Source organism: Hemiscyllium ocellatum, chromosome 5, assembly GCF_020745735.1.
Source record: "Hemiscyllium ocellatum isolate sHemOce1 chromosome 5, sHemOce1.pat.X.cur, whole genome shotgun sequence".
In the NCBI taxonomy this organism is placed as follows: Eukaryota; Metazoa; Chordata; class Chondrichthyes; order Orectolobiformes; family Hemiscylliidae; genus Hemiscyllium; species Hemiscyllium ocellatum.
Genome location: NC_083405.1, coordinates 112,829,805 through 113,104,333, shown reverse-complemented (window position 1 = coordinate 113,104,333; position 274,529 = coordinate 112,829,805). Strand labels below are relative to the sequence as shown.

Sequence of the window (274,529 nt, the reverse complement as noted above, 5' to 3'; positions counted from 1 at the left end):
CACAATTTGAGGATACAGGATAAACCATTTAGGACTGAGGGGAGGAGAAATTCCTTCACTCCAAGAGGTGGGCCTGTAGAATTCATTAACATAGAAAGCAGTCAAGGCCAAAACATTGTCTGATTTCATGAAGGATTTGGATATTGCACTTGGGACTAAAAGGATCCAAGGTATTGGGGTAAAAGCAGGAATAGGAGATTGAGTTGGATGATTGGCCATGCTCATAATGAATGGCGGAGCAGGTTTGAAAGGCTGAATAGCCAATTGTTCCTCCTATTTTCTATATTTCTATGTTTCAAGTGGGGGAGAAAAAGGGATATAGTGATGGTAGGGGTCAAAGGGATTGACACTCTTCTTTGCAGCAAAGAACATGTGTTTAGTTGGCTGTGTTGACTGCCTGGTGAATGGGTTTTGGAGAGCTGTTCAGGACTGGAGAGGAACTTGCAGAGTTCTGTGTAGTGAGTACGAGGAGGTAGGTGCCAACTTCAAAGGAAGCACCTCAAAGATCATAATCTCTGGATTGCTACCTGAGCCACATGAAAATTGGCATTGAGCAAATCAAATTCAAGAGATGAATGTTTTGTTCAAAGACTGATGTGGGTGAAGTGGGTTTCAGTTCGTGGCACTGGCACCAGTACTGAGGAAAGTGGGAGTTGTACCTTTGGGACACTGTCCATGTTAACCATGCTGTGGTCTTGTGATTTGCTTAACTAGAAATGTAGAGAGGATGTTAATTTGCAGGAACAATGGACTGTTATGGACCAGGCCAGACTCCCTCAAGAAAGTAGCCCCGACAGTAACTTCGCTAGTTGTTTTAAGCAGGTGTAAGAGTATATTCCAGGAGAGATGCAGCTGGTCAAACCAGTTAGTTTTAAAACAAAACAGAATTAATTTACAAGATTACCAAATGAAACACAAACAAAATAGAACAGAATACTGAATAACTTAACCTACCTGAAAACACAATAGATTATCCCAACTTAATGATGCTGCTCCAAATTCCTGCAACAACCCCCATAAACACCCCTTGGCAAAAAAGTTAAAATCAAACACTGTATCTTAAAGGAGAAAGAGAGATGGCAGCATGGAATGCTCTCTTTCTTCTATGTAGCTGTTTTTTAGACCAAATTCAAACTGAGCTGACTGCTTTCAGTGAACGGCCAGACTGCTAAAACCAAACCAAACCAAACCAAACCAAACCAGATTGAGCTGAGCTGGAGAACTGGCCACTCCCCTTTCACTGTACAATTTTTTTTAACTTGAATGCATTCTCAAGTAGATCAACCCCAGACATTTCAGAGTCTGTGTCTTTATGACCTCCTGAAAAAAAGCAATAATAACCTAAATTTGTTAAAGGAGCAGCATCATCACAGGATCAAATTGGGTAGACATGGAAAATCAAACAGTAGAGACAAGGTCAAAGTGAAAGTTATTAATACAGGAAATTATAAACAGACAGAAGAAAAGGTTTAGCGAGTACAAATCTAAGAGTAAGACAACAGATAAGACTAGTGGCTACAAAAAAAAACTACAGATTATACATAGATTGTTCTGTTATAACACACGTTTCATCACCGTGAATTTACTATAATGTGATTGACGAATTGGGGGGTGCTGTTTCTAAAACTCAAACTTATAAAATGTGTATTGGCTGCATTGCAATTACAGCACCAACATTTTGAGTGCTGTTTCGAAAGCATGACTTTTCTATAATGCAAGAATGGTTGCACAAGAATGGCACGGGGCAGCACGGTGGCTCAGTGATTAGCGCAGCTGCCTCACAGTGCCAGTGACCTAGGTTCAATTCCCACCTTGAGCGACTGTCTATGTGGAGTTTGCACATTCTCCCCATGTCTGTGTGGCTTTCCTCTGGGTGCTCTGGTTTCCTCCCATAATCCAAAAGATGTGCAGGTTAGGTAAATTGCCCATAGTGTTCAGGGATGTGTAGGTTAGATGCATTAGTCAGAAGTAAATGTGGAGTAATAGGGTAGAGGAATGGGTCTGGGTGGGTTACTCTTCAGAGGGTTGGTATGGACTTGTTGGGGCAAATGGCCTGTTTCCTCACTGTAGGGATTCTATTATCTGCGTTATCGAAGGACTGACTGTACCTGAATATATATATAGCATTTGGAACAAAACAAGTGAACTGAGAGCATAAGTACAAATACATAAATACAAAATGGTAGGCATTACAGAGACGGGTCTGCAGGATGACATAGATTGTTACCTAAATAGAGTCCTCCCACCCTCTTTCACAGATGTCCACCATTACTCCTGAAGACCCCCTCCCCCCGCCTTACATGCTCCTTAACAATTAATGAACAGACCTCCAGAACTGCATTCGTTCCAGATCTCAGACCAACTTAAATAAGCAGCTCCGAGACACTACTGACCAGTCCCCTAACTATTGTTACAGCTGCTGCCCAAATGACGATATACACATCCCCTAACTGATGACGCTAGTCTACAGTTGTTAGTTACCCATTCCTCAGACTACGATCAGACAGTTCCCTGACAATGAAAATTTCAATCTGATAACTGACCGTGACAATGCACAAGAACTGTGCCCTTGACTGACAGTACTGGGACCCCCTTCATCAACACTCCTGGTTATCTCTTCAAATTAATTCAATCAAATTTGTCAAACACAACCTTAACTAAAAAAATCATTACTCACTATCCCTAATTAATCCATGCCTTTCCAAATGCAAATAAATTCTCCCTCAGAATTCTTTGTAATGACTTCCCCATCAATGAGGTTAAACTAACTGGCCTGTAACTTCTTGTCTATACCTTCTTTTTTAACAAATGATACTTCCAGGGCCCCAATATCTCCCTCAAAATTTCACCTTGGTCTGCGAAAGTTTTCCTTTTAAGGCTGCTGAGCCCATGAGTACATCTTCTCTCTACCTTTAATTATTCTGATATTTCACAATCCTCCACCCTCATGTCTGTTCCTGCATTGGTCTTATTCATTGTAAACACTGATTCAAAGTAGTCTTTGCAAACTGTGCTCATGTCATGCTGGATTCCCACACACTTCATCTCAATGGTTCCTAATAGGTCCTACCCTTTCCCTAGTTATTTTCTTGCTCTTTATATACTTAGATTTGCTTTCCTGATTTTCTTTTTAAGATCACCCTGCACTTTTTATACACCTCTAGGAACTCTACCATTTTGAGCCCTTGATATCTACCATTAACTTCTCTTTATTTCTTAATTTCTTATGTATCTTGACATCTATGGTTTTCCAGTCTTTGTTGAAACATATTCACCCTCGACTCTCACCGTGACATTTTTTTATGCTTCCTAAACAGTTTTATCTGCAAGTAGCTGATCCCAGTTCACTTTAAATCATATCTTTTCTTTCGTAAAATTAGCCTTTCTCCAGTTGAGAAATTTTATTCCTGAGCCATCATTATCTTTTTTTACAACCTAAAGCCAACTGAGTTATGGCTGTGATTTCCAAAATGCTGTCCTCCTTCCACCTGGCATGTTTAATTTCTGAATATTAGATCCAGAACTGCCTCCTCCCTTGTTGGGCTTTCTACATACTAGCAAAAAAAAGTTCTCTCATTGTAATTTAAGAATTTTGCTCCCTCCCTAACTTGCACACCAGAACTATCCCAGTTAATATTTGGATCATTGAAATCCCACACTATTACTATTATTCTTACATTACACTGAAATTTAATTACATATTTGATCCTGTATTCATCCCTGTCTGTTTGGGGTCCTATAATGCACACTCAACAGCATGTTTGTCCCTTTTGAGTTTATTTTACTTATACACATATGGCTTCATTTAGACTCACAGAGTCAGACAGTGCAGAAACAGACCCTTTGGTCCAACCAGTCCATACCGACCATAATCCCAAACTAAACTAGTCCCACCTGCCTGCCCCTAGCCCATTTACCTCCAAATCTTTCCTATTCATGTAATTATCCATATGTCCTCTGATTTTACCTACATAGCTACAAAGCTTAAGTGTATTGGGATGTTCAAAATTCTGAACGTTTTGGAGGGTTCCAGGCAGATGGGAAATGCCCATACAGTCATAGAGATGTACAGCACGGAAACAGACTCTTCAGTCCAATGCCTTCATGCCGACCAGATATCCTAAACTAATCTAGTCCTATTTGCCAGCACTAGGCCCATATCCTTCTCAACCTCTCCTATTCATATACCCATTCAGATGCCTGTTAAATGTTGTAATTGTACCAGCCTGCAACACTTCCTCTGGCAGTTCATTCCATACATGCACCACCCTCTGCGTGAAAACATTGCCCCTTAGGTCCCATTTTCCACTCTTACCCTAAATCTATAGGGTAAGTTCTGGACTCTCCCACACCAGGGAAAAAACCTTGTCTATTTACTTTATCCACACCCCTCATGACTTTATAAAAGGTCACCCCTCAGCCTCCAATGTTCCAGGGAAAACAGCTCCAGCCTATTCAACCTCTCCCTATAGCTCAAATCCTCCAACCCTGGCAACATCCTTGTAAATCTTTTCTGAACCTTTTCAAGTTTCACAACATCCTTCCGATAGGAGGGAGATCAGAATTGCATGAAATATTCCAACAGTGGCCTAACCTATGTCCTGTACAGCCGCAACATGACCTCCCAACTCTTGTACTCAATACTCTAACTAATAAAGTAAAGCACATGAAACGCCTTCTTCACTATCCTACCAACCTGTGACTCCACTTTCAAGGAGGTATGAACCTGCACTCCAAGGTCTCTCTGTTCTGCAACATTCCCTAGGACTTTACCATTAAGTGTATAAGTCCTGCTCTGACTTGACTTTCCAAAATGCAGCACCTCACATTTATCTAAATTAAACGCCATCTGCCACTCCTCAGCCCACTGGCTCATCTCAGGCAACCTTCTTTGCTGTCCTCTACACCTCCAATTTTGATGTCTTCTGTGAACTTACTAATGATACCTTCTATGTTCACATCCAAATATTTACATAAATGATGAAAAGCAATGGACCCAGCATCAATTCTTGTGGCACACCACTGGTCACAGGCCTCCAGTCTGAAAGGCAACTTTCCACCATCACTCTGTCTTCTACCTTCAAGTCAGTTCTGTAACCAAATGGCTAGTTCTCCCAAAGTTTCATCTCTCCTCACAGCTATAATTGATTTTTTGATTCAGCTTTGCAACGGCCCCTCTCTACCTTGTCTGGATACCCAATAACCAGGAATGTTGACCTGTCAATCCGTCCCATCTGTCAACAATGTCTTGGTCACTGTTTTGATATCACAGCTCCCAAATGCCTATCTGTGCCCTCAGCTCACCTGTTTCATTCCTCAGGTTCCTTGAATGAAACTACATTCCATTTAGCTTTGCTAAACTCACTTCTTTCTTATCTAGCCCATCTCTGGCTTCTGGACTCAATCACTAGTGTTGTATCTTCTAATTGAATCTCAGCTTCTCTCCCCTCTGAATTACTTGTCAGGCACCCAAGGTATTGCTGTTCATCCTTTGCCTTCAGAATGTGCTGAAGCTGGTCCATGACATCTTGGTCCTGACCCCCAAAGCCAACAGACCATCTTGGAGTCATGCCTACAGCTGCACAAGTGCCTGCCTGACTATTTAATCCCCTACCACTATCACCCTTCCACACTTCTTCCTTTTCTGGCATCCCTTCCCAAGCAGCTGGACCACCCACAGTGCCATGGCCTTTGCTTCTGAATGGCCTGCACAAAGAAAACATCACTCTGACTCTTTCAAAGACAGATAAATGGTTTGCAAGTGAGATGCACTTGAGGATTCCTCACTACCTGATCTCCTCCTTCTGTCTACCAGTCACCTTTCCCTCTGGGCTTGCACTGTCTTAAACTACAGGGCGATCTTGTCCAGAAATATGCTATCCATGAACCTCTCAGCCTCATGAATGTGCTGCAATGTCCCCAGCTTCTGCTCAAACTCCAAAACCTGGAGCTTAAGTTGCCCTCACCAGATGCCACTACTGCATACAATGTATCCAGGCCACAAGGAGAGTCTAGGATTTACCACATAGTGCTAAATGAGCAGATCATGAGCTTGGATTCCTCAAAGATGCCTGAACAAAATCAAATTTGGACTTTTGCTTTTATAGAGACATGGAGTTGTACAGCATGGAAACAGACCTTTTGGTCTATGCTGATCAGATATCCATTTACCAGCATTTGCCCATATCCCTCTACACTCTTATTATTCATGTACCCATCCAGGTGCCTTTTCAATGTTGTAACTGTACCAGCCTCTACCACCTCCTCCGGCAGTTCGTTTCATATGTGCACCACCGTGTATGTGAAAAAGTTGCCTGTCAGGTCCCTTTTAAATCTTTCCCCTCTTACCTTAAACCTATGCCCTCTGGTTTTTGTCTCGCCTGTCCTGCGAAAAATGTCTTTGGCTATTCACCCTATCCATGCCCCTCATGATATTATATACCTCTATAAAGTCACCCCTCAGCCTCCAACACTTCAGGGAGAAAAGCCCCAGCCTATTCAGCCTTTCCTTATTGCTCAAACCCTCCAATCCCAGCGAAGTCCCTGTCAATCTTTTCTGAACTCTTTCAAGGTTAACCACATCTGTCTGAAAGGAGGGGGACCAGGATTGAATGCAATGTTCTATAAATTGGACTCACTTACAGCCTCCACAGCTGCAATATGATGTCTTGACTGTTATACTAAATGCACTGACCAATGAAAGCAGTGTGCCAAATGCCTTCTTCACCACTCTGTCTGGCTGCAACTCCATTTTCAAGAAACTTATGTTCCTGCACCCCTAAGTCTTTTATTCATAACACCTCACAGTACACTACTATTAACTGTATGAGTCCTGCCCTGGTTTGCCTCACCAAAATGCAACACCTCATATTTATTTAAATTAAATGCCATTTGTCACTCCTCAGTCCATCTGATCAAGGTTCCATTGTGTTCTGAGATAACCTTCTTCACTGTCCACTACTCTACCAATTTTGGTGTCATCTGCAAACTTACTAACCATAACTCCTATGTTCACATCCAAATCATTTATATAAATGATGAAAAGCAGTGGACCCAGCACCAATCCTTATGGCACACCATCCACCAGTGTGAAAATTCCCTGCTACTATTAACTTCTGTCCCCTACCTTCAAGCCAATTTTGTCTCCAGTTGGCTAGCTTTCTCTAAACTATGTGGCATTACCTTGCTAACCAGTCTGCCATACTTTGCCAAACACCTTGCACAAGTCCATGTAGACAATATCTACCACTCTGCCTTCATCAATCTTCTTTGTCACCACTGCAAAAAACTCAATCAAGTTAGTTAGGCATTATTTCCCACACACAAAGCTATGCTGACTATCCCTAATCTGTCCTTGCCTTTTCAAATGCATGTAAATCCTGTCCATCAGATTCCCCTCCAACAACTTACAACTTATAACAACGTTGTCTTTATCTTTACTCCTGCTTAAGTATAGACTAAAAAAGTCAAATAAACAACCGGAACTCCTTAATTCAAGTGAAGAGATTTAGTTATACTAATTATCTGGATTTTATTGAAGCTACTCCACCCCAGGTCTATCTGCTTTGATACCTCTGTACTCTCTCTGCTCTTTCAACCTGACTGCCACTGATCCGGAGTCTCATTCAGATGCGTCACCTGTCTCTCTGCTTCAGTTTCACTGAATTGTTTACAGCCGAGACATACGACATGGATGAAATCGTGGGAAGTATAGTTGCCAAATTTGCCAGCGATACAAAGATAAAGTCGGAAAGTAAGTTGTGAAGAGGACATGAGGAAGATACAAAATTATCCAGGTAGGTTAAATGAGTAGCTCATGATCTGGCAAATGGAAAAATGTTTACATTGACAAGAAGGATGAAAAAGAAGCATGTTATCTAAATGCTGAGATATCGCAAAACTCTGGGTTTCCTCATGCATAAATCACAAATGAATAATATTAATGCAAGTAATTAGGAAAGCTAGTAGACAGTTATCATTTGTTTCAAGGGGAATTGAATACCAGTGTAGGAAACTTATGCTTCAACTATACAGAGCATTGGTGAGATCACATCTCCAGTTAAAATGTACAGTTGATTACCTGAGGACTTCAATGGCATTAGAAGCAGTTCAGAGAATGTTTACTCTATTATCTGGAAGGGCAGATCACCTTATGAAAAAAGACTTGATAAGCTGGGCTTGTATCTGCTGAAGTTTAGAAGAGTAAGAGGCAATGTTTTTGAAATATATAATTTCTTGAGGGTTATTGACTGGTACAAGGTGGAGATGATATTTCCTCTTTTGAGAGAAGTTAGAACCAGGGGTCACAAATTAAATACAAACGGTCACCCATTTAAAATAGTGGTAAGGCAAAATATTTTCACGCAGGGTTATGGGTCTTTGGATCTCATTTCCTGAAAATGTAGTCGAAGCAGAGCCTTTCAGTAGAGTTAAGGCAATAATGGATAGTTTTTTTCATCAAGGCAGGGCTGAAAGGTTTTTGGAAATAGGTTGGAATATGGATTTAAGGTAGCAATCGGGTCAACAATGATCCTATTAAAGAAGCAGTCATGAGGGGCGAAATAGCCCACTGCTGCTCTCCTGTTCATATGTTTGTAAAAGCAAACAGATTTGTATTTGTAACACCATGTCAAAACCAGCTAATCTTTTAATAACCTTTTTGAGCTGTCAATCAGACTATGTACTTAGGTTGTGGAACATAGTCAATCATTAATAACGACATAATGATATTCTTCGTGCATGTCATGCCCATCCACTTACTGCGACTGGTGAAAACTGGATCAGCTGGAAATGGAGGAAGAATGTTTACATCCGCATCCCCTTTCCATTTGGATCACTGATGCTACTTTGACTGCTGATATGTAGGTTCTTGTGGATGAAATGGCTATGGAATTCTATTTGCCAAGCATTCTGCTTGAAGCAAATGCTGGAGAGAAAGGAAAATATTAGCTTGCTTTGCAAAACGTAATGTATGTAAACAGAAAAAAAATTACTGATGGGCGAAGTTGGATGTCTCTTGCAATTAAGGAACAGGAGAATGATTCCTGAAGAAGGGCTTATGCCCGAAACGTCGAATCTCCTGATCTTTGGATGCTGCCTGACCTGCTGCACTTTTCCAGCAACACATTTTCAGCTCTGATCTCCAGCATCTGCAGACCTCACTTTCTCCTGTCTATTGCAATCCCTTGTTTTTCATTAAATTTGTTTTAACATTTTTATTGTAAATAATTTAACTCAATATTTTTTATGTCAAGAGAGAGAACCAATCAAGTGTATGTTAATTGTGTTTTATTATGTGGAAGTGGTGGGCATTAATCAAGGATTTACTTGGATCAGGAAATGCAGATAAAGTTAGTGGTATAATGGCAACTGTGGCACAGTGGTAGTTAGATTAGGTTACTTACAGTGTGGAAACAGGCCCTTCGGCCCAATTAGTCCACGCTGACCCGCCGAAGCGCAACCCACCCAGACCCAGACCTAACACTACGGGCAATTTAGCATGGCCAATTCACCTGACCTGCACATTTTGGACTGTGGGAGGAAACCGGAGCACCCGGAGGAAACCCATGCAGACACGGGGAGAATGTGCAAATTCCACACAGTCAGTCATTGAACCCGAGTCTCTGGCGCTGTGAGGTAGAAGTGCTAACCGCTGTGCCACCATGCCGTTCCCACTGTGCTACTGTGGTAGTGTCCCTGCCTCTGAACTAAGAAGCCTGGGTTCAAGTTCCATCTATTCTAGAGGTGTGTAATAATCTCTGTTACAGGTTGATTTAAAAAACATTTTTTTAAAAATTAAAGATATGGACAATCTTTCTCTAGTTGCTGACTTGCTTTACTTTTTTTTGTCCCTTACAGTCACAATCACGAAATATCATGCAGGGATACTTTAAAAGCAACCCGTATAAGTCATTTTAACTTTGCAACCACCATGGGACTTAGGTTCATTATTGCACTCTGAAACCTTGTGAAAGTTTGTATTGTAAGAACCCCCTTTCAATTTTATTCCTTTTAAAGCTCTTCCTGTCCCAGTGAAGTCTTGGAAATGCCTCAATTATTGCTGACTTCCTGGTGATTTTCCAGACATTGGGTGCTTTTATTTTAACATACTCGGTTCATTGTCTGAAACAAAAAAAAACCTAAAGAAATCCTAGATTTCAAAGGTTAAAAAGAAAGGCTCACCAACAGTGAATGTTTCCCGCAGTCCCTCAAGTCTCTTAATTAATTTGAAGGTCTCGGCAAGAACAGAATTATGATAAAAAGTGTAAGGGAGCAGCATGCTGACTTTCTACAATGGAACAGTGTAAAGATATTTGTGACCAACAGCGTTCTTCAAGAGACTATTCCAATCCTGGATATACCGTGGCATTGATAACATATAAGACACATGTCCCTGGGAATGAGATTCACTGAGTCAAGCTAATACACAACAGTGATCCTTATAGAGTTGAAGTGGTAGAGAGTAGCCTGGGTCTCCACTGCAGTGATTGTACAAGAGAACTATGGCCTTGTGGATGAAACAGCAGGCATACATTGAATGTCCTTCAGCCCAGGCTTATTTGTGTAATTTGATCATTCTATTTTGCTTTTGTGAGATGGTGAATTTGGAATGTAGACAAGGAAAATTTAAGTTACATGAGAAGGGTGAGTTGTTTTCGGTGAGATTTGCAGGGAAGGAAGAATTTCTCATAACCAGAATTGTTCAGCACTGTTGGACACCCATCCAGTTGGAAAGAGCTCATAATACCTGCAATCTCAAAAGGATATACTGGAAATCCATAGCCTGGAACCTGAAGTGGCTGCCAGAAATGAATCTGAAAATTAAGTGAGCAGGAGAAATATAAGAGAAAGAATGGGTGAGATTTGCAGGGGTGATAGGAGTTGACCTGCAAACTATCGACATTCGCTGTCATTACACTCCTGCAACCAGAAGACCATTAGATGTAAGATAGAATTAGGGCCATTCAGCTATCAGTCTGCACTGCCATTCATAGCCGATCAGATAAGCTGTTCTGGCAGTGTCATCTTGTGCAGGAGTACTTCAGAAATGTCCATCTATTTCCTCAAACAACAATTCCCCTCTAACGTCATCACCAGAGCTCTTAGCCCTGTTTGATTCATCTCCCTCAATTCTTCCCTTACCTCTCCCAAACCTCACTTGCCACCTCACCAGCCTCTGCATACAAAGGATTGTAAGCCAACATTTCCATCCCCTCCATGACCAGACACATATTACCCTCCCATCCCTTGTCAATATTCTGCAAAGACCATTCCCTCCAGGACACCCAGGTTCACTCCTCTGCCATTTCCAACATCTCCCCACACCTTCCACAAGCTCAGAATGTGTAACACCTGCCCATTTACCTCCTCCCTCCTCACCATCCAAGGCCTAGATATACTTGCAGATTTAGCTGCACTTCATTCAACCTAGACAACCGTATTCACTGTTCGCAATTTGGTCTCCTCTACATTGCGGATATAAAATGTAGATTTGGTGATCGCTTCAAAGAACACATATATCTATCAGCTTCCAGTTGCCTGCCATTTCAAGACACCACCGTGTTCCCTGAGCAACATCTCTGTTTTAGGCTTGCTGCAGTGCTCCAGTGAAGCACAGCACAGCTGGAAGAATAACAATAAACTAAAAGAACTGAAGACACTGGAAATTGGAAACAAAGTGTTGAAAAAACTCAGTAGTCTGAAGTATCCGTGGAGAGAAATCAGTTAACGTTTCAGGTCTAGTGACCTTAAAAATATGTGAAAGAAGGCGTTTGGTATGCTTTCCTTTATTGGTCAGAACATTGACGAAAGGAATTGGGAGATCATATTGCGGCTGTACAGGACATTGTTTATGCCACTTTTGGAATACTGCGTGCAATTCTAGTCTCCATCCTATTAGAAGGATGTTGTGAAACTTGGAAGGGTTCAGGAAAGATTTACAAAGATGTTACCAGAGTTGGAGGATTTGAGCAATAGGGAGAGGCTGAATAGGCTGGGGCTGATTTCCTTGAAGTGTCAGAGGCTGAGGTCTGACTTATAGAGGTTTATAAAATCGTGAGGGGCATGGATAGGATAAATGGACAAGGTCTTTTCCATGGGGGTTGGGAAGTCCAGAACTAGAGGGCCTAGGTTTAGGGTGAGAGGGAAAAGATATAAAAGGGACCTAAGGGGCAATTTTTTCACACAGAGGGTGGTGCGTGCTTGGAATGAGAAGAAGTGATGCAAATACAGCATTTAAAAGACATCTGGGTGGGAAATGAATAGGAAAGGTTTGGAAGGATATGGCACACAGTGGGTACTGCAGATGCTGGAGATTAGAGTCAAGATTAGAGTGGTGCTGGAAAAGCACAGCAGGTCAGGCAGCATCTGAAGAGCAGTAAAATCGATGTTTCGGACAAAATGCCTTCATCACGAATGGGCTTTCCTGATGAAGGGCTTTTGCCCAAAACATCAATTTTCCTGTTCCTCGGATGCTGCCTGACCTGCTGTGCTTTTCCAGCACCACTCTAATCTTGACTTAGAGGGATATGGACCAAGTGTTGGCAAATGGGACGAGATTAAGTTAGGATATCTGTCATCATGGGCAAGCTGGACCGAAGTTGCTGTTTAGCTCGATGACTCTATGACCCTTCTTTGGGACTGATAGCTAGGAAAAGGTTGATATCGATACAGAAGGGGGAGGCTGACAAGGGACAGGAGGGGAATATGTGGCTAGTGGTGGCATCCTGCTACAGGTGGCAGAAGTGAACATCTATGAAGATGGTAGGTGAGGACAAGGGGTCCCTATCACTACTGTGGGAGGAAAGAGAGAGGGGGTAAGGGCTGAAGTGAGATGGTTTGGACCTGGCCGAGGGACCTGTCAACTACGGAGCTGGGGAATCCTCGGTTGAGTAACAAGTTGGACCCTTTAGAGGCCCCCAAATCAAAGTTGGCAGATGTGACCAGTTGCCTGCCACTTCAACACACCACCAAGATCCCTGGCCAACATCGGTAGCACAGTGGTTAGCACTGCTGCCTCACAGCGCCTGGAGACCCGGGTTCAATTTCCGACTCAGGCGACTGACTGTGTGGAGTTTGCACGTTCTCCCCGTGTCTGTGTGGGTTTCCTCCGGGTGCTCCGGTTTCCTCCCACAGTCCAAAGATGTGCGGGTCAGGTGAATTGGCCATGCTAAATTGCCTATAGTGGTAAGGGGTAAGGGATAATGTAGGGGTATGGGTGGGTTGCGCTTCGGCGGGTCGGTGTGGACTTGTTGGGCCGAAGGGCCTGTTTCCACACTGTAAGTAATCTAATCTCTGTCTTAGGCTTGCTTCAATGCTCCAATGAAGCACAGCAGAAGCTAGAAGATTAGCACCTCATTTTCTGCTTGGGAACTATACAGCCTTCTGGACCCAATGTCGAGTTCAACAATTTTGGGTCTTGAGGCCATATCCTTCCCAACCCCACATGCCAGGCCTTGTCATCACATACAACTCATTGTCAGCCACTAATAGCTCCCATTAGCAGCCACTCATTCCTCCAGACTAATCTTTAACCATTCCCTCTGTCCAACTGTTTTTCTTTTCTTTGGGCTCTATTTCCACCTGTCTGTCTCAACCTAATATTTTCTCTCTCCCCTCTTTGTCATCTGTATAAATACCAACTCTTTCTGAGCTACCATCAGTTCTGAAGAAGGGTCACTGGACTTAAAACGTTAACTGATTTCTCTTGATGTATAACATTCCATTTACTGCTTAGGGACCCTGCAGCCTCTGTGACTCAACATCGGGTTCAAATCGGTCTATTTCAGTCTTGAATACACGTAATAAACCAACCTCTATAGATTCACTACTCTTTGAGACAATAACTTTCTCCTCATTCCTGTTTTAAATGGGTGACCCCTGAATTGATATTATGCCTTCTGGTTCTAATCTCTCCCTCAAGAGACAAGCAACCTCTAAGCATGAATCTAGTCAAGTCTTGTATGTTCTAATAAGGCTATCTCTCATTCTTCTGAACTCCAACGAATGCAGACTCAATCTACTCAACTTTTCCTCATAAGAATGTCCCTCTATACCAGGATCTGCCAAGTGAATGTTCTCTGAAATGCCTCCCAATGCCAGTATACCTTTCTATAGTTAAGGGGTCCAAAACCTTTCACAATATTCCAGCTGAGAACTGCTGACTTCAGGATGCTGGGCATACATAGATCAGCTCATAAATCCTGAAATTGTATTCTGCTGCTCAGGATGTGGACACAAGTTGTGCTGCAGATCTCACTGACTCTGCTTCTCCACATTCCCGCCCCCCCCCGCCCCCCCAAAACCCCAACCCCAATCCCAACTCCAGCCAGCAATCGGTAAAAAATTCAATTTCCTCTTTCTGCATCACTATTTAGAGTGATAGAGATGTACAGCATGGAAACAGATACTTCAGTCCAACCCGTCCATTCCGACCAGATATCCCAACCCAATTTAGTCCCACCTGCCACCTCCCTCCAAACCCTTCCTATTCAAATACCCATCCAAATGCCTCTTAAATGTTGCAATTGTACCAGCCTCCACCACTTCCTCTGGCAGTTCATTCCAAACACGTACCACCCTCTGCAGGAAAAAGTTGCCTTTTAGGTCTCTTTTATATCTTTCCCATCTCACCCTAAACCTATGCCCTCTAGTTCTGGATTCCCCCACCCAGGGAAAAGACTTTGCCTATTTACCCTCTCCATGCCTCTCATAATTTTGTAAACCTCTATAAGGTCACCCCTCAGCCTCCGACCCTCCAGGGCAAACAGCCCCAGCCTGTTCAGCCTCTCCCTATAGCTCAAATCCTCCAGCCCTGGCAACATCGTTGTAAATCTTTTCTGAATCCTTTCAAGTTTCACAACATCTTTCCAATAGGAAGGAGACCAGAATTGCACACAATATTCCAACAGTGGCCTATCCAATGTCCTGTACAGCCGCAACATGACCTCCCCCAACTCCTGTACTCAATACTCTGACCAATAAAGGAAAGTGTACCAAACACCTTCTTCACTATCCTATCTACCTGTGACTCCACTTTCAAGGAGCTATGAACCTGCACTCCAAAGTATTTGAAATCTTTTGAAAAGTACACCTTGTTTGGTTAGTTGTAACTGGGTTTTAGTGGAGGTGTGATTAATAAACATTTACAAAAAAACTGAATTGGCTTTGTAAAAGTAACTTTATATTTGTGGAGTTCTGATAAATGATGAATTAGTAGGACTTTACACTTGGTCTTTTAAAAGAATTTTTGAAGCAGTTTTTTTTTTGGAAAACATTTGTTTCCATTCATCCTATATGCTGGCCCCAATCTTTAGAGTGCTAGTTGTGAAAGTTCTGAAAATGTATTTTGCTCCTTTGTCAGTTGCCCTATCTGTGAAATTCCTTTAATGCAATTAACTGCATGGACAGCCTGATGACATCACTTTAGCTGCATACTTTGAATCTCCAGTAAAGACCACTGCAATCAATTGCACTACCACTGCATGGTGAAGGAAGTGAAAATTCACAACAGATAGATCACTAGATTTCTTAGAAAGACTTACTTCATTGTCAATGGTGAGTGGCCTCTGACATTAAGGGCTACGGGGAGAGTGCAGGTAAGTAGTGTTGAAAAACCCATCAGCCATGATTAAATGGTGGAGTGGACTTGATGGGCCGAATGGCCTTACTTCCACTCCTATGCCCTATGGCCTCATGATCTTATGGCCTTGCTTTGCCACTTTATTGTAGGCTCAAAGACTTGAGTTTCTAAACACCTTCCTTAAACACATGCCCCAGAAGGTCTTGTAAACAATGAAGTACTTTTCAATTTTTCTGATGCAGGAAGCACATCAGCCAATTTGTGTAAATATTGTCTATTCTTGGTCTTAAAATGTTGCCAATTTTATAATTATACTGAGTTACTTACTCCTATATCTACACAATGCATTGCTTCCACCTTTTAAGAAATTTGGATCATGCCTCTGTTCAATCCTTTTTCTCATTCACTGGGCCACTCATTGGACATTACAGTCACAAGTCTTTGAATCATCTGTCTTTACTTAATAAACCCTCAATAATTTACCAAAGTCCTTATGAAGATTGGATGTCCAAAGTGCACACAGCATTCCAAGTGCATCCTCACTAGTGATCTGTGTAATTAACTGCATTAGATTTTGAACCCATTACATTGATTTTCACTTTCAATGAATGGTGAATAATTTCTGCACACCTTTCTGCTGTGACAATTTCTTCACTGTGGTGACAATTAGGATTTCCTATTTCAATAGGTGGGAAAGGTTGTAAAATCTACATGCTGGCTTGGCCCTGTTTCTTTTGAATTCAATCTGCCTTTTATACTTAATTGTTATATACTTTACCTTTAGCAAATAATCTTTTATTCCAGATTCCTGAGTGGTTAGTATTGCTGCCTCACAGTGCCAAAGGCCCAGGTGAATCTACCATTGGGCAGCTATCTGCATGGTTTTCCTGTGGGGCCTCTGGTTTCCTCCCACAGTCCAAAGATGTGCAGGTGGATTAGCCATGGGAAATGTTGGGTTACAGGGATAGGGTAGGGGTTAAGTATGGGTGGGGTGCTCTTCGCTTGGTCAGTGTGGACTCGGTGGGCTGAATGGCCTCTTTTCACACTGTAGGGATTCTATGATTCTATGATGAAAATAAATGGCCTTCTCTATATAATTGATTAATTATATGAACAGCAAAGGTTCGATAACAAATTAGCACAGATGAACATGAGTTTCTTTCTTTTTCAATTTTGTCAAGTCCTGCTTTCTAAAGTTTATTCTGTTCTCAACCTAGTGGACAGCTTAATTTCAACCAAAATTATGTGACCTATAGTCTGTCAAAAACTGTGATTTCTTTTATTATTCATTCTTGGTATGTGGGTATCATTGGCTAGGCCAGCATTTGTTGCTCATCCCTAATTATCCTGGTGACCGTTATGGTGACTTACCTTCTTGAACTGCTGCAATCCTTCAAGTGTATGTACAAACATCAGGGAGATAAGTGGCTGAATAATCTGTTTTACTTGAGGGGGCAGCATGGTGGCTCATTGGATGGCACTGCTGCCTCACAGTATCAGAGACCCAGATTCAATTCCAGTCTCGGATGACTGTCTGTGTGGACTTTGCACATTCTCCCCGTATGTGCGTGAGGTTTCTACAGGTGCTGTAGTTTCCTTCCATAATCCAAAAATGTGTAGTTTAGCTGGATTGGCCATGCTAATTTGCCTAATGTTCAAGGATGTGCAGTTTAGGTGAATTAACCTTGGAAAATGCAGGATTACAGGGATAGCTTAGGGGCTGTGGGTCTGGGTGGGATGCTTTGTATTTTTAAAATGGCCCCAGAGTCCAATAAACAGTTAATGGAAATGTTAAAAATCATTCAGGTAGTTTGAGTATGGTGACAGATATATCTTACAGACTGAAAATGGAAATCTTTCTTGGAAGGGAATGGACTCTAGACACTGTCTGAGTTCTTGGTATTCTGAACCTTGAGAAAATTATAAACTGATAAATTAGAAAGGAAGCCATGTGATGGTTTTAGATCTAGGCAAGTAAACATGGATCGTTAAAACATACTTGATCTAAAAATAAAAACTGAAAATGCTGGAAATAGTTTGCAGGGCAGGCAGCATCAGTGGAGAAAGAAACAATTTACGTTTGAGGTCTGCAACCTTTCATCAGAACTGTACATTTTGTTTCAGTAAAGGAAATCTGAGACTTGTTCCATTTGCAGAGAGACATAGATAGAATGCAGAGCTGGGCTGAGAGGTGGCAAATGGAGTTTAATGTGGACAAGTGTGAGGTGATACACTTTGGACGAGTAATCGGAATGCAAAGTACTGGGCTAATGGTAGGATTCTTGGGAGTGCAGATGAGCAGAGAGACCTCGGTGTCCATGTACACAGATCCCTGAAAGTTGCCACCCAGATTGACAGGGTTGTTAAGAAGGCATACAATGTCTTGGCCTTTATTAACAGAGGGATTGAATTCCGGAACCAGGAGGTTATGCTGCAGCTGTACAAAATTCTGGTATGGCCGCACTTGGAGTATTGTGTACAGTTCTGGCCACCGCATTATAAGAAGGATGTGGAAGCTTTGGAAAAGGTGCAGAGGAGATTTACTCGGATGTTGCCTGGTATGCAGGAAAGGTCTTATGAGGGAAGGCTGAGGGCCTTGAGGCTGTTCTCGTTAGAGAGAAGAAGGTTGAGAGGTGATTTAATAGAGACATACAAGATAATCAGAGGATTAGTTAGGATGGACAGGGAGAGTCTCTTTCCAAGTATGGGGATGGCAAACATGAGGGGACGCAACTTTAAAGTGAGGGGAGATAGGAATAAGAGAGATGTCAGAGGTAGTTTCTTTACTCAGAGAGTAGTAAGGGTATGGAATGCTTTGCCTGCAACAGTAGTAGATTCGCCAAGTTTAAGTGCATTTAAGTCGTCATTGGACAGACATATGGACGTACATGGAATAGTGTAGGTGGGATGGGCTTCAGATTAGCATGACAAGGTGACGCAACATCGAGGGCCAAAGGACCCGTGCTGCGCTTTAATGTTCGATGTTCTATGTTTTTCTTAATGTGTTAATATTTTAAAAGGTTGAAGATTTCAAAAGAATGATAATTAACAATGGTGTAAATTAATTGTTTCTTTTGGTCTTTTCATACTATTTTAATTATTTTATTTTGTTATTTGCTGTTAGCTTGGAGAAAATATCAAATCAGATGCTATGACAGCTGAGGTCCAATTTGGGGCCGAAAATCTTGGCATCTGGATTCTATTTCATTTAACAGCTTGGCCAGGAAAATTACCTGATTATACTAATTTTACAATACAAACAACTCAGTACTGACTGGGGGCAAATAGTTATAGTTGCATTTTCTTGCACCTGAGCCAGACATTTGTTCATGCTGGTAATTCAAAGATTCTTTCATGTTTAGCATTGTTTTTGCATTAAGTTCTGTAAAGTTTCTTTTATATTTTCCAAGGTATATAATGTATATTACATACAGGACAAAATTCTACTCTGCAAGAACTGAAATAGAGTCATAGAGATGTACAGCATGGAAACAGTCCCTTTTGTCCAACTTGTCCATGCTGACCAGATAGTCCAACCTAATGTAGTCCCATTCACCAGCATTTGGCCCATATGCCTCTAAACCCTTCCTCTTCATATACCCATCCAGCTGCCTTGTAATGTTGCAATTTGTATCAGCCTCCACCACTTCTTGCAGCTCATTTCATACATGCACCACCCTCTGCGTGAAAACATTGCCGCTTAGGTCCCTTTTATATCTTGCCCCTCTCACCCAAAACCTATGCCCTCTAGTTCTGGACTCCCCCACCCCAGGAAAAAGACTTTATCTATTTATCCTATCCAAGGCCCTCATGATTTTATAAACCTCTATGACGTCACCCATCAGCCTTCGATGCTCCAGGGAAAATAGCCTTAGTCTATTCAGCCTCTCCCTATAGCTCCCTATAGGACAGTGAAGAAGACGTTTGGTACGCTTCCCTTTATTGGTCAGAGCTTTGAGTATAAGAGCTGGAAGGTCAAGGTGCAGCTGTACAGGACATTGGTTAGGCCACAGTTGGAATATTGCATGCAATTCTGTTCTCCTTCCTATCAGAAGGATCTTGTGAAACTTGAAAGGGTTCAGAAAAAAATTTGCAAGGATGTTGCCAGGGTTGGTGGATTTACGGTATAGGGTGAAGCTAAATAGGCTGGAGTTGTTTTCCCTCATGCATCGGAGGCTGAGGGGTTACTTTATAGAGGTTTCTAAAATCATGAGGGGCATGGATAGGATATATAGACAGTCTTTTCCCAGGATGGGAGAGTCCAGAACTAGAGGGCATAGGTTTAGGGTGAGAGGGAAAAGGGACCTAAGGGGTAACATTTTCATGCAGAGAGTGGTGCGGGTAAGGACCAGGCCAGATCTCTCAAAACATTTCATGAAGGTAGCCCAGACCCTAACTTTGCTATTTGATTTAAGCAACTGTACAGTGGAATTTCCAGGAGAGAATTAGCTGGTCCAACTACTTAGTTTTAAATGAAAGCAGAATTAATTTACAAGATTACTGAATGAAACACAAAGAAGAGAAAACAGAATACCAAATAACCTACCCAATCTGAATACTGAACAGACTATCCTGACTTAATGATGCTGTTTCAAAATATTTGCAACAGTATCAATAAATATCCCTTGGCATGAAAAGGTAAAACTAAACAAAGGCTTACAGCCTTGAAGTTAGAGAGATGGAATAGTGGCAGTTTCTCACACACACATCGCTGCTGAACTGGCTGCTCCCCCATTTATTATACAGGTTTTGTTAAACTTGAAAGCCTTCTGCCTGAGGCAGTGTCTGTTAGCTGTAAACAAATGGGCCTAGAATCTATTCAAACTCTCAGACTTTTTGGAGTCTAGAGTATTTAATCTCTCTGAAATGAAGCCATTTGGTTAAATCCAGACTCCAAGCCCTGACTTTGTTCTGTTTAGTTTGTCTTAAATCCACTTCCTTTGTAGAGGTGAAATAGGAGAGTAATAATGAAAGCCTCAGATTAACTTCACATTTTCCCATATAAAGGCAAACTCCAAATCTATTGCATGAAGTGGAACTTATCAAATGAAGCATGTGCTCTTCATCCTCTTGACACAACAATGGATAGAGTTGCCTTCAGTAACTCTTTTTAATCAGTTCGATTCGAATTCTCCCTGAAAAAGAAACTCAAGTAGAAGGCACAGACAGAAGGTCTGAATCGGGACAATGCTAGATGTACATTGTGGTTAGCACCACAGACTCACGGAACGAGGGACCTGGATTCAATTCCAGTCTTGGGCAACTGTCTGTGTGGAGTTTGCACATTCCCGCTATGTCTGCGTATGTTTCCTCTGGGTTCTCCAGTTTCCTCCCACAGTCCAAAGATGTGCAGGTTAGCTGGATTGGCCATGCTAACTTGTCCGTCATATTTATGGATGTGCAGGTTATGTGGGATAGACATGATAAAAACCCATGCCAGATTACGGGGATGGGATGCTCTTCAGAGAATCAGTGCAGACTCAATGTGCTGAATAGCCTCTTTCTGCATTATAGAGATTCTATGATTTGTTAAAGTGCCTACAAGACATTTACCTACAGAGTGTACTCATGATAAAAGGTCACATGACTACGTTAGAGCAGAAAGACTATATGTACAAGATCACAATTCAATCTAATTCTCCCACTTTTCACAGCAAACGAAACCATATTTTCATACATCTGTAACTAAGAGTTACCCAAGTTATGCACAATATAAACAATAGTTCTTATACATTTATACTGTTTGTTTTTCTAGTGAGTCCCACTTTTACATACATATTCTTTAAAGTGTTTGAGTCTAATAGCACATCACAAGACTTTGTAATTTTTCTCCAATGGTTTCTGGTTGGAATGAAGTAATTTCTTGCTGTATTTCAAAATCTGTTCAGCTAACCCTCTGCAGATTTATGCTATTGCTTTAGACACTTCTTTAGTTCTATTAGTTGTGTCCAACAAGATGAACTTTTTGTTTATTGACCTTGGAATCAAGTTTCCTTTGTAATCCTGCAGTCAGAGACATTGCCTCATGCTGTCTGTTCCTCTGCTCATGTGGCCTGCAAAACACTGTAGATCTGTTCTAGCACATTCAGAGTTATGAGTCCAAACCTTTAGCTTGTTTCTGCTGACACAAGTGGCTTTAGCTTAGTCTTTGTTATCTGGAATTCCAGAGTTTTGTCTTGCCAGAGTAATGGGTTCTCAGACTAATTTGTTCTCTTGGAGTGAGAATTATTCCATTTCAGAGCTGCAACTTCACCTGAGAAGGTTTTATTTTGGGATCATCACGGAGTAAATTTACACACAGGTCTGTGTAGCTCATAATAGTGCAACAAGCATTAGTGTCTATTTGGCACTTCATATTTGTTTGAATTTCTTAATGTAATATTTTCATCACAATAGCTAAAAGACCAGGGTGGCACGGTGGCTCAGTGGTTAGCACTGCTGCCTCATAGCACCAGGACCTGGGTTTGATTCCAACCTCAGATGACTGTGTGGGTTTCTTCTGGTTGTTCCGCTTTTCTTTCAGAATCCAGAGATGTGCAGATTAGGTGAAGTGACAATGCTAAATTGCTGGTAGTGTTCAGGGATGTGTAGGCTAGGTGTATTAGACGGGGATTAATGTAGATTAGTAGGGGAATGAATCTGGGTGAGTTACTCTTTGGAGGGTCAGTGTAGACTTGTTGGGCCAAAAGGCCTATTTCCACACTGTATGGATTCTATGATTTTTTTTCCTTTAGATGTAACACTGTCAATATGTTCTAAGCTTTAGATTGAATCATCTGAATCTTCCATCGAACATATCTCTAGTACCAAAGCTTGATGTGTCCAACTCAATGTCAGCCATCTCTGTAGGCAATCATCTCAATAGACTGGTTTGTCTTCTTCTTAAATAAACTCATGTGTGCAAAGTGGTTCAAAGAACTCCTTTCCAGATCTTCGTGAAACTTTTTTTTATGTTTTAGGTGATGACTTGTGCAATATTTGCAAAAACCTTTGCCCTTGATCTTTCTGTTGCCCTTTCTATGATTTTGTCTGCATGTTGGCCTTCAAGGTCTAGGTTGCTGTTCAACATAGTGGACAGACTGAGCTATTATCAATGTAGTGCACATAGCTGGCTTGCTTATCCACTCAGACAAACTCACCTGTTCACTCCTGTATCCACTGTGGCTGCTAATGTATAAGTTCTGAGTTTTTGCATGTTAATATCTTCTTCATGAATCAGATTCTCTTTCTTTTGCAGTTGTGCAGTCATATTAGATCTGTTATGTCTAAGCTGCTTCTTTTTTTGATGAAATCATCTTTCTGGTGTGTGAATTCACAGGATTCTGCAGGCTTTGTTAATTCAGTCATATATGTAAACAGTGTGGTCTTTTAGCCTTTACATTGTTCGTAAGTTATGTTCACTTGGGATTTAATGTGGGCCCTCACAATTATTCAGTCTTTTATTTTCTTCAGAAAGACTTTGGGTTGAATGTAGTTTGACAATGTCTCTTCTCAGGGGCGATAGGAGTTGTTGGGACATTATTGTTTTTCTTATATTTCTGATTTTTGATTTGGAATTGTTAGCTGAAGTTGAGAGTTGAACTTTGGACTTTGAGTAACAGCTTATTTTTATGGGATCTGGCCTGGAAACTTGTTCGCAGGTTGATTTTAATCTAGGAACACTACGGACATTTCAGTATCTGAAGTGCATTATGTTCAAGGACTGGCAGATGCTTGGATGTGAAAGGGTCAATTAAATGGAGGCAGGTGCCAACCAATCAAACAAAGAAAATGTTGTAAAAAGGGAGGGGAACACATAGATTGAATGATTGAACGATTGAACAAGTTTGGACTGGGTTTTGGGCAGAAGGCAGTGAGGCTGTGAAAGCTGCTGGACAGAGTTTTGGTTGCTTGCTAGTTATTGAAGTACTAAATGTTCTGAGAAAAGGACCCCTTTGTGAGACATAGGTAAAAGTCTCTAGTTGTCTGCAGAAGCTGTTTACATTAACCAGTGATTTCAGAGTTCAAGCAAATTTGCAGTCCCATGTGTCAGTGAACAACTTATTATCCAAAGATTGCATGAAAGTTTAGCAACCATTGTTTGAAAGTGCTAAAGTGAAATGGCCAGTTACAACTCTTATTTTCTTTTTAATTTATCCTTTAACTGTGTCCGTCTTAGACATTAATTAGGTGACATTATACAGTCATAGAGTTGTACAGCACAGAAGCAGACCCCTTAGTCCAACTCGTCCATGCTGACCAGATATCCCAAAATTATCTAGTCCCATTTGCTAGCATTTGGTCTCTAAAGACCTTCCTATTTATGTACCATCCAGATGCCTTTAAATGTTGTAATTGTACCACTTCCCCATCACTTCCTCTGGCAGCTCATTCCATGTGTTTAACTTGGCTCTGTGAAAGTTGCAGCATCAATAATAAATTGTTAATTTCTGTTTAGGCTATAAACTTGGTGTCTGATATCTGTTATTTATAAAGTCTGGTTAGGAATAATTGGTTAATTATGAACATCATTGAATATTTTAATATCACTTGTTGCAATGTCCAGTGTCAGTGAGTCTTGGGTCTTGCTTGTTTTCTGGTGTGCTAACGGTACAGACACTTGTAGCTCCTCCGGATTAATTAAAAACTATTATAGTCTCAGACTTGCTATTGCATCTGGAAAGGATGCCAGTTCTGTTTCATGTTATCTTTCATTGCAACTGTACCAGGAGAGGAAATGTTGTAGCCATTGTATTGTATCTTAATTGAAGTGCCTGTAAGATGGCTGCCTGTACTGCATGCACCTCAGAGTAGAGATCACATCAGTACTCCAAACCAGTAAGGACATGGTGTATGGTTAGTTACAAATAGCTTCTGAGGACATCAAGGAAGTGTTTGTACTCTGCTGGTGTGATAATACTATTACTTTAAGAGGTGTAGTTTGCCCTTTTTTAATGAAGAAAGGTTGAGATAGAGGCGCTGTTTGGTCTGCTCAAAGACGAATGAGTAAACAGCTTGTGAGGCCTTGGGTCATTATTAAAATGTTGGAACAATAGAAACAACCTGAATGGGTGAGGCCAAGCTCCACAGAACCAGCATTTTTAGTTTTAGCTTTCAGCAGTTGCTGTGGTCTTGAAGCTGGATGTGGGAGTTCTAATTCCCTCTCTGCTTTCACCAAAAGCTGGGGTTCTCTTCCTGCTGCTAGAATTGCATGTGTGAGACAATCTATTTCACTGAATTTGCCTTTGCCAACACTGTTGATGGGATGTTGCCATTATTGGAACAGTTAATTAGTAGTAAATATATCTATTATTTTGTTCAGCATTTTGATAGAGTTACAGTTAAAAGGATGCCTTTATTTTGCCTGTATTTTAACTGTAGTGTGTTTTGCTTAATGTTGAGTAGTTTGACCAATCAAATTGTATCTGGAATGGAATGCCTTACAATTTCCTTTGAATAAGAAAAAGTTAGGGTCTAGACTATCTTCTTAAAATATCTACTTTGCAAGGATTTGGCCTGGTTCATAACACTGGCCGAGGCAAGACTTAGTCTAACAGATTGTGGAAGGCCCTAGGTCTTGGACTTTGCATCTGTACTTTTTCCCAACTTGGTTATTTCTGCATCTTATGGAATATTTCCTTAATTTGTTTCCATCTGTGGGACAAAATAAATTCAATAGACAAAGATGAAATATGGTTTTGTTCCAAACATGAGACATGTGGAGTAATTCCTGTGGAGCCAGAGTTTAGATACTTTTGCCAGATTACAAGTTGGGAAAAAGGCACAAAGAGGATCATTATAATAAACATTTGGTGAAAGGCTTCACCAAATGGAAATACAATTTTCAGTACTGAATAGTTAAACTATGTAATCATTCTAATTTACAACTTGTATACAAGATGTTTGCACGCAATCTACATTGTTATTGCTTGTATTCAGTGAAAATCTCTGCCAGAGGCTGAACTGCTAAAATAAATAATATTCATGCACAGAAAACCATAATTTTCTATGTGAATGTATTTTGTCCAATGTTTTTATTTGTTTCGAGTTTGCAAAATCTTTGGTTTTAAATTTGTTCCAGACCTGAACTATTATTTCAGCACAATGGAAAACGATCAAATTCTAGCTTGTTTGTCTTTTGTACAGACCACAGATATCTCTTTTTATTGAATTCAGTAGAAGGAAAGCAAATCAGCTATTAGAGAATGTGTGGTCAATCCACACTTAACAGGTTTCCATGAACACATCAAACATAAACTTTACAATGAGAAACGGACTTCCCATTTTCTTATGCATGTGTTCCATTTGTCTGTTTTTACTTTTGTCCTCACTGTATTCCAGAACATTAATAACTAATGACTTTATAGAAAATCGTAAAGAAAAAGCCATCAAACGGGAAAAAATTTATGAAACTGTCAAGATCTCAAGAAATCTCAAAGCACCTTATAGCCAATGAAGTACTTTTGAAATGTATTCATTGTTGCAAGTATAGGAAATGCACTTTGTAAATAATTTGCACACAGCACACTTCCAAAAATCGCAATGCGATAACAAGTACTTAATCTGTTTTTATGATTGATTTGAGATCATTGTCTAGGATCCTAAAGAATATTCCCCTGCTCTTTTCTGAACTAAAAACACAAGATGTGTTACATTCTCCCAAGAAAGCAGATAAACCTTCAGTTTAACATCTCATCTGAAGATTGCATGCTCCCAGTGGTGCTTCACTGTCTCAGTAATACAAGTGCTATATGAGATCATTGTGCTCAAGTCATTGAGTTGGGTCTTGAACATCTTACTCACACTGTCTAACACTCTTAGTCACTTGCAGAGAATGATTATTCAACACACCACTCAACATTTGTATGATCTTTTGATCTCTCTGTGTTCTATGTGCTTCTTTCTCACTTCACCTGACTAAGGGACTATGCTCCGAAAGCTTGTGATTTCACATAAACCTGTTGGATAATGACCTGGTGTTCTGTCATTTCTGATCTTGACTTACAGGCAAGAATGTTACCAACAGAGCCATGGTAGTGGTTAGGAAAAGCCAAACTGCAGTGGTTTAAGAAAAGTAAGATATTCACTGCAGGGATATTTAGGGAAAGAATTCATAAGTGTGAGTCTCAGCTGCCATTAGTAAGGTACAATGGAGAGTGAGAATGCACAAGAAATTAGATTCCAAGGAACACAAAATCCTATAGGTTGTAGCACTGTGGAGGAGTGAGTGCTGGAAGAGATTTAAACACAATAACGAGGATTTTAAATTGGACCAACTGCAGGGACAGTTAGGTGGTGGACAGTTAAGACTTGGTGCAGGATAGGCTTAAAACTGTGAGTGAGCTGATATTTATGAAGGGTGGAGGACTGGAGGCAGTCAGGAAAGATACTAGAATAGCAGAGTCTGGAGGTAACCAAAATATGGATGAAGACTTCAACAGATGGATTGAAGCAGGGGCAGATACAGTTGAGGTTATGGAGATAGAAGTAGGTGGTATTTATGATAAAGAGTCGAAACCTCAGCTCAGAGTCAAACAGAATGGCAAGATTGTGTATCGGCTAATGTAACAGAATTTATAGCGGTCTTAATTCTAGGGTTCATAAACTCGGAGAAGCTAACTAATTAGTGGCTGGTTTAATTCTGTATTTTTTTAAAGTTTGGGAATTATTAGATATTTTACTCAATGTTGCCATATCCTGCACTGAGTTATTTTTCACCCGTAAAATCTGTGAATTAAGAATTTGTGAACCACGAGGGAATCTGGTCAAATAGGGACTCCTTTTTAGCCTCATAGTTGGCTCTTTGGTACAGGGATAAAAGCTAATTGGTGAGCTATTTGTTCAATTTAATTGTCATACAGATAGTTCTTCTATCGCTTGAGAAACAGCGCTTAAAGTGTTGGTGATATAATCACATTTCAGCCAACACACGTTTTAAAAGGTTCACGCTTTAGAAAAATGTCCCCAATTTGTTAATCGCATTACAGCAAATTTGTCTTAACGAAACACTTGGTATAGCAGACATTTTCTAAAGCTAAGGGATGACGGGTCAGTTAGGCAAAGTGGTGAGTCCATTTGCAGGAAGCGTCACCAGCTGTACAAGCTTGTTCTTTGGTTTCAAACCTTAAATGAAATTTTAACATCATTGTTGTGTATCAAGGCAGAGAATTACATGGACAGTATGTTTGGTGGGTGGTATATACACCACAGATTGAAAGTATACAGCCAGCAAGAAACTGAATGTTCACCAGGCAGTGTAAGTGTGTCTGAGTCTATCACGTTAGTTAATTGGCACTCCAGTTTGGATTTTGGTGACAACAGTGGGGTTGGAGTCAATGACATCCTGGGAGGTTCAACTATGGGAGGATGGTGGAGTGGAGGAAGAATGGAAGAACAAAAGTGTTGGGAAATGCTATAATTCTTCTGAGAGAGGACAACCAACCAGAAGTTGCAGTCGATGCAATCCTGGTTTATTTTGAGATTGGAATGGGGTTGCAGTCCTGAAAGCAAATATAAGTTAGCTAGGTAGGAGACTGAAAAGGCAAGGTCTCTAAAGCAGTCATCTCAGTGCCATATGCTGGTGAGAATATTGTTTGGATAATTGAGTGATTGAATACATAGCTGGAAAACTAAAGCAGAGCTGGAAGATAATTTGGGAAAGGTGGACCGGTTACAGCAACATGAAGGAAAGTCAGTGACCAGTGGGAGGGGTATTCACAATTAAAATTCTATGCAGATAGTATAAACATTTTCCCACTAAGAGAAAGAGTGGTAAAATCTAAATGTCCTCGGATATTCAAAAACAGTAGTAACTTTAAAAGGCTCAGAGAGGTCTACAAAGGACAGGGATTAAGTCAGAAAGGAATTTAGGCAAGTGAAAAGAGGGAAGTTCTGTACGAGAAAGCATTGATCAGTAAAATTTAAAAAAATCCAAAGATGTTACATCCAAAGATGGTAGATCCTATCAGCAATGTGTATGATAACTAATGTGTGGATGCAGAAGATGTGGGCAGTGTTTGTAATGAATAATTTATCCCTAGCTTCACAAAGGAGAAGGCCAATATATATATTCGAGCTCAAGGGGGTGAAATATTACATAAATTAAGAATAATGAGAAGGGATGTACTGAAGGAAATATTCTCCTTGAAGGGTGATAAATCACCAAGGACAAATTTCGCAGGCTGTTAGAGGAAGGCAGAGAGGAGTAAGTGGATGTCTTGATGATCATTTTCCAATCCTCATTAGATACAGGCGAAGCACCAAAGGATTGTGAATGTTGTAATGTTATTTAGACAAGGTATGAGAGATAGACCGAATAGTTATAGGTCAATCAAATCTAACATTGATGGCAGGTAAGTTACTGGAACCAATATTGTGTGATAGGATTGCTAAATTTTATCAGTAAAGTTTTTGAGGAGGTAACAAGGAGGATTGGTGAGGGTAGTGCAATGGATGTGGTCTTTTATTTTATGTGGATTTTGTTAAGGCAATTGATAAGGTCCTAAATGGCAGACTAGTCAGAAAAATTAAAGCCCATGGGATAAAAGGAAATTTGGTGAGTTGGATCCAAAACATGGTTCAGTGGCAGGAAACAAAGTGTCACAGTCAATGCCCATTTTTTTGCAAGTAGAAAATAGTTGCTAGCGGTTTTACAGAGTCTTGAGTGTTAGGTCCCTTGCTGTTTGTACATGTTAATAGTTTGGGCTTGAATACGGGAGGTACAATTGAGCAATTTGCAAATGACACTATAATTGGTCAGGTCTTGATAGTGAAGCGGATGGTTATTGACTACAGGATGATCTCAAATGGGCAGAATTGAGGCAAACGGAATTCAGTCTGGAAAAGGGTACGGTAATGCATTTAGGCAGGGAAATCAAGGGAAAGCACATAAATGGGGAGGTATTGAGAGGGACCTTCAAGTGCATGCCTACAAGTTCATGAAAGTGGTGGATAGATAGATAAGGCATTAAAGAAAACATTTGGGATGCTTTTCTTCTCTTAGCAAAGAATTGAATACAACTGTAGGGGTGCAAAACAGGTCCTATATAAGGCACTGGTTAGGGCACAACTGGTGTTGTGTACATAGGTCTGGTCACCACGTTACAGAAAGGACGTAACTTTTCTGGAGGAAGTATGGATGACATTTACAAGAACGTGGCCAGGGCTTGAAAATTGCAGCTGTGAGGAAATATACATTCCTTAGATCCCAGGAGGCTGAGGGGTGACTTAATAGAGGTGTACAAAATAATGAGGGGTGTGAACAGGAAAGACCTGCAGCAAAGTGGTCAGTCACTGGGGGGCACAGTTTTAAGGAACAATTGTGGGGACACAAGGAAAAACATTCTAACCCAGAGGGTGGTAAGTGTCTGGAATGCATTGACCAGTTTGGTGATTGAGGTGGAAACTCATAATTTGTTTCAAAGGAACCTGGATCTGTACTTGAAGCATTAAAACCTTCAGACCTCTGGACCGGGTGCTGAAGAGTGTGATTGGAAGGGCGGTTAGTTTATTCAGCCAGCACAGGCAAAATGGTTTGAAATGGCCTCTTTTCTATGTTGTAACCCTGCCCTGGTTCTATAGCTCTAACTGAGACTCTGGCTAGGGAGTCAACTGAGGTCAGTGTTTGTGGTGAGAACCAAAAATGGGCAAATATGATGTCCCCCACAACAGCCACTCTTATTATTTTATTCTTTCCTCCCGCATTATACGTACCTTCATTCCTCTTAAAATGTATCTCTGCTATTTATCTAAAATCAATTCCTGTAATGGCAAGGAACCACAAGAACATTAAAATGCATTAGCTAGTTTGTTCACAGCTCAGTAAATGCTGTAGTGTCTGAAGACTGAAAAAAAAGATATTGACACTATTCAAACAAGGAGGAAGTCACAATTTAGATAGTCACAGACCACTCAGCTTAATATCAAGTGAAGAAAATGCTTGATGGCATTTTCCTGGATGCTATCAATGAATATCTAAAGTTATCATAGGAAGCAATCAATGATGAGACCAATGCAGTAAATGACAGCTAACTTGCACTTTCAAAAGAGATTTAACATGATTTCAGGCATAACACTTGTCAGGAAGGTGAAGGTTCATGAGGCAGATAAATTGTCCAAATGGACAGTGAACTTACAGAAAACAGCATGGTAATAAATGGAAAATTATCACACTAGGAAGTAAACAGTATTGTTCTAAGAGAGTGACCATTACTTAGAATAGGGACTCAATGGCAAGATGATTAAATTTTCTGGTGACACAAAACTCAATCGGCAGATAATGAGGAGGAAGGAAATTAAAGCAGAAAATGTCAAAAATACTCAATGTCAGTAGCACCTGCAGAGAGTGATATACAGTTAATATTTTACATTGATTTTTTCTTTTGAAAAATCAGCAGAAAGAAGATTATTTATCCCAGAGAAACTTGGACCAATTATGTAGACTTGGATTTTGGTGTGCATTTTACATTTAGGAACACATTTTAATAAAAATAAAAAGAAGGGCTTTATTGGCAAAGTTGTAGCATCCCTACCTCTGGGTCAGTTAAAGTCTGGCTTCAAGTCCCACATGCCAAAGGAGGTATGTCATACCATATCTGAACAGATATTAAATTTTTTGTTACATGTCAAATTGAAGGAGCCAAATTGAAACATATATTGGTTAGGGTACTCAAAGAGGCTTTTAAGCTTGTTGTGTCTGTGTCAAATCTCTCCAAGAGCAATTCAGCTGGTCGTACTCCCCTGTCTTTGTAACTTCTGTGCATTTGCTTTTCAGATGCTTATCTAGTTCACTTTTAAAAGACCTTGATTATATAAGAATTCACAAAACTCGTCACAAGTTGAGTCTTAATGTAAGAAGATACAGTGGCTCAGTAGTTACACTGCTACCTCACAGCACTAGGGACCTGGGTTCAACTCCACCTTTGGGTGGCTGTCTGTATGGAGTTTGTACATTCTCCACGCGTCTACGTGGGTTTCCTCCCACAGTCTAACGATGTGCAGGTTAGGTGAATTAGCCATGCTAAATTGCCCATAATGTTCCGGAATTGTAGGTTAGGTGCATTAGTCAGGGGGAATGAGTCAGGGTGGGATATTCTTCAGAAAGTCAGTGTGGACACTCTTCAGAGAGTCGGTGTGGACTTGCTGGGCCAAAATGGTCTGTTTTCACATTGTAGGGATTCTATGATGAAAATTCTTGAGGAGTGCAGTGCAAATCCTAACCACCAGGGTATCATGTCACCGTTGTTTCTTTTGTTTGTCACTTCTAAAATGTTGTCCTCTAGCTCTTGACCCTTCTGCCAATGTGTAGAGTTTCTCCCTTACAGCTTTGACCAAATCACACATGATTTGAAACCTTGTTAAGCAGCCTCTCAGCCTTCAGGGATAAAGGCCCCTGTTTCTCCCATCAGTAAAGTAGCTGATCACTGGAACCACAGAGTGATGTGCTCGCATAATGATAAGGTCAGCCACTGGGCTAATAATCCTAAAGCTCAAGCTAATGTTCTGGGGACTTAAGTGCAAATTTCATACAGTAAACGGTGGAATTCAAATTAAATAAATAAATGAAGAATTAAAAGCTGATCTAATAGTAATCATAAAAGCATTATTGATTGCCATAAAAACACAACAGGTCAGTTAGAGTAGGCATCAATTGCTGACTTTGCCAGCAACACCAACATGGATTTGTCACAGCATTGAAGGAGGCTATTAGTCCACTGTGCCTGTGCTGTTCCTAAAGTGCAGTATATATATAAATATAAATAAATATATATATATAATATATCCTCCGTTCTCTGATTATTGTGACACTTAAGATATTTAGAGAATATACATCATCCCATGAATAAAAATGATAAAACTTCAACAAATCTTTCCTGCATCTTTCCAATGACTTTGCCTCTTTCCTCAAGTAAGGTTCCCAGAACAGGATATAGAACTCTAGTTGAAGTGAATGAGTGGTTTATATGGGCTTATTATAACCTCAATACTTACAGTTAAAAATCACACAACCCCAGGTTATAATACAACTGGTTTATTTGGAAGCACTAGCTTTCGGAGCACTGCTTCCTCTTAAGGTGGTTGTGAAGCAGGACTATAAGACATAGAATTTATAGCAATAACTTCTATAGCAGTAAATTTTGCTATAAATTCTGTGTTTTATGGTCCAGCTTAACAACCACCTGATGAAGAAGCAGTGCTCTGAAAGCTAGTGCTTCCAAATAAACCTGTTGGACTATAACCTGGTGTTGTGTAATTTTTAACTTTGCCCATCCCAGTCCAGCAGCGGCTCCTCCACATCATGGCCTCCTTGCTCACGTACATTGTGCCCTCATTTATAGATCCCAGAATCCCGTAGTTTTATCAACCTCTTCCTCAAACTACCCTTCCACCTTCAATAACCTCTCAGACATCACATCCATTTCAGAATTTACTCTTTATTATTGCCTCTTCTTGTTCCTCCTACAAAAGTAATTGAAATCATTTTCTCTGTATTAAGTTTCCATTAGCTCATGTCCACCAAACCTGTCTATGTCCTCCTTAAATTTATCACCATCCTCCTCACAGTTCACGTATTTCCAACATTTTACATCAACCATAAATTTTGAAATTGTCCCTGTATACCAGAAACCCTAGTTACCTGTCCCCAGGAACTACAGTATTTACCTTCCTCCAGAAGAAGAAAAAAACAAATCTTCCACCACAGCTCTTCATTTTGTGTCATTGAACTTATTTCAAATCTCTTTTGTTCCTTTATTATTTTATCAGACATACTCTTACTGGAAAATCTGATGTTGTCCATCTCTAATTGCCTAGGAACTAAATGGCTTGTCAGGCCATTTGAGGGCAGTTAAGAGTAGGCCTGAGGTCACGTGTAGGCCACACTAGGTATGGACACAGATTTCCTTTCTGCAAATATGAGTGAACTAGATGGGTTTTACAACAATTGATGATCAATTCATTATGGCACAATTCCTAGCAAATATAAATTCCCTTAAGTTCAGGTCCTTCAGCCACTGTTACCTCAGGGAGATTGCTTGTGTCTTCCCCAGTGAACACAGATCTGAAGTACCAATTCAATTCTTCTGACATTTCTTTGTTCCCCATAATATATTTCCCTGTTTCTGTCTTCAAGGGCCCAATTTTAGACTTAACCATTTTTTTGCCTTTCACATACCTAAAAAAGCTTTTACTATCCTCCTTTATATTTTTGGCCAGTTTACCTTTGTACCTCATTTTTTCTCTGCGTATTTCCTTCTTAGTAATCCTCTGTTATTCTTTAAAAGTTTCCCAGTCCTCTGTTTTCCCACTCATCTTTGCTATGTTATACTTTTTCTCTTTTAACTTTATATGTTTCTTAACTTCCCTTGTCAGCCATGGCTACCCATGCCTCCTCCTAGGATCTTTCTTCCTTTTTGGAATGAACTGATCCTGCATCTTCTGCATTATATGCAGAAATATCTGCCATTGTTCCTCCACTGTCATCCCTGCTAAGGTATTGCACCATTGTACTTTGGCCAGCTCCTCCCTCATAGCTCCATAGTTCCCTTTATTCAACAGAAATATTGTCACTACTGATTGTACCCTCTCCCTCTCAAACTGCAGATTGAAGCTTATTGTTTTATGGTCAGTACTTCCCAATGGTTCCTTCACTTCAAGGTCCCTGATCAATTCTGGTTCGTTGCACAATACCAGATCTAGAATTGCCTTCTCCCTGGTAGGTTCCAGCACCAGCTGTTCTAAGAATCCATCTCGGAGGCACTCCACAAAGTCTCTTTCTTGAGGTCCAATACCATCCTGATTCTCCCAGTCTACCTGCATGTTGAAATCCCCCATAACAACTGTAGTAACATCTTTGTGATATGGTCAGTAAGGGAGAGAGAAAAAGAAACAGACACCGCAGTGAATTTGTACATTTACTGCCTTTGTTGTTTAAGTTCAAGTATCTCTGTCATCAGAATGCATCTAGGAAAATTTAATGAACAGTGAAATTCACAGCTGACCTTGGAGGAAACTGTGTGGGAGAGCTCACAGCACAGTAATAGACAAATGCATAGTTTTTACATGTCACCTTGCTGTAAATCCATAGTAGTGAGTGGAGTGGGTTCTTTCTTGATCATATGTTTCATTGAGATTTCTCTTTTAAACTGATGAAATTTTAAAATTACTAAGTTAGCCTGGAGCAGTGTTTTTTTATAGAACAATGAGACGGTACTATTTTCTGGGTCTGTAGATTGTGAAGGAGTAAAGATGGCCTTTAGTTAGAGACTAATGTGCTCTTCCTGTCGGATGTGGGAGTTTAGGAAGAGTTTCTATGTTACTGATGATTATGTCTGCGGGAAGTGTATTTAGTTGTGAATCCTATCAGGTCACATGGATCAGTTGGAGCAGCAGTTGGAGGCAATAAGGAATTTACAAGAGCTAGGGGGTGTGATGGATGGCAGTTATAGGAAGGGAGAAAAGCTGCAGACAGAGTCGGGGAGATGGGTTAATTCCAGGAAAGGTAGGAGAGGTAGTATACAAATCTCCTGTGGCTATCCCCATTTCAAACAAGTATGTCTGTTTTGGAAAATGTACATGATGGATTCTCAGGGGAATGTAGCATGAAGAGTCAAGTTTCTGGTACCAAGAATGGCTCTATGAGAGGTACATCAGGTTCCAAGTAATCGATTGTAATGTAGACAGACATTTCTGTGGCCAGCAGTGAAAAATCAGAATGGTGTGTTGCTTCCCTGGTGCTGGGATCAAGGATGTCTCAGAGATGGTGCAGAATGTTCTCAAAGGGGAGTGGGACCAGTAACAGGTCATTGTACACATTGGAACTATTGACATAGGAAGGGAAAAAGATGAGATTCTGAAGGGAGATTACAGAGAGTTAGGTAGGAATTTAAAAAGGGGGTCCTCAAAGGTAGTAAAACCTGGATTACACCCAGTGCTACGAGCTAGTGAGGGTAGGAATTAAAGAATAGAGCAGATGAAAGAATGGCTGAGGAGCTGGTGCAGGGAAGAAGGATTCACATTTTTGGATCACTGGAGTAGAAGTGAACTGTACAAGAAGGACGAACTGTGTCTGAATTTGAAGGGAATTATGTTCCAGGATACAAATGCTATTGGAAGACAGAAAGGTGGGGGTGGTTGTTTTTGATGAGGAATAAATTAGGGAGGATATTCCTGGGAGGTTCTTTGGGTGGAACTGAGAATTAAGAAATTTGCAAGCACTGTGCAGAGAGTTCTGCCCATCCCCTCCTCAACACACACACACACACACACACACACACACACACACACACACACACACACACACACACACACACACACACACACACACACACACACACACACACAATCCTTTAGAGTATAAAGGTAGTACAAGTATACTTAAGAGGGATACCAGGAGGGCAAAAAAGGGGACATGAGATAGCTTTGGCAAATAGGGTTAAGGAGAATCCAAAAAGGAATTTTTATAAATACATTAAGGACAAAAGGGTAACTATGGAGTATAGGACCCCTCAAAGATCAGCAAGCCAGTCTAAGTGTGAAACCACTGGAGATGGGGTGATAATAAATGGGTATTTTGCATCAGTATTTACTGTGGAGAAGGACATGGAAGATATAGAATGTGGGGAAATAGATGGTGACAACTTGAAAAATGTCCATATTACAGAGGTGGTGGGTTTGCTGGATGTCTTGAAACACATAAAAGTGGATAAATCCCCAGGACCTGATCAGGTATAACCTAAAACTCTGTGTGAAGCAAGGGAAGTGATTGTTGGGCCTCTTACTGAGATATTTGGACCATTAATAGTTACAGGGGAGGTGCAGGAAGACTGGAGGTTAGCTAATGTGGTGCCACTTTAGGAAGGTGGTAAGGACAAGCCAGGGAACTGTAGGCCAGTGAGCCTGACTTCAGTGATGGGCAAGTTGTTGGAGGGAATCCTGAGGGACAGAGTTTAAATGTGTTTGGAAAGGCAAGGACTGATTTGGGATAGTCAGCATGGCTTTGTGTGTGGGAAATCATGTCTCACAAACTTGATTGAGTTTTTTGAACAAGTAACGAAGAGGATTGATGCGGGCAGAGCAGTGCATATGATATACATGGACTTCAGTAAGATGTTCAACAAAATTCCTCATGATGTACTGGTCAGCAACATCAGATTTCAAAAAATACAGGGAGAACTGGCCATTTGGATACAGAACTGACTAGAAGGTAGAGGACAGAAGGTGGTGGTGGAGGGTTTTTCAGACTGGAGGCCTGTGACCAATGGTATACTACAAGAATTGGTGCTATGTCCATTGCTTTTCATCATTTATAAAAATGATTTGGATCTGAACATAGTTGGTATAGTTAGTAAGTTTGAAACTGACACCAAAATTAGTGGTGTAGTAGATAGCGAAGAAGGTTACCTGAGCGTACAACAGAATCTTGATCAGATGGGCCAATGGGCTGAGGAGTGGCCGATGGTGTTTAATTTAGTTAAATGAGAAGGGCTGCATTTTGGGAAAGCAAATCTTAGCAGGACTTATACACTTAATGATAAGGTCCCAGGGAGTAACTGCTGAACAAAAAGACTTTGGAGTGCAGGTTCATAGACCTTTGAAAGCAGAGTCATAGGTAAATAGTATGGTGAAGGCAGTGTTTGGTATGCTTTCCTGTATTGATCAGAGTGTCGAGTACAGTAGCTGGGAGGTCATGTTGCAGCTGTACAGGACATTGATTAGGTCACTTTTGGAAGATTGCGTGCGATTCTGGTCTCCTCTCTATCGGAAAGATGTTGTGAAACTTGAAAAGGTTCAGAAATGATTTACAAGCATGTTGCCATGGTTGGAGGATTTGAGCTACAGGGAGAGGCTGAATAGGCTAGGGTTGTTTTCCCTGGAGCATCAGAGGCTGAGGGTGACCTTAGGGCTTATAAAATCAAGGAGCATGGATTGGACGAATAGACAAAGTCTTTTCCCTGGAGTGGAGGAGTCCAGAACTAAAGGGCATAGGTTTAGGGTGCGAGGGGAAAGAGATAAAAGAGGCCTATCGGGAACATTTTTCACGCAGACAGTGGTACGTGTGTGGAATGAGCTGCCAGAAGGTGGTGGAAAACTTGCAACATTTAAAAGGCATCTGGATGAGTATATGAATAGGAAGGGTTTGGAGGGATATGGGCTAGGTGCTGGCAAGTGGGACTAGGTTAGTTTGGGATATCTGGTTGGCATGGACGAGTGGGACCGAAGGGTCTATTTTTGTGCTGTACATCTCTATGATTCTATAGCTCAGTCTATCCAAACTAGAGTTAATTACGCTGTTCCGAAAATACGCAAGTCCCAATAAACAAACCTCTTAATCATTGTTAAAAATCACACAACACCAGGTTATAGTCAAACAGGTTTAATTGGAAGCTTTCAGAGTGCTACTCCTTCATCAGGTGATTGTGGAGGACACAATTCTAAGGCAAGTATTTACAGCAAAAATTTACAGTGTGATGTAACTGAAATTATACATTGAAAAATACCTTGTTTGTCTGTTGAGTCTTTCAACTGTTCGAATACCATGATAGTTTCACTTCTTTCATGTGTAAATCACAAAACCCTTCTTTTAAAAAGTTGCATTCTCAGATTAACTGTAACAATTGGTCATGATTTGGAGATGCCGGTGTTGGACTGGGGTGTACAAAGTTAAAAATCACACAACACCAGGTTATAGTCCAGCAGGTTTAATTGGAAGCACAGTAGAATTCGGAGCAACGCTCCTTCATCAGGTGATCAGATGTAACAATTGGTGTAAGCTAGACATTATATTGAAGGTGTTAGCCCCCTGTGTTCTCTGTCTATGCCATGATGTTTAGATGGATTCTAATCTAAAAAGTGAGATAACAGAGTTTTACATGAATTCATGCAGTTTTTGAGCAAAGTACAATGTAACTCTGCAAGTACAAATTCACCCCACAAAATATATGTGTGCATGTGGGTCTTTGTCTGTCTGTCTGTTTGGGTTGGGGGTGGTTAGTGTGAAAGAGAGTGTATACGTATGTGTAGTGAGTGTAGAGTACCTTAAGAGTGTGTGTGTGTGTGTGTGTGTGTGTGTGTGTGTGTGTGTGTGTGTGTGTGTGTGTGTGTGTGTGTGTGTCTCTCTCTCTCTCTCTCTCTGTAGGAGTGTCTGTATGTATGTATGGTGCAATGGTGGTCACCTGTAATATGACATGAACCCAAGGTTCCGGTTGAGGCCCTCCCTTTGAGTATGGAACTTAGCTATCAGCCTCTGCTTGGCCACTTTTCTCTGCTGCCTGTCCCGAAGTCCACCTTGGAGGATGGTCACCTGAAGGTCCGAGGTCGAATGTCCTGGACCGCTGAAGTGTTCCCCAACTGGGAGGGAACCCTCCTGTCTGTTGATTGTTGTGCAGTGCCCATTCATCCATTGTCGTAGCCTTTGCTCGGTTTCCCCAATGTACCATGCCTCAGGGCATCCTTGCCTGCAACGTATGAGATAGACACCGTTGGCTGAGTCACATGAGTACCTGCCACGTACAAGGCAGGAGGTGTCCCCACGTGTAATGGTGGTATCTATGTCCACATTCTGACACGTCTTCCAGCGCCTACAGTGACAGACTCCGGGAATTCTTTCAAGGTGCCAGCAGTCATCCCACTGAGCCCACTGATGAACTGGAACAGTCATCATACGGATCTGTAGAGGAGCGACCAAAGAAGGTGTTGACTTGGACCCCACCGGAGGGCCGCAGCCCTGGCCTTGACATGTATGCTCAAACCGTCAGGAAATATATAAATGCCAGATTCATCAGCCGTACCCACAAGGTAGAGCAAAATATCACCCATTCACAACGCAATGCCATCCAGGCTCTCAAAACCAATCACAACATTGTCATCAAACCAGCAGATAAAGGAGGAGCCATCGTCATACAGAATAGAACAGATTACTGCAAGGAAGTGTACCGGCAACTGAACAACCAGGAACACTACAGGCAACTACCTGCTGATCCAACCAAAGAACACACCCGTGAATTAAACACATTGATCAAGACTTTAGATCCAGTCCTTCAGAGTTCCCTACGCGCCCTCATGCCATGTACTTCTCGTGTAGGCGATTTCTACTGCCTTCCAAAGGTACACAAAGCCAACACACGAGGAAGTCCCATCGTATCGGGCAATGGGATCCTGTGTGAGAATCTCTCCGGCTATGCTGAAGACATCTTGAAACCTATTGTACAGGGGATCCCCAGCTTCTGTTGCGACATTACAGATTTCTTTCAGAAACTCAGCACCCATGGACCAGTCGAACTGGGAACATTCCTCATCACAATGCACGTTTCAGCACTCTACACCAGCATCCCCCACAATGACAGCATCTGGCAACAGCCTCAGTACTCAACACCAACAAATGCCAATCTCCGAACACCATCCTACAACTCATCCACTTTATCCTCGATCACAAAGTCTTCACCTTTGACAACCAGTTCTACATCCAGACACACGGAACAGCCATGGGGACCAAATTTGCACCCCAATATGCCAACATTTTTATGGGGTTTGAACAAGACTTCTTCTCTATGCAGGATCTCCAACCAACATTATACACCAGGTACAATGATTTTCTTCTTCTGGACCCATGGCGGGGAGTCACTGATAAAACTACACAGTAACATCAACAAGTTTCATCCCACCATGGACTACTCTCGACAATCTGTCTCATTCTTGGACATATGCATCTCCATCAAGGATGGACACCTCAGCACCACACTCTACTGCAAACCCACAGACAGCCTCACAATGCTACACTTCTCCAGCTTCCACCCAAAACATATTAAAACAGCCATTCCTTATGGACAAGCCCTCCACATACACTGGATCTGCTCAGATGAGGAGGCACATGACGGGCACCTGGAAGTATTCAGGGATGCCCTCACAAGAATGGGGTACGATGTTCAACTCATCAACCACCAGTTCCGACATGCCACAGCAAGGAACCGTAATGACCTCCACAGGAGAGAGACATGTGCTGCAACTGACAGGGTACCTTTCATTGTCCAGAGCTGAAAAAATACGCCATGTACTTCGTGACCTGCAACACATTATCAGTGAGCATGAGCACCTCACCAAGACCTTCCCACACCTCCACTACTTGCCTTTAAACAACCGCCAAACCTCAAACAAATCATTGTTCGTAACAAGCTGCCCAGCTCACAGGACAACTCCATACAAACCTGTCATGATAGGTGCTGGAAGACGTGTCAGAGTGTGGACATAGATACCACCATTACATGTGGGGACACCTCCCATCTTGTACGTGGCAGTTACTCATGTGACTCAGCCAACGGTGTCTATCTTATACGTTGCAGGCAAGGATGCCCGGAGGCATGGTACATTGGGGAAACCGAGCAAAGGCTACGACAACGGATGAATTGGCACCACACAACAATCAACAGACAGGAGGGTTCCCTCCCAGTTGGGGAACACTTCAGCGGCCCAGGACATTCGACCTCGGACCTTCGGGTGACCATCCTCCAAGGCAGACTTTGGGACATGCAACAGCGAAAAGTGGCCGAGCAGAGGCTGGTAGCTAAGTTCCGTATCCATAGGGAGGGCCTCAACTGGGACCTTGGGTTCATGTCACATTACAGGTCACCCCCCATAGCACTATACACACATAGACACTCTTACACCCACACACAGGCACTCCTATACACACACACACACACACGGACACGGACACACATATACACAGACACGCACACAGACACTCGTGCACACCCTGACAGGCATCTTCTCAGAGACTTAGACCACTCTACACTCATGCACACAAATATACACTCTCTCACACAGACACTCACAACCCCCCACCTCAGACACGCACACACACTCTCACATGCACCTCCTCACAGACTTAAGACACCCTACACTCACTACACACACACGCACACACACACACTCTCTCTCTCTCTCACACTCTCAACCCCCAACCTAGACAGACAGACAAAGACGCACATGGGGTGAATTTGTACTTGCAGTTACATTGTATTTTGCTCAAAAACTGCATGAATTCATGTAAAACTCTGTTATCTCACTTTTTAGATTAGAATCCATCTAAACATCATGGCATAGACAGAGAACACAGGGGGCTAACACCTCCAACATATTGTCTAGCTAACACCAATTGTTACAGCTAACCTGAGAATGCAACTTTTTTACATATGAAAGAAGTGAAACTATCATGGTATTCGAACAGATGAAAGACTCAACAGACAATCAAGGCATTTTTCAAAGTATAATTTCAGTTACATCACACTGTAAATTTTTGCTATAAATTCTGCGCCTTAGAATAGTGTCCTCCACTTCCACCTCCGAAAGCTAGTGTGCTTTCAATTAAACCTGTTGGACTATAACTTGGTGTTGTGTGATTTTTAACTTTGTACACCCCAGTCCAACACTGGCATCTACACATCATGACTCTTAAACATTGAAACAGAGGCTTACAGGTTAAAGTTAAAAAGAGAGAGTCTCGCAGCCTGTTTCCACACAGCGCACTGCTGAACTGACACAAATCACTCCCCTTTCATTGTGCAGGTTACTTCTAAAACATGAAAGCTTTGGCCTAAAGTCTCAACAGTTTATGTATAAACAAAAAGGCCTCTTCACAGACCCTTTCATCTCTATCACCTCGGAGCCAGACTGTTTTACAATCCCTCTGAACAAAAGGTAACCTTGAGAAGGAACAGCTTTTAGAGAGAAAAAAACCTAGCTTTGTGACACCTTTTAAATCGTTCCCCTCTAACCCTAAACCTATGCCGTGTATAGCCACAGCAAGACCTCCCAATCCCTATACTCAATCTTCAAACAATAAAAAAACGCATACCAACCATCATCTTCACTATCCTGTCTACCTGCAACTCCACTTTAAAGAAACTATGAACTTGCACTCCATGGTCTCTTTGTTCAGCAACACTCCCCAGGACCTGACCATTAAGTGGATATGTCCTGCTCTGTTTTGACTTTCTAAAACGTAGACTTCCAAAATGGTGCATTCAACTAATATTCCAGACCCCAGAATTCAGCAGATTGAGATGATGTTTTGGACAGAGGAATAAAGCAGGAGAGGACAGAGGAAAAAGGCTGGATAGGATAAAAGAATGTTCCAAATGACCCACTCTGTATGAACTTTGTGAGATTAAGTTTTAATTTATTGCTTTCTTAAAAATTGGGTTTATACATGTGGAACTTGTGTTAATTTGAACAGCATTCATTCCAGTAGAATTTAGTTTAGCTATCGTATAGTTAGTACTGAGGGGAAAATTGTCTGTTAAATTGTTTACTGTTAGAGTTGAATAAATTGTTACTTGTTAGTTGCAGAGTGAGTGAAAGGATTCGATTTCATTTAACCACACCTTTGTAACAGATTAGAGGTTGAGAGGTAGGTTATACCCCAGGTCAGGCGAAAGTGAGGACTGCAGATGCTGGAGATCAGAGTCTAGATTAGAGTGGTGCTGGAAAAGCACAGCAGGTCAGGCAGCTGCCGAGTAGCAGGAAAATCGACGTTTTGGGCAAAAGCCCTGATGAAGCCTGACCTGCTGTGCTTTTCCAGCACCACTCTAATCTAGACTATACCCCTTGTCGCCCTTCTTTATCAGAGTATGAAACGAGGAGATCTTCTCTGTGTGTTTCGGATGTAATTATCAGAGGAGTGTCGACCTCCGCATTGGAGCATAAGGCAGGGAAAAAATGGGAAATTTTTAAAAAAAGAATTAAGCAGACGCTAAACATAGGACTAGTTGTCTGTAGAACCCAACTCTATGTCCACAGCCTGCTACAAATGTGCAAATGAATCTGAATACAAGTTCAAGGAACATCATCTTAGTTTTTAAACTGTACATCTCTATGACTCTCTACATCCTTCTGGAGTCAATAGTTTTGGATTATAACCTCTGCCTCTATCAAATCATATTGTTCCTTTTTTTATTGTGTTTTTTTGAGTTGGTCTTTGTTTTGTTCTTCTTGATCCCTTCATGTTTCATTCAAATCATGAAACATTTCATTCCTCATTTGCACACTACCTTTGTTGTATCATGATGCCCAATATAAATTTTTTGGCTGTGGTGTCATGAAAATGTTTTACTAATCTCCCGTGATCTCCACTCTATCACTGATGTTCCTGCAATTCTCTATTTCCACTAGATCTCAGCCTCTTGTATTTCTACTTCACTTCAGCACGGACGAAAGATCATTGGCCTGAAATATGAACCTTTTTTCTCCACAAACGTTGCCTGACCTGTTGGGTTTTCCAGCTTTGTTCTTAAATTAAGAATGCAATGGGAGAAACTAACACAAATGTTTTGACTATCTGTCTCCATTAACTCAAACTACAGAGTATGATTAGCTATTAAAGGATAAATGTTTTGATTCTATTGCTTCTGTTGTTAGACCTCAAATACATTCAGTAGAGCTGGTGAAAGTGATTCTGACTGAGTGTACCAGGCATAATGACTTGACTCCACCAATGACCTGGAAAGATTATGATTCAAGTGAGCATAATTTATAATCAGCATTTACGTTAGTGCTAATGTGACTTTAATAATTATTCTCTCAGTCAGAACAAAAATTGTACTTTTCTAGCAGTGAACAGTGTTATCAGTCACTATTTGAATAATTCACTTATGCAGGTTCACATGGAAACAATAAAAAAACTGCAAATGCTGAAAATCCTCAGGTCCGGCAGCATCAGCAGATAGAGCCTGTTTACATTTCAGGGTAATAACCTTATAATTTCAGATGTTCTCATTATAATGTCACAAATACTCTGTATGGTTGGCTCACAGATAATAGGTCAGCATTGTATATCTTCTATTGTGGACATACTGTACTTAAAAAAAAACTAGTGTCATATCTGTGTATGTAAGAACTTTATTTAGATGTTTTAAAATATCGCTGTGGTCACAAAGAACAAGAACTGCAGATGCTAGAAATCAGAAACAAAATCAAATTATTTGAAAAACTCAGGAGGTCATCAGCATCTGTGGAGACAAAGTAGAGCTACTGTTTCAGGTCAGGTGACCCTTCAGCACAACAGTACGGTTGTTCCTTACTGTGGTTTGATAGATACTGATACATATTTGGACATTAGATGCGCACAAGACCTTCCAAGGGTGCTCCCTTTTTCTAAGCTGCTAGTCTTTATCTCCAGTGCTCTTTAATTGTCTTTATCCTCAAAAAAAGGACAATCCCATTCTCTTCAGTTCTGCAACACAATATTTATATTTGTATATTTACAGGTTGCTGAAAATAATTCTCTTGCCATGTCAAAATTCTGCTCTTTACATTTTTCTCTCTGGTCCCTGTTTTTGAGTTAACATGAGTTACATCATTTACTATAAGAATAACAATTTCCATTTCAAGTGCTGCTTAAATTCTCATTATTGAACAGTTAGATTAAATAGTGACCTAATAAATTTCTTATCAATACTTAAAAATGCAGTTCAATGAAACATTGCTATACTGAATGAATGAGAATAATCGAGTAAGCTGCTTGAAGGTTAAGCCATTGCAGGTAATTAAAACTCTACCAGCAATTAAAATACTTAGAGCTACTTAAACTACTCTCAAGTCATCAGAATGCCCACACCACTCCCATCCCCTGAACCCTACCACCCTGTGCCCTAGAACCCATCCTTGGTTTTTAATATTTCCCTACTGGGAGAGAAATGGGTGAAGGAATGTAAATAAAATTAAATTGACTCAGCCTCATTCTGCCACTGGGGAGTGGGATGTACTGCTTCTTGCTGGAAATGCTTTGGCAATTCAAGACAGTGAACAGCTGAGGTGTGAAAACAGCAACAGCCCCTTGCTCAATCCTTGTTTTATTCTGGGTTAGTTTGTCTCAGTGGAGTGGCTACACAGATATCACAACTGGTTTCAACATTCAAGATGGGGAGGAAAATGAGTAAACCAGCTAAGTGGTTCTGTGCCTGATCTATCAGGTGCTTGACTCCTTGTTGGCTCCAGGTTGCCCAAGTGGACATTCTTCTGTGCAAACCTTAGAGCGGCAAACTACGCCACTGGTATCACAATGAAACTCTACTTAAACCTGGGCTGGTATCCATATGTACACGTTCAATATGTTCAGCCCTGAATCTTCCCCTCTGGAGGTTTATGATGCCAAAAAGAAACATTCAATGCTCCAATCACATTATAGCTGAAATCATGTAACAGTAGAGATTGAGGATTCATGCTGGGGCCATCCTAGCATGCATTACATCGCTAATTCTTAGATAGACCCACTGAGCCAATATCTTATAACGTGATAGAACATATTCTCTGAGTGGTAAGTAAAAATCCGAGTACAAGGGACAAAAGTTATATTCTTTCTTTGGGAAGCTTATTGCAAGCACAGGGAATTATCAGCTCTGTTATTCTCAATAATAACAAACATCCACATATCTGTAATTGAACACCTGAAATGAAGACAGTGGTTAAAAGGAACATTGAACACAAATCACAAATAAACTACTTTTAAGAGCAGCAGAATGAATGTCTTATTTGTAGCTCAGGTGCAATGCCTTTAATAATATCTTCAGTTGAGACCATCACTATTTTCCTTTCATTTTTTTAATTTTTGGTTTGGAACTGCCAGTTGGTGTTGAGAATTGAACTTTGATCAGCTGCTGGTTTAAATAAAAGAACAGAACTCCGATGTTGCAATTGGAAACTGCCCAGGAGAGATGATGCAGGTTAATAACTGCTTTAAGGACAGGGTGGATGAACTGACACCGAGATATTGTTATACTCAGGGACAGGAGCTGGTTGAATGTTGAACTGGTCAATGAAAAAAGACTGGCGCTGGCCAACTGATCGCAGAGAACATTGGGAACCAAAGGAAAATAAAGAATGAAGCAGCTCTGACTTGGGTTTTGGATTGTAGGCAGTTTAATTTGGAAGCAGCTGGACAGGACTGGAATTTTCATTTTCTTCTGTAGTTATTTTCCAGTTATCAACTTGTTGAAAGATCCAAGAAAAGAATCCTGTTTCTTAGAAACAATTTCAGTCACCAGAGGTCTGTGGAAGTTGTTTGCATTGACTTGTGACTTTGAAATTCAAGATATCCAGTTCTGTAAACCCATCATCCAAGGATTTAATGAAAGCCTGATATTTCATTGTGCTGGTTATTGAACTGACAAATTATGATTATTTTACTTTTAAAAAATTATTCCATAACTGTGTCTGTCATTGACTGCAGGATTTATGATCAAAAAAGGTTTAGCTTTCTTTTCTATTTAATCCATTTCCCTCATCAATCTGTTAAGAGGTGTTATTACACAGCTCTGGAGCAGGTGGGACATAAAGCTGAGTCTCTCAATTCAGTGGTAGGGACAGTACCGCTGCACCACAACAGGGCCTTCTAAAAGATTGGGCTTAGATCATAAGATATTAATTAGATTGCCCTGTTATTCATCTGTGCTCTGCCTACATTATTTATAATAAAGTTAACAATTTATTATTAATTTTGTTTAAGTTATAAATTTAGTGTCCAAGATTTGTCATTTATAAAGTCTGGTTCGGAAGAATTGAGGAACTTTGAAGGTGATCGAACCTTTTTAAAATCACTGTGCTGTGAGTTCAGTGATAGTGAGGCTGATTTGGTTTGGCTTGCTATCCCTGTGTTGTAATAGTTATCAGACATAAATCTCAGTATCATAACCATCCACAGAGATTCAATCCACATCCATCCAGTGGAGAGAACGAAAGAGGAACAGAATTTTTCTCTTCCAATAGAGGAGAATGAGATAGGTGCATTACCAGTGAGCATGTAGAGAAGCACCATAACTATCCACCAAACAGAAACGGGGAGTCACTAATAACTGGATATCAGCAAAGGATTGTAAGCTATTCAACAGCACAGCTCATACAAAGTGACTACTGATCATGGTGCTACATTTCAAAGGAACAGAAGCTAGTTCACATTGATATATGACATGTCAATCATGCTTAGAAAGCGAGAAAGAAAACTATACTGGTGGTGAGTGTGCAATGATGCTGAGTGAAAATCAATGGCCAGAAAAGTCATCAGTCCTGGGCAAACAAGTAGAATATGTCCCCCTCTAACTGGTACGCAACCACCAATCAGGATAATTTATCAAAGCTTCAGTGTAATGTTATGAAGTTAAATTTAAGTTTGAATAATAGCATTCTGACATGGATGTATAATTGTTGAATTGAGATGTGCCAACAATAAGGCTAGATCGGTTTGGAAATTTTCTTTGGAAAAGGGGGATGTGATATTAAAGACGAGCGGATTCATGGGAACACCACCATCTTTTGTATTTGATTCATTCACTTCTGGGACATGGGTGTCGCTGGCTGGCCAGCCAGAATTTTTTGCCCATCCCTGTTGCCCTTGAGAAGATGGTGGTTGAACTGCTTTCTTGAGTCACTGCAGTCCAGAATTCACCCCTTTATTTAAGTTAATGTATCATTTCTTAGGAGTCAGCTCAGAGAAGGCTCACTAGGATGATTCAGAGTATGGAGGGATTGTCTTAAGAGCAAAAGTAAAAAGATTAGGACTCTACTCACTGGGGTTTAGAAGAATGAGAGATTTCATTGAAATCCTTTGTACCGTAGGATTGGAGGGAGGCGAATAGAAGTGTAATAGGGAAATCTCTGGCAATTACAGACAAGTCAGTCTTACATCTGTGGTCAGCAAGGTTTTGGAAAGAATTCTGAGGGATAGGATTTATGACTATTTAGAAAAACAGTGTGAGTAAAGACAGTCAGCATCGCTTTGTGAGGGGCAGGTCATGCCTCACAAATCTTATTGAGTTCTTTGAGGAGGTGACGAAACAGGTCGAAGATAGAGCAGTGGATGTGATGTACATGGACTTCAGCAAGGCATTTGATAAATTTCCCCATGGTAGGCTCATTCATAAAGTCAGGAGGTATAGGACATAGGGAGATTTGGCTATCTGGATTCAGAATTAGGTTGGCTGACAGAAAGCAGAGGGTGGTTGTAGATGGAAAATATTCTGCCTGGAAGTCAGTGGTGAGTGGTGTCTGTTCTTGGGCCTCTGCTCTTTGTAGTTTTTATAAATGACTTGGATGAGGAGGTTGAGGTGTGGGTTAGTAAATTTGCCAATGACACAATGGCTGGAGGTGCCATTGATAGTAGCGAGAGCTATTGCAGGCTGCAGCATGACATAGACAGGATGTAGAGGTGGCCTGAGAAATGGAAGATGGAGTTCAACCTGGATAAATGCGAAGTGATGCGTTTTGGAAGGTCAAACTTGAATGCTGAAAATAGGATTAAAGACAGGATTCTTGGCAGTGTGGAGGATCAGAGGAATTTTGGTGTTCAAGTGCATTGATCCTTCAAAGTTGTCCCCCAAGTGGATAGGGTTGTGAAGAAAGCATTTGGCTTTCATTAACAGGGTAATCGAGTTTAAGAATCGCGAAGTCTTGCTGCAGCTCTACAAAACCCTGGTGAGACCACACTTGGAATATTGTGTCCAATTCTGGTCACCCTATTATAAGGAGAATACGGAGGCTTTGGAGAGGGTGCAAAGAATGCTGTCTGGACTGGAAGGCTGGTCTTATGAAGAGAGATTAACTAAGCTCGGACCTTTCTCTCTGGAGAGTAGGAGGGAGAGGTGACCTGATTGAGGCATACAAGGTAATGAGAGGCATGGATAGAGTCAATAGCTGGAGACTTTTCCCGAGAGCAGCATTGACTGGCACAAGAGGTCATAGTTTTAAGATGTCAGGAGGAAGGCATAGAGGAGATGTCAGAGGTAGGTTTTTTTACACAGAGTTGTGAATGCATGGAATGCATTGCCAATGGTAGTGGTGGAAGCAGAGTCATTAGGGACAATTAAGTGACTACTGGACATGCACATGGACAGCAGTGAATTGAGGGGTGTGTAGGTTAGGTTATTTTACTTTAGATTAGGAATAATCCTTGGCATCAGCATTGTGGGCTGAAAGGAAAGTACAGCATGGTATAAGTCTATGTTCTATGAAATATATAACATTGTTAAGGAACTGAACAGGGTAAATGATGAGAGAATGCTCCCGCTCATGAACGACAGTCTTGGACCAGGGGTGTAGTCTCAGAACAAAGGTGGGCCAATTTAACACTGAGATGAGGAGGAATCTCTTCTTTCAGAGGGTCTAATGTCTTTGAAACTCTTAGAATCCCTACAACGTGGAAACAGGCCCTTCGGCCCAACAAGTCCACACCGACCCTCCAAAGAGTATCCCATCCAAACTTATTCCCCTACCCTATTACAGCTGAAAATGTGTTGCTGGTTAAAGCACAGCAGGTTAGGCAGCATCTCAGGAATAGGGAATTCAACGTTTCGAGCATAAGCCCTTCATCAGGACCCTATTACTCTACTTTTAACCTTGATTAATGCACTTAACCTAAACATCCTTGAATATTATAGACAATTTAGCATGGGCAATTCACCCGACCTGAACATCTTTAGACTGAGAGGGGAAACCGGAGCACCCAGGAAGAATGTGCAAACTCCACACAGACAGTTGCCCAAGGCTGGAAGCAAACCAATGTCCCTAGTGCTGTGAGGCAGCAGTGCTATCCACTGAGCTCAGAGAGCAGAGCTAGATAAATTCTTGATGAGTAGGTGAATTAAGGGTTATGGGAAAAGGGCAAGAAAGTGGACCTGATGAATGTTGGATCAGCTGTGATCCTATTAAATGGCAGAGCAGGCTCAAGGGAATGAATAACTTGCTCCTGTTTTTATTTGTTTTGGTCTTAATGGGGTGAGGGAGGATTTTGATCTAGTAACAACAAAGGAAAAGTCATACATTTCCAAGTCATGACATTGAGTGGCTTGGGAGGGGAACATGCATGTATTGGTGTTCCCAGATATGAACTGCTCTTATCCTCTGCATGGGAATGTAATTCCTGAAGAAGGGCTTATGCCCGAAACGTCAAATCTCCTGTTCCTTGGATGCTGCCTGACCTGATGCGCTTTTCCAGCAACACATTTTCAGATGGGAATGGAAAGAGCTATCTGAGGATCTTGCGAGTTCCTCTCCAAGCTACACATCATTCCCAATGGGAAATATATCCTTCAGTGTTGCTGGGTTAATATCCTGGAACTCCTTGCCTAACAACAAAGTGGATTTACCTGCATGGACTGCTGCATTTCAAGATAGCTGACCTCCACCTTCAAAGCGACCAGTGAGGGACAATTCCAATTCCACCAGCGACACCAACATCCCCTGAATGAATACTAAAAACAATCATGCAACAGATGTAGAATGTCTTTCAGGGTCAGTCACAAGATGTCATCACTCAATGGTGGCATGTAACCAAACGGTCTAAAGCACTGAGTCTTCACCTTGCTGAACTCTGTCCTCTTGCAGCATCATATGCTTAGGGCAATTCAGAAACCCAGGCCAGTGTTCTGGCGATGTGTGGTCAAATCTAACCATAGCAGATGGTTAAAATTTAAAAGGTGCGACCAGTTGATTGTTGTAAAAGAAAAAGTCTGGTTCACATTAATTAAAGGATATTAAATAAATTGTTCATCTCTACTTTATCTGGCTTACACTTGACTTCAGACCAAAGTAATGTGGTTGACTCTTAACTGCCTGGTGGGCATAGAAACAGAGGATTAGGGCAATCGGAGATGGTCAGTAAATCTGGCCTAGCCAGTGATGTCCACATCCTGTGAACAAATTTAAAAATGCATTCTACAGTGCATACGAATATCTTAGCTTGAGCCCAAATATGCAAGTGTCCGTGATGTGAATACCAGGAACTGTAACAAAATTCTTCAGTATTATCTGATCCATGTTTCATTTGTATACTATAGGACCTAACAAAAGTATTACATCATGATAACTGATGAGCATCATTCAACATTATATTGTTTATGAGACATAATTGTGAATCAGAAACTTTGTAAATGCAATTCAAGTCACTTGGTCTTTTTCACTAATTTTCTTGCTTGTTTGTTGAATAGAAACCTTCTACAGACCTCAACAGCCATTCTATACCTTAACCAAGGTGCCATTTATGTTGGCAGAAAAACAATGTTTATTCAAATTATGAAGGTTTTAGATTCTTTTTAAAATAAAATACTTTGGATGCAGGATGGTTGACAACCAGAAGGACAAAATGTAAACTAATTAGCAGAAAAACCACGGAAAAGCACTCCTTTCATAGAGCAAATGATGATGATCTGGAATGAAGTGTCCGAAAGGATATTGAACAAGTACAATCATAACTTTCAAATATGGAACTGGTGATGTATTTAACAAGGAAAAAGAATTGCTGCCCTGTTTCATGAAAAGAAAGCCGAGGTAGAACATACTTCCAAAGAGTTAATACAAGTATTTGTGGGCCAAATGGCCACCTTCTGTGTTCTTCGATTCTATTTGTTGACTGTTGTACCTTGAAGGTCATCACAGCAAACAATTGTGCATTTTCCAGCAGGTGGAGTCACTGTGGGATAGCAACCAGGTCAGAGACTGTTGGGAGATTTTTCTTTTGCACCTAGTTTTAGATCCTTACTGCTATCCTTGCTGACAATGTTAGTTCAGCACAGACTAGGGGCCAGCCAGTTCCTTGAAAGCTCAATGGACCAGGATGCAGCAGGACTTGCTGCCTTAAATAGATACAAACTCCAACAACTGGTTAAATTACATGTTTAGTAATTAAACAGAATTGATGGGCAATAGCGACGTGACATGGATTAAATATCCATCAGTTTGACCAAATTGTGACTTTCCACATTGTGAATGCAAGTGTCATTGGGGAGAGACAAGTCCTGCACAAACTACAAATAAATGCAAGTAGAAACAACTTTAATAATTTCTCCTTCATATTTTTTCCGTGTGTCATGATCGCGTGAGCAAACAAGAGCAACTGTAATGCCCGTACGAAGCATTTTGTATCACATCAACGCCAGCTAAAAGTGAATCCAGGTTCAACTGGAACCTAGTATGGACTCGTACTGCATTTTCTTGCCATCAGTAAGAATCAAAAACTTATTTGTGCAGATGCTAAAGCTGTAGTGTAAATGTCACTGAACGTCTGATAGCTTGATGCTGTGAAGCACGATAAGTGCACATTGCCATAGCAACTGATAACCATGGCTATATTGAAGATTAAATACACACAGGTGATCCAGTAGCTACAGCAGCAGAGCTGTGTACTGCGTGCCATTCTAACTTGGACACCATGACCATAATTTGAAACTGCTTTACTCTCAATTGGAAAATTTAATCCATCGCCACTGTGCCACTGCATGAAGGGTTTTTAGGAAAAGTTCATTTCCAAAAAAGGTAATCTGTTTTGTTTTATTAGCGACTGGAGCATCAAAATCAGGTTGAGACATTCAAAACCAATACTGTCCATATTTCAAGATAAAAATAGTGCAATAATAAAAGGCATAGAGCATGAAGTTCAAAATTGTAAAACAAATGGGTGAGTCAGCTGTTGTGGAGAACCTTTTCCCTATGGCTATTCACATCCATCTCCTCCCTGATTTACCACATGTTTTTCATTCAATCTACTTTGCATTGAGCTCCTCCACTGCAAATAACATGCAATTTGATTTTTGCAACAAATTCTGATTTAGCACCATCATATTTGGGAATTTGATTGTCTTTTCATGGGAATAGATCAGGGAGAAAAATGTTAATAATCCCATTCTTTGGCTGGACTGCAGGATATAAGTTGATAAGTCGGATATACTGAAGTCAGCAGATGCTTTTCAAAGTACCATGGTTACCTACCAGAGGAAAATGAGAGACTGCTGCATGCTCTTTTACAAAGATATGGCTCACTCCTGCTATACCTGACTGTGCCTTGCAAGCGGAGGGATTCTCCGTACATCACATTGACTGTGCAGCATCCTCGGGTAAGGTAAAGGGCAATGGAGTCTGCCTCCTGATCAACACTCCTGGTGCTCAGACACAGTGACCCCAGTGAGCCACTGCTCCCCAGTCCTAGAATATCTAAACAGCGAAATGCCGTCCCTACTATCCCCCATCTGAGTTCATCTCCACTATCCTGACACTATACCACCCTATGTGGATGTGAAGAATGCCCTGGATGAAATGTATACCACTACAAAAACAAAAGCATTCTGGAGATGAAATTCCCTGAGTGTTTATTCGTCGTGACCAATGACTTCAACCAGGCCAACCTCAGGAGGGTGCTACCAAAATACCACCGATATGTCTCCTCTCCCACCAGAAACTGAACATCCTGAACCACTGCTGCACAACCATCCCACACACCTACCACTGCATTCCCCACCCACACTTCAGAAAATCAAATCACAGCATTGTGTTCTTCCTCCCAGCTTATAAGCAGAAACTGAAACGAGAGTATTCTTTCTAGATAGTGCAATGGGGGTCTGAGGCAGAGGAAGAGCTTCTCCAGAACTGCTTGGAATTGGTGGACGGGATCAATTCAAGACTTCAGAGGAAAACCTAGATGAGCACTCCACCACCATCACTGACATCATTAATAAGTGCAAAGAGGACTGCGTACCAAAAGAAGTCTGTGCTCCCCAACCGGAAACATGGAACATAGGACATTACAGCACAGTTCAGGCCCGTCGGCCCTCGATGTTGCGCCACCCTGTCATGCTAATCTGAAGCCCATCCCACCTACACTATTCCATGTACGTCCATGTGCCTGTCCAATGACAACTTAAATGCACTTAAACTTGGTGAATCTACTACCGCTATAGGCAAAGCATTCCATGCCCTTACTACTCTCCGAGTAAAGAAACTATCTCTGACATCTGTCTTATACCTATCTCCCCTCACTTTAAAGTTGCGTCCCCTCATGTTTGCTGTCCCCATACTTGGAAAAAGGCTCTCCTTGTCCATCCTATCTAACCATCTGATTATCTTGTAGGTTTCTATTAAGTCACCTCTCAACCTTCTTCTCTCGAACCAGAACAGCCTCAAGTCCCTCAGCCTTCCCTCGTCAGACATTCCTTCCACATCCTTCTTATAATGCGGTGACCAGAACTGTACACAATACTCCAAGTGTGGCCGTACCAGAGCTTTGTACAGCTGCATCATAACCTCCTGTTTCCAGAATTCAATCCCTCTGTTAATAAAGGCCAATACACTGAATGCCTTCTTAACAACCCTGAAAATGTGTTGCTGGTCAAAGCACAGCAGGCCAGGCAGCATCTCAGGAAGAGAGAATTCGACGTTTCGAGCATAAGCCCTTCATCAGGAATAAGAGAGAGTAGCCAAGCAGGCTAAGATAAAAGGTAGGGAGGAGGGACTTGGGGGAGGGGCGATGGAGGTGGGATAGGTGGAAGGAGGTCAAGGTGAGGGTGATAGGCTGGAGTGGGGTGGGGGCGGAGAGGTCAGGAAGAAGATTGCAGGTTAGGAGGGCGGTGCTGAGTTGAGGGAACCGACTGAGACAAGGTGGGGGGAGGGGAAATGAGGAAACTGGAGAAATCTGAATTCATACCTTGTGGTTGGAGGGTTCCCAAGCGGAAGATGAGGCACTCCTCCTCCAGCCGTCGTGTTGTTATGTTCTGCCGGTGGAGGAGTCCAAGGACCTGCATGCCCTCGGTGGAGTGGGAGGGAGAGTTAAAGTGTTGAGCCACGGGGTGATTGGGTTGGTTGGTCCGGGCGTCCCTGAGGTGTTCTCTGAAGCGTTCCGCAAGTAAGCGGCCTGTCTCACCAATATAGAGGAGGCCACATCGGGTGCAGCGGATGCAATAGATGATGTGTGTGGAGGTACAGGTGAACTTGTGGCGGATATGGAAGGATCCCTTGGGGCCTTGGAGGGAAGTGAGTGTGGAGGTGTGGGCGCAAGTTTTACATTTCCTGCGGTTGCAGGGGAAAGTGCCGGGGGTGGAGGTTGGGTTGGTGGGGGGTGTGGATCTGACAAGGGAGTCACGAAGGGAGTGGTCCTTGCGGAACACTGATAGGGGAGGGGAGGGAAATATATCCTTGGTGGTGGGGTCCGTTTGGAGGTGGCGGAAATGACGGCGGATGATACGTTGTATGCGGAGGTTGGTGGGGTGGTAGGTGAGAACCAGTGGGGTTCTATCTTGGTGGCGGTTGGAGGAGCGGGGCTCAAGGGCGGAGGAGCGGGAAGTGGAGGAGATGCGGTGGAGGGCATCGTCGATCACGTCTGGGGGGGAATCTGCGGTCCTTGAAGGAGGAGGCCATCTGGGCTGTGCGGTGTTGGAACTGGTCCTCCTGGGAGCAGATGCGGCGGAGACGAAGGAATTGGGAATATGGGATGGTGTTTTTGCAGGGGGCAGGGTGGGAGGAGGTGTAGTCCAGGTAGCTGTGGGAGTCAGTCGGTTTATAATAGATGCTTGACAACCCTGCCAATCTGGGTGGCAACTTTCAGGGATCTGTGTACATGGACACCGAGGTCTCTCTGCTCATCTGCTCTCCCAAGAATCTTACCATTAGCCCAGTACTTTGCATTCCGATTACTCTGTCCAAAGTGTATCACCTCTCACTTGTCCACATTAAACTCCATTTGCCACCTCTCAGCCCAGCTCTGCATCCTATCTATCTCTCTCTGCAACCTACTACATCCTTCATCACTATCCACAACTTCACCGAACTTAGTATCGTCCGCAAATTTACTTATCCACCCTTCTAAGCCCTCATCCACGTCATTTATAAAAATGACGAACAGCAGTGGACCCAACACTGACCCTTGTAGTACGCTGCTAGTAACTGGACACCAAGATGAATATGTTCCAACAACTACAACCCTCTGGATAAAACAGGAAATCTGCTGCCTACCGAAGGCCAGCATGCAGCATTCAACTTGGACGACCCAGACCTATACAGAAAACCCAGATGTGAATCTCTGCAAGGCCATCAGAGATGTCATGAGGCAGTACTGGTCAAACTTAGAGCCTCACACCAACCATATGGGCACCCACTGCCCGTGGCAAGGCCTACACAACACAACGGGATGCAAAATGAAACAGAATAAAATAGCAGACAAAAATACATTCCTCCCAGGTGCACTCAATTCTCTCTATGCTCGGTTTGAGCAGAATGCTAGTGGCGTGGTGTCACCTATCAAGACAACCCCCAACTTGCCTGTTCCCTCTGTCACTGCTGCAGATGTCAGAGTGGTCTTCCTGGGTGTAAACCCGAGGAAAGTGACTGGCCTGGATCGAGTCCCTGGCCCTGCACCGAGATGCTGCGTGGACAAACTGGTGGAGGTATTTGCTGATACCTTCAACCTCTCCTTGCTACAATCCGAAGTCTCCATCTGCTTCAAGACCACCACCACTATCCCGGTACCTAAGAAAACATATACAATGTGCCTTAACAACGACCGTCCAGTGGCTCTGACCTCTATAATCATAAAGTGCTTGAAGAGGCTGGTCACAGCCTAGATGGACTCGAGCCTCCAGCCTCCAGTCTGAATCAATCCCCTGCAATGTGCCTCCTGATGAAACAGGTCCATTTACCTAGCCCTACATTCATCCCTGAAACATCTGGATAACAAAGATGCTTATGTCAGGCTCCTATTCATCGACCACAGTTCTGCCTTCAGCACCAGTATCCCTTCCAGACTAATCGCTAAACCCCAAGACCAAGGTCTCTGCTCTACCCTCTACAACTTGATCCTCAGCTTCCTGACCCATAGACCACAATCAGTGGAAGTAGGCAACAATACCTCTTCCACGATAACCCTCAACACTGCAGCATCCCAAGGGTGTGTTTGCAGGCCCCTACTGAACTCTCTGTACACCCACAACTATTGCCAAATTCCGTTAGAACACCACCTGCAAGTTTGCTGACACCACCACACCACGGTGGGACGGATATCAAACAATGAAAGTCAGAATACAAAAGGAGATACAGTGCCTGGTGTCAATGATAATATCTCTCTTTCAATGTCAGCAAAACAAAAGAACTGATCATTGAATTCAGGAAGGAGGAGGACACACCCCTATCTTCATTAACAAAGCAGAGGTTGAGAGGGTAGAGTGTCAAGTTCTCAAGAGTGACAGTAACAGACAACCAGTCCTGGACCCCTCCAATAGATATGACAGTCAACACCTCTTCATCCTCAGACAGCTTAGGAAATTCGGCATGTCCATAAGGACCCTCACCACCTTTGACATATGCACAGTAGAAAGTACTGTGCACAGTCTGGGTGCATAATGGCCTGGTACAGCAACTACTCTGTCCAGGACTGTAAGAAATGACAGGAGCTTGTGTGCACAACCCAGACCATCACAGAAGCTAACCTTCCATCCATGGTCTCCATTTTACATTTCTCACTGCTGCAGAAAGACTGCCAATACTATCAAACACCCTCCCATCCCAGTAATAGACAATAATAGACAATAGACAAAGGTGCAGGAGTAGGCCATTCTGCCCTTCGAGCCTGCACCACCATTCAGTATGATCATGGCTGATCATCCTTAATCAGTATCCTGTTCCTGCCTTATCTCCATAACCCTTGATTCCACTATCCTTGAGAGCTCTATCCAACTCCTTCTTAAATGAATCCAGAGACTGGGCCTCCACTGCCCTCTGGGGCAGAGCATTCCACACAGCCACCACTCTCTGGGTGAAGAAGTTCCTCCTCATCTCTGTCCTAAACAGGCTACCTCGTATTTTTAAGCGGTGTCCTCTGGTTCGGCATTCATCCATCAGCGGAAACATGTTTCATGCCTCCAGAGTGTCCAATCCTTTAACAATCTTATATGTCTCAATCAGATCCCCTCTTAGTCTTCTCAACTCCAGGGTATACAAGCCCAGTCACTCCAGTCTTTCAGCGTAAGGTAGTCCCGCCATTCCAAGAATTGACCTCGTGAACCAACGCTACACTCCCTCAATAGCCAGAATGTGTTTCCTCAAATTTGGAGACCAGGACTACACACAATACTCCAGGTGTGGTTTCATCAGGGCCCTGTACAGCTGCAGAAGAATCTCTTTGCTTCTATACTCAATCCCTCTTGTTATGAAGGCCAGCATACTATTAGTCTTCTTCACTACCTGCTGTAATTGCATGCTTACCTTCATTGACTGGTATACAAGAACACCCAGATTTCTTTGTACTGCCTCTTTAACTCAATTGATTCCATTTAGGTAGTAATCTGCCTTCCTATTCTTGTCAAAGTTGATAACCATACACTTATCCACATTAAATTGTATCTGCCATGCATCTGACCACTCACCTAACCTGTCCAGGTCACCCTGTAATCTCCTAACATCCTCCTCACATTTCACCCTGCCATCCAGCTTAGTATCATCAGCAAATTTGCTAATGTTATTACTAATACCATCTTCTATATCATTAGTATATATTGTAAAAAGCTGCGGTTCCAGTACTGATCCCTGTGGTACCCCACTGGTCACTGTCTGTCATTCTGAAATGGAGCCGTTTATCACTACCCTTTGTTTCCTATCAGCCAACCAATTTTCAATCCAATCTAGTAACTTGCCCCCAATGCCATGCGCCCTAAATTTGCTCACTAACCTCCTATGTGGGACTTTATCGAAAGCTTTCTGAAAGTCCAGGTACACTACATCTACTGGTTCGCCCTCATCCATCTTCAGAGTTACATCCTCAAAAAATTCCAGAAGATTAGTCAAGCATGATTTCCCCTTCATAAATCAATGCTGATTCTGACCTATCCTGTTACTACTATCCAGATGTGTCGTAATTTCATCCTTTATAATAGACACCAGCATCTTTCCCACCACTGAGGTCAGACTAACTGGTCTATAATTTCCTGCTTTCTCTCCCACCTTTTTTAAAAAGTGGTACAACATTAGCCACCCTCCAATCCGCAGGAACTGATCCCGAATCTATCGAACTCTGGAAAATAATCACCAACGCATCCATGAATTCTCAAGCCACCTCCTTCAGTACCCTGGGATGTAGACCAGCAGGCCCGGGGACTTATCAGCCTTCAGATCTAACAGTCTCTCCAACACCAATTCCTGGCAAATATAAATTCCCTTAAATGCAGGTCTTTCAGCCACTGTTACCTTAGGAAGATTGCTAGTGTCTTCCCCAGTGAACACAGATATGAAGTACCAATTCAATTCTTCTGTCATTTCTTTGTTCCCCATAATATATTCCCCTGTTTCTGTCTTCAAGGATCCAATTTTAGTCTTAACCATTTTTTTGCCTTTCACATACCTTAAAAAAACTTTTACTATCCTTCTTTATATTTTGGGACAGTTTACCGTCGTACCTCATTTTTTCTCTGCGTATTTCCTTCTTAGTTATCCTCTGTTGTTCTTTAAAAGCTTCCCAGTCCTCCGTTTTCACACTTATCTTTGCTATGTTATACTTTTTCTCTTTTAACTTTATATGTTTATTAGCCCCGGCCACCCATGCCTCCTCCTAGGATCTTTCTTCCTTTTTGGAATGAATTGATCCTGCATCTTCTGCATTATACACAGAAAAATCTGTTCTCTTTCAAACTCTTCTATCAGGCAGAAGAAACAAAAGCACAAACCAGAAAACAAACACACGCACCAATAGGTTCAGGAACATTTTCTTCCCTGCTGTTATTAGGCTGGTGAATGGAGCTCTCAAACATCAAATCACGTTTGTCTTGCTTAGTGCACCTCATGCAGTGCAACCTGTATGCCTTGCTCTGAATAAGCACCCTATGATCGGTATGTCCTTTTATTCTATGATTTGCCTGTACTACTTGCAAAACAAAGCTTTTCATTATAATTAGGTACATGTGCCTCCAATAAAATCAAGTAAGTTCCTTAGATACAAATTTCTGAAGAAAATAAAAGCAAAATGCTTCTCCACTAACGGTGGAGAAAGAGTCATAAGTCATAGAGTTTCAGAGATATACAGGATGGAAACAGATGCTTCAGTCCAACCCGTCCATGCCGATCAGATATCCCAACCCAATCTAGTCCCACCTGCCAGCACCCAGCCCATATCCCTCCAAACCCTTCCTAATCATATACCCTTCCAAATGCCTCTTAAAAGTTGCAATTGTACCAGCCTCCTCCACTTCCTCTGGCACCTTTACCCATTTCAAGACATCCAGCACTTCCTCCTCTAATCTGGACATTTTGCAAGATGTCACCATTTATTTCCCTACAGTCTATATCTTCCATATCCTTTCCACAGTAAATACTGATGCAAAATACCCATTTAATATCTCCCCCATTTTCTGCAGCTTCACAAGGGCAGCCTTGCTGATCTTTGAGGGGCCCTATTCTCTCCCAAGTTATTCTTTTGTCCTTAATGTATTTGTAAAAACTCTTTCAACTCGCCTTAATTCTAAATGAAATAAGAAACTACTGATAAGTAATGCGTTTTGCAAGGTGAAGCCAGCAGAGAAAATGCAGAATGGTGTGCTGTTTCCCTGGTGCCAGGATCAAGGATGTCTCAGAGAGGGTACAGAATATTCTCACAGAGGAGAGGGGCCAGCAGGAGGTCATTGGAAGGGAAAAGGTTGAGACTCTGAAGGGAGATTATAGAGAGTTAAGCAGAAATTTAAGAAGGAGGTCCTCAAGGATAGTAATATCTGGATTACTCGCAGTGCCAAGAGCTAGTGAAGGCAGGAAGAGGAGGATAGAGCAGATGAATGCATGGCTGAGGAGCTGGTGTATGGGAGAAGGATTCACATTTTTGGATCATTGGAATCTCCTTTGGGGTAGAAGTGACCTGTACAAGCAGGACAGATTGCACCTAAATTGGAAGGGGACGAATATACAGGCAGGGAAATTTGCTAGAATTGCTTGGGAGGATTTAAACTAGTAAGGTTGGGGGGGGGGGGGGGGGGGGGGGGGGCGGGGGCGGGGAAAGAGGTGGTGGTGTGGGGCCCAGGGAGATAGTGAGGAAAGAGATCGATCAGAGACAGGTACAGCTGAGAACAGAAGTGAGTCAAACAGTCAGGGACAAGGTAGGGCTGATAAATTAAGCTGCATTAATTTCAATGCATGGGGCCTAACAGGGAAGGCAGATGAACTCAGGGCATGGTTAGGAACATGGGACTGGGATATCATAGCAGTTACAGAAACATGGCTCAGGGGTGGGCAGGACTGGCAGCTTAATATTCCAGGATACAAATGCTACAGGAAGGATAGAAAGGGAGGCAAGAGAGGAGGGGGAGTGGCATTTTTGATAAGGGATAGCATTACAGCTGTGCTGAGGGAGGATATTCCCAGAATTGCGTCCAGGGAAGTTATTTGGGTGGAACTGAGAAATAAGAACGGGATGATCACCTTATTGGGATTGTATTATAGATCCCCCCCCACCAATAGTCAGAGGGAAATTGAGAAACAAACTTGTAAGGAGATCTCAGCTATCTGTAAGAATAATAGGGTGGTTATGGTAGGGGATTTTAACTTTCCAAACAAAGACTGGGACTGCCATAGTGTTAAGGGTTTAGATGGAGAGGAATTTGTTAAGTGTGTACAAGACAATTTTCTGATTCAGTATGTGGATGTACCTAGTAGACAAGGTGCAAAACATGACCTACTCTTGGGAAATAAGGCAGGGCAGGTGACTGAGGTGTCAGTGGGGGAGCACGTTGGAGCCAGCTACCACAATTCTGTTAGATTCAAAATCGTGATGGAAAAGGATAGACTAGATCCAAAAGTTGATGTTCTTAATTGGAGAAATACCGTCAAAATTGGTCTAAGACAAGAACTTTCGAAAGCTGATTGGGGGCAGATATTCACAGGTAAAGGGATGGCTGGAAAATGGGAAGCCTTCAGAAATGAGATAACAAGAATCCAGAGAAAGTATATTTCTGTCAGGGTGAAAGGGAAGGCTGGTAGGTATAGGGAATGCTGGTTGACCAAAGAAATTGAGGGTTTGGTGAAGAAAAAGAAGGAAGCATATGTCAGGTGTAGACAGGATAGATCGAGTGAATCCTTAGAGTATAAAGGAAGTAGGAGGAACTTAAGAGGGAAACCAGGAGGGCAAAACAGGGACATGAAATAGCTTTGGCAAATAGAATTAAGGAGAATCCAAAGGGTTTTTACAAATATATTAAGGACAAAAGGGTAACTAGGGAGAGAATAGGGCCCCTCAAAGATCAGCAAGGGGGCCTTTGTGTGGAGCCACAGAAAATGGGGGAGATACTAAATGAATATTTTGCATCAGTATTTACTGTGGAAAAGAATATGGAAGATATAGACTGTCAGGAAATAGATGGTGACATCTTGCAAAATGTCCAGATTACAGAGGAGGAAGTGCTGGATGCCTTGAAATGGTTAAAGGTGGATAAATCCCCAGGACCCGATCAGGTGTACCCGAGAACTCTGTGGGAAACTAGAGAAGTGATTGCTGGGCCTCTTGCTGAGATATTTGTATCATCGATAGTCACAGGTGAGGTGCCGGAAGACTGGAGGTTGGCTAACGTGGTGCCACTGTTCAAGAAGGGTGGTAAGGACAAACCAGGCAACTATAGACCAGTGAGCCTGACGTCAGTGGTGGGCATGTTGTTGGAGGGAATCCTGAGGGACAGGATGTACATGTATTTGGAAAGGCAAGGACTGATTAGGGATAGTCAACATGACTTTGTGTGTGGGAAATCATGTCTCACAAACTTGATTGAGTTTTTTGAAGAAGAAAATGATGTGGGCAGAGCAGTAGATGTGATCTACGTAGACTTCAGTAAGGCATTCGACAAGGTCCCCCATGGAAGACTGATTAGCAAGGTTAGATCTCATGGAATACAGGGAGAAATACCCATTTGGAAACAGAACTGGCTGAAAGGTAGAAGACAGAGGGTGGTGGTGGAGGGTTGCTTTTCAGACTGGAGGCCTGTGACCAGTGGAGTGTCACAAGGATCGGTGCTGGGTCCTCTACTTTTTGTCATTTACAGAAATGATTTGGATGCGAGCATAAGAGGTACAGTCAGTACGTTTGCAGACGACACCAAAATTGGAGGTGTAGTGGACAGCAAAGAGGGTTACCTCAGATTACAATAGGATCTGGGCCAATGGGTTGAGAAGTGGCAGATGGAGTTTAATTCAGATAAATGCGAGGTGCTGCATTTTGGGAAAGCAAATCTTAGCAGGACTTATATACTTAATGGTAAGATCTTAGGGAGTGTTGCTGAACAAAGAGACCTTGGAGTGTAGGTTCATAGCTCCTTGAAAGTGGAGAAGCAGATAGACAGGATAGTGAAGGCGGCATTTGCTATGCTATTCTTTATTGGTCAGAGTATTGAGTACAGGAGTTGGGAGGTCATGTTGCGGCTGTACAGGACATTGGTTAGGCCACTGTTGGAATATTGTGTGCAATTCTGGTCTCCTTCCTATCAGAAAGATGTTGCAAAACTTGAAAGGGTTCAGATAAGATTTACAAGGATGTTGCCAGGGTTGGAGGATTTGAGCTACAGGGAGAGGCTGAACAGGCTAGGGCTGTTTTCCCTGGAGCGTCGGAGGCTGAGAGGTGACCTTATAGAGGTTGACAAAATTATGAGGGGCATGAATAGGATAAATAGACAAAGCCTTTTCCCTGGGGTTGGGGAGTGCAGAAGTAGAGGGCATAGGTTTAGGGTGAGAGGGAAAGATATAAAAGAGACCTAAGGGGCAACTTTTTCATGCAGAGGGTGGTACGTGTATGGAATGAGCTGCCAGAGGATGTGGTGGAGGCTGGTACAATTGCAACATTTAAGAGGCCTTTGGATTGGTATATGAATAGGAAGGGTTTGGAGGGATATGGGCCGGGTGCTGGCAGGTGGGACTAGATCGGGTTGGGATATCTGATCGGCATGGACAGGTTGGACCGAAGGGTCTATTTCCATGCTGTACATCTCTATGACTCTATGTACTCTTTGAACTAAGTGAATAGCCAAGGTCTTTCCTCCCCTGGGTTGGTGCTGGTGCAAAACTAGATAGCATAGTTTCAGGTGAGACAGGAAAGATGTAAAAAGGGACTGAAGTGAAAATGGTTTCCACTGGAGGTGGATCGTGTATGGAATGAGCTGCCCGAGGAAGTGGTGGGGGCTGATACAATTACAACATTTAAGTGGCATCTGGGTGGGTATATGAATAGGAAAGATTTAGAGGGATTCTGGATCAGTGGTGCTAGAAGAGCACAGCAGTTGAGGCAGCAGCCAACGAGCAGCGAAATCGACTTTTCGGGCAAAAGCCCATCAGGAATAAAGGCAGTGAGCTGGAAGCATGGAGAGATAAGCTAGAGGGGGGTGGGGTGGGGAGAGAGTAGCATAGAGTACAATGAGTGAGTGGAGGAGGAGAGGAAGGTGATAGGTCAGGGAGGAGAGGGTGGAGTGGATAGGTGGAAAAGAAGATAGGCAGGTTGGACCAGTCTGGACAAGTCATGGGGACAGTGCTGAGCTGGAAGTTTGAAACTAGGATGAGGTGGGGGAAGGGGAAATGAGGAAGCTGTTGAAGTCCACATTGATGCCCTGGGGTTGAAGTGTTCCAAGGCGGAAGATGAGGCGTTCTTCCTCCAGGCGTCTGGTGGTGAGGGAGCAGCAGTGAAGGAGGCCCAGGACCTCCATGTCCTCAGCAGAGTGGGAAGAGGAGTTGAAATGTTGGGCCACAGGGCGGTGTGGTTGATTGGTGCGGGTATCTCGGAAATGTTCCCTAAAACGCTCTGCTAGGAGGCGCCCAGTCTCCCCAATGTAGAGGAGACCGCATCGGGAGCAACGAATACAATAAATGATATTAGTGGATGTGCAGGTAAAACTTTGATGGATGTGGAAAGCTCCTTTAGGGCCTTGGATAGAGGTGAGGGAGGGCACAGGTTTTACAGTTCCTGCGGTGGCAGGGGAAAGTGCCAGGATGGGAGGGTGGGTCACATGGGGGCATGGACCTGACCAGGTAGTCACGGAGGGAACTGTCTTTGCGGAAGGTGGAAAGCGGTGGGGAGGGAAATATATTCCTGGTGGTGGGGTCTTTTTGGAGGTGGCGGAAATGTCGGCGGATGATTTGGTTTATGCGAAGGTTGGTAGGGTGGAAGGTGAGCACCAGGAGTGTTCTGTCCTTGTTACGGTTGGAGAGGTGTGGTCTGAGGGCGGAGGTGTGGGATGTGGACAAGATGTGTTGGAGGGCATCTTTAACCACATGGGAAGGGAACTTGCGGTCTCTAAAGGAGGAGGCCATCTGGTGTGTTCTATGGTGGAACTGGTCCTCGAGGGATATGGGCCAAATATTGACCAATGGGACTAGATCAGGCTGAGATGTCTGGTTAGAACATACATAGAACAAAGAAAAATACAGCGCAGTACAGGCCCTTCGGCCCTCAATGTTGCGCCGACCGAATCCTACCTAACCTACACTAGCCCAATAACTTCAAAATGCCTATCCAATGCCCGCTTAAATGACCATAAAGAGGGAGAGTTCGCCACTGCTACTGGCAGGGCATTCCATGAACTCACAACCTGCTGTGTAAAGAATCTACCCCTAACATCTGTCCTATACCTTCCACCTCTTAATTTAAAGCTGTGTCCCCTTGTAACAGCTGACTCCATTAGCGGTAAAAGATTCTCAGTGTCTACCCTATCTAAACTCCTAATCATCTTGTACACCTCTATCAAATCTCCCCTAAACCTTCTCTTCTCCAATGAGAACAGCCCCAAGTGCCTCAGTCTTTCCTCATACGATTTTCCTACCATATTCCTACCATACCAGGCAACATCCTGGTAAACCTCCTCTGCACTCGTTCCAATGCCTCCACATCCTTCCTATAGTATGGCGACCAAAACTGCACACAATACTCCAGATGAGGCCGCACCAGAGTCTTATACAACTGCAACATGACCTCAGGACTCCGGAACTCAATTCCTCTGCCAATAAAGCCCAGTACACCATATGCCTTCCTCACAGCACTATTTACCTGGGTGGCAACTTTCAGAGATCTGTGTACATGGACACCAAGATCCCTCTGCTCATCCACACTACCAAGTAGCCTATCATTAGCCCAGTAATCCATCTTCTTGTTACTCCTACCAAAGTGAATGACTTCACACTTAGCTACATTGAATTCCATTTGCCACCTTTCTGCCCAGCTTTGCAACTTATCTATATCCCGCTGTAACCTACCACATCCTTCCTCACTATCCACAACTCCACCGACTTTTGTGTCATCCGCAAACTTACTCACCCAGCTTTCAAGCCCCTCCTCTAGATCATTTATAAAGATAACAAAAAGCAATGGTCCCAAAACAGATCCTTGAGGTACACCGCTAGTAACTGCACTCCAAGATGAACCTATACCATCAACTACTACCCTCTGTCTCCTTCCAGCCAGCCAATTTCTAATCCAAACCTCTAATGCACCCTCAATGCCATACCTCCGTAGTTTTTGCATTAGCCTACCATGGGGTACCTTATCGAACGCCTTACTAAAATCCATATACACATCTACTGCTTTACCCTCGTCCACCTCCTTAGTCACCTGCTCAAAGAACTCAATAAGGTTTGTGAGGCACGACCTGCCCTTCACAAAGCCATGCTGACTATCCTTGATCACGTTATTCCTATCCAGATGTTCATAAATCTTATCCCTTACAATTCTCTCTAAGACTTTGCCCACCACAGAAGTCAGACTCACTGGCCTATAGTTACTCGGGCTATCCCTACTCCCCTTCTTGAACAAGGGGACCACATTCGCCATCCTCCAGTCTTCTGGTACTATTCCCGTTGACAATGACAACATAAAAATCCAGGCCAATGGCTCTGCTATCTCCTCCCTAGCTTCCCAGAGGATCCTAGGATAAATGCCATCAGGCCCAGGAGACTTATCTATTTTCATCCTTTCCAGTATTCCCAAAACCTCTTCCCTACATACTTCAATGCCATCCATTCTAATCACTTGTGACTCAATATTCACAGCAGCAACAGTGTCCTGTTCCTGAGTGAATACTGACGAAAAGTATTGATTTAGTGTCTCTCCAGTCTCCTCCGCCTCCACACACAACTTCCCACTACTATCCTTGACTGGACCGATACCTACCCTAGTCATCCTTTTATTCCTGAAAGGTTGCTGCAGATGAGTTGGACCGAGGGTCTGTTTCAGTGCTGTATGACTCACTTGAGGTAGAAACAGAGATAGTGAAGTCTTTGGTTGTAATATTTCCAAAAATAATCCTTGGATTCTGGAGATGTACTAGGGGATTGAAAAACTGCCAATGTGACACTCTTATTAAAAGAGGGAGGGAAACAAAAAGCAGATAACCAGTCAGCCAATTTCATTGAACATGTATTGTTGGAAAAATATTGGAATCAATTATTGAAGTCATTGGAGAACTTTTGGAAAATAATAATCTAATCAAGCACAGTCAGCATGGCTTCATGAAAGGGAAATGATGTATTACAGTTTTTTTTTGTGAAGTCTCAACCAGAGTGGATAGAGGGATACCAATAGATGTGTTGTATTTAGACTTCCAGAAGACATTCAAGAAGGTACATCACGAAAAGGTCAAGCTATAAGATCAGAACCCACAATGTTGAAGTTAATATATTGGCATTTTACAGAATTAGCTTATGAGCAAGTAACATTGCGTGCCATTAAGGGTAACTTTTTCAGGTTGGGGAACTGTGACTAGTGAGATACCACAGGGATCAGTGCAGGGACTGGAACGGTTTACAATACATTGATGACTTGGTGGAAGGAAGTGAATGCTTTGTAGCCAAATTTGCAGATGACACAAAAAAGTGCACAGGGAAATTGCAAGATGGATATAAACTGTTTAAAGTGAGAGATGTTGATAGGTTAAGTGGTTAAAAAGTTGGCAGATCAATTGTAACCTGGGAAGTTGATTCATTTTGGAAACAAGAACAAGAGAACGGTTTTAAATGGAGAAAAAGTATAGAAAGCAACACAAAGGGACTTGGGGATATCAGTAGGATGATTCCAGTGTTGAGGGGGTTATGAGGAGAGATCCAGTAGACTGGGACTATAATCTTTGGAATTTAGAAGAATAGTGCTTGGGATGTGCTACCAGAGATTTTGGTGGAAGTGATAACAATAACAACATTTAAGAGGCATCTTGATAGATATAAGAATAAATAGGAAAGAGAGGGATACGGACCATGTAGAGGCAGAAGATTCTTAGTTTAGAACAGTCTTAGTGAGCTAAAGGCCTGTTTCTGTGCTGTGCTGTTCTTTATGTTTCTTTGAATCTTTTACTTGGAGGTCATTTATTAAACTTGCCTCATTACCCATTATCAGATCCAAGATATCCTGTTCTGAGTGGCTCCATGACATTGTGATCTAGAAAACTATCCCCAATGCAATCTCAATCGGTCATCATAACTACCTTTTCCAATTTGATTAACCCAATCAACAGGAAGATTAAAGTCATGCATAATTAGTGCTCTATTTTTACATGCTCTATTATTTGTTGATTTCCTAGAGAGTGTGGCTACTGTTGGGGGTGGGGGAGCTGTGCACTATTCCTGATAATGCTTTCTTTCCCAAACTGGTTTTTACCTCCAGCTAGATGGACTATACGTCATTCTGCCAGAAAGGATATACTAATGTGACCTGCCAGGAGTACAATAGCATGGCAGTACTGTATGGTGTCGAAGTTAATGAACCAGAGGCATGGGGAAGACAGGAATGTAAATTCAAATAGAACAAATAAATTGCAAGTGAAAAGCAGATTTCAGGAACGTTAACAATAAAAATTCTGGATGGAAGTAAAAATCCAACTGCTACACGCTGACATTCTTTGAATGAATGATGGACTGATGAATGAAAGAATTGAATGATTTATTTATTGCCCCTTGCATTGTGCAAGTAAATAGCAAAAAGTGTAATATAATAGAACTTCCTTCAGGAGTGCATTGTGACAATGAGTGAGGGTGTCACGAAAGACAGCTGCAGCAAACAGACTTTCTCAGGAAGAATGGGTATCTTTGGGAGTAAGTCGTCTCCTGGTATAAGGATCAAAAAGATTGCTTCAACCAGACAAATTACAAGAAAAATTCCACATACAGCCCATGTGCCTTGTGCTTGTCATGACCTGATATTGAAAAAAATCCCTGCTTCATGATATTTGGCTGGGCCGTGCGCACAAATTTCATATTATACTTCTACCATAGTCAACCGGATTCCATAGCATATGCATCAAGGCATAGTGGATGAGGTCAAAGCGTGCCTGACTGGGATAGTATGGCCCTGTTGGTACTGGACCTGCAATTAGAGACCCTTCTTCTCCGATTTGGCCAACGTGCAAAACAGATCCATATCCATGAGTTCGACTCTTCATTGCTTTTGTAACAATCTTCAGCCAGAAGTGCTAACTAGATGATTCCTGCCTCTGCTATAGGTCCTCAGCATCACAGATGCCAGTCTTAAGTTAATTTGATTCACCGCACACGATAATCATGAAGTAGCTGAAGTGGGATACTGCAGGGGCTAATAACATTCAACAATTGTTCTGAGAAACTTGTGCACCAGAATCTGTCTACTGTTCCAGTACAGCTACAATACTGACATCGCCTTAATATGGAAAACTGCTCAGGTCTGTCCTGTACTCAAAAAGCAGGACAAATTGAACCGAGCCAATTATTTCCCCAGAAGTCTACACTCAGTAAAGTGACGGAAAAGGTCATCAACAGTGCTTTCAAGCAATACATGCTCTGCAATAACCTATTCACTGACACCCAGTTTGGGTCCTGCTTGGACCACTCAGCTACTGATTTCATTAGTCTTTGTTCAAACATGAATTCCAGAGGTGAGGAGAAAATAACAATGGGGCAAACTCTCCATTGGTTGAAGCCATGCATGGCACAGAAGAAGATGGTTATAGTTGTTGGATGTCAGTCATCTTAGCTCCAGGAAATCTCTGGATGAGTTCCTCAGTATGGTGTACTGGGCCCAATCGCTTTCAGCTGCTTCATCAATTACCTTCCATCCATCATAAGGGCAGAAGTGAGGATGCTCACTGATCATTGTGCAATGTTCTTTGTGACTCCTTAGAAAAAGAAACAATCCATGTCCAAACATGACAACACTAGACAATATCCAGACTTAAGCTAACAAGTGGCAAATACCATTCACACTTTGAGATGATCTGTGACATTACCATTGACCACAAAACTGAACTGGACCTGTCATATAAATACTGTGCCTCAGAGAAGGTCAAAGGCGAGGAATTCTACAGTGAGTAATTCACCTGGCTCTCCAAAGTCTGTTTACACCATCGACAAGCGCATGTCAGGAGTATGACAGAATACACCCAAATTGCTTGGATGAATCCAGTTCTAGCAACCTAAAAAGGGTGACACCATCCAGGATAAAGCAGCCCCTGATTTGCACTACATTCACAACATTTACTTCCTCCAGCACTAACACAGTGGCAGTGTCACAAGGTACACTGCATTATTCATCAAGTGGCTTTGACAGCAATTTCCAAAGACACAATCTCAAAGGACAAGGGCAACAGGTACATGGAAATGCCATAACCTGTAAATTATCCCTTTAAGCTACTCACTATACTGACTTCAAAATATGTCACAGTTCTTAGTGTGTTTGGATTAGAATACTGATCTCTCTCCCTAACAATTGTGGGTGCATTGACACTAAATAGATGGAGCTGTTGGAAGATTTCAAAGGCAAAAAGGGCTTGAAAATAATAAGCAATATAGAGGAACCTCAATTATCCGAAATTCGATTATCCGAATATCAGATTATCTGTCAAGATCACAAGGTCCCGATGCCCAGCTAAACTATGTTATCCAGTATTTGATTAACTGAATGAAACACACCCTGCTTGTGTCCTTCGGATAATCGAGGTTCCTCAGCAGATGGCTGAACAATGGCAAATGAAATTTAATCCTGAAAAATGAGGTGACATATTTTGGGAGAACTAAAAAACAAGAAGATTCCAGGAGCTAGGAAGTACAGAGGATCTAAGTGACCTTGGTGTGCACATCCATAGATGAAGGAAGTAGGACAGGTAGATAAGAAGTATTGAAAGGCATATGGTTTTCTTGCATTCAATAATTTTATTAATAAAGGTAAGAACAAGATAGTTATGATGGAGCTGTATATTATGTTAGGCCACGGTTGGAGTCTGTGTGCAGCTCTGGTTGCCAGATGACAGGAAGGATGTTTGCACTAGACAGAGGATGCACACATGCCAGGATGAAGTGGTAGGGCAGGCAAAGAGAGCAGTTAAAAAGAAATGTGTTCTCAGATTTACTAATAGAAACAGAATACAAGAAGTGGGAGGTGATGTTTAACTTGTACATGACACTCGCTAGACCTCAGCTGGAGTATTGCGTATAATTGTAGGCAAGATGCTTTGAGGAGAGAGTGTGTGCAAAAGCAATTTATAAGAATAAGAAACTTCAGTTGAGGATAGAGTGAAGTAGTACTTCTTGTCAGATGTGGAAGTTTATAGAGAATTGAAGGGTTATTGCAGATTATATCTGCCATAAATGTTGTTGGCTGCAAATCTTATTAGATCAAATGGATTAGTTGGAGAGACAGTTAGAAGCAATGGGAAATTTGTAACAGCAACAGTATTTGATCGATGGTAGTTATCGGAAGGGGGGAAATGTCTCAGATACAGTCACATAGATGGGTTAACTCCAGGAAAGGTTCAAAGAGGGAGGCAGCTAGTGCAGGAACCTTTTGTGGCTATACCCATTTCAAACAGGTATGCGCTTTTGGAAAATGTAGGGGGTGATGGATTCTCAGGGGAACATAGTATGAACAACCACATTTCTGGTATTGAGACTGGCTCTAATGCAATGAGGGGTATGTTGGGTTCCAAGAGATCAATTGTGTTAGGGGATTCTGTAGTCAGAGGTACAGACAGATGTTCCTGTGGCCAGCAGCAAAAAAGCTGAATTGTGTTGCTTCCCTGGTGCCAGGATCAAGGATATCTCAGAGGGGCCAGAAAAATGTCATTGGTTCCAATATAGACAACGACATAGGAAGGCAAAAAGGTTGAGATTCTGAAGGGAGATTACAAAAAGTTAGGCAAAAATTTAAAAAAGGTCCTCGAGAGTCATAATATCTGTATTCCTCCAGTACTACGAGCTGGTGAGGAAGGGAATAGGAGGATAAAGCAGATGAACGTATGGCTGAGGAGCTGGTGTACGGGAGAAGGATTCACATATTTGGATCACCTTTGGGGTAGAAGTGACCTGTACAAGGAGGACAGATTGCACCTAACATTGAAGAGGACGAATATACAGGCAGGGAAATTTACTGGAGCTGCTCGGGAGGATTTTAACTAGTAAGGTGGACCCCAGGGAGATAGTGAGGAAAGAGATCAATTTGAGACAGGAACAGTTGAGAACAGAAATGAGTCAAACAGTCAGGGCAGGTAGGGACAAGGTAGGACTAATAAATTAAACTGCATTTATTTCAATGCAAGGGGCCTAACAGGGAAGGCAGGTGAACTCAGGGCATGGTTAGGAACATGGGACTGGGATATCATAGCAATTACAGAAACATGGTTCAGGAATAGGCAGGACTGGCAGCTTAATGTTCCAGGATACAAATGCTACAGAAAAGGATAGAAAGGTAGGCAAGAGGGGAGGGGGAGTGGCATTTTTGATAAGGGATAGCATTACAGCTGTACTGAGGGAGGATATTCCCAGAAATACATCCAGGGAAGTTAGTTGGGTGGAACTGAAAATTAGAAATGGATGACAACCTTATTGGGATTGTATTATAGACCCTTAATAGTCAGAGGAAAATTGGGAAACAAACTTGTAAGAAGATCTCAGCTATCTGTAGGAATAATAGGGTGGTTATGGTAGGGGATTTTAACTTTCCAAACATTGACTGGGACTGCCATAGTGTTAAGGGTTTAGATGGAGAGGAATTTGTTAAGTGTGTACAAGGCAATTTTCTGATTCAGTATGTGGATGTACCTACTAGAGAAGGTGCAAAACTTGACCCTACTCTTGGGAAATAAAACAGGGCAGGTGACTGAGGTGTCAATGGGGGAGAACCTTTGAGGCCAGTGGCCATAATTGTATTAGATTTAAAATAATGATGGAAAAGGATAGACCAGATCTAAAAGTTGAAGTTCTAAATTGGAGAAGGACCAATTTTGACAGTATCAGGCAAGAACTTTCAAAAGCTGATTGGAGGCAGATGTTCGCAGGTAAAAGGGATTGCTGGAAAATGGGAAGCCTTCAGAAATGAGATAAGAATCCAGAGAAAGAATATTTCTGTTAGGGTGAAAGGAAAGGCTGATCGGTATAGGGAATGCTGGATGACTAAAGTGTCAGAGGCTGAGGGGTGACACAATAGAGGTTGATAAAATTAGGGGCATGTATAGGGTAAGTATGTAGACAAGGTCTTTTCCCTGGAGTGGGGGAGGCCAGAACTAGAGGGCATAGATTTTAGGGTGAGGGGAATATTTAAAAATGGATCCAAGGGGCAACTTTTTCACAGAGGGTAGAGGAGGCTGGTACAGTTACATTTAAAAAGGCATCTGGATAGGTAATTAGGAATGATTCAGAAGTATATGGGCCAAGTGCTGGAAAATGGGACTAGTTTAGACCATCTGGTCAGTATCAATGATTAGACTAAAAGGGTCTGTTTCAGTGCTGTATATTTCTCTATGACTGACTTTCTCCAGTAGCAGCAAGAAAACAAAAGCAAAGTTGCAGAAACTCCAGTTTGGTAGGATCTGTGCAGAGAGAAACAGAAACAACATGGAGGACAGCATAATTGTTCTTCAGGAGGATACTTCTGAACTTGGGACAGAAGAAGGTCATTGAATCTGAAGAGGCAGTGACACATGGATGCCCAGCTGTGAGGGCAGATCTGTTTAAATCTTTCCCATTTAGAAAACAGGTAGACCATGCAAAATCAAGGAGAGAATATAGTTAATGTGAAGACTGATTGTTCAAGCAACAGGATAGAAATGCACCCTATCCAGGAAAGCTCAAGTGCATCAAATCAGAAAATGTGTTGCATTGAAATTTTAGTTCTATTGGTACTTTGTTGACTTGAACATCAAGGAGTACAGTGTGCAAATTTTAGAAAGGTCACAAACCCCAACATTCACTCCTGCCAAACATTGGAAACAAGTCAACAAGGTTCCTGAAACAGCACTATAACTTATTACCTTGACCTACTAGAAAGTCAAGAACCAGACATGGGAGTACCATTCCAAGTTATCACCCCAAATTTTACCACCTTGACTTGGGAAAGCACCAATCCTCTGAATGGATTCCAAGCCTGGAACTTCCTGTCTCACAGCTTTGTGGGTTTACTTACAGAACATCACTGCAGTGACTCACCACCAGAGAAATTGAAAATGGGCAATAAATGTTCATCTCATTACATCACTATCCCAGGAGTGAAAAAAAATTTAGACAAAGGCTTGGCCACTGCCAACTATGGAATTAAATGTTCACTTTTAGATTACAGGTTTAGTTGATAGTGTTGAGGGCTGCCCACAAGCTCATTGCAATTGCCAGCAGGCTGTTGAGATTCTGGATCAGAGACACCTATTCATTTGGGGCCACATATCTTTTAAGCTCCTCCACTTTTCTTCAGAGCTATACAGTGGGAGATGTTAGATTTGTCCAGAGTGGTTTTGTAGAGTTCTATGAAAATAAGATCATAAAAAGGTATGTGGGGATGGGAAAATCCAAGTTGCTGCTAGTTATTTTTGAATGTGTACTTTTTCTCCTCCCCACCCCAATCAAATAGAGGGAGGGTTGAGAGGGGATTGTTAATCTCAGAAATGGCGTTAATCCAAGTTTTAAGAAATTGTTTTGCTGAACAAAGCTGTGTCCATGATTTTAAGTGACCCGAGCCATATGTGGGTGATTACTCCATTATAAAATAGCCAGTGGTTCTCTGAACCCAACCAGTTCTAAGTTTGCAGATGATATTTACTTATATCTTGGTATTCAGCAGTATATCTTGCTAACAACCCAAATCAAAGTATGATCAAAAGGTTATTTGGAGATAGGGTAGCAAGTCAACTCACGTTTAATGTTCAAAGTTTTAATTGAGGTTGTGCACTTCATTGTTTAAGTAGCAATGCTTTGGATGCATTTGAAAAACATCCCACAACTTGGAAGGTCAGAGTTTAGGATAATTTCACATCATGGATGAATTTTGCACAAATTGGCACTGCAATACAGTCAAACAAAACATGACAAGCATATCACTTTTATACCTATTAAATAACAGTGTTGGGACACTTCTGTGGCAGACTGGTTGATCAGTGTTCTAGGTTTATGAACCATGGACCTTCATTCTTCTATCGCTCTGGGTATGTACCCTGGCTTCTACAACAAGCCAAGCAGAATTCAGTTTATAACATTACATACAGGGAACCAACCTTCAAACCGAATTACTATCTGCATGGGACTGGAGTCTGGGATCAGTTCAAAGTTGCAGTTCGAGACCCCCAATGGAATTTTAAAAAACAACTCTAGATGGATGATAATATGGCATGACATGGAGACAACCAGCCAAACTAAATCAGTTGGTGTACTTTTGACATTGTAAAATTGTACCAAAGACCCTTAATAGTCACTCCAATGGTCAATAATCAAACTTATGAATAACTAGAAACTTGGCAATTAACTTCCAGACACTGGCTTTGTAGAAGCTTAACAATTTATTACCCAATTTTAGCAGAGAAAGTTATAACATTAATGTCCACCCTGCTTTATCCCAAAACAGGTTTTCAGCTCCACTCAGAACAGATGGACAGTTATGATATAAACAAATAAAACTACATTATTTAAGTGGCTTTTCACAATGTCTTGTTTTATACAGATGTGGACCTTTTAGTGGCTTTTCCGGAACTTCCAATTAAAGTCACCTTCTTAGTTCATCCAGGAAAAGAGCGCACACTTCCAACTCCATTTTCTACTTTGGGTTTCCAGAAGCTGGGCATGACAGATTAGGTAGAGCACAAATGCTGGTGTCATTTGTCAGCCAAGCTCATTGTCCCAGAAAAACAAAACTTATTTGTGGTTCTGCTGACACTGAAGGTCTTCATCCAACCAGCCCCTTTGCATTCCATTAGAAACTTCTATTTGCATAGAAGCCAATGTCAGCTTCAGGCCGCAGGGCTCCAAACCCCATGTCAAAAATTTAACATGATAATTCCATTTTAAATCACCAAAAAAATTCAAGGTATTTAACCATATAGTCAAGATCATACAACTATCCAGCACAAACATCTCAAATCACACTTTCTGATATTTATAAAGGAGATTCTCATTAACAGTGTTGAAAGCTGCAATGCGATATTGATTCATTGAGTCCTACTTGCAGTTTTGCTCAGAAGTCACAAGAAAGCTATTCCAGCAGAGACAGGCAACCAGTGATGAATTCAGCCATAAGCAATCCAATTTGGAGGGAAGATTAAAGATGAATTGGTTTTCTTTGGAGGGTAGAGTTGAGGTTTGAAGTGAATTCACAAAACTGATCATTGAAGGATTCAAAATATCAAAAAAAGATACTAGACAGAATTAGGAACAAAAGAAAGGCAATAGTTATTTGAACCAAAAAAGGGAAATGAAGCTGAGGGAAGTTACGGCAAAAGGCCTCGAAATAAACAACAAAAAAAACTAGATAATTACTCACATGAAGCAATGAGAGAGGTGGTATGTAGATAGTTATAATAAAGTTTAGCTGATTGCATCTCAGCATTCCTTAATTCTTATCTATGGAGCAAATGCCCAAGATGTTTATTGCTTGCAACTACTGGTAATACAAGTATTGAATTACTTCAAATTGACAGGAACAATACCTGGAAAATGACTTGTTAGAATACATCATTTAAGATTGAACATTATACAAAAGTGGCTTGAAAACTGATTTTAAAAAGACAGTATTCTAACTTCATACCATTGATGAATTGGACAGAACACCTCACATTGCATTGTGCCAGTGTATATTTAGCATGTAGTTAGTATAAAATTTACCTAGAGACCAATAACCTTGTCCAGTAAGGAATCAAGTAGATGCCTTGTTGAGAACCTTCATTAAAACAAAGTCTCACATGATTTTCTGTTTCCAATGGGAAAAAGTTCTTCACTGACCTGCCAACAATACAGCACACCAAGAGTCACAGTTGACAAACACGATCAGAAAACATATCAGTAACGGTAGTAAACTGTAGCACTGTTTTCCCAGTTGTACGTCCACTTACCTAAAAAGGTTTGGTTCAGATCAAAATGGATCAGTGATTCGCAGTCATAGATGAACCATCGTTCTTATTCTAACGAGGTTTAAGAATAGATCATGGGAACCTTTCGAAAAAGCAAGCTTGACAGAGTTCTCCTCAAATGGAGCAATACCATGAAACTTGCTGAGACACCACTGTTAGAGCACATGAAGGGGACCCCTTTCAAAGGGAATGTTTGCAGCCTTTTATTTCACACCTCTACCCACCACTATTGGTGGTCGTGATTTCAGTTGATGGTAGATCTGGCTTGCCCAATATTAAGAACAAAACCTGGCTTGATAGACCATGTTTTACTTTTTGATGTTTTCTATGGTGATCTGTAACAATTTTTTCCACAGGTGGCTGTTGAAGTACTTAGTTTATTACACCCAAGAAAACACTTACATTATACAAGAATGATTATAAAATTGGTTTCTCCCCCCCTCCAATTTCCAGTAGGATTCAAGCTTTGACATGCCATAGCACTTCAGATACTCAAACTTCCGTGAAGGGTTTCCACTTTGAAGTCTTGTTCAGTTGGCTTGACTGTACTTCGTTGACATTTATTCATTGCTACTTTAATGTTTCTCAAACTCCCCAGTCTGGTTCTTGGACCATTGTTACTGACAAATCACTGGATGTTGTTTCACCTACCCTGACTTGTCTGGAAACTGAACTGCAGTTTCTCTAAAAAGCCATTTCTCAAATGGCTTGTTTCAACTACAAAACAAATCCTGCACACTGACTGTCTTTCTGGACAGTTCTTGTTGAGAAAATAATTGGTTTCAGTCTTCTAGTGTAATGTTTTCCTCTCTTCCACCTGCTTTTCTAAATAAAAAGCTAGTTTGAGGATTTTCAAGCATTCATTTGAATGTACTTCCATACACCTTGGTACAATTCTCTAATCAAAATCTGTCTTAACCCACACAATATGGAACTATTTTAAAAAACCTCAAAGCTCTGAATGATGCTGTGTACTTTAAAATGCAAGTTAGCAAGTATCAATGAAACTTCACCACTACATCTGACTATTTACACAAGAAATTACCAAAAATAAATTGCTACAAGGACCAGATGAGGTGTGGGGGGGGGGGGGGGGGGGGGTATATTTCAGAAAGATCAACTATGAAAATACCGTTTATAACCCTGATGAGTAATTGATTTCTCACTTCCTGAGAGTAAACAACCAAGATTACTCCCACTGCTCAGACATTTAAGATGGAATGAGCAATTTGTTAGCTTGCCACTTGCCTCATTCCAGCTCACCCAAGCAGATGCCATCTTCTAGATCATTTAATGCTGAGCATTAAGTCTACAAAGGTCAATTATGCATCATTATTGCACTTGAGGAAATAAGCAGATTTTGTTTTCACAGCTAAGGGATATGAAAACATATTTCCTGAACTATTTACTTTTGTTTCTTCCTGATGCATTATCCTAATGTTTAATATCAGTAATAGCAGCTATAGCTTAAATTAATAAGATATGGGAATCGCTGGCTAGGTCAGCATTTATTGCCCACCCATTTAATGTCCTTGAAACAGACAAACTGCCTTGCCAGCTAATATGAAAACTTGAAATGTAAATAGTGGAATAGCTAGAAGTTAAAATTTTGCAAATTGTGCACAAATAAATTAGTTCATGGTAACATGTTGGATATTCAACTTGCTTGAATTTTTTTTAGGTTACAGCATATTGCTTCGAGTTTTACAGCAAACCCAGCCTTTTAAAAAAGTTCCCTTCACAATTTTTAAAAATGAAAATTTAAATCTGAAAACAAACAATTTACACTGCATCTTTCTGGTCCTGAGACACTGAAGTTACAGAAATAAAAATTCCGAATGACAAGTAATTTAAAACGAGGGGGTTCAAGGACATATCTTCCAGTAGACACCAACCTTGAATGAAACTGAAGTGCTTTTGAAAGCTTTTCCAATAACCATGAATCACAGAATCCCTACAATGTGGAAAGTAGCCATTTGGCCCATTGAGGCAGCACTGATCCTCCAAAAGAGCATCCCACCCACACCCAGCCTCTTACTCTATCCTAGCGAGTTTGGAGAAGATTTGTAGCTCAATTTCTGGATGCAAGCTTGCCTGCTGAACTGGAAGATTCATGGTCAGAAGTTTTGTAACCATACCAGGCAACATCTGAGCCTCTGCTGAAGCACTAGTGTTATGACCCGCTTTCTTTGTGTTTAGGTTTCCTTGGGGTGGTGACAGCATTCCCGTTCTTTTTCTCAGTTGTAAGTGGGGTCCAAGTCCATGTTTGTTGATGGCATTCCAACTGGAAATCTATGCTTTAAGAAATGTTGTGCATGTCTGTTTGGCTTGTCCTAGGATGGACAAGTTGTCATTCCTCATCTGTTTTTGCAAGGTATTTAGTAACAAACACTTACATTTGACAAACTGGCAGAAAACTAGCCAACAGGATACATGAACATCAACTAGCCACAAAGAGATGACCCATTCTCACTAGCATCCTTACATACAAATGAAGAATGACAACATGTCCATCCCAAGGAAACCTCAACAAAAATAGAAAAGGTCATAACACCAGTGGTGTTACTAGTTTGGTGCCAAAAACATCTGAAAACAAATCTTCCAGCTCAGTAAGCAAACTTAAATCTTAACTGTGCATTTAATGTGACTAATCAACCTAGCCTGCACATCCCCGAACACTATAGGCAATTTACCATAGCCAATCCACCTAATCTATACATCTTTGGACTGTGGGAGAAAACTGGAGCATCTGACAGAAATCCATAAAGACACAGAACAGTGCAATCGCCAGAGTAACCCAAGGCTTGGCTCAAACCTGGATCAGTGCCACTGAGGCAGCAATGCTAACCACTGAGTTACTATGCCACCCTATATGCTCACCTTCAGAAAAAAAGGGAGGAAACATCTGACAGCAAAATCACCATACTAACATTTAAGAAGTATTTATATACTGGAACACCTGAAGAGGGTATAGTGAAAAAAAAGTAGACTGCACTGGATTCTACACATCGAGTCAGATGAGATTCATACAGAATAAGACTAAACTATACCATTAGGAAGCACAACCTGCAGGTAGAACAAAGTCTAAAAAATAAGAATTTCACCCTTTCACACAAATTAAGTGATCTGACTGTGCTTAGTGTCAACCATGCCAAAACTAAAAGTCATTCCTCAGTACTGACATCCCTTTTCAAGGTAAAATTCAAAAAAATCGATCCTGAGGTATCACTAGTTTTGAAAACACAAATTTAACTATGACTTTGATTACGAATGCACATTGCTCCACTGATTAATTTTATTTCCATTGAGAAAGAAAGCATGGAGCCAAACATTCAATTATAAATGGTGACAATTACCTTGGACTTGGTGGAAAATAATACAAGTGAAGTCAGAGATACTAACAGAATCAGATATTAATAAAGCCAACTAGAGTTTCATTATCACTCACTGAAGCTTCCCTGCACGGTTACACATTTTATCACTTAGCCCAGTGATGGTAATAAAAGTCAGAGGTCTACAGCACAGAAAAGGCTCTTTAGCCAATCGTGTCTGCAGTGGGTCAAAAACAATTTTTCTAATACCATTTTCCAGCACTTAGCCCATAGATTTGAATGTCTTGAAACTGCAGTAAGTTCACTTGATTTTCTCTCTGAAATGTTAAAGTATAACTATTGATCAGGATGCTACTAGAACACACTGCTCTTGAATAATGCTACCAACCAGACAAGAATCTTGGTCAAGTCTTAATGAATTGACAGTACCTACAACTGTGCAGCAAATACAACTGTTGTTGCCTTGCACTGTAGCTGAGTATAAGAAAAAAGGTCAACAGTGAAATGGGATAGAACACTTCTTACAAATCAATGTTGGATTTGTCAGCAGTCATGCAGAATTAACTTAATTTGGGTTTTTAACACACTGCTAGCTATTAAAGCTCAAGAAACAAGTCAAATTTACCTGGTTAGGAAATTTGTTGGAGACAGCTCAGGAAATAGGTAAGACGACCTAAAAATGTATTGTGCTTATTCCTTTCCACGAGTTCCCACTATCATGACATTTGAACCTTCAAATGGTCCTGTTTAGCACTGTTGGTAAAATCAGTGTTAAACCCTCAGGATAAAAAAAAAGGTAGAAATGACTCCTTGCTTTCAATTCATGAGGGAGGATTCAAAGCAAAAATCCTACAAATCCATGGATAGAAAACAAAACGCGTCCTTAATAGGAAAGGGTACCCATATGGATGTTAGAAACAAATTCTAGCATTTCCATTTTCATGAAAAAAAACTAGAATGATCCTGAAAACACTAATGTCAAAGGTTCCAAGAATGTAGAGTTCAACTTCATGAAAAGAAGAACGGTCCTTGCTGTCACTGTTTGACTATGACGGACTATTTCCGATTGAAGTGACAACATTCAGTAAGTGGGATTCAAATAGGCACATGAAAGCTTAAAACTGGCTCAGTGCATTAACTACACTGGGCTTACCATCAAAAATTAAAGCTACAAAAATGTTTAATGTAAACCACAAACCATTTAGCTTTAATTAAAATGGAAGTACATGACCCATGTTACATAAATATGCAAATTGGGGCATTTTAATACCTGAATTTACATTGGTCTTCTCAATTTGAATGATTGAGGCTTTAAACTTCACAAGTTTTAGATTCTTGTATTGATCACTGCAAGTGATTAAGCAAGCAAAAATATTAAAATTTGCTCTTTACCATGTTCCAGTCACTTTAGTCATCATTTTCAGATTTACCTATTCTATATGATTTGCTATCAAAATGGATGCGTCCATTGGGACATTTCAATGCTAGATAGCAAGAGTTCTTTCAACTCCAAATGTTTCTTTACATTGACTTCTTCGGTAGTTCCACAATGCACGGTTGTAACTAATGTAGTAAACAGAGAAACCTGTATTGTGGCAAAGCAGAGACAAAAAGTTTTTCTAGTCAGGATTATGAACATTGCAGAGAACACAAACAGCAAAATGACGTTACAATTGCTAACTCAATTTATTTTTCTTAAGCTACATTTTCAAATGAGACAGTTTTGCATTGTGACACAAAAAAATTAAATTACCAATAGTTTACATGTAAGCTTGATTCCAGTTTGTATCGCAGCATTTTAAGACAAAACAAAAAACCCTCAATGCTTCCAAAAGATTTCTACTCCAAAGCAGGTTCTGTCATTACCTTCTCTAATAATCCTCAATTGTCCACTGCTGTTAGTGTAACGGTTACAGTACACAAAAATTGCAAAAAGCTGAAGTAAATACAGCAGTAGGCATCATGGCCATCTCCTGCTTTTATAACTGCATTACATGCAGACAGACAAAAGGGGTCATTATGGTTGGCTGCAACAGATTAATAACAGCTCAGTGATAATTGTCTAGTACTGTTGCAGCACTCAATACATTGTATAGTTTGTTATTCTATTCACTGAGGTGCAACATATAAACAGGTAGTTTTTATGTTGGTAGGTTTACTCATTTTTCGTGCTTGACCCACTGTTTCAAATCATCCTGCTGAGATCAAGTTAACACCAGTGCACACTGACAGCAACTTATGCAGACGTGACAATCAATGCAATTTCATATTCAACTGTCATAGAAATAACAGTACCCACTGCAACCTCCTGTTCTGATAGTCAAAGTTCCCTGCTCCAGTAACAGAAATCAAGTAATTGTGTGCCCTTCACGAAAAAAAAAACAGCAAATCATTAACAGTGCACTCACACTTATAGCAGGATGCTGAACATCACAATAAAAAAATGTACCAGTTGGCTACAAGATAATGAATTGGTTGTGTGATCAGCAATTCTCACCAGATGCAGCTGTTGATCACCATACTTTCAGCAGTCAAGCAAATTAATCCAGTTGATTTTAACCCAATACAAGTTGTCAAACTGCTGCACACACTGGCACCAGGGGAAAAGAGTGCTTAGTAAAAGAATGCAATGGCACAACTGCTTTAATATTTCCTACCATTCAATCGTTTCATGTATATACATAATTTCATCCTGTTTGACGTGTGCATTTTTAATGTTACCTGAGATGTTAATTAAGATTTAAAAATAATTATGCAAATCAACAGGCCGACAGACATTTTAGAACCTGTTTTATTAGTAACTAGGTTTTGTTTTGGAGGGACAATTGGGAAGGGATGAAAAGAGAAGTAAGAGAAAGTGAAAAACTGAAGAGGGAGGAGAGTTAATAGGAAAAAGGCCATTAGTCTTACTGTTGCGTTTCCCCAATTTCCCCTTTTGCAGTGAAGGCAGAATCAGTTCAGCACACCAGAAAAACATATCCAGACTACAACACTTAATTTTTTGCTACATCCAGCTCAACAGCAACATTGAGGATATGCCAACAATATCAATATTTTTATATCAGTTTTTTAAAGGTACCTTTTATATGTTCTGATTATTTACAACTGTACAAGCAAAGCACACACTTCCAAGTGCACAAGTTTAATACAGTATTGACTATTTTTGCATTTACAGGGTTTTTAACAATCTGAAAAAAGGATCCAACTTTTAAGATCTTCATAAATTATATTACAAAAAAATGCTATTTACTGCTAGTTCACACACATCTGATTTACCCAGTAAGACTAGTGACAGTAGATGTAACTGAGTAACCTTATCTTGCCCATTCCAACCCTCTGGGGTCAGTTATAACAACATCTAAATCTGTCTCATACAAAAGTTAAGGCAAAGTCATTTTCAAGTTTAAAACGAAATTCAAGTTTTTCATTTTGACACTGGATGGAAATTAATTTATAGCATGAAAAGAACAGTTGTTGAAATAATAATACCCTTTTATGGAATAACTTACCCATTTTCTCCTATGACCAGCAAGCTTGTGCCTAGTGCTGTACTGCTTTCTTTTGAGCAGTGACTTTAGTCTAGGTTATTATGACAACTAGCCATAAGTATTTTTAAGAGCCAATACTTTCTTCCTGTGTAGCAAAACAAGAAGCATCCACATATCACCTGCAACTTAGTAGATGGCAGTAGACTCAGTGCACGCTTGTCCTTTGAAATTATGTATTTTAAAAAGAAAAACTCAGCAACTAATCCAACATTTTCTACAGCAGAGATGAATCACTTCGAAAAAACTGGCTATTAGACAAAAACATGGTGAAAATTCAGGCAAATTCTACTCCAATCTTTCATCCTCACCCCATTTCAAGTACTTTGCAATGTACCAAATTACAGGAAAGTGCCAGTGTATTGACTGGGAGTTTCTCTTTAAAGAAAAAAAGCAAGCACTTGGAATTGAGCATTAAAAATAAAAATCCATTGCTACCTACTTTAGAGCACAGAGGTACATAAACCAGTCTTTCGTAGTAATTCATAATCACTGTTACATGTTAGACAGTAGCCCTACCCTTATTCAAAAATCAACTGGCTGCTTACTATTAACAGTGCAAAAGTAAACTCTGAAGCATCAAGATCAACAGAAAATCTACACAACAGAAAGCAAAGAAATTAGACAGCTTGTGTTAAATCTACCATCCAGGTTATGACTCCAATCACTTCCCACTAACACCTAATTAATGGGTTTGAGATTTTTTTTGTATTTCAAGCTACTACCCTATATAAAAAAAATTAAATGTCAGCATTCACACACTGATCACATTCTGTGGCAAATAGATCTGTAGAACAGAAAACCACTTGCAACACTGCTCAACACCATGGAAGTAGATCCAACATCCACTGCTCCCCCTTTTATTCTTGTGTAATTACAGCAAACAAAATCACACTGAACAAAAAACCACATTCTGGCCCACAGCATAATGTTCATGCCAGTTTGCTGATCATGGTTCCATTTATTCCCCTTACCTTCAAACGGGCAAAGAATTTTTCCAATCCACAACTGAGCAAGAGATTAAGTTACAGTAGACATTACACAACATTTCACCAAATACTGAAAAGTTGGAGCCTAAGGCAAGTAGTATTACACTCTCGCTCAACACAAAGTGCATTTTGTTGCCTTCAAGCCCTTTTCCAGCAAACCATTATTTCAACAACCTCTGTGCTCTGATTGGAGACTTGGGGGAGGGGATTTACACTTGAACAGACCAGACCTTTTTAAATCAATACCACAATTTCAGCACCTTCAGTTGGGTGATTTTGGGGGTGTGTGTTGCTCTCTAGTTGTACGCTTGTTGATGCCCTGAGGGGGTGTTCTGCGACCCGATTGTCTTCGCTGGTCTCTAGGCTTCCCTGGGTTTGTCTTTCCAATAGATAGGTCTTTATTTTTAGACTCTTTGTCGACTGGGTTTTCTGAAACTTTTTTGTCATCCTTGCTGCTGGCTGCAGTGTTGGGTTTTTGCTCCTTCTGTGGTTGTAGTGTTAGAGATTCTTTAGCACTTCTCTGGCAAATCTCAGCATAACTTGGCTTTCGAAGTTCCTGTGGAAAGACAATCCAAAAAGCATGAAAAACAGTCTGCATTACTCATGCAACATTTTACATGGTTTACATTCATTAGTGATTAGCATAAGCATGGAGTTCTTCAAAACATTTCTGATCTCCAGTTTTCATTCATTAAATTGGTGCTAGCTATTTCATTCTATCTGAAAAATGGAAGATTTGCAATACACCAATGTTTTTAACCACTAAGAACTTGCACTTATAATACCTCAGGAAGTCCTGAAGTGCTTTAAAAAGTCAAAAGATAACTTTTGAACTGCAGTCACTACTATAATGTAAGTCAACACTACAGAAAGGACGCACAGAAAAACACTTGCTGCTCTCAATAGTACCATGATATTTTCTACTTCCTAACAGGCAGTATAGATCTTTTGTTCAAATGCTTTTTCTGAAAGAAGATACCACAGACATTACAGCATCAGCCAAGATTGCTGAACGTGTATATTTTAGCTTGTACTCCATTTTCCAACCCTTGCAAGAGGGCTCAAAATAAATGCCATATGCATACAATTTGACAAGTTTCTCAACATTAACTCCACATCATGAAATTACTTTAGAACTGTACAGTCAGTTGCAAAAGCATCAAGGTTAACAGTTAAAAAGGAACCCAAACAGTTAAACTGGCAACAAGCTAATGCTGGTCCCAAATCTGCATAGGACACAGTCACTACATGTCCAAGCAACCAGCTCCCCTGCAAATTCCTGATTCCTTCCAAAACATTTTAGAGAACATTCAAGCAGACTGAAGATTGGTTTTGCTCTGGGAAACACTAATCCTACAACCAAATATTAACTTTTATGCCAGCTCAGGTGCAGATGAACTCAAAAAAGGATCCATCTGCTCCATTACAGTATGCACTCAAAATACTGAATATTGTAGAGAAATTAAGATTCAAGTGATTTCTTCAGGACAAGCATTCAACCTACAACCATCCTTGTAGGAGTGTGTGTATGCATGGCGCTTTGTGCATCACATGAATAGAAAGCTGTGGCATCAATTTTCTCATCCGAACCCATACCTGTAATTAACACGCAAGTGTTACAAAGATTTGCAACATAATCATTTGATAACTTTGGTTCTAAAGGCAAAGAAAAAATGCTGAGTTTTTCAAAAGCTATGTTTTAAAAAGGTCGAAGTCAGTCAGAAGTCAAGAGTTATAAACATCATTTACAAAAAGTCACATTACACAGTGGTACGGTGATACGAATCACTAACCAACGACAATTGTGTGGCTGGTGACAACAGCCCAAGGCTCCCAGTCGCACGCAGGTATTGACCCAGTCAGGAATTCAGAGTGGGACAGATGACTTTATGCAGCCGCATGTTACTATGCATCCTTAGGGTGCCCTCTGTTCACTAATGGATGTTAAAATTGCATTCAACTCCATCCAATCTGATGGTCAGTTTGGGTGGAGAAAATCAAGAGTTCCCAAAGGGGGCAGACATCTAATCTGACTATAGATAGTTAAAATTACTTAAGACTAACTAGTCAGCGTAATTTACACCGAGTGCAATCATGTAATAACCCGCCTTGCTATACAAAACAAGTACTTCATCTTGTCAAAAGTAGGTAAACAAGCCCTCAGATGCAGCACAGAAAGGTCAATGACAACACTCCACATTTAAATACCCAGAATCCAGAGACAAGCTCACTTTTTCCATAGCTGGGAACCCCAATTCGCAGATCCCAAAGTCCAACAGGAAGATCAACATTTCAACCCTAAAGCAACCTAACCAGAGGGGAATTCCAAATGCAGCTCTATCAAGTCTGGAAAATCTTCACATGACCAACCCAACTGCAAAGCAATTGACGAAAGTCAGCTAGAATTCTGTGCCCAAATCATTTCATTTAAGCACCAGTCACCAGGACCAGTTAATGAAAGTTAGACCAAAGTATAGTATTTCCTAGAATAAGCAATCTTCATCGACTGGCAAAACTGAAGGTCACAAATGAAGGCAGTAGATCTCCAACAGCTCATGGTAACACCCAAAGACAAACTTAAGTGATGCAACACTATGCTGACCTAAAGAGAAGCTTTACAAAACCATCAGAAATAGGCCAAATTGCGAAATGAATTTTGCCAATCAGGACATTTGCAATGCCTTTGCTAACCCACAGAATATTGTCGATTACTTAGCCATGGAATAGCAACTGATACTCTCCAGGATATCCACCTGGAGAGTATCAGTTGCCAGGACATTGCAGAACATCTGGACAAATCATCATCAACAGGACAGCTGTAAACTAAAGATCAAGAACAAAACCTGGTGACTTCAATCATTTTACAGGGGTGGACTTCGTGGTATTTTTTAGTGTCAGCCTAGTAGTATTTGCTGGAATCATTTTCATGTAACTGAGGCAATCTTTCCAGTGTCAGTGTGGCTTTAGGCCTTCCATTGGAAGACATTAACATTAGTTGTTTTCTTAATCTTCCCTGGCTATTTCTGAATTAACAAAACGGATGTGGTGGGCGAAAACAAACATACCAACAGTATCTAGTTCCACATTGTTGTTTCTACAGGTATTCTGTAGAACTGGCACCCCAGAAGGACACCAGTGTTTTGTGATCCTCCCAATCAGGAGAAACTGCTAAAAGCAAAACTAGTAGATTTGGTCAGATTCTCTTATATGTTGTTGATTAAGAGAATGGTGTGTGTTCAGGGAATGCAAATAGCCAGTGTTAATTCTCCTACAATGAAGTTGCTTGGACATTTCAGTGGGCAATTAAAAGTGACCACACTTGTGGATCTGGAGTCACACGCAGGCCATGCCAGATTAATATCCTTGAAGACAAACCAGGTGGGCTTTCAGGACATTTAACAGTGATTAGAGTTTTCCTGAGGCTAGCTTTTTAAATTCCAGGCAAGTCAAAATGATCTTATAGTGGAATGTGAAGCTGTGCCCCTAAAAACATCAGCCTGGGATTCTGCATCATTCATCAAGTAACAATCACAATGCCAACATCACCATGTGTGGTAACACTCAACGCAAGCAATTAGTTGAGAAAATACTTGAGGCACAATTTGTCAAACATTCGGCTGGTGGCAGATGGGAATTCAGTGTAAGCAAGTGACATGGTGTGCATTCTCACATACTCCAATTCTTGTTTTCTGCACATGACATTTGAAATAAAATACCTAATGGAATGCTGTTCTTTATCACCAGGACTAGAGTAAAACAGTGCATAAGTTTTGCCTGAAGTTAAGCCGGTTTTCTTTAGAATTTAGATGGTTAAGAGGTACTGTTCTTAGTCTTCAAGATATTAGCAGGAAAAAAGTTTTTGCCTGCCCTATTTCTACTATTTGGCAATTTAGAACTAAAAACGGTAAAAATCTGAGAATTAGGGCCAACTAGGAGATTGAGTTCACAATTCTACAAAGGGTTGTAGAGATTTGGAACTCTTCCAAAAGTGGCAGTATATGCAGGATCACAATTTTAGAAGTAAAGTTTTGTTGAACAAAGGAGTTAGGCCACAGATCAGCAATGATTTCATTCAATGGTGGAACAGGTTGTAGAGGCATTTTCACAATATTCAGGAACAGATGGGGAGTCTCTCTTGTATCCAGTATTTAAATGATCAAGAGCAGCCTACAAATTTGGCACAGAGTGGGCAATGACACTACAGTTACTCATGCAATAGATCATGTGTCTATGCTCGTCACTTCAGCTCTGCCATGGAGGCTTTTATGGTTCTAGTTTTCCATCTAAGCAGTATTTAACACACAAGGGTAAGTGATCCTTGGAGTGAACAACACAGTACGGAGGCTATTCAACAGCCTTAAGTGATGCATCTGGATTGATTGCGTCCGTTTCAGATCAACGCAGTTGAAGACATTATGCAGGATCATAAACAGAAATAAACAAAGCCTGACAAATGGTTAAGTGAACACATTTGGTGGAAGTGGGGAATGCAATATTAGCTACATGTTTGCTTCAAATTTTTCTTGCTTTTTTTGGAAAAGATGTCAAACATTTTTTAAAAAGTCTAAAGACACCAGTGTCTAAATTTCCTCAGCTGCAGGCAGTAGATCATTCAAGAGTTGGTTAGAATTTCCCTTAAGGAAAACAGCAAAATAGTGCTATATTCAACAAATTCTTCTGGAAAGAGTTATTGAACAAATAGTAAATGTTCATAATAAGTCACAAAACCCCACTTACTGCCTTCCAGTGCACTGCTCCAAAGTTATATCCCTTCACAAGTACATTAACCAATACACTACACTGAAATCAAATCCTTTGCTATCCTTAAATCTGCCATCCAATTCTCACCATTTTAACCATTTCAATATTAAGTGAATCGATCTTAAATGAATACAGTACAATTAAAATGTCCACTAGCAACTAAAAAAGGTCAAATGCAACCAGAGATCTTTTAATAAGTCATTTGTTTTTCATGCAGTCCAACTTCCTGTGAGCACTGCATGATGCAGCCACTAATACATACCTGCTGGCTTTTTAAAAAAAGTTTCAATCTCAGCTTTGTGCCAAAAACTTCCATCTACTAATACTTAAACTTCAGTTTACTGGTCAAAACAAAGTAAACCAGCACATGTCTAAATATACAGAAACTCAGTAAAGCAAAGAATTATTTGAGCATCAAAACAAGCATCACCGAGCTCTTTACTCAGGAATTACATGCAAAAGGATTTGGCGAAGTCTGAATTTCATTTTACAATTCCAGCTGACACCAAGTTGAATGCTCTCTAATTCAAAGCAAAAAGGACTCGTCAATTTCAAAAAGGTGTGAAACTTTTGCATTAAGGAGGAAACCACCACAAAAAGTTTCTCTTGGATAGGCTTTCTCGACAAGACGGATATTTACTAGCCACGCCAGCTGTTCTAATACAGCTGGCTTCTTGGGCTATTTGAAGTAAATTAAGAGTGGTGATGCTGCTATAACAAAAGCTTAACCAGAAAGGTGGCAGCTTTCTCAGATTAGTGAACTACTGGGTTTTAAAAATGATATCTTGGTCACTTGCATTTGTATTGAATATTTTCTTCAAATCAGAACTCCATTAAACCAATTCAATTATATTTATTAAGCCAATACACTGTGGTGCAACCATAGTTCAACATAAACACTGCATTCCTGTACCCCTCATGATTTTTATTGTAACCTTAACTAGCAACTGTTGTTACTGCTCTATTAAATGAACGCACTCAAATGTGATCCAGGATGCAGATAAATCTACTGCTGCGATATCACTGAAGTTAATAGTACTAAGTCTTCTAACATGGGAACTGTCTACAGCCACCAGAAAAAAAGGTTAATACTTTAACAGGTTTTCTCACCTGCACGGAATTTGCAAGTACAATTGAGATGCTCTTGTTAGGAATGGGGCAGTTGGGGAAGATGAATAGAAGGAGAAATATTAAGTGTAGGAGTGGGACAGGAATAGTTTAAACCAACATAAAGTTAAGCTGCTGCCAAAGAAGGTCACCATCAAGGCAGTCCATGATAATGAATAAAAGGGGGAAGTCTGACACTGGAAATTACAGTACTGTTTTTTGGACTACAAAAAGATGGATAGGAAATGGAAAGAACAAAAGATGCAAATCAAGCACTGAAGTACATAACTGAACTCAATTCAGTAATAAAGGGGTCTAATAATTAAGCCCAATGGGCTTAATAAAAATTGAGCAAAGTTTTGTCTTACATTTGTTCCAAAGCATTAATCCTCAGTACAAATAAAACAGTAAATACGTGACTTTACTCTTGCTACATCCAGTCAGCATGCCTCAATACTTGCGCCCCTACTGCTTTAAGTTTCAAAAATAGAGATCTCCATGAAGTTTCCTACAATACAATGGTTTTAAAAACCTTTAATACTACAGCAAACATTAAGAGGCACATTTGGGACCAGGCATGTGCCTGCTGATCAAAGGTGCACATGAGGAGAAACATACTAATACATATCACTACTACACTTTATTTACTGCATAAGTCACTTAACGCAACTCTGCCTTAAATGACACTTAAATAGACAGCCTTATCACTCACCATCAACTGACTATTCAAATTACACAAACTGATATTACAAAAAGCTTCTGGTATTTCAGGTTTATAATTTCTGCCACGTTATCAAGAGTGCCTATTCCTAAGGTGCCAGTTAAAACAAAATTTGCTGCAATTTGAAGAATCACGAGCCACTTTGAGAGATCAAATTACGAAACCTAAAAGAACAGAATTACAGAACAAGTTGTAAATCAAACAAATTGCTGGGAAAACTCAGCAAGTCTGGTAGCATCTGGAGAGAAAGCAGAGTGAACATTTCAGGTCAGTTACTCTCCAGAACAGCCCTGCTCAGTTTTCCTAGTAATTTATTTTTGTTAAAAGGTCAGACTATTTGACAAAGTTGAGCAGTGTACTGGGTCTGCATCTTACAAGGAGTGCTAAAGTTTAGCTGTTGACACCTTTATGAATCATACTGTGAATCAGAATAGGATGCATGTATAATTTAAAGACCACTAAGACAATTAAACCGGAAACAATAGGTTTTTCATTCTATGCAAACTAAGACATTGACGTGATGTATTCATTACTGCAAATATATTAGTGACAACTGCCAAACCGTTTCCCCCCGCCCCTTTAAGCTCAGTAACCATTCGACTGAAGTCTACCTGGGTAGGTCTTGAGTTTAAAACAATGTGTACTAAACAGCATTTATCAGATAGAGGTACCAAATCAATAGAGTAATCTTCACGTATATGGAAGATGCCCTCAAAAAGAACGGTTTTCCAGGAATTGGAGTATGTAAATTAAAATGCCATTGACACTGTATGCTTACATCAACATTTCCTGGCCCTCAACACAGCTGTCGTATCAAGGTTAAGCAAATCACCTCAAAAACTCAAGTGAAACAAGCAAGCAAAAGCCATCTTTCAATGGATTTGATACCTACAAATTGAAGGGGAAGATACCATGTGGGTAATTAATGCTTCAGTGTACAAAACGCACCCTAATAGATCTTATGTTGAAGCCATAACATCAGCTGTTAAGGCTCATCTACCAAAGAAAACTTGTACCTTGCAATAAAATCTAGAAAACATGTCAAGTTAAAGGAAGAATCTTACACCAGCATGGACAATTAAATTGATTGCAATTTCAATAAAACCTAAATTTACCTTAAATTCTGCAGCCAAAATTTCTCCCTGCAATTTACTAACAGCAGGTTTAATCACCCATTTTATTACTCAGTGATCAAAAAGTGTGCCTTGGACGTCCATAAAATGAAAAACTAATGTTTTGGAATTCCTAAATGCTCTGTACCTGATACACCTTAACCTTTGCAATCATCCACAGGAAGTTTATTCATCTGCTACCACTTCCAGTAATGTGGAACTAACAATTCAGAGGTTTGGATTAATGTGGAGATACTGGTTCAAACCCCAATTTCAGTTAGTTAACTAAATGGCACAAAATAAAGCTGATCATTTTAGGACACCAAATAAAACTTCATCTCATTTAGCATTGTCCCTTTAGGGAAGAAAATCTTTCACACTTACCCAGTCTAACTACGTAAACCCACAGCAGTGGGATCGATTCAAATGATTTCTGAAAAAGGAGCAGCAAGCCATTCTGTTGTCTAGATTTGGTTTAACACCATTTTCCCAAGACTGGTAGTGAATACATCAGTTAAGAGTTTGCTCAGGATTCTGTTAATGTGGATAATTAATGCAACAATAACTTGATCCAAATTAAACTGTGAACTAACTTACTGCCACTGTAACCACCAAAAAGGGAGGAAAAACAATATTGAAAAACAAAGCTCGAATGTCTCAACTGAACCTGCCTCCACCACATTTCTAGGTGATGCAATCTATACCATGAAGTTTGCTGCATGAAAAAGCTCCCCACATCTTAGCTTCATTTGCACATCAAATTTATGCTGTGCTGGTTTCTTTTATAAGAAATATTCTCACCCTATCTACTGCATTCCCGCTCATTATTTTGAATACCTCAAAATCGCTCAGCTGCCTTCCCTCAAAATGGAGAACAATCCCAACTTCCTCATACATATTTGAAGTTTGTCATACCTAGAACCATTCCAAAAGAATCAGTTTTGCATTCTCCAATACATTCGGATATTCCCTTAACGATCCCATTGAAATTTAACAAACATGGTTGGGGAGCACAAAATAAATGATGGCTTCGCCAATAAACCCATACCAAATGAATGGGAAAAAAGAAAATTAATGATATGGAACCAGTGTATTAAGTGAGGCTGAGACATAACTCATGAGTGAAAAGACTGAACAGCTTTTTTGCTCTTATGACATATGGACAAGCCAGACATCCAACTCGATTGAATGGCACCAGACTAAATGCAGAAAATTTGCTGAACCCAATTTACAGTCAGTTTGAACATTCTGAATCAAAGTCCATCAGCAATACATTTTATTCTCAGCTGAAGGTTATAAAATTAAATGATCAAATCACAGCTCTTGCCATATATGTTGAGTTGTACCTACGTTAAATCACTTATAATTTAAATTATATGTCATTTCTCATTTGCAATTTGGTTTTTGAAGAGGAAACTGTGCACAATTTACAGTAGGACAGTTTAAACCAAAGGGATTTGACAATTAAGTTCTGTTTACAGTTCTAACACACCTAAAAATGGTGAGGTGTCACAACCATGTACAGGATAATTCATCAGCTATGGGGCAACAATGACACGAAAGTTTAATTTTTCGATTCAAATATGTGAAAGAGTCAATTTCAAGTATACAGCTAAAATCAACTAAGACAATGAGCATGTGGGACAGCTCTGTTGTTCATTTGTGCTGTTATCACTTGTATGCTTCAATGTAAATTAACCATTGTTTCCAGTCTTGTGTTAAGCTTGGCATTGTTCTCAAAAGATTCCACTTTTATTTAAAGCTGCTCCCATCAATTCAACTCCATCTGAACACTAGATAGAAACTGCCTGAAAAGTGGTGAACTGGGAAGTAGAAAACAATTGGAAATTGTCAAATGAAATTCAAAGTAGGGAATACAGAGATGCGAGGTTTGCTAAGACTTGGATTAAAAAGCAGTTATGAATATAATAAACCATTCTCCAGTTGGGAAATAATCAGTTTCCTCCCTCCAATTTAAAAACAACTTACTGTGGCTGCTCCATTCACTTGTACGGATTTACTTGCAGTAGAAAGGGGTGTTGTCAGTCTTTCCAAAGGAGTCTGTGTTTCTCTTTGCTTGGTTTCCTGGCTCTTTGTTTCACTGAAAAAATATGCAGCTTTTAATAAATATTTACCAAGCATTTTCACAGTCCAAAAAAATTTGCAGATAAGTATTAAACCAATGAAACGAATACTTCAGACTAAGACCATCCCTTCAACAAGAGAAGAGACATCATTTTCAGCTTCAAGTGATCTTCCATCCATTGTAAAGGGCAAAAGTGGTGCTCACTGATTGTTATGATTAGATTAGATTACATTACATTATTTAGAGTGGAAATAGACCCTTGGCCCACCAAGTCCACACTGACCCTCTGAAGAGCAACCCACCCAGACCCCATTCCCCTAAATTTACCCCTTCACCTAACACTATGGGCAATTTGACTTCGACAATTCACTACATTTTTGGACTGTGGGAGGAAACCGGAGCACCCGGAGGAAACCCAAGCAGATATGGGGAGAAAGGCAACTGTGTGGAATTTGTACAGAGGCAGGAATTGAACCCAGGACTCTGGCGCTGTGAGGCAGCAGTGCTAACCACTGCGTCACTGAGCCCCAGATGACATTTTTGGGAGAAAGAGCACGCAGAGGTACTATGAAATAAAAGGGATAACAATTGGGCAGAGCCACAAAGAATGGACATATATACACTTAAGTCATGACAGACAAGTCAGAGATTAATAAAACAAGCAGTATATGGTGTTCACTATTCATAACTTCAGGTTCTAAAGCAGTCACATGTATATGGAGCAGACCAAGACAACTTCAAGCCTCAAGCTACAAAGAGCCAGGATTGACTGCAGACAGAAGGAACGAACAGGAAGGGTTTGGTTGCTTGGATGGGGGAGAGGAGGGACAGGCAGCAGCAGAAGAGAATGTTAGTGGAAGGAAGACCATTAGACGCAATCTGTTTTCTCTTCAGGTGATACCATACCTGCCAAGTTTCTCCAGCAATTTAACTTCAGCAGGGAAAACTTGTAGAAACAATAGTTCAGGATAGAATTAAGCCACATGGACAAAATGGCTTTCCCCAACTAATCCGCAATGTGGATTTAAGGGAAAAATAACATTTAACTTGTAATTTTGAAGCAGAGAGTGTGTTGATGTGGTGTACATACACTACCAAAAGGCATTCAATACACAGCAAAAGTGAGTTAAACATGAGACAGACACAGTGGCAACAATTATACAACATTAGCTGATTGATAAACATTAGCGTTTAATGGATATTTTAACTGCAGGCCATTCTACAGCTTAAGTTCTAAAAGTTAGGACTGGGACCCTTGCTTCACCAGATTTATAATAAAGTCTCAGAGCATGGGGACAATTTCATGAGTTGAGGACGACAAGAAATTTGAGAACAGAGTAAAACTACAAAAGGACACAGACAACTTAGAAGAGAGTGGGTAGATAGGTGGCAGAAAGTTCTATGCAGAGATGACATTTGTGAGAAACAGCATGCAGAGATGCTATGAAATAAAAAGTATAACAATTGTGCAAAAGTCACAAAGAATGGATGTATATGCACTTAAGTCATGACAGAAGTGAGATTAATAAAGCAGGCAGTAATTACTTCAGAAAGATAGCGTATCAGTGCCCCACCGAACGACCCATTGTCTCAGCCTGCTCCTGCCCCACCGAACTCATCTCCCAATACCTCGACACGGTCCTGTCCCCTTTAGTCCAAGAACTCCCCACCTATGTTCGGTACACCACCCACGCCCTCCACCTCCTCCAGGATTTTCGCTTCCCCGGTCCCCAACGCCTTATTTTCACTATGGACATCCAGTCCCTGTACACCTCCACCCCCATCACGAAGGACTCAAAGCCCTCCGCTTCTTCCTTTCCCGCCGCACCAACCAGTACCCTTCCACTGACACCCTCCTTCGACTGACTGAACTGGTCCTCACCCTGAATAACTTCTCTTTTCAATCCTCCCACTTCCTCCAAACTAAAGGAGTTGCCATGGGCACCCGCATGGGCCCCAGCTATGCCTGCCTCTTCGTAGGATATGTGGAACAGTCCATCTTCCGCAACTACACTGGCACCACCCCCCACCTTTTCCTCCGCTACATCGATGACTGTATCGGCGCTGCCTCGTGCTCCCACGAGGTGGTTGAACAGTTCGTCAACTTTACTAACACCTTCCATCCTGACCCGAAATTCACCTGGACTGTCTCAGACTCCTCCCTCCCCTTCCTAGACCTTTCCATTTCTATCTCTGGCGACCGACTCAACACAGACATCTATTATAAACCGACTGACTCCCACAGCTACCTGGACTACACCTCCTCCCACCCTGCCCCCTGCAAAAACACCATCCCATATTCCCAATTCCTTCGTCTCCACCGCATCTGCTCCCAGGAGGACCAATTCCGACACCGCACAGCCCAGATGGCCTCCTTCAAGGACCGCAGATTCCCCCCAGACGTGATCGACGATGCCCTCCACCGCATCTCCTCCACTTCCTGCTCCTCCGCCCTTGAGCCCCGCTCCTCCAACCGCCACCAAGACAGAACCCCACTGGTTCTCACCTACCACCCCACCAACCTCCGCATACAACGTATCATCCGCCACCATTTCCGCCACCTCCAAACAGACCCCACCACCAAGGATATATTTCCCTCCCCTCCCCCATCAGCGTTCCACAAGGACCACTCCCTTCGTGACTCCCTCGTCAGATCCACACCCCCCACCAACCCAACCTCCACTCCCGGCACCTTCCTCTGCAACCGCAGGAAATGTAAAACTTGCGCCCACACCTCCACACTCACTTCCCTCCAAGGCCCCAAGGGATCCTTCCATATCCGCCACAAGTTCACCTGTACCTCCACACACATCATCTATTGCATCCGCTGCACCCGATGTGGCCTCCTCTATATTGGTGAGACAGGCCGCTTACTTGCGGAACGCTTCAGAGAACACCTCCGGGACGCCCGAACCAACCAACCCAATCACCCCGTGGCTCAACACTTTAACTCTCCCTCCCACTCCACCGAGGACATGCAGGTCCTTGGACTCCTCCACCGGCAGAACACAACACCACGACGGCTGGAGGAGGAGCGCCTCATCTTCCGCCTGGGAACCCTCCAACCACAAGGTATGAATTCAGATTTCTCCAGTTTCCTCATTTCCCCTCCCCCCACCTTGTCTCAGTCGGTTCCCTCAACTCAGCACTGCCCTCCTAACCTGCAATCCTCTTCCTGACCTCTCCGCCCCCACCCCACTCCGGCCTATCACCCTCACCTTGACCTCCTTCCACCTATCCCACCTCCATCGCCCCTCCCCCTAGTCCCTCCTCCCTACCTTTTATCTTAGCCTGCTTGGCTCTCTCTCTCTTATTCCTGATGAAGGGCTTATGCTCGAAATGTCGAATTCTCTATTCCTGAGATGCTGCCTGGCCTGCTGTGCTTTGACCAGCAACACATTTGCAGCTGTGATCTCCAGCATCTGCAGACCTCATTTTTTACTATAAAACTAGTTAGACCTCCATACTGTACAGCTGAATACCACATTTTAGGACATGAAGCCACTGGGGAAAAAAAACGGTTTGGGAATGGTTCAGGGGAAGATACGAAAGCTTGTAGAAATCGGACACTTGCAGAAAAAGGCAAAGAGAAAAGGATTTCTTAAATATTTAAGAGTCTGAGAAAACTGGAGAGTAGATAAGGAAAACTGTTCAGCTTACATTAAAGCAACAAGCATGAGGGCACAAACCTAAGTAGTAAATACAATGTGTCAAAGAAAAGCTTTACACAGGAAGCAGTTCAGATCTGAAATACACTGCCTAAAAGTGTGGTGGAGGCAAGTTCATGACAGCATTGAATGATCATTTTAGTAGAATTAATGCACAGGGTTGTCAGCAAAGGACAGAGAATGGAACGAAATCATGATCGAGTTGGTGCAGACATTTCCTCCACCATAATAATCTGACGAAAAATGACGAGTAAAATGCTGGCCCCATTCTATGCTCGAACATCACAAACGATTCAAAAAAATTCTTGATAAAATTACAGTGGATCCATTCTTCTCTGAATGGACTTGTTGGTTCTTGGGAAAGACTAAATCCACTTAAGGTGGTACTTGTGACTAACTAGTCAGAGTTGGATATTTGGCTAACTCAGCTGGAATGCATCACATTGTGGACTGGCATCAACATTTAACTGATTGCAAAGGTGGGGCTTGTGGCAACTGATGGAAATAAAACTCAGATTGACTCCATACACACTGAACACATGATTACAGTTCACTTTGCACATTTAACAGCAACATTTTCAAAATTATTCCAGTCTCTCCTTGGTGACTATTTTGTAATGAGTCTACAGAGCAGCCACAGAAGGTCTTGCTGTAAATTACATACTTAAAGTTATGACAATGAAGACATCTCCATGAGACTATTTCCAGAAAGTAGACACTGCTCTTTAGTTTTTAATAGAACATAGAAAAATACAGTGCAGCACAGGCCCTTCGGCCCTCGATGTTGCGCCGACCAAAGTCTACCTAACCTACACTAGCCCAATAACCTCCATATGCTTATCCAATGCCCGCTTAAATGACCATAAAGAGGGAGAGTTCACCACTGCTACTGGCAGGAAATTCCATGAACTCACAAGATGACAGGATTTTAAAGTAGAACAAAACAGCACAGAAACAGGCCCGTGGACCTACAAATGTTGTGCCAAACATGATGCCAAAGTTAAACTATGCCTCCATTCCTTGCATTATTCATGTTCTTACCTAAAAATCCCTTCAACACCCATATTGCTTCTGCATGTCTGGCAAGAGTGTTGCTGACATATCATTCAAAACAAAATCTTGCCTCATGTCCTGAGATTCACCCCTCCCCTTCAACGCATGGCCCCTTTTAGGCACTTCAACTCAGGATTCGGACCCTCTACCTTTTCCCAATTTCTGCACCTCCTGATTTTAAAGTCCAGCAAGTCTCCCCTCAGCCTCCACCACCCTGGAGAAAACAACCAGTTTTTCTAGCTTCTCATTATAACTCCTACCCACGAATCAAAGCAGCATCGTGGTAAACACTCGGAGCCCTCTATATCCTTCCTGTAATGTGGCCATCAGAATTAAACAATACTCAAGTAGCCTGACCAAATCCTTTTAAAGCTGCAGCATAACATGGTGACTCTTGTATTCGATTCCCTGGTGAAAGGCAAGTGTGCCATACACCTTTACCTCCGTCATTATCAAAGACTCCCCTACATTACCATCCTTGTTCTTCCTCCTTACTGGAAACATGCCAGTCCTTAACTCTGATCAGGTCTTCAAACACGTACGTGTCAAACATGGACTTGATAACAACTGCTCCCAAATCTTATGCTCGAAACGTCGAATTCTCTATTCCTGAGATGCTGCCTGGCCTGCTGTGCTTTGACCAGCAACACATTTGCAGCTGTGATCTCCAGCATCTGCAGACCTCATTTTTTGCTCCCAAATGAACTCTAGCTCCTGCCTAATACAGGAGTTCCAAAATCCGAAAAGCTCCAAAAATCAATGCTTTTTTTGTGAAGCTTTTTCTCATTAAAAAAAGTTTGTTTGGCATGCAAACTGTTAACCCAAGTCAATATCCATTCAATGTGCATCATTCAGATGTGACATGGGGGTGGTGGCATGGCCCAGCACCAGCAACCCAGGATTTTCTCTCAAGTCCTGTTAAGTCTGCTCCTCCACTAAGATTTTTAAAAATTTCACCAAATTGTCACTTATTCTGAAATTCTAAATTCCAAAAAACAACTGGTCCCAACGATTTTGGATAAAGGATCACCTATTCACACTGACAATTTGCCCTCTCTTGATTTAGTACTTCCTGTGAAGTCCTGACTTATCCTTACTCATAACTAATTTTTAAAACCCAAGGAACTGTGATCACTATTTCCAAATTGCTCTCCCACTGAAATAGCAGTCACCTGGCCAGGCTCATTAGCCACTACAAGTTGTTTGGCCCCTCTAACCAGACTACCCACACACTTTCAGGATTAATGAAGATAGTTCAAGAAGAAAAACAGACAAAGCTCCAACATGTATAACAGAGATCGATTAGTTGTTAATGAAATAATTTAACCTATGTATAACAGACAAAACAGAAGGGAGAAAGGTTAATATTTAAAAAATGGTAAAGTTACTATAGTTCTGCCAGATTTTAGGACTAGTCTCAGACTGGTGGCTAAACTGGAGTCAAGGCCAGGCAGGGGCGGGGCAGAGGACAGTCCTTCGTAGTAACCTCAGCCATGCTGTTTGTGTAACTCTGCATTGTGAATCAGCCATCAGCAAAACCCCTGAAGCATCATGATCTATTGGCTGCAAGACTTTAGAAAACAGCTTCATCGCATTGTTCTTAGAGAATAGCAAATTTGATTGAAGGAAAATAAAACTTTTCCACAATATGTCTAAAGGTTTTGCTCATTCTAATTGGTACATCGAACACAAGTACTTATCTTGCGGGGAAATAGGTCTTGGGCACCATCTGCTGGAAATATAAGTTAATACCGGAGGAAAAAGAACAAACATCCATTCGGACACAATTTTACATTTAACAACAGGTCAATTCAAAAAAGGAACCAAGATACAAACCCACAGCAAAAGTGACAGCTAAAGCCACTAACAAATTTGTTAATACATACTTTAAATGACTTGGTCTCCCAAAATCTCTAATATCCAACTGTTAAGCACAGGTCATCTTATCAATGGAGAATCCTACCAAATAGTAACATTGACTTTCGAGGAACAGTTATTGTAATCTGTTTGATGGAGTTAAATGATGAAATCAAGTTTCTGGGAATTCTGCAGAGGAACTCACTTCCTGATTCCTAGAGCTAGTCCATCACTAAGCCACAGGAGATGATTGAATACTATCCCAAGTTCTTGTATTATTGTTGTTTTAAGAGGCTTGACATCAAAAACAAAATCATCTTACTTGCTGCAGAGGGAATCGGATTGAGACATAAGATTATGAAAGGATTGGACACTCTGGCAGCAGGAAACATGTTTCCGCTGATGGGCGAGTGCCGAACCAGAGGACACAGCTTAAAAATACGGGGTAGACCATTTAGGACAGAGATGAGGAGAAACTTCTTCACCCAGAGAGTGGTGTGTGTGTGTGTGTGTGTGTGGAATGCTCTGCCCCAGTCTCTGGATTCATTTAAGAAAGAGTTGGATAGAGCTCTCAAAAGATAGTGGAATCAAGGGTTATGGAGATAAGGCAGGGAGAGGATACTGATTAGGAATGATCAGCCATGATCACATTGAATGGCGGTGCAGGCTTGAAGGGCTGAATGGCCTACTCCTGCACCTATTGTCTATTTACTTTTTTCTATTGATGCTGTGGCTACAATGCATACCATGTACAAGATATACTTCAGATCAGAAGCCCCTTCCCAAAATGTTTTAACTTCACAAGAGTAACCTACAATGACCATCGGAACTTGGAAAAACAGCACGACTCCTTCACTGTCACATGGTGTGCAACATGCTCTTTCACAACACTATGGGAGTAAACTCATCAGGTCGGCTGCACCAATTCAAGCAGGTGGCTCATAAACACTAACTAGCGATGGTCAACAAATGCTGAATTAATGCACACATCTCATGGACAAATCTTTAAAAAATGCATGCCCTCAGACTATTACCTTCCTAGCTAATGTGATCAATCTACTGATGAGCTGCAAGTTAAACAAACAAGTCTGCTTCTTCCCTGTGGAAGATGATGGGGGACATCGCTGATGAGTGAAGGTACAGAGCAAAAACTAAATTATAGCAACTTATTCATACAAGTGGCTCCACAAGTTTGGTATGACCGGTTCTCCTTCTAATGTTCAAAATGACAACACGGTCAAATATCAGACTGTATTCTCAAGGGCAGAAAATTGGAAAACAGTTGCAAATGCCACTCAAATAGGTTTCAACACAGGCTACTCTCACCACTGATATTGCTGGACATGCTCAATATTACCAGCACTCGGTTTGAATTCCAGCATTTACAGTATTCTCTTGTTACCTGTTACTCAGATGCTACTGAATTGCCTAACAGGTCATGGCTGATAGGCACAAGTCTCACTGCTGTATGAATTTAGAAACCTACATGTTAATACACCAGGACTATTTCTAAACTCTAGGTTTTCCTTCCAGATTCTGAGGATTTAAAGTGTACATTTTAATGCCAATGCCACAATTAAGAGACACAAACAAGGTCAACTTGGCATATTACTATTAATGATATTATCCACCATTTCAGTTTTGTTGTGGAGATGGAAAGAAAAGGGAATCTATAATCAATTGATATTTCAGATTCACATGGAATAAAAGCCAGGGATAACCTGAAGCAAGCAGCTTAGAGCAGATCATGCATTCATGATTCACTATTACTTTGTGATTAGCCTAAAGAACGGACTAAGTTCAAGTAATGCCGAACTTGTTAACGCTGATCTTGCTTCGAGCACCTTCTGTGCAGTGTAACTTGCATACCTCACTCTGCCCAAGCACCCTATGATCTGTAGGTGCTTGCTTACTATGACTGGCCTGTACTGCTCAAAGGTTTTCACTATACACGTGACAATAAAATCAAATCATGACGGCTATACAGCACACTGGTTAGGCCACTGGTGGAATATTGCGTGCAATCCCGGTCTCCTTCCTAGCGGAAAGATAGTGAAACTTGAAAGGGTTCAGAAAAGATTTACAAGGATGTTGGAGGATCTGAGCTATAGGGAAAGGCTGAACAGGCTGGGGCTGTTTTTCCTGGAGCGTCGGAGGCTGAGGGGTGACCATATAGAGGTTTACAAAATTATGAAGGGCATGGATAGGGTAAATAGACACAGTCTTTTCTTTGGGGTCGGGGAGTCCAGAACTAGAGGGCATAGGTTTAGGATGAGAGGGGAAAGATATAAAAGAGACCGGAGGCAACTTTTTCCACAGAGGGTGGTACGTGTATGGAATGAACTACCAGAGGAAGTGGTGGAGGCTGGTACAATTGCAACATTTAAGAGGCATTTGGATGGGTTTATGAATAGGAAGGGTTTGGAGGGATATGGGCCGGGTGCTGGCAGGTGGGACTAGATTGGGTTGGGATAGCTGGTCGGCATGGACGGGTTGGACCGAAGGGTCTGTTTCCATGCTGCACATCTCTATGACTTTAAGTACACATACTTGCACCACATCATCAAACAGGCTATTCTTAATTTAAGAAAGAAAGCACACAGATGGGACTAACTTGCGGACATGGTCCTAAACTACTTAAGTGGAATAAGAAGTGCAGAGCAAGCACTTCAGTGTGGCAGCATGGTTAGTACCACTGCCTCAGTACCAGGGACTGAATTCAGTTCTTGGTGTCTGCATGGGTTACTGCTGAGTGCTCCAGGTTTACTCCCACAGTTAAGACTGTGCAGGTTAGGTTGTCTGGCCATGCTAGGTGGTTTTATAGCATCCAGGTTATGTGCAGGCTAGGTAGTTTAGCTACAGGGTCACTGCAGACCAAATTGAAACTCTACAACAGGCTATAGTTTAATTGAATCATCACTGCTTCATACAAAATTAGCAACTTTACAAAACATATGGTCAGATTTAATATCAAAGACAATTGGTTAGAGCCCCTTTAAAGGGTTTTTGGGAAAACTCCGAGTAAACATTTAACAGTCGAGCACAAGCAGATGTTGTGCATACACATCATACAAGCAATTTTGCACGTTCAATATTTAATTCTGTAAATTTACCCAGAAAGAGTATTATTATGTTCAATTTAGTCCATTAACTAAAAAGATGTAAAAGATTTTCAAACTTTATTGGCATCAACAGCTGCCAGAATTTAAATAGCTTACTTGATTTCTGGAGAATGTGGTGGTGAAGGGGAGCCCTCGGAAGTTGCTGGCAGTGCAGTTGGAGATATGGATGGCAACGTCTCCCGTGGTATTCCCGAAGGTATAGTGTTAGTGCTTGCATCAACATTTATACTCTAAAATGAAAAATCATTACAATCCTATTTAAACCAGTTCAGAGATCAGACAGTCAGCTGGTTTCAGTAAGCAATGCTGGAAGATTCCATTGATCTTAACAGTCACTGTTCTGCTTGCAATTTAATTGCAAGCATAGTTTCAATTCCAGTACAATCCTCTTGCAACTTAAAACGTACTTTGGATTCTTGCACAAAGAATTGTACAAAACAATTTGGTACTCAATTTCCTTCCAAAATCAACTTGATTAGAGAAATATGCCCCACCTTGCCAAACTTGCATTTGGAGAATGAGTAACTGAATTAGGTACATGTTGATAATTACTAATATACACTAGATTTATCATTACATGGACTGGTCAACATAGTACAAGCCAAGTTTAAGTACATCCAGACTAAGAAGATCTAGTTCCCTCAAACTATAAAGGAATGAAGTACAGCCTCAGTCTACATAATGTTTCAAAATAATGGCATTTGTTTAATAATTCATGTTTTATAGGCAATGAAATTCTTGAAATGGTCAATTGTTGGCATTAGGGAAAGGCAGCCACCAACTCATCACCAGACCTGTAAACTTCAACCACCAATAGGTATTTGAAAGATTCATGAAGAAAGCAGAATCCTTCTGCTTTTGTAGCATTGATTAACTTTTACTTGAAGAGCAGATGGGAGCCCAGATTAATGTTGGGTAAAAACAGCACAACATTCTGCAGGGAGCAGAAAGTGTAGAACATTAAAAACCAATTAAACCTGAATTTAGCTTCTTTATACATTCAAAGATAATTTCTTCCATTTAACCTGGAATACTGTAATATTCTGAATGAGATTAATTTGATGCTGTCAAGTTAATTCAGCACAACGTACAATCATTCTAAATTATTACAAGCCATGCTTTGACCAAAATGTCTAATGTTCTAATCCTAGCAGGGCATGCATTGTGTGCACAGGGTGGGAGAGAAAAAAAAAAGAGCGAGGGACAAGTTCTTTTACACAGAATAGTCGAGTCTGGATGGGTCTGCCAAGGGTGGTGGAGGTGGCAGAGGTTGTATGTATGAATAAGGGTGTTTAAGGGACTTTTAGACAAGCACATGAATATGCAAGGAATGGAGGGATATGGACTAAAGGCAGGCAGAAGGGATTACTTTAAATTTGACACGTTCAGCTCAACATCGGAAAGCCACACTGTGCTGTCAGTCTGACTTGCCCAATCCTCTCCAACCTGTATCTCACTGAACCACTATATGATTTCTCCAGAAACGAGAGCTGCCTTTTCACAATCATTAAGCTCAGCAGTTGCTTTGGTTCAAAAGCTATCCTTTATCCAGCTTATCATGCAGGTACTACAGATCCACAATTTTCCAAATAGTTTAAGCTATCTAATGGTTCAGGACAACACAGGGTTGCGTTTAGCTCAATATTAGCTCTGAAGCTCTAATCTGTTTAGAAACATGTACAGCATTCCTCCTTCATGAGCTCCACAATTCTGCAAGTTTAAGGGTACAATTATATTCTTTAAAAAATCCAATGATCACAATACCTGTAATATCTGTGCCTTCTCTTTTGGAAGTACTTTGACCACATTTGATAGCCTATTCTCAAGAACTTCTTCAGTCTTCAGATTACCAGCAGCTCCAGGCAAAGGAGGGAAGTTGGACAACCCTAGTTCAAAGTTAGGTGATGGTGGCTTTGGTGGAGGGGACTGTGTCTGGGATCTCTGCAAAACAAAAATTTTGAAATGGCTATCGTCACCCCCAAAAAATATTCAAATTACAATCACTTATCATTCAGGAGCACAGTTCACTATTATAATTCTGATAATTAGAATCAACAAATGGCTTTTAATCTTAAGGTATCGTATTTTGTGTCATTATGGCTCAGAGTAGAAATAAGAAAACCATACACTAACAGCAGCAGCAAAGCTGGTAAAGAGGTCAACTAATAATCTTGCTGTCAGAGATCCTTTGGTGAAAAAGTGACCATGACATAAAACTTTTCACTGGGATAAAAAAGTGAATGTCCAATTTGAAAATAAAAGCTAAATATGCAAAACTGGTAAGTACCAGCAATGAGTTGGCTACAACTGGATAACTTCATTAGTGGTTACATTTAACAAATTAATGCATTACAGGTTATTCATTTGTTTTTGGCATAAACAGCAGGAAAAAGTGGTCCAACCATAGCTAAACAAAAAGTCGTCAAAGCTGCTGGAAAAAGTAAATTTGGAGGAATGAAAACAGTTTGAAATTCAGTAAAAACCAAAGGAAAATACAATGAGAGAAAACTTGGAAGAATTAAGAGCAGACCAAGAGCTTCGATATGGATAGTAAAAAAAAAGTGAAGACAGCATGTAGCCCCTTTACTGTCTAAGGCAGGAGAACTGAATGGAGGACAAGGAAATGGCATATCAATTAAGCAACATTCGTCCTGCCTTCACAGAAGGCAAATATCTTACCAACAATGCTGGGGAAGCAAGTCCAGCGAGAAGGAACAATTAAAAACATATCACAAAGAAATTAATGGCACTGAAAACTGAAATCCCCAGGGCCTAATAATATACATATTGGGTACAGAGTGAGGTAGCCATGAAAAGTAGATAAATTCTGTTGGATCCTGAGCTGATCTAGCAGATTGGAGATGCCAAATGTAATACCAGTACTGAAAAGTGAGCAAGGGTAAAGCTGGAAACTACAGACCTGTTAGCCCAACAGCAGGAGAAAAATAAAAGGAAATGCTAACAGTGCATTTATATAAATCTGGCTGTAATCACTGATATTAAAGAGAAATCACAATCAACCAACCTAATGCAGTTGAAGGACGTAACCTATGGAAGTGATAAGAACAGTGGATGTCATGAATTTGGGAAACTTTTGAGAAAGTTCCACAAGATATTAGTGTGCAACATACAGCCAGGAATTTTCATTCTTGAATGGGATGTGGGCATCACAAAGTCAATTTTGGTTGCCTGTCCCTCATTGCCCTTGAAGCTCATGCCACTTTAGGCCATTTCAGACCAGAGTTCAGTGAGCCACATTTCTGTGGTCAAGGTATGGGAGAAGATTTGTAGCTCACATGCTCGTTGTTGTGGTTCTGTTCGCCGAGCTGGGAATTTGGGTGGCAGACATTTCATCCCCTGTCTAGGTGACATTCTCAGTGCTTGGGAGCCTCCTGGGAAGCACTTCTGTGATGTTTCCTCCGGCATTTATAGTGATTTGTATCTGCCGCTTCTGGTTGTCAGTTCCAGCTGTCCGCTGCAGTGGCCGGTATATTGGGTACAGGTCAGCAACACAAATTCCCCGCTCGGCTAACAGAACCACAACAACATTTCTGTGGGCCCGAAATCAGATGCAAGACTATATTAGGCAAGAAGAGTAGTTTCTCTTATTTAAAAAAAAGGCAATGGAATACAAGTAATTAGATGATCATTGAACAAAATCCCAATTGATAATTTTACAGGCAAAATCCAAGAGGAAACTCCCTCAAATATGCAGATTTGATTTACTTGTTTCTTCTCAATTCTGGTCTCAGGTGCTGTCAAATCTTTTTCCAGAAGCAAACAACCAAGAGTTTGAAGTCATTTAATAATCTGCAGTGCTAACCAGACACCCTGACCTGGAAATTCACAAACTATGCTTTAACATGAAGGGGACTCAGTTCCTTAACTGCTCGGAATTGCCCTTTTCTAGGGGACAATGTACTTGCTTCTGACCTCCATAAGGTCTCCTTTCAACAGGCCCCAAATGGTTTTTGAACTAAATTGGAACATTTGTTCATCCCATGTTCTGTTACATAGTGAACACTTTAAAGGTTTTCTTCCTCTTCATAAACCACAATATATAAACAAGCTTCATTATTGCCCCCATCTCCTTGAAAATCACCTACTATTACAGAGTATATTTGTGTTTCACTTAAAATTCAGTTGTGATTGGTCATGGCTTTTGCGCGGATTGCAAACACAGGGCCATAGCTGCAGAATAGGTAGTAAAATTCAGCTGTTTCAATCCAGCAAGCAGCCACCGCATTCATATGTAGCATTATCTGGTTTATATATTTAAAACAAAAATGAGGGGTATGAGATCAAATGCTGGCAATTGGGACTAGTCGGTTTAGGATATCTGGTCAGCATGGAGTTGGATCAAAGGGCCTGTTTCTATATTGTACATCTGATGATTTGTTACCTTAACTATGCATTCAAAAAAATCTAGAACACTAGTGAAACTAAAATTCATAACATTTTCTACCAGCTACATTTTGCACAAGGCAAGTCAAGACTTAAACTATCACCAAATGGCATAGCTACAAAATGTACACAAGACTCCAGATCTAGTGTGCATTTTTTCACAAACAATTTAAAAAAGGTGAGAATCAACCAAGTCAAAGCTATGCTTCTTTTTGAAGACCCAAAACAATTATTCTGCTGCCAAATATCCATCATCGCAAATAAAACAATTCAATGATTTGCAAGATGATATAAAAGGCATGGGTAATAAGTTTACAGATGACACTAAAACTGGTGGCACAGTAACAGTGAAGGTTTTCTAACAATACAAAGGGATTTGACCAAATGAGTCAAAGGTCTGAAAAATAGCAGAAGGAATTCAATCTGGATAAGTACAAGGTATTGCAGTGTAGTGCAAACAAGGGTAGGCTTCTTTAGCTAGTGGATAGCATTGTAGGACAAAAAGGTAGGTACATAATTCTTTCAAGTTCACATCACAGGGTGGTTAAAAAGGAGTTTAACACCCGTGCCTTCATTGCTCAGTCCTAGGATAGGAGTATAGGAGTTGGGAAGTCATGTTGAGGTTACACAATGTTGTGAAGCTTCTTCTGGAATACTGTATCCAGTTCTGGTCAGAGAGTTATGGGAATGATATTACCCAGCTGGAGAGGGTACAGAAGAGGTTTACCAGGATGTTGATGGATACGAAAGGTTTGAGCTATAAAGAAAGGCTGGATATGCCAGGACTTTTTTCACTGGAGCGTAGAAGGGGGCAACCCGATGAGACTTTTACAAAATAACAAGTGATAGAGATAGAGTTAATGGTTCTTGTCTTTTCCCGAGGATGGTGGATTTCAAGACCGGGGGCCCATTAAAGGTAAAAGAAGAGAGTCTTTTTTTTAAAATAAGGGGCTCATTTGTTTTTTTGTTAATATAAATGGTGACTTATGTATGAAATGAACTTCCTGGGGAAGTGGATGTGGGCACAATCACAGCATTTAAGACATTAGGATGGAAACATTAATAGGAAAGGTGGAGGGATCTGGGCCAGAAGCAGACAGGTAAGATCAGTTTAGTTTGGGATTATATTCAGCATGGACTAGTTGGAAAAAATCTGTGTAATATGATGGACGATATAATTCTTTAACCAAATTAAAATGGTGAAGTTAGCATTTGAATTCACTTAAGTGTACAACTATGAAACAGGAAAATATGGATTATGTGATGTTCAGAGTATAGGACAAGAAAGCAATTGGAGGGTACTTCTGGGGTAGTGGTGTCCTTAAATGAGCCAGGAGAACTGGATAAACTGTTCCACCTGCTCCAGAGCTGTGGAACAACATCTGAACAGGCTGATTTGAAAATATGAAGCAGCACCTGGAACCAACAATTAGAAGAGATGGGGAGCACAGTTGTGATGAGTGGACTAATAAATGAACAACACTGGGAATATTGGTTCAACTCTCATCATGGCTAGTGGAAATTCAATTCAGTCAATTAAAAATGAAGTTTCAGCAATAGCACCAAAGTATTCAGTTTATGCAGAAAAAAAACACGCCTTTTGAGGATGAAAAATTAGCTACTTGGTCTGGTATACAAGTGGTTACTCAACTATTCATAATTTAGCAAGTCACTTAAAGTTAATTAAAGATGGGCAATAAATTCTGGTCTTGTCAGCATGGCCTACAAGGGAATAAAAGATGCTTCAAAAATTTATGAATTGAGAAAATTTGTGAACAAGTGAGCAGTAAAAGTCTTCTCCAATATGAATGTGCTGGTATCAGTTCATTTCTGGAGGGCACGTAAAGTTGGAAACCAGTGACTGAAAAAAACTATCCAAGAAGGAAGTCAAATTGTCATGAATGGAACAGAAGATCAATACTACATAACTAGCTAAATAGGTTAGGACTTAGATGGACCGGTTTTGTCTCAAGTCAGATATTGATAGGTCTTAACTGAAACTGAATTATGGAGGAATAAATACTTCAAGTAGTTAATTTGACCAAAGGGATCAAGCAATCAGGAGAGTAAAATGCAAGGTCAAATGCTCTTTTCAGCTTAATGTTTCAGCTAGTGACTTCTACATGTTTCCTGCTGACCCCCACCTCCTTCATTAGTTAAGGGTAGATGTAGAGTAATGGGCAATTGTTTGGGTGGGATACAGTGGACGTGTTGGGCTGAAGAGCTTGTTTCCACACTGTAGAGATTCTATGATACTAAGCAGGTAGGCAGCCAAACAGTATTCAGTCAGCAAACTAGAAAATGTAACAATACTGTCAACTGAAGTGTTGGGAACTAAAATGATTACTTTAGCTCGATGTATTAGAGATTTTAAATATTCCATAAATTCAACATTTTCAGGGCCACTGGGGATGTATTTAACTAGAACTACAAAGGGAGCAGGCTGTTAAAAACAAAAACAGTTGCACCTTATTTAGCAAGCTGCAACATGTTGGGAGGGCTTCAACGAGGAGACTAAAATTTACTTGATTAGTCTGGGGAGTGCCATGATTGTACACCAAATAAACAATCACCAAACACAAGAGCTGCAGATCCCACTATTCCAGATGTCACTGTTAGTTTCCATGAAATATTGAGCAAGAATACTGACACCATTACTGCAAAGTCCCAGCCAAGTAGAAAACATTGTACCAATTACGAGTCCAAATCATCTCCATTTCTGCAGAACCAGGAAACATTTAATGCTACCTGGCTTCAATAAATTAGTTCATTCACATCTTTCATGTTTTATATCCTGTCTAGTGATCTGCAATACCATTTTCCATTACATTGCCCTCTGGAGGCAAAGCGAGACCATGCAATTAGGAATGGACAACCAATTTTTCCAAATAAGCTTCTTTTCAAAAGTTGGAAAGCTCATGACATGTATTTGGAGAAACAAATATTCAAACTTTTAGTTCACTCTGGGTCAAACTCAAGGAAGCAGTGGACTCCCAATCATTTACAAAGTAACACTTTGCCTCAACACTGAATGAAGGTGTTTGGAAATCAATTTCGTAAATTGTGGTGCAAACATTTTGCATACTACAGGTAAAAATCATGAAGCACAGATTGTTCTGTTATAATGCATGGTTTGTCAAGACGAGTCCACCACAACAATTGACAAATTGGGGCCAACAAAAGTTCAAAACATGTTGGCTGTATCATGATTACAGCACCCAAGACTAAGCACAGTCTCTAAAATGTGGGGTTGCACACAAACAACCATCACATGATTAAAAAAACGGAGTTAAGATTTTCTTCAGGTGGAGCCTATGCTGCTTTGGATGAGTGTCAGAGCATAGAAACTGACTCAATTCGGTCCAACTTCCCAAACCAAACTAGTCCCACTTGCCTCCATTTGGCCCATATACCTCAAAACCTTTGCTATTCATGTACTTATCCAAATGACTAAGTGTTCTAACTGAACAAGCCCATTCTGTATGAGAAACGAAAACAAAATTGTGGCAAGTTCAGCAGGTCTGACAGCATCTGTGAAGAGAAATCAACGTTAACATTTCGGGTACGGTGACCCTTCCTCAGGGCTGATGGCAGCTAGGCAAATGTGGGGTTTTATGCAGAAGGCAGGGTTGGTGGGGGTGGGCAGGGTAGTTAGGAATAAATGATAGGTGGGAATAGAGTTCAAAAGAGAACAGTTTGAAAAAACAAAACCATCTGGCTACGAAAGTGATTAGCAATAGAGACTTAGTGGATAACAATGAATTGCGGATTAACATAGATTACAAGGCCAGATGTGTGTGGGGACATCAGGAGAGTTCAAGCTAAAAAAAGGATATTGAAATCCATACGGAGTCCAGAAAGGAGCGGACGAGATGGAGAAGGCTGAAGAGCAGGTGATTAGTCAGATCTTGTTGAGGGTTCTATTTACAACAGTGGTGGGGAATCCTAGGTTGATGAATTTGGAAGACGTTTGAAAGGCTTGCTTGTCAAAGTTGGCATTATTGGAGAGGTGTGACAGACAGAATGTGAGAGTAGTTTGACGGGAAAGTGAAGAGGATGTATAGCCCAGATAACTGTGGGAGTTGGTGGGTTTATAGTGGAAATTAGTGGCCAGTCTATCTCCAGAAATAGAAACAGATGTGGTTATGAAAGGGAAGGGAAGGATCAGAAGTAGACCAGGTAAGAGGTTGGGGGTGGGGGGGGTGGAAACTGAAGCAAAATTGATAAACCTTCCAATGACAGGTAAGAATTTTGTACGAGATTGCCCTCTGGGGGCCAGGCAAAACAATGCAAGGTCATTAGGAAAGTAGTATTCAACAATACTACCTGAGGCCTGACCAGTAGTTGTACAAGTCAACAATCTTTGTTTGTTTTACATAAATGCAATATTCATACCTCGCATTTAGCCAAATGTAAAGTCCATCTGCCACTCCGCTGACTGACCCAATCAATCAAGTTCCTTTTATAGTTTATACCTCTTTACTGCCCACTACATCACCAATTTCACTCATCTGCAAGCTTACCAACTGCATGAAGATCTTCATCCATGTTATACATATATTAATGACAAACACAAGTAGCCCTAGCACTAATCCCTTCAAAACACCTCTAGTCACAGGCCTCCAATTTAAAAAGCCTTCCTCCACCCCACATCTCCTCAGGAGAATCAAATTTTGTATCCAATTAGAAAGCTGTCCCTGGATCCCATGTGATCTAACTTTACTAGTTAGTGTGCCATACAGAAATTATAGGCTTTACTAAAGCCCATGCAAACAACATCTATCATGCTGCTCTCAACACTTTTGGTTTCTTCAAAAAAAACTCCAGTTAGTGAAACATACAAATTCCCTCACAAAACCATGCTGGCCTTCCCAATCAGTCCTTACCTTTCCAAATGCATATAAATCCCATCTTTCAAGATCAACTTACCCACCACCAATATCAGGCTCCCAAATCTATAGCTCTGAGGTGGCTTCTTACAGCCTCTCAAATTAAGGCACAACATTAATCACTTTCCAGTCATCTGGCACCTCACCAGTGGCTATAGATCATTAACCCCACAATTTCTTCCCCAACTTCCCACACTGTTGCATGTATTCAAAGACAATGTCCTAGAGATTTATTCACCACCTTGTTTAAGGCCTCCAGCATTTCCTCATGTGAACTGTTTTCAAGGAATCAATATTTCAATTTCTCTAGCCCCTTTTTCCACAAGGAAAGCGGACACAAAATATTCATTTATTATCTCTCCCTTGTAATTTCTCTCAGATGATCTTGCTGATTTTTAAAGGGGCCCAATTCTCTCTCCAGCTGCTCTGCATGTACTTGCAGAATCCCATTGGATTAATCTTTACCTTTATCTGCCAATGCACGCTCTCATCTCTTCTGTCTTCCTGTTTGTCTTTTGAAGAATGCCCCTCTGCACTCTATACTCAGGGGGTTCATTTGCTCCTCGGTTGTCAATATCTAACAATATGACTCCTTCTTGACCAGAGTCTCCATATCTCTCTCCATCGTTCCATGCTCTTTCTAGCCTTGTCCTTCGTTGTAACAGGGGCATAATGCCTCTGAACTCCGCTATCTCACTTTGATAGCCTCCTTATCAGGAGCTCGCTTGTCCTGCAAACAGTCCTGTCCAATCAACTATTGGAAGTTCTTACTTCATACCATTAATATCCACCTTACTGCATTTTAAAACTTCCACTTTTATGGAAGGCTTACCCTTTTTCATAATTCTATTTGCTCAAAAGAGTTATGATCTCTAGTCCCAAAGTGTCTCTGGACTAAAAATTTTGTCACTTGCCCTGCCATATTTCCCAAGGGCAGGTCAAGTTTTGTTGCTTTCCAACTAAGTTCATTTACATAGTAAGAAACTTTTCTTGATCACATTTAATGGGTTGATCAAACTACTTCACAGAACTGAGTGCAACAACACCCTTCTACGTATTTCCACTACATGACCTTTAAATGAACTTTAAATGGCAGTCATTACGTAAAGTTTCCAACAAAAACTTTTCATACCATAAACTTGTCTTCCCTTTTCTTCCTGTATCCATAAGAATTCTTCCTGAATTGGAAAGAATAAAATTCCTTAAAAACTGATATCCAGACAAATTAAGTTTCATACATCTCTCGGATCACAAATGACCATTTTAATGTCTTTGATTGTTAACTAGAGAGGGGCTTTCCAAAATTACTTGACCTACCCCAACATACTTCAGGATTAAGCTACTCAAATGTGTTATTTTATTTAGATGATTTTACATAATATACATATGGTGGGGTACAATTATGAAGCAATAGACAAAGAACTGGGAGTTTTTGCAAGTAGCGTGGTTATGAGCAATGGGGCAGAGGTGGTCATAGAGGTTAGCATGGATAAAAAGATTGACATTGGCATGAAAAGTATTCATTAATGGTCCTCCAGATTAAGTGAAGTTCCCATGAATCTGTGCTAGGGTCTCAATTGTTTTGCAATTTATCTTAGAGTGAAGGCAAATCAGCTGAACGTGCAGATGACAAGATTGGTTAGGACACAGGTTGTATAGAATACATAAAAAGCAAGCTACATTTATATAGACACACCTGGCACTCTCTGCACAGCTTTGGTCTTGATTTAAAAACTATTATTAAATGCATTGGAGCCAGCTCAAAAGGAAGTTTACTAAATTGTGCAGGCTGTCTTAAAAGATTGGACAGACTGAGTTGGTTTCCACTGGAGCTTACAAGACTAAAGATTGAAGTACATAGGATTGAGAAGGTGGAAATAATGTTGTCTTGTGACAGAATTCAGATTAGGGTCACTTTGATAAATTAGGGGTTGACATTTTCTGACACTAGAGATCATAGAGGAATCACTGAACATCTTAAAAATGGACACAGATTATTGGAAGGGAAACAGACTACCAGCTGAGTGGGAATGTAGAAGACAAAGTGAATTTATTGAACAGCACAAGTAGTTTGAAGGTCTAAATAGACTGCTTCCATTTCACACATTTAGATCATTAAGACAAAGCTGTCTAAAAAGTACAAAACCACAGATTCATGCCATTACTTCCTTATCTCAGCTATTCAGACTTACCTTCCTCGGCCCATGCTGGGTGATGAATCAGCACTGATTTGCTCTGACCTTCCAATTGCAAAATCTCTCTTATAACCTGCACTACTATGGATCCGTGTCCTGTTTGGTCCAGCTGGTCGCATCTGTGGACTTCGAACACCATTCAACAAACGATCCGTAGAAAAATTAAATATCGTTGGGCTTTCCAAAAGTCCTGGACCACGGTCAGTGTTCGGCAGTGTGGGGCGCAGGTGCGTTTTGCTGTGGTTCCTACCAGAAATAAAAATAACTTGTACGGATCTAAAAAAGGATGGATCAATTTAATACTTTTGATTGGGCATGTTAATTTTCCTGCTGTTTACAAGTTTAGAAATCAGCACAATTTAGTACTTAGCTACAAAAAGTAATTTCACTTAGTAGTAGAAAGGAAGCCTTACAGGCAGTTCAAAGTGAAGAGCAGTTAAATAGAAAACAACATGCCTGGTGATTATAAACAATGCTCCAAGTACATTGACATGACCCTGAATAACTTCCGACCCCAGCCCCAAGGCTAAATCAGTACAAAAACCACTGCTACTTAAAGACGAGCATTAAGGACTTAAACCAAAAACCTTAGCACAAATTCCTACTATCTCAGCAAAATAAAAACAGCAGCATGTGATTCTCTATACACCTGTCACACAATTAATAAATATTGAAAAGATCATGTAAGGGTCACGATGCAAACTGCACAATTATCTAAAGCCTATTGCAGTAGTGCAGTTGCAGTCATCGTTGGCTACTGCTTAATCCAATGCAGTCAGTGACCTTCCACTGTCTTGTCTTGAGCCCAGACTTCCTGAAACCTGCTAAACACATCTTTGCTGCCTTTGCACCAATATACGTGGCTTTACAACGTAACTTCCTTGGTGTGCAGTTGCAGATAAAACAAACCATATAACCTTAAACTCTACTTGCCATCATAACAACAGCCTTCTCCAGAGTAAGATTACCCTTATCTTTAGGGTTCAGCATCATATTTGGAACATTACCGAAACAAATTGAGAGATCAGGCCAAAAATATACACTTTAAAACCAGCATTTCAGAGTTTGCCCATTTTTGGAGTTGAAAGTTAAATTAAGCCAAAAGTGCTCAATCTTTGCTTTTCAAACATGGGTAACGTCAAAACAAAAATGGCCCCACAAACTAAAGTACACTTTCAAGGCATTCACAATGTCTTTGTACAGTTTAAAACCAATTCTTAAACATAAATTTGAATTAAAACAATGGACCATAGATATTTACAAAAAATCTTACTGAAACATAACATTAATATGTTAAGTGGGCAAAACACAAATGGGGGAAAGCACAAATTTGCTCATTTTAGAGGGATAAAGAAAAACGTTTTTAAAATGGAGGCACTGCAGAAAGCTGCAATACAAAGGGACTGGAGTACTTGTGCACAAAATGACAGTGGCTCAGTGGTTAGCACTGCTACCTTAACACCAGGGTCCCAGGTTCAATTCCAGCCTCTGGTGACTATCTGCATGGAGTTTGCAATTCTCCCCATGCCTGCGTGGGTTTCCTCCAGATGATCCAGTTTCCTCCCACACAGTCCAAAGATGTGCAGGTTAGGTGAATTGGCCATGCTAAATTGCCCATAGTATTAGGTGCATTAGTCAGAGGGAAATGGGTCTGGGTGGGTTACTCTGAGGGTCAGTGTGGACTGGTTGGGCTGAAGGACCTGTTTCCACACTGTAGGGAATCTAATCAAAAAACAGGTGCAGCAGAACGTCAGGAAGACTAATAAAACATTGGCCCTCATTTCAAGGGGTTGAGTATAAGAGAAGTCTTCGTGCAACTCTCAAGGAGGTACTGGAGAGACCAAACCTAGAGTACTGGAGCAGTTTTGATTAGATTAGATTACTTAGTGTGGAAACAGGCCCTTCGGCCCAACAAGTCCACACCGACCCGCCAAAGCGCAATCCACCCATCCCCTTACCTAACACTACGGGCAATTTAGCATGGCCAATTCACCTGACCCGCACATCTTTGGACTGTGGGAGGAAACCGGAGCACCCAGAGGAAACCCACGCAGACAGGGGGAGAACGTGCAAACTCCACACAATCAATCAGTCACCTGAGTCGGGAATTGAACCCAAGTCCCTGGTGCTGAGGCAGCAGTGCTAACCACTGTGCCGCCCTAAAGTTTTAGCTCCCTTAAGTAAAAAGGTATCACTGCATTGGAGGCAGGTGAAAGGAGGCATATGGAAATAAAAAGTGAAGGAAAAAAGCAGGCGCTTGCAGCTGTTCAAGTTGGAGGCTTTGATTTTGAGCAACATAAAATGTTTCATTTAAAATTTTTCAAACTCTTATAGCCCAAATTAAGTGACGGAGGGGGATTGGGTGACATGGAATCTGGGGGAAGGCCTGTCCTGTGCACAAAACTGAAGATCAACATTTTAAGCTTGTTTGTTGGGGTTGATATTAGTTTAAACAACAACAGGGACCAGGAATCAACATTCCTTTACTCAGGGTTTGGACAGTGGAGAGCTGAATTTGAGGCAATTTTTTTTGCTGAGAGGTTCAGCTAAGTGCTGTATTTTCACCATTATTCTCTTTTGTATGCTTAAATTAAAAACTGGGTAGGGGAAGACTACAGTTTTTAAAGGAGATTCTTCTTTTAGGCTTGTAAAATAGAATATAGTTGAGTTCTCCCAGCATAGTCAGTAATCAGTCTGCAAACACTGGATTGGAGAAGGATGCAGGTCTTATCAGGGAAATTTAAGTCAGCAGATTTTAAGGGGCATTTGTGGTAGGCAAGAGATTGTTATTCTCCTGTCAGACGTGGGAAAGGACAGGAACAGTAGATTGCCCATGGAGACTCTGCAGGTGGCATGTTTGGCCCCTTCCTCAGGAATGGGCTTATGCCCGAAATATTAATTCTCTGGCTCCTCACATGCTGCCTGAGTTGATGTCCTTCCAGCACCCCCACATTGTCAGACTATTTGGATTAGCTGAAGAGGCACTGAGCATACAGGACAGTGTGATGGTTAATAGATTTAGAAAGATGGTTAAACAACATATTCAAATAAGAGACCGTCAGGATAGGCATTAAGATAGTTCAGGAGCCTGTGGCCATTCCGCTTTCAAGCGAACAGTTTTGGGTTCTTTTCAGACTCTCCTGAGCAAAGATCACGGCAGCCAGACCGTGGGCACCAAGAATAAAATAAGTGGGGTTCATAGATTCATAGATGTACAGTACAGAAACAGACCCTCAAGTCCAATTCATCCATGCCAACTAGATATTCCAACCCAATCGAGTACCACCTGCCAGCACCTGGCCCATATCCCTCCAAACCCTGCCTATTCATACACCCATCCAGGTGCCTCTTAAATGTTGCAATTGTACCAGCCTCCACCACATCCTCTGGAAGCTTATTCCATACACGTGCCATCCTGTGTGGTAAAGTTGCCCCTTAGGTCACCTATCTTTCCCCTCTCACCCTAAATCTATACCCTCTAGTTCTGGACTCCCAGACCCCACGAAGTCTTGTCTATTTCTCCTATCAATGCCCCTCGATTTTATAAACCTCTAAAAGGTCACCCCTCAGGCTCCGATGCTCCAGGGAAAAAAACAGCCCTAGCCTATTCAACCTCTTCCTATAGCTCAGGCCCTCCAACCCTGGCAACAGCCTTAAATCTTTTCTGAACCCTGTCAAGTTTCAGAACATCTTTCTGATAGGAAGGAGACCAGAGCTGTACACAATATTCCAACAGTGGCCTAACCAATGACCTGTACAGCAGTAACATGACCTCCCAACTCCTGTACTCTATACTCTGACCAATAAAAGGAAAGCATACCAAACTACTACTTCTCTATTCTATCTACCTTTGACTCCACATTCAAGGAGCTATGAACCTGCACTCAAGGGTCTGTCAGCAACACTCACTCGGACCTTACCATTAGTAGTGCTGCTAAGATCTGCTTTCCCAAAATGCAGTACCTTGCATTTATCTGAATAAAACTCCATCTGCCACTTCTCAGCCCATTGGCCCATCTGGTCCAGATCCTGTTGTAATCGGAGATAACCCTCTTCACTGTCCACTACACCTCCAATTTTGGTGTCATCTGCAAACTTACTAACTGTACCTCTTATGCTCACATTCAAAATCATCTATAAATTGACAAAGCAGTGGAGCCAACACTGATGCTTGTGGCACTCCACTGGTCACAGGCTTCCAGTCTGAAAAACGACCCTCCAATACCCCCAGTCTTCTACCTTTGAGCCAGTTGTATCCAAATGGCTAGTTCTCCCTGTAATCCATGAGATCTAACCTTGCTAACTAGTGTCCCATAGGGAGACTGGTCAAAGGCCTTACTGAAGTCCATTTAGATCACATCTACTGCTCTGCTCTCAATCTTTTGTTACTTCTTCAAACAATTCAAGTTAGAGGAACATGGTTTCCCACACGCAAAGCCATGTTGACTATCGCAAACCAGTCCTTGCCTTTCCAAATACATATGCATCCTCTCCCTCAGGATTCCCTCCAATAAATTGTCCACTACCAACGTCAGGCTCACTGGTCTACAGTTCCCCGGCTTGTCCTTCCCACTTTTCTTAAAAACAGTGGCATCAGGTTAGCCAGCCTCCAGGTCTTCTGGCACCTCACCTGCGACTATTGATGATACAAATAATTAAGCAAGAGGCCCAATCACTTCTCTCGCCTCCCACAGAGTTCCAGCATATACATGATCAGGTTCGGGGATTTATCCACTTACGCATTTCAAGACGCCCAGCACTTCCTCCTCTAACATGGACAATTTTCAAGATGCCACCATCTATTTCCCTACATTTTGGATCTTCTATGTCCTTTTCCACAGTAAATATTGATGGAAGATACTAGTTTAGTATCTCCCCCATTTGTCAAGAATCCAAAAAAAAAGTTCCAGAGAACTCTCCTATTAATGGTATACATGGAAATTCGCGCCATAAGCTTGAATTCCGGACAGAAGAGTTGCCTCCAAGATGCTAGCGTCAAGGATTTCTCGAAAAGGTTGCAACATATTTCAGAGCAGAGAGTGTGGGACTAAGTTTAACACACATTAGTAATGACATACTTAACGGTGGAGGCTTTGCAGTGAATATAATGTTAAATAGGTGGTTTAACAAGTAGACCCTCAAAAAAAAAGGTAGTCATCTAAGGATTTCACCCACGGCCACATACTATGAGGGTTTTGGAGGGAGGGCAGCGGCATCTTAAGCAGCAGTGAGGACGTAGATGCAGAGGCTGATGTGGATGGCTCGGAATTAAAAATGAGCATTTAGAAGTGGCAAGCAAGAGCAAGTCAGGAAAACAAACTAATTCTGAAGAAAGAAACTGCATTATTTCAGTGCAAGGGGTCTTACAGGTAGAGTATGCTCAGCACATATGGGAACATGGAACTGATATCTAAACTTGGAAGCATTGAGCTGCTATAGGAAGGATATAAAGTGAAACTATATAAGGTGGAACTCATGAAAGGATTGTTGTAGCCCCCACAATAGGTCAAAGAGAAATCAAAGAATACATATGTAGTCAGATCTCAAGAATAACAGGATCATAAAAGGGAATTTTAGCTTCCTAAATATTTGAGTGCGGGCAGCAGAGGTAAGACGAGGGGGTAAGGGGGGAAGAAGAAGAGAAATGACCTACCAGAGGAAAGCCATAGCAGTCAGTCAGTTCGTTCGTTCTCTGGCACTGAGCCTGACACTGTGGCAAAGGAGGGAAGAGGGGCAGAATAGAAAAGTATTCATGGTAAGGGACTCAATAGCTAGGGGAACTGACAGGAGATTTTTGTGGTCAGGATCGGTTGTTGCCTCCCTGGTGCCAAGGTCCAGGACATCTCCAATCGGGTGTATAAAAAAGGTTCTTAAAGGGGAGGGCAAACAGCCAGAAATCTTGTTACACATCGGCACTAGTGATATAGCCAGGAAGAGGATCGAAGATATAAAAAGTGATTTCAGGGAGTTAGGATGGAAGCTGCAAAGCAGGACGAACAGAGTAGTGTTCTCTAGTTTACTATCGGTGCCACGACATAGCGAGGCGAGGAACAGGGAACAGGCGCAGCTGGGATAGGAGGGAGGGCTTCAGCTATGTAAATAATTGGGATGTCTTCTGGGGAAGGTGGGACCTGTACAAGAAGGAGGACGGGTTGATCTGAACTAGAAGGGGACCAATGTCCTGGGTGGGAGGTTTGCTTGAGTAGTTCGAGAGGGTTTAAACTAGTATGGCAGGGGGGTTGGAACCTGAGCTGTATACCAGAGGTGAGAATTGATGCTCATGAGGCAATTGCAAGAGGTAGACCAGCTAATGGGAAGGATTTTCCTGGGAAGGAACCAAAGGATCAGTTAAAGTGGGTTTGCTTTAACGCAAGGAGTATCAGGAATAAAAGTGATAATTTAGAGCATGGATCAGTATCTGGTGCTATGATGCGGTCGTTATAACAAAGACATGGGTTTCTCAGGGGCAGGAACGGTTGCTGGATTTTCCATGGTTTAGAACATTTAAAAAGAATAGGGAGGTGGGGGAAAAAAAAAGGGTGTAGCACTACTAACCAGAGAGTATCACAGCTACAGAAGCTTCCATTGTCGAGGAAGATCTGCCTACCGAGTAGGTATGGGTGGAAATTAGAAACAGCAAGGGAGCAGTCACCTCATTAGGTGTTTACTACAGGCCCCCCCAATAGCAACAGAGAGATTGAAGAACGCATAGGTCAGCAGATTTTGCAAGTGGGCTTGCAGTAGAGTTGTTGTAATGGGTGACTAACTTTCCCAATATTGATTGGAACCTCCTTCGAGCAGAAGATTTGAATGGAGCTGTTTTTGTAAGGTGCGTTCAGGAGGGTTTCCTAACTCAGTACGTTGACAGGCTGACGGGGGGGAAGAGGCTATTTTAGACTTGGTGCGCGGAAACGAGCCAGGGCAGGTATCAAATCTTGTGGTGGGAGCGCATTTTGGTGATAGTGGCCACAACTGCCTCACATTCTACATAGCTATGGAGAAGGAAAGGATTAGGCAAAATGGGAGGATATTTAATTGGGGAAGAGGAAACTATGATGCGATTAGACATGAGTTAGGAAGCATGGATTGGGAGCAATTGTTCCATGATAAAAGTATTCTAGACATGGAGACTGTTTAAGGAACTGTTGTTGCAAGTGATGAGACTGGCAAGTGGTAAGATAAAGGAACCTTGGATGACGAGAGCGGTGGAGCTTCTCGTCAAAAAGAAAAAGGTAGCTTACATAAGGTGGAGGAAGCGAGGGTCAAGCTCAGCTCTAGAGGATTACAGGCAGGCAAGGAAGGAGCTCAAAAGTGGTCGGAGGAGAGCCAGGAGGGTGCATGAGAAAGGCTTGGCAGAACAGATTAGGGAGAACACAAAGGCATTTTACACTTGTGAGGAATAAGAGAATGGTCAAAGAAAGAGTAGGGCCAATCAGGGATAGCACAGGGAATTTGTGTGGGGAGTCTGAGGAGGAAGGGGAAGCCCTAAATGAGTTTTTTGCTTCCGTCTTCAAGAAATGAACTTTGTAGTGAATGAAACCTTTGAAGAGCAGGTGTGCATGCTAGAATGGACAGAGATAGAGGAAGCTGATGTGCTGAAAATTTTTGTCAAACATTAAGATTGACAAGTCACCAGGCCCGGACCAGATTTGTCCTCGGCTGCTTTGGGAAACGAGAAATGCAATTGCTTCACCACTTGCGAAGATCTTTGCATCCTCGCTCTCCAATGGAGTCGTACCCAAGGACTGCAGAGGCACAAATGTAATTCCTCTCCAAGAAAAGAAGGGAAATCGCCAGCAATTACAGACCAGTAAATCTCACATCTGTCATCTGCAAGGTGTTAGAAAGGATTGAGGGATAGGATTTATGATCATCTGGAAGAGCATGGCTTGATTAAATGCAGTCAACACGGCTTTGCAAGGGGCAGGTCATGCCTCACAAACCTTATCGAGTTCTTTGAGGATGTGATTAGAAACGTTGATGAGGGTCGAGCTGTGGATGTGGTGTATATGGACTTCAGCAAGGCATTTGATAACGTTCCCCATGGTAGGCTCATTCAGAAGGTCAGGAGGAATGGTTTTCAGGGGAACATAGCTGTCTGGATACAGAATTGGCTGGCCAACAGAAGACAGCGAGTGGTAGTAGAAGGAAAATATTCTGCCTGGAAGTCTGTGGTGAGTGGTGTTCCACAGTGCTCTGCCCTTGGGCCTCTACTGTTGGTAATTTTTATTAATGACTTGGATGGGGAGATTGAAGGATGGGTCAGCAAGTTCGCAGATGACACAAAGGTTGGAGGTGTCGTTGACAGTATAGAGGGCCGTTGTAGGCTGCAGCGGGACATTGACAGGATGCAGAGATGGGCTGAGGGGTGGCAGATGGACTTTAACCTGGATAAATGCAAGGTGATGCATTTTGGAAGGTCGAATTTGAAAGCTGAGTACAGGATTAAGGATAGGATTCTTGGCAGTGTGGAAGAACAGTGGGATCTTGGGATGCAGGTACATAGATCCCTTAAAATGGTCACCCAAGTGGACAGGGTTGTTAAGAAAGCATATGGTGTTTTGGCTTTCATTAACAGGGGTATTGAGTTTAAGAGTCGTGAGATCTTGTTGCAACTCTATAAAACTTTGGTTAGACCACACTTGGAATACTGCATTCAGTTCAGGAAAGATGTGGATGCTTTGGAGGGGGTTCAGAAGAGGTTTACCAGGATGCTGCCTGGACTGGAGAGCTTATCTTATGAGAGGTTGACTGAGCTTGGACTTTTTTCATTGGAGAAAAGGGGATCTAATTGAGGTATCCAAGATAAAGAGAGGCATAGAGAGAGTCGATAGCCAGAGACTATTTCCCAGGGCAGAAATGACTAACACAAGGGGTCATAGTTTTAAGCTGGTTGGAGGAAAGTATAGAGGGGATGTCAGAGGCGGGTTCTTTACACAGAGTTGAGAGAGCATGGAATGCATTCCCAGCAGCAGTTATGGAAACAAGGTCATTGGGGACATGTAAGAGACTACGGGACATGCATATGGTCACAAATTTGAGGGTGCATACATGAGGATCAGTAGCCAGCACAACATCCTGGGCTGAAGGGCTTGTTCTGTGCTGTACTGTTCTATGTTCTATAACACTATGGCAGTCCCAGTCTAAGGGATTGGTTGGTGAGGAATTTCTTAAGTGATCAAGAAAAGTTTCTTACTATGTAAATGAACTTAGTTGGAAAGCAACAAAACTTGACCTGCCCTTGGGAAATAAGGCAGGGCAAGTGACAAAATTGTTAGTCCAGAGACACTTTGGGACTAGAGATCATAACTCTTTTGAGCAAATAGAATTATGAAAAAGGGTAAGCCTTCCATAAAAGTGGAAGTTTTAAAATGCAGTAAGGCAGATATTAATGGTATGAAGTAAGAACTTCCAATAGTTGATTGGACAGGACTGTTTGCAGGACAAGCGAGCTCCTGATAAGGAGGCTATCAAAGTGAGATAGCGGAGTTCAGAGGCATTATGTCCCTGTTACAACGAAGGGCAAGGCTAGAAAGAGCATGGAACAGATAAAGAGAGATATGGAGACTCTGGTCAAGAAGGAGTCATATTGTTAGATATTGACAACCGAGGAGCAAATGAACCCCCTGAGTATAGAGTGCAGAGGGGCATTCTTCAGAAGACAAACAGGAAGACAGAAGAGATGAGAGCACGCATTGGCAGATAAAGGTAAAGATTAATCCAAATGGGATTCTGCAAGTACATGCTGAGCAGCTGGAGAGAGAATAGGGCCCCTTTAAAAATCAGCAAGGTGATCAGAGGAATCACAAGGGAGAGATAATAAATGATTATGTTGTGTCCGCTTTTACTGTGGAAAAAAAAAGAGAAATCAGAAATAAATATTGATTCTTTGAAAACAGCTCAGAGTCTACTGCACAAACAAACACTCTTCAGTCCAACCAGTCCACGCTGAATGTAATCTCATACTAAATTAGTCTCACAGCCCTCCAAACCTTGTTAAAATGAAGGCAAGTCTCTAGAACACCTTCAAATGTACGAGAAGGTTGCGAAAGAAATTGCACAGCTTATCTACAGCCACAGGCAAGGTACCAGAGATTTGGAGGGTGGCAAATGTTGTGCCTTTATTTAAGGGCTGTAAGGAGCAGCCTCTGAACTATAGACCAGAATCTGACAGTCGTGCCTACGTTGGTGCAAGGAATTTGGAAAAATAGGATTCATATACATTTGCGAAGGCTAGGACTGATCAGGGATAGTCAACATCGCTGTGTGCTTGGTAAGTACTATTTAAGTTGACAGTTTTAAGGATGTAACCAAAAAGACACAGCATGTTATGCTCTGCTCGTGTGTATATGTGGACTATGACAGTGAACTGATTTGTACAGTTAGATCAAGAAATTCAAGGAGAGCTTTCCAAATTGATACAAAATTGGCATGACAATACAAAACAGGGTGGTGTTGGTGTCAGGGTTTTTGGACTGGGGACCTGTGACCAGTATTCTGCAGGGATGAGTGCTGGGTCCACTGGTTTGTTTTTTTTTTATTACAAAGGGATCTTGATTCATTAAACAATGGGCAGAGTGGCCTATAGAGTTTACATTGGATAAATAATATTGCACTTCTGTAAAACAGTGGCCTTAACTTGTGCAATTAATGCTAGGGCCTTGGGTAGTGTTGTTCAACAAGAGACCAAAGTTGAGTACATAATTTACATCACTGACAGACAGGGTGATTAAAGGTGGTGCTTAGCATGCTTGTCTTCACTGCTCAGATCTGAATATAGGAGTTGGGACATCATGTTGAGGTTATACACTATGTGGGTGAGCCCTCTTCTGGAGTATTGTACACAGTTCTGGTCACCTTGCTTTAGGCTGATATTAAATTGGAGAGGGTTCAGCAAAGATTAATCACAAGAGGTTACAAAGACAAGAAAGTTTGATTTGAGGGCCTAGATAGGTTGGAACGTTTTCCACTTTCGCATAAGTGGTTGAGGGGTGACCTTTAGGAGGTTGATGAAATCATGAGGAGCATGGACAAGCTGAATAGCAAGGGTCTTCACCTAAGGTGGGTGGAGTTCAAACTAGGGGGCATATTTTTAAGGCGAGGGGGCAAAGGTATAAAAAGGGACCTACAGAGCAACCTTCTCATACAGGAGGTGGTACATATATGGAATGAGATGGCTGAGGAAGTGGAGAAGGCTGGTACAATTACAACATTTAAAAGGCATCTGGATGGGTACATGAATTGAAATGGTTTGGAGCGACATGGGCCAAATGCGGGTAAATAGGATATCTGGTCAGCATGGTTAAACTGGCCCAAAAAGGGTGTATTTTTGTGCTCTATGGCTGACTCTAGAATAAGCCTGGGCATGTAAGGCTCATCTTACAAGCAAAGGGTAAATAGGCTAGGATTTGAAGCACGTGTTTCAAAGAATGAGGTGACCTCATTGAGGTATACAGATTCCTAATGGCAATGACAGGGTAAATGCTGAATGGATGTTTCCCCTCATGGATAATTCTCAGACCAGAGGGCATAGGTGCCCTTTTTTTTATTCAGACTATGACTTAGATGTAGAGGAATTTCTGAAGGTCACATCATTGCAACATCGGTCTCTGCAGCAAGAGGTTCCAACAACCTTGGATACATTTATGCTGACAGATATTCTGGACTTTGAGGTGCCAGTGTTGAATAGGGGTGGACAAAGTTAAAAACCACAACACCAGGTTATAGTCCAATAGGTTTATTTGGAAGCACCAGCTTTTGCAGCTCTGCTTCTTTCTCAGGTGAAAGTGAATAAAATCTTAAGAATTTATAGCCAAATGCGTAGTGTCATAGAGATATGATACATTAAACAGGAGATTCTTGATCAAGAGGCAAAGTGTTATGGGGTAAGGGAACAAAAATGGATATGGGCAACACTGGATCAGCCCTGAAAGGCTGAACTGCCTGCTCAAGTTCCTATTTCTCATGGGCTTAAAAGTTTGTTAGTGGGCTGGACAGGGTAGATGCTCAGATTGACTTTCCTGCAGGAGAGTCAACAATTGGAGGGAATAATTTCAGACTAAACGGTCACCTATTTAGATTAGTGGTGCTTGAAAAGCACAGCAGATCAGGCAGCATCAGAGGAGCAGGAAAAATCGACGCTTTGGACAAAAGTCCTTCATCAGAAATAGCTCTATTCCTGATGAAGGGCTTTTGCCCAAAACATCAATTTTCCTGCTCCTCTGATGCTGCCTGACCTGTGCTTTTCCAGCACCACACTAATCTAGACTCTGGTTTCCAGCATCTGCAGCCCTTGTTTTTACATAGTCACCTATTCAGACAGATGGGTAAAGTTTCTTCTCAAATGGTAATCAATGTGCAATTCTTCACTACACAGCTGTCAGGGCTAACAATTATAATGGCATGTCCAACTCAGCCTGGAGTCAGCAAAAGGAATCAAAAAGAGTTCATTGTGAAAAAGGCAGGAAGGTGGAGCTGAGAATTAAAGCTGGCAGACCAAACTGGGTTGCACGGTGGCACAGTGGTTATCACTGCTGCCTCACAGCACCAGAGACCAAGGTTCAATTCCTGCCTCAGGCAACGGACTATGTGGAGTTTGCACATTCTCCCAGTGTCTGCGTGGGTTTCCTCCGGGTGCTCAGGTTTCCACTCGGAGTCCAAAAAATGTGCAGGTTAGGTGAACTAGCCATGTTAAATTGCCCATAGTGTTTGGAGAAGGGTTAAATGTAGGGGAATGTGTCTGGGTGGGTTGTTCTTCAGAGGTTGTGTTGTGCTCTCTTGTTGGGCCAAAGAGCCTGTTTCCACACTAATCTAATATAATTTTTAAAAACTGCCAGTTTCTGTTCCTACATGTCATGACCTACTACGGCCAGGGTAAAACCATACAGCTTTATTTTACTGCGTGTCATTAAATTGCTGTATTGTTAAACTTTCAAGTTACTTGCTAGACTTAAATAGTAAGGGTCAGTGCATCATGTACTAGGACATCCAGATCCCTGTGCCTCAGTATTACAATTTAAATGGCATGCTGTTCTTGTACTCTCCTTATCCAAGTGGACTAAATTCATATAGGCATCTCAATTTTAACATCAGTAAAATGTTTAGATGTATACGCAATGCAGGAGAAATATTTTCCCCAGAGTATATATACACCATCTGCTAAACTTTTACCCACTAAATCCAGTCAATAATTGTGATGTAACTTTCTCTTGGCAACTTACTAATTGTTTGGATGAAGTAAAAATGCTGATGCTCAGATGAAAGGGAAAAAAAAAGGTATTCAATGTAACAGAAGGCTAGCACTGAGTGTAAGGCATTTGCTGGGAATCACAATTTGCCAACTCAATCAAAATCTTAAGCTACCATTATTTTATTACACCAATATTCAAGATCTCCAGATATAGCCCATGAGAGAGACAAAAAACTACATTTTGAAATTTACCTCCGATTGAGTAGCCAGGATTTCATCATTTCACAACATTATCCTAATTGTAACACTACGGTCACTACTTCTTTGACTGCATGACTCACATAAAAGGAATACAGATTTTTTTCTTAAAAAAAAACTAAGTTTCACAGAATATTACATTCAGCTTCAGTAATTTTCAATACAACATAGCTTTGAGAGAGTTAGGACAGATTTGAATAAAGCCACATGAAGGTATAAACTATTGACTCGAGTATTTTTGTAACAAAGAGCGCACTTTAAATGAAACAGCCAGAACACCGAAGCATAGTTCACACTGGCTGGTTGTTCTGTGCAAAGTTGACATTCCACCTATTTGAAATAGTATACACTGGTCAGAAAATCTCGTATCCTATTGAAGGATGAGTGGTACTGAACTACAATGGAGATTAACTTGAATGTTTCTGTGAAATACTTTGCATATACAGACATCTCAATTTTAACATCAGTAAAATGTTTAGATGTATACGCAATGCAGGAGAAACATTTCAAAAACGCCACTGTTTCACATGAAGTTTGATAATCTCAAAAAAGCACACAATTAAAACTTTTCATAAGGTGATATTTTCAACAATAGAGATCAAAATTAATGCTTTTTGTTGCACTGATTGAGCCATTCTTGTCCAAGTTGCCTTCCTGCAACAATGGAAGGCAGTCAGAAACAAAAAGTGAAACTGGAGCAGTATGTGCAATAGAAGCAAGTGTGTAAATGCAACAGGACTTGAGCCATCTTTGTTTAGCCATACATACCAGAAAAGGTTTGCGCTAATTTTTAAATTAAACTTGCAAATAAATCTAACCTGTTCCTAGGATTATATTGTCTGAGTGAGGTCAAAGGGGCTGTAGCTGATTTGAAGTTTGGAGCTGCAGTAAATCCATTTATGAAACCAGCATTAGGGAATGGAGATACCTGTAAAAGAAATTCAACATATGCTTTGAGAGAGAAAGCATTGATATACAAAATGACAGTCCAATTGTAGGAAAAAATTAAGAATTCAGGAGTGCTGTGCTATTCTATTTGGAACATGTTTGATGACGACAAATTACCGTACATATTTTACTACTTTAATAACACATCAAGAGTGGAATCCTAATCAAACTAATAATTTAGGTCAAGTTACATCAATCTTGAAATAAAGATGGCACTACTCCTGGGTGTTCAAAAGACATTGATCAATCAATATCCAGTCAGAAAAAGGTCACTGCATTCAAATTAACTGCAGGACTAGAAAACAGGGAACAAAGTCCTCAAGATCAGAAATTCTAATTCTGAGAATAGAAAGGGATATTGTAAACTAAAGTCTAGTAAAAATAAAAAGGTGACTGGCAATTCATGTCCAGTGGGGTTCCATAGGGGCAAGTGTTGGGACCCTTGCTGTTTGTGGCTTGCATAAATGATTTAAATTTTAATGTAGGGAGAGTTGATTACAGTTTGCAGGTGCCAGAAACGGAGTGGTAAACAGAGGAGGATCAGCTTCAGCTAATCAGTAGCAAATGGAAAATCAAGCTGATTAAGTGAGGTGATGCCATGCGCAGGACAAAACAAGACAAAAAAAAGAACAGTAGGACCCGAGGTGGTATAAACAGTCAGAGAGGCGTCAGGACAGGTGGATAAAGTCATTATGATATATGAGCCTTTACTGCACTTAAAACAAGACTCTTGGGGCAGAATTTAAGTACACCCAAGTGGATATCTTGAAACAGTATGGGATACTCCAACTACAGGAAGGACCATACTGGACCTTGTATTGGCTAATGAGCCTGGCCAGGTGACTGCTATTTCAGTGGGAGCGCACTTTGGAAATGGTGATCACAACTCCTTAGATTTCAAAAAGTAGTCATGAGCAAGGGCATGTTAGGACCTTATAGAAATGGTACTAAACTGGGAGTGTACAAATTACAGTGTTAGGTAGGAGTGAGGGAAGGTTAAATGGGAGCACCCACGAACTTGCCCAACAACATCTGACATGGATTTGTTTACAAAGTTCTACTGATCAGAGTTGGGGACTGTCACGTTCCAGTGAGGAAGGACAAGGATGGCAATTTACAGGACCCTTGGATAATAAGTGAGGTACTGAATTTAGTCAAAAAATAGTAGCAGCATAAGTTAGTTTTAGGAAGCTAAAAATCAGAGGTTCATGAGGAATATAAAGCAGCAGGAAAGAATTCAAGCAGGGAATTAGGAGAACAAGAGGGACCATGAAATAGCCTTGACAAGGATTGAGAGGATAACGAGAGAGAAGGTAGGACCACTCAAGGATCACAACGGGAAACTTGTGCTTGGAGGCAGAGGATGTGGGCAAAATCCTAGATGGGTACTTGGTATCAGTACTCACCCAGAAGGTTGAGAGGATTGAGATGTTAGTGTGGAGCATATTAATATACAAATCAGAAGGAGTGGTATTGGGTCTCTTGAAGAGTACAAAATGGATAAGATTGCAGGCTGAGAGGGGCAAAAAGAGGAGATTGCTGTGGCCTTGACCAAGCTCTTCATATTCTTGCAGTCCACTGGAGAGGACCACAAGGTTGTTGTTCCTCACCTGAAATGGGGATAATCCAGGAAACTAAAAAAGGTGGGTCAGTCTCTCATTGGTTAGGAAGCTCAATTCTTAGGGATAGGATTTACATGCATTTGGCCTAATTAGGGACAGTCAGCATGGCCCTTTGCTAACTTGATGGAATTTCAAAATGAGAAAGGTGACTGAGGGTAGAGAAGTGGATGCCGTCTATTGGAATCTTAAGGCGGCTTGAGACAAGGTCCCTCATGGTAGGCTCATTCATAAGGTTAAGATGTTTGGGATCCAGTAACTTCACTGCTTGGATTCAGAATTGATTTGCGTTAAAAAGGAGGAAGGAAGGGTGGTGGTAAAAGTGTTTTTCTGGCTGGAGGTCCGTGACTAGTGTGCTTCAGGGATTTGTACTGGGACCTCTGATAACAGCAGTGACTTGATGTAAGCTTGACAGGTAGGTTAGTAAGTTTGCACAGGTTGGTGAAGTTGTGAATATTGTAGAAGGATGTCAAAAGGATACAATGGGATGTAGAACAATTTGGAGGTGCTGCACTTAAGGATATCAAATGTTAAGGAAAAGTAAATAGTTAATGGTGGGACCCTGAACAACATTGCACCCCAAGGTCCTCCGTACAAACTGCATAGCTCTCTGAAAGTTGACAAGTAGATAGGGTGGTAAAAGGTGGTATGGGGCAAGCTCACCAATATTGGTCAGGGAATTGACAGGAGTCCAGATGTCATGTTACAGCCTTATAAGACTTTGGCTAGGCCACACAATAGTGGTGTCCAATTCTGGTCGCCACATGACAGAGGAGGATTGGAGGATTTGGAGTGCAGAGGTTTACAAGGATGCTGCCTTGATTACAGGGTATGATCTATAAAAGGAGGTGCTAAAAAAACTCAATTTTTTTCCTCTGATGTAGCCCAGGCTGAGGGGAGACTTGACAGAAGTCTATAACATAATGAGATGCATAGATAGGGTTGACTGTCAGAATTTTTCCTCGAGTGAAAATGTCCATACTAGGAGGCATGCATTTAAAGAGGGGGAAAGATTCAAAGGTCATGCAAAAGTGAACTATGAAAAAAAGAGTTTGGAACGCACTGCCAAGTTGATGGTGGAAGCAGAGGCAGACATATAGCAGTGGTTAAGGGCTTTCTTGATAAGCATATGAAAAATTAAGGAATGGAGGTATATGGCCCAAGGGCAGGCAGAAGGGATTAGCTTAAATTTGGCATCATGTTTGGTAGAGTGTACTGGGCTGAAAAACCCATTCTTTTGCTGGGCTGTTGTATATTCTATTAAACAAGGCAGAGTATTTAAGGACAGGGAGGCTATGCTTAAATTGTATCAAGTTTTGGTTATGCTACAGCTAGAGTGTTGTGTGCAGTTCTAGAATTGACATAAGAGGAATGTGATGGCATTACTCAAGATTGAAGCTTGATTTAGTTAATTTCAGGATTTGATCTCTGCCAGGGAATTTCACTGATTTTGTGAACTGAAAATAGACCATGTTTACTTGGATGCAACTGGTAGTAAAACTAGGTTTTAAGCCACATTAAACAAATGCTAGGGATGATCAACAACATACATGTCAGGTGAATAAGACTTGTACCTAGGTACTTGGTACTTATGACACTGTGGGGTGACATTGTAAATGTTTCACTGTACTCCTGTACTTGAGTATGTGACAATAAATCAAATTCTAATTCCAATCTGGTACATTGCACCATTGAACAAGTAGTTTCCATAGTGTATAACACGGTTTTGAGACAGAGAGAAATGATGCATTTATCTCGACAGCAAGTGGACTCAATCCCAAAAGTTTTGTTCACTAAAGTAGTCAGATAGCGTTATATAGCACAAACAGATCCCACAGTCCAACTTGTCGATATCGAAAACTAAACTAGCCCCCTTTGCCTGCATTTGGCCCATATCCCTCTGAACCTTTCCAATTCATGCACCTGCCCAAATGGCTTCTAAATATTCTAACTGTACCTGCATCTACAACTTCAGAGTTGATTCCACACATTAACCACAAAAAAAAAGTTGCCCTTGCTTGTAAAAATCTTCCCCTGCAAAAGGAATAGTAGGAAGTCTACAATGGCGTTTAAAAACAGCTGGAGAGCGCACAGGTCCAACATGTAACCTTTAGTGGGAAATAAGAGTACCAAGCTCAAGAGGGCTTTTAGCAACTCCAAGGGAGCAATTCAACAATGGCCACAGAGGAACACAGGAAGTACAGGAAGGATCTTAAAGCAATTAGAGAACAAAAAAAATAGATTTAAAAATAAAAAGGACTTGCTATTGGGAATGTGCCCAATCCTAAAGATCCTTTTTAATGTATTTTAAAAAAATGTTAACCAGGGAAAGAAGAGTAGGGCCCATTAAGGAACAAGAGGCTAACCTGCATTTATAGCCACAGGATTTGCAAAGGTGTTGGATAATTACTTCAGTCTTCACTTTGGTAAAGGAGAACATAGGTACAGAATTCAGGATAAAAAAGGGACTGAGGAACTTTCAGTTTGATATAGGAAGTGGCGAGGTCTGTCGAGCTTAAAAAAACAGACAAATCCCCTGGCCTGGACAAACTGCAAAGGAAGAAATTGCAGGGGCTATGACAAATTTTTAAATTCCTTTCTGGCCACAGGGGAAACGACAGGGCTGGAGGACAACTAATCTGGTTCCACTTGTTATAGGAGGTGTGGTAGATTTTGACTATACATTTATAGACCAGCAGGTCTCAGTGGCAGGACAACTATCAGAAAATTCTAAAGCAGCGGATTAATACCACTTGGAAAGGCATGAGTTAATTAGGGATCATCAGCATGACTTTGACAGATTTTTTGAAAATGTGATCAAGTGCATGGATGAAGGAAGTTCAATTTATGTAATTTATATGGATTTTAGCAAAGCTTTTGATAAGGTCCCACATGGTTGAAGAGGTTTAGCACATGAATGGACAGAAACCTGGCAAGATGGACAGAAACTGGCTTAGTAGCAGGGCCCAAACAGTAGCACAAGGGGCCTGTTTGAATGACTAGAGGCCAGTGTCCAGCAATGTACCACAAGGATCAGTACTGGGACCCTTTAGTTACAAAAAGGGAAGAAGTGAGAATGTGTTTCTGGGCAGGGGTTAGAAGAGAGAAACATTATACAAGTTTGCAGACATTACCAGGATTGGCAGAGCACTTAAGTAGTGAAGATTTTTTTTACATTACAGGAAAATAAATAGGTTGGTCAGTTGGAGACACCAACGGCAGATGGTATTTAACCCTGACAAGGAGTATTTCATGAGCGAGTGTTAGGACATTGTGGAAGAGAGGGATCTTGGGGTAATTATTCACAGATCCCTGAAATCAGCAGAGCATGTTGTATGGAATACAAGAGCAAGTAGACAACACTGAAATTGTTCATAGTGTTGGTCAGACCACAACTGGAATACTGCGTGCTATTCTGGTCACCTCACTACAGTGTGAGAGTTAGCACTACAGGCATGCACAAGTGATTCACCGAGATATTACTAGAATGGAGAAATCAAGCTATTAAAAAAGGAGACGTTTAATAGGCTTGGATTGTTTTCTTTAGAAAAGTCTATGGGAAGAAAACATGATTGAGTACAGACAGTGAATAGAGAGCAGCTGTTCCCCTTAGTTGAGGGGTCAATCATGAGAAGCCAGGGGCAGGAAATTCAGGAAAGAATTTGGGTTAAAAAAAAGGACTCAGCAGTTGGGTGGAAATCAGGAATGCATGGCCTGGGAAGATAATGGAAGCCTTACCTTTAAAAATCTGGATGAGTACTTCAAGTATCATAGCGTTCAAGGATATGGAACAAGTGGGATTTGTGTACTGAGTGGTAGTTATGTCAGTGCATACTCAATGGGCTGAAGGGTCTCTTCTGCAGTGTTTATAAATGAGGGCATATTTAGGGTGAGATTCTAGTTTCAAACTCCACTATGAGGCAAATGACTTCCACTATTCATTTTATATATGCTCCTCCTGATTTTTATGAACTTTTAAAGTCAGATCCCTTGTGGATGCAGCAGGATTCTCCAAATTTATTTGGCACTTGTTCAAGCATGATTTGACAGACTGAATTACCAAACATGCTTCCACTGTAGTTTACATATTTTCAGCTATGGAGAAGATAAAAGGAAGTGCTATGATCCCAGGGGATATTACCAGAGAAGTCAGATTACAGATTTGATATCTGGCTTGATAGTTCACCTTGTTTCCATTTTAGTGAACTGGTCTCTCACTCATTAATAAATCTATTTTTTGGAAAAAAAAGACAAAAAAGTATAATATCCCATTAATCCCACAACACTGCTTGGGAAGTTCCAAACAAAAGCAGCTTTTACTGTACTCAAATTAGTTAATAACCAACAGGCTCAAGTTTTAGCTCAGAATGGAACACTGCACGTTTCTTCCTAGAGATAGCTCACATCTCAACCCAAACATACTTCAATAAACCTCTTCAGAATTTTATCCCAACGGATAAAGTGATCCTTATTCAGAGCCATCCGAGTTTTCCTATTGTCTCCTCTCTCCAGGAGAGAAGAATAGCCTAAGCAATTCAAACAGACAAAGCAAATGTTTCACCCTAATAAAAGATGGTAAGGCAAATAAAAGTCCAATAGTGCTGCATAAGGAGTAAACTAAAACAGGTTTTAAACAACAATGGCTACAGAAATACTTCAGAAAATCCAAAAACGAACAAAATTAGTCTCATTGCAGAAAAAGTTGTTCAAGGAAAAAACAACAGTTCTAAGGCTGACAAGCATGACCTTTCAGAAAGATTAAGATTTTCATTTGAGTATGCTTAACTGCAAATGCATTGAACTAAATCTGGACCTTCAATTTAAGCACACAAACGGCAAGACAATTTAACAGCACGTCAATATTTTGCCCACAAGTCTATGAAGAAACACCGACTCATGAGAAACGTAAGAACTACAGATGCTGTAAATTAGCCAAAACAGAAATTGCTGGAAAAGCTCAGATGCTGCCAGACCAGAAGAGACAAGTGTGAAGTAGTTCACTTTGGCACAGAATAGAGACCGCCTGCAGAATTCCATAATGGGGATTTAGAAGTTCAGTGCAATGGTCATGAAAAGTTGTAAGCAAGCACATTACATTTTAGGTAGCCAATTACTCATTACTAGAGAAGCCCAACATTAAAAGTAAGGTTGCCATGCTTCAGTTGTGAACGTAGAGGTCACATCCACAATTTGGTGGAGTTTTGGTCTCAAGAATCTTAGCAGATACAATGGAGACAACGCACTCATATCCAGAAGGGAGCAGGCTGCCTGAAGAGGTTGGACTCTGCTGATGGATGTAGTTGTTGGCCAGCTTGCTGAGCTGGTTGGTCTTTCTGCAAAGATTTCTTCTCACTGGGTAACATCTTCAGTGCTGTGTAATCTCAGGATGAAGCGCTATTGTTACCTGCCCAGAATTTTTACAGTTCTGTCAGTCAAGGCAGGTGGTTCTTTCTGGTTTTGCACTGCGGTGGTCTGTAGGTGGAGTCTATTTCAATGTCTACCGACCCAATGTTTGAATATTAGGCCTCCAGGAATGCCAGAGCTTGGTCTTCATTTTCAATGTCCCAGTATCATAATGTTGGCCCAGTTGAATTGGCATCCTTCACCAGTGTGCATTGATGAAGGAGGACTAATGCACGAAGCATTAGAAATAAGATGGATGAGCTTGAGGCTCTTTCGGGAACTGACAGATACGATATTGTGGGGATAACTGAGACATGGCTTCAAGTGAACAGGTCCTGGGAAATGAATATTCAAGGCTACGCGTGCTTTTGTAAGGACAGATTGACGGGCAGAGGGTGTGGGGTGGCCATGTTGGTAAGGGATGATGTGCAGTCCCATGCGCGGAGGGACTGAGAATCAGGGGATTTGAGTCAGTGTGGATAAAGCTGAGAAATTCTAAGGGTAAAAAGACCCTCTTGGGAGTTATCTACAGACCCCCAAAAGTAGTCTAGATGTCAGATGCAAATTGAATCAGGAGACGAAATTGGCCTGACGCAAAGATGTTACGACAGTTGTTATGGGGGATTTCAACATGCAAGCAGACTGGGAGAATCAGGATGGTATTGGACCTCAAGAAAGACTTTGTGGAGTGCCTCAGAGATGGATTCTTAGCAAAGCTGGTGCTGGAGCCTACCAGGGAGAAGGCAATCCTGGATCTGGTATTGTGCAACGAACCAGAATTGATCAGGGACCTCGAAGTGAAGGAGGCATTGGGAAGTAATTACCATAATACAATAAGCTTCAATCTGCAATTTGAGGGGGAACAGGGACAGTCGGAAGTGACAATATTTCTGTTGAATAAAGGGAACTATGGAGCTGAGGGAGGAGCTGGCCAAAGTTCAATGGTGCAATACCTTAGCAGGGATGACAGTGGAGGAATAATGGCAGATATTTCTATGTATAATGCAGAAGATGCAGGATCAGTTCATTCCTAAAAAAGAAAGAAAGATCACAGGAGGAGGCATGGGCGGCAGTGGCTGACGAGGGAAGTTAAGATACATATAAAGTTAAAAGAGATAAAGTATAACATAGCAAAGGTAAGTGAGAAAACGGAGAACTGGGAAGCTTTTAAAGAGCAGAGGATTACTAAGAAGGAAATAAGCAGAGATAAAATGGTAGGTACAAATGTAAACTGGCCAAAAATATAAAAGAAGGATAGTAAAAGTTTTTTAGGTATGTAAAACGCAAAAAAAATGGTTAAGACTAAAATTGGGCCCTTGACAAAAACAGGGGAATATATTACAGGGAACAAAAATGGCAGAAGAATTGAATTGGTACTTCATATCTGTGTTCACTGGGGAAGACAAGCAATCTTCCTCAGGTAACAGTGGCTGAAGGACCTGCATTTAAGGGAATTTATATTTGCCAGGAATTGGTGTTGGAGAGACTGTTAGACCTGAAGGTTAGTAAGTACCCTGAGATGTAGACCATCAGGCCCTGGGGACTGAAGGAGGTGGCTTGAGAAATCGTGGATGCATTAGTGATTATTTTCCAGAGTTCGATAGATTCGGGATCAGTTCCTGCGGATTGGAGGGTGGCTAATGTTCTACCACTTTTTAAAAAAGGTGGGAGACAGAAAGCAGGAAATTATAGAACAGTTAGTCTGACCTCAGTGGTGGGAAAGATGCTGGAGTCTTATTATAAAGGATGAAATTATGACATATCTGGATAGTAGTAACAGGATAGGTCAAAGTCAACATGGATTGATGAAGGGGAAATCATGCTTGACTAATCGCCTGGAATTTTTTAAGGATGTAACTCTGAAGATGGACAAGGGAGATCCATTAGATGTAGTGTTCCTGGACTTTCAGAAAGCTTTTGATGAAGTCCCATATAGGAGGTTAGTGAGCAAGTTTAGGGCACATGGTATTGGGGGCAAAGTACTAACTTGGATTGAAAATTAGTTGGCTGATAGGAAACAAAAGATTAGTGATAAAAAGCTCCATTTCAAAATGGCAAGCAGTGACCAGTGAGGTACCGCAGGGATCAGTGCTGGGACCGCAGCTTTTTACAAGATAGATTAGTGATATAGAAGATGGTATTAGCAATAACATTAGCAAATTTGCTGATGATACTAAGCTGGGTGGCAAGCTGAAATGTGAGGAGGATGTTAGAAGGTTACAGGGTGACCTGGACAAATTAGGTGAGTGGTCAGATGCAGTTTAATGTGGATAAATGTATAGTTATCCACTTTGGTGGCAAGAACAGGAAGGCAGATTACTACCTCAATGGAATTAATTTAGGTAAAGGGGCAGTACAGAGAGATCTGGGTGTTCTTGTACACCAATGAAGGCAGGCATGCAGGTACAGCAGGTAGTGAAGGCGGCTAATAGCATGCTGGCCTTCATAACAAGAGGGATTGAATATAGAAGCGAAGAGGCTCTTCTGCAGCTGTACAGGGCCCTGGTGAGACCACACCTGGAGTATTGTGTGCAGTTCTGGTCTCCAAATTTGAGGAAAGACATTCTGGCTATTGAGGGAGTGCAGCGTAGGTTCACGAGGTCAATTCCTGGAATGGCAGGATTACCTTACGCTGAAAGACTGGAGCGACGGGGCTTGTATACCCTGGAGTTGAGAAGACTAAGAGGGGATCTGATTGAGACATAAGATTGTTAAAGGATTGGACACTCTGGAGGCATGAAACATGTTTCCGCTGATGGATGAATGCCGAACCAGAGGACACCGCTTAAAAATACGGGGTAGACCATTTAGGACAGAGAGGAGGACAAACTTCTTCACCTAGAGGGTGGTGGCTGTGTGGAATGCTCTGCCCCAGTCTCTGGATTCGTTTGAGAGAGAGAGTTGGATAGAGCTCTCAAGGATAGTGGAATCAAGGGTTATGGAGAGAAGGCAGGAACAAGATACTGATTAAGGATGATCAGCCATGATCGTAATGAATGGTGGTGCAGGCTCCAAGGGCAGAATGGCCGACTCCTGCACCTATTGTCTCGTGACTGGTTGTATTTTTGTTTTGTTGCAAGCTGATGCTCTTGTATTGTAACGAGTTTCCTACCCGTTTGTCCTATGCACTATTTCTTGCAGTTGCTGCATGGTATTTTATACATCACATTAATCCTGCATACTGTAGATACTGGGTCTTTTGGATAGTCGCTGGCCAAGTGAGGCTATTGGTTTGTGCTGTCTTTATTTCCAAAGTGCGTAGGATCTTGTAGTCAATTCAGAAAAGTTTCTAACATAGGCTGAGGTGGTCAGAAGATTTGGGGAAGGGAGGGCACAGTGCCTTCTCAGCATTGTTTGTATGCCAAACATCCGATGAAGCTGTAATGGTACACGTTATTAGCAAAGACTTTGTAGAAAAGTGTTCCTCTTGTGGAGCTCTGGGGTGTTGCAGTGTTTTATAGCTTGACATAGCTCTCTTTGTGGACATTGGAGTGGCTACTATTTTGATTGACAACCTGGTCTGTGTAGCCTCTCTACACTGAAGAATTCACTTATTCGTTCTTTCTAGCAATACACCTAAAAGTGGGAGTTGCTGGTCTCTCTTTGGTGAGCTTGATCCTAGTGAACATGCTGTTTAAAAAGTTGTTTTTCTTCTAAACTGGCTAGTTTAACTATAACAAAGGTATTGTCAACACACCTGATCCATAGTTTGGGCTGGATCTGGTCAAGGGCTATGCTTTCTTGTCTTTGCATTACTACTTTGGCAGTGAGCCCATGAGCATCCCACTAAATTTGCTTGTATACTGAAGACTCTGGACAGACCAGTTTCTCAACTACACTAGTAGCCACCCAATATCCACAAACAGCTGTCAAGATACTTTTTAAACAAGCTATACCACAACATCCCAGAACTCAAAACAATTCCAGGTACACCTATACAAAATCTTCGCCCATAATGGATTCCAAGTGGTCAGATTCATGGCAGCCCATAAGCCGACAGCCAAACTCAGACAACACACCAGAACACAAAACTCTATACCCATCAGGTGCAACACGAATGTAGTTTACCAAATTCTGTGTGAAGGCTACACATTAAGACAAAACAGGCCGACAACTAGTTATCCGCATCCACCAATGCCAAGTAGCCACAAAACACCACAATCAGCTAGCCCTAGTAGCCACATACACAGGTGACAAGGACCACAAATCTGAGTGGTACAACTCATAGGACAAGCCAAACAAAAGGACAGAATTGCGAAGCATGGCATGCATCCATAGACTCCAATCAAAAACCAGACCTAGACCCAATATGCCAGCCGCTATAAACGAACAACCAGAACTAGCAACCCGAAGCAGCAGGAACTGAACCAAATAAATTCCGGAAGACTAGTTCAGCAGTGCTCCACAGGTTTCAAAGCGTTGAAGATGTCATCTCGACAGGGGGCAAAACTTCTGCAAATCAACTTCCTAACTTGTCAAAATTACCCACAGCAATTGGGACCCGAGCTACAAAGCTCTATGCAAACCTTGAACTGAACATATCACCCAGTCAGGAGATGAAACATTTACAGAAATATCAACCAACTCTGAGGTGACCAACTTCAGGCAGGACTCTTCACTGAATTCAGAAGTGAAAGTGTGCTTAACTGAAGGTAAAGATCCAGGATGGTCTAGACCAAGTGAACATGGAAAAGGAGGTTTCCTCTCAGATCAATCAAAGACAGTTCTTGAAGTTAGAGGTCACCCTTTTCAAGGCAGAACAGTAAAATTCTCCTGGGACTGTGCAACTACAGAATACTCCATCTCAGGCATCTATGGGAGGCACACAGTTATACACTGAAGGGGTGGACAGATTCTTGTTAGGCAGAGATAAGGGTTATCGGGTATAAATGCAAATATGGAATTATTCACGTCAAATAGATCAACCATGATCTTACTGAATGGCAAAGCAGGTTCAAGGGGCCAAATGGCCTAAGTCTATTATATTTCAGATGTTCCTTGGTTTGTGTACACCCTACAAAGCCAACGACATCATGGGTTTTAAGCAAGTCTCACTCTCAACAGAAATAAAAACTTCCTTGAATCTAAGAGCCTCTAACCCATGCTATGTTTATTGTTTGGAGATAGGTGAGAACAGCAGATGCTGGACAAGTTGATAAAGTGTGGTGCTGGAAAAAGCACAAGTCAAAGAGCATGAGGAGCAAGGAGAATCAGTGTTTTAGACCTAATCCTTCATCAGGACTATAGTTCCATTACTTGATGAACTTGAAACTGTTCTATATTTAAGAAACTGAGTTTTGATTACATCAAGATATATGTTGCATTGGTAATGTTGATAGTTAAAGATTTGTCTATCAAGAACTAACACTGACAGTCCAAATTCTTTTCTCAAACTTGTTCTCTTACGCAGCAATCTGGTAGCTGTCAATACAAGCTGAAATTTCCAGATCACTACTGGTGAGCCAATTAACTGCATTAATAAATTGAACAGGACCAAGATTCTCAAATATGGAAAGCACCAAAACAGTTACTTGGGTTAGACTCTCATTACTGGCAATGAAAACTGCCTGAGCTTAGCCTAAATGTGTGGCAACGATGAATATTGGTGTGTGGTTTTGAGATGAACGTTTCATCAGTTTCCCTACCAAAGGACTCCCAATGTCAAACAAATAAATGGAAAGACTCAGTATGTGCTTCTGCCCCTCCTTTAGAATGAGTCACCCACATACTCGCCTGTACCTGATTCAGAGCTGAATTAATAAACTTTTGGATGATGGCCACCTAGTGAACAAATATTGCATCAAATGGATGCATTAAACAAACTTCTACAAAATTAGTATGCAGCAGAACACAAATCTAGAAACAAAATGGCTGCCTGTGTCTTCAGCTAGCAAATAGCAGCATAAGAACGTGAAGCCAAGGAGTAAACAACTTTTTTCAAAAACTAATTCAGAAAAAGTAACACAAGCAGCTTTATGGATAATTGGTTCCAAACTCTCACCTTTCAAATTTTTTTTTAAAAAGGCAGCTAGTGTACACGTCTAAGTAGTTCTCTCCATTACTTTAGAAACTATTTGCTCAACTTTTTTTTTTAAAGTAAACGCAGAAAGTGGACCATTTTTAAAATAATTATTCATTGCAGTTTTTGAAACTTGAAGTAGAATAGATTATAGAAATCAGACAAGTTAATTAACACCATCATACTATTAACACAAAAGGTGGATTGTGTAGTGACTTACCAAAGTAGGATCCAGATAGCTGTGCGTTGTTGACCAGGACTGAGGAGTAAGAAGGCTATAAAGTGGAAATTGCTGTTGTGGACTGTATATTGGAGGCACATAAAATGATGTGTACCTCTGCTGAGTGTATAGGTTCATGTCAAGAGGTCTGTAACCATTCTTTGGTAGAAAAGTGTTGATAGCCATTGGCTTTGCTTTAATCCTTGCCTGCAATACAAAAAACAATCAACTTAATACTTACCCCACTAAAGAACAGAATTACGAATGAATCAGCATCAACTTTATTCAAATCTTACCTTTATAGGCTTACCCTGGAAGGTTTTAACTTCTTCCCGAAGATATCTGTAAGCCTGACCAAAATAGATGTTAAGTTAGATGGTAGTAAAGTAGCCATTCCCATTGTAACACTAAATCTGGCACATTGTTTTTCAGGATAAGATGGCACAAGTGTATGTATATCTACAGGTAAAAAAAGGTCAGCAACCAACTGTAGGAATGTTGCTCTACTAAGAGTTTGACATGTTAGCCTCACCAATTAGATCTTTAAATATGGTAATTCTAAATTATGCACAAAAACAGCATTTTAATGCATAGATCACTTGAGTATGGCAATTCAATCCTCAAGTTATTCCTGGAACACTAAAAGAAAGGCTAACATTAAAATGCCCGAGCTAAAGGTGATGATAACCTAATGCACATCATACTGTGTAGTTAGGCTTACTCGAGGAAAACCCCCAACTGACCAATGGCATTTAAGCACAATTTCAGTCAGGATGGTGAATGACTTGGAAGGGCACATGCAGGTGGGGGTGCATCCTAGGTGTCTGCTACTCAGCAGTCTACATAGATTAGACTTACAGTGTGGAAACAGGCCCTCCGGCCCAACAAGTCCACACCGACCCGCCGAAGCGCAACCCACCCATACCCCTACATTTACCCCTTACCTAACACTACGGGCAATTTAGCTTGGCCAATTCACCTGACCCGCACATCTTTGGACTGTGGGAGGAAACCGGAGCACCCGGAGGAAACCCACGCAGACACGGGGAGAACGTGCAAACTCCACACAGTCAGTCGCCTGAGTCGGGAATTGAACCCGGGTCTACAGGCGCTGTGAGGCAGCAGTGCTAACCACTGTGCCACCGTGCCACCGTGCCACCCACATAGTTGAGGTTGCAGGTTTCAAAAGGTACTTGAAGAGGAGCTTGAGAAATTACTGTAATGCAGCTTCTGCACAATTAGTCTCATTCTCCTTCACTAAAAGAATGGTACAGAGAATGTCTCAAAAAAGTATTCAATTCAGTTTTGACTATATACGCCAAGACAAGAGGTTTGCCATCAACTACACTTAATAAATCTTGTCAAAATGTCTTAATCAGAACTTTTGCCAAAGAGATAAAAAAGATTCAGACGTTAGACTTCGTTCATAACAAACAAACTCTGCAAACCATACTAAGTTATTCTTCAACACTGGGAGCAGATCAGAGGCTAGGAATCCTTCAGCAACCCTCCCCAAAAGGGCAGAAGGCACAAGTCAGGAGTGCGATGAAATACCTCACTTGCCCAGACACATGCAGCTCCATCAACACTGATACCATCCAAGACAAAAGGTGGCTGCTTGACTGGCATCAATGATTCACTTCACCCACCACTAATTCAAAATAGGATCTTCCATTGATTCTCAGTCATAACTCAGTGCCCAAGTTGCTAAATTTCATGCTATAAATATTCAAATTGGAACTTCAGAACATTAGACAAATTACCAGAAAAACAGAGGCCTGTTATTTCAAATAATACATCAACTTCTGTTTACAAACTCTGGTTTAATACTGCTCAGAGATACTCAAAGGGCTATATAATTCTGGAAGATTTAAATGGAGACTTGGGCAATTCTCATACAAATTTTCTTTTTGCTATACTGAGTACTTATGTCATGAAGTTGACAATGTATCACAAAATACCCTAAAGTTAACATTGACCATTGTCTGGTCAGACACCAAATTTTACACAGGGCAAAGTATCCTTCATCTGTCTCAGTTGACGGAGCACCATCTACTGCATTTACCTTATATTTTCAGATACTGTCTAGTTTATTTGAATTAGCAACTTTTTTATATATGTTTAATTGAATTTACATGAAATAACTGGATTCCATGCTGTTCGTAGAGCATATGACTGTCTTTAATCTGGCACTTTTGATATAGACCCCAGAAGAGGAAGTCAGACAGGTCTGAAACAAATCAACTTCAAAATATTGATGTAACAGAAGTTTGCAGTAACGTACAATTAAAAGTGAATCACTGAAGAAAATCTTACTCTACGTTCTTACCTGTTGTGCATCAGCCTCTGATTCAAAGGTAATGAACCAGTTGTCATTGTAGGCAAATTCACAACTCATGAACTTCGGGAAACTTTCTCCTTTGAAGAGTGCTTCTACTTCCTGGGAAAGAAAAAGAGTTAGTTGGCACATATTTCATGCAGGTAGAAAATCTCCAAACTGCAAAAGTCCTTTTAAGGTAGTCATAAATTTATCCAATGCTGGCAAAAAAAGAGAAAAAAAAACTTTAGGTAAAAAGAAAATCGAACCTAAGTACCAACCACCAAATCTCAAGCTTAACTCCAATTCGACATCAAACAACTGGGGTTGGCGACAGAGTTACAAATTGTCGATGCATCAGCTGTTGTTGCCATCTCAAGTAGAAGTGGCTCTTCCTACTTGAAAGAAAACATTTACCAACCTGATGAAACCAGTTATTCTCTATTCCCTGCACGCTAGACTTCTCCAGATACAAGTTTCAAAAACTGAGTGGTGTTTGTCCTGCAGCAAATACACATGCTTTACAGTGATCCTGGATTCCTTTTATGAATCTGGCAAGTACTCCTCAGCATCATGGGGTTTAGAATACCTCAGTTGAAGCTCCTACACACTAGTTATGGTGCTGAACTTGGTCAGCTTGTGACAATTTGCTGGACTGGTCAGTTATTATGCCAGATAATAATCAATGGCAATCCTGCAATTAGTCTATTTGACTATATGTACAGGTCATTATGCAATAATGCACGGTTTGTTAACAAATTCACTAATGCTGATTGACAAATTGGGGACACTTTCTAAACCAACTTGAAAGACATTGGCTGTAACACGATTACAGCATCAATACTCTGTGCTGTTTCTAAAGCATGATTTTACTATAATCTAGGGTTGCACAAGAATGAGGCTATTGCGTTTAAGAACTACCTATATTACTTGTTACCAATCTTTAAGTTAAGGTGTAAAATGTTTCAGTTGAATTCATACCTCAACAGGAGTGGACTCTGGTACTTCACGTAAAATTACAATGCAGCGGTTTTGATTTGGCCTGACTTTCTCTCCTTTGTCATCCACTTGGACCAAAGGCAATGCTAAAATAAGTGACAGGATATTTTCAGTAATAATTCTTTTCAAAGTCTCACTTTTACATTAAAATGCAACAAACTTACATCTTAGAACTTCAATAATCAAATCCACATCTGTGCTCAGCTTCTTCACGTGGTCAAGATTTGCCACAGTCAGTATTGGCACATACTGGTCACTATCCATTTGGGAGACCAGGTACATATCAGTGGCCAGATTTTCTCTGCAAAAACAAAATTACAATTTAATCTAAGCCATCAGAAGATCAATTTACTTCAATTCCAAGTTATATATAAGAATGCAAACTGAGAAGTGTGTTAAGGAATTATATGCCTAAATATTTGTAGTGATTTGCCCAAGTGGAGGTCCTAGTCATTTCTCTTCGCCTGCTGGTCCTGCACTAGGTCCCAAAAAACCTCTGCATTTTTATCATCAGTGACAAGCTTAAAAAAGGTTGTTTCTGGTTGTCCACCTCGTGTTTAAAAGACACTTCTGAAAACACTTAAATCCACAGCCTGCAAGCAGCCATTGTCAAGAGGTTCTAGTTTATCATACCACTGACAAAAATTAGCTGGTCCCACCATCAGCCCTAACATTGGGTCTCACTCAAGTAAAACCACTTAATCTGGGTGTGGTCATCTCTAATTTAGCAAGGACATTACCACTCCTTACCTAAAGTAGAGGGGAAAGCAAATAGCTCTGCAGTGCACAGGTAAACATCTTGACAGTCATTAATCAGACACCTGCAGGATCAATCCCCGTTTACTCGTCTAAACAATGGACCCCAACATATTGGACTTGATGTTTAAACTCATCCGCAAGTTGCTTTGTTATGTAAGGTTTTTCGTTCAAGCTTTGCATACAGACTCGGTTCAGTACATGAAATACTGAAAGCATGGTTTTTAGAGTCAGTGGGGAAATGTGCAACATTAGAATTACTTCAACACAGCAGTTATGACCAAAGCCAAAGATTCATGTAGTACAATTAAGGTCTCACCGAGACAAACAGAACTCCAGTGTCTTTTTCAGCAGCTCTCGAAGGTCTTCTTGACCTACTGTTTCCTGTTCCAAAAGAGTCTGATCACCTCCTACAAGCCAACATTTGATGTGTTAGTTTCTTTGCATAGTATACTTGTAAATAGTCTTCAATTATCTGATATGGTGCCATTTATTTAGTCAAATGTTCCATCATTTATTGGAAGTGAGATTTACCTTCTTGTCACGAACGAAAACCAAACTGGACAAACCTAATTTACAAACTTAAATCCTGACAGAAAATCCAGTGCAGCAACTAGTAACTGACAAACCTTCCGGATAAGGCATTTAAAAAAAATTCAAGTATTAGGTCAGCTACTTGTCATCAACAGTGTGGCACGTCTATTAGGTAAACTTACAGTGGTGCTATGAAATAGTTCCAGGATTTTGATTCAGCAATTTGAAGAGCAGCAAGAGAGTTACAAGTCAGGATATGGTGTGGGGGGGGCGGGGGTTTGGAAACAAATTGGAGTTAACATTCGGATGCACCTGCTACCATTGTCCTAAGTGACACCCTCAAGGAGCTGTTGCAGGAAGCAGCTCAAGTTAGTTGCCACAGTGCATCTTTTGGATGGCACAAACAGCTGACCACAACACTGCACAGTGGCAAACATTGATAACTATGCACGTGGACAGCCTCAGGCCAATAGCCACTCTCCAAAATTGGGACAGTTTGTTTTCCTCCCGTGATGCATAATTTTTTTTAAAAATTCAACACTGCTGTCCCCACCTTAGGAAAGGGGAAGTGAAGAACATTAAGTCATTTGTACAGCAAAGAAACAGACCCTTTGGTCCAACTTGCCCGTGCTGACCAAATATCCTAAATTAATCTAGTCCCATGTGACAGCACTTGGCCTATATCCCTGTATTCATTCAAATGCCTTTTGTGTGTTTAATTATACTAGCCTCCATCACTTCCTCTGACAGCTCATTCCATGCACACTGTCCTCTGCATGAAGCAGCTGCCCCTTAGGTCCCTTTTATATCTTTCCCCCTCTCACCCTAAACCTCTGCCCTCTCATTTTGGATTCCCCACTCCAGGGAAAAGACCCTGTCTATTTACTCTACCCATACCCCTTACAAGTCTTAAAAACCTCTAATAAAAAGGTACACTTGAAACCAAACAGCAGAGGCAGTTAGCTGTGCAGATTACTACTGGGTCAGACAGCTGTGCAGATTTATTTCTCCATTTGATCCACTTACCATGTGGACACTACCTTGGTTTCTTCCACCTTTTTAAAAGTACCTTTGTTTTGTAGGCTTCTGCACCCCCCTCCCCAAAGCTCCAAAACAATGCAACAGCTCAAAATAGAAATTACTGCTCCTACAATTGGGGGAAATCAGCTCCAACACTGAGTCAATAATTGACAGAGGAGCAAAGTTATAGGGAGTTCAAACCAGTTTTGTTGAAGGCCCATCTGTCAAAGCAATGGATGAATCCATCATTAACTTGATATTTAAGCAAAACAAACTTAGTAGATTAGAGCCTAAGAATCTAGACTACTTGCCCACTGACATTGAATGTTTGCATTTGCATGGAAGCTTAACACCTGAAACAGGCTGCTGTGCATTAACCTTTCACTTATGAATTAGGCAGCACAAAGGTAAAGCCAATAAACAAACTCAGCAGGATTTATTTTTGGATTTAAATCCAAACCTCACCAAGACTCAAAAGATAGCCTCAAAAATGTTGGAAATTATGCTGCATTTGTTATGCCACAGGGTAAGCCCTCCTACTAAATTTAATGCTAGCAACAAGATTTATCCTGTGCAGTAATCTGTAAGAATATAAGTGGCCAAGGACTAAAGTAAAAATAAGTATAACAGAATAATTAATGGGCCAATGGGCTGAGTGGTGGCAGATGGAGTTTAGTTTAGATAAATGCGAGGTGCTGCATTTTTGGGAAAGCAAATCTTAGCAGGACTTACCCACTTAATGGTAAGGTCCTAGGGAGTGTTGCTGAACAAAGGGACCTTGGAGTGCAGGTTCATTGCTCCTTGAAAGTGGAGTCACAGGTAGATAGGATAATGAAGGCAGTGTTTGGTATGCTTTCCTTTATTGGTCAGAGTATTGAGTACAGGAGTTGGGAGGTCATGTTGCAGCTATACAGGATAATGGTTAGGCCACTGTTGGAATATTGTGTGCAATTCTGGTCTCCTTCCTATTACAAAAGATATTGTGAAGTTTGATAGGATTCAGAAAAGATTTACAAAGATGCTGCCAGGGTTGGAGGATTTGAGCTATAGGGAGAGGTTGAATAGACTAGGAAGGTTTTCCATGGAGCACAGGGTGAGAGGTGACCTCTTAAGAGGTTTATAAAATCATGAGGGGCATAGATAAATAGACAAAGTCTATTCCTTGGTGTTGTTTGCCTTCAAGCAACAAATTACTTGAGTTGTTCAACCCAATGTTACGTACATAATTGCCTTATTGAAAACACAGTGCTATCTAGTAGTTCTGCTGCTTCTAACTCAAAAGGTACACCCACATCTTCATAACACATTCAATTCAAATCCTATGATACCAGAATTAAATCTAAATTAGTTTGACCCTGAAGCAGTTGAGTTAGAGAGCAAGTTGTACAAATTCAAAAAGACAGTTTAAATGCACCAACACATCCATGTTGAAACAATGATCACACTACTGACAGCACCTAGTCTTTCCAAGAGGTTAATTTAGGCTAACCAGACAAGAAATTTAAGCTCTGTCTCATCTAATAAAGTGCTAAGGATATCATTGAGCTAATGCTGCCCAAAGTTGACAAATTCAGAGGTGCTATCCAATCTCATTGTAACTGGCAAACACCAACTAAACATGCCAAGTAATTCAGAATCCCCTATGAGAAAGTCAAAGAACACAGAATACCTGTTTTTAATAAAATAAAAAGTGAGCACAGGAATCAATTTAATTATTACTGCTTTATTTACCTCCCTGCCTGGTTCCATGTATGGTCTCATATTCTGAGTAGAAGGAGTCAGAGCATTGGAGTGTCACAGCATCCAAGTCTGATTGTTCAGCAGAAGGAACTGTCAAAGAGGGCTCCTGTGATGGACTTTGAAATGACTTTTCAGCATCACCATTGGTCTCAAACCCTGTCAAACAAAGCAGTATAACTTTAATCTTACACCCACTCGTCAAATTGCGACACGTTCTTGCACAATGCATGCCCCAAACAGATTAAAAATGAAGCTTTCAACTCACTTTTTTGGCTAATTGTTAGATCTGCCTATGGATTTCTAACCCTTCTACCATTTAAAAAACAGTTTTATCCTATGTCTAGATTTATTCAAAAGCTCTCAAACACTGAGGAGCATATGATCAAGTGGAGTAGAGTGTCCTTCAACTAACCCATTGGTCACAATTTACTTGTTCCAGCCTATTTGATTTTTTTTCAGACACTGAATACAATGGACCAATTAACTAGATAACTGAACAAAATGAACACTAAATCCAAATTTTATCTTTTGGGAAAAAAGTTCAGTAAAATAAACTGAAAACTCCAAAACAAATCACTGTGATAAGCTCTTATGGTAGCTATTACTGATAAGATATTGAGCAGATGCAGGCCTTGCAGTCCACTGATACTGCTCCATCATTCAATGAGATCAAGGCTGTTCTGATAATCCTCAACTCCACTTTTCTGCTATTTCCCTAAGTTCTCTTACTGATTAAAAAAAGTCTGAATTATCTTGAATGTACATAAAACAACAGCCTCAAGTCATCTGCAGTAAACAATTCAACAGACTGACTACCCTCAAGAAATTCGTGTCCTATCTAACAATTGCTTTGAGATTATGCCCTCTAATTTCAGGCTATCCCAAGGCAAAGTAACCTCCGTATTTACTGTGGGGCCCCAAGAGCTTATTTCAATATTGTCTCCTCTCATTCTCTGAAATTCTAAGTGACTGAAAGTCCAAATTACAAAATGTATTACAAATTTCCTTCATTACCTAGTGAACTTCTCTGGACTGTCTCCAACACCAGTCAAGCTTTACTCAGATAAAGGGGCCAAGGACCATTCACAGAAGTTGAGCTGGAGACTGACTAGCTCCTTATAGTTCAAAAAGAATGGGATATAAAATAGGAGGTTTTGCTGAAGTGAAGCTAAGTGCCTAAAATCATATCTGCCTCCCCTGCTCACCATGAAACTCATGCCAACAGATTCATGTACTCTGATCCCAAACCTCTTGTGCTACAGCTTTCTACAATCTCTATCCATTTGTTCTTGAAGCAAATTACAATGTGGAATGACAACTGAAAACAAATGGAGATCACAGCAGGTCAGACAGCAGCATCCATGGAGGGACAGCAAGCTAACATGGAGCCTGGAGGACTCTTCACAGCTGAAATATGCTCACATTTGTCCTCTTATGCTGCCGTGTTCCAGTGAATCTCAAAACTGGAGCAACATCTCATCTTCAGACTAGACATTTTACAACGTTCTGTGCTTAGTTTTCAATACCTTCAAATTATGAACACCTTTAGCTTGTGTCGCCTCCCCCATTCCACTTTTTATCCTTTCGAACTATTGTTATAATGCAGAAATCAAACCCCTTGGCTAATTAAAACACCCAGAAAAGCTTGCCTCAATCTGCTAAAATGTGGAGAAAAATTCCCAACAAACACGAAACAGGAATTAAACCAGAGCCCCCTAGAACCAATAGTAACCCGACCCCAACTCTAAAATGCTGCTCCAATAACAAATTAATTTCTCCAAGTCCATACAGTTTCTTATGCCATCACCCTTCCAGTCTTCTGAATCTTACTTCCAAATCTTCCCTCCAATTCTGCTGCCTTCTCCCTGGGCCATCTAAACATGCATATCTTTATATTAAAGATACCAGTGAATTTTATACATGGTGCTTTAAGAGATTTAAGCGATGACAAACTTTTCGAATGACATGTGCCTTCATCAATGTGCAGTTAGCTTTGACTAATTTTCAAAGGTCCTTCCTTTTAGGCTACACCACTCACCCTCTCATTGGTCCAGTGTTGTCAATACAATCTAATTCAAAAGGTTTTTGGTATACTGGGCATAATTTAAATTCAAATTCCAACACAACCCCCAAGCCAATAGTTACATTGGAGCAATTCTTAGCACGATCTACACCTGTCAGATACATGTGCTGTCAAAATCTCAGCTCAATTGATTACTCTCAAAATGACCATACACTTTTGACTTCATAACCGTATCAAAATCTTGTCATCACCAGCACCCTACATTCTACCTCCAGCCCCTCAAAACTATACCATAAATGCTGGTCCCCATCACACCTTATTTTAGCACTGAAGAGTCATTTATAGTTCATTAGTTTGCTCTCTCAATGGATGCTCTGTGATCACTAGCATTTGTCATCTTCAGTACAGATTCCAACATCTGCAATAATTTGATCCTACATTGTATGGAATGAGGAGATGGCTAGTCACCAGAAATTTTGCAGGTGCTGTGTTCGTGAGCAAACTGCATCAAGGAGACTTCCAGATGCTATTTTGACAAGACAAATCTGGTTTCACTGCCTTTCTGAAACTCGTGTAGAGCCTGTGCCTCAGTAGGCTTGCCATAACAGAAATCCAAAACCATTTCCCACTGAACAGAACACTACTCATTCAGGGGACTTTGAGCAAATTTCAGCCACATGGCTAAAAAGCAATTTTCCAAATGTATCCATTGTTTGACTGAGTATACGTGTGCATGTGGGTGGGCGGGGAAAAGAGAAGAGAGAATTTTAACAACTTTACTGAACTTTGAGTCCCTATTGTTAAATACAAAGCTCAACTATGAAGCCTTCATAATAACTGCTCTTACAAGCTTCTTAGGCTCTAAATATATTCCTGCCTTGAAGGGGAATGACAAAACATTTACACTCCTGATCCATAGGATGAAAAGGCTGTCCTAGATGGAATAATTAAGTAAAATTAATCCAAGAAATAGGGATCATCTATTTGATTCAAACAAAATTGAGGGGGGTTGATGCCAAGTGTGGAAGATGCATTTTCTGATATCCATGGCCCTCAAGAACCTTCCTCCTCTCCCCGACTCCATCCCTTCTCCCAACTTCACCTCAGGTATTCACCATCCCTCCTAACTTTCTGTATCACAGCAGACAGTTCTGTATCGCAATGGTCTCAACTTGATCCCTCTGCAACCCCACCTTAAATGAATATTGGGCACAACATGACATCAAACTGTAATTTTCACCTGTCCCATAGACCCCTTTGCCCAGCTTCAACACTCTCCCATCTCCTGGACACCTTCCTCTGGCCTTTTAGTTGCACTCAATCTGTTAGTTGAGAACTGTTGACATTGGTCACTTCAATTTCTCTACCAAACCACCCCCCTCCCCACCCACCCACTACTTCATCTCCCTTCAGATTGACTGCACTCCACATGCATAGATCCAACCCTGACTTTGTTATTAAGCCTGCTGATAAGAGTGGCGCTATTATAGTCTACATTGCAGGTGCTCTGCACCAGCTCTCATACCACATCCTATCTTCCCCGGCACATTAGGCCCTTGGAGCAGTCTGATCTATAAGTCACTGACCTCATTCATCCGGCAGTCTTCCCGTAATGTCTCCAAGCTGATAGTCCTCCAACCCTGCAAAGCTTGCTTCTACCTTTTTCCTGAAAGTCCACAAACAAGACTGCCCAGACAGATTTGTTTCAGCCAGCTCCCACCCCACAGAATGTCTCTTCCTACCTTGTCTAAGTCTTTTCTCCCCAGTCCTGTTCGGGCCCATGTATGAGTGATTCCTGATGCTTTACACCAGTTGCAGAATCTCCAGTTTGCAAGCTCCAGCCACACACTCATTACCGTGGACGTGCAATTCCTCTACAGGTCCATCCCCTGGTCAAGATATCTCATGGCTCATTCCGTCTTCTTGGAGCAAACCACCCCCATCGACTATCCCCCTCCACTTCAAGCTCATCCTCCCTCTCAACTTCTCTTTTTAACTAGTCTCATTTTCATCAGGTGTAGAAGCGTGGCCGTAGGTACTTGCACAAGCCCCTATTACAACTGTCTTTGTGGGGTACATAGAACTGAAACAAGGCATGTTCTATTCTGGCCCCCACTAAACTGATATTTCAAATGATGTCAGTGGTGCTGCTTCCCTCTGGAAATGATAAAGTTCAATTTAGCTTCCAATTCCCATCCTGCCTCACATTCACTTGGTCTGACTCCTCCCTCCTTGATATCTGTTTCCATTTCTGGGGATAGACTGGCAATTAATATCCACTATAAATCCACTGACTCAGAGCTACCTGGATTATATGTCCTTGCACACTTTCCTGGAAAGACTCCACTAGATTCTCCTAGTCAGTCTCCATCACATGCTCAGATGAGGCCAACTTTGACATGGGAGCCTCCAATATGCCAGTCTTCCTCAACCAAGGGTTCCCCAGCACTGCTGTCAAGGCCTTAACAGGGTCCAACCCATCCCCTGCACTTACACCTTCACTCTGACAGCAGCCTGTTCCCTAGCCAACATCTGTCTCAGGCTTGCTGCAGTGTTCCAGTAAAAGCTCAGTGCAAGCTGGAAGAACAGCACATTTCCTGCTTCAGGAACCTGTGTCCCTCTAGGTATTTTAGGGACAGACCCCCAAAAACAAACTGTAAAAACAGGCAGTATTGTCAAAAGCATTCATTGCCTCTACTGATAGAATACAAAAAGCTACCTGAGAATGGTATTTACTTTAAAAAGGAAGGAAGTCACCTGAAAATACTATACCTTCTGGGCAACTATCAGGAGCCTCCAATTGGTCTTCCCAAGTCTCACAGGCATTGCTTGCAGCAGCATCCAGACTTAGCACATGATTTGCCCAAACTTTGGCATTAGGATTCAGTTCTGAAACCTTGGCGGATTCCTAACGAGAAAAATTCCAATTGCAAATTTAATATTAAAGGCATGCAAAAGGTGAATTAAAGCTTGTTCCAGAAACAAGTAACAAAACATCTAAAACTTTAGAACAAGTTTTAGAACTATAAATTGGAGCAAATGGCTATGTTTGAACTACTCACTGCAGTACTCAATTTTATTTAAACTGACCTAGTTTATCAGAACACAAGACTGCTGGTAGACATTTCACACGACTGGATATCACACCAGGTGAGAAACTCATCTCAAACTTTAAGTCTTTTTCAAAAAATAAGAGGGCACTATGGAAAATGTGACTCTGCAGGATCAGCACAACATACGAAGGCCCTGAACCCACAGCTGTTCCATGTTCACTCTTTGCTGTTAAGCAAGCAACATTCCACCACTATTGTGCTAATATTTATTCCTGCTTCAAGTGGTGTTCTTTTAGGACACTAAATGCTCTCCAGTTGAACCATTCCTTTGAAGGATTCTGTGCTCCAAAATATAGAACCTGTCACTGATGTTCATTTACAGTCTTTCCCATCAACTAGCTTCAAAACTACCTAGTTTTCCAGTTCAGCAGCAGCTGTAATCTCAAATGCCACGTCTTAGCCCCTTTATAGTAATGTAAAGCAAAAGTAAAGCTTCAAGAATGTCAAAAATACAAGTAAATTGGAGAAACTACACCAAGTGCAGTCTACCTCTAGGTAGAGTGAATAGCAAGATGTTATTTTTCTTTCATGTTTTGCTTCAATGTCAAGGTGAAATAGTCCAAGGTTGGATGAAGCTCAAGGGGAGCATCAATCATCAGCTAGGACTAGTTGGACAGAATGGCCTTGTGCTAAATTCTTATATGCTATTTAACACTTGAGTGTAAGTGAATCTTGTTAGCCCTGGCAAAAACATACATGATTACCACTTGCAAGTCTGCATCAAGGTCGGAGGGGTTTGGTCAATCAAGTTCGAGGGAGGCAGCTGTAAAGTTGCCCCTTTCATACAAAAAAAGTGATCTACTGCACACTCTAGAATAAAACAGGGTTCGAGTAAGGATTCAACAAGATGGTCCATGTAGAAATAAAAAAATTCCTTTTATTTTCCAATAGATGGATTGGAGAGAGCCCTGATTAAATTTTAATAGTCAACTCACATCCAGCATCTTTTTGCAGGAAAAGCATGTTGCTTGAGTGTTTAAAAAGCTAATACCATTACTTCATCCAGCAGAGGGCAGCGCAGTCTCAATAAGTTCCCATAAATGGTGAACCCTGAAATATTCCCAAGTGTTCACTTTTCTTCCCAAAAGATTTCTTAAAGTTAACTTAGTTCTTATTGTGCTCTGCTACACACACATGCACACTCAGCTTCTCAATTTGGAATGTAAATTAAAAGCTAGCTTTTGCAGGCAAGTGACAATATGATCAGAAATATACATTTAAATACCGTACATACTCACGCAAGAGTCAAATTTTTTTTAAGTTTTAAAAGTTAATATATGGGGTTGACTATTACATAAATACTATTTTTCAGAGGCTGAAATTCACTATTAGAAGCCCAGTTGATAACTAAATAAAGAAAAAGAATGATTTCAAGTAATTACCAGATAAAGAAAATGGAACATAAAATGGATTAGTTATTCCATACACCTTTTTTCTTGTTCTTATTAAATCATATGATCGATGCAGCTGAGGGCTAGACTGGAATCCTGGACGAGATCAGGACAGCCAGCAAACTGGAATTGGAATGGAGCAATCGGCTGGCAGAACCGAGTGCCTGGAATGGAGTGGCCATACAAGTAGTGTTTAAACTAACTATAGTGCTCACTCAATAATTCAGAAATATGAAGCCTAATGCTTTAATAATGTGAACTAGGGTCAACGTTTTACACAAAATATGGAAAATGTCAGATTTTTTGGCCAAGAATAGAGGGTTGACTCGAGACAACTTTTAACTGAGTAGATGGTAAACAAATCTAAGCATTAATGACTGAAGACGTTTTGTTGAAGCCTTGCATTATCAGAAAAATTCACAAGAATGACAAATAAAATACAAAACATAAAAGTAGATGCACTTTGTCCCCGAGAGAGTTGATGACTAAATTTACTGCATTGACTTGATTATGGCAACAAATTGACCAAAACAGAAACACAAACAATGGTGGGTCACCCAGTTTATAATTTTGAACAAGGTGCTATGTACATTTTTGGGTCTGAGCTTTTTCCTGTATGAAAATATTTCAATACCCGCCCCCCCCCCCCCATGTGCATAATGTCACTTTTCACTCAAAATAGCAATGTTTTTGCTCTCACTTCACAGATTACCACTCTAAACCTGGGTCATTCCCACCTATGGAGTTGCATACAAAATGCTGAAATAACCAGCCCCAGCATTTATCCCCATGCCACCCAACCTGTTGCAGGTCATTATCCTGAAAATACCTATTTATCCAAATGGTCAGCTATTACTTGGCTAATCCTTTATCCATGCTAATACATGACCAACACACTGGGCTCTTAAATAACCTAGCAGACACTATGAAACAACTTTGAAACAAGTCCCAATATTACACGGACGGTTTCATTTATCCTGGCCATTAATCAAGCAAAAGCATTGTCAAGCACAACTCCCTTTGGAAAGCCATACTGACTGCTCGACTAACTTTTGAATTTCCAAAATGCTCTGCTACATCTATTCTGTAGTTATCTCCTTCCCTATTTGAAATGAATCATTGTTTGGCAGGTTTCCAATTCTCGAGTCTTCCCAAAATCAAAAGGATGACTAGTACCGCATCTAGCATCTCTTGCCTCTCGCTACTTCCTTCAATATTCTAGGGCGCAGACTATCAAATTCAGAGAATTTGCCGTCTTTTGCCCCATTGGTTTCCCTAGTACTGTCTTAGCATCAATGGCATTTATTTTTGTGTTTTTTTAAAACCCCTTTATTAGCTTTAGAACATTAGTATTTTCTGCTGTAAAGACAGAGGCAAAAGTATTTATTCACATCCCATAATTTCGGGACTCCCCATTATTTCTTCAGTCTCAGTCTTTTGACTCATCACTATTCTTTGCCACATGGCATCCAGTTTGAATTCAAACAACTTAGTTAGCCAAGGATACTTTATTACCTTTGAAGTTTCTTTCATCAAGATACATCTATGCTGCAAGCCACAAACCACTACTGTCCCTCACCACGTTTGATGTTAAGTTTCTTTCCCAGCTCACTCCAGCTGGTCCTAACTTGATTGCATTGTAATGGTCCTCATTGAAAAAGATTAGTACAGCTGTTTCCAACTCAAGTTTCTAATTCTATAAATGCTAAATTTTAGTATTTGATCACTGATGTGTACGACATCCCCTCAGACTAAAAATAGCCTGATTTCATTTGATTCAGAACATTTTCATTCAGGACAAAAACTGTGCAGAATATATGATTGCCCCCTCATGGCTACCGCTAGCAATCAACTTTCCCGATCACTCATGGTTAAAAGTTAAGGCTATTACTGTACTTGGTAAAATGGCCTCTTTTCTTGGCTTATTCTTGATCCAATTGTGTAGTTATTATGGGCCTATGTAAAAGAACCTCAAGCTACAAATGTTTGTGCACTAGGTCACCTCGGTGTCTAGCAGCTTTGTCATTTTGCAGCAACCCCACAATCACCCATATTGCCACTACCGTATTGATTCAGACCACAATTTCTACTATATTTCTTGCACATTTAAAAGTTGGTCACTCATGCACAAAAAGTCACCAATTTCAATCTTATACTTTACCAGCACAAGTAAAAACAGCAGATTAAAGACTTCACTTTTATTGTTGAAGCAAATATTCAATCATACTCCAACTACCTCTTTGTGCACTTAGATTGTGGTTTCTCATCTCTCTACCACCAGTCTTACTGCAGGTAAACTTCAATTCACACCTCAGCTGAGAACATGAGCAGTACATCACAGGCCTTTTGGCCCACAACGTTGTGCTGAGCATTTATCTGAACCTAAGATCAACCTTACCTACACACCCAATTTACTGCCATCCTTGTGCCTACTTAAATCACAAAATCTGACATCTGACTCCCACCACTGCTGGTAGTACATTCCATGCATTCACCACAGCGAAGAACCTACTTCTGACATCTCTGCTATACCTTCAAGACCCAAGAACTATGACCTCTCATTACAGCCATTTCTGTCTCTGGCAATCTGTCTCCCATAACCTTGTACACCTCAAATCAAGTCACCTCCCTTCTTAGTGTGAAGAACCTTAGCTCAATCAGCCTCTCTTTGTAAGATAAGCCCTCCAATCTAGGAATATCCTGGTAAATCTCCTCTGCACCATCTCTAAAGCATCCACATCCTTCCTATAATGAGGCAACAGAACTGGACAATATTTGAACGATGGTTGAACCAAGGTTTTACAGAGCCTGGAGGTTTTGCTGTAGCTCTTAAACTCAATTCCCCTGTTATTAAAATTCAAACCGTATGCCTTCTTAACCACCCTATCTACTTGGCGTCAACTTTCAGGGATTTATGGATGCAGACCCCAAGGTCATGCTATTCCTCCACACCACCGAAGAATCCTGTTTGTAACCCTGTATAGTTTGAGTTTTTTCTCCTTCTTGCAGAAAAAGCTGCATTTAAAGCATCACCCTCTCGCATGAAATCCTACTTGAACCAAAATTTCTAGTTAACACAAGGAAAGCAGAGAAGGCCATTAACGTACTGCCATCCTCCATCTATTACCACCAACGTTAGATAACCTGTGTGTCCATGGTATTAAGTTTAGGGCAACTGAGCTAATAGATTACTTTTTCTGAAAAAGCTTGCTGATTTAAATTAGAATGCACTCCAAAAGTAAGAAATAACCATACCTTTGTAAGGAATGGGATACTGATCACATTAAGTACAGGATAACCAGATGTAAACAATGAGATCAGGTAAAATATTTGCATAGCACAACATATTTTCCAACAGAGGCTGACCCAAAACAGACATGCAGGTCAGGAATTAATAGTTGAGGGTGGAGACCCAATGTCAACATTAGTAGAATAAGAAACAAAAAAAAAGGTGAGAGTTTGACCTGGACAAATATCCTCTGGCTTGTAACCAAGATTTTTAAAACATGGCAGGAACAAAAAGATAGCAAGGAAAAAAAAATTGGTCAAAGCAAATGAAACATTGAGTAAATATTAAATTATATCTACATGCACTCAACTTTTGGAAGACTGATTATATGCTGAACTTGTTTGCACCATGACTCCACTGCTCCAAGTGGAAAATTGACCAAAATTCTTGAATTTCATTCATTCAGTTACAAGTTAACCTCATCAATTCACTGTTTCGCCAACCGTAACAATCAATACACACCTGCAACAACATCCAAGCTAATCAAAAGTCTCAGAAAACAAACTGCCATAACAAAGTCTTAACTAAAGCTTGGACTGGAGTCAAAGTTCTGGTAAAGAGACACGTTCAAAAGTTTGGTTACACTGGAACCCCAAGCAGGAGCACAGGAGAAATGGCATAAAATGAAAACTTGAAGATTCTGAACATAGACAGAAAATAGATAGATTTGTCAGCACGTGACTAGAAGTCACCAGTTGACTTGAATGTACACCTTTTAAGTTTTATTTTTAAAACACAAGATTGGATCCACAAGCAATAACTTGTATTTTTTTCCACATTCAACAAAAAGGCCAACGTTTAATTTTTTTCCCAATTAAATATTCCAACAAAGAATATCAAACATGAAAGGTTGAGTTGAAGTTGCTACTTCACTGAAAGTTGAGAAAAAAAAAGATGCTGCATTTAAGACAGAATTACAAAATACTTTTGTTGCTTTAGAACATACTAAATGGGCAGCACGGTGGCAGTGATTAGCACTGCGGCCTCAAAGCACCAGAGACCTAGGTTCAATCCCCACCTCTGCAAACTCCACACAGACAGTTGTCATTCTCCTAGTGTCTGCGTGGGTTTCCACCAGGTGCTCCAGTTTCCTCCCACAGTCTAAAAGATGTGGGGGTTAGGTGAATTGGCCATGCTAATTTGCCCATATAGTGTTAGGTGAAGAGGTCAATGTTTGGGACTGGGTCTGGGTGGGTTGTTCTTCAAAGGGACGGTGTGCACTTGCTGGTCTAAAGGGCCTGTTTCCACACTAAGTAATCTAATCTGTTTAGTTTGCAGCATGTGTGAAATAAATCAGTTCAAGGGAGGTTCAACTTCACATGCCAAGAAAACAAATCTAGGACAAGGATTCTTATCCATTCACCACTTACATTAAAAAGGCAGCCAATATCCCTACCAAAACAAAGAAATTGCCATTTAACTTGCATTAAGCAAGCAAATGTTTTGTTTTCCCGACATGGACTAAGGAAAAGCAGACACTATTGGAGAGGAAGGAGTACAAGGAATTGTTTGCAGATTTGGGAAAAAAAAATCAAGTAAAGTGAACAGGTTGACAATGTAAAAAATGTCTGATCTTATTGTCCCCACTGCAAAAATTGACATGGTTCCATTCAACATGGATTCTGGAGATCTCACCTTGGGTTTATTGTATTTAAGGTGATTGTTTCGAAACAATCTGGTGCCGCCTGCATTTATCTCTAGTAAAAAGAGGCAAATTTCAATTTTTGACAGCATTGCTAACTTTTGCTGTCAATCCAGCAAGAGTGGGGCTCAACTTACATGGCACTGCCCGAGTTCAGGCACAACATTAACCAGAAGAGCCAAGAATCGCCCTAAGTTCAATAATGCCTTTTGAAAATGAAATCTGCTGTATCTATGACTCTACCCAACAATGATTGCTCCAAAAGTCTGGAATAAATTCAGAATCCAAAAATAAAGGCACTTGAATTGGAAGGGAACTAATATACTGGCAGGGAGATTTGCTAGAGCTGCTCAGGAGGATTTAAACTCAAGGTGGGGGGGACCCGGGGTGATGATAAACAAAGATCAATCTCAGACTGGTACAGTTGAGAAAAGATGCAAGTCAAACACACGGTGGGGGGGGGGGGGGGGGGGAAAGAGAAGAGGAGGGAGGGAATGAGGAAGCTGGAGAAATCTGCCTTCATCCTGTGTGGTTGGAGGGTTCTGTTCCTCCAGACATCACACAACCAGGTCTGGCGATGGAACTGGTCAAGGACCTGTATGTCCTTGGCAGAGTGGGAGGGGGCTTTAAGTGTTCAGCCACCGGACGGTTGCATGGGTTGGTGCAGGTGTCCTGGAGGTATTCCCTGAAACGTTCCGCAAGTAGGCAGCCTGTCTCCCCAATGTAGAGGAGACCACATCAGGTGCAGCAGATACAGTAAATGTGTGGAGGTGCAGGTGAATTTGCAACTGACATGAAAGGATCCGTTGGGGCCTTGGTGGGAGGTGAGGGGGGAGGGATGGGCGGACGTTTTGCACTTCCTGCAGTTGCAGGGGAAGCTGCCGGGAGTAGAGGTTGGGTTGGTGGGGGGGTGTGGACCTGACAAGGGAGTCACGGAGGGAGTGGTCTCTCCGGAATGTTGATAGGGGGTGGGGAAGGAAATATATCCCTGCTGGAGGGGTCTGTTTGGAGGTGGCAGAAATTATGGAGGATGATACAATGTATCTGGAGGTTGGTGGGGTGGAAGGTAAGGGTTCTGTCCTGGTGGCAATTGAGGGGTGGACTTCAAGGGCGGAGGTGCAGGAAGTGGAGGAGATGCAATGGAGACCATCGTCGACCACGGAGGGGAAATTGCAGTCTTTGAAGGAGGAGACTATTTGGCCTGTTTAGTGGAATTGGTCCTCCTGGGAGCAGATGCAGAGTCAGAGTCAAAAAAGGAATTGGAAATATGGGATGGCGTTTTTACAGGGGGCAGGGTGGGAGGTGTAATCTAGGTAGCTGTGGGAGTTGGTCGGTTTGTAGTAAATGTCTGTGTTGAGTGAGTCGCCCCCCTACACGCACCCCCCCCCCTTCCGCCTATTGTATTCCCAGTGCCCCTCCCCCAAAGTTCCCCCCCCCCACTTCTCAGCCCACTTGGCACACCAGCCTCATTCCTGAAGGGCTTATGCCTGAAACATTGATTCTCCTGCTCATGCTGCCTGGCCTGCTTCGCTTTTCCAGTGCCACACTGAGACTCTGGTCACCAGCATCTGCAGTCCTCACTTTCTCCCTAGGTGCTAAACTTGACCAATTCTTGGGAAATGAGGCAGGGCAGGTGACTGAGGTGTCAGTGGGGGTGTACTATGGGACCAACAACCATAACTATTCGCTTCAAAATAGTGACAGTAAAGAATAGACCAAATCTAAAAGCTGAAGTCCTAAATTGGAGAAAGGCTAAGTTGACGGGATTAGGCAAGAACTTTCAAAAGCTGATTGGGGGCAAATGTTTGCAGATGAAAAGAGGGATAGCTGGAAAGTGGAAGCTTCTGAAATGAGATAACTAGAGTCCAGTGACAGTATATTCCTGTTAGGGTGAAAAAGGAAAGGCTCGTAGGTATAGGGAACGCTGGATGACTAAAGAAATTGAGTGTTTGGTTATGAAAAAGGAGGCACATATCAGGTATAGACAAGGTAGATCGAATGAATCCAGAGTAGAAAGACAGTAGAGTATACTTGAGAGAAATCGGAATGACAAAAGGGGACAGGAGATATCTTTGGCAAACAGAATTAAAGGAGAATTCAAAGGGGTTGGACAAAAAGGGTAATGAGGGAGAGAATAGGGCCCCTCAGATCAGCAAGGTAGCCTTTGTGTGGAGCCACAGGTGATGGGAGAGCAACTAAACAAGGATTTTGCAGTGTTTACTGTGGAGGTGTTCTTGGAAAATATAAAAATGTAGGGAAATACATGGTGACATCTTGCAAAATGTCCAGATTACAGTGGAGCAAGTGCTGGATGCCTTGAAACGGTTAAAGGTGGATAAATCCCCAGGACCTGATCAGGTGCATCTGAGAACTCTGTGGGAAGCTAGAGAAGTAATTGCTGGGCCTCTTGCTGAGATATTTGCATCATCGATAGTCACAGGTGAAGTGCCAGAAGGTTGGCAAACATAGTGCCACTGTTTAAGAAAGGTGGCAAGGACAAGCCAAGGATTTACAGACCATTGAGCCAGATAATGGTCAAGGTGCAGAGGGAATCCTGAGGGACAGGATGTACATGCATTTAGAAAGGCAAGGACTAATTGAGGATAGTCAACATGGCTTTTTGCGTGGGAAGTCATGTCTCACAAACTTGATTGAGATTTTTGAAGTAACAAAGAAGATTGATGAGGGCAGAGCAGTAGATGTGATCTGTATGGACTTCAGTAAGACGTTTGCCCAGGTTCCCCATGGGAGACTGATTAGCAAGTCAAGATCTCATGTAATACAGGAAGAACTGAGCCAGTTCTACATCCAAATGGCTAAAAAAAAAGGTACAAGACAGGGTGGTGGTGGTGGTGGAAGGTTGTTTTTCAGACTGAATGCCTGCAACCAGTGGAGGCCACAAGGATCAGTGCTGGGTCTGCTACTTTTTGGCATTTATATAAAAATGATTTGGATGTGAGCAGAAGAGGTACAGTTAGTAAGTTTGCAGATGACCCCAAAATTGGAGGTGGTGTAGTAGACAGCAAAGGTGGTTACCTCATTACAGCAGGATCTGGACCAGATGGGTCAATGGGCTGAGAAGTGGCAAATGGAGTTTAATTCAGACAAATGCAAGGTGCTGCATTTTGGGAAAGCAAATCTTAGGTCTTATACACAATGGCAAGGTCCTAGGGAGTGCAGGTTCAAAGCTCCTTGAAAGTACAGTCGCAGGTAGATAGGATAATGAACGCATTTTGTATACAGACAGACAACATGGTTCATGAAATAAGTGCCTAGAGCTTTTGAGAAGTCTCAAAGGAGAACCAGATGATGTGTTGTATATAGACTTGAAAAATAGATTCAACAACAGGTCTCCAAAAAAATAACAAACCACAGGTCTAAAGTAACAGACCGGGGTATTGAAAGTAATATGTTGGCATGGATAGAGAATTGGCTAGTGGGCAGGAAACAAGTGGTGTTGAGGCTATTTTACAGGTTGGCAACCCACAACCATCAGGGCCCATTAGGACCAGTGCTGGGATTGCAACTATTTAGTATATGTTAGTTAGGGAGAAAAAAAGCAAAAATGTACAGTCAAATTTGTGAATTACATGGAGGTGGAAAGACTGTTTGCAGAACTATTAACAGGTTAACTGGGCAAGTTGGCAAATATCAGTGTTCTGTGAGAGAAGGCAGTTGGCCACAGGGTCAGACATATATAGCACCAATTGGCCTTTGTCCAACTCATTCATACCAACCAGATATCCTAACCTAATACTAGTCCATTTTGCCAGCATTTGGCCATATACCTCAACTATTCCTATACCCATCCAGATGCCTTGTAAATGTTACAATTGTACCAGCCTCCACCACATTCTTTGGCAGCTTATTCCATGCATGCACCACCTTGTGTGTGGAAAAAGTTGGTAGAGGTCCCTTTTATACCTTCCCCTCTCGCCATAAACCTGTGCCCTCTAGCTCTGGACTAGAGTCAGGAAACTACCTTGTTGATTTACCCTATCCATGTCCCTCATGACTCGAGAAACCTTTAAAAAGTTATCCCTCAGCCTCTGATGCTCCAGGGGAAGTATTCCCAGCCTATTCAGCCTCTTCCTATTGCTCAAACCTGCAACCTGGCAGCATCCTTGTAAATGATAAGCACAGTCAGGTGTCATATTTGGAGTTAGGTCAGTACTTTGGTGATGCAAAGGGGTAGGTATTACTGCAGGGCAAAAGGTATACTAGACGAAGGCAATTACAATGTGAAGCAATTGATGTGGTGTATATGGATTACAGCAAGGCATTAAATATTCAACCTGGAGTTCAGTTACTCTTGGGGAACCAAGGATCTGTTTCGGGTCCACTGGTCAATCATTTGTATAAATGACCTAGAGATGGGTGAGCAAACTTGCAGATGACAGTAAGGTTGGTACAGTTGTGGATAGTCCCAAAGTAAGTTGTATGTTAAGAGACATACATTACAGCTGGGCTGAGGGGACAAATGGAGCTAAATGCGGAAAACAAAAAATGGTGATGCGCTTTGCATTCCTGTTACTCCTTCCAGAGTACTGAGCTAATGTTAAGCTTCTTGGTAGTGTAGATGAGCAGTGAGATCTTGGTGTCCAGGTATGTAGATCCTGGAAAGTTGCCACCCAAATTGATAGGGTTGCTAAGGAGGCTTAGTGTGTTTGCTTTCATCAGGAGAGGGATTGAGTTTCAGAACCATGAGATCATGCTGCAGCTGTGCAAAAAAACTCTGGTGTGGCTGCATTTGGAATATTGCATACAGTTCTTGTCACTTCATTATACAAAGGATGTGGAAGTTTGGGAAAGGGCTCAGAGGAGATTTGCCAGGATGTTGCCTGGTATGAGGGGAAGGTCTTTGCAAAGACTGAGGGACTAGAGATTGTTTTCATAAGAGAAGGTCAAGAGGCAACTTAATTGAAACAGATAGAGGGTTAGATAAGGTGAATAGTGAGGGCCTCTCTCCTTAGATGGCGATGGCTATCAAATTGAGGGGTGATAGATTTAGGACAGACGTCAGCGGTAGTTTCTTCACTCAGCAATAGGGGCATGAACACACTGCCTACAACAGAAGTCGACTTGCTAACTTTAAACAGCATTTAAATGGTCATTGGATAGGCTTCAGACTGGTTCCATAGGTCAGTGCAACATCAACGCTGAAGAGCATGTACTGTGCTGTAATGTTCTATCTTTGGTTCTAAATCTTTTCTGAACCCTTTGTAGTTTCACAACATCCTTGTTATAGCAAGTGACCAGAATTTCACAAATGGCAAAGCAAATGCCCTGTATAGTTACACCAAGACTGCCCAACTCCTATACAATGCACTGACCAATCAAGACAAGCATAAACACCTTCACTATCCTAAACAAGACTCTACTTTCACATCCACTATGGAAAAGCCAGGAAAGCACAGACTAGGAGTAGTGGGCAAGTTGGAGTAAATCATGAGGCACAGGATTTATACATATTTGCAAAGGCAATGATTGATTAGGGATAGTCAACTTTAGCGAGACATTTCCCATGCACAAAACTGGAGTTGTTTTTAAAGTAACACAGGATTGATGAGGGCAGAGTGGTGGATGCGATGGACTTCAGTAAGGCATTTGACAATGTTCCTCATGGTAGACTGGTTAGCAAGGTTAGAACACATGGGATACAGTGAAAAGTAGCCATTTGGATACAGAGTGGGCTCAAAGTTGGAAAACGGAGGATGGGAGTGGAGGGTTGCTTTTCAGATCTGCAGCCTATGATCAGTAGTGTGCCAAAGGATCAGTGCTTGGTCCACTGCTTTTTGCCATGTAAAAAGGTTTATGCAAGTAATCATGCCTCCATGATAACCAAGTTGGTAGATGACACCAGAATTAGAGGTATAGTGGACAGCAAAGGGAGTCACCCTGAAATACAAGACGACCACAATCAGATGGACCAAGGAGTCCAACCTGGAAAGGCAAATCAGAACAGACCTGCACATTTGATAGCAAGGTTCTGGGGAACATTGCTGAACAAAGAGCCTGGAACTCCTTTTAGTCTTTTTAGCCTCAAATCTTCAACTCATCTGCATCCCTTAAAGTTAACATTTGAAATTCATTAGACTGCTCTTCTGCAACTTGAAGACAGTTGAATGTTCCTGGAGTTATTAAACACCTACCCAAATCATAACTGAGTTGATAATTTCCTTTTCTTCCTGCACATTTCCCAGAAGCAACATGCAGCTTAATGTTTACATCACATGTTAGACCTCCATGTCATCCTCACTGGAGATGTGCAACAGTGACTCAAAACAACCAGAGTTTCTGCTGGAGGGGCAAGGACTTCAGGATTTAGCCTCTTTATGCAAAGGCTACAGAGTTTGGGGCTCTACTTGAGAATGTAGATACAGTATAAACAGGTAGGGAGAGAGAGAGAAACAAGGTTCAGTTGAGCATGACTCTGATCAGGTAAGAACGTGCAGTTAACAATGGGGTGTTGGAGGCAAGGGCAATTGGTTAACAAGGTGAAAAGCTCATTTTGAGCCATAAATATTGGAAGCACTCAGTATGGAAGGTCAGTTAAGAGGGTGTAAAGTATTTGTTATGTAAAACCAGTTAAGGTTAAGATCATCCATGGTGTAACAGATGGCTTAATCTTAACTATTGTCACTCACTGATTGTAACAGTGACTTAATATGTATGTTGCCTTATCTGGATGCTCCTCCCTGTAAAATGACTTTTCATTAAGAAAGTGCTATTGAGAGAGAAGACTGAGAACTCGTGTCCGCGCACAGCGATCATGCTTTTCCTCCAGGGCCTGGAACAAAAGATGGAGGTAAAAACTACTGTGTCTAGGTGCTTGGCTTCGACTGGGGGTGGACGGGGACAGGACGACAATAGACTTGAGCTTAGAACGAGAGGTGGTGATCTCATTGAGAAGCTACATACTGTGTGTGCAGGCGGGGGGGGGAAAAGGAGGAGAAGGAGGAGGAGGAGGAAAGAAGTAGAAGTGTAGAATTAAGGATCAGCCCATCCACCACATTAGCAAAATGGACTGAATGCTTACTTCTGACAAAATCTTATGATTCTATAACTGACCGAGGAAATCCCTCAGGTCCAAAACACTACTTTTTTTGAAAGCAAAAAAAGGAAAGCGAGACCTTTGAGCATGGGACAAAACATCACCCTCAACCCTGATGACCTCACAAAGTCTTATACATAAAAAGGAGTGCCAAAGCTGTTTCAGATCAGTTCAACAACAGCCTGACAATCTGATGAAAATCACACCATGCACTGCTGATGCCAAACAAATCACCCAATGACATCTACCCAGAGGGAGCAGTACAGTGCTTTATGGTCAGGAGTCGAGACCTTGAGATGACTAGAGTCCTCGAGAATGCTGATTTAGATCCTAAGGATCTCACAGCAGGAGGTCAAAACTAACATGGAAACTTTCACATTACCACTTACCACATGCAGGGCCCCAACTAAAATGTCAATAGGAATTAGGGAGAGATGGATGGTTGGATCATACCTGACCAAATACATGGTTGACCGCCAACATTTACAAACATCTCAGCTCCAAGACAGGTCTGCAGGAGTTCCTTCATTGTAGTGTCAGAGACCCCAACCTTTACCAGTTGTTTCAATGACCTACCCCCTCTGTCAAGGGGAAAACTGAGGCATTGATTGCACGTTCAACCCCATTTGCAAGTCCATAAACAAAGCAGTCCAAGTCCAGATGCCACAGGACCTGGGAAATATCAGGTTTGGCCTAAACAAATTGCGATATCCAGGTTACACAAATGACCAGCTCAAGGAGAACCTACTCATCACCACTTGATATTCAATGGCACAAACATCTAGGGTTATGATCATCAAAAACTGAGCAGTACTCATCACATACAGTGGCTGCAGTAGATCAGAGGCAAAGAATACTAATCATGAGTAACCGCAGCTCAACTCCAAGCCTGTTCACCATCTACAAGGCAAAGTCTGGAGTGTGATGGACTACTATATACTTCACTGGATGAGTGCAACTCCAACACTGCAAGGACAAAAGCAGTTTGCTGCAGTGTTTGCAGATGTGACAACAATTCACTCCCTGTTTACTGTTTAAAAGATGCACTGTAAGTCACCTCATACATTGCTCTACATTCCCCTCCAAACCACTCTGTCCAGACTTGAAAGTACATCACTATTCCTTCAGTGTCACAGGTGAAAACCCTTGAACTCCATCCCAAATAGCATTTTGGTGTACTGATCCAGCCAAAGCTCTCACCCCGTAACAAAAATGGTATCAGTTGTAGGATATCAATGCTTTTCAGCATGAAAATGTGGTACAGATGCACCCCCAAAAGCTTTTGAAGATAACATTCAGCAGAATTATTTGGACTAGCTGTAATGTAGTTCAATATCTCCAGCAATACCAACAGTAACTGGGTGTCCCACAAGACTATTAATATTCATGTTCAGCTGAGACACACTGAGCTACATATTCAAATATTTCACAAATTGATAGTTCATAGCGGCCTTGCATCATTTTATAAACTGACCCAATTTTGATGTCAAAACTGCAACCTACATATTTTAGTACTTCTGCATTAAGATTAGACAAACACTTTTACACCACTGCTTCAGATACTACTTCATATGAAGAGTTGTTCACTTGAATGGGATTTACAAAAGTTACTCACAATCTCAGGCTTCTGTTGGGTGCACAATTCAACTGCCTGAAGCAGAAATAAAAGAAATGACTTTTCTTGTGGTTCAGCATTGACAATACTTCTCCTGCTGGATTTCAACTTCAAAGATGGACAGATTCTTCTATTCTGGATTAGTGGTGCTGGAAGAGCACAGCAGTTCAGGCAGCAAGGAGCAGTAAAATTGATGTTTCGGGCAAAAGCCTTTCATCAGGAATAAAAGGCAGAGAGCCTGAAGCATGAAGAGATAAGCTAGAGGAGGGTGGGGGTGGGGAGAAAGCAGGAGAGAGTACAATGGGTGAGTGGGGGAGGGGATGAAGGTGATAGGTCAGGGAGGAGAGCGGAGTGGATAGATGGAAATGATAAGCAGGTAGGACAAGTCATGGGGACAGTGCTGAGCTGGAAGTTTGGAACTAGGGTGAAGTGGGGGAAGGGGAAATGAGGAAACTGTTGAAATCCACATTGATGCCCTGGGGTTGAAGTGTTCCGAGGCAGAAGATGAGGCATTCTTCCTCCAGGCGTCAGGTGGTGAGGGAGCGGCGGTGAAGGAGGCCCAGGACCTCCATGTCCTCGGCAGAGTGGGGGAGGGCGGAGTTGAAATGTTGGGCCACAGGGCAGTGTGGTTGATTGGTACAGGTGTCCCGGAGATGTTCCCTAAAGCGCTCTGCTAGGAGGCATCCAGACTCCCCAACGTAGAGGGGACTGCATTGAGAGCAATGGATACAATAAAATGTTATTGGTGGATGCGCAGGTAAAACTTTGATGGATGTGGAAGGCTCCTTTAGGGCCTGGAATGGAGGTGAGGCAGGTGGTGTGGGCACACGTTCTGCAATTCCTGCAGAGGCAGGGGAAGGTGGGCGCAGACCTAACCAGGTAGTCAGAGGGAACAGTCTTTGCGGAAGGTGGAAAGGGTGGGGAGGAAAAAATATCCATGGTGGTGGGGTCTTTTGGGAGGTGACGGAAATGACGGTGGATGATTTAGCTTATGTGAAGGTTGGAAGGTAAGCACCAGGGGCGTTCTGTCCGTGTTATGGTTGGAGGGGTGTGGTCTGAGAGCAGAGGTGCGGGATGTGGACGAGATGTGTTGCAGGGCATCTTTAACCACATGGGCAGGGAAATTACGGTCTCTAAAGGAGGCCATCTGGTGTGTTCTGTGGTGGAACTGGTCCTCCTGGGAGCAGATACGGCAGAGGCAGAGGAATTGGGAATACTGGATGGCATTTTTGCAAGAGGTAGGGTGGGATGAGGTGTAATCCAGGTAGCTGCGAGAGTCAGTGGGTTTGTAAACAAATGTCAGTGTCAAGTCGGTCATCATTAATGGAGATGGAGAGGTCCAGGAAGGGGAGGGAGGGTGGAATGTGTTGGCGAAGTTGAGGAGTTGCTCCACCTCCTCGCAGGAGCACAAGGTGGCACCAATGCAGTCAATGTAGCGAAGGAAGATGTGGGGAGTGGTGCTTGTATAATTACAGAAGATCAACTGTTCTACGTAGCCAAAGAGACAGGCATAGCCAGGGCCCATGGCTACCCCTTTGGTTGGGAGTAAGTGGGAGAATTCGAAGGAGAAATTGTTAAGGGTGACCAGTTTGGCCAAACAAATGAGTATGTCAGTGGAAGGGTACTGTTGGGGACGTCAGGAGAGGGAAAAAAAAACATGAAGATAAGGCGCTCGGGGCCTGGGAAACGGAAGTCTTGGAGGTGGAGGTCATGGATGGTGTCTCGAACATATGTAGGGAGTTCCTGGATCGGGCCGGGGGGGGAAAAGAGATAGGAGTGTGTGTCGAGGTAGGTACAGATGAGTTGTGGGACAGGAGCATACTGAGACAATGGGTCGGCCAGGATGGTCAGGCTCGTGGATCTTGGGAAGAAGGAGGTAGAACCGGGCAGTGGGGGCCCTCGGACTATGAGATTGGAAGCTGTGTGGGAGTGGGGGTGGGGAGATCTCCTGAGGTGATGAGATTCTGTATGGTCTAGGAGATGATGGTTTGGTGATTTGGGGGGGGGGGGGGGGGGGGGTCATGGTAGAGAGGGCAGTAGGAAGAAGAGGTGGTGTCCTTGAGTTGGCGTTTGGCTTCAACACAGTGTAGAAGTCAGTGCGCCAGACTACCACTCACGCCCCCTTTATCTGCTGGCTTGATGGGGAGGTCAGGATTGGAGGGCTGGAGTAGGGGTGGGAGGTAGACCAGTTGAGGTGGTTAATGTCCCGACAGCAGTTGGAAAAGAAGAAGAGGTTGCAGGCAGGTAATAGGCCAGCATGGGGTGTCCAGGTAGATGCAGTGTGTTGGAGGTGGTTGAAGGGATCCTCGGAAGGTGGGTGGGAGTCCTGATTGTGAAAGTAAGCTCGGAGGCGGAGGAAGTGATCGATGTCACGATTCATCCAATGACTATCATAGGAGAGCTTTTCAAGCAAACCAAAGGGTTGAGCGACTGGATTTCTTGACTGTGTTCAATACTACAAATGCTGTGTACAGAGCAAATAAAATTTGCCTTTAAATATCTTAAATCTCTTCAGTTGTTCCATTTAACAACTTTGCCTTACTGTCCGTCAGGCTACCAACTTGTTTTAAGCAGATATTGGCATTGTTTTCTGCAGGAAGATTTAAGTTTCACTGCTTACTTCTGTAGCAGCTGAATATACAACAGCCAAACATACATGGTTCATTTTTCATATCTAGTTCTGGAGGCAGTCTTCAGTAATTCCATACATCACTTATCGGCAAAACATTTGATTCAATTCAACATCAGCTGCAGCAGCATCGCATTTAACAAACTCAAAACAAGAGAAATGCATCACCTATATTGCAACTAAATTTTGTTTAACTGGTTAAGTATCAAATTTTGCAATAGTTCTTTTATCAGATGAATAAGGCACTTGTAATTTAACAGCTCGTAAAAAAAAAAGCAACACAATGAAACCAAAGTTTGCCACCATTTTGGTTCCCATCACTTCTTGGATTAAATAGTTAATCCTCAAATGGTAGAATCTGATAACTGCAGCAAACAGACTTCAAGATCTCCCTTTTAGCTTCTGTATGATCAAAATACACTAAGAGAAGGTCCAAAGTGACAAACAGTTTAATCATATTCATTTTCCAGATGTTCTGCATATGCATTTACCTTGGTTCTATCCAGTTGCAGTTCAATCCCACTCAAGAGGAAACTACTCAGCATGCTCCCGATAATGGCTGATGCAAGTTCCCCTACATCAGTTGAAACGTTACCCACTTGAAAATCATGACTAACTCTAGATTCTCCTTAGAGGATAACATCCTTCCAATATCTGATCAAGTCATCTCAAGTGTTTAAATTAAGACACCTGCATCTTAACTCCAGACAATACAGACCCTCCATATCTTGTGTTCCATAAAAAGGTGATCACTTGTTCTGAACTGCTAACACATCAACATCTCTAAGCAATACTAGTATAGTCAACAGTATTCTAGATGCCATCTCACTAACACCCTCAAACTGCTACATACTTTAGCATTTAATTCCACTCACTAAACATAGGATTCAATTAGTTTTCCCAATTAATTGGTTGTACTGTCAACTGTGATTCATGCACTAAGACACCTAAATCTTTGTATTAGCTCATTAATTTTAGTCTCTTTTGGCAGGAAGAGACATGTTACACTTTGCCTTATTGTACTGCATTTGCCAGATCTTTGTCCACATCAATTCCCGCCCCCCACCCTTTTGTTGCAGGCTCTGTGAACTTCACACTGACTTCCTACCCATCTTTGTCTCATCAGGAAATATTACAGCCATACCTTCAATCTCATCCAAACAATTTGTAAAATGGAGTGCTGAGGCCCTAATATTGACTCCTGTGGCATACCAGAGGCATCTTGCCAGTCCTTTAAAAAGATGCATTTCCTACTCTGGATTCCTATTTGCCAAGAACATTTCCTACCCATGCTGAATGTTGACAAAATGGCTCATGTTACAATAGTTATGTACTTCCACATAACGGAGGCCATATTATCTGACAAACTATCCCCAGGAACTTGGATTATCCACAGATATTGAAATTAGCTTACTTTAAGATATGATTACAGCAGCTCAAAATTGTTTGAAAGGAGATTGCTTCTCAGAGGCAGTTAACTGTACTATCTTGGTACTGTTTATCTGATAGCAAACTATATCTTTAATCATTCTGTGAACCTCTTACCATATTCAAGTGTTCAGATGCTGACTGCAGGATTTCACCTTGCATGTTGAGTATTCAGTTTGCACCTTCAAAATGAGGGCAGAGTGGTAGATGCTATCTATATGGACTTCAGTAAGGTGTTTGACAAGGTTCTCCATGGGAGACTGATTAGCAAGGTTAGATCTCTCAATACAGGGAGAACTAGCCATGTGGATACAGAACTGGCTCAAAAAAGGTAGAAGATAGAGGGTGGTGGTTTGTTTTTCAGACTGGAGGCCTGTGACCAGTGGAGTGCCACACGGATTGGTGCTAGGTCCTCTACTTTTTGTCATTTGCATAAATGATTTGGATGCGAGCCTAAGAGGTACAGTTAGTAAGTTTGCACAGATGACACCAAAATTGGAAGGTGTAGTGGACAGCGAAGAGGGTTACCTCGGATTACAACAGGATCTTGACCAGATGGGCCAATGGGCTGAGAAGTAGCAGATGGAGTTTAATTCAGATAAATGAGGTGCTGCATTTTGAGAAAGCAAATCTTAGCAGGACTTATCCACTTTAAGGTCCTAGGGAGTGTTGCTGAACAAAGAGACCTTGGACTGCAGGTTCATAGCTCCTTGAAAGTGGAGTCGCAGGTAGATAGAATAGTAAAGGTGGCGTTTGGTATGCTTTCCTTTATTGGTCAGAGGATTGAGTACAGGAGTTGGGAGGTCATGTCCTGTACAGCCGCAACACTGGTTAGGCCACTGTTGGAATACTGTGCGCAATTCTAGTCTCCTTCCTATCGGAAAGGATATTGTGAAACTTGAAAGAGTTCACAAAAGATTTACAAGGATGTTGCCAGGGTTTGAGGATTTTGGGCTGTAGGGAGAAGCTGAACAGGTTGGGGCTGTTTTCCCTGGAGCGGAGGCTGAGGGGTGACCTTGAGGTTTACAAAATTATGAGGGGCATGGATAGGGTAAATAGGCAAAGTCTTTTCCCTGGGGAGGGGTAGTCCAGAACTGGATAGCATAGGTTTATGGTGAGAGGGGAAGATAAGACCCAAGGGGCAACTTTTTCCACAGGAAGGGTGGTATGGTATGGAATGATCTGCCAGAGGAAGTGGTGGAGGGTGGTACAATTCCAACATCTAAGAGACATTTGGATGTGTATATGAATAAGGGTTTGGTGGGATATGGGCCGGATGCTGGCAGGCAGGACTAGATTGGGTTGGAATATCTGGTCAGCTTGGAACGAAGGGTCTGTTTCCATGCTATACATCTGGCTATTTTTCAAAACGCAGATGTGAGCATTTTGCATTGTTGTAAATCGGAGAACTAAGTCAGTCTTTTAGTTCAGCTGAATTCTCAAAAAAAGGTGATTTCAGAAGGTAGTGTTTCTTTCCAGAGTTTGGAAAAATATCACAAAAAAAACTTTTCACTCGTTGGCCATTCTTGTGATTTGAAGTACTGCATTTGATTTTGATATCAGTAATCTGTTGCAATGTATGCTTAAGTGGAAAAAACCCAGTTTCAATATCCAATTTGGTCATTGTGCTATTTGAAGTACTTCCTGATCAGGCACAGCTGCTGCAAGAAACATACCTTTAAACAGTATCAAAAAGGCTCTCCTGGCACAAGAGTCATGCCCTGACCAGGAGGCCTCAGTTCAAGTCCCACCTGCTCCAGAGCGGAGTAATATGTTAAGATGTCAATTAGAAAGATGGTTAAATAAAAATTGTAGACAGTATCTTGAGAGCCTGTCATGGCACAGTGGTAGTGTTCTTGCCTGAGCCAGGCAACCTTAACTCTGTAGGTGCAAGTTGAGCCAAGTAACATCTGAACAGGTGGATTCCAAAACTCAAAATTGTATGATAAAGAGTTGACAGCTTATATTTGCAAGTCTTCATGCTATAAAATTTCAAGCCATTACAAACCAAAAGACTGATCCAAACAATACATGTAGCCACAAGAAAAAATAAATGGGGGCAGGGGTTGTGAAGAGATGACTTAAGGGACAATTTTTTCCATAGTGGCGAGTGCATGGAATGAGCTACAGGAAGGAGTGGAGGCTGGTACAATAATATTTAAAAAGGCATCTGGATGGGTATAGGAATAGAAAGGGTTTGGGACAGATATGGGTCAAGCGCTGGCAAATGGGACTAGATTAGGTTCAAACATCGGATCGTCATGGACAAGTTGGATTAAAAGGGCTTGTCTTCGTGTAGTACAGCTGCAAATAATTTATAGGGTTCCTACTGTGTGGTGGTGGTGGTGTCCCTCCCTCAAACAGAAATCCTGGGTTCAGGTCCAACCTGCTCCAGAGATAAGGTTAGACCTTCAGATATTGTTTGGTTTTCCTGAAGTCAAAACTTTGGTAAGATTCCATATGGTAGGCTAATTAGAATGGTTAGATCAGATTCAGGGTGAGCTTACCAATACTGAAATTGACTTGGCAGTACGAGACAAGTGGAGGGTTACCATTTGGACTGGAGACCTAGGGCCAGCAGTGTTCACTTTGGTCCTTTACAAAGATAATTTAGTTGAGAAACAGGAGGCACGTGTCACGTGTGGGGTGCTGGAAAAGCACAGGTCAGGCAGCATCTCGAATGGGTAAAAACAATGACTGCAGATGCTGGAAACCAGAGTCGAGTTTGGAGTGGTGCTGGAAAACAACAGCAGTTCAGGCAGTATCAGAGTAGTAAAATAGACATTTTGGGCAAAGGCCCTTCATCAGGAACCCGAAATGTCGGTTTTACTGCTCCTTGGATGCTGCCTGACCGGTTGTGCTTTTCCAGTACCACACCCTCTGATCTCCAGCATCTATAGTCCTCACTTTCTCCTATTATAGGAGGCATGGTTTGTATGTTTGCAGCTGACAAAAGTTAATGGTATGGTCGACAGTAAACATTAGATTACACAGATCTTGACCAATTGGGTCAATGGGGTCAATGGGGTGAAGAATCGCAGATGCATTTTAATTTCAATAAAATGAGGTAGCGCATTTGGTAAAAGAAACAGATTTAAATCGGTGGGGGTGGGAGAAAGCAAGGGGATGTGGAGCAAGAAAGAAAAAGCAGGTTGAGACAAGAGAAAAGTCTTCCCCTGATTGTGGTCTTAAGATGAAAGATTAGGCAGCATTGAAGAGTTATGGCACAGAAAAGCAGCCATTCAGCCTCGTGACTGCACCAGCTATTGAAAATTAGCTCATTCTGATGCCACAATTAACACTGGCAGATTACAGATTATAGTATTTCAGACAATAGGTGCAGGAGTAGGCCATTCTGCCCTTCAAAACTGCACCACCATTCAATATGATCATGGCTGATCCTTAATCAGTATCCTGTTCCTGCCTTATCTCCGTAACATTTTGGGCACAGACCCCCAGCTCCTTTGAATTGAGCTGTTTGTTTCAGGTATCAAATCAGGCATTAAAGTAGGATATCCGACAACCTTTGAACAAAATGCTTTTCATGTCCCCACTACCCTTTTCATCATTTGAAATCTGCACTGCAAGTTGATAGACCTAAAATCAGGAAAGCTCAAATTAAAAAAAAATTCTCAGCCTCCTGTTCTAAAAAGGAAACCCCTCTAACCTACCAGTCTCCCTCAGCTACAATTCAAGCTGAGACAACATAGCTTTAAATCTCCTCCACTCTCCGGAGCCCATCTGCACATCCTTTATGTAAAGGTAAGCAGAACTACAGCTGTAGCCCAACTGACATCCTGTTTGTCTTTAATACCTCTCCCTAAAGTATCCCATATCTGAATTATTTCACTCCAAGAACACCTGCATCATCCCTCTTTTCAAAGCAGTGGCAGGTGACTCATTCAGAACCTTGTACATCCTTGCACAAGTTACAAGTACATCTGATAGGCCCTCCACCTTCAACATATATGTCCTCAACTCGTAAACTACACAAGTACACACATAATTAACACCCAAACAGTTGTCATGCAACAGCTCAAACCCTGTGTTTCCAAACTGCAATGCTCACCAGATGCTAATAGTCACTGGTTTGATTTTGAAAACGTAAACCAGAAATCATTCTACAGTGCAATCTCCAGTACTCAAATCTCAGTTCCACAGGATCACCCTGCTGTGGAGCTATCAATTTTCACAAGATGCTAAGGGTAATATTTTAACTCCAGAAGAAAGCACACATAATTAAAGTTGCTTTCTGCCATTCAAAAATGTGTGAAAAGTGCCACAAATATTGTATCTGAGGGCAACACTAAAGGTCACCTTAGTTTCAGAGAAATCAGGGCTGGCCAGTTTAGATCCTGTGCTAGATTTTCTGACCTGGATCAAGGTCTGAAGCTATGGGTTGAGACAAGGGGAAGCAGCATAAATCGGAATTACATATTGACAGGTCACTGAGAATAGCGATAGAAGTTGACACTTACAATGGGCAATTACTCAATCGCTAGAAGCCTGTGAAGTCCGAAGCTGATTTAGATTTAGAAACTGGAGGATTCCACTTAGTGTATACCAGAGGTACTAGAACTATTTGAACTGGATGCCAAATTCACCAGAGTCCTCAAAATCCTGAATTTCACTTACCTGTCTCCCAGCCCTCAGTGGCAGACAGGTCGACAAAGCTTGATCCAAAACAGTTAGGACTAGGTAGTTTGGGGAATGTTTCAAATTTTGAAAGTGACAGTTTAACTGTGTAATGAAAAAGATCCTTACTGAACTGCAGACTTGTCAATACTGTGCGCCCTGAGACAGAACTGACAACTGCTCGTGTTGGGTCATGCCCCCACACCATTGAGTGGGTGAGTAGTGTTAACTGGTTGCATGCCAAACACCACTATTGACTTTTGGCAGGCATAACAAGTGTCTGGTTTTTGCCAGCATTGAAGCAAGGTTGTTCTCAGTGCACCATTTTTCCAGGTGATCTACCTCCCATCTGTAGTTTGCTTCATTGCCATTGGAAATTCAACCAACTACGGTTGTGTCATCAGCGAACTTGCAAATGGCATTAATCTGGTATTTGGCAACAGTCATGGGTATACAGAGTGTAGAAGGGGACGGAGTACACACCCCAGGTGACTCCAGTATTGAGCGTTAGTAAGCATGAAATTTTGTCCCATTCTTCACTGATTGAGGCCTGTGGGTCAGGAAACTGCAGATCCAGTTGCAGAGTGGGGCTTAGTCAGAGATCAAAGTTTAAGTCAGTCAAGGGGATAATAGTGTTGAAGGCTGAAATGGAGTCAATGAGTGGGATTGTTACATAGTTGTTCTTGGGGTCAAGATGTTCTAGGGAGGAGTGAAGGGCAAGTGATATGGCATCTGACGTTTATCTGTTGGCCAGACTGGCAAATTGGAGTGGGTCAATAGTAGTGGGGAGGCTGGAGTTGATTAATGCCAGGACCAGCCTTTCAAAGCACTTCATGACCAAGGTTAGGGCCACTGGGCAGTAGTCACTCAGTTATGCTGTATGAACCTTAAGCACAGCAATGTTGTTGGCCTTCTTGAAACAGGCAGGCAGTGACCTGCTGCAGGGAGAGGGAAGATGTCAGAGAAGACCTCTGCCAGTTGATCTGCTCGTGCAGAGTGCACAGCCTGATTACTCAGTCCGGTCCCACTTTCCTTGGATTCACATGAAGGAAAAAACTGGTGCGACCTCTGACGCAGTGACTGTTGGGATAGGTTAGTCAGGACTTGTCAGACTAGGTGTCACCTCAGAAGAAATCCTGCTCAAAGCAAGCGTTGAGACAATCTGGGAGGGATCGTCTGCTATATTGCATGCTTTAAGAACCAGTGATGGCATTCTGTCATTGCTATAGTCCAAGTGTCTGTCTGGGTCTCTAGTTTGGACATGCATTGTCCCTTGGATGTCTTAATGGCTGTGAAAGTCATACTTGGATTCCTTATACTTGAGTGGATCTCAATCTGAAGGCCTCATGCCTAGTGTTTAGCATGTTCTTTATGTCCCATTTCATCCAGGGTTTCCTGTTGGGGAACACCCAGAGCAACTTAATCAGGTATTTGGAGGATGACAAAGTCTGTGACGTTGGTGGTGAACATGTCCAACAATGGTGCGTGTGCGCATGCCGCTCTTCTGCTTTTGCCTGTAAGCTGGAGAAGAAACAGCGTTGTGGTCAGAGTTCCTGAAATGAGGACAGGGATGAAGTGATAGGCATCTTATAGTCATGTAAGCAGTGGCCTAAATTATTTGGGCCCCTGGTGAGGCAGGTAAATGTTCGGTGGTACTTGGGCAACATCTTCCTTAGATTGGCTTGACTGAAGCTGCCTGTCACAAACTGTCCCACCTCCAGAGAATTAATTAAGTACAGCACAACCAGAGCTTCCTCGAAGTTACCTTATGGTGGTATGTAAAAAGTGAGGTCTGCAGATGCTGGAGATCAGAGCTGAAAAATGTGTTGCTGGTTAAAGCACAGCAGGTCAGGCAGCATCCAAGGAACAGGAAATTCGACGTTTCGGGCCAGAACGTCGAATTTCCTGTTCCTTCGATGCTGCCTGACCTGCTGTGCTTTAACCAGCAACACATTTTCAGCTTATGGTGGTATGTACACAAGTTAGTATAGCAGCATTAAATTCCTGTGGTTGATAGAAGGGGCAATAGATTGTCTACTTGTACCAGGATCTTTAAATGCTGAAATTGAGATGGAATTATCTTAGCCTCACTGGCAGCTGCATCTCTGACAGTCAATAGGTAGTATTTGCTTGATTGCCTCCCAAGGCCTATGCTGTGTGGATGCACTCCATGTACTATGATACTACAATGCTACAGGTCAACAGTTACTAGATCTAGCAACTTAATACTGGACGTGAGATACAATATGACAGCCAAATGGTTCTCAATCCAAATGAACTTCCTGCTAGATTCCCCAATTCGCACACCAAACCAGTGGATCACCCTGGTTCAAATGAGAGGAATGGGAATGCAAGGTATAGCCCAAAAGAGGCATCAACCTGAGCAAAATACAAAACAATGGAAGCACCATGCACAAGGTTAAGCAGTTTTAGAATAAAGAGGAGATGCAACATGTGCAATCCTGCCACATCTAGTGGTGAATTGTAGAGCTCAATTTGTTCACTCCATAAATAATTCATTGGGATGGGGGTGGGGGTGGGGTTGGGCAAAGAGCCTGGGACAAGGGAAAAACCGATGCCTCCGTACCCATGTTCAGCCAGCAATGTGAAGTGGATGGATGCCCGAGATCCCCAGCAACATTTGAATCAAGTTGATTGGAGACTGGCAAAGTGATATCAAGATACACATGAAGGCACTGCATACTGCGAAGAGTTTGAGCTCCAACAGCACTCAGAACATATTCTGGAATTTGCCATGCTTCTAACAAAACTCTCGTAGATCAACATGGCAATTCTACTCAATCCTGGTAATTGCAAATACACGTCCTGAACATGAAACATGACCAATACAACCTAGCCAATTAACATCTTAGTCTTCTCCATAATCTCTTTCAACCACTTCACCTGATTGACAAACAAACCTGTTCACTGTCACCCAGTTCAGGTTCCACCAGGCCACTCAGCTCCTGATTTCACTATAGCATCTGTCTATAGATGGACAAAAGAACTGAATTCCAGAGGTGAGGTGAAAGGGACAGCCCTTGACATTAAGGTTACATTTGATCCAGTTTGGCATCAAGAAGCCCTATTAAAACTGAAGTCACTGAATTCAATCCGTCATGTGTAGAGGCACAGTGAAAAGCTTTGTCTTGCGAGCAATACAGGCAGATCATAGTGAAGATGTTGTCAAAAGAGGACAAGAACTCTGCTGGTTGAAGCCATACCAACAGAAAGCTGAAGTGCTTGTCACATCTAATCCAAAGCTCATTGTCACCAATGAAATACTGCCTGATGTGTGGTTACATAGTGAAGCAAGAAAAACATCTCCAATGTTACTAACAAGCTACCCCAAAAGCAAATAATTAGAATCCACTGAAGGTTCAAATGTTGGCGAGTACGAGTGGCATGGTCCCAACATCCCAGGCCAACCCCAAGCATTTCTTCAGAGTGCCATAGTACCTTTTCTGTTCCATAGGAACAAACAGGACCTCAGTTTAATGTTTGGTCAACTTACATGAAAAATGTTAGAAAATTCCCAAAGGCATGATGATTCGTAGAAAGTTAGAGTGCAGAACCCAAATTTGAACTTGAGTGGAGCAGGAATAAACATTACAAGGGATCCTGGCAATTGCTATGGGTTTGAGAGCTGTGTGATTAACAGACTGAATTTTAAAACTAGGTTTAAACATGAAGCATAATTCTTTATCTGAAGGCAACAAACCTTTCCAGTTGGATCAGAAAACACTTGTCCAAGCAAATGGGTTTAAAATACCATTTCAAATACTATCGTTCAATTTCCATCTAACGAAGCAAGCCAACGATTTCAGCCCAGAGTTAGGGATGCTAAGACTTGGTTCAAGGCCATGCTCCAAAAACATGTGCAACACCTCTGAACACGGATTAGAAAAATAGCCATTTCTGACAGATTTAGCATCTGTCTCACCTGATTATAGCCACACCAGAAAGCTTAATGACACTATGTTGATCAGAAAAAAAAAAGTCCTTATTCACCAATGGGCATTTCCACCTGCACAGATATTTGCTGATTTGAAGTGCTCATCAACAAGTCCAGCTAATTTATTTTCCCTCAGTGAAATCAGTTAACACAATCAGGAAGATATCTCAAGACCTGAAATTTGCATCATATCAAGTGCAATGTCATGGCATTATCTGCGTTTGTCCAGATCAGTTTAATGTATTTTAAGATAAATATTACATTTCAAATAGCTAATGACCAGAATGATAATAGCATCATTTCAAACAGTCTGCAACTGACTTACCAGAGGAGAACTGTCAACTTCTTGCACTTGCTGCACCTGCGGTTCAGCCACAACTTTAGTGTCCTGGTCAGAAGTCATGAGCCGTCTGCTTTTTGGCTCTGTAGAGAGAATTTTGTTTGAAGAATCTGTGAACCAAAAAAAGTACATAAGCAATTATCTCAAATTTACAAACATTTTAAAATCAGATTCATGTGTACTCAGACAGACATATTTTACATATACATTCCTACACAAAAAAAAGGAGCACAGATATCATCAGTGACAAGCAACTGGCAGGTTTGGGGTCAGGATGCCTTTCCCTTCAAATAATAATAATGTTTGTCTCTATTAATTTGATTCTTACAAGAAAAGGAAACACATCAACTTGGATTACAAGGTCACTGGAGTGAGTCCATTATGTAGAAAACCTCATCGTTTAACTGCTAATTTTCTGTCATTATAATCCACTTAACATGCTCAATTACCAGAAGTGCAAACAGGCATAGGGGAACCAAATAACCTTATTTTATATGGGGTCTTCTAAGGATAAGCATTTTTCTTTTAAATAGGGTCACTAAAAACAAAGCAGTACCAAGGTTCCACGAAAGAAATAGGATGTGTGATGGAATTTATTTATATTGGTTGGGGATAAATATCAACCAGAGCCATTATAAAAAAGGTTCCAAACATTATGCTCTTTAGAATTTTTTGTTTTTCTAAAGCAGCCAATTTTCAACCATTAAACATGCTCCAACATCTACCAAGCACACCCGACTAAAGCTTCACATTAATTGAACATAAAAAGGATAAAATATTAAAACTGTAAATTTTAGTACACCTTTAGTACACCAAAAAGACCATATCTGCTTGCTTCTTCAAAACTTTAACTACCTTGCAGCCTCAAGGCAAAAACTCAAAAGTTATGAAGTCATAAGTGCTGAATTTCTCCCAACACATACAGCATCTGTAATCAGAGAGATTTATCCATTGTGTTTTCAATTTTCAGCTTGCTCGCTCCTTAACCTGGCTCATCACCAACTCCCCCTTGAACAGGTTTCCATTTCTGGGGATAAGCTGCCAACTGACATTTATCCCAAAAAACACACCAACTCCCAGTTATTTTAACTGGTGCATCTTCACACACTGCTTCCTTTAAAAGAACTATTTTACCCATTTCTGCATTGCATCTCTAATGCTGTCACTTTCCAAAGCCACCTCAAAAACGATCACATTTCTTCAACGGAGGACTCCCAGTGGTCAACAGGGCCAGTACCTGACCCATTTTCTACTCTTATGCCCACCCATTACTTCTACCTACTAATTTCCATTCCAGTATCCTAATCCAAAAAAAGGGAAGATAAACTACCATTTCCAGACATATCCACCTCCCTTGTAACATTTGACATGGACAGTTCCTGTGCCAATGTGGCTCAGGCTTGCTGCAGCAAGGCTCACATGCTGGAGAAACACTTCTGCCTGAGCACCTTACAGTCTGTGGATCTCTTAAATTGAACAATTTCAGAATGAGCCACTTCTGCTCATTTCTTGAGAGTTAGGTAAAGGGGTATTGATGTATTGGCTGCTCCCAGCACATCCAACGCATTCTCATCCATTTATATTTTTCGACCCATCATTTCACTGCATGTTTCTTTTCAGCAAATATATTTGATTAGCTCAGAGTACCAACACCATTCACTATCCACTGCCACCCACCTCACTCCTATCATTAGGGTAAAATACTAATTCAATTCCAACAGAAAGACTCATTATACTCAAACATCAACTGTTTCTCTCGACATGCTGCCAGAACAGCTGTCTTTCTCCACCACTATTTCAGATTTACAATATCGGCAGTTTTGTGTTTTAATTCATAAGATATTCATCTGTAATATTAGTACTTACTGCTGATGTTTAGTGAAGAGAAATTCATATTTTGTGCAACCCTGAGCAAAACAATACTTTTAATACCTCACCAATAAAATAGTTGTGTTTTGCATTGATAAAAGATATAGGAAGGTTAAACACAAATGGCAATTTTGATGATTTGTATTCTGGAAATACCCTTTTGCAACCAGTTTGAAAGAGAGACCTACTAGGGAAAATGGACACACACAAGTTGCACAGAGTGCAAATTGAGCCAGGGGAGGGGGAAGCAAGATCTTTTGGTAACTAGGAAATCAGAAAAATCTCAACACTATTCTTGCACCACTTTAAAATAAAGACACCAGTTAAGTCTTTTTCGCAGCAGAGAGCGGCGGGAGCTGGGCGGAAGTTCAGACAGAGCGCAAAGCCAGTCAGGAAGGTAAGTGATTGCTATTAAAGTGGATGTGTTCTAAACCCCAGGCCCTACAAAGTAGGGTCTCCCTCCCTCCCTCCTCCAACCTAAGTTAAGAGTCCACAGACTTGCCACAAAAAAAAAGAGGGTCTAAGGACATTTGGGTCAAAGAGTGAGGCTTCAGCTCAGGAGTCTTTGACAAGGAGTTTGAGTGAAGTGATTACACCACAGTTAAAAAGGGTGAAGACATGACTGCCCAGCAGGTTCAGTACGCTACATGCTTGATGTGGGAGGTCAACGATGCTGGTGTGTCTGGCTTGTATGTGTGTGGAAAGTGTGCGCACATTAAACTATTGACTGAGCATATTGTAGCGCTGATGAAAGAACTCGAGGACCTTCGGCTCATCCGAGAAAACAAGAGCTTTCTGGATAAGACCTTCAGCGAGGTTATTACACCAATCATGCCAAAAGAGAGCAAACGATGAGGAAGGCAGAGAAGAGACAGGTGCAAGAGACCCTGGGGGAAGTATCTGTCAGGAACAAGTTGAAGCTTTTGGAAACAGTACAGACTGATGACACTGCCAGTTCGCAAGATGGCCAGGTCTGTCAATCAAAAGTTGGCGCAGAGGCAGAGCGAAAGAGTCGGACATCGCACAGAGCAGTGTTAATAGGGGACTCCATCGAGAGAGGAACTGACCGGGGTTTTTGTGGCAGCAGACGGGATTTAAGGATGGTGTGTTGCCTTCCTGGTGCCAGGGTAAAAGACATCGCGGACAGAGTGCGGGAAATCCTCAAGGACGAGGGTGGAGAGCCAGAGGTGGTGGTACGTCGGCACAAATGAGGTCGGGAAAAGGAGGAGGAAGAGGAACATACTACAGCGGGACTTCGGAGAACTAGGAAGGCGGAAAAGCAGGATGTCCAAGGTGGTTATCTCCAGTTTGCTTCCAGTTCCTCGGACTGGTGTGGCCAGAAACAGGAAAATAATGGACTTGAACGTGTGGTTGGGGAACTGATGCAGGAAACAAGGATTTAAGTTGTTGGATCACTGGGTATATTTTGTGCCAAGTATAAATTCTACAAGAGAGACATTTTGCACCTTAATAGGTTAGGGACCAGCATTCTGGCAGGCAGATTTTCTACTGCAACACCGCTACATTTAAACTAAGTAGCTGGGGGGAGGGGACAAACTGGATGTTTAAAAAGGAAATTGAAGGGAAAGTTAGAACAAGTCAAGAAAGACAACTATCAATGAGGCAGAAAACTCGGAAAGGGATCATGCTGTAAGGTTGAGTGAAATAGGGGTTGATGGGAAGGGTGAGAGCAGTAACAAATTAAAAATACTATATATAAATGCATGAAGCATTAGACACAAGATGGATGAGCTTGAGGCTCTTTTGCAAATTGGCAGAGATGATATTGTGGGGATAACTGAGACATGGCTTCAAGTGGACAGGGACTGGGAAATGAATATTCGAGGCTATTCAACCCCTAGTCAAGGCTACACATGCTATCGTAAGGACAGACTGACTGGCAGAGTGGGTGGGGTGACCTTGTTGGTAAGGGAGGATATTCAGTCCCTTGCGCGTGGGGACCGAGAGTCAGTGTGGATACAGCTGCGAAATACTAAGGGTAAAAAGACCCTCTTGGGAAGTCATCTACAGGCCCCCAAACAGTAGTCTGGATGTCGGATGCAAGGTGAATCAGGAGCTGAAATTGGCCGGTCGCAATGTTACTACAGTTGTTATGGGGGATTTCAACACGCAGGTAGACTGGAGAATCAGGATGGTATTGGACCTCAAGAAAGAGACTTCGTGGAATGCCTCAGATGAATTCTTAGAGCAGCTGGTGCTGGAGCTGACCAGGGAGAAGGCAATTCTGGTTCTAGTATTGTGTAACGAACCAGAATTGGTCAGAGACCTTGAAGTGAAGGAGCCATTGGGAAGGAGTGACCATAATACAATAAGCTTCAATCTGCGATTTGAGGGGAAGAGGCGACACAGTCAGAAGTGACAATACTTCTGTTGAATAAAGGGAACTATGGAGCTATGTGGGAGGAGCTGGCCAAAGTTCAATGGTGCAATACCTTAGCAGGGATGACCGTGGAGGAACAATGGCGGATATTTCTGTGTATAATGCAGAAGTTGCAGGATCAGTTCATTCCAAAAAAGGAAGATCCAGGGAGGAGGCATGGGCGGACAGGGCTGACGAGGGAAGTTAAGAAACAAAGTTAAAAGAGAAAGAGTACAACATAGCAAAGATGAGTGGGAAAACGGAGGACTGGGAAGCTTTTAAAGAATAACAGCGTATACTTCCTCTTGAAATCCCTCACTCTAGGAAAAGACCGGTCACAGATCTTATCTATATTCATCATGATTTCATAAACCTCACCAAGGTTACCCCTCAACCTCCTATTCATCAGTAAAAAGTCTCAGATTATCCTAATCTCTTCTGAACCCTCTCCAGCTTTAATGATCATCCTTCCTATAACAGGGCAACCCGAACTATACAAAGAGACCACACCAACATCCTGTACGACCTCAACATTACTCTTGAGCATAGAAGTGAAGTGATTAAGAGTGCACCCCAAATGCCTTAACCACCCTATCTACATGTGAAGGAGGAGAAAGGTGAGGACTGCAGATGCTGGAGATCAGCTGAAAATGTGTTGCTGGAAAAGCACAGGTCAGGCAGCATCCAAGGAGCAGGAGAAATCGACATTTTGGGCATAAGCCCTTCTTCAGTTTTGTATCCACATGCAAAGCAAGCTTCAAAGAACTAAATACCTGAACTCCCAGGTCTCTGTTCTACTTTTAAATTGTAGAAATCCTGACCTTGTTTGTTTTACTAAAGCAACATCTTGCACTTATTCAAATTAAATTTTATTTGCCATTCTTCAGCCCATTGACTCAATTGATCAAGATCCTTTATAATCTTTGATAACCTTCACCATCCATTATACCAATGTTACTCGTCTACAAACTTATTAACCTCACGCTGAATTCCATGTGATCCAACATTAATAATTAATCCACATGCATAACCACAAAGGCTTTACAAAAGGTCAACTAAACGTCTCCCAATTTGGACACAGGAAGGCTTCTTCAGACGCTCATTTCACCTTGCAAATTTTCCTCCTCCTCAGCAGAGTCTGGGTTGTTGAATACACATTTATGAACCAAAAGGGTGTCAAGATATCAAGGGCAGACAGGCAAAAGTAGTCAAGGCCATAATCAATCCAGTCATGAGATCTTACAGGTGGAGTGGGCTTCACAGTACAAATGGACTACTTAGGATCGGAGTCAGAGGTAGACAACAGAAACAGACCCTTCATTCCAACTTGTCCTTCACAGGCAAAGAGAAATCTGGCCACTTGCAAAATTGGGAAATTCAGATTAAAGGTCAATCAGTAATTCACACAAGACAACAGGCAGCAATCATGCTCAAGTACAAACCTGCCTTCAAGTGGTGTTACATGTCGGGACAGAATTTAATTCTTTGATTGTCCCCATGGGGACATTTCCATTGACAAGTTGGGGCCGCAAATTGGGCCAGCACATATTACCCATCTCTAGTTGTTTGAAGGAGGTGATTTGCTATCTTGAACCACTGTAATCCTTTTAGTACAGTAGATGCACTATGTCATTAGGTCAAAGATTTGATCCCATGACAGAAGGAACTGTAATATTTTGCAGTTAGGAACAGTGATGTGAAGGAGAACTTACAAGTGTGTATCTCCTGTCTGGTTCTTCAGGTGGGCGCGTTTGTGGGTTTGGAAGGTGCTGTCCAGAGCGCTTTGGTAAATTTTAGACTACATCTTGGAGGTGAGCACTGCTGAGTCTGAGCTGGAGGGAATGCATGTTTGTAAATCGTGTAGGCTGCTTTGTCATCATGGACGGTGTTAAGCTTCAATATTGTTGAAGCTGCACCCATCCAGGCAGCCCCACACTTGAATTGTCCCTCCTCAGAACAGGGGTGTTACATCAGCCATTTTCCAGTTGTCTGGCATTCTCCCTAGCTAGCGATTGCTGAAAGGTCACCAATGCCTCCACTACCTCCTTCAGGGCCCTAGGGTTGAATCCATCCAGCCCAGGTGACTAATCCACCTTCAAATCATTCAGCTTCCGAGCCCCTTCTCCTTAGCAAGGCCCATTACACTCCCCTCTGCAAGTTGTGGCACACTGGCATCTTCCACCAAGACCAACTTTACTTTCGCCGCTTCCCACCAAGACTTCTCCAGCAGTCCAACTCTCACCTTAGACATCTGCAAAAAAATCTTCCAGCTTTCTATAATAGGAATAGGTATTTCACCTCCTACTGCTATTGCTTTAATTTATCCTCTGCCTTTTAAAAGGCTTTCCAAACCCCTGGTCTCCCAAGCACGTCACATGTTTATGTTTTTCCCCTGGTAGCCATGGTTGCTTCAATCTGCCCTCATGTTTCTAGTTCCTCGTGATGAAGCTCAGCTATGCCTCAAGTTACACCCAGAAATTCATGTTCACTAAATTCTCCATGCTTGGCTTCCTCCACATTGTGGTAGATACCTTTACTCATTTTTATTACTTCCACTTTCATCTTCTCCCTCAAACTGCACGGTTAATTCTAATCATTTTGCTCACAACCCACTCCGAATTCTCTCACTTTGCCAAGGTGGCCTGAGTTCAAGTCTCACCTGTTCCAGAGGTGTGTACATTACCATCTCTGTCAGAGTTGCTCAAGGTAAATATTTTCTCAACTTGTTCAGAGATGCCCCAGAGATCAAGTGACTGATCAATACTGCCAGGTAGATGCTATTGCCACGAATGTGGTCAGGGCCGAGAACCTTTGCAGTATCCAGCACCTCTGGCCATTAGATACCCTACAGCCCAACAAGTAAACGCCGACCTGCTGAAGAGTAACCCAACCAGTCCCATTTCTCTGACTACTGCACCCAACACTTTGGGCAGTTTAGCATGGCCAATTCACCTAACCCACACATCTTTGGACTATGAAGAATGTCTGTGTGGAGTTTGCACAGTCACCCAAGGCTGGAATAGAACCCAGGTCCTGTGAGGCAGCAGTGCTAACCACTGAGCCACCATCCCATCCACCGTGTCTTGTGTAGTACATGGAATTGGTTAAAGACATAACATCCACTTGGCACTTCTGAAGCAAAGTGTTGCAAATGCTTCAACTCTATCTTCTCTCTCCCGTGGTGTTGCCCATCATAGTTCTGACGATTCAGAAGCCAGATGCTTGGCTAGCCTCAAATAGATCCCCCATAATTCATCATAGCACCATGTATGTACGGAGGACTTTGTTAGATCGATAGAGATGTGTTTGCCATTGTATTTTCTGGCACCTTATTTTAAGGCTCTGTAGCAACTGTTACAAAGTGACTTGAGGAGCCATTTCAGAGGGCAATTAAGACAGTCATATTGCTGTTGGTCTGGTGTCACATGTTGGCCAGACCAGTTAAGGACACAGTTGCTTTCCCTAACACTTAAGAGTAGATGTTTGATATTTAATAGTTGCATGGTGCTGAGACATTTAATTCTAGATTTCCAAATCCTGGAATATTACCTAGGATTCTAATTAATAGTCCAGCAATGACATCACAAATCCCTAATCCCCTACCAAACAAACAAAATGAAATGTTACGTCTGTCTTAGTGTATTCTAAGTGGAAACGATGCAACCAAGTCATGGGTGAGGTGCCAGAAGACTGGAGGTTGGCAGACATAGCACCACTGTTTAAGAAGGGAAATAAAGACAAGCCAGGGAACTATAGACCGGTGAGACAGACCTCTGTGGTGGGCAAGTTGTTGGAGGGAATCCTGAGGGACAGGATGTACATGTATTTGAAAAGGTAAGGACCGATTAGGGATAGTCAACATGGCTTCATGCGTGGGAAACCATGTCTCACAAACTTGATTGTCAATTCTTCAAAAAAACTCAAAGAAGATTGATGAGGGCAGAGCAGTAGATGTGATCTATATGGATTTCAGAAAGGCGTTCGATAAAGTTCCCCGTGGGAGACTGACTGACAAGGTTAGATCTCATGGAATACAGGGAGAACTAGCCATTTGGATACAGAACTAGCTCAAAAAAGGTAGAAGACAGAAGGTGTGGTGGAGGGTTTTTTTCCAGACTTGAGGCCTGTGACCAGTGGAGTGCCACAGGGATCGGTGCTGTGTCCTCTACTTTTTGTCATTTACAGAAATGATTTGGGTGCGAGCATAAGAGGTACGGTCAGTAAGTTTGCAGATGACACCAAAATTGGAGGTGTAGTGGACAGCCAAGAGGGTCACCTCAGATTACATCAGGATCTGGAACAGATGGGCCAATGAGCTGAGAAGTGGCAGATGGAGTTAATTCAGGTAAATGGGAGGAGCTGCATTTTGGGAAAGCAAATCTCAGCAGGACTTATACACTTAATAGTAAAGTCCTAGGGAGTGTTGCGGAACAAAGAGACCTTGGAGTGCAGGTTCATACCTCATCGAAAGGAGTTGCAGATAGGATGGTGAAAGCATTTTGTGATTTCCTTTGTAGGTTGAGTATAGGAGTTGAGAAGTCATGTTGCGGCTGTACAGGACATTGATTAGGCCACTGTTGGACCATTGCATGCAGTTCTGGTCTCCTTCCTATCAGAAAAATGTTGTGAAACCTGAAAGCGTTCAGAAAAGATTTACAAGGAAGTTGCCAGGGTTGGAGGATCTGAACTACAGGGAGGCTGATTTGCCCTGGAGTGTTGGAGGCTGACCTTCCAATAGGAAGGAGACCAGAACTGCACGCAATATTCCAACAGTGGCCTAATCAACGCCCTGTAAAGCCGCAACATGACTTCCCAACTCCTATACCTCAACCTACAAAGGAAATCACACAAAAAGCCTTCACTATCCTATCTGCAACCCCTTTCGATGAAGTACGAACCTGCTCTCCAAGCTGTCTGTTCAGCAACACTCCCTGGGACCTCACCATTAAGTGTACAAGTCCTGCTAAGATTGGCTTTCCCAAAATTCAGCACCTCACATTTATCTAAATTGAACTCCACCTGCGACTCCTTAGCCCATCTGTTTAAGATCCTGTTGTAATCGGAGGTAACCTTTTTCACTGTCACTCCACCTCCAATTTTAGGGTCATCTGCAAACTTACTAACTATACTTCCTTTTTCAAGTATAAAACGAGTGTCTTGAGCCCACTTCAAAAGCAGCATGAATATTTCATTACATCTGTGACCAGATTTCAAAAGACACTTTCAAAAAAAAAGTGTGCACTGCACATTAAGGATCAGCAAACTGGATCTCATACATGTCAAACTTGGAAAAAGTGCTAAGATTTGAACTACCACCTTACAAGTACACAATTATGCACAAGCATTCTCAAAGCCAAACAAACATCAAAGTTTGGACAGTGCCTGAGCTCAGTAGATTCTTATATTCCTTCACCCCCCCCCCCCCCCCAAAGAACTTCAACAGACTTCAAATTCTAAACTATGTTCATTTTAAACTGCACTTGAAGTTTAATTTCCAATCCATTATCCCACCCAAACTGTTAAAACTAACCACTCCCAAAACTGCAAAGCAAGCAAATGCACCTTGTTAGAAGTTGCTAATCATTTTTTACTAATGAAAAATACACTATGCATAAGACCTTCAAGTATGCACAGGTTCTAAATCATTGGAACCTGTTCTTTGCAGAAAAAAAGACTCTCAAAACATAATGTCAAAGTTAAGTCTTCAGTTGCAAAATACATGCAATTGTCTGCATATGCATAGGAAACTATTCACACTGAAGTACCAACAGGGTTTGACAGCTAAATGGACTCATTATACTTTAGCAGAATGTTCCTAGATGACAGTCGTCCCCCACAATGCTTTGGCAGCAGCTGCCTAAATTTTAGGGTGCACCCATCTGCATGTAGCGCTGGAGTGGGCCAACATTTGGTTGAGATCACCTCTTTATACCAGAACATCCAAGTTTGATCAGAGCAAAGAGCACAGGCCAAGTTGATGGCCCAAATGCAGTTGATATTTGCCTTGGTATGCTAAATCAAAATCAAATTCTCTTCACAATCTGAAAAAAAAAAGGATGAAGTCAGCAGCATACTAAAACCTTCAAGTTACCAACACCTTTTAACCTGGACATTTCTTTCTTGAAAAATACCACTTCAAAAATAAGAGATGGAAAAGTATACATATTGCAGAGGAGTGTTGAACATCTTAAAAGCGTACAAAAGGTAGTTAAATACCCAGGACCAGATCTGGTGCACCCCTGAATTCTGAGAGAAGCATTGCTGGGTCCCTTGTTGAGATTTGCACACCAATGGCCATAGGTGAGGTGCCTGAAGGCTGGCTTCTGAGGTGTGACTATTTATGGAAGGTGACTAGGAAAATCCTAGTGAGCCAACATCAGTGGTGAGCAAGTCGTTGGAAGGAATCTTGAGGGACAGAACTTACTATATTTGGAAGAACAAGGACTGATTAGTGATAGTCAACATGACTGTGCGTGGGAAATCATGCCTGACCAACTTGATTGAGTTTGAAGAAATGAGATTTATGTGGGCAGCATTTTATGATCATGAACACATTCAGCAAGGTTCCTCATGGTAGACTGGTTCGCAAGGTTCAATCGCTTGGAATAAGGGAGAACCAGCCATTTGGATGCAGAACTAGCTCCAAAAGTAGAAGACAGAGGGTTGTGCAAGATAGTGGCTTTTCAGACAAGATGCCTGTGACCAGTGCTGTGCCACAAGGATTGCTGCTGGGCCCACCGCTTTGCGCCATTTATATAAGTGATTTGGATGGAAATGCAAGAGGCATGTTTAGTAGGTTTGCTAATTACACCAAAATTGGAGGTGTAGTGGACAGCAACGGTTACCTCAAATTACAACAGGATCTCGATCAGATGAGCCTGTCGGCTGAGGAGTTTAATTTTGATATAAGTGAGGTGCTGCAATTTGCAAAGGTAAATCAGGGGAGCACTTAGTTCATAGCAAGGTACTCAGGAACATTGCTGAACTAAGACCTTGGACCTCTGGCTCAGTTCCTTCAAAGTGGAGTCGTAGGTAGATGCGACAGTGGAGGGGTCATTTGGTAGGCTTGACTTTCATGGTCACTGCATTAAAATTAGGTGGTCATGTTGCACTGTACAGGGCATTGGCTAGGCCACATTTGGAATATTGTGTCCAATTCTCATCTCCCTGCTATAGGAAAGATTTGTGAAACTTGAAAGGGTTCGGAAAAAAAATTAAAGGACATTGCCAGGGTTGAAGGGTTTGAGCTCTCAGCAGAGGCTGAATATACTGGGGCTACTTTTCCCTGGAGCCTCTGAGACGTGACCTTATAGGAGGTATATAAAATCAAGAGGGGCATGGATTGGGTAAACCGACATGGCCTTTCCCGCAGGATGGTGTGTCTCCAAAATTAGGGGGCATAGGTTTATGGTACAGGGAAAGATTGAAAAGGGACTTAATATGCAAATATTTCTTCCTGGAGAATGGTGAGTGTATGGATTGAGCTGCTTAAATAGTTGAGGCTGGTACAATTACAAAATTTACAATGCATCTGGATGGGTCTATGAACAGTGTCAAGGGAGAAAATGGGCCACAAATGCTGATAAACAGGACTAGATTTATGTAGGATATTTGGTCAGCATGGATACGTTGGAGCAAAGAGTCTGCTTCCATTCTTTGACTCAAAGATGAACGGTCAAGGTGACAATTACTCCCTTCACAACATGCTTAACTGGAGATGCTAGAGATTATGGGTTTTTAGGACGCAAATGTTAGTTGGTGTCAATGTTTGAGGGCATAAATCAGGTTGGTCATATGTCAACTAGACAAACCATGCATTTGAGATTTACTCAAATTACTCAAAATTTGTAGCTTACTGCAAATCACCAGACTAATTTTTAAAAATATTTTTTACAGGTTAACTTGTCAGTCAAGTGGCTGGAAGAGACAGGAGCATAGTAAACTCAACAGCTAAGAAACTTATACTAGGAAAAAAGTGATGGGAGTTACAAATGACAAGCTCTGACTTAGACCTCAACATTTTTTTTTTAAAAAGTGAGGTGACAAGGTACCAGATACATGGATCGAAAATTTTCCGCAATTCAGTGGAATAAAAGTATCAATTAGTGCCTTTACTTGAGAAGGGAGGCAGCAGAACATGAACTTCTGGCTATTAGCTTCAAAAGTCAGTCATGGGGAAGATGTTAGAATCAATTAACATAATCAAAACTGAGCACTTCCTGACTGCGTCCTGCCAATGAGAAGTCTTGCAGGAGGTTATGCTGGGGCCACAACACCAATGTCTTTGGACATGATCAAAAATATGCTAGCTAAACTTACAGATGACAAAAGATAGCAAAGGTTAAAAAAGAATACAAAAGGATGATGTCAACAGATAACTAGGTTGATTGAGCAGGCTAAAAAAAATTGTGACAAAATGAAATTTTATGCAAAGCTAAATTTTTCACTTTGGCAGGGAAAAAAACCATCACGTAGACAGCCCGCAGAATTTTAGGACAGACATACCTAGGCTTTCTGGTGCATACTAATTTCACTAGGCAAAAGCACAATCATTAGGAAAGAATTGAACATTAAAACAATGTTTTCCTTCAGCTGATTGTTGCTCAGACATGGTGTTAAGGTCAGAGTGGAAAAAGATCCTTTGGGCCACTTCATGAACAAGTTGCATCAAACATTTGGCCCTTTTCCTTTCATGCTTTTCCTATTCATGTACTACCTAAATGTCCTGAAAACATTAAGCTACCAGCAACAACTTGCATCACACTAACCATCTTGTGTAAAAAAATCCCTCAGATCCTTTTTAATCTACCACATGAAATCTATGTCACTACTTTTGAATTCTTCTGTCTTGAGGGAAAAAGACTGGCCTATTCATTACATCCATGGCACTCATGATTTTATACAAACCTCTAGAAGTCATCCCTCAGTCTGCTGTGCTTGGGTTTTTGGGGGGGGGGGGGGCGCGAAGAAAGGAGGGTGACCCAGCCTTTTTTTTAAAAAATACATCTCAAACTCTCCAGGCCCAGCAACATCCTTGTTCATCTTTTATGAACCCTCTCCAACTTAAACATTTTCCCTAGTGCCCACAACTTCAGAACTCCAGAAGTCAACGCACCATAGTCAACCTCAACATGACACCCCAAATCTTATACCAAAATGGTCTGAGCAATGAAAGCAAGTGTGCGAAACACTTTAACCACCCTGTCTGCCTGTGACAACCTACAAATGATTATGTACCTGAACCTATACGTCTGTTCACCATTAACTAGGGCCCTACCATTAATTGTACAAGTCCTACTCTCATTTGTTTTACCAAAACACAATAACTCATTTATCCAAATTAAACCCCATCTGCCACTCTTCCGTGGATTCACCCAAATGATCAAGACCTCTTAAAAAAAACTTGCATCCAATTTTTACCTAATGCAAGAAAGGATTGAAAATACATTGGAGGTAGTTCACAGGTGGTTTATTTCAATTTATACCTGGAATAAAAAGTGGGCTGTTTAGTGAGCAAAGCTTGGGCACACTGGGCTCATTTCCATCAGTGTTTAAAGACGGAGGGATAACTTTACTACAACATACACAATCCTGAATGCCTTGACAAGGTGAATGTAGAAAGGTAGTTGTGGCTGAGCCCAGAACTAAGGAGCACAGTTTTAAAAAGTTAGACATCACTTTCAGGTCAAGGGATTGTTTCTCTTCCTGGTATTGAGATGGAAACTGACTCATACGACTAGTTATTCAAGGCAGGTCAACCTATACAATCAAAACAAGAATCAATAATGGTTTAGAGTTAGGGGCATGAGGAATTTGAAACAAAAGTTCAGCTTCAAAGAAGCTGTTACAAGGGACCAATGGCCTATTCTGATCCTAATGCATTAGCTCCCATGTTCACTCAGCTTTTACTTGACTGATTTGCCAAAAGTCATGTTTTGTTGCAGAACAAATTCCAATAAGGCACAGGAAAACATTTACATCCAAATAAGCACCTCTGTTGGAATCCAGTACTGCCCCGATTTACTTTTGTCAATGGTTTCTAAATTGACAAAGATTTGCACATTACCAACTCTGCTCGAGGTAGCACCACATCTTCTGACATGTCATACACTAGAGGGGCTCAAAACTCCCAAGTATAGCTCTTCAAGATAACTCAATCTTGAGCTGTGGGCAGCATGGTGCCTCACGGCACCCAGGACCCAGGTTCAATTCCCACCTGGGGCACTTGTGGAGTTTGCACATTGTCCCCATGTCTGCATGGGTTTCCTCTGGGTGTTCCAGTTTCCTCCCATAATCCAAAGATGTTCAAGCCAGGAGCATTGGCCATGCTAAATTGTCCCATTGCATTAGGTACATTAGTCAGGGTAGGGAAATGGGTGAATGGGTTACTTAGAGGGTTGGTGTGGACATGTTGGGACGGTTTCCATTCTGTAGATAATCTATTGACACTAAACTGCAAGACACTTATTTGAGAAAGGATCAAACACAGCAATAATAAACTGCCAATGTGCAGAAAAACTTCCACAATGAATGGTTAGGATCTGAAAGGCAACTACGAATCAGTCATCCATCAGCAATGGTGCTTTCAAGAGGAATTAGAGTTTCAAACAAACAATACACAGGGTTATAGGACCTAGTGAAACTCTTTCAGATAAAATCGGCAGAGACAAATGGGCTGAAGAGTCTCCTTCTGCAGCAATTTCAAGATATGGACATCCATGCCAAGTAACAATGTAAATGGGTATTGGAAATAAAAACTAAGTGCTGGAGAAACTGAGCCTTATTCCTATGTATCAAAACTGGCAATCTCTAAAAACGAAAGCACAGCTTCCCATTTTTACTTTCAATTCTTTTTGCAATAAGCAATAACATTCTACTAGAATTGCCCAATTACTTGCTGCATCAGCGCAACCAGAACTTACTGGTTGCCGAGTTCTGAGAAGTAATGTCCAAAACTAGAGGACATAGGGGGTGGGGAGTTTAAAAAAGGGACCTATGGGGCAACTTTTTGCATACAGTGGGTGGTGTATGCATGGAATGAGCTGCTGGAGGCTGATACCTATTTAAGTGTTGTAATTGTTTCTGGATAGGTACACAAATAGGAAGGATTTAAAAAGGATATGGGCCAAAGGGGACTTGATTTAAGATAATCTAGTTGGCATGGACAAGTTGGATTGAAAGGTCTGTTTTGGTGTTGTACAGCTCATGACGCAATGACCTCTTATCCAAATAATTAATTCTACTTGTTCAAAAAAACCATCAAGCCTTGATTAGCTGTATCTTTAAGAACCCAATTCCTGCGCATTTCTCTATTTCACGAACAATACTCACCATGATTTTAAATACAATAAATACTAATGCAATCCTAGGGCAGTTAATTCCTGACCAAGTGATGTCCACAATAAAAAAGGTTTAGTACAAATAAAAAAGACACTACTGCTATATACTAGCAATTTCCAGATACCTTTAGCAGAACTTCAGGTATTTATTCAATTACCTTAAAAATGTTGCAACCACAGGTGCAAGCTCCAAAATAATAGTTATGGTGCTAAATTCACTTCACTGAGCTCAGCACAAACATTAAGTAAAAATCATTTCAATTCAGAGTACTATTCACTTGCTGTTAGATCCTCCCTAAAATCCACTACTCCACAAAACATTGCAATTTTCAATTTCAAACCAGATCTTCCCATCCTCTATCCTCACTTCATGAAGTTGTGACACTATGGCTTGGGCCAGTTTGAATGGAATTCCCAAAGTTTCATTGGTTAAGCTATAAATGAAATACAATCTGATTTCCATTTACAAACTACATGCTGAAGAGGACAGGAACTCCAAGGGATAGACAGCTGGGAGTGAGCAAACAGAATTTGGTGGATGGAGTATATAAAATGAAAACAGGAAATTCATTCTGGAATTAAGAACAGCATATAAAATACAAGAATCTGCAGGGCACAGGTACAGGTAGATCTGGGTCTATTGGCACACGCACCAGAGACGGTATCTTGGTTGATCAAACAAGGCAAATGGCAGAGGTTAAAGAGGTTTTACTGCAAATTTACAAGATATTGGAGAGACATTAGAAGTCAAATGTGAACATCCAGTCTTGGAGAGATAGTAAGTAACCATTGCATCATAAGTGCCATGCATTATCACCTCAAACAGAATATAAACATCACTCCTGAGCATTTGTGTTATTACTGACACTTATCCCCCACTGGCATTCTGGGAGTTACCACTGACCGACCAGAAAGTAAACTGTACCAACCGTACAAATAAATAGTGCAGCTACAAAAAAAAAAAGGTAAAACGGCAGAGGCAAGATTCCTTGTAGCTAGGAATCGCTCAAAGGTCCTCCAGCCTCGCACCAAAAATATACAACCAGCTACACTTGCCCCACTTTAATGCACTCCACCCACTGCCTTGAAAGGTTATGATAATTCAAGCACTTTACAAAGATTAAGGTTGCACCTCAACTTGCCTCCCAGGCAGTGCACTCCAGATCACCATTTGGGTGAAGATATTTTTTCCACCCTCAAATCCACTAGCCACCTACCTTTCACCTTAATAACAAGGGGCATGATTTTAACCCTTGGAAACTACTCATGCTTATCCAAGTTTTGGAAAGCAAAATACTCCTGTGCAGCCAATACCGTGGCAAAGGATCTCTGCATGCCCTCCAGTGCAATCACAGCCTTCCTTTAAGATAACCAGAACAGCACATACAACTCCAGCTGTGTCCTAACCAAAGTCTGTACAGCTCAAACATTACTTCCTTGCACTTAGAATCTGTGCCTTCATTGATAAAAGCAAGTGCCTTGTCTGCCTCAACTACCCTACTCACCTGTTTTGCCACGTTCAGCAACGTGGACAAGCACACTGACATCAGTTACAAGGGTCACAACCCAAAAGGTTTACTTTCTCTCCACAGATGCTACCGGACCTGCTGAGCTTTTCCAGCAATTTGTTTTAACTTTTGATTTACAGCACCTGCGTTTTCTTGAAAATGCTAAAGATCCCCTGCTCCTTTGATCTTCTAGTGCTCAGATGTACCCCTTATCTTTTTCGTTCTTCCATAGTGCATCACCTTACAGTTCAGGGTTAAAGTCCATCTGCCACGCCATTCCGATCAATTCTTCTCTCCTGTAACTTAACACTTCCTCAGTTAAAAGGACTGAGCCAATCTCTGTCATTCTCAACTTATCATTCCTCCTACATTCTTATCTGCATCATTCATGCTGATCACAAATGAATCCAGCACGGATCCTGGTGATATGCCTCTGCACATGACAGCTGAAAGTGTGTTGCTGGTTAAAGCACAGCAGGTTAGACAGCATCCAAGGAATAGGAAATTCGACGTTACGAACATAAGCCCTTCATCAGGAATCGGGCTTATGCCCGAAACGTCGAATTTCCTGTTCCTTGGATGCTGCCTAACCTGCTGTGCTTTAACCAGCAACACATTTTCAGCTGTGATCTCCAGCATCTGCAGACCTCATTTTTTACCCTCTGCACATGACACCCCATTCACTTGCCAAGTTATCATAAATCCCATGAGCTTAACTCCTTTCAGTTTCCCCTTGTGGAGGATTGTCAAAAATCTTGCTGACAATCCAATTAAACTATATCAACTGCCCCACCCTCAAGTACACATAGCAACCCTTTGATGGTGATTATCTGAAATTGGGTGTCAGGAACCCTGCAATTTGCACTCATGTCCCACAGCAGTCTGGGACACAAGACATCTGCACTATTTGTCTACTTATACCTGCCTAAACCTCCAATAGCTGCTTGCTTCTATCTCAATCTTCACGAGTTTCAGTCTTTGAATCATTTTTTCTCTTTCTCCAAAAAAGGAACGTGAAGCACTCATTTAACACACTAGCCATGTCCACCAGCTTCATGCAGATTATCCACTTCATCCTATTAGGCTCTATTCTTTCCCTGGTTATTCATCTCTCGAAATACTTATAATCTTGGGATTCTCCATAAGCTTGCCTGCCAGTATTCTTCCATAAAGCCTCTTCTCTAAATTTGAATACCCTATGCACTTTTTTAATCCTCCAAGGGCCTCCCTTCTTTTGCTCCCTGTTTTAAATTTACTTGTGATCTATTTCTGAAGATTTATACACACCCAGTGTTCCCTGAACTTGATGATCCAATATATGACCGAAAAAGGAGGAACATGTTGAGCCTCAGTAGATTTTTGAACACCTCCGTTTTGGAGATTGATCCTCAAGTAGCTGCTCAGTCTGTTTTGACCAGAACCTGATTTTATTAAGCTAAGATCAGCCTTACTGAACCCAAAACCCTCTACTGCAGAACATCTTTTTCCATCCATGAGCAGCTTAATATACCATGAGATGATCACTGTCAGTAAAATGCTCTCCCATCACCTTGAACACCTACTTGGTCTTGCTCCCCAGAATTATGTCCAGCACTAGAATTTGTACAAAATGCATTTTAACTCAGGCTGTTTTCAACAGTACCTTCCAAACCATCAAGCTGTTTAACCTCAAATGGACATGGGCTTATGAACAATCAAGTTCTAAGGCCGACCCTATTTCACCACAAACAAAAACCTGAATCATAAGCAACCTTGTGGGTATACAGAAGTGATTTACAGCAGTTGACCATCTTTAAGGATAAAGAGGGATAGACAATAGATGGCCTAGCTAATACAAAATACTGAAAAGCTAAAGTACATCTGAAAACCAAAACATGGGAACCACAAGCCAAGCACAAGAGATAAGATGATTTTGCAGTGTTAAAATTAAATTGTTCTTTGGACATCATATTAAAGGGTTAAAAATGTCTTTGAAGGGGGGTCACATTTACTCAGGAGTGCAGATAACACTATTTGGCCAGCCATTTACCACTAAGCTCCCGTTATCAAATCAAACTCTTTATTCAGTCCCCTCCATTCAGAAACACTGAGTCTTCCCCTCAAGTTAGGACATATCACACCTACATTGTCTTGGAGAATCAGAATCTGGAAATAATTCTGGGGAACTGTTGTGCAAACTAAGGAATTTACGTTATCTCAGTGGGTGACCTTATCCTACAACAGGACCAGGCGTGGGGGTGGGGGTTGCAGGGTACATGTGAGCTTTACCAACTGACCTGCACAAAAGGGGAATGTTGTGTGTTCAGGGCCTCTGACTACTTTGCAGACCTGCGAAGAGGGTCAAAAGGAGGTCACCTAACTTGTATGGCTTGATTAAAAATCTGGTTTGCAGAGGCTGACGTGCACAAATTGCATCTAGCGAGAGAAACATTGGGAAAAGAACCCAATACTTTTCGCTTGAATTGCCTTGCAACGAACTTTGGTACAGTAATGAGGGATGTTCAGGAAGGCTTCATTTAAAAAAGGTTAGTGAAAGAATAAACTTGGAAAAGCAACTTACTCATGGGAAATAGCACTTTGCCAAGTTAGAACATAAGCACAGCTAGAAGTTAAGTATATTGCAAAGTAGTCTAACTCTAACACGATAAGATATTTCATTCAGCCAATAGCTTGCAAATCTCCACAAATCATGCACACCTGAGAATGACTAATTCAAAGTCTTGTAAAAAAAAATACAGAATGATAAAATGACCACCAGGATGTTGTTCAGTCACTGCAATTTTGCTGCATGCTTAAGAGTTAATCTGACGTGAGGAGCCATTTTACACCTTCACCTCATTGTAACACAAACCAATGTTACAGTATGTGCAATTTAGAGCTGTGCCACATCTGTCATTATTCAAAAAAGTCTCAATTACTTGTTCTCCACAAATCTGCAACATTGCCCTCTGAAAATTACAAGATAGGTTATGAATGCACTTCCATCAGCTTCTCAGGTGGCTCAATCTGGTCAAGTTACACAAAATACAGGTACATGTGATGTTTGGTACATTCGTCAGTTTAGCTTGTATCCTTTGGTGATCATGGTTATGTTATTGGAAGTTAGAAAATCAAGGCAGGGTAAAGTTATCAGCATTTTTAAACACATCCATGTCGCCCCCTCTTGACTGGTCCCATCCAAGCCTCAAATTGCCATTTGGAAGCTTTTCTTGCTGCTAACATTCCAGAATGCTCTTCATAACTATAGTATGTGTCCTGACAACCCCTGAACTGCAAGTGGTTCAAGGCAGCAGCCCATCAGAATTTCCAATTTCTATCTTTATTTTCTCAATAACCGAGACTATGTTCCACCTAGACAAGGTGGTATTGCATTTAGTCAGCAATTTTTAATCCCAGCCAATATTGTAACCAAATTTGTTGGCAGTATGCTATTTAATGTAGCAAATGAATACTGATACACATGAATTTAGCCCTTTATAATCAAATCAATCTCCTTTGCAAGCCAACATCCCCATCCTCAATTCTTAGTGCAAAATGCAGTGATTCAATATTTGATTGGGACTCTCGCTCCTTCATCTTGCTTCTAATTTCTGTAGGTTTGTAATAGTCAAAAATCTTACAACTGTCTCAAGTTGTCTTACTGCCTCATTTGACAAAAATATACATCAAGGAAATCAAGACACTCCATCCCTCAAGCAACAGATGGATCTACATTTAACTGTCTGCTGTGACAGATTCAAATGTCTGCAGACAATGAATAATCAAACCACTTGATCCCATGGGGAAAAGAACTATTTACAATTTATATCAAATACCAAGCAAGTTGCAGTAAGGTCAATGGTGCCAAAAAGCAGTTCAAAACTTGAGGTTGTAAGTTGTGTATCAATTACTATGACGATGGGTATGGGTTACACCTCAGTTTGTTTTTCCATTACCATGCTCGTTTATTTCTTTCAATACTACAGTATGGTCATAAAGAGGGATATCTGCTGTACAGAGACTGCATCATTCTGCAGCTCCAAACTGCTAAATAATCCATCTAAATCTATCAGTACCACAGTTGTGGGCACTAGTTTGCTGCAGCAAAAGCCTAAATAAACAAAATGGTAGATATTAGGAAAAAATGCAAATTCTACAACTACAAATACAAAGACTATTACCATTTCAATGGTTCTCAAACTCTGAGCTTTCGGCAGTACTGACCAAATCCTGACTTGGATGTCACTGGTGGCTGTGCCTATTTATGAATTGCATATTATTGAAGACTTACTGCTTAAATCAAAAATCAGTCTCAAGCCACAATGCTTCCTGCTCCTATCAATGCTACAAGACTCTCAGGTATGTTAAGTCTTCCAAAAGTCAATCTGGTTTTCCTCAACAGGTTGTTGGCTACACCACCTTAGCCAACATCGTATTTAACTAGATTTAACTGGCCTACAGTACAGGACTGAGATAATTCTGTCTCTACAACCTTTGATCCCAAGGCTTCTTACAGCCAATGAAGTACCTATCACTATTGGAATGAAGGAAACAAATGAAGGTAGGTACAGAGGGATAAGATTAGATTACTGACAGCATGGAAACAGACCCTTCAGCCCAACAAGTGTACACTGACCCATTCCCCTCCACCTAACACTATGGGCAATTTACTATGGCCAATTCACCTAACCTGCACATCTTAGTATCTGTTGGTTTCCTCCCACAGTTCAGAGAATGTGCAAACTCCACAGAGTTGCAAGAGGCAGGAATTGAACCCAGGTCTCTGGTGTGAGCCAGCAATGCTAACCACTGTGCCGTGCCGCCCACGTATTGGAAAGACACCCAGAAATACCTTGTCTTAAGAGCAACAGGTGTCTCAACATACATAAGGACACAGACAATGCACTAGGCCTCAGTGCCAGCTTAACTTGTGCTCATGTCTTGAAACTAGACTCAACTTGCAACTTAAGTACAAGCACAAATTCTAAAGCTAAGCTACAGGCGATTCTAAGTAACACCACTGAACTACAGGTGCTGCCAATCTTCAGGCAACATTTTGAGCATCAGCTAAAATGGGTTATGTCTCAAAACTAAATGATTAAAAAGCTCCTGAACAGAACAGTAATTTCAACACTGCAGACTGATGTGGTGACAGGGAATGAGGAGAAAAGTAGGTTAAAAATCCCAAATTTATAGTGCAAACTGTTTCCATTTTGTAGTCAGCAATTTATCATAAATTTGACAGGAAATGTATACAACATTAGTGATAGCAATATTAAAAGAGGCATACAATTATGTAAAGGATCTCCTGTGGACTTTGCCTGAATCTGATGAACATTAACTCAAAAAAAATTCAACCATTAAGGGCGGCATGGTGGCACAGTGGTTAGCACTGCTGCCTCACAGCGCCTGAGACCCGGGTTCAATTCCCAACTCAGGCGACTGACTGTATGGAGTTTGCACGTTCTCCCCGTGTCTGCGTGGGTTTCCTCCGGGTGCTCCGGTTTCCTCCCACAGTCCAAAGATGTGCGGGTCAGGTGAATTGGCCATGCTAAATTGCCCGTAGTGTTAGGTAAGGGGTAAATGTAGGGGTATGGGTGGGTTGCGCTTCGGCAGGTCGGTGTGGACTTGTTGGGCCGAAGGGCCTGTTTCCACACTGTAAGTCTAATCTAATCAATGCTCCTTTGTGCTGACACCAGTAAGTTTCACCACAGGTTGGTCAATAATGTTGCTGGTATTGTATTTACTTGTGTAGTAGTAAGTAGAGAGCAAAGATGGCTACTGGGCAGAAGTAAAACTCCACTTCCGGCTGCAGCTCTGAATTTGATGCAAACAAAAATCAAGTAAAAATGAACCTTGTGCCACAGCAAGCTGTTGTTATTTGACGAGAGAACATTGGCATTTTTCCCAGTATTTAAAGTTTACCAACATGGTGTTCTTTTTAAAAATGGCTAGTTTAAAGTGATTGTTTGTGGAAGCAGACTGGGTGATAGTGAAAACAACTGCCATCTCTGGTGCTGAATTTGAAGCAAGGGCAGGCAAATAGATCTGCTGCCTGGCATCCCAATAAAAAAAAGACTATCAACCGCTCCTGGCAAGTGCATGTAACTACTCTTAATCTGGCAATTAAGAGGCCATAAGAATGATCATCAAGCAAAATAGACTGCACTGTAGACTACTTCTAATTTAATCACCCTTCAAAAGCAAATGGTTATTATAATAAATGGATTCCTGCAATCAGACTGCTCCTTATTTGAAAAGGGACTAGTGTCAACAACAAGGGGCACACTTTTACTGTGAAAAGCAGGTTTAAAGTTATTTCCTTAACACTCATTTTCAAACCAAAGAGTGTTGGGGATTTGACCACAGGAAGACAATCAAGTCATTTGGCCCAGAGTCTACTCTGCCATTCAATCACAGCTAACACATTTTTCAACCCCATTCTCTGACCTTCTCTCCATGTCTCTGATCCACTTAAGAACTGCCTTAATTATACTCTGCAATAGAAAGCTGTAGAGGGGTCCATGAGTGCCACAAGATTAACCGCCCTCTTGAAGAAATCTAACATCTCAGTTCTGAAGGGTTGTTCTTTCACCAAGGCCATGCCCTTGCATCAGAGTCTGCCCTACTAGAGTCACAGTCAAACAGCATGGAAACAGACCTTTGGGTCCAACTGGTCTATAGCAACCATAATGCAGAACTAAAATAGCCCTATCTGGCTACAACTGGTCAGTATCCCTCCAAACATTTTATGTATTGTTTAAGTGTCTTTTAAAGATGATAACTGTACTGCATCAGTCAGTTCATTCTACATGAACCAAAACTTTTCTCCATGTATATTTGATACAGGCTTCTCTACATTCTGGTTTTGATGAGATCCCCTTTCAGCCTTCTAAATTCAGAATGCAGACCCAATGCCCTCAAATCACTCATTTTGATCAGCCTTTTACTCCGGCAGATTCTAAGCCTGCTCTAGACCCTCTTCCAGTGTGGCAAATCATTTAGATACAGCATCCAAAACTGCTCAATATCGCAAATGTGGTCAGACCAGAGCCTTACACAGCATCAGCAATACATCCCTGCTCTTGTATTCTCAGCCTCAAAACGAATAGCATTGCATTTACCTATCGAACTGCAAAATTAACCTGCATGTTAACCTTGAGAATCATCAGGTTAGGGTGTTGGAATGGACAAGGCCAAGTCACATGACACCAGGTTATAGTCCAACAGGTTTATCTCAAGTCACAAGCTCGAGTGCTGCTCCTTTGGCAGGTAGGGTCTACCATTTCTTTGCTCCCTGTTAGTACCTTCTCCAGCAGTCCAACACCTACTCTATCCTCAGTTCAGTTAAGGAAAGAGCAGCATTTGAAAAGCTTTGATTTCAAATAAAGCCATTGGACCAAAACCTGGTTATGTGACTGCTGACCTTCAAAATCCTTAACCATGAGTCAGTCCATTTCTACTTCAGATTGGAGTTCTTTTCCAGTTTAGGTAAGAAAAACCATAAACATGCTCAAGTAGGTAACAACACTTCCAAATACTGCTTTTCGCAGCAGAGAGCGGCGGTAGCTGGGCGGAACTTCAGACAGAGCGCAAAGCCAGTCGGGAAGGTAAGTGATTGATATTAGAGTGGGTGTGTTCTAAACCCCAGGTCCTACAAAGTCGGGTCTCCCTCCCTCCTCCTCTAACCTAAATTAAGAGTCTACAGATTTGCCACAAAAGAGAGGGTCTAAGGAAGTTTGGATCAAAGAGTGAGGCCTCAGCTCAGGAGTCTTTGACAAGGAGGTTGAGTGATGCGATTACGCCACAGTTGAAAAGGGTGAAGACATGACTGCCCAGCAGGTTCAGTGCACTACATGCTTGATATGGGAGGTCAACGATTCTGGTGTGTCTGGCTCGTATATGTGCACACACTTTCCACACATTCAGCTACTGACTGAGCATATTGTAGCGCTGATGAAAGAACTCTAGGACCTTCGGCTCATCCGAGAGAACGAGATCTTTCTAGACAAAACCTTCAGCGAGGTTATTACACCAATCATGCCAGAAGAGAGCAAACGATGAGGAAGGCAGAGAGGAGACAGGTGCAAGAGACCCTGGGGGAAGTATCTGTCAGGAACAAGTTGAAGCTTTTGGAAACAGTACAGACTGATGACACTGCCAGTTCGCAAGATGGCCAGGTCTGTCAATCAAAAGTTGGCGCAGAGGCAGAGCAGAAGAGTCAGACATCGCACAGAGCAGTGTTAATAGGGGACTCCATCGAGAGAGGAACTGACCGGGGTTTTTGTGGCAGCAGACGGGATTTAAGGATGGTGTGTTGCCTTCCTGGTGCCAGGGTAAAAGACATCGCGGACAGAGTGCGGGAAATCCTCAAGGACGAGGGTGCAGAGCCAGAGGTGGTGGTACATGTCGGCACAAATGATGTCGGGAAAAGGAGGAGGAACATACTACAGCAGAACTTCGGAGAACTAGGAAGAAGGCGGAAAAGCAGGACGTCCAAGGTGGTGATCTCCGGCTTGCTTCCAGTTCCTCAGGCTGGTGTGGCCAGAAACAGGGAAATAATGGACTTGAACGTGTGGTTGGGGAACTGATGCAGGAAACAAGGATTTAAATTCTTGGATCACTGGGGTATATTTTGAGCTAAGTATAAATTCTACAAGAGAGACGGTTTGCACCTTGATAGGTTAGGGACTAGCATTCTGGCAGGCAGGTTTTCTACTACAACACCGCTACATTTAAACTAAGTAGCGAGGGGGAGGGGACAAACTGGATGTTTAAAAAGGAAATTGAAGGGAAAGTTAGAACAAGAGAAGTCAAGAAAGACAACTGTATCAATGAGGCAGAAAACTCGGAAAGGGATCATGCTGTATGGTTGAGTGAAATAGGGGTTGATGGGAAGGGTGAGAGCAGTAACAAATTAAAAATACTATATATGAACGCACGAAGCATTAGAAATAAGATGGATGAGCTTGAGACTCTTTTGGAAATTGGCAGAGATGATATTGTGGGGATAACAGACATGGCTTGGGAAGTGAATATTCAAGGCTACACGTGCCATTGTAAGGACAGACTGACAGGCAGAGTTGGGGGGGGGTGGCCTTGTTGGTAAGGGAGGATATTCAGTCTCTTGCGCGGGGGGGACTGAGAGTCAGTGTGGATAGAGCTGCGAAATACTAAGGGTAAAAAGACCCTCTTGGGAAGTCATCTACAGGCCCCCAAACAGTAGTCTGGATGTCGGATGCAAGGTGAATCAGGAGCTGAAATTGGCCGGTCGCAATGTTACTACAGTTGTTATGGGGGATTTCAACACGCAGGTAGACTGGAGAATCAGGATGGTGTTGGACCTCAAGAAAGAGACTTTGTGGAGTGCCTCCGAGATGGATTTTTAGAGCAGCTGGTGCTGGAGCTGACCAGGGAGAAGGCAATTCTGGTTCTAGTATTGTGTAACTAACCAGAATTGGTCAGAGACCTTGAAGTGAAGGAGCCATTGGGAAGGAGTGACCATAATACAATAAGCTTCAATCTGCAATTTGAGGGGGTGCAGGGACAGTCGGAAGTGACAATATTTCTGTTGAATAAAGGGAACTATGTAGCTGAGGGAGGAGCTGGCCAAAGTCCAATGGTGCAATACCTTAGCAGGGATGACTGTGGAGGAACAATGGCGGATATTTCTGTGTATAATGCAGAAGTTGCAGGATCAGTTCATTCCAAAAAAGGAAGATCGATCCAGGGAGGAGGAATGGGCGGACAGGGCTGACGAGGGAAGTTAAGAAACAAAGTTAAAAGAGAAAGAGTACAACATAGCAAAGATGAGTGGGAAAACGGAGGACTGGGAAGCTTTTAAAGAATAACAGAGGATTATTAAGAAGAAAATATGCAGAGGAAAAATGAGGTATGAAGGTAAACTGGCCAACAATATAAAAGGAGGAAAGTAAAAGCTTTTTTAAGTATGTGCAAGGCAAAAAAATGGTCAGGACTAAAATTGGGGCCTTGAAGACAAACAGGGAAATATATTACAGGGAACAAAGAAATGGAAGAATTAAATGGGTACTTCAGATCTGTGTTCACTGGGGAAGACACAAGCAATCTCCATGAGGTAACAGTGGCTGAAGGACCTGCACTTAAGGGAATCTATATTTGCCAGGAATTGGTGTTGGAGAGACTGTTAGACCTGAAAGCTGATAAGTCCCCAGGGCCTGATGGTCTACATCCCAGGGTACTGAAGGAGGTGGCTCGGGAAATCGTGGGTGCATTGGTGATTATTTTCCAGAGTTCGATAGATTCAGGGTCGGTTCCTGAGGATTGGAGGGTGGCTAATGTTCTACCACTTTTTAAGAAAGGTGGGAGACAGAAAGCAGGAAATTGTAGACCAGTTAGTCTGACTTCAGTGGTGGGAAAGATGCTGGAGTCTATTATAAAGGATGAAATTACAACACATCTGGATAGTAGAAACAGGATAGGTCAGAGTCAGCATGGATTTATGAGGGGGAAATCATGCTTGACTAATCTTCTGGAATTTTTTGAGGATGCAACTCTGAAGATGGACGAGGGAGATCCAGGAGATGTAGCGTACCTGGACTCTCAAAGCTTTTGATAAAGTCCCATATAGGAGGTTAGTGAGCAAAATTAGGGCGCATGGTATTGGGGGCAAGTTACTAGATTGGATTGAAAATTGGTTGGCTGATACAAAACAAAGGGTAGTGATAAACGGCTCCATTTCGGAATGGCAGGCAGTGACCTGTGGGGTACCGCAGGGATCCGTGCTGGGACCGCAGCTTTTTACAGTATATATGTTAACGATATGGAAGATGGTATCAGCAATAACATTAGCAAATTTGCTGATGATACAAAGCTGGGTGGCAGGGTGAAATATGATGAGGATGTTAGGAGATTACAGGGTGACCTAGACAAGTTAGCTGAGTGGGCAGATGCAGTTTAATGTGGATAAATGTATGGTTATTCACTGATGGCAAGAACAGGAAGGCAGATTACCTAAATTGATTCCATTGAGGTAGTAAAGGGGCAGTACAGAGAGATCTGGGTGTTCTGTACACCAGTCAATGAAGGTAAGCATGCAGGTACAGCAGGTAGTGAAGGCGGCTAATAGCATGCTGGCCTTCATAACAAGAGGGATTGAATTTCGAAGCAAAGAGGTGCTTCTGCAGCTGTATAGGGCCCTGGTGAGACCACACCTGGAGTATTGTGTGCAGTTCTGGTCTCCAAATTTGAGGAAAGACATTCTGGCTATTGAGGGAGTGCAGCGTTGGTTCACGAGGTCAATTCCTGGAAAGGCAGGATTACCTTAGGGTGAAAGACTGGAGCGACTGGGTTTGTATACCCTGGAGTTGAGAAGACTGAGGGGGGACCTGATTGAGACATAAGATTATGAAAGGATTGGACACTCTGGCAGCAGGAAACACATTTCCGCTGATGGGTGAGTGCTGAACCAGAGGACACAGCTTAAAAATACGGGGTAGACCATTTAGGACAGAGATGAGGAGAAACTTCTTCACCCAGAGAGTGGTGGGTGTGTGGAATACTCTGCCCCAGAGGGCAGTGGTGGTCCAGTCTCTGGATTCATTTAAGAAAGAGTTGGATAGTGCTCTCAAAGATAGTGGAATCAAGGGTTATGGAGATAAGGCAGGAAGAGGATACCAATTAGGAAAATTCAGCCATGATCATATTGAATGGCAGTGCAGGCTTGAAGGGCTGAATGGCCTACTCCTGCACCTATTGCATTCCATCAGCCACTTTTCCCACCTATTTAGACAAAGTCATTCTGCAGCCACCATCTGTCATCTGCAAGCCTAGCAACAATATCCTCTGCAAATTTATTCACTGGACAAATGAATTATGAATACTTGCAACCCTACTGACCACTGCAGAATGTCACTAGTCACCAGCTGTCACCCTAAAAGCAACCCCACACCGACTCCCTACCATCTGCCAATCAGCCATCTATTCATGCCAACGCCTGACCCGTAACCCATGTGTTCTTACCTAATTTAGAAGCTTGTGACACCTTGTCAAAAGGTCTTCTGGAAATGAAATAGATCACATCCACAAGCTCTTTGGGTGGATGTTAGACACAAGAATTCTAATTTGATATGTCAGGCGTGCCTGCAGTTCACCCCAGTCCACTATCTTTCTTGCTTGGCTTCTTCAACTCTGGCCAACTCCTATCTCATTGTCAGCACAACATCGTGGGCTGAAGGGCCTGTTCTGTGCTGTACTGTTCTATGTTCTGTGGTAGATATCTTGACTCAATTGTAATATTACTTCTGATTCCATATTCTCCTCTCAAACTGCAGGGTGAATTATAATATTTTGCTCACTACCATCTACGAGTTCATTCACCATAAGCTCTCTAAATCACATCAAATCTAGAATTACCTGCTCCCTTGTAGACTGTGCCACAAGGTACTCCCAAAAATTCTTTGAAACATTCCACTTATTCCTTCACTGGGCATTTGCTACCATCAAATTGGAATGCACGGTCATGGGAGGAGTATAGCTGTTAAAGATTTGTGGTTACTCATCTATGTGGATGAGCACTTAAGAGTCATGATGATGTACAGCACGTAAACAGATCCTTCGGTCCAGCTCCTCCATGCAGACTAGATATCCTAAACTAACTTCGGAGGGTCTATGTGGACTTGCTGGGCCAAACGGCCTGTTTCCACACTGTAGGGAATCCAATCTAATTAAAAAAAAACTTTCCATATACCCCATCCAGATGACTTTTAGATGTTGTAATTGTACCAGCCTCCACTACTTCCTCCAACAGCTCATTCCACTCACGCACCATGAAAAAAGTTGCCCTTTTAGACCTCATTTTTCCTCTCACCCTAAAAAACTTAGGCCCTCTAGTTGCGGACTTCCCCAACCCAGGGAAAAGGGCCTTATTTACCCCAGCCAAGTCCCTCATGATCTTATAAGCCTCTATCAGGTCACCCCTCAGCCTTTGGCATTCCAAGGAAAACAGCCCCAGCCTACTCAGCTGCTCTCTATAGCCCAAATCCTCCAACCCTGGCAACATTCTTGTAAATCTTTTCTGAACCCTTTCAAGCTTCACACATCCTTTTGAGATCAGGAAGACCAGAATTGGACACAACATTCCAAAAGTGGCCTTACCAATGTCCTTCTAGCTGCAACATGACCTCCCAACCATGATACTCAATGCCCTGACCAAAAAGGAAAGCATACCAAACACCTTTGTCATCCTGTCCCCCCCCAGTTGAAGCAAAATGCTCAGAGTGTATGGATTTACCTCCTCTTTCCTTCCAGGGCCTGGAATAAAGGTGAATGATTGCCCATGTGTACAGAGAGACAAGTGGCGTCTTCTCTGGATAAGGAGCTTCCCAATGAAACAGTCACTCTACAGGGAGAAGCATCCAGACAAGGCAACATGCATATTGACTGGATGTCCAGTACAATCAGCAACTATCATTAGGAAAGATTAAGCCATCTGATGTTTCAATGACCGTTCTTAACCTCAACTGGCTTCACATGAAGACTTTCACCTTGTTAACTGACTTTACATACTGAATGCTTCTATTGTTAAATGACTAAGTAATGAATGCTTTTCCACCTCGTCAATCCAGTCCCCTTGCCTCCAGCATCCCATTTTAACTGCAACTTCTTCTGAAGAGTCATGCTCAGCTAACCTTGTTTCCCCGAGAACTCAAAACTTAAATCTTTCTCCTCCTGCTCATGACTGATATACATTCTCACCCTCACCTGTGACTCCACTTTCAAAGGAACTATGAACCTACACTCCAAGGTCTGTTTGTTCAGCATAACTCCACAGGACCTTACCATTAAAAATGTACAAGTCTGCTCTGATGTGCCTTTCCAAAAAAGGTAGCACCTTCCACTTAAGTTGAACTCCAATTGACCATCTGATCAAGATCCCATTGTACATAGGACGTAGAAAAGTACAGCACAGAACAGGCCCTTTGACCCATGATGTTGTGGACATAACCTTTGCTGTCCATCACACCTCCAATTTTGGCATCTGTAAACTGTATCGATGTTGACATCCAAATCATTTATGACAAAGAGTGGTCTCAACATAGATCTTTGTGACATACCACTAGCCACAGGCTTCCTGTCTGAAAAGCAACCCTCTACCACCAAATGGATAGCTCCCCCTGTAGACCAAGTGATCAACCTTGCTGACCAGGCTATTATAAAGGAACCTGCTGAACACCTTATTGAAGTCAATGTAGATTACACCCACCACTCCACACTCAATCCTCTTCATTACTGCTTCAATGCAAAACTAAGCAAGCTGGTGAGATACGATTTCACACACAAAGCCATGCTGACTATTCTTAAGTCAGTGCCTGTTTTCCAAATACATGCAAGTCTTGTCCCTCAAGAATCCCTCCAACAATTTGCCCACCAGCAATGTCAGGCTCACTGGTCTATAGTTCCTTTTTTTTCCTTTACCATTTTAAAGAGTAGCACCACATTAGCCAATGTCCAGTCTTCTGGCACCTTACCTGTGACTATCAGTGATGCAAATATTTCAGCAGGGGACCCAATTACTTCTAGCTTCCCACAGCATTCTAGCATGCACCTGATTTCCTAGGATTTATACACCTTTACGTGCATCAAGACATCCAACAGCACCTTCTCAGTAACATGGAGATTTTTCAAAGTGCCAACATTTCCCCACATTCTATATCTTCCATGCCCTTCTCCACAGTAAGTGCTAATGCAAAATCTTCATTCAGTATCACTCCCATCTGCTGTGATTCCACACAGAGCCCCTCAAAAGATCAGCAAGGCCACCTATTCTCTCCCGAGATACCTATTTGTCCTTAATGTATTTGTAAGATCCCTTTGGATTCTCCTGAACCCTATTTCACCAAAGCTCTCATGTCCCCTTTCTGCCCACCTGATATCCTCTGAAACATACTTGTACTGGCTTTATACTCTACAGATTCACTTAACTTCTGATATCTATGACATATGCCTCATCTTTAAGAAAAATGTCCAATTTCTCTAGTCATCCAGCAATCCCTACACCTATCTGCCTTGCCTTTCACTCCAACAGGAATATACTATCTCCGGACTCATTTTTGAAGGTGTCCTTTTCCCTGCAAACATTTGCCCCCAAATCAACTTTTGAAAGTTGTTGCCTGATACCATCAATATTAGAGGACAAAGTGAGGACTGCAGATGCTAGAGATCAGAGCTGAAAAAGTGTTGTTGGAAAAGGACAGGTCAGGCAGCATCCAAGGAGCAAGAGAATCAACGTTTTGGGCATGAGCCCTTCTTCAGGAATCCTGAAGGGCTCATGTCTGAAATGCAGATTTTCCTGCTCCTTGGATGCTGCCTGACTTGCTGCGCTTTTCCAGCAACACATTCAGCTACCATCAATATTAGCCTTCCAATTTAGAACTTCAAATTGTTAGACCCAGTCTATCCTTTTCCTTCACTATTTTAAAATAGAGAATTATGGTCACTGGCCCCAAAGTGCTCCCCGACTCACACCTCAGTCACCTGCCCTGCCTTATTTCTCAAGAGTAGGTCAAGTTTTGCACCTTCTCTACTCGGTACATCCACATACTGAATCAGAAAATTTTCTTGTACATACTTAAATTCCTCTCTAAACCCTTAGCACTATGGCAGTCCCAGTCTATGTTTGGAAAGTTAAAATTCCCTACTATAAACCACCTTATTCTTACAGATAGAAGAGGTCTCCTTACTAATCTGCTCCTCAATTTCCTGCTGACTACTGGAGGCAGCTCTATAGTACAATCTCAGTTCCACCCAAACAACTTCCCAGGAATAACCCCTCTAAATGATTCCTAAAAACAAAACACTACATCCTCCCCACACCCCCCAAACCGTGCCCATTTATCCTTCCTATAGCACTTCCTGGCAGCTTAATGTTCCAGTTCTACCCATCCCTGAGCCATGTCTCTTAATTGCTAATGATATCCCAGTCCCACGTTCCTAACCATGCCAAATCCATCTGCCTTTCCAGTTAGGCCTCATACATCAAAATAAAAGCAGTTAAATTTTTAGTTCTCTGCTTTATACCTGCCTGTTTCTCTGGGTTCTAGCCTCCCATCTTACTGGATTAAATCCTCCAGTGCAGCTTGAACAAATCTCTCTGCCAATATATTAGTCCCTTTCCAATTCAGGTACAAATCTACCCTTCTTATAGAGGTTACTTCTACCCCAGAGATTCCAATGATTCTAAAATGTGAACCCTTCTCCCTTGCACAAATGCCTCAGCAGCACATTCATCTGTTCTATCCTCCTATTCCGACCCTCACCAGCTTACAGCACCAGGAGAAGTCCGGATATTACTACTTTGAGGACCTTTTTAAATTCTTGCCTAACTTTCTATATTCTCCCCTCAATCTTGCTTTCTACTTCATTAGCTCCAATGTGTACATGACCTTCTGCTGGTCCCTCTTCACTTAGAGAATATTCTGCACTGAGATATCCTTGATATTTCAAGACCATGAACCAAATGCAGCCAAGTGGAAGTATACTTTTAGTGCAGTTCTGACAGTTCAGATTTGAGTTTGAAGGGTCTCTTCTGTACTCTACAATTTTAACTCGTTTCCCTAATCTTTCAGTAGGAGACATACAACACACCTGCGAAAAAAAAAGTGTTGCTATTAACAAGTGTGTTTATTTACATGCAAGTGTTAGAAACATCTTTCCCCTTCCCAGTTTCACTTGTACAATTTAGCCAGATCACATCTGTGACTATTTGCCTATCTTCAAACTTTTTAAACACCAGAATAGCAACACTATCTAGTAGCCTTGCTAACCTGAATGATAGCTGGAAGCTGCAATGGGTTCAAGAAAACAAATGTGCAAAGAACTAGAGAAAAGTTCACTGAAGTACAATGTTATTTTGCAGACGTAAAAAAAACTTGGCAACTGAGATGTTCCTAGCATTATCTTTAAGATAGACATTAATGTAACGCAGAGCTGCGCTTGCATATTTTAAAATCAATTGCAGTCAGGGAGCACTGGAGTCATTAGTGACCAGGGGCTGTTTTAATGAAGTACACCCAAGGGAGCATTGGACGACCAAGTTTTCTAAGAGCACAGGGAGACCAGCTTGGACTTCATTTAAGTGTTGACTTTTCCAAAGGTCTCAAATACATTTTTCAGACAGGTTGAAGTTAAGTGTTGTGGAGGTTATGGTAGTCACATGGATGCTGTCAGAGGCTTAGTTCAGGGTCAAATATGACAGTAAGATTAAGACTAAAAACAGACTGCTCTGTTACAAGGGAAAGGATGGCTTGCTTCTTAAGCACTGACAAAAAGGTACTGCAAAGACCACCAACTTGCAGCATTCAAGGAAATAACTGGAAATACTTTACTGGTATACACAAATTGCAACTTCCTATTCAGATTCAAAAATTCACAATTAGTAGGCAAGGATGCTGGTTACAATTGACGGACATTAATGTGTTTTGAAATGAAAGATGCTCTTCTCAGGACCTAACTTTAAGGGTCCAGAACATCTCTTGGCCACAGACATCAGTTGACAAGAAAAAAAAGTTAACAACTGGATCAAAATTTTATTTCCACTTATGTCATGTCAGTAATGAAAAGGGATAAATAGAAATACAAGAAAGTTAATAAGTTAAACAAAATTGTTAGTACTCAGAACATTCAGGTGGAAGCAGAAATCCCATTTGAAAGAAAATGCCAATGAATGGATAGATGTTGTCAGTGCAGTGGGTTAAATGGAATCCAGCAAAGTTGCAGAATTGACTAAAATGTATTCAACAGAGGGAGGTAAAGCACAAAACTGTATTCCAAAATTCAGTTATAAAATACTTATGATTACAGCATTTCAATGCTGCAAAAAAACTCAAATTCAATTAGAAAAGCTTTTAGAACAGAAATCTGAACCCCACACTCATCTAGAGGGGTTATCCCTTGCATTCAACAGAATCACTAATATAGTGAAGTCGTTTGAATTAATGCCATCTGCAGCACAAGAAAGCAACAAAGACAGTTAAGCAGGCATGTGTTAGCAACAGGGAACTATATCCACTGTTCAGGAAGAGATATTAAAGTCTCAATTCCCTTACTGAATCCAAACCAGTGATCCCTGAAAATCAAACTAACTAAAGCTGACCTACATTTTATACCTGATCACTTGGAGGCACACTTTAAAGGAAGGCATGCCCCAGACTTATGAAATATGGCGACATCAATCCTTAATAGCTGTCAAAAAGAATAAAATTGGCAATTCCTGACGTCAAAAACACAAGCCAAAATACTTACCTCAAAACGTATTTTCTACCACTGACCAGCTTTTTATTTTTCTACAATCTGATTGCACTTATTTCAAAATTGAACCTAGTACATGACATATGGAATTGCACTGATTTTTCAGTTGCATGCTGGAACAATACAAATTTGCATATCATGAGAACAACTGCTTTCTTCTGAGTGAGTCTGTATGAGTATTCAAAACCACTGCTGTGCAACCAATTTGCAATACTTCCCGAATGCACACAACTGGTCAGATGCTAGCTAAACCAAGCAAAATGCTAAAAATGCCAATATCAAAAAAAAACACCCAATGACCAAGATGTAAGAGCTCACCTCATAAGTAGGACTCTGTTGTTCATATCAAGTATTGACTGTACGTTTGACTCACTATAAATGTTTATCCGCTTAAACCAAATCAAACACTGCATTGCAATAATGAATTCTACTTCAAGTAGAATATAAATTGATCATATTTTGTAGCAGAGTGAACGTTCATACAAATGCGGACCATGAGTGACTGACTGATACCTCAGTTTAAAAGGCACCAGTCCCTTGCTTAAAAGCACATGCCATTTATCTCGGACAGAAATAGGGTCACTTTGTAGGCAATTTGAGCAGCCGTCTCAAACCTCCTTCCAATGCATTTTAGTGCTGGACCTCGGACTTGAGTTTCGACCTTATCGCCACGCTTATCTGGTTAAAACTCATATTGGAACAGGTGACTTTGTTTTTCAGATATCATTCAGCTCAAAGTGAAGGACAATGGCTTTTGAAGTCCACATGTGGGAGTCACTGACTGGGCTAACATTTTATTGCTGTTTTTGGTTGTCCTTAGTGGTTTGCTGCACTCAAACTACTGCAATCCATGTGCTCCAGATAGACCCAGAATGCCAGAGGGGGAATTCAAGGATGCCAACCCAGTAACAATGAAGGAATATTTCCAAGTCAGGGTGGTGAGCAGCTTGGAGAAAAATGGTGGTAATTTCTTTTTCTAGAAGAAAGGCGGCACTAGTTTGGACCGGGCTGCCTAAGCCTTCTATAATGCATTTTAGATAGTACGTACTATTGCTATTGATGGATAGCAGAGTGAAAGTGCTTGCAGTTGTGTCATGGGTGGTATCAAGCTTCAAGTGTTATTGGAGCTGTATCCATTCAGGACAGTGGGGAATATTCCATTATACTCCTGACGTATGCACTGTAGGTGGAGGACAGGCTTTTAGGAGTCAAGTGGTGAGTTATATGTTGCAGAATTCCTGGCTTCTGGCCTGCTCCTGTAACCACTGAGTCACATTCAGTTTCTGGTCAGTGATAATCCCCAGAAGAGATGGAGACTCCACATGCTAGCTGCTTTGAATGCTATGAGGCATTGGCAAAATTGCCACTTGGTGCCTGGCATCTATGGCACATGTTCTCACCACTTCCAACCATGCATTCTGGACATGAATTTCATTATCAACACTTATGAATGGCTATCATTACTCCATGAACCTCACTTCTAACATTATGAAGCAAGATCAATTAAGTGGCTGAAAATGGGTGGACCTAAGTATGCAGTAAAGTAACTGGATACATAATCCAAAGCCTCAGGCTAGTGCTTTGGCATCACTGTTTCGCAGCATACACAAAGACTGCTAGAATTTAAATTCAACTAACAAATCTGCATGAAAGCTATTCTCAGTAACTCCCTTCCCAAAAGATTATAGAAAAACACAGCAGGTTCACGATTCAAATTGCGCTGTCTGCCATGGCAGAATTTGAACCTAGGTCTCCACAACATGATCTTTTTGCTACAGAAGCTAAATCTTGTGCTGAAGTCTAAAATCTTACATCAGGTCTCTTGCTGACCCTAGATCTAGAGTAATGTGACAGGACAATCAGGAGGGGGCAATCAAGAGTCACTGAATTCATGAGGGAATCTATGGATAGTCTGATACTTGAAAGAAATTTGATTGAGACACATGGATGTGGCTGGCTGGACCAGCATTTGCTGGTCCCTAATTACCCTTCAGAAGGTGGTGCTGAGCTTCCTTCTTGGACTGCTACACACAGATCCACAACACCTTTGCCATTTCTGACATCTAAGCCAATACCAGGCAGTCTTTTTCCCTCTTTCTAAAGAAGTTGTGGCATGCGAATGGCTTGTTCAGCCAGTTCAGAGGGCAGTTAAGAGTAAACCACACCACAGTAGGTCTGGAGCCACATGTAGTCCAGGCCAAGCAGAATGGCAGATTTCCACTCCTAGAGATGCTATAGTGAACCAAATGGGTTTTTAAACAAATAGCTCCAGTGATCTCAGTCTTAATTTCAGACATTTAACTGCATTCAGATTCCACCATTTGTCATGGAAGGATTTGAACACCAGTCCCAAAATATTACTTTGGTCTAATCATAATGCCACTAAACTACCACCTGCCATGAAAAAGCATTTAAACTAGAGAGATTGTAAACAAAATGCATAAGTCATTTTCTTCCCTATAGAAAATTTTATTAAAGACAGTACATGAAAGCAATAAATTATATAGTTGGTGTTTATTCCACTATCACTATGGTGCCCCAATTTTTAAATCCCACTCAAGGATACTGAAGCAAAATCTCTCATTTGGTCAATCATTGAGAGCAGAGTTCCAAGAGATTAGCCAACAGCTGCATGACTTCAGGTATGTACTCCCACCAGACTGACCGTATAGTAGACGAAGTATGTAGCATCTTTTACACTTGAACGTTGATCTTATATGCATGACACTTCAAAGCTTGACTAGTTAAATAGGAGCAACATTTACTCCATGGCTCATTAGTTGCCACAATACAACTGTCACAATATATCACCTGTGTATAGCATCTTTACTGTCCTGCAACACTTAGCAACTTCACAAGTTATAAAATGGGAAATGGTCTAATTTTTGTCAATACACTGCACAGATTCAAAAGGGAACGCTGTCCTTAAAAATGTTTATGGACATCAATATGTTTCAATTAATCGCAGTATTCATTTGTAATTACAACTGAATACAAGTGTCTTCAGGCTTAAATATTTCTTCTAAACCAAGAAGCTTAACACCACAAGACTACAAAGCAAAAAAGCTGCAAGTTGATTTATTGTTGTGCTATACATCTTTGTAATAGAGAGCCAGTGCAATATGGAACAGATGTTTAAACGCTAAGCACGGTAACGATAAATCCAATTCGGAGGCCTATTATTTCCTAAACGTAGGCAAGAAACGAAAAAAAACTTTCCCTCCCTAGACTCAACTGAAAGCGGATAGCATTTGTTGAAAGTAACTGCAAAAGAAATTTCTCAACTGCAATATAAAAATAGAACGAAATGAAGTAGGCCAGAAGCCTACATATTGTCCCTGGAAACTTTTTTTTGCAGCGCATCCGAGTAGCAATAGACGCAGTGCGGTCTAGTAGTTAAGCTGACACAGCTGTGAATCTCGCTGACATTTTCTGTGGCGAGAGGATAAAGTACATCAACTTCCGTGGACAACCATCCTTTCTACACACCAAATAGTTGCTAAATCATAGTGCCCGAGACTGAGCTGGTGATCTCATGGCATCACGTTTGCTTCATTCCCTCCTCTCCACGTTACAAAAAAAAGCCAAATGACAAGTAATGCACCAAGGGTCTCTTCCTCCTCCCCCGATCTGGGAACTTAATGATCGAGGTTGCAACCGACAATTCGACCAATAAAAAAAAAGGAATAATTTAGCACAGTACTGACAAATCCCAAAATAAAATGCAACGAAAGGCCGCATGGGGATCCCCAAAGCGCACGAAGATCAATGCGTCACCGATGCACACAGACTTTAAAACCTGGAAAACGTAAATACACCGAAAGCACCCCGCGGACTCGGTTCCGTCCTTCGGGGCGGCGGTGGTGGTTTTAATTTGGGAGAACGGGGTGGGGGAGGAGAAAGAGGGGGGAAAGAAAAGGGGGGAGGTTTCAGGTCTGGCCTTTTCTTCGTCTTGGGAGGGAAGCACATGTTCGCGGACTCGCTGAAGGAACAAGGGGCCGGGACTCACCTACCCAAGATCAGGGAGCAATTAATACAAAAAAAGAAAATAAAAAATTCAGCACGGTCAGGGCCTAGACCGGGCCGCCTTGTGACCCGATCTCAGAAGCGTCCCCTCACCGCTTCGAAATCGAGGGACGGCCCAGCGGCGGGGGGCGGGTGGATTAGGCGGGCGAAGGGACAGATTCGAGGGAGAGGAGCAGCGGGGACACTGCTAACAGAAACCGAAGTGGACGATGACACGAGCGCCGGGGCCCGGGCCCGGCCCGGCCCTGCTCTCACAAACATGGCGGCCACCATGTCTCTCCCTCTCTCCCGCTGGCTCAGGCCTGAGGCCTCCAAGGCCCTTCCAACCTAAATCCACCCCACCCCCCAAGGAGGGGGAAGCAAACCCCCCGCCGCCGCCGCCATCCAGCCTCGCTCCTCTCACCTGGCCGCCGCTCCTTGCCTTCACTTGTCCGGACCGCCGTCGGATTCTCTCCAGCCCCTTTCAGCCGCTCTTCTGTGTATCCTTCCCCCTCGGACGGCGGGGAAACAGCAGCAGGAGGAGGACACGGCCTCGGCAACCTCTCTCTCTCACACACACAGCACACGCACACACACTAACTCCCCGTCTGAGAGCGAAGCCGGCCTCAAGGCAAGGCAATGAGAGCCCCTTTTCTCCTAAACCCGACACTGAATATTATCTTCCCCTCGCTCGCTTCCCTTTTTTTTAAACTCTTCCCCCCCCCTCGCCGCCTCTCGAAGGCCTCGGCCAGCAGAATGACTCGGGCCTTCGCCGCCGTTTAATCCCAATCTGCTCCGGTTAAAAACTCTCCGTCGTCCGATCTTCTCTCCTGGCGGAAAGGGAGGAAGGTGGAGAGGGGGATGGGCAGCGTTTAGAGGGGGTGGGGCGACCGACGCTGGAGGAAGTCCCGCCCTCCCGTCCGCGGCCGCTCTAACCGCTGACACCACCCGCCGACCTACGCCTTCCTATTGGCTGGTACCCCAGTCAATCCTTATGCATCCCGCCCCCAAACGGGAACCGACCTCCGATTGGCCTCCCCGCCTGACATTCACGGTGGACCTCGCGCACAGGGGTCCAGCTATCGGTTGGCCGACGTCTCTGTCAATCAGCCGGACACCCGCCCACCCATTGCCAGGTTCGATTGTTCGCCCCGCCTGTCAATCATCGCCTTTCCCGCCCTCGCCCCTTTTTAATTAATAGCATGGAAGGGGAGTGTAGTCAGGTTGTTATTTATCACGCGGTTTGAAGTTCTCTCTGTTTATACACTCCCAAAAAATTCAGTTTCAAAATATATAATCTTTTTCTTTGATTTTATAAGTTGCATTTATGGATCTTTCATTTTGTATCAAGATATTTTAATAATATTTAACTTGATGTTAAAATGTTGATTTTACAAATCCGTGAAATGGAAGGTTTGGATGGGTGGGTGGGTGTGCGCAGTCGATTCTTTTCTCTGGCCAAATGGAACATTCTTCAGACCCACCCCCTCCTCTTCCTTAACCCATCAGAGGAGCACGACCCCTCAGCAGTGAACTACCAAATTGTACAAAAGACAACGGCTCATTTGTGATGTGTTATCTTCCAGATTTTTTTTCTTATCATTTAAAATCGTGCTTATTCAAGCTGAAAGAAAGACCGACGCAGCTCTTGGTGAAACCCGCAGATGCCGAGCTTTCCCCCGGACACCACAACCTCATTGAGATGATAGATTGTTTCGCAATTTTTTTTTCAACGCACGCATAGTTTCCCGCCTTCCTTCTGTGTGCCGCAGTGCGTAAATGACGCTTGGGTGCACCTGGAAATAAAAGGAGTTTTGCCCAGATCTCACTGCACTGAAGGTTGAAGCATTCCCCTGCGTTTGCAAACAGCCCCCAAATGGAGCAGAGAGGAAGAAAATACTGAATGAACGCAAGAGGCGGGAAGGCTGGGAGTACGTCACAATCAGGGCGCGCATGTTGCATTAGTTCACGGGGATGGGATACATTCGGATGGTGACAATGCAAACCTAGGTCATCAACAGGGAACTCTTTGGCATTTCTGATGGAGGGGCATGGTGGACTCGAAACTGGGTGCTGCCAGTGCCCTTCTGAGTTTCTGCAGTACTTGACATTTTTATTTCTGCACCAATCCACATCTCCTTTGCGCGCAGCCACCTCAATGTTCAGCTAGTTCAAACTTTCGCGGTGTGAGCGTTTGGAAATGTCACTGTAATGGGACGATTTGGAGAGAAGGTTGTTTGAGCTTATAACCTTGAAGGCGCGGTCGCAGATGGTGGAGCAATTAAAATCTTGGAATTTTAAGAGGCCAAAAGTTTCATATTGTTACGATTCCTCTCGAGATGGATAAATTCTAAATAGATATTTCCCAGTGAATGGGCGGTTCATACAGCATGATTTCAAGTTTTGAGACTTTTGCTGTAACAAACAAACTGAAATAAAAGCTAAATCCTGCAGATCTGTTAGTCTGAAACAAACAGCATACTGGAGAAACCCTGCAGGTTTGGCATCAACTGCGGAGAAAGAAATACAGATTACTATTTCCAGTCCGATTATGACTGTTTCTGAACTAGAAGATGTTGTAAAATAGATTTTTTATATGTTTGAGAGAGACAGCGCAATGCAAAAGATAAAGGAAGGGGGGAAGAAAACTATGAAAAATGGGCTTAAATTCAGGTGTGAATGGGTGAGAGTAAGACCTCGCTGTTAAGTGTAAACAAGTATAATTTGAATTCAATATTGGGATTTTGAGGCTGTAAAGTGTTGAAGCAAAAAGTTGATGATATTCCTTGAGCTTATGTTGCGCTTTGTTAGAACATTGCAGTAGATTCAAGACAGAAATGTTACCTTGAGAGCAGGGTGGTTTCTTGAAATGGCAACCCTTTCAAGAGGGTTGAAATATAAAAGCAGTGATGTGCTACTGAGACTTTATAAAGCTCTGGTTAGGCCCCATTTGGAGTACTGTGTCCAGTTTTGGTCCCCACACCTCAGGAAGGACATACTGGCACTGGAGCGTGTCCAGCAGAGATTCACATGGATGATCCCTGGAATGGTAGGTCTAACATATGAGGAATGGCTGAGGATCCTGGGATTGTATTCATTGGAGCTTAGAAGATTAAGGGGAGATTTAATAGAAACTTACAAAATAATATATGGCTAGGACGCTAGGAAATTGTTTCCGTTGGGCGTGGAGACTAGGATCTGTGGACACCTCCCTTAGAATTAGAGGGGGTCAATTTAGAGCAGAAATGCGGAGACATTTCTTCAGCCAGAGAGTGGTGGGCCTGTGGAATTCATTGCCGCGGAGTGCAGTGGAGGCCGGATCAGTAAATGTCTTCAAGGCAGAGATTGATAAATTCTTGATGTCACAAGGAATTAAGGGCTATGGGGAGAATGCTGGTAAGTGGAGTTGAAATGCCCATCAGCCATGATTGAATGGCAGAGTGGACTCGATGGGCCGAATGGCCTTACTTCCACTCCTATGTCTTATGGTGTGATGGCAAGGAATTGGAAGATCAGGGTTACTCATGGGCAGAATGGATGTGTTTTGCAAAGTGGTCACCAATCTATGTTTGGTCTCACCAATGTAATGGAGATTGCATTGTGAGCAGCATATGCAGAGGACTAGATTGAAATAATTACAAGTGAAATGCTGCTGCATCTGTATCTAATCCACCTAGCCTGCACCTCTGTGAATATTACAGATAATTTAGCATGGCCAATCCATGGAAAAAATCTATGCAGACACAAGGAAATCATGCAAACTCCACATGGACAGTTACCCAAGGCAGGAATCGAATGTGGGTCGCTGGTGCTGTGAGGCAGCAGCGCTATCTACTGAGCAACCTTGCTGCCCCTCTGGAAGGAGTGTTTGGGGCCTTGGACAGTGAGGAGAGAAGAGGTGAATGGGCAAATGTTACACTGTCAGCTTTTCCACGGGAAAATGCGATGTGGAAGTGAGGAAGTGTTTGGGCTGAAGGAAAAATGGATTAGAATGTCTCAGAGGGAACAGACCCTGTGGAATGCTGACCATGCAGGGGAGGGCAAGATGTGTTGGTGGTGGTATCCTGCTGGAGGTTGTGGAAATGGCAGAGGATTTTTTTGGGGCTGAAGGAAGGTTTGAGTGGAGTTCCAGTGGTTGCTATAGCACCCTTGCTTTTCAAGATATATCTTCATAAGGATCTTGATATGCAGGGAACAATTTCCAAATTTGCAAGTGGCACAAAACTTAGAAGAATTGTAAACTGTGAGGAGAATGATGTGGAACACCAAAGGGACATTGACAAATTGTTGGAGTGCTGGATTGGTGACAGATGAGGTTCAGTGAAGAGGAATCTGAGGTGGTGCAGTTTAGTTGGAAGAATATTGAAAAATAATATAAAATAAGGGCTTCAATTCTAAAGTGAGTGCAAAACCAGGGGGACCTGAATATATATGTGTACAAAGTATTGAAGGTAGCCAAGGACGCACGTTCAAATCCTGCCTTGGCTATCTGTCTGTGTGGAGTTTGCATGTTCTTCTTGTGTCTGCATGGGTTTCCTCCATGGTTTGGCCATGCTTAATTGTCTACAATATCCAGGGAGGTGCAGGCTAGGTGGATTAGCCATACATGCAGGTAGTGAGAGCAGTTAATAAAGCATAGTGTTTTCAGCTTTATTGATAGGCACATAGAGTACAAGAGCAGGGAGGTGACATTGAACTTGTGCAAGATACTTGTTAGAACTCAGCTGGAAGTAATGTGTACAGTTGCAGGCATCACATATTTGAAAATATGTGAATGCATTGGAATAAGCACAGAAGCAGCAGTTCCAGCAGAGAATCTTGAAACCTATTTGCAACTGGGAGCCAGATATGAGTCACAGAGAGGTACAGCACAGGTACACACCCTTTTGTCCAACTCGTCCACACTGACTAGGTATTCTAAGTTAATCTTGTCCCATTTGCCAGCACTTGGCCCATATTCCTCTAAACCCTTCCTGTTTATATACCCATCCAGATGCCTTTTAAATGTCATAATTGTGCCAGCCTCCACCACTTCCTCTGGCAACTCATTTCATACATGCACTATCCTCGATGTGAAAAAGTTGCCCCTTAAGTCCCTTTTAAATCTTTCCCTTCTTACTTCAAATCTATGCCCTCTTGTCCTCGACATCCCCACCCCAGTTGAAAAGACCTTGTCTATTATTTACCCTATCCAGGCCCCTCATGACTTTGCAAGCCCCTATAAGGTCACTGCTCACCCTGAAATACAATTCATTATGGTCTTTTATTCAACTATTGCCAATTTATTGTAATACATTCCCATATATGCATTCAGCCATGCAACACCTTTTAATGTGAGATAATATGAAATTTGTTGCTGAAATCCAGGTAGATAACCCTATCATATCTGATTCAAAATCATGCTGATTGTCTCAGATTCATTAATTTTCTTTAAGATTATTTATTATATAGAATACTTTCAGGTATTATCCCTTTGATGCAAGTAAAGGGCTTTCTAATTAGAAGAGAGTAGAATTGAAGTCACATGAGATCTGTGGTGAGATGGAAAAATGGATTACAAACTGACTTACTCATAGAAGACAGAGTAGCGGTACAAGGGTGTTTTTCAGATAAGAGATCTGTGACCAGTGCTGTTCCGCAGGGATCAGTGCTCGGACCTCTGTTATTTGTAGTATATATATATGATTTGGAGGAGAATGTAGGTGACCTGATTCGTAAGATTTCCCAGGGTAGAAATATCAATTACTCAGGGACATAGGTTTAAAGTAAAAGGGGGCAAGTTTAAAGGAGATGTGAGAGGCAGGTGTTTTACACAGCAGGTGGTCAGTACTTAGAGTGTGCTAGCAGAGAAAGTGGTGGAAGCAGATAGCAAGGTTTGGGAGGCATCTTTACAGATATATGAATAGGCCAGGAATAGAAGGATACGGAGAGAGTAGACACATCTTGTGTCAGCACAGCCTTGGTATGTCAAAGATCTTTTTCCTGTGCTATACTGTTCTTTATTCTGATAGTTTGTTTGCTTGCTTTGGACTGGTGCAAAATTGATGGGCTAAAGGACCTTCTTCCTGTGCTGTAGACCTATATCACTGTATAGCTCTAATTTATAATTTGAATCTTCATCCCTTCCCTTATTTTGATGATGACATTTTTCAACATTCTGGTATTTGGCTTGCACCTTTTACAATCCCTTATCCTTGCTGATATGAGGTTGTATCATTAACAGGAAGTCAAGAGTAAAAGGGTCTTTTTTGGGTTTACAGACAATAACGCACAGAGTATTATGGGAATCGACAACAATAAGGGGGGTGGAACTGAATGTATGCTTATTAAATTTGCCAATGACACCAAGACAGACAAGGGGAGATAGAGAGGCTTTAAAGGGATTTGAATAGGATAACTAAAGAAATAAACATTTGGCTCATGGAGGACAGCAAAATTTGTGATATCCAGCTCATGTTGAGTGAGTTAATATTATAGAATGAATCAAATGAAAAACTTGCGTAGAGAAGTGCAACTCCAACAACAATGAAGAAGTTTGAACTGTCCAGGACAAAGCAGTTTGCTTGATTGGCACCAAATCCACCCCCCACCCCAAACCCGCCCCCTCCCCCGTCTACCAACACTCAGGAAGAGTAGAGTGTACTATCTACAAGGTGCACTACACAAATTTGCCAAAGATCCTTTGGCAGCACCTTCCAAACCCATGATAACACATCGAGTTACATGGGTACACCAGAACCACCTGCAAGTTCCCCTCCCAGCACTCTCTATCCTAACTTGGAAATATTTTGCTGCTCCCTAACTGTCACAGAGACAAAATTCTGGGATTTCCTCCCCGAGGGCTTTGTGGATCTACCTATAACAAATGAATTGCAGCAATTCAAGAAGGCTGCTCACCATTATCTTCTCAATGGTCAAGAACATCAAGTTCCTGGGAGTAACGATCACCAACAATTTATCCTGGTCCACCCACATCAATGGGATGGTGCAGAAAACATAACAATCTCTCTGCATCCTCAGGAGGCTAAGAAAATTTGGCATGTCCACAAAGACTGTTAACAATTTTTAACAGATGTACTGTCCGGATGCATCATAGCATGATATGGCTACTGCTCTTCCACAAGGAACTACAGTCATGAACACAACCCAGTTCATCACACAAACCAGCCTTACATCCATTGATTCCATCTATAATTTCTGCTGCTCATGGAAAGCAACCAACATAATCAAAGACCCTACCAATCCGGTTATACTCTCTTCCACCCTCTTCTGTCAGACAGAAAATATAAAAGTTTGAGAACATGTACGAACAGATTCAAGAACAGCTTCTTCTCTGCTGTTATTAGACTTTTGAACGGAACTCTCAAAATTAATTCTGATCTGTCTCTCTGCAAGTTCTCTGCGGCTGTAACATTATTTTACGCCCTGCTCTGCTACCCTGATGCACGTTGTATGGTCTGATCTTCCTATGTAGCATGCAAAACAACACTTTTCACTGTATCTGTGCACATGTGATAACAATCAATGAATCAATAAATGCTGGCCCAGCCAGCAATGCTCATGTCCCATGAGTGTATAAAAAGAAAATAGAGGTTATTTGAGCTAGGAGCATAATTTACCTTGAATTTCAAAAACATGAGTCACAACATAATCCAGAAGCTAATGAAATAGCTTCCCAAACCAATTGGCCACCATATAAATTAATTGAAATCATGAGAAGTAGATATCTTTCAAACAGCAGGTGGTGAATATTCTGTTACATAGGAAGGGCAAAGCATTTGTCATTGATGTGTAATCTATTATGCTGTTCAGGAAACAAATCAGATGTAAAGCCTTGGTTTGTGCATGAGCAGTATTAGTTAGCTGCAGAGGAGAAGAAAAACAAGGACAAGTCTTAAGGCAGAAAAGACCAATTTCAAGGGACCAAATCCTACATTTGAACAGCATCAGAACTATAACTGCACAATGTTGGGTCTGGCAATATTTGGACACTCTAGCAGCCAGCTCAAACAGGCACTAGAATCTTTATACAAGTTAATAAGGAAACTAACACCTGGTTTTTAACCCCTTCTAAAATGCAAAAGCACCACATGAAGGTTAAACATGTTTCGGTTTGGCTGCAGACTTATCAGCCTTCCATTAAATAAAAGAAAAGTAGGCTGGAACATATTATGGAGCCATGAAAAATGAAGCTTTGATTTATTTTTGATAAATATTTAAAATATTTTGTCAGTCATAGTTGCAAGACCAGAGGTAATAAAAATAACGTGACTTGGAAAAATAATTCGTTGTGTGAAGAGCTTAGGACATTTCAATGTGACATATAAAATTCAAGCACTATTTATTTATTACAGATAAGAATGGTTTTGAACATTGTAAAAAGATTAATGTAAATAGGAATAGAGCCAACTGATTGGAAATTAGTTACTAATGATCTGATACCACTCATATGTTGTGCATGCAAACTTATGGAAAAAATGTGGCTCTCAAATGAGATTTTCTTTCAGCGTCCTGACTTAGTGGTTTTGAACTCACACTGGAAGTTACTGAAGCAGGTTATTTATTACAAGAAAGTGAGGACTGCAGATGCTGGAGATCAGAGTCAAAGAGTGTGGTGCTGGAAAAGCACAGCAGATCAGGCAACATCGAGGAGCAGGAGAATCGATGTTTTGAGCATAAGCCCTTCATCAGGAAGGGTGCTGCCTGACTGGCTGTGCTTTTCCAGCACCACACTCTTCGACAGGTAATATATTAGTTGGTATTCTATAGTGTTGCTTATGCACAAAAATTAACATGTGAGTGAAAGTCTTTCCTTCATTCTACTTGGCACATTTTTTTCTTTGACTTTCAATCTTTTTTCCCTCCATTAATACTCTTTTTGTCCTGACAACACTGATGTTTCAATTTCAATGACTATATCTTCCCATCTTTCAGTCACCTGATGTGCAGAAAAGGGAATGGGTTCAAAGAGGAATTTGCCAGATTTTTCCACCCAAAATGGCAATATGCCATTCTGGCATCTGGATTTCAATTTTTGCCTTTCCTTGAAGATCATCATGTTTAAGGGTGAAATGGAGAGTACAAATATGAACGGTTCCCAATGGGTGGTCATGTTGCAGAGGCAACAGTTGCGATCACAAGCTTCCCTTGTTCAGAGGCAAGAAGTGGAGATAAGGCAGCTCAGTCACGAGATACTAGCAGGATTGCTACAGGCCCTAGGTCAATACTGCCAAACAGTAAAGGATAGACAGTAAGCCTGAACTGATCTTTGATCTTATGAAACATGCTTGGCAGCATTAATGTGTCTAAAATAAGAGAAAAACCAAGGAGGTTATGCAATTGCGTATGTGTTCCTATTTTCCCATTGTACGGGGTCCTTATCCTGGACTGGTGATTCTGCTTCATAAGCAACTAAACAGTAAAGTGTGTAGAGAGGCTGATATATGAGGTATGTATGGGGAGAGAGTGCCTGGTTATACTATTGATGGGGTTAGACACTTTAGTGAGTCTTTCATCACTGGAAATATGGTGATCTTTATGCACTTTGATCTACTTTTCTCACTAAATCTGGCCCAGGGTTGTGAGGAAAATGATAAAAACCAATAGAATTGCAGATACTGTAAAGCAAAAGCAAAAACAAAAACAGAAGTTGCTGGAAAAACTCAGCAGGTCTGGCTGCATCTGTGCAGAGAAAACAAAATTAATGTTTCAGGTCTGGTGACCCTCTGAACTGGACCTAAAATGTTAACTTTGATTTCTCTTCACAGATGCTGCCAGAGCTGCTGAGCTTTCCAGCAACTTCTGTTTTTGTTCTAAGGAACGTGGTTACATATTCACATAATTTACTTAGATAATGAACTAAATCCAGTTTATTTTAAAGGTACATTGTATGTAGCAGAATCCACAATGAAACTGGAGCCTCTGAATATTAACAAGCATCATATGAAATTCTCTGTAGAAAATTAAAAGGTTATTAGACTTGCCTTACATTAAAATTGATGATGTCAAGATTGCCTTTTGGGTATCTTGGTGTGATGCTGCCATAGGTCAACATTGGTCAATGAAAATGGGAACGTCAATAATATCAACTGCTTCCCAGCAAAGGTCAGTGAGTTTAAACAGTTCAGAACAAGTAATAGATTGGTGAGCATGCAATAATATTTTTCCAAAGTACTTTAAAAACACATCGTCATCAAAATGTTGATCTCTAAATGCAAACTGTAATTATTATATGCTGAATGTTACTATGCTGCTTCATTTCTGTGGCATTTGGGGTCATGTCAATTTTCAAAATATGGCCATATAATAAATACCAGGGCTTGCCAAATTATTTTCTATGATAACAATTGGTATGGGACAGATTGGACAGATCAGAGGAATGTTCATATTATCCCTCTTGGTTTCAGGGCCAGAAATTGGATTTTGGGCAGTGGTACTTGATAAGTTGTAGTAAAGTGGCAACTGTTTTACTCCATGTTTAATTATTTCCCATTGACAGACACTGAGGAATCAATACAAAGGAACATCCAAGGTGGAACATATATAATGGGAAGAAGGTGTAACTGCAATGTTTTAAATTTACATTATCAGTGTGTTTTGCAACCAAATTACTTGTCTTTGGTTACATTTCATCTTAAAAATTGCATCAACCTGATGCTTTCCTAGGACATGTCTTGCCATTTTTCTCATTCAGTAGCAAGGTTATTCTTGGCCAATCCATGTGGCACTGCAAATCATACTTCTCACTCTCAGGTTAATTGAGGTCACTTTGTGCTAAAAGTCTATCTGAGTCATCTGGTGTTGAATGAATATAGCTCTGATCTTGTCAGTTTACAATGTACATGTCTATTGTTTTCCATTCCTGTTTAGTAATGGAGAACAGGCAAACAAGAGGATTTGAGGCTGAGGTGAGATCAGCTGTGATTGTATTAAATGGCCTAGCATGCTCAAGGGGCTGAATTGTCCACTGCTGTTCCTTGTTCTTATGTTCGCGGTTGCTGAAAACATAGGCCACTGTTTTTTTCAGTGACAGCTTCTGCAAAGCTATTTTAAGTGAATGTCAATGTACAAGCATAAGGGACTATTTTAACCATCTCTGCTCTGAGAAAACTGGGCACATGGGATTTAATCACTGAAGTTTGCAGCTCTTCTGCAGGTTCTGATTATAACCTGCTATTTTGAGTAGATTGGAAAAAGGTCCAGACAATTATAAGAGGCAAAGACAGAGTAGAATATGAGATCTTTTCCCCATGGCAGATGAGATTAAGATGAGAAGGCATAAGTTTAGGGGGAGGAATAAATGGTTTACAGGAGATCTGAGACAAAGGAAACAACTAATCCAGAGTCTGGCAGAATTATGGAATATGCTGCCTGACGTGGGGGTGGAGGAAGGTACACTTGCAACATTTAAGATGCATCTGGATGAGCACTTTAAATGCCAGGGTGTAATGGACTGTGGACCAAATGCAGGAAAATGGATTAGTGTAGTTTGGTGTTTGTTAGTTGGTATTGACATGGTGGGCCAAAGAGTTTGTTTCTTTGTTGTATCACTCTGTGATTCTCTGATAAAACTGTTTTGATTTGAACGCACTATAAAAAAAGTCCTCAAACGAGTTAACTCCTACAGAAAAATCCCTAATCGTAATGCTTTGAAACGTGAGTTTGTGTTTGCCCCAGTTGTACAACAAATCTATTAACTGCCATTAGAGGGTTCATGCAGTGCCATTATGTTTCACGTCACGTCAGAAGATGAGTGATGGAAGTTATGGTAGACACTTTCAAATAAGTTCGTTAATGAATTGAGTTCTTTCAAGAAGTATGAATATGAGCAAGATATTTGAATGTTCAAAATTTGTTTCTAGGGTCTTCGTATCAGTGTTAAATCTGACTAGAAATCTGCAAAGTTTAATTTTTGTTGCATTTCTCTATGAGTCCTGAGGCATTTTTCATGCTTTCTTCTCAAACATGAGTTATTAACTAGGTATGATGTGCTTTGGTGTCCTGCTTGTCTGATGCTAGCCCTGATTCTTCCACCCATCGGTGGTGGAGGTACTCACCACTGCTCGGATCCTGGTTCTATATTCAAAAGTGTGTTGTGCATCTGGTGAAGTGGTGGCAGTTCAGACATTAGCCCCAATCTTGGCAGACAAGGGGAGAGTGGCATCCCACTTTACAGACAGGGGTGGAGGTCCTGGTGAACAGATTGGTACAAAGAGGACTGTCCTCATTCCCCCCACCACAGGACCAGCAAAAGAGAATACTAGACTGCTCTGAGATTGCATCAGTGCAGTATGGAGAAATATGTAGCAAGAAGTTTGATAACCTTTCCTACAAAAGCCAAGGTCTTTTCCACAGGGTAGGGGATTCCAAAACTAGATGTCAGAGGTTAAGGTGAGAAGGGAAAGATTTGAAAGGGACCTGAGGCACAATCTTTTCACACTAAGGGTGTGTGTGTGTATATGGAACAAGCTGCCAGAGGAAGTAGTGGTGCTGGTACAATTACAACATTTAAAAGAAATTCGGGCAGGTACATGGATAGGAAGGGTTGAAAAGGATTGAGCCAAATGCAGACAAGTGGGACCAGTTCAGTTTAGGAAACCTGTTCAGCCTGGACAAGTTGGACCAAAGGGCATGTTTCCGTGCTGTATGACCTTATAATTTCCCAATTAAACTAACTGGTCTATAGTTTCTGACTTTCTTCCTTCAAAAAAAGATATTACATCAGCATTTTTCTGAATTAATTGGAACCTTTCCAGAATCCTGAGAATTTTGATATTATAACCAATTCATAAATTCATAAGATAGAGGAGCAGAATTAGCCCATTTGGCCCATTGTGTCGACCTCACCATTCAATCATGACTGACAGGTTCCTCACCCCCATTTTCCTGCCTTCTCCCCATAACCTTTCAACCCATTGCCAATTAAAAATCTGTCTAACTTCTCCTTAAATTTACTCATTGTCCCCACCACACTTTTAGGTAGCAAATTCCATAAATTCATAATCCTTTAGGAGAAGTATTTTCTCTTCAACTCTACGTTAAATTTGCTCCTGCTTATCCAAAGACTATGACCTCTCGTCCTAGAATGTCCCACAAGAGGAAGCATCTGCTGCATGTCTACTTTATCCATACCTTTTATTATCTTGAATACCTCAATTTGATCTCCTCTCACTCTTCTAATTCCAGAGAGTTTAAGGATTTTCCTGCTCCTCAGATGCTGCCTGACCTACTGTGCTTTTCCAATACCACACTCTTGACTCTAGTAGGTTCAATATCTCTTCATACGTCAAACCTGTCATCTCTGGGATCAATCTAGTGAACCTCCTCTGAACTGCCTCCAATGCCAATACATCTTTCCTAAAATAAGGGGACCAAAACTGTGCACAATACTCCAGGTGCAACCTCACCAATTTCTTGTACAGTTGCAACAACACTTCCTTACCTTTATAATCTATTCCTTTAGCTATAAAAGCTAACATTCCATTCACTTTCTTTATTATCTGCTGTACCTGCATGCTAGCTTTCTGTGACTCATGAATGAGGATGCCCAGATTCCTCTGCACTGGAGCATACTGAAGACTCTCCCCATTGAGATAATAGGTCGCCTTCTCATTTCTTCCACCCAAATTCATGACTTCACACTTATCCACTTTAAACTCCTTCTGCCACATTTTGGCCCACTTTCCAAACCTATCTGTATCCATTTGTAAGGTTCTTAGGTCCTCAATGCAATTTCTGTCCCACCTATCTTTGTCCAATGCATGCATTATCTCTGCTGTCAGTTCCTTTATGACCTTACGGAGTTGGTCATCAGGCCCTGGGACTTGTCTAACTTTAATCTCAATTGTTTGCTTAGTATTTCTTCCCTAAAGATGGTAATTCTTTAAGTTCCTCCTTTACGATAAACTCCCCAAAACCTCTTTCAGTTAGGATGGTTTTAGTGTCTTCCATTGTAAAAACTGAGGCAAAATATTGTCACTGTCATTTCATCATCTCATCGTCCAAGAGTCCAATGTTGACTTTAGTTACTCTCTTCCTTTTTGTATAGTTATAGCTTTTGCTATCCTTATTTATATTTTGTGCTAGTTAGTTTGGAAAACTTGAATATCTCTTTAAATGTCTGTCCCTGTTTATATGTTACCTTGTAGTCTTTCTGCTCAGTCCTCAAGAGCTAAATCTATCTTCATGCCTATGTAATTACCTTTTTTCAATACCTGAACACTAGTGCGTGCCACTCAAGTTTCTCATCCACAAATTGAATTTGAAATTCCAGCAAAAATTAATTTCTCCTGAGAGGATCCTTTACAATGCAGTAATTAATTAATCCATGCTCATTACATAATATTAAATCTAGAACGGCCTACTCCCTGGTTAATTTTCTAACATTAAGCTCCAGGAAACAATCTTTAAGACACTCTATAATCACCCTTGTGGTTACCCTTGCCAATTTGATTATTCCAGTCCAAATGCGTTTTTGAATTACCCATGATTATTGTTGTACCTTTCTTGCAACCCTCTAGGATTTCCAGGTTTATATTGTAACCTACTGTAGAACTACTATTAGGGGACAACATATTACTCCCACTAGTGACTTCTTTCCCTCGCTATTTCTTATTTCCATCCAGACTTATTCGATGTTTTGATCTCCAGTGCCAAATTGTTGCTCATCGCAGCACTGATAGGTTCTATTACTAACAAAGCTACACTTCATTTTCCTTCTTATCTTTCCAAAACATTGATTAGCCTTGGATATTCAACACCCATACCTGGTCTCCCTGCAACACGTCTCAGTAATTGCCATCAGATCATATCAATTTGACTCTATTTACATTGTTAACTCATTCATTTTATTCTTTGTTAAAAATCACACAAAATTAGGTTATAGTCCAACAGGTTTAATTGGAAGCACTAGCTTTCGGAGTGCCGCTCCTTCATCAGGTGGTTGTGAGATGAAGGAGCAGTGCTCTGAAAGCTAGTGCTTTCAATTAAACCGTTGGACTATAACCTGGTGTTATGTGATTTTTAACTTTGTACACCCCAGTTCAACACTGGCATCTCCAAATCATAATTTTATTCTGAATGCTATACGCATTCAGACAAAGCCTTTAAATTTGTCTTATTAGTATTTTTTGCGACACTTGTATAATTCCTTAGTACAATATGACATTCACATGCTTTGTCCTTTCCTTTCATTTTCTGGTCACAATCACCTTCATCACTAACCTATTCTCCAACCTTTTCATTACACTTTGATTTTGTTCCAAATTTTCCATGCAATTGAACCCTGCACTCAACTATTTAGTTTGAAGCCCCATCTACAGCCCTCAATATGCAGCTTGCCAGGACTCTGGTCACAGCATGATTCAAGTGAAGTTCATCTCCTCAGTATTGGTGCTGTGTCCCATAAATTTAAACTCATTTCTCCTGCATCAATTTTTGAGCCACAAATTTACCTTTTTAATCTTATTGACCGTTGCCAATTAAGTCATGGTTCAGGTAGTAATGCAGAGATTGAGTTTTGCTTTTTGCTCTTGTTCTGCTTTTTAAATTTAGCAGAGTATTCCCTCAGCAGAGGATCTTTCCTCATTCTAATTATATCATTGGTACCTAAACAGACCTTGACAACTGGATCTTTCCCCTCCCACTCCAAGTTTTTCTGCAGCCCAGTTGAGATATCCTGAACCCTGGCATCAGGTCAGCAACACAGCCTTCAGGACTTTTGATCCTGGCTGCAAAGAACAGTGTCCAATCCCATAGCTATACAATGCCAGATTATGATTACATTTCTCTTTTCTATCTCCATTTGAATGGTTCCCTTGAAGAGGATGCCACAGTCGGTTTGCTTCTTCTCTCTATAGTCCCTGCTCTTGTTCACACAGAAGGCAAGATTATGCTTCGGAGATGTTCTAATTTCTTGAATATACTGCAGAATGTATAGAGCAAATAATGTTTTTCTGCTCAGAAATGAGAGATGTTAGTAACTGATGTAAGATGTCTTCCCATTGACCTCTATAGTTTAACTTGAATGGTGTTCCGACTTTGATTTTTTCCACCCTTTGTTAGTCAAATTGTATCACTGTTTTTTTAAAGATTAGATTCCCTACAGTGTGGAAACAGGCCATTTGGCCCAACAAGCCCACACCAACCCTTTGGACGTAACCCACCCAGACCCATTTCCCTCTGACTAATGCACCTAACACTATGGCAATTTCTCATGGCCAGTTCACCTGGCCTGCACATCCTTGGATTGTGGAAGGAAACTGGAACACCAGGAGGGGAGGAGACCTACGCAGACACGAGGAGAATGTGCAAACTCCACATAGACAGTCTCCCAAGGCAGGAATTGAACCCAAGTCCCTGGCACTGTCAGGCAGCAGTGCTAACCACTGAGCCACCATGCCACCTAATGATTTTCTCAACAAGCATTCATTTTTCAACGTTTTTTTGTAGATTTTCCCTATTATGACAAACCATTTTAACATTGCTTATTTAGTGACTATAGCAACTTAAGCCTGTGTTTAGCTTTTCAAACTATTTTTTTTCCTAAACAAAAGAATTTTCACCTTTCCTTTGAGGGGCTTAACTTAGTTACTGTGTACGATATTAACCCATGCATCTCACAATTATGAATTGAATTTTTCCCTTTGTAGCTCTGGCAAGACTCTCTGTGATCTATATAAGCTTTTTCAGTAGTTTTACTATTTTTAGCCGTTTGGTTCTTCTGTAGGTCAGATTAGTACTGCTTTCAGTGCTGCAGCCTTTTTAACTACTGACCAGTGCATTCACAAAAGCAAACAGATTTTGTGTGCTTTGAGTAGCAAATATATTTAAAGATACATTCACAATTTTCTGACTGGAATTGTTTCATCTTTCTCCTCTTTGGATAGCTGTACCTTCATTAAACAATTTATGATCCTTGCTGACCCTGGAATGATACCTAGCTTGATAGATCATATATGTTTAACTTTTGCAGTTGATTACCATGATGGTTAGTCACTGAGCTGAAAAGATTCTTTAACAGGACATAATTAAGTTTTACATACAAGACTGGTAGAGTGATTTGCACAAACAGCAAAACAAAGTATCAATCTGTCTCTCAACATTATCTTTGAACCAATACTAACTTGTAGATAAATTCCACTCCTAATTCACTCTTACGGTTTAACTTAACTGACTCTTCCCAATTTATTTTCCATAGAGTACAGTAACAGTTTAGCAACTCCTTTCTGAATCCACAGGCGTGAACTTTTCCAGAATTCTAATGGAACTAAACCATTTCAGTTCTAACAACCTGAAGATTTCAGTACAATCTCTTTCGCTTAGATGCTTCACAAACTAAAACATTTTGCCAAAGGTGGCTGTGTTTGCTTGAAAGGCTGTTCTTCATTTTGGAAGGTAGTCCTGATTCTTATGAACTGAACTCCAAACTAAAACAAATGGCTTTCTGATCTTTTGTAAGCGCAGCAGCATAAATATTCCCCTCATTCAATACTACAACAGTCCAGTTCTGAAGAAGAGATACACCAGGCTCGAAACATTAACTCAGTTTCTCTTCCTGCAGATGCTGCCAAATTGCTGAGTTTCTCCAGTATTTTCTGCTTAGCTATTTGTTTTACTACAGCAGTTCTGCCAGGCATGTATGTGTCATAGAGATGTACAGCACAGAAACAGACCATTTGGCCAACACGTCCATGCTGACCAGATATCCTAAACTAATCTAGACCCATTTGCCAACACTCAACCCATATCCCTCCAAACCCTTCCTATTGATATACTCATCCAGATCTCTTTTAAATGTTGCAATTGTACTAGCCTCCACAATTTCCTCTGGCAGCTCATTCCATACACGCACCACCCTCTGCATGAAAAAGTTGCCCCTTAGGTCCTTTTTATATCTTTTCCCTCTCACCCTAAACCTATGCCCTCTAGTTCTGGACTCCCCCACCCCAGGAAAAAGACTTTGCCTATTTACCCTCTCCATGCTCCTCATGATTTTACAAACCTCTATAAGGTCACCCCTCAGTCTCCGACACTCCAGGGAAAACAGCCCCAGCCTATTCAGCGTCTCCCTATAGCTCAAATCATCCAACCCTGGCAATATCCTTGTAAATCTTTGCTGAATCCTTTCAAGTTTCACAACATCCTTCTGTACTCAACTCCTGTACTTAATACTCTGACCAATAAAGGAAAGCATACCAAATGCCTTCTTCACTATCCTATCTGCCTGCGACTCTACTTTTAAGGAACTATGAACCTGTACTCCAAGGTCTCTTTGTTCACTCTCCAGGACCTTACTATTAAGTGTATAAGTCCTGCTCTGATTGCTTTTCCAAAATGTAACGCCTCACAATTATCTAAATTAAACTCCATCTGCCACTCCTCAGCCCATTGGCCCAACTGATCAAGATCCCATTGTAATCTGAGGTAAGCTTCCTTGCTGTCCACTACACTTCCAATTTTGGTGTCATCTGCAAACGTACAACTGTACCTCTTATGTTCACATCCAAATCATTTATATAAATGACGAAAAGTAGTGGACCTAGCATCAATCTAATCTGAAAACCAATCCTCCACCACCACCTCTGTCTTCTACCTTCATGTCTGTTATGTACCCAAATGGCTAGATATCCCTGTATTCTATGATATCTAATCTTGCTGACCAGTCTCCCATGGGGAACCTTGTCGAACACCTGACTGAAGTCCATATATATCACGTCCACCACTCTGCCCTCATCAGTCCTCTTTGTTGCTTCTACAAAACACTCAATCAAGTTAGTGAGACGTGATTTCCCACACATAAAGCCATGTTGACTATCCCTAATCAGTCCTTCTCTTTCCAAATACATGTACATCCTGTACCCCAGGATCCCCTCCAACAACGTGATTGCTGTAACATGCATTCTTAGAATTAGTACACTTAGGTCACAACTTCAAATGACGTCTTGATCTGTTCAAAAAAATTACCTTTGCAGATCTGATCCATTTGCATCTATTTCTTAAATCTAAATTCCATACTGCAATATGTAATTGTACAATCTTCATCACAAAAACTAAACATTTCTTCAACACATCACCACTGCTAGCATGTTATATGAGACAGTGATACCCACTGCTGCTATCATGGTATAATTCTGGATGCCAGCACTGCCTGCCTGGTATAATGGTGTGTGGTCATGTTCGCTAACAGTGGCCTTTTGCAGATTGATCATCAAGAATTGTTCTTCTTGCTATTAATTATTACCGATTTCCAATAGAGAACAATGCCCACACAGGTTATAACATCACTCTCTCTAGTGAATCCTTTACCTTTTGTCAATGAAAGCAGTGAAACCAAATATCATTTGTCCTCATGACAATATTATTTAAAAATTAAATGATCACACAAACAAGGAACAAGAGTAGGCCACTTGGCTTGTTGAGCGTGATCTGCCATTCAATAAGATAATGGCTTTTCTGATTTTAATCTCAAATCTATATTTCTGCATTCCCACAATAATCTTTTATCCCCTTGGTCATCAAAAGTCTATCTACCTCTGTCTGAAAAATATTTAGAGACACTGCATCCACTACCTTCTGAGGAAGGGAATTCCAAACTCTCAACCGTCTGGAAGAATTGTTTTTCCTCATCTGTTTTAAATGGGTGACCATTTATTTTTAAACAATGCCCCCTCATTCTAGATTCTTACACAATTGGAAACATCTTTTACACATTCACCTGACCAAGACACTTCAGGATCTTGTATACTTCAATTAAGTCACCTCAGATACTTGGACACTCCAGAAGATCTCACGCCAACATTTCTGTCACAGGCTGTTGCAGTGTTCCTGTGTGCCTCAGTGCAACTCAAAGAACAGCATCTGAGATTCAACATAAAGTCCAACAGTTTTACAGCCTCCTTCCTTCTGTATTTTTTACTCACCCCCACACCCAATCATGTTATGACTTGGGTTGGTTGTGCTAAAAACAACCAATTTCACCCACTCTCAGGCCTATTATCATATCACATTTCAGCACAGACTACCCATCCTCTGCTTCCTTCAGCTCTTATTATCATTTATTCAGTTTCTCTTTTGACCAGACCCAACATCCACAATTCCCTCATTTACCTATCTCTTCCATATATTTCTGTCTCACTGAACTCAATCTCCAACTACCCACTCACCCCCTCCCTTTCACACCCCCCTCCCCAAATCTTGTCTTCAGCATAAATACCAGTTTTCCAAGCTGCTATCAGTTTTGGTGAAGACCTGACTCAAAATATTAACTATTTCTTCCCACAGATACTGCCAGACCTGTGGAGTTTTTCCAGCAATTTATGCTTTTGTTCTGGAGGATACATGCCTGGCCTACATTGTCTTTCCTCAGAAGACAATCTACTGATTCCAGGTATTAATCTATTAAACCCTCCCTGAATTGCCCCCAAAGCATTAACATCTTTCCATGACTATGATTATTAGTAGTGTACAGAGTACTGAAGGTGTTTACTAATGCCCTGGATAACTGAAGCACAATTTCTGTACTGTTGCATTCAATTCTCCTCACAATGGAACATGATATTCTATTAACTTGCCTGATAACCTGCTGTACCTACATACTAACCTTCTGCAAATCATGCACTAGGGTAACAAGGCGTTTCTGTATCTGAAAACTCTGCAACCTCTCACCTGTTAGATAATTTTTTTTATTCTTTCTGCTAAAACGGACAATTTCACATTTTCCCACACTATACCCCACTTGCCAGATCTTGGCCCATTTGTTTCACTTGTCAACGCAGTCTCCTTATGTCGTCTTCACAACTCACCTTTCTACCTAGCTTTGCATCATCAGCAAGTTTAGCTGACAAATCTTTGGAAAGAAAAATGACTCAATACCTCTGTTGATATTACCCCTTAACTGTTGCTCATTAACCCCTCTGTCAAACTCTTCATTACCTTTGAACTATCATGTTGATTGTCCAACATCCTGTCCTGGATGAGCAGAACTTCCCCAAACTAAATATGCAAAGACATTGCCTTTAGTTCCCACACTCAAAATTTGTTCTTAACTACTGCTAGAGGCTGAACTTAACCAGACCATTCACACCTAGTAACCTATTTTACCCTGAGATTAGGATTCAACCTCTATCCACTCACCACTAAGTCAACCTACCTAAACTAGGGAAAGGCTAATGACAATAATATTTGGCAGGAAGCGTAGAACGGGGAGATGAGGATTGGGACAGCTGTTTGAAGGAAAATCCACATCTGTCACGTGGGAATCTTTTAAAGGCCAGTTGATTAAAGTTCAGAACCAACATGTTCCTGTGAAAATGAAGGATAAGTGAAATAACTGTATAGAGGCCAGTATCCCATCACTAAGTCGCCCTTTACTTACTTGTACACAATACACAGGCTTAGCCAGCCAGCTCAGAGTCAGTCACCTGAACTGAGGTAAAAATCACACAACTCCAAGTTATAGTCCAACACGTTTATTTGGAAGCACTAGCCTTTGGAGCGCTGGTCTTTCTTCAGGTGGTTATGGATTATAACATCTTAAGACACAGAATTTGTAGCACAAGTTTACAAGTGAACTGAAATTATACATTGAAAAAGAACTGGATTAAGACTCTCATCTTTTAGAATGATCATATTGGTTTCAGTTCTTTCATATGTAATTCCCAGAAATTTTTTTTCAGGTTGTATTCTCAAGTGAAGTTAAACAATTGGTGTCATGTCAGCTCAGATAATATATGGAAGGTGTGAGGTGTCCTGTGTGAGGCTGTCTGTGCCCTAATGTTCAAACTGATTCAATTTCTAAAAAAAAAGGGATTTACAGAATCTTATATGGATTCATGCAGTTTTTGAGCAAAATAAAATGTATTTCTGCAAGTAGAAATTCACCACACAAACTTATTGTGTGTTTGTATGTGGGTGTGTTTGTGGGGGGGGAGGGGGTATGATTGTCTGTGAGAGTGTGTGTACGTGTGTGAATGTGAGTGTAAGTTTGTCAGAGGATGCTTGTCTGGATGTGTATTTGTGAGCATATGAGAAACAGATTGTGTATGAGAGAAGGTCTATCTGAGTGTATGGGTCTGTAGAGTGTGTGTGTGCGTGTAGTGCAGTGGGGTCACCTGTAGTGTGCCATGAACCCAAGCAGAGGATGATAACCAAGTTCAGTACCCATGGGGATGGCCTTAACTGGGCCCTTGGGTTCATGTCACACCACGGGTAACCCCACTGCAACACACACACACACACCCCTACCCTCGAACAGACCCCTTTACACGCACACTCATACACAAACACACTCTCTCACTATCACCTGATGAAGGAACAGCTAGTGCTTCCAAATAAACCTGTTGGACTTTTACCTGGTGTTGTGTGATTTATAACTTTGTACACCCCAGTCCAATACCGGTACCTCCAAAACCTGTACTGAGGAGATTCTAAATCTCTTGTTTTTTTTCAGAACTGAGGAGATTCTAAATCTTCTGGCTATATATTTTTTCATTTCCTTTTTATTGGGTAGGGTCTCCTGGTTAGATATATCTTTTTTAAATTAAAAGCCCCCCACACTACTGCCAAACAGCAGTAGTGCTCATTTCTCCCCAGCACTCATGTCATGTGTGGGTAGGTGTAGGATACAGTGAAGAAACATCAAGAGCAGAAATCTTTATTTATAATCCACCACCAGGAAGAAAAAACAACCGTGTGTCCAGTGACAAGCAGTGCCCATCTCATTCAGTGCAGTGAACAAAAAAAAGGAAGGGGCATGTAGGGATTAAATCAAAATAGAACTGGGGGGGGAAAAAGATCACTCCACTCCCTGTGGTGCCCACCTCGAGGTTCTGGGTAGACATAGCGTGTTCCTTCTCCAGGGACACCCAGGTCCGAATGTAACTGCAGAAGAGGAGCAGGCAATCAACCATAATGATCCCTTTCACTGCCTGGACCTGTTAATGGCCAGCAGGCAAGGAGTCTCCAGGTTGTTTTGCCACTGAGAAAACTGCACAGAGGAATCTGCCGATTATATACATAATTTATAGTGCTCACCTGCAGAGATTCTAATCTCCTACTTATATGTATATATTTTAAAAACACCCACATTACCACCATACAGCAGTAGTGCTTATTTTTCCCCAGCACCCATGTCATGTGTGTGCAGAAGTACGAGTGCAGAATCTTTTATTCATACTTCACCACCAAGAACAAAGGAAACACCTGAACGGCCAGTGAAAAGCAGTGCCTTTTCTCCTGGTTATTTTTAATTTTATTAACCAATACAAATTAGTTACAAACAGTTAACAATGAACAGCAGTTTACAAGAAACAGCAACTTACCTGGGAAAGGGCAGCAAAGCCAGACCCCCAGACCCCACCACCATATATAACTAATTCACAGGAAAAAGAGGACGACCTCAAATCCCACTTTTCATATCAAAAGGGAAACAAACTCAATTACATACAGACAGTAAACCAAACAATAAAACAGTGCATGTATCACAGACACCCCTGGCAAATCAGCAAACCACCCATCCTTTCCACTTTCCAGCTCTTGGTCCACCCTGACACACCTTCTGACCACCTCAAGCTCAGCCTGTCCTGCTTCGCCTACCTTCCCCAGGATAACAGCGGTCAGGACGGCCCACCGACATTCTGGCTTCCCAACCAGAATCTTCCCACCCCAAAGCGCCATCCGGCCTGTGGACTGCTCTGACACACCTTCCAGCCACATCGAGGATTGCTCACCCCCTTCCCTGCGACAACTGAGCAGAGGGCAGCCCTCAAGCCTTCCGATCTTAGCCTGTCCCTAGACTTCTTCTGGCTTTCAGCCACTCTGACACACCTTCCAGCCAAGTCTGGGATAGCCCATCCCGATTACCCCTTCTCGGGGATGATAGCACTCGGAACAACCTACCCACCTTCCAGCCAGGGCTTTTCTGATTGGCCAAGGTTAACAATCCCAATCAAGGATCTTGGAGTCAACAAGAGCCAGCTGGTTCCAATCACTACAATAAAGATGGCAAAACTCAGGAACTTTTGATGACAAGAGAAATTGTGAGCTCACCTCAAAAACAGAATGGAGGCATTTGTAATGTTTATGAAACAAGCTGAAAGAGATTAGGGCTCCTTAAAGGTCAGTAAGGGCCCTGTGTGGAACCGCAGGAAATGCAAAATGCTAAACAAATATTTTGCAACAGTGTGTATTAGAGAAGGATATGGAAGATGTGGGGAAATAAATAGTGACATCTTGAAAATTGTCCATATTACAGAGGAGGTGGTGCTAGATGTTTTAAAACATATAAAGGTGGATAATCCCTGTGATCTGATCAGGTGTACCCTTGAACTCTATGGGAAGCTAGGACCCGTTGCTGAAATACTTGTATCATCGATAGCCAGGGGCGAGATCCCAGAAAACTGGAGGTTGGCTATTGTGGTGCCAGAAAGGTGGTAAGGAAAAGCCAAGGAACTATACACTGGTGAGCATGACATGCATTGAGTATAGAAGTTGGGTGGCCATGTTGCAGCTAGGCAGGACAGAAGGTGGTGGTGGAGGGTTGTTTTTTCAGGCTGGAGGCCTGTGACCAGTGGTGTGCCACAAGGATTGGTTGACTGCTTTTCGTCATTTATATAAATGATTTGGATGTGAACATAGAAGATGTAGTTAGTAACTTTGCAGATTATACCAAATTTGAAGAAGATTACCTCAGATTACAACGGGATCTTGATCAGAAGCTCCAATGGGCTGAGGAGTGGCAGAGAACTTAGGTAAATGTGAGATGCTGCATTTTCGAAAGGCAAATCAGGGCAGGACTTATACACTTAATGGTAAGGTCCTGGGGAGTGTTGCTGAACAAAGAGACTTTGGAGTGCAGGTAGATATGATAGTGAAGATGATGTTTGGTATGTTGTCCTTTTTTAATCAGTGCATTGAGTATAGGAATTGACAGGTCATGTTGCAGCTACCCAGGACATTGGTTCTGCCACTTTTGGAATATTGTGTGCAATTCTGGTCACACTGCTTGTAGGAAGGATGTTGTTAAACTTGAAAGGATTTGGAAAAGATTTACAAGATTGTTCCCAGTATTGAACTGTAAGGAGAAGCTAAATAGATTGGGGCTATTTTCCCTGGAGTGCTGGAGGCTGAGGGATGACCTTACATAAGTTTATAAAATCGTGAGGGGCATGGATCAGGTACATAGACAAGATCTTATCCCTGGGATGGTGGAGTCTAAAGCTCGAGGGTATAGTTCAAAGGTCAGAGAAGAAAAACTTAAAAGGGATTTAAGGGGCGACTTCTTCACGCAGAGGATGGTACAGGTATGGAATGAGCTGCCAGAGGAAGTGGTGGAGGCTGGTACAATTACAACATTTAAAAATGATCTGAATGTGTATTTGAATAAGAAGGGTTTAGAGGGATATGAGCCAAATGCTGGCAAATGGCACTAGATGTATTTTGGATATCTGATTGGCATGGATAAGTTGGACCGAAGTGTCTGTTTCTGTGCTGTATATTTTTATGACTCTATCAGTGATCAGCAGCATGGCTTTGTGCAGGGAGGTCGTGCCTTACAAACTTGATTGAGATTTTTGAGGCTGATACGAAAGGTTAAGTCAAATGAGATTCATGGTAACCAAGCTGGACACAAAACTAGCTTAGTCATAGAAGGCGATGTCATAGAGTCATAGGGTCAGACAGCACTGAAAAATACCTCTTGGTCCAACTCATCCATGCCAGCTAAGTTTCCCAAATGAAACTTGTCCTGCTTGCCTTCATTTGGCCCATATACCAAATGTAGCTATGCAAATGAATTTTAAATGTTGCAACTGTACCTGCATTTACCATTTCCCTTTGTAGATTATTCCACATATGAACCAGCCTTTATGTGAAATGTTGCTCGTCAGGTACCTTTAAAATCTTTCTTCTCTCACTTTAAAATGATAGCTCATGGTTTTGAATTGCCCCCACCTTCATTACTCACCTTATCTATGCACTTCATGATTTTATAAACTTCAAAAAGGTCACCTCTCAAACTCCTATACTCCAGTGAAAGAAGTCTCAGCCTATCCAGCCTATCTTTGTAACTCAAACCCTCCAATCCTGGCTACACGTTGATAATCTTTCTAAATCTTCTTCAACTTAATAACATCCTTCCTTTAGCAGGGTGACCGGAACTGTACACAGTACTCCAAAAGTGGCCTCACCAACAGTCTGTACAACCTTAACAAGATGTCTCAACTCCTCGACTCAATGGTCTTAGCAATGAAGGCAAGTATTCTAAACGCCTTCTTAACTACCCTGTCTACCTGTGACACAACTTTCAACAAACTATGGGCCTGAACTCCTAGGTCTGTGTTCGACAACACTACCCAGGGCCCTACTATTAGCTACGCAAGCTCTGCCCTTTTCTGCTTACCAAAATGTAATACAGGTCATTCTGCTACAACGTGCGTTTCATTGATACAAATTCACTGTAATCCAATTGACAAATTGGGGATGCTGTTTCTAAAGCGTGATCATTTTAAAAGTGTGTTAGCTGTAACATGATTACATCACTAACACTTTAATCGCTCTTTCTGATGGGGTGATTTTTCTGTAATGCAGGGTTCGTCAAGAACATAATCATTGCTTTATAGAAGAATTGATTCTCCCTTGCATTTATCCAAATTAAACTCTATCTGCCACTCCCCAGCCAATTAGTCCAATCGATCAAGATCCCTTTGTATCCTTAGATAACCTTGTTCGCTGTTGACTATACCACCAATTTTTGTGTCATTTAAAAATGTACTAACCATGTCTCCCAAATTCTCATACAATTCGTTTATATAAATGACTGAGAAAAGTGGGCCCAGCAACAATCCCTGTGGATCACCATTTATCACAGGCCTCCAATCCAAAAAACAACTCTCCACCACCACCCTCTGCCTCTGACCTTTAAGCCAGTTTTGTATCCAATTGGCAAGCTGTCCCTAAATCCCATGGGATTTAACTTGACAGATGCTGAGAGGATGGCAGTGTGGGCTTGAGGGGCAGAACAACCCATTTCTGTTCCTATCTCTAATGGTCTTACTTTATTTACGTTCTCTATTCCATATTTTTGCTGCAATAATAGTTTCCAGATTGAAACCTTTCAATTGAAAATTAATCTTAAATTCCTACTTGAGGTGAAGTGCGTTGAATCATATTTTGCCCAACTAGAAATCTAATTGCAGGTATTAAGTTACACATTTTGAGATGCAAGGTTTACTATTCTGTTTTTCAATTTATCAATAAATGGCCATTTTTATATAGCTTACAATCATCAATCTCAAAAATATCTAGTGTATTAGAATGATACAAGTTTCAACTTTTCAGAAATTGGACAGAGGAATTGCCTTGCTGGTGAAAGTTACTTTGTTTCCACGTGATGCCAAATATTTTCTGACCTACCCTTGCAGAATGCATTAGACAAATCTCAAGATAATTAGTAATGAATGCACACCAGAATAGTTCAGTAAAATAATGTCAAATTTGAAGTATTATTTTATTGTTCCAATTCTATGAATTCAGTTCAATATATTGAGGTTAAGAAGATATGGGTTGAAACCACTAATTATCAATCTAAGAATGCCAGGACATTTATCTTGAAGCAGGGAGGAGGTGCCGTATATAATACAGTAATGCACTGTAATTAGTTGAGAATCAGACAGATGCTACAAGTGGGAGAAGATATTGAGATCTTTGGGCTGCATGGTGGCTCAATGGCTAGCACTGCTGCCTCACAGTGCCAAGGACCTGGGTTCGATTCTTGCCTTGGGCGACTGTCTGTGTGGAGTTTGCACATTCTCCCTGAATCTGTGTGGGTTTCCTCCCACAATCCAAAAGACTCTCCTGTCCTGCTTCACATAGTCTATCAATGCTCAGCTTTCCATATTCTCACTTACACCTAGCACTGTTCATCCATCATCTAGTTGGGCCCACAGTGTGGAACCTCAGCTGGTTAGCTGAGACGTGACAGCAAGGGCAAATGGCAGAGGTATGAGCATGAATGCTGAAAATTCTGAGAGCATGGTTGTTAAGACCATTTACCACTGAGTTACTAGCGTCAGGCTAGTAATTAATTGGAGGATATACTACTGGTCTGCCATAGGAGCCTACATTTTTCTTTGAGCCCTGGTGTCTGACAACAGTATGAGCCTGCATGGCATCAAACATAGCTGACATGGCATCAAACATAGCTGACATGACCCCAAATTGAGCTTCAGTTGCAGGATGTTAAGATGCAGCATGATGTGGAGGCACCAGTGTTAGACTGCAGTGGACAAAGTTAAAAATCGCGCACCAGGTTATAGTCCAATAGGTTTGTTTTGAAGTACTAGCTTTCAGAGTGCTGCTCCTTCATCAGATAGCTGTGGAGTGTGGTTATATGCTTTACAATCCTGCTGCACAACTACCTGATGAAGGAGCAGTGCTCCAAAAGCTAGTATTTCCAAATAAACTTGTTGGACTATAACCTGGTGATGCAGCATGACACACTGGAAAAGATATAACCCAAGCTGCGTGCAAAGCATTATGCCAAGGTGGAGACAAATTCCTTCATTCTCTTTAACAATGAGAATAGACTCTGTGGGAGGCTAGCCACTGCCACAAGAAGTTGTGTGCATACCCATCAGTGTTCTTTTGTAAACCACCTTATCCAAATACACAGCATCTGTAGCTGAACTTACCCATCATGCATTTATCTGTCATCATTGGCCTCCCTGGACCTTGTCGGTCATTAATTTGAAAATTCTCCTGTAACCTCCTGTTGTGGATCCTGTGATGTAGTTATCATTGTTGGCTGAGATACATATTGCCTGCTAATTTGTGGGAGTGATCATGGTATGATGGTAATGACACCATGAAAGAGGAAAAGCAGAGGAGATAGCATGTTCAAAAGGAACACAGAGAGCAGCAAAGAGGCTTCATTGAAAACATAGTGCCTATTCAGTCCAGTCAAGTCTGCGGAACAACATCAAGTGTAGTATCCCAGGGAAGCAGGTCAGAGATGGTTCGGTGGTTATTTTCCTCGCTTCTCTTTCAAAATGCAGTTGTTTATTAGTAATTATAAGGTTTTATTATTTGTAAAGTCTACTAGCAGGGATGAAAGTCTACCAGCAGGGCTAATCTAATAGCAGATATAAATTAATTAGGAAAGCATAATAAATTAATCAACACAAAAGAAAGATGGCAGGGCATGTCATGTGTTGAAACTGCAGAATGTGGGAATTCCTGGGTACCAGTGTGATCCAGGGCAAATATGTTGTTAGTAAGTGTCTGTAGCTTGACAGGTTTTGGGTCAGTCATTCAACTAAAGGGCAAGCTCTCACCACTGCAAATATCAGGAAGATGGGGATGTTACCTAGATATTTTGTCATGGGAGGCAGTCACACCACTTAGGATAAGTTCCTCTGATTTAGTCAGGGACAGGAGGGTGTGACTGTAAATGAGGCAAGTATGCAGGCCCAGACATAGAGGAGCCTTAGCCTTTGGAAATGTCCACCATGTTAGAGATTCTTGCAACCTGCAGCTGCCAGATGGATAGGTAAACCAACCCCAACCCCATCAGGAAGTCATTCAAGTATAGAGAGTGGTTAGGAATGCTGCCCTTGTAGGAGACAGTTTGTAAGGTGAACAGGCACAGTTCTCTAAAGTTGAAAGCTATATACCAGAATGCTGTACAGCCTGCCCACTGTACACTTGGAAAGTCTGCAAGCGCTGAAGTAGAGCTTGGAGAGGGAAAGGGAAGCATCACAGAGACATGGCTGCAAAGGGATCAGGGTGGAGAAATACATATCCAAGAATAAGTGTCCTATCGAAAGGAATGGCAGATGGGCAGAGGTTGCCTTGTGCATAAGAAATGACATTAAATCAATAGCAAGAAGCAATAAAGGGCCAGAAGGCGTAGAATCTGTGCAGGTAGAGTTGTGAAACTGCAAAGGAAAACAGACCCTGTTGGGAAATATTTACAGATCTCCTAGCGGCAGTCAGGAATTGGGGCAGAAAATAAATTAGGAGATAGAAAAGGCATGTAAAGAAAGGCAAGATTACAAAAATCATGGGAGTCCTCAATATGCAGGTGAACTGGGGAAAATCAGGTTTTTAGCAGATCCTAGGAAAAGGAATTTATGGGAAGTCTGTGAGACAGAGTTTTGGTGCAGCTTGTGATAGAGCCCACAAGAGAACAGGCAACTTTGGATTTGATGATGTGAAATGAGGCACACTTCATTAGGGATTTTAAAGTAAAGGAACCCTTAGAGTGCAGTGACCATAAAATGATAGAATTCACCCTGCAGTTTGAGAGGGAAGAGCGAGAATCAAATGTAATGGTAATACAGTTTAGTAAAGGTAACTACAAAGACACGACGAACAGCTGGCTAGAGTTGATTGGAAAGGAGCTTAGCAGGGAGGACAGTGGAGCAGCAATGGCAGGAGTTTCTGGGGGTAATTTGGGGGACTGAAATTCATCCCAACGTAGAAGAAACATACTAAGGGGAGGACGAGGCAACCATGGCTGATAAGGGAGGTGAAGGACAGTATAAAAGCAAAAGAGAAAGCAGACAATGTGGTGAAGGTTCGTGGGAAGCCAGAGAATTGGAAGCCTTTAAAATCTAACAGAGGGCAATGAGAAAAGCAGTAAGGGGGTAGAAAATGAAATATGAGGGTATACTAGCTAGTAATATAAAAGAAGATTGCAAGAGTTTTTTTCAGATATTTAAAAAGATGAGAAGCAAGAGTGGACATTGGACCACTGGAAAATGAAGCTGGAGAAACAATGCTGTCAGACAAATAAATGGCAGGCAAATAGAATTGGTATTTTGCAAACGGAACAGGCACTTTGCATCAGTCTTCAGAGTGGAAGACAACAGTAGCACAACAGAACGTCAGGAGAGACAAGGAAACAAGGGTGTGTGCTGAGACCATCACTAAGAAGGTGAGGAAGCTGAAAGGTTTGAAGATGGATAAATCACCCAGACTACATGGCCTACACCCCAGGGTTCTGAAGGAGATAACTGAGGAGATTATGGAGGTTTTGGTGGGGATTTTTCAGGAATCACGAGAGTCAGGGAAGACTGGAAAATGGTGAATTTAACATTCCTGTTTAAGAAGGGAGGGACCACAAGTCAGGAAATTATACACTGGTTGTTGGTAAGATTTTAGAGTCCATTACTAAGGATGAGATTGGAAGTATTTATTTGGAAGTTTTTGAGTGTTTAAAATAAGGCTGAGTCAACATGGTTTCATCAAGAAGTGGAGATGCCTGACAATTCACAAACTTGATTGGGTTTTTTGTGGAAGTAACAAAGAGGATTGATGAGGGCAGAGCGGTAGATGTGATCTATATAGATTTCAGTAAGGCATTCGACAAGGTTCGCTATGGGAGACTGATTAGCAAGGTTAGATCTCACGGAATACAGGGAGAACTAGTCATTTGGATACAGAACTGGCTCAAAAGTAGAAGACAGACGGTGGTGGAGGCCTGTGACCAGTGGAGTGCCACAAGGATCGGTGCTGGGTCCTCTACTTTTTGTCATTTACATAAATGATTTGGATGCGAGCATAAAAGGTACAGTTAGTAAGTTTGCAGATGATGCCAAAATTGGAGGTGTAGTGGACAGTGAAGAGGGTTACCTCAGATTACAACAGGATCTTGACCAGATGGGCCAATGGGCTGAGAAGTGGCAGATGGAGTTTAATTCGGATAAATGCAAGATGCTGCAGGGCTTACACACTTAATGGTAAGGTCCTAGGGAGTGTTGCTGAACAAAGATACCTTGGAGTGCAGGTTCATAGCTCCTTGAAAGTGGAGTCACAGGTAGATAGGATAGTGAAGAAGGCGTTTGGTATGCTTTTCTTTATTGGTCAGAGTATTGAGTAAAGGAGTTGGGAGGTCATGTTGCAGCTGTACAGGACATTGGTTAGGCCACTGTTAGAATATTGCGTGCAATTCTCCTTTCTATCAGAAAGATGTTGTGAAACTTGAAAGGGTTCAGAAAAGATGTACAAGGATTTGCCAGGGTTGGAGGATTTGAGCTACAGGGAGAGGTTGAACAGGCTGGCGCTGTTTTCCCTGGAGCATCAGAGGCTGAGGGGTGACCTTGTAGAGGTTTACAAAATTATGAGGGGCATGGATAGGATAAATAGGCAAAGTATTTTCCCTGGGGTTGGGGAGTCCAGAACTAGAGGGCATAGGTTTAGGGTGAGAGGAGAAAGGTATAAAAGAGACCCAAGGGACAACCTTTTCTTGCAAAGGGTGGTATATGTATGGAATGAGCTGCCAGAGGAAGTGGTGGAGGCTGGTACAATTGCAATATTTAAAATGCATTTGAATGGGTATATGAATAGGAAGGGTTTGGAGGGATATGGGCTGGGTGCTGGCAGGTGGGACTAGATTGGGTTGGGATATCTGGTCGGCATGGATGAGTTGGACTGAAGGGTCTGTTTCCATGCTGTACATCTCTAGGACTCTATGACTCTAATTCTTTGAGGAAGCAACGAGCAAGTTAGATAAAGGAGAGCCAGTGGACGTAATCTAATTGGATTTCCAGAAGGCCTTTGACAAGGTGCCACACAAGGGGCTGGTAAATAATATAAGAGCTCATGGTGTTAGGGCCAAGGTACTGGCATGGATAGACAATTGGCTGACTGGCAGATGGCAGAGAATAGAGATTAAAGGGTCTTTTCAAGTTGGCAATCGCTGACTAGTGGAGTTTCGCAGGAATCTGTTTTGGGAACAACTGTCCATATTATGCATTAACAATCTCCACAAATGAACTGACAGCATTATTGCTAACTTTGCAGATTACACAAAAGATAGATGGAAGGACAGGTAGTGTTGAGGAAGTGAGGAGGCTGCAGAAAAACTTGGACTACTGGAAGAGTGGGCAAAGGAGTGGCAAATGGAATACAATGTAGTAAATTGAGGCTTGGTAGGAAGAATAGAGGCTTTGACTATTTTCTAAATGGGGAAAGGCTTCAGAATCTGAAGCACAAAGGGATTTGGGAGTGTTAGTTCAGGATTCTCTTAAGGTTAACATGCAGGGTTCAGTTGGCAGTGAGGAAGGAAAATGTAATGTTAGCATTCCAGAAGCAGGCGAGACAGGGACCCAAGGACACAGCCTCAGAGCGAAGGGATAACCCCTTAGATCTGAGACGAGGAGGAACTTCTTCAGCCAGAAAGTGATGAATCTGTGGAACTCATTGCTGCAGAAGGCTGTGGAGGCCAAGTCACTGAATATATTTAAAACAGAGATAAACAGGTTCTTGATTGGTAAAGGGATAAGAATGGTTCTGAGAAACTTATCAGCAGATGGTGGAGCAGACTCAATGTCATGGGGTAATGGTGAGATTTCCTCTTGCTCCTGGTGGTCATTTCCTGGCACTTCTGTGGCATGAATGTTATTTGTTCCTTGTCAGTCCAAACCTGGATATTGTCAAATCTTGATGCATTTGGATTTGGAGTGTGCTAAGAATCTGAGGATTCAAGAACGGTGCTGAAATCATCAGCAGCCATCCTCTTTTCTGACCTGACAATAGCCAGAGACTTTCCGCAGGGCAGGATTGACTGGTACAAGAAGGCATAGTTTGAAGATATTAGGAAGAAGGTATAAAGAAGATGTCAGAGGTAGGTTCTTTACACAGAGAGTTGTGAATGCATGGAATGCGTTGCCAGCTGTGGTGGTGGAAGCAAAGTCATTGGGGACATTTAAACGACTGCTGGACATGCACATGGATCGCAGTGAGTTGAGGGGGGCATTACTATATTTTATATTAGGATTAAATCTCAACACAACATTGTGGACCCAAGTACAAAGGGATCTGGGAGTGCTAGTCGAGGATTCCCTAAAGGTAAACATGCAGGTTGAGTCCGTGATTAAGAAAGCGAATGCAATGTTGTCACTTATCTCAAGAGGGTTGGAATATAAAAGCAGAGATGTGCTACTGAGACTTTATAAAGCTCTGGTTAGGCCCTATCTGGAGTACTGTGTCCAGTTTTGGTCCCCACACCTCAGGAAGGACATACTGGCACTGGAACATGTCCAGCGGAGATTCACACAGATGATCCCTGGAATGGTAGGTCTAACATATGATGAACGGCTGAGGATCCTGTGATTGTATTCATTGGAGTTTAGATGATCTCTTAATAGAGACGTACAAGATAATACATGGCTTGGAAAGGGTGGACGCTAGGAAATTGTTTCCATTAGACGAGGAGACTAGGACCTGTGGACACAGCCTTAGAATTAGAGGGGGTCAATTCAGAACAGAAATGCAGAGACATTTCTTCAGCCAGAGGGTGATGGGCCTGTGGAATTCATTGCCACAGAGTGCAGTGGAGGCCGGGAAGCTAAATGTCTTCAAGGCCGAGATTGATAGATTCTTGTTGTCTCGAGGAATTAAGGGCTATGGGGAGAATACTGGTAAGTGGAGTTGAAATGCCCATCAGCCATGATTGAATGGTGGAGTGGACTCGAGGGGCCGAATGGCCTTACTTCCACTCCTATGTCTTATGGTCTTATGGTCTCTTTTGCAATTTCTGTGTTGGTTTGGCCAGGAAATAGTTATTCTGAAAACAAAAAAAGAATCTGGAAAACAGGAGATTCATAGATGTGGCGTTTGCAGTTTGCTCATTCTGCTGGTTAATGGCAGGAGAGAGACGAGAGTTTTGAAATAGTTGAAAAGGTTGCAACATATTCTCATCGTGAATGTTTTCAGCAACATTGGACGTAATAGTTTAAATTACATGATCCTGATCACTGTCTCTTCCAAAGGGGCTCAGAGATGCTGGAATGATTGTTCTTCAACACCCACGCACTAGTGCTGGGTCTCTGTTGCTCCCTGTGGTTATTTGCCTTCTATATTATAAATTTGTGCAGGTTAGATGGATTGGCCATGCCAAATTACCTATAGTGCCTAGGGATGTTCAGGCTGGATGGATTAGCCATGGAAAATGCAGGGTTAAAGGGATAGGGTAGGGGGGTGGGTCTGTGTAAGCTGCTCTTTGGAGGGTCGGTGTGGGCTTGATTGGCTGAAAGGCCAACTTCCACACTGTAGGGATTCTGTGTGTTTTACACCATATTGTTCCAGGGAACAGTCACAAAAAAAATATTTTTGCCAAATTGATTGGTCCGATCCATATGAAGATTGAAGTCCTTCACAACTGTTGGATTGCATTTGCTACAAGCTGTAATGTTTATTGCTTACTGCTCTGTCCAACATTATAAGGAGTGGCACGGTGGTTAGCATTGCTGCCTCTCAGCACCAGAGACCTGGGTTCAATTCCCACTTCAGGCAACTGTGTGGAGTTTGCACATCCTCCCCGTGTCTACAGGGGTTTCCTTCGGGTGTTCCGGTTTCCTCTCACAGTCCAAAAATGTGTGCAGGTTAGGTGAATTGGCCATGTTAAATTGCCCGTAGTGTTAGTGAAAGGGTTAATGTAAGGGTCTGGGTGGGTTGCTGTTCGGAGGGTCGGTGTGGACTTGTTGGGCCGAAGGGCCTGTTTCCACACTGTAAGGAATCTAATCTGAATCATAACTACTATTTGGAAGTCAATAAATTATTTCTACTAATATTTCTCCCCTTGCTAGTCCCAATCTCCAAATGATTCTACTTCCTGATTTTCTGAGCCAAGAACCTTCAGAATTCTAATAATTCTTTACCATTAGGACTACATATCATAGAGTCCCTACAGCATGAGAAAAGGCCATTTGGCGCACCAAGTCTGCATTGATCCTTTGAAGCATATCCCACCCAGACACATCCCCTCACCCTATCCCCGTAACTCCACATCTACCATGGCTAATTGCCCATGCCTGTACATCCCTGGACACAATGGGGCAAGTTAACATGGTCAATCCGCCGAATCTGCACATCTTTAGACTCTGGGAGGAAACTCAAGCACCTGACACAAACCCATGCAGACACAGCTCAGTCAGGAAGTAGAATCAGAATAAAAGGTATGGTAGCAAATACAAAGTGGTAACCATTTGAAGAAGCAATTCAAAATGCTGAAAAATATTAATTTCATTCAGAAGTAAAAACTCAGCAAGAAACACCCATCCACTCTTGCTAAGGAGGTTAATGGCAATATTAGATGAAAAGAAGTGGTTTACAATGGTACAGATAATAGCAGTTAAATCGATGGCTGGAACCAAACCAGCAAAGGGCCACCAAAACATTTACTCAATCATGAGAAAATATAGAATGATAAATTTGCCGGGAATATGAAAAGGACCTTTACAAAAGAGTTGCTTAAGCAAGAATTACATAGAATGTAGAAAAGTACAGCACAGAACAGGCCCTTTGGCCCATGATGTTGTGTTGAGATTTAATCCTAATATAAAATATAGTAACGCCCCCCTCAACTCACTGCGATCCATGTGCAAGTCCAGCAGTCGCTTAAATGTCCCCAATGACTTTGCTTCCACCACCACCACTGGCAACGCATTCCATGCATTCACAACTCTCTGTGTAAAGAACCTACCTCTGACGTCTTCTTTATACCTTCTTCCTAATATCTTCAAACTATACCTTCTCGTACCAGTCAATCCTGCCCTGCGGAAAAGTTTCTGGCTATTGACTCTATCTATTCCTCTCATTATTTTGTACACCTTGATCAGGTCTCCTCTCTTCCTCCTTCTCTCCAGAGAGAAAAGTCCAAGCTTATTCAACCTTTCTTCATCAGTCCAGACAGTATCTTGGTAAACCTTCCTTGCACCCTCTCCAAAGCCTCTGTATCTTTCGTACAGTAGGGTGACCAGAACTGGACACAGTATTCCAAGTGTGGTCTTGCTTGTAGAGCTGTAGCAAAACCTCACGGCTCAGCAGCTTCCCGTGAGGCACCTTATCAAAGGCTTTTTGGAAATCTAGATAGATATCATTCACTGAGTTTCCCTGGTCTAACCTACTCATTACCTCTTCAAAGAATTCTAACAGGTTTGTCAGGCACAACCTCCCCTTACTAAATCCTTGCTGACTTGTTCTAATCTGACTCTGCACTTCCAAGAATTTAGAAATCTCATCCCTAACAATAGATTCTAGAATTTTACCAACAACTGAGGTTAGGCTAATCAGCCTATAATTTTCCATTTTTTGTGTTGATCCTTTCTTTAACAAGGGGGTTACAACAGCGATTTTCCAATCATCTGGAACTTTCCATGACTCCAGCGACTTTTGAAAGATCACAACCAATGTTTCCGCTATTTCCTCAGCCACCTCCCTCAGAACTCTAGGATGCAGCACATTGTGGCCAGGAGATTTATCAATTTTTAGACCTTTTAGCTTTTCTAGCATGTTCTCCTTTGTAATGCCTACCATACTCAACTCTGCCCCCCGACTCTCCTTAATTGTTGGGATATTACTTATGTCTTCCGTCGTGGAGACTGACACAAAGTATGTATTAAGTTCTTCAGCTATTTCCTTATCTCCCATCACTAGCCTTCCAACATCAATGTGGAGTGGCCTAATGTCTACTTTTGCCTCTCATTTGTTTCTTATGTATTGAAAGAAACTTTTACTATCATTTCTAATATTAATGGCTAGCCTACCTTCATCTTTGATCCTCTCCTTCCTTATTTCTCTGTTTGTTTTTGTAGCCCTCCCAATCTTCTGATTTCCCAGTGTGCTTGGCCACTTTATAGGCTCTCTTTTTCTATGATACATTTCTTGATTTCCTTTGTCAGCCATGGCAGTCTAATCCTCCCTTGAATAATCTTTCTTTTCTTTGGGATGAACCTCTGTACTGTGTCCTGAATTACACCCACAAACTCTTGCCACTGTTTCTCTACTGTCTTCCCCGCTAGACTCTGCTTCCAGTTGATTTCATAAGTTCCTCTCATGTGCCTGTAATTGCCCTTATTTAACAGTAACACCATTTCATCTGATTTTGCCTTCTCTCCTTCAAACTGCAGACTGAACTATACCATATTATGATCTCTGCCTCCTAAGTGTTCCTTTACTTTAAGATCTTTTTTAAAGTCTGGCTCATTACATAGCACTAAGTCCAGAATAGCCTGCTCCCTTGTGGGCTCCATCACAAGCTGTTTCAAAAAGCAATCCTGTAAACATTCCATGAATTCCCTTTCTTTGGATCCACCGGCAACATCATTCACCCAGTCCACCTGCATTTTGAAGTCCCCCATGATCAACGTGATCTTTCTTTTATGACATGCCCTATATATTTCCTGGTACATGTTGCGCCTCTGGTCCTGACGACTGTTAGGAGGTCTGTACATAACTCCCATTATGGGTTTTTTTGCCTTTGTGGTTCCTCAGCTCCACCCACACAGACTCCACATCAACTGAACCTATGTCATTCAGTGCCATAGATTTAATCTCATTTTTAACTAACAAGGCCACCCCGCCTCCTCTGCCCATTTCCCTGTCTTTTCGATAAGTTGTAAATCCTTGGATGTTTAACTGCCAGTCCTGAACCCCCTGCAACCATGTCTCTGTGATGCCTACCACATCATAATCACTCACGATAATTTGTATTGTTAATTCATCTATTTTGTTATGACTACTTCGAGCATTCAAATAAAACCTCAGAGCTGAAGCTCCTCAGGTTGTAGACATTTACAACAGACATTATTGTCATGGATTGCCACAACAACAAGAGCTCCCACATAATACCATGATACATCACCTGTAATGTCGTCTTTATTGTGTTAATTAAATGTATTTATTTATTCATTTTTTCAATTCATTTCTAGTGCACTTCCTTACTTAAGTCCCCTCACTCATTCAGCTCATTGCCTTACACTCCATGTACTCAAGCAACACTGAGAAACCCGTGTGTTAAAACCTGAGGAGAAACTAACGAATCTTTGTTGAAGCAATGTAAGCTAGCTACCTTACTAATACATACAGCTGTTCTTCGGGAGCTTGAATGGCCCTGTTTAAATCTGGAATAAATTTAACTCACCTTTAAATGGTATCTTGTGATCTGTATCTTTTAGTTAATAGCTAAATGTAATTAAGAAATAACCATTAGAAAGAAATTGACCCTGAAAAACCCCTCACTTCCACAACTCCTGGCTTCAACTTCACTGAGAGAGACAGAGTTTTGGTGTTTCATGGATATGAACTGGAAAGTGAAGTTGAAGCCCAAGTTAAGTCATGATTTTACAAAATGACACAGCAAGTTTGGTGGGCCATGTGGTCTTCTCCAGCTACTAATTCTTGTGTTCATATGAGCCACTTTGCTAAACAGAGAAAACAATGCTATGCCTGCTTTTGATGAACTGCTGGAGATGTATGGAAGCAACAAGAAATGGGCATAGGCTGGCAGCATTGGTAAATGGGTGAGTGTGAAATGGAGTTCTGTGACATGAATCCTGACTACTGCTGGCTGAGTGATGGCTGTGTGGCACATTGAGCAGTGTGACAGATTTGTTATGCAGCAACGAGGAGATGTCCTTTGAAGATGTCTATTCCTCGTGCTAATGGCTCCTATGTCAATGCCAGGCTTCCATGGGCCTTGGGCTAGAATTTGGAAATGTATCTCCCTGACTGCATGCACCCATTTCCTTTCAATGGCGTGCTTTCGAGACATGTGGCCTCTTGTGGAGAATTGATCTCTCTGCTCTCACTTACTCCATCACTAAGACGTCCAGGGCAGCACTTGAAAACCTAGCAGCCCTCTCTCCATTTTTTTGCTTCATACACTGCTTTAATTCCTCTTGAAACACCTTCCAAAAACTATGGGGAGGACGCATGGACTATATCTAAAATATATACTATACAGGCAGTCCCAATTTACAAGTGTCCATCTTACAACTGGAACTTAAGAATGTAATCACATATAGGGGTGTATTCATATTAATTTTCAAGATCTGATATGCAAATGTTTCCTCGTACTTACAACTAGCTATTTTATATTGTCCTGTATTGCATACATATCAACTTGCGAACAGACTTGAGTTTGCAACCCAGGGACTACCTGTAATAGAATATGCAAATGATGATGTAACTAATAATATTGCTCTGACATGCCCCCCACCAACCCACACTCGATATCCAGCATCTTCCCTTGCTGCCGCACTATGCGTAAAACCTGTGCCCGCACCTCCCGCCTCACCTCCATCCAAGACCCCAAAGGTTCATTTTACATTCAGCAGAGATCTTCCTGAACATCCATCCACCACATCTACAGGGTCCATTGCTCTTGAATGCCAACTCGTAGAGTGTTTCAGGGAACACGCAACAAACAACACCATCGCCCCATGGCCGACCACATCAACTTCCCCTCCCAATCCCTCAAGGACACTTAAGTCCAAGGCCTCCTCCACTGCTAAATCAAAGCCACCCACCAACTGGAGGAAGAATGCCTCATCTTCCACCTTGGGACCCTTCAACCACACGTCAACATCGACTTCACTAGTTTCCAAATCTCCTGTCCCCCCACCTCATCCCAGATCCAACAATCCAACTTGGCACCAACTCCTGACCTGTCCGACCTGTCCATCTTCTTTCCCACCTATCTGCTCCACCCTATCGCAATTACCCCCCATCTGCATCCACCTATCACATTCCCGCCTACCTACCCCCACCCCACCCCCAATTTATCTCTTAGTACCCTTCCCCCTCCACACTCTTGATGAAGGGCTTATGTCTGAAACATTGATCTTCCTGCTCCTCAAATGCTACTTGATCTGGTGTGCTTTTGCAGTGCCACACTTTTCAACTCATCAAGATAGATCTGAAGAAGACATCAGACTAGAAGAAGTGTGTGAAGAGAGATGTCTGAGACACTACACTATAAAGTTATATTCAGTAACCTCGAGACACAGCTTTTATAGCATGGAAAGAAATCCTTTGGTCCATTGTGTCCATGCTGATTGGAACGTAGACCTGTCAGGCATAAGTAAATAAAGAATATTACAACTAGTGAAGAGAGTGAAAGAGCCTTACATTAGGATAAGGAATCTGTAATAATGTATGTATAGACATCCACAGTCCAAAGATACTGACGGCCCCTTTCTGAGCACTAAGGCAGACAGTGGCACATTTTGCATTAAAGTGCATTTGCAATAGTGTTGATGAGTGGGCAGTCCAAAGTTCATTTACTGCCTTCTCAGGGGTAAGAATGCACTAACTATCGAACATCATCATTAGTGCTAATCCAATTTTTATTTCTATTGAATGTCTAACTGATGATTTACTTTCAGGAAATTGATTAAAATGCAGAAATAAGTGTTAAATATGTAGGAGATTTAACTGCAGAATGTCTCATTGGTGTGAAACGTTTTCTTTATGAATGTGATTTTGGTTTTGAGTTTAGTATACATTGAAACACTCATTATGATGAGGAAAAGTCAGCTCCTATTATGTATATATAATAATTTCAAACCAAAATGCCTGTGCCAATTAAGTATTTTAACTCAAACAGCAAGGAATTGAATGGATCCAATTCTTGGACAAAAGGTTTCACATTTTGTCAAAGCAACTAATTTGCCAATATTTGGGTATGACTTTCATAAAATGTTCTAAATGATCAGTATTAATCTGTCAATGGTCACTAATTGATAATCCCTCCTGAGTGCAAACGAAGATCTTGTGAATGAACCTATTTGAAAATAGAATACATTTTGCATAAGAAAATATTTTTACCAATTTAAATAACTTGAGAAATAGTCCCTTGGACTTCAGTATTCCTGAAAAAGGATATATTTTGTCAAAGATTTTTGTGTTGTACACATCAGGCTAGTTTGCAACAAATGCTAAAATAAATAGAAAATAACAAATAAATCATATAAGTGGAGAATGACTATTGCTAATGGTGTTGTCATGGTAAATGCACCAGTCAATGATGATCGACAGTTAATTGCCAAGCATTGTTTGGATTTTAAACCAGGCAGGTTGACTGTGATGAGTCAATGCATTGCCCTGGGGAATAAACAGGTGAAATGTGTGTTTTTTAAAAAAATTTCTATCTGTAAAGGATAACAACTTATAGAGTCAGAGTCATAGACATGTACAGCATGGAATCAGACCCTTCAGTCCAAATCATCCATGCTGACCAGATATCCCAACCCAATCTAGTCCCACCTGCCAGCACCTGCCATATCCATCCAAACTCTTCCTATTCATATACCCATCCAGCTGTCTTTTAAATGTTGTAATTGTACCAGCCTCCACCACATCCTCTGGAGCTCATTCCATAAAGTACCACCCTCTGCGTGAAAACATTTCCCCTTAGGTCTCTTTTATATCTTTTCCCTCTAACCCTAATCCTATGTCTCTAGTTCTGGACTCCCCGACCTGAGGGAAAAGCCTTTGTCTAATTACCTTATCCAAGCCCCTCATAATTTTATAAACCTCTATAAGGTCACCCCTCAGCCTCTGATGCTCCAGGGAAAAACAGCCCCAGCCTATTCAACCTCTCTCTGTAGTTCAAATCCTCCAACCTTGGCGACATCCTTGTACATCTTTTCTGAACCCTTTCAGGTTTCACAACATCTTTCTGATAGGAAGGAGACCAGAATTGCATGCAATATTTCAACAGTGGCCTAACCAATGTCCTGTACAGCTGCAACATGACTCCCAACTCCTGTACTCAATACTCTGACCAATAAAGGAATGCATACCAAACACTTTCTTCACTATCCTATGTACCTGTGAATCCATTTTCAAGGAGCTATGAACCTGCATTCCAAGGTTTCTTTGTTCAGCAACATTCCATAGGACCTAACCATTAAATGTATAAGTCCTGCTAAGATTTGCTTTCCCAAAATGAAGTACTTTGCATTTACCTAAATTAAACTCCATCTGCCACTTCTCAGCCCATTGGCCCATCTGATCAAGATCCCATTGTAATCTGAGGTAACCTTCTGTCCACTACACCTCCAATTTTGGTGTCATCTGCAAACTTACTAACTATAACTCTTATGCTCGCATCCAAATCATTTATATAAATGACTAAAAGTAATGGACCCAGCACCGATCCTTCTGGCACTCCACTGGTCGCAGGCCTCCACTCTGAGAAACAACCCTCCACCACCACCCTCTGTCTTCTATCTTTGAGCCAGTTCTGTATCTAAATGGCTAGTTCTCCCTGTATTCCATGAAATCTAACCTTGCTAACCAGTCTCCCATGAGAAAGCTTGTCAAATGCCTTACTGAAGTCCATATAGATCACATCTATCACTCTGCCCTCAGCAATCTTCTTTGTTAATTCTTCAAAAAACTCAATCAAGTTTGTGAGACATGGTTTCCCACACACAAAGCCATGTTGACTATCCCTAATCAGTCCTTGCCTTTCCAAGTACATGAACATCCTGTCCCTCAGGATTCCCTCCAACAACTTGCCCACCACCGTCATCAGGCTCACTGGTCTATGGTTCCCTGGCTTGTCCTTACCACCTTTCTTAAACAGTGGCTGTACTATTATATGTAGCTTCCAGAATGCCCAAGTGCACCACAATGTAAGGCAGACTGACAATCCTAAATTGCATACTCAGGCTTTTTTCACAAATGTTGTCTAATCTTGGAATCCAACTCATGAGTTTTGTAAATGTCGGCTTGTTGGACAAAGTCAGTACCGTGCCTGTTGCAAACAGCCAAAGGGATAGGCTGTTTGATTCGATTTGCCAGTCTTTGGAACATGTGGCTTATCTTCATAGCATCACACTGATAGTGAAATTTCTACATCACATTACTCATTTATGTGATGTGCAGAATGTCTTTTGGGATTAATGGCAGCTTCCCATTAGTAGTGATCACTAATCATGTTGCCACTACATAGGAGCTGCACAGAATAGCTAGCTTCATGTGTTGTTCAAACTTTTGAGATACCTTACCTTCCCAGACTAATCTGATATACATGGGCATTACTAAATGAGACGTACATTTATGAATTCACATGATACAATGGGAAATTATCTGATCAGGGTGGCGATTATACTAAAAGATAAGCTGGACTGATAGGCTGCCCAGTCACACTGAGAGATAGTTCTAGCGGATACAAAACTACATGTATTAATGTTTAGGACCTTGTTTTTTTTGTAGATAGGAAGAACAGGTACACACAGCATTCTTTTCAACTCAACAAATAGATGACAGCCATTCTCTGGTTTATTTCCTGGAGCATTTTGTCCATCAATCAAAGTTAACCTGTCTGATTTAAAATTTAGATAAAGCTTGGACGTTAATTGTCAAGTCACCATTAATTGGTTCATTTTCCATGACAATACCTCAAGCAATCAGTGTCCACTTACAAACCAATTGGCACCATCCTCACTTACAATATAATTGTTGTTTTCACTTTGATACTTCTTGAGAATTGTCCCAATGAATGCAACATAAACACTTCAACAAATTGTCCTTTTTTTTGTACCACTCTCAAGTAAATTAAGAAGTTTATATTGCCATGGATGATTGCTCATAAACCTCTTACTGTTTTGACAAACTTCACTCAAAAAATGTGAATGAATTAGTGAAACGGCAAGAAATTATGATCCATGAGACAGATCAAAGGTGACACAGCTGTTTTCGGATAACACGTGAGTCCAGCACTGTACACATAGTTCATTCAACCTGTATCTGAAGAAACATATTTGTGTACAAAAGTTAACTGCAACTCTTTGTGTATCATTATGTTGAGTCAAGGTCACCTACACCCATTGGATCACGTAACCTAAGAGTCCAGCATTGCACCTGTGTACAGATTAGCTCTTCACTGCACCTGTTCACTCTGATTCCATTTCACTGCCCTTCCTCATTTGCTATGATCCCTATATAAAACAGTAACTTTTATAAAGAATGTGAACATCAAAGTAATGGCTGACAGAATCATATGACTTGTTTTACGTTTGGGGACTTTACAGTAATACACAAACTAAAAGCAACATTGAGTAAACATTATTTTCAATGGCAATTTGTAGTACTATTGGCCAGGACGCTGGGAAGAACACCTCTGTTCATCACTGAAGTTGTGTTGTGATTTTTCATGTATTGTTGAGGGGGCAATCTGAGACTTGATTCAACCTTTCACCCAAAGACAAAACTTGCAGTAGTGAGGTACTCTCTCAGTACTGCAGTAAGGTACCCAATAAAAACCAAAAGAACTGCACATGCTGTAAATCAGAAACAAAAACATAAATTGCTGGAAAAGCACAAGTTGAAAAAATAGAAAAGTTATGTCCACACAAAAAAAGACCCTGAACTTTTAATTGTTGCCACTTCGACACACCACACTGCTCCCTGGTCAACATCTCTGTATCAGGCTTACTGTAGTACTCCAGTGAAGCTCAGTGCAAGTGGGAAGAACAGCACCTCATTTTTCGCTTGGGGATTCTGTAGTTTTCTGGATTCAATATCAAGTTCAACAACTTTAGGGTTTGAGCCCTCCCATGTCTTTACCCCAACACTCACTCCCCCACCGACGCACACACACCAGGCCTTGTTACCACATAGGCTGCTATTAAGCCGTTGTCAGCCACCAACAGTCCCCATTAATAGCTACTCACCCTTCTAGCCAGATTGTCCTTTGTCTGCCCAAATGTCCTTCTCTCTCTTTGGGCTCTATCTCCACCTACCGTTTACTCCTAACTCCCTCCTCCCACCCTACCCTCTGCATATAAATCGACATTTTTCTCGATCCCGTCAGCTCTGAAGAAGGGTCACTGGACCCGAAAAAGTAATTCTGATTTCTCTCCACAGTTACTGCAGTAAAGTGCTAGTTAACCATTAGAGTTGATGTAGGACCTAACTTTGAAGCAAATGCATTCCTACTGAAGCACAAATACACAATCCTTATTGGAATCAGTAAAAGGCCACCATTTTAAATTCAGAGAACTTATGCATTGGGATCCCAAGGCTTTGGGTTATAAGGATAAGGAATGACATGGAAAATAAGGAGTGCACATGTCTATTGAAGAAAGGGAAAATAAAACTTATATTTGATTTGTGTTACAAACTCAGAACAGAACATAAATAATTACAATGTACGCCTCAGGCAAAATCAGTTATAACATTTTAAATTCCCCTGGGAACCTTGATCCAACTTGTGGAGCCATAGAAAATTGAAAGATGAAAATAAACTTGAATATCTTCAAATCCTTTTTTAAGGATAAAAAATGAAATTGATTATTAAATATTCAGTAGTTTTATGAATCCAACAACATGTACTTACTGAGAAAAGATGCCTTCCACTGACATAAATGTGAAGGGGAGTTTCTGCCATTCTTAGGCATTTTAAGATTTTCTTCATGTAGAGTCATTAAACAATATTCCATGTGTGTGAGTTTTAAAGATAGATCATTTTATGCCAGAGTTTATTGATATCGTTTTTCAGTTCGTATCTTTGCATTAGTTCTTTCTGATATAAATAATAATAAAATTATAGACTGACACTGTACAGAAGGAATCGATTTTCCCCATTCTGTGTGTGTTGGTTTGAAATAACAATTCAATTAGTCCAGTCTTTTGCTCTTTCCCCATCTCTCTCTATTCTTCCACTCTATCTATTCATACAATCCCCTTTTGAAAGTTGTCTTTGAATGAGCTGATATCATTTGGAGTACAGTACCTTCCAGATCAACATAGAAAGCATAATGTTTATCCCTTGCCTTTCGCTGGGGTTTTGCATAAAGTGGAAAATATAGCAAACATGGTTCGTAAGTTTGCAGGTTACACCAAAATCGGTGGTGTAGTGGACAGTGAAGAAGGTTATCTAAGAGCACATCAGGATCTTGATCAGCTGGGCCCATGGAGTGAGAAGTGGCAGGTAGTTATAGAGAGGACAGCACAGAATCAGACCCTTCGGTCCAGCCCATCCATGCTGCTTAGATATCCCAGCCGAATCTCATCCCACTTGCCAGCACTTGGCCCATATCCCTCTAAACCCTTCCTCTTCACATCCCTGATGCCTTTTTAATGGTGTAATTGTACCAGCCTCCACCACCTCCTCTGGCAGCTCATTCCATACCCTCTGCGTGAAAATGTTGCCTGCACTTTAATTTTGATAAATACAAAGTGTTGCATTTTGGCAAGACGAACCAGGGCAGGACTTAAGCAACTAACGGTATGGTACTAGGGAGTGTTGTCGAACAGAGAGACTGAGGCGTTCAGATGAATAACTTCTTGAAAGTAGCATCACAAGTATTCAGGGTGATGAGGACATTATTTGGCACACTTGCCTTCATTGGTCAGAGCACTGAGTACAGGAGTTGGAATGTCATATTATAGTTATACAAGACATTGATAAGGCCATATTTGGACTGCATACAATTCTGGTCACGCTGCTATAGGAAGGATGCTATTCAATGGAAATTGTGCAAAAAAAGATTTACAAGGATGTTACCAAAATTGGACTCATGATTTGGAGATGCCGTTGTTGGACTGGGGTGTACAATGTTAAAAATCACATGACATCCTAGTCCAACAGGCTGAATTGTAAGCACTAGCTTCATCAGGTGGTTGAAGAAGCAGCACTCCGAAAAGCTAGTGCTTACAATTAAGCCTGTTGGACTATAACCTGGAGTTGTGTGATTTTTAACCAAACTTGGAACGTTTGACTTCTAAGGAGTGACAGGATAGACTGGGACTTTTTTCCCTGGAGTGTAGGAGGCTGAGGGGGTGACCTTCGAAGAATAGAATAGCCTTTATTGTCAGGTGTATTCCAGTACAAAGTACAGTGAAAACATTTTACAATGGTTGCCTCAAAAGGTGGCATCTTAGGTACAAATACCAAGGTACAAATCTTGGATACAAAGAGGAACAAAAGGAATAGTCGTAATATTAATTACAGTGTCTAAAATAAGTTTGAAATAAGATTGTTATAACATAGTTGAAGGATTGATGTTACAGTCCAAAATAGCAGCAGCTCAGCACGTCACCAGCCCCAGTCCAATAACCGTGACATTCTGCTCCAGTTTCCATTCCACTCCTCAACAGCACTCAGCTGCAAAAAGATAAGTTGCGCTGCAGAGGGATTTGTTTCCTCTTGTAATGCTCCAGGTCTTGTTCCCCTCACACTGCACAGGGACTCACTTCCCTTCGCGCTGCACCGGGACTCGCTTCCCCTCATGCTGCACTGGGACTTGCTTCCCCTCGCGCTGCACCGGGACTCGCTTTCCCTCATGCTGCACTGGGACTTGCTTCCCCTCGTGCTTCACTGGGGCTCGCTTCCCCTCACGCTGCACAGGGACTCATTTCCCCTCGTGCTGCACTGGAACTCACTTCACCTCACGCTGCACAGGGACTCGCTCCCCCTCACGCTGCACTGGGGCTCGGTTCCCCTCACGCTGCACAGGGACTCACTTCCCCTCGCGCTGCACTGGAACTCGCTTCCTCTCGCGCTGCACTGAGGCTCGCTTCCCCTCGTGCTGCACTGAGGCTCGCTTCCCCTCGCGCTGTACAGGAACCCGATTCCCCTCACTCTGCACTGGGATCTGCTTCCCTCGTGCTGCACTGGTGCTCACTGCCCCTATGCTGCACCGGGACTCGCTTCCCCTCGTGCTGCACCAGTGCTGGCTACCCCTCACGCTGCAGCAGGATTCGCTTCCCCTCGCACTGCACTGGGGCTCGCTTCCCCTCACGCTGCACGAGGACTCGCTTCCTTCGTACTGCACTGACGCTCGCTGCTCCTCGTGCTGCACCGGGACTCGCTTGCCTCATACTGCACTGGTTCTCGCTGCCCCTTGTGCTGCACTGGTGGTCGCTACCCCTCACGCTGCAGCGGGATTCGCTTCCCCATCTCAGCATTGGGACTCGCTCCCCCTCACGCTGCAGCGGGACTCGCTTCCCCACGCTCTGCTCCAGGTCTCGTTCCCCTCGCGCTGCACCAGAACTTGCTTCCCCTCGCGCTGCACCAGTGCTTGCTACCCCTCACGCTGCAGTGGGATTCGCTTCCCTTCGCGCTGCACTAGTACTCACTTCCCCTCGCGCTGCACTGGGACTAGCTTTCACTCGCGCTGCAGCAGTGCTTGCTATCCCTCACGCTGCAGCGGGATTCACTTCCCCACGCGCTGCTTCAGGTCTCTTTCCCCTCGCACTGCAGCGTGACTCACTTCCTCTCACACTGCTCCAGGTCTTGTTCTCCTCGCGCTGCACTGGGGCTCGCTTCCCCTCACGCTGCACTGGGGCTCGCTTCCCCTCGTGCTGCACTGGCGCTCACTTCTCCTCACGCTGCACTGGGACTCGCTTCGCTCGTGCTCCACTGGCGCTCGCTTCCTCTCACGTTGCACCAGGACTCACTTACCCTCGCGCTGGACTGGGACTCCCTTCCCCTCGCGCTGCACCAGGACTCGCTTCCCCTCGTGCTGCACTGGGACTCGCTGTCCCTCGCGCTGCACTGGGACTCACTTCACCTTATGTTGCACCAGGACTCTCTTCCCCTCCTGTTGCACTGGTGTTCACTGCCACTCGCACTGCACCAGGACTCGCTTCCCTTCGTGCTACACTGGGGCTCGCTTCCCCTCACGCTGCACAGGGACTCATTTCCCCTCGTGCTGCACTGGAAGTCGCTTCACCTCATGCTGCACAGGGACTCGCTCCCCCTCACGCTGCACTGGGGCTTGGTTCCTCTCACGCTGCACAGGGACTCGCTTCCCCTCGCGCTGCACTAGAACTCGCTTCCCCTCGCGCTGCACTAGGGCTCGCTTCCCCTCGCGCTGTACAGGAACCCGATTCCCCTCACGCTGCACTGGGATCTGCTTCCCTCGTGCTGCACTGGTGCTCACTGCCCCTCACACTGCACGGGGACTCGCTTCCCCTCATACTGCACCAGTGCTGGCTACCCCTCACGCTGCAGCAGGATTCGCTTCCCCTCGCGCTGCACTGGGGCTCGCTTCCCCTCGCGCTGCACGAGGACTCACTTCCTTCGTACTGCACTGATGCTCGCTGCTCCTCGCGCTGCACCGGGACTCGCTACCCCTCACGCTGCACCGGGACTCGCTTGCCTCGCGCTGCACTGGTTCTCGCTGCCCCTTGTGCTGCACTGGGGGTCGCTACCCCTCACGCTGCAGCAGGATTCGCTTCCCCTATCTCAGCATTGGGACTCGCTCCCCCTCACGCTGCAGCGGGACTCGCTTCCCCACGCTCTGCTCCAGGTCTCGTTCCCCTCGCGCTGCACCAGAACTTGCTTCCCCTCGCGCTGCACCAGTGCTTGCTACCCCTCACGCTGCAGTGGGATTCGCTTCCCTTCGCGCTGCACTAGTACTCACTTCCCCTCGCGCTGCACTGGGACTAGCTTTCACTCGCGCTGCAGCAGTGCTTGCTATCCCTCACGCTGCAGCGGGATTCACTTCCCCACGCGCTGCTTCAGGTCTCTTTCCCCTCGCACTGCAGCGTGACTCACTTCCTCTCACACTGTTCCAGGTCTTGTTCTCCTTGCGCTGCACTGGCGCTCGCTTCTCCTCGCACTGGACTGGGACTCGCTGTCCCTCGTGCTGCACCAGGACTCGCTTCCCCTCGTGCTGCACTGGGACTCGCTGTCCCTCGCGCTGCACCAGGACTCGCTTCCCCTCGCGCTGCACCGGGACTCGCTCCCCCTCGCGCTGCACTGGGACTCGCTTCCCCTCGTGCTGCCCTGGTGCTCTCTGCCCCTTGTACTGCACT

At 41.8% G+C, this 274,529-nt stretch overlaps 1 protein-coding gene across 1 annotated transcript; it reads right to left on the bottom strand.

Moving 5' to 3' along the window:
• Positions 1 to 82,625: 82,625 nt before the first annotated feature.
• On the bottom strand, positions 82,626 to 224,805 carry larp4b (La ribonucleoprotein 4B). Its single transcript, XM_060825109.1, has 17 exons — positions 224,398 to 224,805; positions 184,594 to 184,718; positions 156,290 to 156,425; positions 151,486 to 151,650; positions 148,520 to 148,610; positions 147,609 to 147,745; positions 147,427 to 147,530; positions 146,458 to 146,568; positions 144,425 to 144,478; positions 144,129 to 144,335; positions 130,738 to 130,847; positions 116,470 to 116,718; positions 115,410 to 115,455; positions 106,749 to 106,925; positions 105,081 to 105,214; positions 95,188 to 95,299; positions 82,626 to 86,053 (listed from the first exon to the last, which is right to left on the bottom strand). The coding sequence occupies exons 2-17, from the start codon at positions 184,669 to 184,671 to the stop codon at positions 85,760 to 85,762; spliced, it is 2,205 nt and encodes a 734-aa protein (XP_060681092.1). The 5' UTR covers positions 184,672 to 184,718; positions 224,398 to 224,805; the 3' UTR covers positions 82,626 to 85,759.
• Between the last annotated feature and the right edge of the window lie 49,724 nt (positions 224,806 to 274,529).

Coding starts and splice junctions, on each gene's coding strand:
- larp4b (XM_060825109.1), bottom strand. CDS start 184,671: ATGACTTCTGACCAGGACACTAAAGTTGTGGCTGAACCGCAGGTGCAG. Junction 116,719..130,737: donor CAATATAATCCTAGGAACAG/GTTAGATTTATT, acceptor TATTTCTGGTAG/GAACCACAGCAAAACGCACC. Junction 86,054..95,187: donor AAGTGAATGGAGCAGCCACA/GTAAGTTGTTTT, acceptor GTCTTTCCACAG/GAACTTCGAAAGCCAAGTTA.